Source organism: Hemicordylus capensis, chromosome 4 (genome assembly GCF_027244095.1).
Source record: "Hemicordylus capensis ecotype Gifberg chromosome 4, rHemCap1.1.pri, whole genome shotgun sequence".
Classification (NCBI taxonomy): domain Eukaryota; kingdom Metazoa; phylum Chordata; class Lepidosauria; order Squamata; family Cordylidae; genus Hemicordylus; species Hemicordylus capensis.
Genome location: NC_069660.1, coordinates 138,548,527 through 138,836,884, shown reverse-complemented (window position 1 = coordinate 138,836,884; position 288,358 = coordinate 138,548,527). Strand labels below are relative to the sequence as shown.

The window sequence follows — 288,358 nt, the reverse complement described above, 5'->3', positions numbered from 1 at the left end:
ATTTAGCCACATTTAAGGAAATGGAATCATTATGATCAGACAGTAGATGCTGCAGATAAAACATACCAGTATGGACAGGATAATTTACTTAAAAGGGATAAATAAAACTATTGCAGTTATCCTTATAAAATAGGCAACAAAGTAGAACATGCACAGTTGTTTCAATGGCACCTGTACCACAGCGGTACAGCCGAGCTTTATATGGTATTTTCTTAAATTTCCCATCTAGGACCATGGTAGAGAGTGCATTAAAGTGAGAAAGGGTCAATGCTCTCCTAAATTCTGGCATCGTTAAATGGTTTAAATAGTTCTTAGGTCTCAAGGAAACTAATTGCTTGAACAGAAATATGCCTTTTGGAAGACAGGCTAGATCTAATTGCCCTTCAGCATCCAGTGCTCACTGCTTAAGTGTTCTTTTGGCCTGATCAGGGCCCATCTTAATAAGCTCTTCTTGAAAAAAAGCCATTAGACGGTGTATGCGTTGCAATAACATATCTGAAATAGGTTTTGCAATTTGTAGGGTTGCTTCATAGGTCTCAACATCCTCTATAAGTTGAACTGATTCAGGATCAACAATTTTGAGTGGCTGTCTTGACAACCTCCTCTATTACGTGTGCCTTGCTTTGCTTGTACTCAGCAAGAGGGTATATCGCATCATTCTGAGAAGTCTCTGACATCAGCTTAGCACCTGATCCAGATCCGTGCAATTTATCAGTGGCACTGAACATTTGTGGTCTGTATAGAGCTTAAGGATTCCAGCCCAAAGAGATACTTTGACAATTTCTCACATGCCCAAACTGCTGTCAAGCACTCTTTCTCAATTTGAGCACATCAAGTTTCTGCATCTGTCAGCATCCGGGAGCAGTAGACCACTGGTTTCAGCTATCCTTCATGATCTTGCAGTAACACCCCTCCTAACCCAACACTGCTAGCATCAGCACTGATGACAGTATGACAATTGACATCATAGAATACTAGCACTAGGGCCTCTGTTGAAAATTGTTTTACTATTGTGAAGGCTTCATCTTGTCCCACCCCCCGCCAATATGAAACAGTATGAAACAATATGAAACAATTCATTTAAGGAGTATAGTATCTCTGCTAACTTTGGTAAGTATCTTCCTAGATACAGTACCATGCCAATGAAGACTCTGGAGGTTTAAACCCAGAAATGGCTTCCATTTTCTTGGGATCTGGTCTCAACCCACATTCATCTATGTGGTGCCCCAGATAGGTGAGCTCTGTCTGGCTCAGAAGGCACTTGTTTTCATTCAACTTTAATCCATGGTAGCTTTTATCATCTCCATGACTTTAGCCAATCTCTCATCATGCTTGTCCTTAGTAACATCATAAAAATAATGTCATCCATGTACACAGAAACCCCCTCCAGGTTCTGCAAAACCTCTGATGTGACCCTTTGGAACAGTTCTGGAACACTAGAAATTCCAAAAGGTAATCTTTTGAAGAAATATCTTCCAAATTGTGTGATAAACATTGTTAGTTTAGCACAGGAAGGTTCCAACCAGATCTGCCAGAATCCACAGGCTGCATCCAGCAATGAAAATATTCGGGTACCTGCTAGGGGTGGAAGGATATCGTCCACCATGGGGAGGATGTATTTTTCTCTTTTCACAGCTGTTTTTAGGTCCATGCATATACAAACTGCACCATCCTTCTTTGGTACTGGTACCATTGGCACACACCAGTCAGTAGGATCTGTGATTGGTTCAATAACTCCAGATCTAACCAGCCTCTATAATTCAGCTTCCACTTTGGGAAGTAGTGGTACTGATATTGTTCTGGCTGTATGGACTGCATAAGGAACTGCCCCCCTCCTTGAGTTTTATCTTTATTGGGGCTGTCTTTAAGGTTCCTACCTCATCATGAAATTCTGTGGAAAGTTCTTCCATCTGGCTTAAAAGGCAGCTGGTAGCTGTGTCCCCAGCTCAGAATATGGTTTGTCTGAGAACAGATACTTTGAGCACATTTATTTTGAACTTGTATTCCTTGCCTCTGGTATTGGGTAGTGACTGTAAGATACCCCATGCAATTTAGATTCTGCCCTCCAGGGCCAATGAGGCATGAAGATGTCTGCTGGAGACGAGGTGGGTTGCAAAACCTCCTGTAGACAGATTCGGAGATCACGCTTACATGAGCACCTGTCTCAGTTTTGAATCTTACTAAGGTAAGATTGTGCCATCAAGTCTATTTTGACTCCTGGCGCCCACAGAGCCCTGTGGTTTTCTTTGGTAGAATACAGGAGGGGATTACCATTGCCTCCTTCCACGCAGTCTGAGATGATGCCTTTCAGCATCTTCCTATATCGCTGCTGCCTGATATAGTAGCAGCGGGGATTCGAACCGGCAACCTTTTGCTTGTTAGTCAAGCATTTCCCCACTGTGCCACTAAAGGTGTCTTGAATCTCACTAGGACACCATTAATTTGCTGGTGCACTTTCCAAGGGTCAGTAGAGCCATCTAGGCAGGTGATTGGTCCCAAAAAGTTTTCCTCAGGATTATTTGTTTTGCAACTTCTCTCACCCCTCAAGAGTGACAGACAACAGCAATCTTTCCCCTGTTTTGAGGCAGGTTGGCATAGCTTGCCTGGGCTAGCTGTTTCTCTCTCTCTTCCTCTCACAGGAGTGTTTTAACCTCCAGGGCTGCTTAGCAATTTCCTGAAGCCGCAGTAAAAGGGCTTTCCTGAGCCTGAACCTAGCCCTTGACCAGTTCTGAATTCCTTACAATCTGCACTGCCCATTCTAGGGTTAGGTTGCTTCCCATCTGCAGCTTCTAAGATAAGACTTTATCCAAAATGCCCACAACTAGTCTATCCCTAATAGATTCATTCTTGCTGTTCCCAAACTCACAGTCATCAGCGTGTATTTTTTGCAGCCATCAGCCCCAGGCCTCTGAGTCCTCTGATGGAAGCAGACTCTCTCATGAACAAGGTTCCTCTTTGGCAAAAAATAAAAATAAAAAATAGTCATCCAATTTTCCCAGGACTATGAGATAGCTATCCCTATCCCCAGAAGCAGCCAAAGAAAAGAACTTAAAATTCTGTTCTGCTTGTGGGTCCGTTGCATACATGAGAGCACAGATCTGGATTTCTTCTTCTTCTTCTTCAGCATGCAGCTTTGTAGCAATCCTGTTAATGAAAGACCTGCTGCTTCCTGTCAGGTCATCCTGCAGGCCTACTACAATCAAAGCCTTCAGGTGGAGAGAACTTTGTCATGCTAGGCCTCACTTCAGCAGAAGGGTTTGTTTGTTTTCTTTTTGCTTCTTCTATGCCACTCCAGAGAGACTAGAAAGTGCCCCCAACTTCTAACACCATGTTCTTGATAGGAATAATAAAAATAATGATGTGAGGACTCAGTTGAAACAGGAACAGCTTATTTGTTCTTTTAACTCTCCTTGAGCTGCAGAAGGTCTCCAGGAAGAAGAAAAAAAGAACTCACACACACACACAGAGACTACTTGCTTAAAACGCCTACTCTTTATAAGGCCTTTCATACAATAGCCAAGAATGTGCCTAGGGGCACAAGCACGTAATACCACTCCCCTTTCAGCCATTGGTTTGGGCTCTCTAGACTGCCCTCCTGCATAAGGCATTGTACAATGTTTTCACACCCAGCACAAATAGGCTGCTGTTGCACTGTAGTGGGTCCGCATTTTCCCAGGCCAGGGCAAACAGGTGAGCTTGCTGGCAGGCGTGTGAATGGGATAGCTGGTAGTTTGGCCTAGCAACAGGGCCAGCCTTAGGGGTGAGTTAACCGAGCAGTCACCCAGGGAGCCTCCATGAAGGGTGAGCCGAGCTAGGCTTGTACAAGCCACAGAATGCGGCATGAACTAACCATGGGAGAAGGGGTGCCAAAGGCACTTCTCAGCCAGGGCACATTTTATCCTAGGGATAGGATAAGGAGCAGGAAGTGCTGCATGGGGGAGTGTGCCTGAGCTTGGAGCTTACTCTGCCTATGATATCATGTGTGAAGTTGCCCTCTGTTATGTAAACTCTACTGTTAACGGACACTTCTCTGCTCAATAGAAAATCAAATAACAAAGAGTCCAATATAAATAATTGCAATGAATCAAATCTGAGATGAAAGCAGTAGTTTCAAAAGATAAAATGAACAGGAGGTGAGTTTAAAAAAAAAGTTTGAAAGGGTTTTTTGTTTTGTTTTTGTCCTTATTGGCAAAATATTGAAATGCAAGCACGAGCCATGCAAATACCCTTGCCTGGTGATATTTCTTGGTGCAGAGAGAAATTGCAAAGAGAAGTGAATCACCACAGGCTTATGTGGAGATATGAATAGTCCAAGTCTTGCAAGGGTGAGGACCACACAGGCAAAAAATTGCTTTTAAAAAGGAACCAGCCTTAAATGAAACACAAGCATGAGAACAGGATATAATTTTGGCTGAGCCAAAAATGAAAAAGAAAGAAAAGAACCTATGCAGGTGTTCAGCTGTTAGCCTGCTGGACGTCTTTGGGGGAAGTAGGCATGCCAGATTAAACAAGAGACTTTGCTGCCAACCGCATGTTTGTGTAGCCTCATTTCAGCACAACCTTATATAAGACCAGAGTCCATTTGCCATCAGAAGTGCAAAGCTACTTCTAGTTTTGTTAGTACTGAAGATGTGCAACTGCTACTTGGTCCTGGCTGATGCAGTCATTATGTTTTTTCTTCCACAGTTCTGATTTTCTTGGAGTACATGCTCCGGTGAAGAATTCACATATGCATATTCATCATTTGATGATCTCAGCATCAAATCAGAATTTGTACATGTGAATGAGGCTTTACACCACAGACAGAGCTAATTCAGACACAATGTTTTTCATCATGAGCCAGTTCCACCAGCTGCCAAATACCAATACTGTAACAAATCATAGATAAATAAAGTTATGTACATAAAAGTGTAAACCGGTTCATAGCTGGAATCACAGCGTTCTAACAGTATTTTGGTTCAGAGAAACCGTGTTGTGTGGTATGTTTTTTAAAAGTACAATTTTCATTGCCCGGTACTGACAATATTAACAAAACACAAAATACAAATCACCTGAGATGCTGTCTTAGTCCTAGGCCATGTGTCATATTTGCCATGGGGACTAGCATCACTGTGGCATGTTGCTCTCCTGCCCCATTTGTCTTGTTTTACCCGTGGGAACTCATCATTGTCATTCCCATGGTGACTGTAACGTGGGCCAGGTCTCAGTCATGTGTGTTCATCATTTGATAACTGGAAAACCAAATGAGGATTTGCACAGGTAAATGAAGCATCACAGTTCAAACAGACCGAGCTTTCATTTCACGTGACCTCAAAAGAAGCAGTTGTGATGGAATGGAACCCATTCAGCTTCAAGTCTGATTAAAATGCTTCAAATGCTGCTAAAATAAAATTATGAGAAATTGTGATTTTATGTAGACATGTGAACTAACCTGCAGTTTAATGCTTTGGGGCAGCTTCTTGCTTTCCCAAAAAGCAGCGAGTGACTTGTCGATCCTTTTCACATGGACATTGTATTGTGTGAATAGTTCACTTCCTGCACTGGAGGAGAGAGTAATTTGGCATGAAAGTGAATTACTTAATTAAAAGGAATGAAGGAGAAAGTGCATGTTAACTAAATAAGATGGATACTATATAAGGACTCAGACTGTGAAACCCAGGGGATGCTAAGAGTTGGTTCTTGGAGCATGGGCAATTTATTTATTGATATATTTATTTTTGAGACCTCTCCTTCTAGCTGATCTCCCGTGCAGGATTCTTGTCCCTTTCTCCACATGCTTTCTCCATATTTAATATGCCTATTTTGATGTTCCTCCTTTCAGTCCCTCTGTCCCCCAGAAAAAGAAAGATACTAAGGCTAGGAAAACATGAAGGGGGAAAGGGGGATGGTTGAAACTCTATCATGGGGGATAAGACTGAAGATGCCCTTTATTACAAATAGCTTCTTTCCTCTAGCTTGTTCTGGCTCCTCAGCCTAAGAGATAATTCTTCCCAAGGGGCCCTGAGAAGGAGACTAATAATCAGGTCAAACCCCAAGACTTGGCAACTTTCTAATGACAAATTCATTTTGGTGGTCTACACACAACACACACACACCATACACATTTCAACAGACTTGGCAGTCTCCTCTTGAGAGAGGGCCAGTCTTGGGAACGCAGCCATGAGTTGCCAGTGACTGAGGAGCATTGACAAAGATGTGTGTGGCGTTTACACAGGCCCAGGATTAATTTCTCCCCTCTATAAGCACTGAAATACATTGGCATTGAGCCTCCAAATTGAAAACAAACTAACAAACTTGGATTACAAAAGTAAACATGCCTTGCTTATTTTGTGTATAAGTGTAAAGAAAAACCAAGTAATATTAAAACTTTGATGGAACAAACCAAGAGTGCCCCATGATCACTAGCAACAGAATTTGCTCACGGGGCCCTGGATTTTAGCAGAGGTTACATAGGTTTGGCTTTAATTACCTTCAAGATCTGGCACACACAATGCTATAGAACTGTATAGGGAAACATTCACACTTAAACCCTTGACTGTTCTTATTTTATTTATTACATTTATATCCTGCCCTTCCATGAAGCAGTTCTGGGTAGCATACATGGGGCTATCCTATTATGACCTCACAAAATCCCTTTTAGGTTGATTAGACAAGGACTGCATAACTTTGGTCCTCCAGCTATTCTTGGACTACAACCCCATCATCCCTAGCTTCAGTGAACAATAATCAGGGATGATGGGAGTTGTAGTCCAACAACAACACATATTTATATACCGCTTTTCAACAAAAGTTTCCAAAGCGGTTTACATAGAGAAATCCTATATAATAAGATGCTTGGTGTCTGCGTCCGTGTCTCTTTCGGGTGTTCTGCGCATGCGTGGTGCGCGTGCGCAGAACACGGCGAGGGAGACACGGACGCAGGCGCCGGCCGCCATGTTGGCCGGGTGGCAGAGAAGCGGCGGGCCGAGGAGAAGCGGCCACCGCTGACGCCGGGCGGGGGGAGGAGCAGCGGCAGGCCGAGGAGAAGCAGCCACCGCCGGGCAGCCACACCGAGGACAAGCAGCCTCCGCCAACACCGGACGGCCGGGCAAAGCGAGGAGGCGGCAGGGGAAGCCGGGTGAGGCGGCAGCGGCCCCGGATGGCACCGGCCCCGGCTGTAGGAGGCGGTGGGCCCGGGTGGGAGGAGGCGGCGGGAGAGGGTGGAGAAGGCTACTAGCGGCCGTTAATTTAACGGGCTGAAAGATACTAGTAATAAATAACTAAGATGGCTCCCTGTCCCCAAAGGGCTCACAATCTAAAAAGAAACATAAGATAGACACCAGCAACAGTCACTGGAGGTACTGTGCTGGGGGTGGATAGGGCCAGTTGTTATCCCCCTGCTAAATAAAGAGAATCAACATGTTTAAAAGGTGCCTCTTGTCCAAGTTAGCAGGGAACAACAGTTGGAGCACCAGAGCTATGCAGGCCTGGGTTAGACTGAGAGAAAGTGACTTGACGAAGGTTACGTAGTGAGCTTAGTGGGTGTGTGAGGATTTGAAATGATGAATTTCATTTTTTTTAAAAAAAACTCATTTTCCAAGTCGAAACCAAAGGATTTCAACAGCAAATCCGTGGCTGACATTTTGCTTCGGTTCTTTATGTGTTGTCAATGTTCACAACATTTCAATCTGTCAATTTAATACAAATCTTCAGATACAACAGGGGTGAACTGAGGACAGGGGCATAGCAATGTTGGTGTGGACCAGGATTACTCAACTTAGCCCCCCCCCTGCTGTTTTTGGACTACAACTCCCATAATCCCCAGCCACAGTTGCCCATATCCAGGGATTATGGGAATTGCAGGCCAACATCGGGAGGAGGGCTGAAGTTGAGCAGCTCTGGTGTGGACCTTGGGACAAAAAGTGAAGATGGGCCCCCACTTTCCCAGAAAGTCATGCGGGGAATAGCAAAGAGCAACATGTCATTTAACATGTCATCTCTGGGCCCTGGGGGTCCCTCTCCCTCGGGACCAAGAGACAAACGGCGGCCAGTGAGAGTGGCACTGGGAGGGGGCACCCCGATAAGAGGTACCTTTAAAAAGTTATTACCAGCAGTACCGCCAGCACCTGCAAGCTGCCACGAACAGTGGCACCTCCACCTGGCATTCCACGCGGCAGCTGCCATGGCTCTGACACTCACCTGGCCTGTGCACATGTGCGGAGGCCATTTGCATGGTCGGCATGGTGTTGACCTGTGCAGAGGCCAAGTGAGTGCTGGAGTCATGGCAGTCACCATGCGGGCGGCCGGGAGAGGTGCCACTGCTCACGGCAGCCTGTGGCTTCCAGTGGTACTGCTGGTAATAACATTTTTTCAAGGTACCTCCTGCCACCCCACCCCAGCTCCACCCTCACTGGCTGCCACTGCCAGGCACATTTCTCTCCCCCCCCACCCCCACCCCCCATTCAATTGTAGCTATACCCCTGACTGGGGGATGAGCACTTGTCATCTTTAACAAACCCTGTTGACATAAACAAAGAATAAAAGATTGTATCCAGTTACAAGATGAGGCTGTTCTCACGAGCAGCCAAGACCAGGCTAGGGCAGCTAAGCCTGAGCTTGGCTGCCTGTGAGAACCGGCGGGAACTGCATGGCTCCTGGTGGTACTGCGGTGGCAAACCCACCTATGGAGCCCACCAGTTACTCAAGGTTAAGAGCATGCGTGTGCCCTTAACTCAGGCTAACTGCTCACGTGCAAGTGTTGGCTGCTCCCAGCCGGTGCTGGCATAGGAACAGGCTTCCAGCCATCACTGGAGGCAGGGGAGAGATCCCCACTATACGCTGCACACTACCTGTCCTGGCCCCTGAACGTCCTCGCTGGCTGGGGCAGCAGCGGTAATCTGGGCACACGATCTGCGCAACCAGCAACGAAGCACCAATCATCTGCAGGGTAGGTAAGTTTCTTGAGCCTTCCTCCGTGCGTGCCCTCAAGCCCTTCTCACTGATTGTGAGAAAGGGCCCAATGAGTTTTAGCATCCTCTGCTAACTGGGCAAGGAAGCACCTTTCAAAGTGATGATTCTCTTATATTTATCAGGAGAGAGCAATTGGCCCTGTTCACCCCCAGCACATCATCTCTCCAGTGGCTGTTGCTGGTGTCTCCCTTGTATTTCTTCTTAGTCTTGTAGAATAATGAGCATCCTTCCTGGATAAATATATGATAAAATATCATAGAGTTCAGTAAGACTGTCTACTAGGCCTGTGCACAAATGGAAAAGTCAGGATCAGGTTTGACCCAATCTGCTTCAACCCTGCATATGTCCGTTTGGGGTCCTTTACCCTTTCAGATGTCAGGGTCAGAGTTGGGGTTTGGGTTGGACAAACTTGGGAAAAAATTGTTTAAAGTAACTGTGGATACTCACTCTGAACCCAGAAGAAAAGTTATCTCACACCAGAGAATCACAGGGGAAGTGATGTAACATCAGATAAGCCAATGGGAAGTGCTGTAACATCAGAGAATCACAGAAGAAACACAAAAACTGACTGCTTGTGAGTTAAAATGAGCTAAAATAAAATAAAATAAGATTTATGCATCGGAAGGCAGGCAAGCAGGCAGAGAATACAGAATATGGGTACCCCCAAAGCCCACCACCACCACCAAAAGAGCAGACTGGCACCACCCTTTGGTGCTCTGGAAAGCTCCATTATGATTATTTTTAGAAAGAGTTTGCAGAAGTCTCACCCTAACTGGGCTGGCTAAGTATGGATTTGGACTCTCTCAGAACCCCACATGGTCCATTTTTACTGATCCGTGTTTGCACAGGCCTACTGTCTACTAATTTGGGGTTGGGGTAAATCATTTTTATAGGACAGCATATTTTCACCCACATTCACCCACAAGTGTGACTCCAGAGCAAGAGAGGCAAGCATCCCTTCAGACACCTAGTTGCCCCCACACCTCAACGCTCCCTATTTTTGTTTCATAAATGTAACATGTGGGACTCAACCTGCCCACACAGAAAAACACTTTGCCCTTTCTGTGTCCCCTCCATGTTTTTCAGGTGCTGCCACTGTGGGCAACATTTAGTTCTGCCCCTTGCATGGGCCTTCTCTTCCCTTCCCCTCCAGAAACAAGGTTCCTAGGTGGATGTTGGTGGGTGAATACAGAATGGAAGAAACAGCTGAGGCTAGTTGTCCAGGCTGGGTGTTCAGACATTCTACCTCCCCTGGTGTCTAAACTTCACTTTGCAAGGAGGATGCCCACAGATTATCAGTACTAAGAAGCTTGTGCCTGCATTTGTGCTGGAGTGCTTCTGTGACACAGAGACACACATAGATAAACAGACACAGTTCTATGTCCTTAGGCCCAGGCTGTATTGCACTGGTTAGGCCCTGGTTACATTTGGGATGGTTTTATGTTGTCTGTAACCAAGTCCTTTACATGTAAGCCATTTTTACAAGACAGTGAGCCGGGTGAACCGGGACAGCGAGTGCACAGGACATACTGGGGAGACCCCCCGGAGCCGGGAGGCGGCTTTTCGCCTCCCTTCTGGGGGTCTACTCGTGAGTAGCTACGCCGCAGAGCCGTGCTGTGGCTACTCACAATCAGATAGCCCTGGTTTACGGAGCGCTCGCTCCACAAACCCAGGCTAAGGGGAGGGGTACCCGCTCTAGAACCACTGGGCTTGCAGATAAGCCTGGTGGTTCTCGCGATCAGCAAAAATCGGGCTAGGCTCTCCTAGCCCAATTTTTGCTGATCGTGAGAATAGCCCCATAGTGAAATCCTCCTTCCCTGAAACAGGAATCTGTTTGCTGTTGCTTATTTGGGGCCTCCTGTGCAATCACTTTCCATCATCTGTTCCAACTCCCCCGCCCCAACTTTGAATATCATGATCCAGTTAATGTCCAACGCAACAGCTTCTAGTGATCATGTGATTGATATGGTTTCCCAGCAGAAATAAAAATGTTAAAAGGGGAGCCGACATTCTTGAATATTTGCTTCTCTGTCGAGGTTTATTTATAATTGTCGTTGTAAAGGGGAACCTGAGGTACTTTCAGACACAGTTCTTTCAAAATAATAGATACAAACTGAACCTGCACAGAACATCTGTGCACTAGTGCACTCAGCTTTCTCACCCCCTCAGTCAGCCTTCCCCACCCCAGAGACTCACTTGGCCTTCCCCCCCCCGCAAGACTTCACTCGGCCATTCCTCCCCCCCCCACTGCTTGCCCTTTCCCTGCTGATCGGCAGCTGCTTTCCCCACCTGCTTACCGCTTGCCCGTTCCTCCTCCCGTTTGCCACTTGGCAGTTGCTTTCCCCCCCTGCTCGCCTGTTCCTCTGCCCGCTTGCCCTTTGCCCTTGCCTCCGACTCAGCAGTTGCCCCCCCTTGCTGTTCACCCATGCCTCCCCCTGCTCACCACTCAGCAGTTGTTCTCCCAGCCATTGCTGTTCCCCCCCATATGCCACTCGGCTTCCCCCCCGCTTGCCACTCAGAATTTGTGTCCCCCCCTCGCTTGCCCATTGCTTCCCCTCGCTCACCCCCTGTCCCACCTCTCCACCTGCCATAAGGCACCCCATGGCAGTGGAGAGGATGGGCAACAACAGCTCATGGCTGCAGAGGGGCAGGGCTTTGGTCACAGCTGCAGCAGGGGCGGGGCTTGCCACGCACGCCCTTAGCATATTAAATATATAGATAGAGCAATGCTCTTTGTATCAAGGTGTTAGAGAAGAACTTATTTTCCCCCGTTAGATTTCTTAGAAGATGTGAGCTTTTTTATACATAATATTGCCTTGCGGATACTAGCTGTGAGATCACAAAAGTGGTGGCCAAATTTTTTTATATTGCTATGAGATTAATGTCTCAATTTTAGGAGTTGTTTTACTGTTTTTAAAGTAATCTATCCTGGATGTTTGTATACTGTTTTATTGTGTGTAATTTTCAGTCACTATTTGTGTATATTAGTTATATTTGTTATTGTGATTTTTATCTCTTGGCTGGGCAATGGCTGTAATAAAAAATGAATGATTGATTGATTGATTGATTGATTGATTGATTGATTGATTGACTGAGCAATGCAAGCACAGAGTAAAGCAAGAATAGGAGTGTGCATTCCTTTCAGAATGAAAAAAATGAATTAGGCCAATTTAGGTCATTTATAATTCATTCCAAAAAGATTATAGTCACAGATGGAGTAATTTCTTTCATTTTGAACTTCATTTGTTTTCGTTGTGGGCAGTGAGGGGAGCTTACCTTGTAGTACAGCAGCAGCAATGGCCTTTTTCTTTTCTCTTTCCCCCACTTTAAACACATTGTAGCAGTAGGCCTCTTTTCCTACGAGCTGCCATTTTGCTTTCCCCACAATGCCCTGGATGTAAATCAGAGCATTGTGTGGGGAAAATGGTAGTTGCCAATGTGACCACCATTTTTTTTGTGGGAGTTGCCACTTCCCCGCACAATGTCTTAGAATGACATTATGATGTGTTTCTGGTGCTCATCAGGAGGGGTCTGTCTTTGGGTGCCACCAGTTCATCCGGTAGTGACCTGGGATCAGGCCCTCTCAGTTGTCACCCCAAGCTGTGGAATATGCTCCCCATGGATATGAGAGGATTATCTTTCTTGGAGGCCTTAAGCAGAGTCTCAAAGACCCATCACATTTATTTATTTATTTAGTACATTTGTATATCGCTCCATACAAAAAAATTCCCGGAGTGGTTCACAATATAAAACCATTAAAACATTAACATAATCTAGACCAATTTATATCATTTGGAAATTCTGCAGTGGGTAATTTGGTTCATAAACCTCACCCTTGCCCCAAATGCTCATTGCTTTGGTTCATAACTAGCCAGATAGGTCTTTTACACTAGCATCCTATATTAGAGTTTGACACATTAGACCATGTACACTGCCCTGGGCTCCTGAGAGGAACAGTGGGCTATAAAGGTAAAAATAAATAAATGAAAATAGAGATCAAACACAGCTTACCAGAAGGAAGTCAAGAGAATACATTTGTAAAGATGTGGGATGCAAGTCAGATGTGGGACAGTGCTTTCCGTTGAGTGGATATCTAGTTTTATTTTTATTTTTAATCTTTTAAACAGTTTTTTTTAATTTTAATTGTTATGTGTTCTTATGTGGCCCTGAGCCAATGTAGGAAAGGCAGTTATTCAATAATTGAATAATAATTATTCAATTATTTATTGAATAAATAAATAAATAAATAAATAATCCATAGCATTGGGGCAAAATCATCATCATCATCATCACCACCACCACCTCTGCTGCCACCGCCTGTTTACAGTTTGTTAACTATATCTATGTGTGTGTGTGTGTGTGTATGTATATGTATGTATATATATATATATATATATATATATATATATATATATATACACACACTATTACTTCTGCTGCACTAAAAACCCCTTAATGAGAATGAATGCAAGTGAAAATCAATGAAATAAATAGATAACTAAATGGGAGAAATGTTAAACAATGGAAATGAATGGAATAATACATGTAAGCTAGCCCTGGAGAAGTGGCAAAAGACTGCAGTGCAGGAGCTGCCCATGCACAGTCCTACTTACATTGGAAACAATAAGATCCACTATCCAAGTGCTTCCTCATACACAGCAGGCATGGTGGGTTGGAAATGTATGGAATTGCCTTGAGCGACATGCTGGTCAACATGTTGTACAACTGCTAATGCATAAAACAAAATGTCAGTTGTCTAGTACTATTAAAACCAGACTGCAAATAATGAGACCTAGAGAGGAAAAAAATCAGAAAAATCCTTGATACTGCAGAGCAGAAGGTACAAATTTAAAAATTAATACTATGGCAAAACAAGAACAAACCTCACACCTTGCAGGTTAAAGATGCTGAAAGAGTCAGTTTAAAGGCAGACCAGCTTCCCATAAGACGCTTGTTTGGGCCTCCTCCCCTGAACATTAGACTGGTTCAAAAAAAGGTGGCGGTGGAGGGGGAGGGGCTACAGATTCCTGAATGAAGGCTGAAATTTATGTTTGCAAGCATTCAAAAATGTTTCTCCACTCATGTTTTGCATCTGAAAGTGGAATGTGAAATTCTTCTTGTTGGCGTCTCTTTTTTTCTTTGGTTTTGGCAGGCATCAGGCATGAAGGCTCCTGTCAAATGCAAAATACCATTGCATCAAATGCTGTCCCAAAATTGACTGTGAAATATTAAATACGGAGACAACAAATTCTAAGTGTCAAATACAGTTGTCAAATATTTAGGGAATCTTTTAGAAAAACATCTAATCATATCATAATCATATAACACTGGCCATCAGCATTTGCACAGCAGGGGTTTGCGGAGAATTTCTAGAAGCATGTTCATTTCAGCCTTATCATGAGTACCAATGAAGCAAGGTGCTGAACCGATTGCAGCCATAATCAAGATGGCTGATGTGTCCAAACTGGTGATGACCATGTGTCAGGACTCCAACCTAGAGAAGACTCAAAGGAGGAGCACCCCAGCTGCCCCTGAAGAAAGCCCCTAGATCCAACAGACCCTTAGCAACTAAAGCTTGTTACCCCTTCTGCAGTCATCACCTCAGAGGAGTCCTGGAGCTCTGGGGACTCTGTGCCCTCCAGCAAGGCTCCTGTCCTCTCCTTAGAAGCCCCCCACCCCATTGTCCCACAGGACCTTAGGTGCCTGTCATGTCCCTAGAAACGCCCTTCATCACCCCCGATACCCCAGGAACAGAGGTGATGCTATAGAGGGATGTGCATGGAACCGGTTCGGAGGCCCTTTATGGGCCCGTGCAGGCACGTCAGCAACTTCTGGCCATATCCAGAAGAGGAGGGCAATGGGGCGGCAGGGAGGTTCGGTGCTGCCCCAAGGGGCTGCTAAAAAACCCGACACTGGCGGGAGGAAAGCACCGTGAGGGGTAAGTTCACCCTCCCCCCGCTCATAAAGGGAGACCCCCGCTGGCTTTGAATTGCCCCACCATGGTTCCGTGCACATCCCTAATGCTGCCGCTCCGATGGGCTGCTAAAAACCCAATGCCGGTGGGGGGCGGGGAAGCAGCGGAAGGGATAAGTGCACCTTCCCCCCACTCTTAAAAGGAAACCCCCACTGCCATCTAACCGCCTCGCCACAGTTCCGTGCACATCCCTAAAGTGTATCACTTTCCTGTGATAAACATTTTGATGAGCAGTCTTATGACAGGTAGCCCAGCAGGATGTCCTTTGCAGGCCATCATTCTGGTGAGTGGGGACTGAAGGATGTTGTCTTCACAGCATGAGAACTACCAAAGGCTGGATCTTTCCCAAGCTGTGGAGGCAATGTCAGAAGTCACAAGCCCAAAGTGGGGAGGCTACATGGTTTCTCTTTCCATTTGGCCCCAAGCTTCTGATGTTATTTTCATAGTGTGGAAAAGATATCCACTCCAGCAATTCACAAGATACTTTGCTCTCAGGACTGCATGATAGATGTGAGCACCCCATGAATGTGCACATCAGTGCTACACCCAATACACAATTCCTTTATCCTGTGGGTGGTGCCTTGTTCAGACTGCTCCTCTACATGCAGTCTATATTCTTATAGTAGTATTTGGACCACATATAGCGCGGTAGTTCAGATGAACCACAGTCCAATGCAGTTATGGAATGGTGTGCTGGAGGGGAGATTGGTGGGCCAGCTTTTATCATATCAAGTGGGCAAGCTGGGCAAAGTATTGCTCAAACTGGTCCCCTGTTATTTAAAAAAAACTTCTTTCTCTAGCTACTGATTGTTCTATATACAATCCACAGAAACTGTGATGGTTCACTTGCTGATTGTTTTCATTTGATGGAAGAGCAGGATCAGTGTACATGGTACAGGAACCAAAAACATGATACAGGAGCCAAAGTAAAAAAACCACCAAAAGCACATGTGGGGGCTACTCTTCCTTTCCTCTCCCAGTTCCTGTTTAGTGGTACCATCACTGGCAGAAATGCCCACCTGGATACTGAATCTATGCTCCTGCCCTCACTGATACTTTGATTTTGCCTGACCCCTATCCTTCCTAATCCATTGGCCTCTGTCACCAACGAAGTACTTTCTGATTAATCTTTTATCAAATACTAGTCATAACTTTTAAAATGTGTTGTTCTGTTTTGCATTGATGAAGGAAGTGGATCACTATGACGCTTGCCATGTGTTACTGTAAGTTCCTTATCTGGAAAATTCACTTTCAATTCCAGTTATTTACACCAAATCTTCCAGCCAGACTTGTTTGAGGTTCCATCAGAGCAGAGGTTCATTCCAGTATGGAGCATTGCAGACTAGCAATCCCACTGGGATTCTTGACACTATGTATTGTTACACCCAGTTGTAAGCTTTTACAGTCTTGAACTCTGGGGGATATTAGGGGTAACAAAGACACTAAAAACATTCCTAGCCCAATGCGTTTGTCCTTGGCTTCTATGAAAGTGTTCGTTTCTGTTTCTCTCTCACAAATTTCCCGGTGTGAAGTATTGCTCTGGTGATGTTTGTCTATAATCTTTGGAGCTCATGAGGGAATTTTTCCGTAGCAGACTCTCTCTGCCCTTCATGTGCACACAATGGAAGACTAATGTTCCAAGAAGTCAGCGCCTCTCATTATGAGCTTATCTGGGGTGAGTGAAGGCAGCTGCTGAGTTTCACTGGCTACCCTCATTAGGAGTGTGAGGGTTTGCCCACAGGAGGGAAATATGGGAGGACCTGAGGGGGGAAGCTTTGCATAATTTCATGCTCTCTTTAAGGAAGCAGAGTCTTTGCAAGGGGGAAGGTGTGAACAGAGAAGTACAGAATAAAAGGCAAAAGGGGGAAGAATATACAGAAAGGTGGGAGGGGGGAATTCAGTAAAAAGGAGCAATTTAACAGAGACATTAAAACACTCTTTATGGATCAACAATACTGCCAATTATAGTTGCAAGGTTCTCTTCATTATTGTGTATCCGACCTACCCTTATGTCAACTATCATGTCAATGATATATCATTATGATGGCCATTGGTTATAAGCAATGAATTGTACATTGGGTGATGTACGATGATGATTTATATAGTGCCCACATCTAAGCACTGTAACATTCCCTACCCCATGCTAAAAACAGGTAAATTCTACTTCTGGCTTATAGAGTGTTTTTAAAAGATGGATACAAAGAGCAGCAGAAGGCAGGCAGGGAGATATTAAACTTTAACAGACTTGAATGCGTTTATATTTTGAAATTCTATGATTAGAGTGGGGAAATCATTCTACTTTCCCTCACTCTAAATTTAATGAATTATAATATCCCCTTCTGGTATTTCTGAAACAGCTGCTGAGACTTAAAAAGGTGTTTTCCACCCCTCGCTGTTGGATTTGTGTACTTTCATTTTGGAGTCATTTTAGGACTCCCTTTTTGTTTTGGGCCCATTTCAGCCTTTCCCTGTTCCTTTTGGAACCCATTCACAGGGTCCTGATCTGTTTTAGGAGTTCTTACTTATTAAAAGGGAAATATCTTGCTTTTACAAGTTGTTTTTGCCACTCTCTGTGTCCTTATTGTTCATACTGGTGTCTCTCCAATGCTTTCTGTCTCCAATACTTTTTAACATCTATTGTCTCCAGTGCTTTTCAACATCTATATGAAACCGCTGGGAGAGATCATCAGGAGGTTTGGTCTGGGATGTTATCAATATGCTGATGACACCCAGATCTATTTCTCCATACCACCTTCATCAGGAAATGACATGACAACACCACCTCACCCCCAAATGCCTGCCTGGAGGCAATAATGGGCTGGATGAGGAATAACAAGCTGAAGTTGAATCCAAATAGGATGGGGGTACTGTGTGTAGGGGCTTGGGACCTGGGAGATGTTTTAGATCTGCCTGTTCTGGATGGAGTTACACTCCCCCTGAAAGATCAGGTATGTAGTCTGGAAGTGCTCCTGGATCCCAAACTCTCCCTGGTTTCTCAGGTTAAGTCAGTAGCCAGGAGTGCTTTTTATCAGCTTTGGCTGATAGGGCAGATACATCCATTTCTGGAGACAAATGACCTTAAAACAGTGGTACATATGCTGGTAACCTCTAAGCTTGATTACTGTAATGCACTCTACATGAGGCTTTGTACTTAGTTCGGAAACTACAATTAGTATAGAATGCGACAGCCAGATTGGTCTCTGGGTTTACCCAAAGGGACCATATAACGCTGATTTTGAAAGAACTGCACTGGCTGCCAATATGTTTCCAAACAAAATACAAAGTGCTGGTTATTACTTATAAAGCCCTCAACAGCTTGGGTCCAGGGTAGGTTTGAGAGCACCTTCTCTGTTGTGAACCCTTTCGCCTATTTTATTTGTTCGTTTGTTTTGTTTGTTTGTTAAATTTATACCCTGCCTTTCATTAAGAAAATCTCAAGGCGGCTCACAATAAAATTTAAAAACATGATTATAAAAAAGAGACATTAAAATACTGAGCTAAAAAGTATAAAAACAAATCTGATTAATAATATTAATAATAATAATAATAATAATAATAATAATAATAATGTAAAACACAAGCATAAAAACAGTACAAAATACAAGAAGCAGCAGTGGAGACAATCATATAAAAGCCTGGATAAAAAGCCACAATTTGACATGCTTTCTAAAAACTGTGGTGGAGACTGAGGAGCAGATACCCACCGGGAGAGCATTCCAGAGTCTGGGGCAGCAACAGAGAAGGCCCTGTCCCGAGTGTACAACAACCTAGCCTCCCTCATAGTTGGCACCTGGAGCAGAGCCTCCTCAGATGACCTCATCAGGCAGGCAGCAACCCTTGGGAGTAGGCAGTCCCTCTACCCCGGGCCCAAACCATTAAGGGCTTTAAAGGTCAAAACCAGCACCTTGAATTGGACCCAGAAACGAACTGGCAACCAGTGCAACTCTTTCAGAATGTGTGTGATGTGCTCCCACTGGGCAGCTCCAGACAGAACCCTAGCTGCCGTGTTTTGCACTAGTTGCAGTGTCCGGATAGTCTTCAAGGGCAACCCCACATAGAATGCGTTACAGTAATCCAGCCATGACGTGACTAAGGCATGGGTAACCGTGGCCAGATCTGCCTTCTCGAGAAAGGGTTGCAGCTGGCGCACTAGCCGCACTATTAAGATCATCTGGAGAGGTGCACTGACTCATTTGGTTGCTGTTGACTTGTTTGGTGTTGACTCAGGACTAGGCCTTCCTGTGGCTGCCCTGGGGCTTTGTAATGCACTCCCTGCTGAAATAAGAGCATCTCCTTCTCTGTTTGTTTTGAGGAGAACCACGAAGACATACCTGTTTTCTCAGAATTTTTAACTGAAATATAAATTTTAATATGCTTTTGTTCATTGAGATTTTTATCTGTCTTATGAATTTTAACTGTTTTATATTGTTTTCATATTATGTTTCGACTTGTACACCACCTGGAGATTTCTATATCAGGCGGTATAGAAATACAATTAATAAATTATATAAATGGGGGCACCATCTTGAACACCTATTCTGGCCTGAGATGCAGCAGCATCCTGGGGTACTGTGGATTTTAAAAATGCCACAACTATATAATAGTTGCCATTTTTCAAGGCAGTGCTCATAGATAAGTACAAATCTATTTGAGTTTAGGAAACATAGGAAACATAGGAAACTGCCGTATACTGAGTCAGACCATTGGTCTATCTAGCTCAGTATTGTCTTCACATACTGGCAGCGGCATCTCCAAGGTTGCAGGCAGGAATCTCTCTCAGCCCTATCTTGGAGAAGCCAGGGAGGGAACTTGAAACCTTCTGCTCTTCCCAGAGCGGCTTTATCCCCTGAGGGGAATATCTTGCAGTGCTCACACATCAAGTCTCCCATTCATATGCAACCAGGGCAGACCCTGCTTAGCTATGGGGACAAGTCATGCTTGCTACCACAAGACCAGCTCTCCTCTCCAAGGAAACTGCCATATACTGAGTCAGACCATTGGTCTATCTAGCTCAGTATTGTCTTCACAGACTGGCAGCGGCTTCTCCAAGGTTGCCGGCAGGAATCTCTCTCAAACCTATATTGGAGAAACCAGGGAGGGAACTTGAAACCTTCTGCTCTTCCCAGAGCAGCTCCATCCCCTGAGGGGAAGATCTTCCAGTGCTCACACATCAAGTCTCCCATTCATATACAACCAGGGCAGACCCTGCTTAGCTATGGGGACAAGTCATGCTTGCTACCACAAGACCAGCTCTCCTTGAGTTTGAATCAATTTGAGCTCGAAACAGGTCATTTTGAGTGAGTCAAACTCAAAATGAAACACCCTTAAAATAAGGTTCCTGTTTCAAGTTCGAATTGAAATGACCCCATTACAAACTCAAAATGATTTGAGTGTTATGAGCATCTTACTGGCAGGCTTTCTCCCCTTGCTTATTGGTTTCCTGGCACTGGCTTCTGACTGACTTGACCTCTTTGCTTCTTCGTTGGCTTGTATGATAATACAAGTGTTGTCATGGGCAACTGTGCCCCAAATGGCTGTGAGGAGGGAGGGGGGAACAAAAATGGAGGGAATTTCAAAATGTTTTCAAAGTGCCTGGGGAGGGGAGGCAGATAGAGCCCTTAGTGTGCCCTTGAAGAGGATACATCAGGAGAGGAGAAAGAAAGGATTCAAGGAAGCTTTGGTTTTGTGGTTTTCTTTTCTCAGCACTGAGTATAATATGCTATGCTATTGCTGCTATATTTAGAACTATCTGGTTTTGCTAGATCTCAGATTGACAAAGGTGGAACTTGGGTGCCTGCCTGCTTGCCTTGAGTTGTGGTTTGTTTTGTTTGTGAGATAGTGTTGTGGTGAGAAATTGACAGTGGCAGCATGCTCTCTCTCTCTCTCTCTCTCTCTCTCTCTCTCTCTCTCTCTCTCTCTCTCTCATATTTTCTTGGTGACCACTGTGAAATGAGCTCCATGCCCAGCTTGAGATGAACTTGTGCTTAACTCATTGCTTTGGTCTGTTCTGCAATCTGCATTGCAAGGTGTATTTAGTCAAACTGTAGCTGAAGTTGCTCTAGTTGTGCTTATGGCTATGCTTGCTGCTAAGGATGTTGCTGTGGCAGCTGTTGCAATGGAGTCATAATTGTGTGTAAGAGAGCAAATTGTGGCAATGATATTACTGCAGTGCAGGCACTGTGGCTGACAGTGGATTCTGGGTCAATTATTCTTTTTTGGCCATTTTTAGACATGATTGGTGCTACCTACCACACAACCCACAAAAGAAATGGGCAAGTGGGTGATTTTAAACAAATGTTAAATCTTCCTTCAAACAACAACAACAACAACACCCATAGGATCCTATGGGGGGTTGGGGGAAAGGTTAAAAAATATTCAAAATCACCTGCTTGCCCATTTCTTTTGTGGGTTTGGTGGTAGGTAGCATCCACCTAGCTCACTTTGGTGTTCCTAGGAGCTACCCATGGTGAATAACATGGGGGGTTTCGAGTCCCTCATTGTTCCCTATGGTTGAAACACTCAAATCACTCAAATTGTTGCAGGGTTGATTCATCAAAACAGCCAGCTTGGCCACTGTTTTGACAAAGCAATTAGAGGATTTTCCAGTTTGTTTCAGGCTTGAAATGAATCACAAAATCCATCCCATGCACATCCCTACCATCTTTTAGCTTCATTACCCTGGGATTATACTTCATACCAGCCAAGAACAGGTATTCAAGATGGTATCCTCTAGAAAACAGCAGTACATTGGATCTCCTGCCACTGCTATCAAAGATCCCCCCCCCCATTTTTTAAACCCTGAAAACAAATGGGTGCAAAGAGGTTAAACAAAAAAACAAATACCTGAACCCCCATTTATATTGTATGGTCCCCATCACATATCTGTGGGAACCAAAATGAATGGGCTTCATCCATTCACTAAAAAATATATATATGAATGCATACCCCTAGTGTACAGGAATCACCTATTCTAGAATAAACAAACAACTCCCAAATGTATCTCAGCAGCTGAGGGTACCACATGTTCAAGCAATTACTCAGAAATTGAAGTGAATTTAGGGTCTACTGACAAAATGAATAATTTATCCATATTTCATCCCAGGGTAAGTGAACATATGAAAAAATGCAGCAATGTTAACTGTGATTGGTGATTGGATGGGGTTGTGTGAGCTCAGAGTTCTTCTCCTGAATTAACAGGCTTCTGTGAATCATAACCCCCTCTCCCAGGAATGGCACTGATTTCAGTCTGTGATCTATCTTTTTTGGTTCCAACTAAAACTCTCACAGTCCTCCAATATATGTTAGGTTTATGAAGCAAGACTAATATCTAAAAAGTTAAGGCTACTTAATGAGTTAAAAAGTTATATGAAAGTTACATAACTCTTTACAACATGTATTCAGTCCTTAACTGAAGAAAAATCTGAATAATCTATTGAAGTTGAATTAAATTGAAATGGCCTCCATGTCTTCATTTCTTTTAATGAACAAGTAAAAAATCTCTGATTTGGCAGACGTTATGGAATGGTCAGATTATTCTGCAGGACTGAGTTTCTTGTCCCCAATGCATGTAATCAGGGCCAGTTCCAGGTTTCAGCAGGCCCTTAGGAAACTACCCTCCATGGGTCTTCTTCCTGCTTAGGTGAGCCCCTGAGAGAGTCTCTCCAAGAGCACCACACCAAGGCCATGGAGATGGTCTCCAGAATTTGCAGTGGGCACTCCTTGGGGCCTCAGCACTGCCCTAGGATTTTGATCTCTGCTGCCAGCGCTGCGTCAGGGAGATTTAAAATGGTGCATATCAGTAGACCAAGTGAAATGGTGTAATCATGGGGGGTGTCAGGGATCAGCCAGACTGGGTGCAGATTGAGGTTCCGTTTCCATAAAAGAGCCCTCACATGCCCAGCCAACCCCCGAAGCCTTGCAAGGTCCACTGCTCTCTGCTGCTGATACTTGGTAAGCCAAGGCAAATGGGAGGCTTACTAACTGATGGAGGGTAGGAGCGGCAGCAGCAGACTGTGTTCTTCCTTCCATCAGTACCATTTGCAGTTCTTGGATGCCAAACCCCCAATGCAGCATCGTGGTGCTGGGGCAAGTGGATGGATGCTAGGATGCTCCCCACCATGGCTGGTAAGGCAGGGTACAAAGGGGAGGCTGACAGGGCAGTGGGAGGAGAAGGAACATTCTTCTCTTCCTCTCAGCAGAGCCATTCTTCAGTTCCCAGATATCCCACCCCTGATGTGATGCTGGGCATCTCAGAATTGGGAAATGGCATTGATGGGAGAAGCAAAACTGTCTGCTGCTCCCCACCATCACCCTGTAAACTCAGCTGAAAGGCTTACTATGCAGTGGTGGCACCAGCAAAAAGCAGGGGGCACAGGAGGGGCAAAGTGCATCGATGGGTGAGTGAGCTGTCTCTCACATATGAGATTTCTGAAACAGATATGGGGGGTAGGTGGGGCAGATTACTTGTCTGAGGGGGTGCTTACCCACATTGCCTCCCCAGAGCTGCCCTAGTTACTGTGATGGGGGAGCTGCAGCAGACGCCAGTCCTCCCCAGCCTTGTAAAACCTCCTCCAGTCTCCCAAAGCCATCATGGGCACAAGTCCTTCCCACCCAGGGAAGCTGACCCGACAGTGGATAGACACAAGTCCTCCTTCATGCGACCCAATTCCCAGGCAGGCACCATGCGGCTGTAGTGTACACTTGTGCCATCGGAAGATGGGGCAGTGCATCCTCAGGGGCCCCCAGAGGAGTTTGCCTCTGAGCCCCGCCCCCCATAAAATCTGGTGCTGACGCTGGCTATCATCATCCTTGATCTTGTACAAAATGTTGCCTTTATGAAACAGCACATTTTCTGGTTAATGCCATGGTTTTGGGGTGCATCCTGAAACTTGCCAGATTAGATATTTTTGAATACTGATATATTTATTATTTATTTATTTGTTTGTTTTTTTACATTTATATCCCGCTCTTCCTCCAAGGAGCCCAGAGCGGTGTGCTACATACTTGAGTTTCTCCTCACAACAACCCTGTGAAGTTGGTTAGGCTGAGAGAGAAGTGACTGGCCCAGAGTCACCCAGCAAGTCTCATGGCTGAATGGGGATTTGAACTTGGGTCTGCCCGGTTCTAGTCCAGCACTCTAACCACTACACCATGCTGGCTCTCTCTAGCCTCTATATAGAGGATAATAATTGCTGTTGCAGTTTCTCTATCAGAGGGACTTCAAAGTATCCTTTCTCTGCAAGGGTTGAAGGCCTTAAACACTGAATTACGCCGAGTTTAGCAATCGACATTTTCTCTTCTGCAAAGGAGTGCACACTGGTAGCTTTTGGGCTGCAGCTCTGATCTCCTATGCGTGTGTGTATGCTTGTTTTGTAAAATCTATCATTCTCTTGATAGAACTGTGCAATGAATATATGTTGTAACCTAGAGACGCTGAATATTTGTTTCTTTTTGAGGTGTCCCTTAACATCTGGTATGAAATCAGGTTTGATTAACTAGCTGATGGATGATCTTTAAAGTAGACTAATGTCAGCATCTGTGAAAACGGGTGGCAACACACTGTGAGAAGGCAGAAACAGAATATAAGATTAGTTAATTTAAGTTCTATCGCATCTGTTATTGAATATCAATGTGTTAGCCTTGTGCAGTTGACTTAAGTTTGGAAAATATAGGCAACAGTCTCCAAAGTCAGTGATTCTAAAAGGATGATCAGTGATCACCAGGGATCTAGCTGAAACACCTGGTGCTTAAAGAGGCCCTACTTACTCTGACCAAACTATTGCCGTGTGAGTGACTCCTGTAGAAACAAAGGCACCACTGGTAAACAACATAGTTCCCTCCCATGTATATTGATTGAAACGTATCTTTTTTTAAAAGAAGTGCATGTACATATCACCTTCTAAATAATTTTTTCACAGTGGCTTGCAAGGAAAAACCCTGCAGTTACCTGTGATACGGATACAATGAATATTTACATACCGCTTTTTAACAGAAGTTCCCAAAACAGTTTACATAGATATAAACAAACGGAGGAGGAGGAGGAGGAGGAGGAGGAGGAGGAGGAGGAGGGGGAGGAGGAGAAGATTTTACATTTATATTCCACTTTTCCTCCAAGGAGCCCAGAGCAGTGTACTACATACTTAAGTTTTTCCTCACAACAACCCTGTGAAGTAGGTTAGGCTGAGAGAGAGAAGTGACTGGCCCAGAGTCACCCAGCAAGTCTCATGGCTGAATGGGGATTTGAACTCGGGTCTCACCAGTCCTAATCTAACACTCTAACCACTACACCATGCTGGCTGAAAGATGACTTTCTGTTCCCAAAGGGCTCACAATCTAAAAAAGAAGCATAAGATTGATACCAGCAACAGCCACTGGAGGGATGTTGTGCTGGGGATGGATAGGGGCATCCAGGGGCGGAGCCACCATTGTGCGAATGGGTTCAAAGAACCTGGGCCACCAATGAAAAGGACTGCCAAAGCCCATGGGGTGTGTGGTTCGGCGTCCGGAAGAGCCCCGAGCGAACTCCCCACACCTTTCATATACCCAGATCCTAGGGCTTTACAGATTCACACCTACATGATGCACCCCTTGAATTATGCTCTAGCAGACCAGAAGCCAATGAAGTTTAAAGTATGTTCACAGTGCCCAGTTCAAAATACAGCTTCTAAGGTGCTAAGCCATCTTCTAAGGCAGCACCATGTACAATGCATTGCAGTAGTCCATTCCGGAATTAACAAGAGCGTGGCTGGATGTGGCCAGGCTATCTCTGTCCAGGAGAGGTTGCAGTTCGTACAGCAGCCAGAGCTGATGAAAAGTGTTCCATGCCATGCAGGATCCTGGGCCTCTAATGACAAAGCTGGATCTAGAAGGGCTCAAAAACTGTGAAATTGCTCCGCAAATTGGCGAGCAACCCCATCCTGGACACCATCATCCTGAACAGATTGACCTCCTACACACAGATTCTCCATTATGACAGTATTGAGCTTTAGTTTCTTGGTCCTCATCCATTCCATTACTAATTCCAGATGTGAATTCAGCACATCCATAGATTCAGATGTAAAGGAGATACCAAGCTGGATGTCATCAGCATATTAGTGACACTGCAACCCAAATCCCTGGGTGATATCTTCCAGGGGTTTCATGTAGACATTTAAAACTTGAAGGACAATATCAAAACTTGAGGGACCCCATAGCTACAGAGCTGAACAGTTATCTCCCTGCACCACCTTCTGGAACTGGCCCTCAAAATAGAACTAGAACCACCAAAACATCAAACCTGCAATCCCTAACTCAGAGAGCCTGTCCAAAAGAATCTCATTGTTGAGGGTGAAGGCACTGAGAGGTCCAGGAGAATAATTGGAGTCACACTCCCTATGTCCTTTTCCCAACAAAGGGCATTCGTCAGGGTGTTTATATGCAAAAACCAGGCCTGAGGCCAGATTGAAATTATTCAGCCTTTTATCCCACAAACCAGTCAGAGCTCTGGACACATGCACAGACAACACTGTAAAACCCATGGCATTCAAGCTGTAATGAATGCAAGTGATTTTACCCTCAAAGTGTCTAGCAAACAAATCGCAGTGCAGGCCAAACTGGAGAAGGTCCCATGCCGCTCTAAAAGGCTCTGCTTTATTGCATCCTGAAGATGAACAGAAGGTGGAGAAATAAGATTTATTTGCTGCCATCACTGCCACAAAACAGGCATGATAATATTCAGTGTTTGATAGAATTTGTATTGAGATTTAGATCACATTAATTCTGCCTCCCAGCCTGCTTCATTACCCGCAGCTCACTAGTAAACCAGGGGACTGCCGAAGCTCTGCATGATGGAATGGAACACTTTGGGGTGATCATATCAACAGCTCAGATCATCTCCATATTTCATAAGGTGACCAGGGCTTTAGGAGGAGAATGTTCCATGTCAACAGCAGGGGTGAAGGACCTGTTAGGATGCTCTGCCCAAAAAGGCAATTGGATGCAATAGGATTCCAAGAAGTCTTGGAACGCTTTAAGGTTGGTTCTGCCAATGATTCTGTCGATGCCCTGGTTTGGACTTGGAATCATGAACTTTTTAGGGTCTAGAGCTGGTCTTGTGGTAGCAAACATGAATTGTCCCCTTTGCTAAGTAGGGTCTGCCCTGGCTTGCATTTGAATGGGAGGCCACATGTGAGCACCGCAAGATATTCCCCTTGGGGCTGCTCTGAAAAAAGCTCCTTCCTGCTTACATGCAGAAGGGTCCAAGTTTCCTCCCTGGCAACTCCAAGACAGGGCTAAAAGAGACTCCTGCCTGCAACCTTGGAGAAGCCACTGCCTGTCTGTGTAGACAATACTGAGCTAGATGGACCAATGGCCTGACTTGGTATAAGGCAGCTTCCTATGTTTCTAGATATGATTGCTCCCAAGTGCCCTCTCCAACCCACGTCTGAATTAGCCCCTTCATATATGGAAGAACTACGGGGGCTGAAGCGGCAAGGTAGATGGCTAGAGCACAAGTGGCGAAAGACTTGGCTCAAATCTGACAGATTGCAACACAGAAAATCTATGCTCTGGCAATGCACGCAGCAAAGAAGCAGTTGTTTTTGCCCACATTACTTCTGCAAGCTCACATCCAGTAGAGTTTATCGGGTTGTGAGAGGGCTACTACATACCCCTCCACCCTTGAATGAGAATTTGGATCTGTTGTGATGTTTTAAATGGGCTTTTTGCAGACAAAATTTCTCGTATTCGAACTGAACTACTCTACAATTTCTGCAGAGTCTACTGTGGAGGTTTCCACAGCCACCCTTGTATGGTTAAATTGGATCAATTTCAGTTTGTGACTCCCAAGGAAGTGGACAAGCTGCTTGGGATACTTTGCCACCTGTCCCCTTGATCCTTGCCAACATGGCTTATACGATCTAGCAGGGAGGTCATTGGAGAGAGTCTTGTTAAAATCATTACTGCTTCTCTGAGGGAGGTTAGGATGCCTCCTCATCTCAAGGAGGCAATTATTAGACCACTGTTGAAGAAGCCTGCATTGGGTCCCTCAGAATTAGGCAATTATAGGCCTGTCTCCAACCTCTGATGGTTGGGCAAGGTGATGGAGAGGGTGCTGGCTGGTGTCTCAGCTCCAGGCTGTTTTAGAAGAAGCAGATTATCTGGACCTATTTCAAACCGGCTTTCAGGCAGGCTATGGGACTGAGCTGGCCTTGATCAGCTGGTGGATGCTCTCCAGTTAGGAATCAATAGTGGGAGTGTGACTCTGTTGATCCTTTTGGATATCTCAGTGGCTTTTCATACCATTGACCATGGTATCCTTCTGGAGTGCCTGGAGAGGTTAGGAGTGAGAGACTGCTTTGCAGTGCTTCCACTCCTACCTCTTGAGTAGATTCCAGATGGTGTCACTTGGAGAATGTTGCTATTGTATGGGGTTGCGCAGGGACCAATGCTTTTTCACATTTACATGAAATTGCTGGGAGAGTTCATCGGGGAATTTGGTGCAGGGTGTTATCAATAGCCCGATGACACCCAAATCTATTTCTCCATGTCAGTTTCATCAGGAAATGGCCTAACTTCCCTAAATGCGTGCCTGGAGGCAGCATGAGGGAGAACAAACTGAAGCGTAATCTACGCAAGATGGAGGCACTCACTGTGGGAGGTCGGAACTTAGATCTGCCTGTTCTGGATGGGGATACACTCCCCTGGAAGAGCAGGTACATAGTCAGGGAGTACTTCTGGACCCCAAGCTCTCCCTCATTACTCAGGTTGAGGCAGTGGCCAGAAGGGCTTTTTATCAGCTTTGGCTGATACACCAGCTACGTCCATTTCTGGAGAGAAACAACCTTAAAACAGTAGTGCATATGCTGGTATAATCCAGATTGGACTACTGTAATGCACTCTACCTCTTGGGCTGCCTTTGTGCATAGTTCAGAAACTGCAGCTGGTACAGAATGCAGCAGCTAGGTTGGTCTCCGGGGTTACCCAAAGAGATCATATTACACCTATTTTAAAAATACTACACTGGCTGTCTTCCAGGTGAAATACAAAGTGCTGGTTATTACCAATAAAGCCCTGAACATCTCGGGTTCAAGTTATTTAAGAGAATGCCTTCTTCCTGAATCCTGCCACCTATTAAGATTATCTAGGGAGGTCGGTGGGTGGTGACTCGAAACCGGGCCTTTTCTAGGGTTGCCCTGGGGCTTTGGCACATGCTTCCTAATGAAATTAGAGCCTCCCCTTCTTGGATGTTTTTAAGAGGACCTGAAAATATACCTGTGTAGTCCAGCTTTTAGTTTATAGTTTAAAAAAATAAGTTTTAGAATTTTTATCTAAACTAATTGTGTTAATGTTTTAATGTTGTTGTGTTTTTAGATTGTGAACTACCAAGGGACTTGTATATGAGAACTCCCAGTCTGTCCCTAGTGCCCAGAACAATGGACAAACACTTGAACTGGCCAGGAATCCTACGGAAAGAGATGGAAAGAAATCCCTACAGACCAGGGGTTCTCATTCTTAAAATGGTTGAGAGCTGTGGTCCAACATCATCTGGGGACCTAACAGTGACAGCCTCTGGTGGGGACCACAGTGACCCCTCCTTCCCCAGCCTTCAGGTTTCTTGGTGCTGAACTGATAACCCAAATGGACCCAACTAAAAGAGATAGCTTCCTCCCAGTTCATCCACCCAGGTCTTGGTAATGCAAACCAGGCCAGCTATCTCATCTACAAATGAGTCATGATAGATGTTTCATTATGGACCAACTTTGCATATAAGCTTGTAAGACTGCAGCCCTGGTGGATTTTGGAAGAATGTAAGTGTTCGCATATATGAACAATATACTATGAACAATATATGAACAATATACTAAAATATGTCAGTATCCTAAATGGCTTTTTAAACATAGTAATACACATATCCTCAGTCAGCTGCTCTAGACATATTTCAGATGCATTTGAAACTTGCAATGTGGGAAAGACATGCCAGAAACCAAGGGGTAGTTGTCCCATATTTACCCAAAGACGACTCTGAATTTAAGATGATCCCCTTAAAAAGCAGAGGTTAAATATACGTTATACCTGCATTTACTTAAAAGGAACAGGACTCTGAATTTAAGATGACAACTTCATTTCTGGTATAAAAAAATTTCAAAAAAACCTAGTCTTGGATTCAGAAATACTGTACAGAATCTAGGGTTGTTGCCTAGATGTCAATTAGGACAAGAGTGATAGCAGCTTAACTTTTTATAAGTACATACATAATTTTGGCAACATGGCACATTTTTAAAAAACATGCTGACTCCTTAAGTAAATGTATCCTGGTGGAGACGTAAGACTCTGTTGATAGGTTTTGTAGTAAAATCTCTGGTAATCTTAGACATATGTTTGTGTCTTTAATTGCATTCCTTATAAAATATATACTTTGTACAGTTATTACTAACAAGCAGGCAATTTCTGATTTATGGGACTGGAATGTATGCCTTTAATAGCATTTCCTGCTGTGTTCAAGTAATTCATAAAGATAGGCGGGTTGGTGAGTAACTCAGATACTTAAGAGATGAAAGTGATGAAATAATGCAAGTTCCCCCAGCTTTGTTTTTTAGCAGTCATACTGTCTACAAATGTGCTATGTATGAGCAGCTTTTGAGACACCCAGGCACCATTTTGGGAGCTGACTTCTTACTAGGTTTTTTTTGTTTGTTTTTTGGTTTTGGTGGGTAAGTTTAGTGGAAATGTGTGAAAGATTGCTTCAAGGGTTGAAGTCTCCAGTTTCATGATCTGAAATAGAACAGCCGCGGCGGCAGCAGCAGCAGCAGCACCTTTTCAGTTAGTGAGAGAACTGTGGGGAGATGGCAGCCACTAGCTCAGCATGCTGAAACGATTCTTGCCTGGGATTGTTGCCTTTTAAGTAGTTGTGGAAAGAGATCTGGGAATTTTTGTACCACGTTTCTAACAAACATCCAGGTCCCTGCATGAATGTAGCCACCACAGAGGTCTGCAACAATCACTTGAGAATGTTTGTTAGTCTTACTGACATTCTTTTAGCGTTCCTCAAAATTCCTCAGTTGATTTGCCTCAGCAAAACAGTCTGAACATCATAGCAAATGTGCAGTTTCGAACCACCACCATCAAATAGGAACCTGGAACTACTCACCTCCCATTTATCAAAGGAAAGGTTTTCAGGCATTCTGGAGTGTTCTGTTTCTTTTTCTTATCAGAGATACCCTTTCCCTTGCCCATTTCTCTGTGCCGACATGCTTCCAAACATCATGATAAACCCTGCAATTCTAGATCTATCATTCTGAATAGGACAAAAGCTTGAAAATGTGGGTACTACATTTGTAATCTGACTACAGGGTTCAGGCTTCCTGTAAGTGCTGGTAAACAACAGGCTTATTTAACGAGGTTATATACATCTTCCTAGCAGAGCCTGCAGCAGGGTTTCTCATAATCTAACGGAGGGCAGAATTGGGTAGGTTGCATTTCAGGGGGATAGTGCCGTTATTTCACTGTGCTCAAATACAACAGAACACACTCTCGGTTCTAAGATTTCAGTAATTACTTGAGCCCAGAGTATCTCACCTTAGAGTGCCAACTCTGTCTACTAGGCCTTCATCTGAGAGATTCCAGTGTGGACACTGGGATCGCATTCTGAGGCCTTCAAAGCACAGCTGCCAAGTAAGGAGGTGGTGCTGTTCCGCAGGAGAGATTTGCTGAGAAAATGCTACACATATGAACACATACTTGTGCAGAACTGGAGGGTATTTTTTCCCCCTAGTGTGTTTCCCAATAAAAACGTAATAAAGAGCAAAAACACAGCTGCTTTTGCTGATCTACGTATGATATAGAAAGGGCCACAAATTTGATTTATTGTGTATCAGTGCTTGAAGTGGTATTAGCACCAATATTTGTCCCAGTAGGGCTATACTTCATGTCTGCTACGTATGCCAGTGGGAAAACCTCCATTAATCACATGTACCTTTAATTAGGCCAACAGAGTAAACATTCTGTGTGAGCATTAAGAATCTCAAAAGGCTTTTCTTCTGGAGAAAAGTAAACTAATTCTCTCCAGAGAGTGATAACCCCTTAAGGGACAGGCAAAGTATAACTTGTGAAATACTCTGAAGTCTTGAATATCTTTTATTTCTATATTTAAAACTACTTCCACCTTTTGGCCCCCAAATGGGCTTACATAAATAAAAACAGAATAAAGTATTTTACAATTTAAAAACAATATAAAACATCATGAGAGCAAAAAGTCACACAGCAAATAGCAGTTTTAAAAGCAGACTAAAGAATTGCATCCCAAAGGTCCACTAAACAGTGAACTCCTTGCCAGCCTCTGAATTTTAACTACCTGTTCTTCTTTATCTCTCTTTTAGCGATTTCAAAAGCTGGCAAGTAAACATCTGTTTGTCCTTAGCTGAAGGATTGCACCTGTGTGTTGCATTTGACATTTTTTCCCTCGCCAAGCTGGGTATTAACAAAGACAAGATTATTGGAGCAGAAAATATCCTTCTCTGGACAACTTTTGCCTCTCCTCTGTGATCTGCACAGCTTGAGACTCATAGCTGAGGTCAGGGTGTGAAGGCTCTTAAGGTCGGTATAACGATCTCTCTGTTTTCTACTGTTTTCCTTCTCATAAGGGTACGTAATGGAAGCAGAAAAGTGTAGTGAATGGAACTTTTTCACTGATACCCACAACACCACCTGTTGGCAGCTGTGAAAGTCAGTGCTCAAAGTTGTCTTTTCCTGTGGTACAGAAACAGACACAGTATATCTTTGTTTAGGAAGGATAGCTTTTATTAGAGCAACAAATAGGTTGTTCAGCATTTCTCACCCATTTCTTGAGGAAATATTATTTGTGTCTTGAAAAAATTGGAATGGTGGTGAAGTCCTACGCCCATGTGTGTCAGACTTTGTATGTTCAGGAAACCTTTTCCTTGTCTTCTTGTCTATAGAGGAACCCCCTCTGTGTGTGTCACAGAACTCTTGCAGGTTGTGTTCCAGGGTGCAGAGCCAGTTCATATGAAGGGCCAGGTCTGTTGGGCCTTGCTGTTGATCCACATCAATTGAGAGCATAGCCTAGAATAGGGTTGTACAACTTTGGCCCTCCTGCAGATGCTGGACTACAACTCTGATAATTCCTAACTACTGGCAGTTGTGGCTGGTATGATGGGAGTTGAAGTCCAAAAGCAGCTAGAGAGCCAGTCGTGCAGCCCTGGCCTATAAAATAGTCTTCCATTTTGAAGGGGGGGGTGGCAGGACACAGCCCAACCTTAATCCTAACTTTCAATATATGATTCACTTGGCTATCTGTCAATCTTTCTTATATAAGGGCTAGGAGAACAGGGACCTTGTAGTTGTATGAAAAGAGAGGAAGTGGTACAATACAACTTCCTATGGTTGTATAAGAAGAGGGGAAGTTGGTAGGTCCTGCTCCTTAGGCAAAAGTGAGAAGCTGAACCTTTGAATTTTCCTTTTCTCCACAACTATTAAACAGAAAAGGGATGACTAAATGCAAAGAGAACAGGCCTTTTTTTACTGATCCCCGCCACCTCACACACACACCTACCTTTCATGGTCACCACTGGTATGACCTACATGTGGACCCCAATGCATTGGTTGAAGACAAGTGGCCTTGAAGGCATCCAAGACTCTCGTGCAGAGCTGGCAGTAGGGGTTGGCCAACTGGGGCATGTGCCAGCTGCCCAGCCTGTCAAAAGCCCACAATCAGTCTCTGAGGTGAAAAAATGTGGCAAGAAGGACTCCAAGCCACTGGAACTCCACTACTTCTAAGATAAGCTCCCACAAGGGATTGAAGAAGCCTTATCTTAGCAGTAGTGTGGGTAACACAGAGTGATCTTTGGCAGCCGCACTGTCACCTACCATCTTTGTTTCCTTATAATGCAGTATGCTTGCCCTTACTATTGTATCACTAGGCAATGATAGGAAATGGTGCTTTGCATTATAGGGAAACAAAAAAGGAAGAGTGCCAGGGGCATGGCTGTCAATGGGTGCTCTGGGTCGCTGCTGCCACTAAGGTAAACTTCCACAAGGGCATGGGGAATGCTTATCTTAGTGGCAGCAGTAGCATGGCGGCTCAGATTCTTCTCAGCCGCTGTGCTGGCAGCTACCATATTTGTTTATCAGCAATGAAATGCCCCCTACTCCTGCCATTTTGTCACGGTGACACAATGGCAGAGTTAAGGTCATTGCATTATGGGAGAACAAAGCTGGAGGCTGTTCAGAATGGCTGCCCTGCTATACTGCTAAAGGTTGGCCAAAGTCTCCCACAAACCTCGTACTGCCACTGTTCCCTTGCAGTACTAGGCGGTATAAAAATATGTTAATTCAATCAATCAATCAATCAATCAATCAATCAATCAATCAATCAATCAATCCTCACACTGAAGGGAAAACTGATAGTGATGAGCAAACTTTCTTTCAGGAAAGCATTCCTGTTTCTCACTGAGGAACCCATGATAAGCTTCCAAGGAGCATCAGGGTTTCTTCATGTGGATCTTCTGCATTGTAAAAAGCACACAGACTGTCTAACAGTATGTATGAGCTACAGTGTGATTAGATTTGCCTTCAGTTCTCTGACATTTGAAGCATGTCAAAAATACAGCTTGCCAATCTTTAATTTCTTCTCTGCAATTGGTAATAAGGAGGTGAATGAGAATGTTTGTGCATAAAGCCAAAGTTTTAGCAATGTCGTTTCAACTATTTACAAACTAACATTTATTCATTCACATATTTATTTGATTCAAAATATTTTATTTGCTACCTTTCCTCATGGGTGAATTCTTGGTGATTTACAAAAAGATGTTAATTAAAAGGATGTTAATTAATATATAACACAGTTAAAACACAGAAGTGGCAGCATACCAAGTAATAAGTTGTTCTAGTAAGAACTAATCAGCCTACTTTCCTTTCACTGTCTCTATATCTGGACTAAATTTGGTGCAAATCAAGGTCCACAAGTTAGCTCTCTTGTGCCTCAAATGTTCATGTGTCTGCCATCTTGGATCGGGGTGGATGTCATCATTACAAACTGCACCATTAAGGTGTCCTTGTGTGTCACTCATTACTGCTGTTCCAAATTTGATTCAAATTGGTTAGACAGTCCTCAAATTAGTACACTTGCACCTCTAAAGTTTATGTATCTGCCATCTTGTATCAGAGTGGGTGACAAAATCACAAACGACACCATTGGGGCATCCCTATGTGTCCATTCAGCTGTAGCAAATTTGGTTCAATTTGGTTAGACTGTCCACAAGTTAGCTCTCTTGTGCCTCAAAAGTTTACGTGTCCACCATCTTGAATTGGGGTGGATGACATCATCACAATTTTCGCTGAAGTATCCCTTTGTGTCCCTAGAGCTGTAACAAATTTGGTTCAAATTGGTTAAGCAGTTCACAAGTTAGCTCACTTGTGCCTCAAAGGTTTATGCTTCCGCTACCTTGAATCAGGGTGGATGATATCATCACGAACTACACCACTGAGGTGTCCCTGTGTGTCACTTACTACAACTGTACATAATTTGTTTCAAATCAGTTAGACAGTCCACAAATTAGCCCACTTGCACCTCAAACATTCATGCGTTCACCATCTTGGTTTGGGGTAGATGACATAATCAAAACTATGCCATTGAGGTGTCCCTATTTGTCCCTACAGCTGCAGCAAATTTGGTTCAAATCGGTTAAGTGGTCCACAAGTTATCCCACTTGCACCTCAAAGTTCACACAACCGCCATCTTGAATTGGTGTGGATGACAACATCACAAACTATGCCATTGAGGTGCCCTTGTGTGTCACTCACTGCAACTGTACCTAATTTGGTTTAAATCGGTTAGACAGTCCACAAATTAGCCCACTTGCACCTCAGATGTTCACGCAGCTGCCATCTTGACTTGGAGTGAATGACATCATTACACTTCACACCATTTAGGCATCCCTATGTGTCCCTGCAGCTGTAGCAGATTTGGTTCAAATCGGTTAAGTGGTTCACAAGGTAGCCCACTTGCGCCTCAAGTATTTACATATCTGCTATCTTGGACTGGGGTGGATGACATCATCACAAACTATGCCGTTGAGGTGTCCCTGTGTGTCCCTACAACTATACCCGATTTGGTTCATATTGGTCCAGGCATTGCGAAGTTGATAGGAGGGGACACATGGACACACAGACAGAATGCTGGGTGATCTCATAAGCCTACTGGAAAGTAGGTTAAAAATGCACAAGGATACAAAACGATCATTAAAACAGGGCAGTCACAGTTGTTATAACACATAGATAGAGGAAGTCCTTCTGAAGTTAAAAGTCTTCAATTTCTTTTAAAGCTGAACAGGAAAGGAGCAAGTCTAAGATCAAGGGACAGGGCTACTGCTAAGGACATTCGCCCACATGTCACTGACAGAAGGCAGTGGGATGTTCAGGAGAGTTTCCCTACATGATCTCACACAGGCCAGGCAGAACTATATGGAAGTAGATGGTCTGTCAAGTAACTTGGCCCTAAGTTGTTAGCCAGCACTTTGGACCACTGGCAATTGCTGCAGCTGGCACAGTAGCAAGATGATAGGGGCTGGTTACTTGGTGCATGTTAGAAAGGCATTCTGCAGCATTTACAAATGATATAAAATATTTTGGCACCTGGGGCTGAATGCTTCTGAACGCATGCAGAATGTTCATTCCTTAGTGGAGCAAATGTTTCATCACCTGACCAGATTTGCTGGTGTCGTGCATCTCAGCTCCAGCCAGCCAGCCAAGGGTTGTGGTGCCTCCTTGGATCCTGAACTTCCTGTGAGTTAAGAACATAAGAACAGCCCTACTGGATCAAGCCCAATACCCATTTAGTCCAGCATCCTGTTTCACACAGTGGCCCACCAGGTGCCACTGGAAGCTTACAGGCAAGAGTTGAAGGCATGTCCCCTCTCCTGCTGTTACTTCCCTCAACTGGTACTCAGAGGTATCTTGCCTTTAAGGCTGAAGGTGGCCTATAGCCCTCCACCCAAACTGGGTGAGTGGGCGACAAAATGGCAAATGTGGTTCAGTGTTGGCAAGTGTAAAGGGATGCACATTGGGACAAAAAACCCCAACTTCAAGTATATGCTGATGAGATCTGAGCTGCCGGGGACTGACCAGGAGAGGGTCTTGGGGTTGTGGTGGACAGCTCATTGAAAGTGTCGACTCAATGTGTGGCAGCTGTGAAAAAGACCAATTCCATGCTAGGGATCATTAGGAAGGGGATTGAAAATAAAACAGCTAATATTATAATGCCCTTATACAAAATTATGGTGAGGCCACACCTGGAGTACTGCATATAATTCTGGTCACCAAATTTAAAAAAGGACATTGTAGAACTGGAAAAGGTGCAGAAGGGGGCAACCAAGATGATCAGAGGCCTAGAGCACCTTCCTTATGAGGCAAGGCTACAATACCTGGGGCTTTTTAGTTTAGAAAAAAGCAGGGGAGACATAATAGAGGTCTATAACATCATGCATGGTGTGGAGAAAGTGAATAGAGGAAAATTCTTCTCCCTCTCACATAACACTAGAACCAGGGGTCATCCCATGAAATTGATTGCCAGGAAATCTAGGACCAACAAATGGAAATACTTTTTCACACAACAAATAATCAACTTGTGGAATTCTCTACCACAAGATGTGGTGACAGCCAACAACCCGGATGGCTTTAAGAGGGGTTTGGATAAGTTCATGGAGGAGAGGTCTATCAGTGGCTACTAGTTGGAGGGCTATAGGCCACCTCCAGCCTCAAAGGCAGGATGCCTCTGAATACCAGTTGCAGAGGAGTAGCAGCAGGAGAGGGAGCATGTCCTCAATTCCTGCCAGTGGCTTCCAGTGGCGTCTGGTGGGCCACTGTATGAAACAGGATACTGGACTAGATGGGCCTTGGGCCTGATCCAGCAGGGCTGTTCTTATTATTCATAGCAGCAGCAGCAGCAGTAGCTAGCTAATGCCCTCTCAGTGAGGCCTGGGCCTCCTAGTATCAGAAGAGCAAGATTCTGAGAGAGAGGTGGATAAACCTTTTTCTGCCCCTGGTGACTCCATTGATTGAGAATCAGGCCTGTCAAAAAGCCCCATTCAGGGTTCTGTTTCCTGGTCACACTGGAGAATGATGGAGTGTTGAGAGTGTGGACTGTAAAGTTGGGAACTGGGTTATCTATAACACTGCTGAAGCCGTACATGACCTGGGCCAGTGAAAACATTACTTCGATTCAGGAGGGACCACGGCTCGGTAATAAAGCACATGCCTTGTATGGTCCCAAGTTCAATTCCCCACATCTCCAATAACAAAAGATAGCAGGCTGGGAAAGACCAGGCCTGAAACTTGAGGGCACCACTTCCAGTCAATGATCCGATAAGGCAGCTTCATAAGCCCTATCCACACATTATGTTCAATGCACCTTCCGCCCATGTACAATGATTCACGTTACTTTCCATGCATGTACAGTAGTGCACTTCTTATCTGTACACTGTATTTGAGTGGACTGTGCCCAGGTTCACTTTTAGAAAGAACACATGTACAGTCACACAAACACATATACATGTCTACAGATACCTGTACACACATACAATGCGATGCCTGAATAGGGCTATAACAGTGCCAACCACTGGTCCTCTTAGGAAGAAAGGACTGTGTAATGTGGCAGCACAGTGTTCACGCATTTGCAGCAGTATATAAATATTCGTAGTAGTGTTAACGTATTTGCATGTACAATGTATAGTCTTTGTAGCATATGGATGCCTGCCACACTACAAATGTAACCACCACAGGCATGTGCTGTGACAACAGGACATGTATGTGATTAATAGGAAGAATGGCTCAAGTAGGATTTTTTTTCACCTGCTTTGTTTCCTGCAGTTCTAGCAACTGCCCAATGTTTCAATCGGATCAGCTTACTGGGTGACGACCATAGATGGACCATGTTGGTTAAAATATATGCAGCTGTAATGTTCTATAGTAGTCAAGGCAATGTTCCTAGGCTAAGGCATGACTTGGGAGCACATGATACATCTACCTTGCTGGAGTTAAGCTGCTCAGTGACCACCCAGATGGGAACCACCCATCTGGGAACCCTGAAGGCTGCCTTGAGTTCCATGATGGAAGAAAAGTTGGATCTAAATGTAAGAAATAAACATGGGGCCTATTCCCTAATGTGCTGGAGTGCAGGTGTTCCCCCAACTCAGTAGTGGTCTGCTCTTACCCTTCCTCTTTCACACCAACCATGGTGGGCTGTAGGGGGGAAAAACTAGGGAGGGGCATCAAAGGGGCCAGGTTGTGGGGGTAAGCTTTGTCCCACTTATTTTCTATTAATGTTCTTGTTTTCTAAGAAGTCCTATTGCATTGGCTTTAATGGAGTTACTTTCTAAGTAAGCATGTCTAGGATTGCAGCCCAATTATCAGTTTATGGTCCAGAAATGGGATGAATGGGGGGAGAGGTAAGTTACATGTCTGGTGGAGGCCTGCCCCCCATACCACCTCTGTGTGCCAGCATGGTTAGTCCACAATGGCCACTAGCATAAGCTTCCTCTTATAGTTGGAATTGTTACTTTCATATAACTGAGTGACAGATGCAGAGATATGTATTGGAGTAGCTGGAGCAGAGACAGGAATGCCACAGTTCTCCTAAACATACTTTGCTGTGTTTTCAAACGGAGAAAGGAAAGACAGCCAGAATTCATTAAAATGGCCACACTTCCATGAAATGAACAAATAGCCAGGTCTCTATTTTTCCACTGCCCTTCTCTCCAACTGTTGTAGCATATGCCTGGAGCAAACACAAAGCAGTTGGAAGAAAATCTCAAGGTGTGTGATTTGTATTGTTAGGGAGCAGTTTGCTTAATAAGCAACTTAAATGGATAGATTTAGGGAATTGCAATATGGCAACCTTAAATAAGAGGGAGACTAAATTTGAATCTTGGGACTGGGCCAGAAAACTTTTGGATTGGCCCCAATAGGTAGGTTAATTATGTGTCCAAACTAATTTTGACGCTTGGGTTAAAAACATTACGGTTCATATGTTGCAGTGGGCCGTGCATTGTCGGTGGTAGTGTCTCCGCTTCTGCTATTTTAAGTTATTTAAATGTATCTAATTTAATTATCAAAATAGCAAATACTCTGGAGGCAAAAGCTAGTGACCTAGAATGTTGCCTTCCAGCTTCTGAGCAGAGCTGATCATGGAATGATATAAAATGACATGAAAGCCAAAGACATAATTGCTCATTGTGGGTCTCTATTTTCCTCTCGAATATAACTCTAAAAGATGAAAAAGTCAGTTGTTTATTTTTGGCATCATTTCCCTTTAGCAAAAGAACACACAGCCTATTTTCTCCCCTACTGCTGCAGATAAATCTGAATTAAATTCCTAGGGATTTATTTAATGTCCTTGTAGACCAACATTTAAAAGTGGCTCCTGCCCAAGAGCTAAATTGGAGCGTTCAGAAAGTTCGCTCCTTCTGAAATGAACTGTAAGCAGGGAAGCCAATTAGCATGCAGCCAAAAATGCAAAAAACAACAGCACCATTTTAACTAGGTAGGGCATCCAAAAACCCTAGTTAGAATAAGCTTACTCTGAAATGGGGAATTGTGTAGGTAAATGAGGCTAAGTACATGGACTAGCTGGCAGAGTTCTAATTGTTATATATAAAAGGCCATGCATTTTTTTCTTTCTTGAGAAGCATGTATTGTAGTTTCATAAAACCATATGTGTTATAAAACTACCATACGTTTTCCCACCATTTGCTAGGTTTGATAAGAGTGGGCTTTTTGATTTGTTGGCATAATATCTCCTTATAGACAGGAGATATTATAAGATCAGCTCAGGAGAAGGATAAGCGCTGATGGGAAGCCCACTGGGCATAAGCCTAGGAGTTGTGCAGCATCCACAGCTGGCATTCCCCGTTGTTCTAGCTCTTTAGGAGAGCAGCAGCTGCCAGTCTCAGCTGCAAGTGCCGCCAGCCGCTACTGGGTGCTGCTTCCGCTCTGTCTCTTGGGCCTTATTTCCCACGGCCTTGCCTTTGGGGTTTCCATTCCTTGTCCACCCATCTGTGTGGCGGCTGTGTAGGGCACAGAACTGAACACAACAGAGAAGGCACTTGCAGTTTTAGCCACTGGTCCCACACTTTCCTTGCCTCCTGGGCTGCTTGCTCAGGTATATCAAATGGAGTTGAACTTGCTTCTCTTGCAGTGATGATTCAAACATAGTACTCTGCTGTGTGGTGGTTATAGTCTATCTTCTTTATACTTTAGGGGAAGGAATCTACCAATCAGTAGAATTGTAGTATTCTACTACCAATATTTATATACCACTTTTCAACAAATGTTTCCAAAGCAGTTTACATAGAAAAATAGTAAGTAAGTAAGATGTGTCCCTGTCCCCCAAAGGCACACAGTCTAAAGAGAAACATAAGATAGGCACCAGCAAAAATCACTGGTGGGATACTGTGCTGGGACTGGAAGTACAGTGTTCTGATGCTCTTTGTACAGGCTTGCATTCATTTTGCATAACTAAACCAATGCTTTGTTTAGAAATTTATATTTAGTACAGTATGGTTAGGCAGAAGGTAGACTGCAGTCCACTGGTGGACCCCTGGCCAGTTTCTGGTGACCCACCTTATACTTGCTGGTGATTGGGATTCTTACAAAGATCAGGTAGATTTTGAGCTAAACCAGGAAGACACTTCTGATGTTTGTAAACATGTGTGCAAAAGTCCAAGAAAGCTTTTGAAAGGGAGATTCCTCGTTAATAGTCAGGATGCCCAGTTAATATTCTTTAATGAGGCATCATTCTGCACACTTTGACAAACCTTTTTCATATCAAACTTTCCATAGATATTCCTGGATATCTCCAGACCAACTACCATCAACAATAATCTTTTATTTATTTATTTATTATTTAAAATACCTCTGTACCTCCCAGAACTTGCATCTCTGGGATGTTTACAATTAAAATCATTTGAAACATTAAATCAATTAAACAATTAAAATCATTTAAACATTAAAAACATTTAAAACCCAGTATTAATTTTTAAAAACTATAAATCTACTTAAAAGCCTGGGTGAATAAATGTGTCTTCATTGCCTTTTTAAAAGTTGTCAGAGATGGGGAGGTTCTTATTTCAAAAGGGAGCGCATTCCAAATTCCAGGGGCAGCAACAGAAGGCCTGCTCCCGAGTAGCCACCAGATGAGTTGGCAGCAACCAACCACAGATGAACCTCTCCAGAGGATCTTAACAGGCGGTGGGGCTCATGGTGAAGAAGACGTTCTCTCAAGTACCCAGGGCCATTAAGAAGGCAATGGTCTGATCCTCCAGTGTCTGGTGTCCAGAAATGTTCGCTGAATACATGTCCAAATCTACCTCTGCAAGTGGTTCCATTTCACGATCATGCCTAATGGTTCATGAATTTGTCTGATTCTTTTTTAAAAAGTCATTTGAGCTAGTGGACATCACCACATTTTGTGGCAGTAAGTTCCACAAATTATTTTATGCATTAATCTGAATTTGCCCTAAACCAGTGAGACTCAGTATCAGTCCAGTTGCCATCTTTATATAACAGAGCATGTCTGTACAAGCAGAGCCAAATAAGCCCTGCCAGCTAGTTAAAAAAAATAAGAGTTTGACGAGACTCTGTATTCCGTGTACAGCTTTTCCTGCCAAACAGCTTCTTAGTGTTGGGAGTAGCTCTGTTGTAACAGAAGACAAGGCTATGTTTTTTGTTAAGTGGGGAAGAAAACAGAGCTTCCCATCAAACAAAAGGAACCTGGAACCTAAATGCACTTTTGACGGGAGGGGAGAGCAGTGGCAATTGCTCCTCCATCTGCACATACCTGGTTGTGGGATAAGATTTTGACTGAGCTGCCCAGTAGCTTTTCTGTGATGTGGCAGCTCTTGCTCCACCCTCCAAATGCTTCAGAATGTTGACCACTGCTTTCAGCACTTGTGACTGAGCTCTTGTGATTGAGGACTGGGCGGTGACTTAATAACAGAGCCCATGCCTTGTATGTGAAAGGCCCAAGGCTCAATCTCTGGCATCTCTGGGTAGGGCTGGGAAAGACCTCTGCCTGAAATCCTGGGGAGCTGTTGCGGGCCTGTGCAGACAGTACTGAGCTAGCTGGATGAATAGTCTGACTCTGTACAAAGCAGCTTCATTTGTTACAAAATTCTCTTTATAGAAGCAAGAAAACAAACCTCAAAAAAGTTTTGTGAAAGCATTTATAACAATCCAGTTCGGATGATCACCATACCCATTAAGCAATTGAGGACAAGCACATATTTATTATTTATTTATTAAAATGTTCTTATATACTGCCTCCTCCAAAGACTCTAGGTGGTGATCAACAAAACCAATAACAATTATTTTTAATCATCATCATCATCATCATCATCATCATCATCATCATCATCATCATCACAGGTGGGGCTTAAGAAGGGCCTTAAAAGCAGCCAGGGAGGGGGCTGAACGAATGTGGGTGGAGGGAGAGTGTTCCAAAGAAGACTATGTCCCACATCCTTTCCCACTGGGCCATTTTGCTTCACATAATCCCTTGTAGTGCTCCGTGATGCAATTCTGTAGTTTTGGGATGACCAGAAATGCCAGGAAGACAAGGGGGACATGCACTCTCGCATGCCCATCACATGATGGGCAGGGCCAGTGGACAATATTGTCTGAACTGGTTCAATACATGTTGAATAGATCTATACTTCCTCAGACCAAGTATCAGGCCTCGAGTGAACTTAGGCCTAGGCCCTGTCATTTTCTAAATCCTGTTCTTGGCCAGGCTTGCCTTCAGCCATGCGTCCTGAATTTTGGGACTGCAAGTTTTCTTTACAAATCATTGTGAGACAGCATATAGAAGTGCAGGACATTCAGCAAGCATCTTTGGAGTACAACAGTGGCTCATCTTAAATAAACAATTTATACAACATACTGCATTGTGGCTATTCTGTTATAATATTGCTGGCATAACTTCAGAAATCACTAAGAAGCAAGATAGATTTTTTAAAAAGAAACTAGAGATATAGAACCAGTTTTCTATATCACAGACTGTGAGGTCCAACCTAGAGCTATGGGCAGCCATACCCAAATCTAGGCCAGGGGGCTGTGTTGTTCACCTTTTAGTCCCTAATGGGGCTGGGGAACACAGAAGAGGCAAGGCAGAAGATTGAACTTCTATTGCTTTTGGCTATCCATAGGCTTTATGTTGCCTACCAATTACAGGAACCAGTTTTAAACAGGCCTGTTCCAGTCTGGGCCCGAAGAAAGGCCCAAGCAAACAAAGGTTCACAAGAGCAGCCTGGGCTAGGGTGCCAATCCTCCAGGATTGTCCTGAAACCTCCATGAGCCAGCATCAATCTCTAGGGAGTTATTCACACATGGCTTTATGCCCAAGGGAATCCAAAGAGCGAATCTGCTTTGGAGCAGATTCGGGGCAATTTAATTCAGGGGATTAGATGGACCATACACAGAGCTGTCGGCTCCTCCCTGCATTCCCTGAGATCTTTCTCCTGTGCGCGTTCCCACTACTTGCTCTGGGTTTTTTTAATCCAACCAATGACATCCCAAGAGGAGGAGGAGGAGGGATAACATTTTCTTCTTCTTTTTTGTTGTTTGACAGCCATATTTCAGCAAGATTGACAAGGCTTGGAAAAGCAGAAGAAGCCCACATTTCTTATTCCTAATCGTGCGTGCTTCGGCTCAGGGATCCCCCCCCTCCTTCTGGACTAAGGGGAGGCAGGCAAGAGAGAAAGGGAGGGGAGGGCAAAGGGAGAGGGCTCATTGCAAGAAAAGGAGCCGATTCTGTCAAACTCCTTTAGTGGAAGATTGGAAGACTGGCGAGACAAATTGCCAAGCAGCACCCTCTGCTGACACTTAGCATTTCGGAAATACACCTAGCAAACATTTTTTTAAAAAAACAACATTAAAGTGTGAGTCTGGGGGGGGGGAATCCAAATTATTGGCACTGGCCCATCTGCACATTGCAGATAAACTTCAGGGCATAACAGAAGCCTCAGGTTCCAACCCCCCCACCACCACCACCAAGCTGCTGAAAATAGAGGATTTTTAAAGAGCTGGACATACTTCGGGCTAAGCCAGAATGCACAGCCAGGATTGGGGGAAAACCAGAGTCTTGTCTGTACTGGTCCCTAATAGTTCGCAGGGACTTTGGGATAAATGCAGATAATATGTGGACTGGCACACTCCATTCCGGAGGAGAATTGAAGTAAAAGCCCTGTGCGTAAAGCCTTTAATGGCTTGATACTGTGAAAATATATATCCAGGAATAGCTTTTGTCAGCGTTGGCAACCTTAACCTTGCACTAGACCTAATCTCAGACCATGGTTCAAGCTCTAGTCACTGACACAAAGACTGGGATACTCTGGCAGTTAACCATCTACTTACGCAAGTACTGGTCTTCAGAGGATGCTAATGAATATTTCTTCCCATTATGGAAATTGAGGGGTAATTAACTGGTATCTGTGTGATTTATTTCTTTGCTTTGTTCTTGTGCAAATAAGCTGTACCATCAGGAGAATCAGTTCATGGTGCAGGTTGTTCTGGATTGTTTCATTTCAGACTGTAGCTGAGGAATCATTTCTGAATGCTTCCCTACACACACCCCTCCGCCATTCATATATTAGCATGCCAAGGAGAAGGCTAGACAGGAGCCTTTCTCTTGGGCAGAGAAAACTGCCCATTTTCTGTGATGTCTTTCTTGGTGAAGCATCAGCTGCAGTCTGAACTAGTGTGAGAACTTGTGCAGTGCATGTTAAATGGGCAGTCTGAAGGATGCCAGGCAGAGATTTGGCCTGCGTGCTCAGTTAGCTCTTGCAAAGAAGGAATTGCAGAGAAATGTGGTCATGACACCAACCGGCCAGAGCAGGCCAGGTGGCACTTCTTGACTTCAATGAAGGATTTTGAGTCAGGCTTGCTCACTGGCGTATGTAACTAGAGGACTCTTCTTGCTGCTACATGTTGGCTACCAGCTATCCTCGCCTCAGCTCAACTGAAGCCACTGACAAGCTCCGTCTGGAAAGACCAGCACCATTTTATCCTGTTGATTGTGCGGTGCGGCTAGAGTTATGAGTAGATGTTAAAAAGCAGATTCAAAAGGAACAGTGAGCCTTCTGTAATTCCTTACATCATCACAAATGCATCAATTAGCACTGATTGTACTCGATAATTAATATGATTTACACATCAGATGGTGTTGACATTTGGGGCAACCACCTGTGCCATCTCATTGTAGCCAAAATGATGATGTTGGTTCCTTTTTAATTTTATTTTCCTGTTACAAAATGGGGAAGAATTATTTCAAAACATTTTCTTTGGCCTTGGGATATCCAGGTTTTTCTTCCAAGTGATATATTACTTCAAGGTCATTTTTAAAAAAAATTGTTTTTGACAGAACTCTTGTCAGTAAAGGCACTGAATTTTTGGAGTGTTTCCAGTTTGGAAGGAAAAGGTAATACTAATATGGATATTACTTTTTCAGTTTTATTGGCTCTTATGCTTGAAAAATCCTGAATTTTGGCATGTGAGGAGCAGAAGACTGGCTCAGTCTCCACTTTCTTCTTGGCCATGAAGCCCTACTGGGAAACGTTCACGCTTTATTATAAAGAGAAGTAGGAAGAAATTAATGACTTCAAGCATGTAATTTTGACAGGGCCATTTTTGTCAATGCAAGGGTTTTGTATCTTTCTTTCTTTTTAAAGACTGCCTTTAAACTCTGTAGTGCATTTGCTTGAGGGTAAAATGCTTGGTACAAGCACATTCGGCAATTTAATCTATTGGCAAATACAATTTCTCCATAATTGCCACCATCAAATTGTTAAGGGCCTTTTGAATGCCCCCAAATAAAACATATACTATGGAGAAGGACTTCTGTAAGACCCGAGACAACTGTGTATGCCCAAGTCAAGGTTCTGTGTTTCCCCTGCTAATCTGGGCATAAAACTCTTTCCAAGACTGTGCACCCAAGCAATTTGGGAAGGCTCTTTCATCAAACAAACAAACAAACAAACAAACAAACAAACAAACAAACCAAGCACAAAGCTGATAATCCTTTTATTATCAAATAATAAAAGGATTATCAGTCTTGCACCCATTTTATTAACAAAACCCTTATTAAAACAAAGATTATTTATTGTGAAGTAGACAGGAATAGTACAGAGAGTAGCAAAGCAAAGTTTAATGAGGCAGATGTGTTTCTTCACTTGCATGTTTTGGCAGTCATTTACGGATGGGTCAATCAGCAATAGGTCACATGGGACACCATCTTAGGTAGACCATTGGTCCAACAAACTCAGTATTGTCGACACCGCGGATGGGAAAACTTGGCCAGATGTTATTGAAGTACAACTCCCATTATCCCCAGCCACATGTAGGGATAGTTCAACAACTGGAGGGCAAAGTTTGCCCAGCCGTGGTCTACACCAATTAGCAGCCCTTCAGGATTTCAGATTGGTATCTCCCAGCTTTGCTGAAAATGCCAGGGACTGAACCTGGGACCTTCTCCATGCAAAGCAGATATTCTTCCACAAGCTACAGTCCTTTCTCATTTTCACCGTGTTCAACATGGCACTGACTGCATGGCTTCTAGACCACCAGTGCCCTGAAGCCGCTTCAGCCAATGTGCTTTATGGAGGTGTCAGTTAAGGGAAAGCAGGAAGGCCACTGACACCCTATACAGACAACATTGCCTGTGTGGAGAGCTAATGCACGGAGATGACAGGACCTTGCCAGTAGCCACACATACACACATACCTCACATTCACTGCTTGTCTGTAGAGGCAAGTGGTGGACACAGAGACTTTCTCATGGTAGACGCCTTGCCTATGCTGATAAGGGCTGGATGTGGGGATGCCCGGGGAATGTGGCTAGCCCCTATGGGAGGCATGGTTAGTAAGTGCAGTCCCACTGCTCCCTCTATGCAGCTGCTCTATCCAAAGTGGACACAACAAATGTGTAGGGAGAAAGTAGGGCTGCATTTGCTAACCATGACTCCCTGTGCTAGTACACAGGCTACCCATACGCTTCATACCATCACAGTGTTTGGGTATTTGTCTGAAGAAGGCTTGAATTTCCTACAAAACCAGACTTTTCTTTTTCAAAGAAAAAAGATTGGGGATTGATCACCGCATACCATTCCTCATATGATGGTTGCTATGCCTAAATAACTCCAAATATTGTATCATGTGCTGCTCATGTGAAACGCTGGGACTGAGGCCCATCCAAGCGCTACCCTGCCTGAAGGGTTTCTACCCACGTGTGTGTGTGTGTGTGTGTGTGTGAGGGCTGCAGGCAGCCACAAGCACGCACACACAGAGCTGGGTGGCAAGAGCGCTCAGCTGCGGTGTGGGGGGTATCCCTCCATGCACTGTGCTCCTGCTCTGCAGCTCATGTGCCATGGAAGCAGCAGAGCCTTAAAACTAATTTAGATCATAGGAAACTGCCATATTCTGAGTCAGACCATTGGTCTATCTAGCTCAGTATTGTCTACACAGACTGGCAGCAGCTTCTCCAAGGTTGCAGGCAGGAATCTCTCTCAGCCCTATCTTGGAGAAGCCAGGGAGGGAACTTGAAACCTTCTGCTCTTCCCAGAGTGGCTTCATCCCCTGAGGGGAATATCTTACAGTGCTCACACATCAAGTTTCCCATTCATATGCAACCAGGGCAGACCCTGCTTAGCTATGGGGACAAGTCATGCTTGCTACCACAAGACCAGCTCTCAAACTGGAGCATACCTCCCCACCAGCCCTCCCCGTGTGAACAACCTTCATTTATTTGCAGCTGTATTTTAATATGGCTTTATTTTAAATGAACTGTAAAGCACTTTGAGAATTTGGGAAGCTTAAAACTGGGATGCGTTTGAAATATTCTACCTAAGGTTCTACCTTTGGTATTCGGCCAAAGACAAGCACAGGGCTCTGTGGCAGCCAGGAGTCGACACCGACTCGAGGGCACACTTCACCTCTAGTAATAATAGTAATACTGGTGATAAAACTACAACAGTGTGAATTTTCTTTTTAAAACTATGTCAGTATTGCTACCCTTACACCTTTATTAGTTCTCATATGCTTCAGAATTTAATGCCACTTCTGTGAACAAACACTGGCATATTGGCTGCATATCTGAACAAGCTGGAGGGATGATTCTACACCTTCCTACTATCTGCAGGAGAATATGACTACTGGCTGCTACAAACTACAGCACTGATGAGTTACATGAAAAAGACTGGACATTCTTTTAGTAAGTACTGTATTTAGGCATCTTCGAAAGTCTAGAAGCACAGCAAAGAGAGTACTATGTGGAAAGCATCCTCTTCTTACAGACTTCTTGCCAGTTTTGAGGAATTTAGGCAGTTGATCTTGATGCTGTGCAGGGATGTGTGTGTGTGTGTGGGTGTGTAATGTGACTAATGGTTTACTCTGGGAAATATTTGCTTCCCATTACTTATCAAATTGGGAAATGGGATTGAATTTCTCCAAGTCCTTAACTTTTTGCTATTATTATACCTTTAGTACAGAAGGGTCTGGGAATATTTGCAGAATGTGCAACACTTGTAAACTGAACCATAGTCAATGCTAAATGACTATTTTAAAGACTTCAGCTATGTGTTCACTAATACTGCAGGAAGTGGTATCCATTTCTGTGTCTTGAGACATATTCTGTCTCTGGTTTTTCCAAATCCCATAAAGATTGTTGTGGTTTAGGTTTCTTTTTCTTTCTTCTCTTCTGTGAATAGGCTGCTTTGAAAATAGAAACAAAATGCAAAGGCAAATTCATTTACCATCCTGCATCAAAATCTGGTATTGATTATTACTAAAATGGTCTCATTGTTGAAAAATGTTGATCATTATTTTTTCTTAAATTAACAGACCAGAATTAAGTATGGATAATTGTACACTGGATTATGAACATGGTGTGAGGAGTTATCCATGGAAAATAATTGCATGTTCTTTTACACTACTCTGTCTAGAACGCAAGGTTATCAAATGCCTATCTAGAATATTACCTCAGGGCTGACATTATGTGATCTTGTGATATTTGAATGTTGCAACTTATTTCTCTTTGGAGAGTACATTCTCTCTAAAAAGACTCTGGAAGAAAACATGACCCAGGCACAATAGATATACCAATTAGGAAGAAGACACTTGATCCACAGATCAATCTCATAAATGGACATGGCTATATAATTGAAAAATCAATGTATCAAATTATATTATGCAGACATTTATATATTTTGAGTTCTATTAGATTCAGGGTAAAAAAAATAATTTTTTTTAAATGACCAGAGTGTACAAAGAAGAAAAGGTGACATAAGCTGACGATTTGGTGTTTGGAAGGAAACTGCATGACCCTGGGTTCTAGTATCATGAAGGCAATAATATTTTTCTGTCTCTTGTGTAATATGGAACTTGGGGACTTATTGGAGTTGATAGCACGGTTCAGAACAGATAAAGGAAAGTATTTCTTTACACAGCGCATAATTAACTTATGGAAACTAAGATGTGGTGATAGCCATTAAATGAGATGGCTTTTAAAGGATTAGATATTCATTCATTAAAGAATGGCTATTAGCTAAATGGAACCTCGATTATTAGCTTATGAAACCTTGGTGTTCAGAAATGATATGCCATCTGACTGGCTACTGTTAAAAATGGAATACTGGCTGAATGGATGGATCTAATGTATGGATCTAATGGATCCATCTAATGGATGGATCTAAACCCTAACCCCAATCCCTTGCTAACTGGGCAAAGAGGCACCTTTTACTGTGGTGATTCTCTTTATTTAGCAGGGGGAGAGTAACTGGCCCTATCCACCCCCAGCACAGTACCTCCAGTGACTGTTGCTGGTGTCTATCTTGTGGTTTTTTTAGAATGTGAGCCCTTTGGGGACAGGGAGCCATCTTATTTATTTATTATTTCTCTGTGTAAACCGCCCTGATCCATTTTTGAAAGGGCGGTATAGAAATTTAATTAATTAATTAATAATAATAATAATAATAATAATAATAATAATAATAATAATAATGTGCTTAAATAGCCTAATAAGGCTGTAAGAACCATGGGGCTATGTAGGTGACAAAAGTAATACCTGCATCACTCAACTCTTTACTAGACTTCCGCTCCCACTCCAGGCAAATTTCCACTCCATGACTTCATCTCAGGTTTCTTGGTTTACTTTTATTTCCTCCTCCTTTTAACTGACATTACAGTAAATCTCTTGATTTATTTAGCACCATCTTACCTGTTGCACTGAAAGTTGAATTCAACTGCTGGCATGGTCTTCAGGTCACAATTCTTGTGTTATGCTCTCATCAAAATATTCCATATACTGTCTTTGAAATGCTTAGTTTATTTATATCATATCATATCATATCATATCATATCATATCATATCATATCATATCATATCATATCTTATACTCCATCACAAAGGTTCTGGATGTCTTAGGAAAACAGGCACATTTTTAACATTTTTAAAAGGAACAAACATAAATGGAAAAAACTTCCAAAACAGCTCTTGTCCTATGGTGTGATTCTGAGAGCAGCTTCTAGTCATGCATATTCTTACTGTGAAGAAAGAGATGTAACCTCCTAGGAGCCCCTGGTTATCTGGTTGGTAAGTGAAGGCCAGAATGTCCTTTCCCTTCCTTCCATAACAACACAAATTTATTAGAAACTCTTCATATATCATGGGACTCTTCACATAGCATGGGAAATGTAGCATGAGTCTAAAATGTATCACTTGAAACACTGACAATTTTAAATATTTACTCAACCAAATATAAAATAATAAGAAATTAATATGGCACTTTTTATCAAAAAAAAGAACTTATTTCACCTGGAAATGTCATCCTGACCCCATGGCTAACTATTGCAAGTTTTCAATGGTGTACTTGAAAGCAGAATATTTGCCTTCTCAAGAGCTATTAGTTCTACCTCCAAATTTCCTCATTCTGATAAGTGGCAAGAACATTGTAAAAGCATGTAACTTATATGGGAAATAAGTGAACTCAAAACTGCAGCAGAGGCAAGCAATTTATAATTGCAGCTCCAATCTTGTGTATTATGTTTCTAAATTAAGTTCTCACAATTATTTAGCAATAGCAATAGCACTTACATTTATATACCGCTTTATAGCCGGAGCTCTCCAAGCGGTTTACAATGATTTAGCATATTGCCCCCAACATTCTGGGTACTCATTTTACCGACCTCGGAAGGATGGAAGGCTGAGTCAACCTTGAGCCCCTGGTCAGGATCGAACTTGTAACCTTCTGGTTACAGGGCGGCAGTTTTACCACTGCGCCACCAGGGGCTCTGAATTACGTTCTGCAGTAAACTGCTGTTTTCATCTGGAAAGTAGCTCCCTTTATCCTTTTTTAAAACAAAAGAAATCACTTGGTTATTTAGTTATTTATTGGTGCCTTTTAGTCCTTTTGACAATTGTTATCAGTTATAAAGAGAATTTTGCTGTTAAGAAATTAAAGGGACACTTGTGTGTGTATCACTTGAAACAAGGATAAATACAACAAATATTCATCAGGTATCAAAATTAAACAACCAGAAGCAAATGTTTAAAGCATAACACATACAAAGTGTGTGTATAACCAGAGAACAAAATTAAGCAATTATTACAAAAGCACATATGAATTCCACCCCACCTGCAAAGTTCTTCAGGAATGAGACACACTTCTGGGGGGGAAACCCTAAGAATATTTATTTCTGTTCCGCTGTCTGTGTGTGAGGGATATTTTTATGTGATCAAGTGATTCCCAGAATATGAGGTGGGTCTGCTCAGAAGGTGCACGTTCCGCCCTAATATCTCTCCAGTGTGGGTCTTGATTGGACATGGTAGGTCTGAGCTTTGCCCAACAGTGCAGTATAGGAAGCTGTGTTTCTCTGGGCTTTTGTTGACCATTTAGCATTAACTACTGTTCACTACAGCCTTTAGATCTTGGCCATTAAGGGCCACTTAGTTTGCGGTCTTGCTTTTTGTACTAGACTTCTGATTTTTATAGTCGTTTATAATTATTATGATGCTTGTATTGTGTCACCTCTAGGCTTCTAGTACGTCACTTACTATGTTTTATGTTCTTAATTGCTCCTATGCTGGTCTGAGATCGAAATAAAGGTGACTGATTATTATCAATGTGAAGTGCAAAAAAGCCAGCTTTCCTTGTTGTTTCTGTTTCCCTAGAACACTTCCATCAGGTATCTGAAGATATGGTATGTATGCATGTCACTTCGCTTGATTCCCTTTAATCTCCCCTTTCCTAGCTGAGGGTGCTAATGAGTTTTACTATGAGACCTGTTGGTAAGGTCCTGAAGAGACTTGGACAGTAAAGTAATTTTTCTCATATTTATGGTGAAGAGAACCTCCAATCTAGATAATAAATGGTAGAGAAAAAGGAAAAGACCTTTCGCTTAACATAATCATGGCATTCAGTGCACTGGTGTACTTGGGTAATTCTGATGCTGCTTCCAAAGCCAGTATTCTTCAGTGACTGTAAAAAGTGGGGCCACAGTTGCATTCATTGTTCAGTGAGCTTGTCCACATAGTTAAACCCACCGACAGCAATGAATGTTGATTGTGACCTTATTTTTGTAAACCTCTGCAAGGGAAGACAAGCAAACAAACAAAAATCTTGTGTCTTGTTTTTATGACTGTCTTCAGCAAAAGATCTGAAAGCATGAAGCAAGGAGGAGGATGGTTAGCTGGAGGGTACAATCAACGGTCGATGGTTTTCACTCTAATCCCAAACTCACCGACAGCGTTGAATGTTCACTGAAGCAACCACAAGAAGCAAGATTCCACTGATTTCACAGTATCCATCCTTAAATATCTAAAAATGGTGGGAAAGATTAAAAAAAGACAACGGTTTTAATACCAGACAGTTCAGTTCTAAGGCACTAGTCCCATAGCACTTTAACTGGCTCATTCCATGAAATTGTTCTATCAAATAATACTCAGGTCTTTCTTCTGTGGGTTGTTGTGATCTATTTAATGTATAGACAAGCCTTAATTTGCCTTGTTTGGGGAACACGGGTAGAAGAAGAAAGAACAGAACTGGCCACAAAGTCCTGGAGCAAAGCATTTTATCAAAACATAGAATCACAGAGCTGGAGGAGACTCAAATGCCATCTAGTCCAACCCCACTTCTTCAGGCAAAACAATCCAGAGCTACATCTCCAACAGACAGCTGTCCAGTCTCTGTTTACTATCCAATACTTCCATCTATATTATTATTATTATTATTATTATTATTATTATTATTATTATTATTATTAATTCGATTTCTATTCCAAAAATGGCTCAGGGTGGTTTACATAGAAAAATAACAAACGAATAAGATGGCTCCCTGTCCCCAAAGGGCTCACAATCTAAAAAGAAACACAAGATAGACACCAGCAACAGTCACTGGAAGTACTGTGCTGGGGGTGGATAGGGTCAGTTACTCTCCCCCTGTTAAATAAAGAGAATCACCACGTTAAAAGGTGCCTCTTTGCCAAGTTAGCAGGTATTTAAAAAAAAACAACTTGGTGTGTGTGTGTGTGTGTAGATAATGGTAGTATTATTATAAATCCAGCCCTAAAAGTAACCGCTAGCAAGTTCAAAGTGCTTTACATATAGCTCAGTAATCTCTGAAACAGTCTTGTGATGTAGGTGAATAATGATATCTACATATTGCAGATTGTATGGCAGCAAATGAGGATAACTTGATTGAAGGATGACATGATTTAAGAGTCAACACTCTTGGCTGGTCAAGGACCATAATAAAGGACTGATTGATTGAGTCAACACTTTTGAGTGATTATCAGAATGGATTCCAAAGAAGAGAAGCAGCCCAACCTGGTGCCTGTTTGCTCTGGAGTAAATCCAAATTAATATAATGGGACTTACAAATAAGTGTGTATAGGATTTCTGCCAGAGTTTCTTATAAATGTCAGCAAGTTCAAGCAACTCAAAGCCTTTTAATATTACTGTACTGAGTATGATTCCTAAGTTGGCATCCTGAATGACCACTTAATTTGAATGCTTAGCATTACAGGAGCCACTGTGTGTATGCTTCCTGTACTGTTCCAGTAACATTAAGAGCTCAAGGATCACATGAGAAAACCCAGCAGCATGGCTCTTTCCCACTCCAGTATCATCTTCGGGAAACTGGGGCAATGTCATGAGCTGGAGGATGAGCCTGTGGAATCAGGGGTAGAACAGAGACTTTGCATGCAGAAGGTTCCAGAATAAACTCCTAGCAAGACCCTGAAGAGGTGCTAACAGTCAGGCCCTGTGCAGATGTTCACTCAATGCCCACTGTACATGCTTACATTGGGACAAGTGGGTCCTAAGTCCTGCCTCCAGCCCATCACTCAGCCTCTTGACCTTACTCTTCACAAGTAACACTAGACTGCCAATCTGTTTGCCCCGGTGTAAGCATGTACAGTAGGTGTTCAATGAATGTCTGAACAGGGCTTCAGTGCAGACAATACTGACTCAGATGGACCAATGTTCTGATTTGGAAGAAGGCAGCCCCTTTTGTTCTTGATTTTGGAGTTCTGATATAATAGGAGTGACAGAGAAAACACAAACTGCAATAGTTCCCATGCCCAAAGATATTATCAGAAGGTCCCCTTGGTTTTCTGAAACATTCTTCCAGCCAACTGGCTATTGAAGGTTTCTTATTACATAGCCCCATAACTCATCCATAAGGCAATAGCCTTTGTTTCCCCCTTGAGGGCTGTTCCCAGGTCAAAATTTTAGTAGATGTGTTGACTCAGTATGGAGTGTTGCAAAGTATGCTGGACTTAGACCAGGGAGAACCAGATTCAAATGTCCTCTCAGCCTTCAAGTTCATAGAGTCATACTGGGCCAGTCTCTCTCTCAGCCTAACATACCTCACAGGACTGTTGTGAGAATCAGATAGGTAATGGGGGGACCACATTCACCACACTTAACTCTTTGGAGAAAGAGTGGCATAAAAATATAATAAGCGAGAAAACAACACAACTAACTCATGTTAAAATAACTACTGTTATTGAAACTAGTCTTCAATAAAAGCTTTGATCAAACTATCCTGTGAAAACAACTTCTCACATAAATAAATTGTATCAGCTGGCTTGGCCCATAGAACTGCAGCATCGTTGCTTTGGAAATGCTGTTGAAAATGGCCTGCGTAGCAAACTATCTCCATCTGTAACATGTAGAATATGAATAATGGCCATCACATTATACATCGACTCCTATATGTAGTTATGATCAAGATGGGGGATGATTTGCACAGTGGAGCAACTTGTAGAAGCTTCCCTAAGGCAACTATAATATTGCCAAGGCAACTGCTCATCTGAAAAGATTAAACTCTAATAGGTGTCAGGAACTCTGGGGCTTGAACTAGGAAGCTCATGGTCTGAGGTACTGAGTTATCTATATCTGTCAGTATTCAAGCCTTAAAGCCATCTTCAGGCAAAGAAAGGAAGAGGAGTATACAACATCAGTTCCTCCAATTGGTAGGCAGTATAAAGCTTCTGGACTAGTGAGGCCTAGTATAGGATGTGTAGTGTCATATGCGAAGATCCTGGCCGCTACTACCTGATCAGCAGAGCAATACCTGGGGTACTTCAGGTACAACTTCCATTGTTCCATATCCTCTAATCCGATGGTTATTGCTGGGTCCTGACATTATATGCAATGCATGATAGATTATCACCTAGTTGTACCAATTTGTCTCCAAATGGGCTTGTCTTGTCTTTAGGAGGTTTTTTTTTAATTTTTCAGATCACACTACGTTGAGTTTAATTGATAACAAAGATATGGTGATCACAGAAAGGCAATGCATATCATGGTAAAACTGCTGATATCTGTTCAGCCGTAGTGCAATGTGCTCTGTTTCTCTAAATCATCCTGTTTCTTTAATCTTTCGATAAATAAAAGTGTGGCATCTCCCTATCTATCAAAATACCTGAAGGACTGCCTATCCCCAAGGTTTCTGACCACCCAACAAAGTCATCAGAGGGGCCTTTGCTCCGTGTGCCAACATTGAGAGGCTAAATTACCATGCACACAGGACAGGGCCTTCTCTGTTGCTGCCCCCAGGCTCTGGAATGCAATTCCAGTGAATGTTCACTCTTTGACATGTGTGGCTACTTTTTAAAAAACAACTAAAGACCTTTTTATTTGTTCAGGAGTTTATCCCTTAGGGGCTGCCAGGCCTCAGCTCTCCTGCTTCTGTTTGTATTTTTTATGGTTGGTTTTTTTTGTTTGGTTGGTTTTTTTGGGTGTTTTATGGTTTTTGCTGTTTAACTGATTTTAAAGTTTTAAATGTGATTTTTGTCAACTCTTATTGTATTTTAACTTTTGTAAACCACATTGCGATGCCTTATGAAAGGTGATATAAAAACTGAACAATAAACAAATAACAAAGGTGTGATTATTTCCTAATAAGTGTTTAGGGGGGAAAGACACCTGAGATTATAATTGGTGGCCAAATGTGATAACAGTAAGAATTTCCCTTGTTCCTTGATTTTTCTCATCAAAAGCAGAGTTGTAACGTTCACGGAAGGGAATTCCCTTCAAAGCACAACTCCACTGAATGTCAATATCTGTCTCAGGCTCTTTGTGTGAGGACAGCTGACAAAATTCCTATCTCGATCACAGCACAGTTGTCTCTATTAGCGGCCTACTCTTTACTACAATTTGTGTTCCTTCTTTTATATCTGATAATAGCTTTTCAATATTAACTGATGAGTTAGAAGGCAGTGTATGCCCAGAAGATGCAAACATTTCTATCAAGTATCTACATTGCCCCAGATGTTCCAACTCCGTCCTTAAGATCTTCTTTGGAGGCCCTCCTCTGGGTGCCCCTGAGGTGAGGCAGGTGGCTACTAGGGAGAGGGCCTTTTCGGTGGTTGCCTCTCCAGTGAGGTTCGCCTGGCTTCATCACTTTGTACTTTCAGATGCCAAGTAAATACCTTTTTGTTCACTCAGGTGCCTTTTAAACTTTAAATTTTTTATTTGATTGTAACTTGTTTGTTTGTTTTAATTAAAATTGTTTTTGTATTGTATTGTGTATTCCCTCCTGTGTTGAAAAGCCTAAGATATACTTTTATGCAACTTTTGGTACCCTCCTCCCCAATAGTGCTTTCCTTAATAAGCAGAACTTGGAGCTCCTAGTAGACTTTTCTCACTATGGTTGCTTGACACTATTGGTGTGATTTCAACTCAGCCCTACTTATTCTGTATTCACAGCACTGCACCAAGCCCCTAGGTTCTATAGCCTTTTGAATGCATCTCTGTGTGTTCACCATTGTCCGAATAAAGCGAAGTGACTTCATGGTTTAGGGTCAGTCATGTTTAACATCTCCCTATTATATCCCTCCTTTCTGTATTCATTTTTCAATCACTGACTTCTTCCTGTGACTTTATTTTTTCAATTCACTATCTCACTTTCATGGTATCAGTCAGGAAAAGGAGCCCCTTAGTTCTGACGACTCTGTTACATTCAGACTCCAAACAATAGAGCTGGCTGCTTTTCACTTCCATCCCCACCAATGAAATATTTGAAAGCTCAGTACTACTATTCATCCTTCTGTTATTTCTCACCTTGAGTGCAATCTGCAAATCCCAGCTCGGTCCTAAACTTTCAGTTCTGTGGTCTGCCTTTTACATTATACACTGGGTAACAATGACTCCCCTCCCTATTCCATCATCTGGTTTCCATCTTTTTTTCTTTTTTTAGAGAAACCCTGCGGATTGGCCATGTGTGCCTTTGCTGGCCTGTGCTACAAATGCCAGATTCATTTTATGTTCATTTCATATCTCCGGGCTTCTGAGAACATTCAGATTGGCTGTAACTCTTTTTTTGTGTTCTTTATTTAAGGTTAGTAGGTCATAAATAAACCAAAACACTTTCCCTTGCTCTGAGCAATATGGTCATACGCGTACATGAAATATCACTTCTAAAAAAGAAGGAACCTAACATGACTTGACAGGAGTACACGAGGAAGTAGTTCATTGTGTTGCTTTAAAGGCCATGGGGATTTCAGCTGTGGAAGTTGGCTGTCTTAGGAATAGATTAAATATCTTGTCTGATGACCTGTACTTAATTTAAGTGGCTGCCTTTGCCAGCCCTTCCAGAGGGCGTATATGTGAAATAGAGCATCTCATCTTCCGTCTTCAATCCTCTACATCGTCTTGATGGCTTGACCTAAATTGAAGATATGGGTGCTGTGTTGCACAGAACATTGGCTTTACTGCTAGGCCAAGTGGCATCTTTAAGCCTGTTAATTAGAAGGAAACAAATGTTTTGTCTTTTATATGAGGCGGGAGGTTAAGATGCACAATTATATTTAAGGCTATTAACTTAAGTGTGCTCTTGTGTTGTACTGTGTAAATATCTGTGATAATATATATGAACATTAATCAGAGCACTGAAGTCGCTATGATATGCAAATAGAGGCAGATATAGATCTGATTCTTTTTGCTAATAATGTAAAGCACTGTGGGATGGATTGAAAAATGCCTAACACAAAGAGAAAGCCATTTCTGCTTGTGCAAGGTAGCTCCCAGTTTCCTGAGAATTCCTGCTCCTACTGCAGCCCCTTGCGACTCATCCCACACCATTCTGGAGTGTCTTCTGACCCTCAAGAGCAGAGTTCTGGGTGGTGTTTGGAGCTGCATTGGGAAGGAGCAGATGGGAAAGCTCTGCTCTGCTGTGTGAGTGGAATGTCACTTGTGTTTCTTTGGACCAACCTTATGTACACTGATGCATGGCACTGCATAAATAATAATACCCAGCCCAAGTTAAGCACTATTTATCCCCACTGATTTCAGTGGGAATTATATAAACATGCATAAATCCCTCCCACTGAAATGTTTAAGAATGTCTAATTATGACTGAATTGGACTCACTGTTTTTAGAATAATATTTCAGTTAAACATAGGCAACATTTTTAGCTTGAAGAAAAATAATAATCTTAAAGGCTTTGCTCAGTCTAGAGATAGTTACACACAACCAATGCCATTAGCACTGGCCCTATCCACCCCCAGCACAGTACTTCCAGTGACTGTTGCTGGTGTGTGTCTTATGTTTCTTTTTAGAATGTGAGCCCTTTGGGGACAGGGTTCCATCTTATTTGTTATTTCTCTTTGTAAACCGCCCTGAGCCATTTTTGGAAGGGCGGTATAGAAATCGAATTACTACTACTACTACTACTAATAATAATAATAATAATTAGCAGTGGAGTCCTTTTCCAAGGAATTGGACCAGCTATTGCTAAGATCTCCAATTCCCATTGTAGTTTCCATGAACTTGCTTGTTTTGCTTGATAACTAAACTCAATGGGTTCCCTAGAAAGGGATATTATTCTTTTGTTACTGTTTTAAGTTTGGGAATAGGGCCTGACAGTGACTAAATTTCTCAATAATACTACTCAGGGAGCAGTCTAAAGGATGACTACATTTCGATAGGACTACATCTAATAAATTTAGCCAGGATGTCAGCTACTGTCTGCAGAATTTACTTGGAATGTTGCCCTTCCCTCTGTTCACCTCTATGCAGTCCCCTAGAAGAATTAATAAATTAGGTTAACTGGAAGCAGGAGCAAACAATGCTCTTGCCATAGGGATGCGACCCAAACCAGGAAGTGAATAAGTTCTCCACTTCCCTGCTGTACAGGTTATAAGCTCATCTTAAGCGATGCCCACACTCCACATGGGCTCTCGGAATCACATTTCTGTCAGATACTAAAAGAATGGGGAAATATAATACAAGATGTAGATTTCTGCACAGACTGCATGGACATATTTTTGAGTGACAGAGGGCTTCTCTAAGCAGGATAGGGCTTCAAAAATGGCCCCTTCCACAGTTCACCAGTGCAGTTAGTTGGGCTGCTCGTCTCACAGCACCGGTGCTTCCATGCTCTGTACGTCAGCCAATGTTTCTGAAACCTGTGCAAACTGACGCTTAGAAATGCAGTGCTTTCACGTTTCGGGAGTTGTGTGTCTTTTTTTGGTTGATATTTTTATGTAAACGTTCAGTTAAACAAATTCCTTGAATAGCTGAGTGAAGACATGGAACTAATGAAGCAAACTCCCTAAACAGAGGCGTAACTATAGGGGGGGCAGGGGGGCACGTGCCCCGGGCGCCATCTTTTTTGGTCACATGGGGGGCGCCGCCATGACAAAAAAATTTTTAAATTTTTTTTAAAATTTTTTGTTAATACAAATGTTTCCTGCTCAGTGCAGCAGTGCTGCAGCAGTCAAGGGAGCGCGTCGGCGCCCCCTCCCCCATGAGCAGTCCCTTCCGCGCCGCCCGCGCCCCCCCCCCATTGCTTTGCTGGCGCCTGGCGGCCAGTCAGTGGCCTGGCTTGGCGGCGGCGGCGGGCGCTTGTGAGGAAAAACCTAAGTATAATGCAGTATGTTGGGGGCGCGGGGGGGGCGCCATTTCAATGCTTGCCCCGGGCACCGTTTTCCCTAGTTACGCCTCTGTCCCTAAATGAAACTGATCACACTGCACTTTCATCAGTCAACTTGCATGGACTTTGGAAACAGTACTCCAAGTGGCTGTCTAATTCATATCATGGATGGAAATGAATTTGCAACCAGTAGGAGTATTGGTGTAACTGCACTTTGTCTTATTGAACAACAAAACCGTTAATCTGAAACAGTTAATCTGGACAGCAAGTGATATCTTCTGTGATGCTAGTGCCTTGCAAAATCACATTTACAGAGGCTATGGGAGAATGGGGCATTCCAGAGTTTGGTGGAAATGATGAACCAGTAGTAGAATTCTGGATGAGCAACAGGCCCCTGCAGTTTGCCATGCTTTAGTATCAAAAATCCTGTTCACACAATTCAAGATGGCTTTCCTGCTATCATTCTTTCCAGACATCAGCAGCACATCTAGTCTATGAGTTTGGGCCCCTAAGATTGGGGATAGTTGCCATCAGTTTATTCTTGTGTCATTTAATGTTCTGTGACATTTTATTTCCACAACTGTTTGTTCACAGTACTGCAGATCTCAATAATGCTTTTTGTGAATGAGGTACATGTCATCCTACATATTTCTGAAGAGTTGTTTCCACAAGCATGGCCATTGACCAGCACCACAACTGCTGAAGACTGATACTGTGGGAAAGGGCATTTCAACTAAACTGCATCCGGCTGAACTGTCCAGCTCAGACTGCCATGCTCCCATAACAAATCTGTCACTCCCAAATCATGGAAAAATTATGCAGTTACAAGCAACTTACCACAAGAAAACAACCATAGATGCCATCTATTTCAGCATTTGGAGAATTCAGGTCTAGTACAAAGCCTGACATACTGCAGTGTATCTGTTTTTCATTGTTAAGAAACCGATAACATTCATCTTGATGATGGAAGTAACTATTGACAGTTCCAACTTGAAAAATATGCTCAATGCTGATACTGCTCTAATGTGTTGGGAATATGCTGAACTGCTTTTCTTACCACACATATTATCCATCTTATTTATGTATTATTTATTTTTCTATGTAAACCGCTTTGAGAATTTTGTTCAAAAGCAGTATATAAATAGTAGTAGTAGTAGTAGAGAGCCAGCGTGGTGTAGTGGTTAGAGTGCTGGACAAGGACCGAGGAGACCTGAGTTCAAATCCCCATTCAGCCATGAGACTTGCTGGGTGACTCTGGGCCAGTCACTTCTCTCTCAGCCTAACCTACTTCACAGGGTTGTTGTGAGGAGAAACTTAAGTATGTAGTACACCGCTCTAGGCTCCTTGGAGGAAGAGCGGGATATAAAATGTAAAATAAAATAAAATAATAAAAAAATAGTAGTAAATACATACTACAACAGGCTACAACAGCCAAATGAACTGATATTCATGGGACGTGTGTCACAAAAAGAGAAATATTCAAGAGAGGTGCAGGCATGAGATACAAAGTGACACTCTTAATGTAGTTGCCCAGCAACTGGCATGTATGCTTAAAAGGTTTTGAAAACGAGACCAAATTGTACAACTTCCTTTCAGAGATCATCTCAAAGAAACAGCTGTGACAAGATCCTGTTCAGCACATGTGGAAACTAGGGATGTGCAGAACATTTCAACCATGCAACATTTTGATTTGAAATGGGCCATTGTTTCCAACTCAAAACAAAACACCCTCTTTAAAAAGGGCCTGTTTCAAAACAGGACCCCCATTTCGATCAAAACGTTTTGACATTTTGAGCACCATTTTGGAGGCCTGTTTCCCCCTTGTTAACAGGTTTTCTGGCACTGGTTTCTGATTAGCTTGCGATCTCCTTGCTTCTTGGTTGGCTTGTTATACAAATCACATGTTGTTACGGGCAACTGTGCCCCCATTAGTTGGGGGGAGGGAGGAAGGAACAAAAAAGGAGGAAATTTCAAAATGTATTCAAAGGGGCTGGCAGGCAGAGTGAGCCCTTATGCCTTCAAGAGAAGACGTTGGGAGAGAAGGAACAACAGGTTACTTACCTGTAACTTTGGTTCTTCTAGTGGTCATCTGTGCTTTTACACCAATGGGCTATGTGCCTGCACAAAGACCTCGTCGGAACCTAACAAGCTCAATTCTCCTGCTTTAGGCGGAAACCCTGCCCCCAGCTGCTATATGCGGCTGCACCACTCCTCATCTCCTCAGTCACTGAGTCCACCTTCAGGAGACCCAGTGGAGAAGATGGGAGGTCGTGTAAAAGTACAGATGACCACTAGAACAACCAATGTTACAGGTAAGCAACCTGTTGTTCTTCGATGTGGTCTCTGTATTTTACACCAATGGGTGCATAACAAGCTAGCACCCTAGGAGGAGGGAAGAGACATAGGCAATATTTAAATCCACAGAACCTTTATTTCAAACCCAGTGCATTAATTGAAAATGGACTGCAAGACACTCCTGCCAAATACAGCATCATTTCTAGCCCTGGCATCAATTGCATAATGGCAGCTAAAAGAATGCGGTGAAGTCCAATTGGCCGCCTGGCAGATAACATCCAAAGGGACCACTGATGTTGCCATAGACCGAACTGAGTGTGCCTTAACTGTACCAGGCAACTGCTTATGAGCCAACTGATAACAAAGCTCAACTGTCAAAACTACCCATCTGGACATGGACTGAGCAGAAACTTAGAGCCCTGCTTAAGCTTCTTGGCTGACAGGCCTTCTGGCGTGGAGCTCGGCACAGCCTTCTTCTTTTTTTGTATTGGGGGATGGGTGCTGTCCCGCCAGAAGATCATGTTGGACCTTCTTCTTCTTCTTTTGTTTTGACCCAGCAGAGGTCTGAGAAGGTTCTGGTACTGTTGGCAGAAGACACTGCTGCAAGTCCTCAATGTGCACTGCGGTTTGTGATGCCGTTGGTAGCCCTCCAACAGGAGGTGTTGATGTCGGTATCAAAACTGGAATCTCCACTCTGGCCGGAAGAGATTCCAGATGATCAGGCTGTATTGATGTGGCCATTTTTGTCGATCGTTTCAACCACAAGGCTTCCAAGGAACAGAGAGCCAAGTCCCACAGGGCTGTGCTCAAGCGAGAAGCCCGGTTTTTGCGAGCCTGCTTCAGAAACCTTTGGCAGTGAAGACAGGTTTTGACAACGTGGGATTCCCCTAAGCACAGGAGACACTCACTGTGCCTATTGGGGGATCTTAGATTTACAATGGACACATTTTTTAAAAGTTTGTTGTGTCTGGTATATATGCCGACAGCCGGTAGGCCTCCACACCCCGTCCCAGCTAGGACCGGGGTCCCAACGAAGAGAAAAACTGATAGAAAAACCAAAACACTAAGAGGAAAAACGCAACTACACGAGATAAACTAAAAAGTAAAATAAGAGAAAAGCAGGAAAATAAAACAAGGGGATCAAACAATCCTAATCGTTGCAGAGCTGCAGGCTCCATGATGTTGACTGAAGCACAGACGACAAAAGAATGAGGGGATGAGGAGTGGCGCAGTCGCATATAGCTTGGGTGGGGTTCCCGCCTAAAGCAGGAGAATTGAGCTTGTTAGATTCTGATGAAGTCTCTGCGCAGGTGCATAGCCCATTGGTATAAAATAAAGAGACCATGTCGAAGAAGGCAGGTTTGATTTTGTGGTTTTATTTTCTCAGCAAAAGTATAATATGCTGTGCTATATTGATGCTATAATTATCTGGTTTTGCTGGCTCTCAATTTGACAAAAACAGAACTTGGGTGCCTTCCTTCCTTGAGTTGTGGTTTGTTTTGTTTGTGAGATAGTGTTGTGGAAAAGAGAGAAATGGACAGTGGCAGCTCTGTGTGTGTATTTAATATTTCTTGGTGATTGATGTGATGAGCTTCATGTCTGACCTTCAGACTAACTTGTGCTTCATTCACTGCTCTGGTATGCTCTGCAATCTGCATTGCAAGGTGTACTCAGTCAAAATGTGGCTGAAGTTGCTCTAGGTGAGCTTATGGCTATGCTTGCTGTTAAGGGTGCTGTTGTGGCAATTGCTGCAATGCTAGAAACGTAAGAAGTCATAGCTGTGTGTGAGAGAAAGCAACTTGTGCCTGCAGCGCAACTTGTTACTGCAGTGCAAGCACTATGGCTAGCAGTGGATTCTGGGTGAGTGATTCTTTTTGGGCCATTTTTGGACTGTGAATGAAATGTGTGATTGTTGTTGGGAGGGACAGCTTCCCTTTTACTGTGTGCTTCTGCAGTGTTTTTCAAGGGAGGGTTGCAAAATGAATTGCAAACTAAGTGCACTCTGAGTGTAGCTTGTTTCGGCTACAGAGAACAATGAGGAAGCTCAAAACACCCCATTGTTCCCCATGGGTAGCTCCTAGGGATACCAAAGTGGGGTGTGTGGTAGGGCACGATGGGTGCTACCTACCACCCAACACACCAAAGAAATAGTCAAGTGAGCAGTTTAAAACAATTTTTTAACCTTTTCCCCAACCCCCTATGGGTTCTGAAGACCCAAATTTTACACCCTCATTAGTATAGATTTGAAATCTATTCTTCTACAAGTTTAGGATTTTTGCTATGAACAGATAACTATATGTGTAGCTGTGGCTATAAAACAAACTTCTCTGGAAAATGTCTTAAGGACAAATTACAATATTGCAAACATTGTTATACACGGACTCTATATCTGAGGTTTCATGTATTCATGGGTATCTAATAGACACCTGATTTCATTATCCACAGACAAAAGGGTTAAAACCCAAGTATCCGTGGTTCCTAGAGGGCCGTACATGACTGGTGAGGTAATTTCCAGCTGCCATTTTATCAGGAGGAGCCATTTTATGGCTCATTTCTTTCTTTCTTCTTCTTCTTCTTCTTTTTTAAAAAAGCATTTCCCCACAATTTTTCACAGAAAAGGGGGGGAATTTGGGCTTGGAGGGTGCATTCCTAGACATCAGCAGAGCACAATAGGGGGTTCCCGCCCCCATGTTTTTTCATGTGTTTGTCCGGTTTGGGCCCCCTTTCCAGCTTCCAGGAACCTAACTCCCATCATCCCATAGAGTCAATGCCTCGGTACTGGCTGTTTTCATATCCGCAGTTGTCCCCCCATGGAACGGAACACCCCCCCCCCGATATCGACATTTGCCTGTACACTTCTGTGTTTGTTCACATATCCCTGGTGAAGTTTCTGGCATGCAATATCAAAAACACTAAAAATAATAAAATACCAAAATTACACGTCTGTTGATTTACATTTTATGGCATCTGTTAAGGCTCCTGTTACATTAGAATTCTTCACCTTTGTTTCCTGCTTGCACTTTTAGCCAGTTTTGTCATCAGTGGCATAGTCACCATAGCACAAGGAGGAAAACAAAGATCCCTGGAACATAGGTGGGGAAGCCTTAATTCACCCTTGCCGCCACCACCACCACCCACCACCACTGTATAGCAGTGTGCAGGCTATGTCCGTTGCACCTGCATCAGCACACAGATGCAGGGGACGCTGCCTGTGCTAGCCATGGGCACGGGGTCATCTAGTTGGCGAGCACTTTCTTTGCTGGCCCAGCTTGGTGTTTCTTTTCTCTTCCTTGCTCACAATACCAATAGTATTGGAAAACCCATAATTGCTTTGTCCATATATTTAAAATGCCAATGAGAAATCCATGTATGTATTGTGTTCTTGACATTTATAAGGGTGTGAAAGAGAGAGAGCGCCACTACAGGATAAATGGAATAAGTATAGCAGCCAAGAAGAGAATTTTAAACAGGAAGAGAATATATTTTTAAGGCTCCCCATCTGTCTGTCTGTCTATCTATCTATCTATCTATCTATCTATCTATCTATCTATCTATCTATCTATATCTAATGTGAATTATATATAATGTGATATAATGCGAGTTACTGAGTTGATATCAGTTTGCACTGGGTCACCTTTTGGTGGCAGGTGGAAAGATACTTCACCTACCCTTCTGACACTTACTTTAATTAATATTTACCATTTTTCCGGTTTCAACATCACGCTGTCTTGACGTTTCTCTTGGACCATATCCTCATCATATTGCTGCCTGACCTGCAGTCTGTGAGGATGAAAACAGCATGTTAGATGGATCTATAGCAGTATATTGGGTACTAAAGGACCAGAGAATTAAACTCCTGCTGTCAACTGTTCATCTTATTACTTGACTATCCCTGTTGAAAGCAGCTCTTCAGTTCAAATAAGCAAGCCTGTTCTTTCTCTTCCTACTCCTGGTGTGCTAATTTGACTATTTTTGCTTTGTTTTGTTTGCTGTCTCCTCACAGTGCTGATGCATTTGGAAACCAGTCTTGACAGAGGTGCAAAGTGTATTCTAATCGCGTGTTAATGGAAAGAAGCCAGGATGATCAGGACTGCCAAATCTGGGTAAACCCATGAATGGAATCTGTGTTCTGTTGTGCTGTTCAGATGAGAGTGTTGTTCACACAATCAGTTCTAAGAAAAGACTGATGATCTTATGAAATGATACCATGTTTTAAAACTTGCATTACGTTTTTAACTCTCCAATGAGTGCAAACTTCAGGAATGATTCCGAAACAAATGTGCAAAATATTTAAAACACTGGTCACCTACTAGAGGGTGACACACTTGCTGAATGGAATTCAGATGGATGGCCAAAGCCCCAAGTCTCATCCTTCCAAAGTGGCCAACTCTCATTGTCACAGACAGCAATCTTTGTCAGATCTAGGTCTGCAACTAGGAACCAGGCTGCAGTCCTCCGAGGACCAGAACTGGCCCAGGGGCTTTCAGCTGCTGATCCCTAATTTAAAATAGCCATGTAGGCTTTATGTAGATAGAACAAGTTATAGGTGATTTTGTTATCCAAAATTATAAAACGATATCTTCCGTGTTGAAAGGACCATCGTACAACAGTGATTTTGTGTCTCCTGCACATGCATGAAGAAGCTGCACTTGATATGAAACAATGCTAATTTGGGTAACCTATAGAGGTCTCCTAAGAATGCAAAAGCAAGTGTGTAGAACAGCAGTGTGCCATGACCATATTATCTCTTTATGCTATCACTGCCATTAACAAAATCCCAAACTGATTCTGAAGGAAGGCAGCAGTTGTGTGCCAGATGTGAAAGTGTTTGGCATGAGTATACAGTGATCAAGAGGGATCAGCGAAATCAATGCACGTGCTTATAATTTCCTACAGTCCGGGAGCCTATTCTTGACCGAAAATATTATTCCGATGGCACTTGAAACATGTCTGGAGTGTACTTCCTCTCTGAAAATGTAGTGTGCTGTCAAATTTTAAACCATTCAACTGACAATGTATGTGTGCAACACAATGCTATAGAGATGAGATGCTGATGAGGCTGCTAAATTCAGAACAAGCAAATATGTCAGGCTACTGTTAACGTATCTATTTTAGGAACCCCACTGCCTGTTAAGATGATCTGGGGAGGTCTGGTTGCGGTTGCCACTGGCTCAGTTGGTGGCAACTCAAAACCGGGCCTTTTCTAGAGTTGCCCCAGGCCTCCGGAACGTGCTTCCTAATGAAATTAGTGTTTCCCCTTCTCTGAATGTTTTTAAGGAGGACCTAAAAACATACCTGTTTTAAGTCAGGCTTTTAGTTTATAGTTTTGTAACTTTGGTTTTAGAGTTTTTATTGTATTTGAAATTGTTTTGTGTTAATGGTTTAATGGTTTTATATTGTGAACTGCCCGGGGAGATTTTTGTATGGGGTGGTATATAAATGTACTAACTAACTAAAGGCTATTCGAAGGAACATAATAAGAGACCTGCTGGACCAGGCCCAAGGCCTATCTAGACCAGCATCCTGTTTCACACAGTGGCTCACCAGATGCCGCTGGAAGCCTACAGGCAGGAGTTGAGGGCACGCCCTCTCTCCTGCTGTTACTCCCCTGAAACTGGTACTCCGAGGAATTATCCATAAAGATTCCAAAATCTTCCTGATCTGCTCTTGTTGCCTAGATGCATTTTCTTTCATACCCATTGTGAAGACAATTCCTATTTGGCAGTATTTAAATACAGACGATCCTCTGATTTCTTCCAAGCCACAAGTTCTGGTGCATGCACAAGTTCTGGTGCATTCTCCTGCTTGCAACATCTTCCTCTTTCATTTAAATGTGTGTGATCTCCCTTCACCGAAACGGAACTGAGTACAGAGGCATGCAAGAAATTAATATGTGCTTCTTTAAGAAACTCTAGATTGGGATGACAGTATCTGCAGACACTGGTGTACACTCTGTATTAATAATAATTAGTTCTAAAGGTGAACCTATCTTTATAATTAATCCTTGAAAATGTGCCCATGGGGATGTGTCCCGGTACCCAGCGGATTGGCTGCGCAGCGTAGGCGTCAGATTGGTTGGGCAGCGGGTGTGGCAGGAGGCCATTGAGCTGCTGCCGGGGAAAATGGTGGCGGCGAGGAGGAGGCAGCGGCCCCAGCCGTCGTGGCCCACGTGCCCGCTGGGGTCAGGAGGCGGCAGGGCCTCCAGGAAGAGGAGGTAGCGGCCAGAAGGGATGGAGAAACCAGCAGGAGGCAGGAGAAAAGGCAGGTGCGGTGGGGAGAGAAGCGGGCCGGGTGGGTGTCAGAGACGCCTGTCAGAAGACAGAATCAGGGAGAAGGGGCAGAGGGGGAGGATAAGCTGAACTAGGGGGTGCAGACGCTATACACCCCATCAGCTAGTTTGTAATAACCATCTACTCTGCCTAATGATCCCCTTACTGTGGTGGAGGAATGGGTGTATATGACTGTTCGCTACGCACTTATGATTTAGTTGCTCCAAATGAACGCCTGTACAAATGAAAACATGAATTGTACAATTCTCCCCAATTTGGGGGTATGAGACTGGTGTGGAGTGTTGCCTCACACTATGTGCATAGTGCAGGGGTTCCTGCATACCCTCTCCACCAAAGGAAATGGATTATCAGGCTGATTAAGCATGTGAACTGGCCCTCAGGAATGTATGTTGTTGGCCTCTGTAGAGAACTCCCATCGTCTCTACAGTGTGAGTTGATGCTATGACTTCATATCCGCACACAGGATACACATTTGGGTTTAAAATACGTTGAATGCTAACTTTAAACCAGGGAGTAATGGGTTACTCAAAATAGATTTTCTCCTCACTTCTGGGCTTCAAGTTTCCCACCAGCTTTGCTAATGGAACACACTCCTATTTGTAGAAGAGAGGCACATATTTCAGTGTTTATAAATCATATACGTGCATCTGTTCTGTAAATCAGCTGAAGTCGTGCAACAACTGCTTTTCTCATTATTATCCTTGAAGCGAATATTCTCATCCTGACTTCATGTTTAGGTTCTAATGATTTAGCAAATATCTTGGCAATCTAACTTTCTAGACAGTGGGAACTGGAACCAGAATCTGGCACAGAGCAAGTAGGCTAAGACCCAGATGCAGCATAGCGGAAATAATGCCACAGGAAACAGGATGAAGGCTTGGAAATCAGCTCATGACAATGCGGGGGGGGGGGGGGAGAGGGAGAGGAAGAGAGAGAGAGAGAGTTCTGAATGTCATTTCTCATGCACTTTCCCCCCTTTGATGGGAATTAGTTATAATGGTAGCTGTCCTGATTTGGCTTCTGAAGGCATTCTTTCTCTGCCTTGCCTCCCCCCGCCCCCCGCCACCTTGTGTGTGGGAGAGTAAACACAAAGACCTAGTTTTTCAGCTGAAATTTCCAAATTTCCTGGATGGGTTTGCACAAGACTGGCTAATAGACTCCCAAGTCTACTTTTCCATGTGAACTGTCATGACCAGGCTAAACTTGACATTAATTTAATGCAGTAAGAAGCAGATCTATATGTGCATGTTTAATCAGACACATATTAATCACCAAAGGGCATGCGCAAATCAGTGTTATGCACAAGGCATTTCCCAGGGCTAAAAAGCCTGTTTTAGGAGCAGGGGCTGTACATCACTGATCATCTGTTCAGGGGGAGGATGGAGGGAGAGAACTAAATCCAGACTCTCCCTGTGTCCCTCCCCCAGAACAGATGATCAGTGATACTGAATGCAACCTAATCCAATTTCTTGATCAGGTCCCCACCTCCCATGAAATGCACACAGAGCCCTCACTTGAATGCATGTCTCTTCCTATTGGACTAGGCCTGGCAGCATCAATAGTGTTTAAAATGGGACTGTTGCTGTTTCTAGACTTCCTTCATGCAAAGGGACCATATACAGGTGAAACTCGGAAAATTAGAATATCGTGCAAAAGTCCATTAATTTCAGTAATGCAAATTATAAGGTGAAACTGATATATGAGACAGACGCATTACATGCAAAGCGAGATACGTCAAGCCTTAATTTGTTATAATTGTGATGATCATGGCATACAGCTCATGAAAACCCCAAATCCACAATCTCAGAAAATTAGAATATTACATGGAACCAATAAGACAAGGATTGAAGAATAGAACAATATCGGACCTCTGAAAAGTATAAGCATGCATATGTATTCAGTACTTGGTTTGGGCCCCTTTTGCAGCAATTACTGCCTCAATGCGGTGTGGCATGGATGCTATCAGCCTGTGGCACTGATGAGGTATTATGGAAGACCAGGATGCTTCATTAGCGGCCTTCAGCAATTCTGCATTGTTTGGTCTCATGTCTCTCATCCTTCTCTTGGCAATGCCCCATAGATTCTCTATGGGGTCAGGTCAGGCGAGTTTGCTGGCCAATCAAGCACGGTACACTGTATACTTTTCAGAGGTCCGATATTGTTCTATTCTTCAATCCTTGTCTTATTGGTTCCATGTAATATTCTAATTTTCTGGGATTGTGGATTTGGGGTTTTCATGAGCTGTACGCCATGATCATCACAATTATAACAAATTAAGGCTTGACTTATCTCGCTTTGCATGTAATGCGTCTGTCTCATATATCAGTTTCACCTTTTAATTTGCATTACTGAAATTAATGGACTTTTGCACGATATTCTAATTTTCCGAGTTTCACCTGTATAAAATGTGTATGTGCATTTAGGGGGGGAAGGATAATTGCTTTTGAGATTTTCTATAGAAATGTCAAATTTTTACTATATATACACTTATATACACATTTTACTATATATACACTTGTGAGTATTCAGATCACAACATAACAGATCCAATGATACAATAATTAAGAAAAAAAGGCATAATGAAATATATTGATTTTAACTGTATTGTAGATGGTAAAATAATATAGAAATGGCAATAGTAATAGATTGTACAAGGTGAAAATGCTAACAAAACATAAAATACACTAAACAACAGCTAATCAAAAAGAAGAACGATGTAGTCCATGATAGATGTTAAAATGACAGCTACCCAGTGATAAGCAGTTTCAAACTACTTTGTCAGCTATCCATGTGTGAGTTCATATTGTCTCCCATTAAAATCAACCAAATCTTCATAGTAACTTCAAAACCATGTTGGAAAAGACATTTGAAGGCATGCAATAAATCTTCTTCATACTTTTGAGGAGTAAGGTTCTTGAAGAATTTGGAAGTGTTACATCAAAAGAGAAGATTTAAAGTTCCTTATGAAGAGGGATTTTTTTCATGCCTTAAGTTCCTTTTGAAGAGGATTTATTGCATGCCTTCAAATGTGTTTTCAGACATGGTTCCGAAGTTACTGGGAAGATTTGGTTGATGTTCATGGGAGACAATATAAACTCACACATGGACACTTGACAAAGTAGTTCGAAACAGCCTTTTGGTTTGGTAAAATGAAAGGTTTGCTATCATTTTAACATCTACCATGGACTGCATAGTTCTCCTTTTTGATTAGTTGTCGTTTAACATAACTTCTTTTTGTTAGCATTTTTGCCTCGTATGATCTATTACTATTACCATGTGATTTTACCATCTACAATTCATATATTTCATTGTCTTTTTTCTTAATTATTGTATCATTGGATCTGTTAGGTTGTGATTTAAATTCTCCATTTCAGATCCTTTTAAACTATTTTTGTGGCACATATGCGAGTACCTTCTATTCTTGCTTTTTGCTTAAGACATTTGCAGGGTCATAACACGATTGTTCTCCGTAAGCTTAGTCTTCTTCAGGCTCACAGGAACCACGGGTTATCCACTCTCACTGTGCCATCTAGGGAGAGAAAGAAGTGAGTCCATTAGCAGATGCCATCCAAAATGTTCTGTGCTTCAGCACGGAAAGAGAAAAGTAAAGGAACACTCTAGTACTTTTTCACTAGCACAGGGTAATACTGGCCCCTATCCTTATGTTATGCCAGGGAATTACTATTGCAGGGCTCCTTCCTGTAGCATGAAAAGCTGCTGCCAATGGGGGGAACCCGATGTTGTGGTATTTCCTCACACCAGCACTGCCCCTCCCAGACATTCGTTCCATGCTGGCATGGGGAGGAACTACTGTGCAAGCTCCTCCCATTTGGCCCGAGGCTTCTCATGTTTCTCTGGTGGCATAGGATGGAGCTGCACTATCATGATTGCCACACTGCTAGCATAATGTAGGAAGGAGATCACAGATAACAAATTCACAATGGGATTCCACATTCACTACAGTAATCCATCTCTTGATAAATACACAGGTCATTTGCATGAACATATCCTTATGTAAGTGCACATATAGCAGCAGACTGTCCGTTTAAATCAGGAATAGCATCATCTGCTACCTTTTAGTGTTTCATTTACCTCTTAAAAATATGACTACAGCTAATTTAGTAGTAATTATATCCTTGCTGCATTATATCTGCAAGCAGGAAGTGCTAATGGTTCTTCTATTGCAAGAGGAGAAAAGGAAGGTCATGATTCTACAAACAAGTTGCCTTGTGTTTTGAAAGAATTTACTTCCGAAAGCTCTGAATTCATATGCTTTTCATTCCCTTCATCAGCTTGCACAATAACCATGACATAGTCAGACTCAAGTCGCCAGGATTCCTCACACTGTGTTCAAGACTGGAGTCTCGCTGCCTTCCCCCGCCCCTGCCCCGCTAAACCTAGCTGCCCTTTCAGGAGCACTCTGTGGTTCAGCAACCACATTCAACTCTCATAGTCTATTGAACGTTCTAATTTGAACTCATCTTCCCCCTTCCGCTTTCAATGGAAAGTGTGAATTGAAAGTGGTCACTGGACCTCTGCTGAAAACAGAGCTTTTTGAAGGCTTGGCGGTAGTAATGTAAGTTAGATGTTGGCCTTTATTTTAGCTTCATCTTCCTCCTACATTGTGTAAACCTCTCCTTGTTCCTTGCTCTTGCTACATTTTTCTGTTCTTTACTCCTAACACTCATCTGAAACCACTGGAAACTAGGTTTGGTCCCAATGAATGGGTGAATCCACTCCCAAATCTCATTCCTTAATGAATGACTTTAATGATACAGCACACTTGCGAGAGAGATTTCTCTCACTGGTTCTAAGTGGGAAGAAAAATCCTTTTTATTGAATTTTTTAAATTTTATTTCAGAAGGTCTTTTTAAAAAAGATGTTTTTATTAAATTTTTAAAAATTAATTTTCATGTTTTCTGCTTTGGGTTGTGTGGGTAATTAATGTCTGCTGTTTTAATTGCAATTTAGGTATTTTTTTCTGATGTGTTTAAAATATTCTATTGCACTTTGTGAGCTGCGCTGACACAATGTTAAAAATGGAGTTTGAAAACGTTTTTAAAAATTAAGGAAGTAATGCAGTGTGACTACAGCTGCTTTTCAATCAGCAGCTGCATGCTTCTCCAGTCTTTTGTTCTAAAATCCGCACCCAAAGTAGCTCCAGATATTTCCAGTCTGTTGGGCAAGAGGCTATCAGTGGGCCCTTCTAGTATGGTTTTGCCTGTAAATACATGGAAGAAAAAAATAATACCCCTGAAAACATACAAATTCCTTTCTCTTACTACTGTATAGTCACCACTGGAAAACGCCAGAGATTAGAGCAAGGATTTCCCAGGGAGAAGTGGTTAACACCTCTCATTTTATATATTTATGAAATCTGCACCTGCAGATCACACTGAAGATTCTTACTCCTAGGGTGCCTAGATCATGTGTCCACACTAGCGGGGAAGATGGTAGTAGAGATCAGGGGTGAGCCACTTAATGGTTTTTAGAATCTGACAAATGTCCATCTCACTGTTCATGCTGGCCATGCCAACTTCACAGCTTGAACTGAAATAGAAAAAGGAAATTCAAGGTTATGTGTGTGGGGGGGGGGCAGTCTTCATGGACTCCAAATCATTCTTTTAAGACTTGCAGTAAATGGGAACAATGTAATGAAGGTAATGGTAGACACCCCGCAAACAAGCCTAGACACCCCCCAAACAGGGGAACGAAACAGGCATGGAAGATCATGTAATATAGTTCCAGTGATTTTTAAAAAAAAATTAAACTATGTAAATGTTTTCTTTTCAGAATGGACTAATTGAGCATGTTTTCAAGATGGCAGACAGTTTGCTTAGATGCTTGGTGAATACAATGCTGAGTGGCATTGTACCAACTTATTGTTGGCCCTGTGCTTGATGCCAAATACAGTTCAGCACATTCAGCCATTGACTACTGGCGCCAGGGGGAAATAAAAGTATGTGTGTGCTATGGAGCAGCAGCCAACATGTTTTTAGACGAACTGTTTCGGAGCAGGAGCACTCTCATTGGCAACTTTGCTTGCTAGCAGGAGTACCCTTAGAGATCCACAACCATTATTGGCTCACCCCTGCTGCTGCTTCTTGGTGAGGTGTGTTTGTGTGTAGAATTAGGAGCCTTGCCTCTGGGTACAGAAAAGCCTAATTATGGCACTGGGGTGAGGGAAACAGATTAAACCATACACAGCTTCTGTATGTCCTCTCAGCACCGTAATCAGAAGCTGAAGGCAACACTTGGGTGGGGCCAAGTCTCTGCTTGTGACCCACCAAATGTAGGTGCAGGTCTCGAACTATTTCCATGATATGAATTTGGGGAGGCTCATAAATGTTGTTCTGTTTTTCTAAATAGCCCCTCTTGAATGTTGTAAAAAATGTGGAAGAGTATCTTGCAGGGAAGCAATTCTACTATTTTAATGGCTGGGATTTCAGAAACCTGAAAGGTATTTTAGATTGAGGATTATTTCTTCTTCTTCTTCTTCTTCTTCTTCTTCTTCTTCTTCTTCTTCTTCTTCTTCTTCTTCTTCTTCTGTTGTTTCTTGTTTACACAGTCAGACAGGTGTTATTGACTGGTTTGTTTTATCCAGACATCGAGTCCTTCCCAAGGACTTGGGATGGCTGAATTTTATTATCAATATTGTTGTTGTTGTTGTTATTATAGATATTGTCACAAAATATAGGCTGTTCCCAGTAAAGCTGCTTTTTGTAATTGGCTGATGGTGATTTCTGTGGCCCCTGTGGTGTTGAGGTGCTCTTCAAGGTGTTTTGGAATTGCACCTAGGGCACCAATTACTACTGGGATTATTTTGTTCTTCTTCTGCCACAGCCTTTCAATTTCAATTTGTAGATCTTTGTATTTTGTTATTTTATCTGTTTCTTTTTCTTCTATTCTGCTATCACCTGGTATTGCTATGTCGATTATTTTAACTTTTATTTCTTTTTTCTCGACTACAGTTATATCTGGTGTATTTTGTGGCCAAGGCAGGTAATGGAAAGCCTTAAAATCAGAATTAAAATCAACAAGACATACATCATGAAATGAGAAGATAAAAACTGAGACAGAGGGAAATAACGTATCAAATGCAGCATGTAAAATGTCACCTACAGTGGCTTCCTTCATTTTAAAAACATACCTGTTTTCCCAGGCTTCAAATAAAGGTATTAGAAGCTTGGCAAAACAGGTATGTTTTTAAAAACCTTCTTGAAGGCTGGCATAAAGGAATATCACAATCCCCTATGGTAGGAAGTTCCAGAGCTGGGGGGCCACTACCTATCAGGTTGTGTTCTACATGCATGACAACCGAGCTTCTTTACTGAGTGAACATGGAGGAGAGCTCACCCAGACAGAGGTGCATCTAGGTAATTTCGGAGTCTGGACCTAAAGGCCTTTGGAGGCCCCCCTCCCCTGCAAATTAAGCATCATCATGCTCTGCTGGGCAATCACGTCACTCAGGACAGACTAAAGAAGATTTGAGGGCCCCCAGGGGCTGCGGAGACCCTGGACTTTGGCCCCAAAGTCCAGGGGTAAGAGCGCCTCTGCACCCAGAAGATCTCAATGGGCAGGCAGAATCCTAGCAGTAGGTGGCTCTTCAGGTATCATTTCAATGCACGTTAGAAATGGGAAAAAGCCCACTTCGTGCAGATTTCCGGCTGTGATGAGCTGGTGTGCATATGCTGGATTTTGCTTTAGGCATACCACCACAAACCACCTTAAATCTTTCTGGTGGTGCCCCAGACCTACTCTAGTGTATGATGATAACTTGACATGGAAGTCAGCTGCCCCAAGCTGCCTGGGAAAGATTACATGTGCAGAAACAGGATTCATGTGTGGGAATGGTTATGTGTATACAGTTCCTCAGCCTTATCCACCAGCTGTGTGCATAACACAGCCCCAATCAGACAGAAGGTGACAGGGAGCTGGCGTTTGGTTTAGTCCCTCCTTGTCAGTGCTGAGCATCCAACTGGGGCTATGTGCATGCAGTGCTGACTGTTGCACGCACATCAAGCTGAATTGGGGCCAGCACAAGCAAGCCATTTCCCACAGCATGATTCTTGCCCAAGGACCGGATATATATAATACTTAATGAACCAGAAACTGAAAGCACTGTCTGGAAATTATTACAGTAAAAGCAGTGAGATACATCACATGGATATGTCTAATGGGTTTCTGTTGAAAGTTAGCTCTTTCCATAACCCTGCTGATTTACTGTGTCTCTTCAGGACTACACTATAAGGTGAAAACCCCGTCTAAGCACTTCCAAGCACATGGGAGAATTACTGTAGTTTTACCTAGGAAACTAATTAGCCCCAAAAGCTACTTACTGCTGCTTAGGAAGAAAGATACAGCCCCAGCACTTTCATTTATGTTTTGGAAAATGACCCAGGGCACTTGGGAATGCATCGGAAAGCACAAATAGCTTTCCTGCTGTCGTTTTAGTATACCTTTTGTTTTAAATTTTAAAACGTGATAATGGCCAGGGGTGGGCTCTCTACACAGACTGGGTACCATGGGAGAGGAAGCCACTTGAGCAGGCTCTGTTTCTCCAGATCAACAGAGGAATGATGCCATTTATGCTTTCTGAAGTCTGAAAGTTTTCAAAATAAATGATTAGGTTGGACCATTTTTTAAAAAAGTGTTATTAGTACTGCTGTAATGCTGTGACAGTAGGGGATTTTTCTCCTTCTTCTGCAGAAAGAAGAAAATTGGACTCAAATTGATGTTTACCACGTGGGTAGATGAGGATGGGGTGCTCTGCATGCAGCACAGAAGGCAGAAGAGATGCTTAATACTTCCCTGATAGTTGGTCCTTCTTCCTGCCCCTGGTAGTGGTGAGAAGTAAGTAAAGTAAAGTGTGCTGTCAAGTTGATTTTGACTCTTGGCGCCCACAGAGCCCTATGGTTTTCTTTGGTAGAATACAGAAGGGGTTTACCATAACCTCCTCCCACGCAATATGAGATTATGCCTTTCAGCATCTTCCTAGATTGCTGCTGCCTGGTATAGTTCCCAGCGGGGATTTGAACCGGCAACCTTTGCAAGCACTTCCCCGGTGCGCCATTAGGTGGCTCACAGATCCATTATATTGGCAGGGGTACCAGCAGCTGGAGGGGAAGTTTCAAGAGGGAGGTAGCTGGTAGGGGAAGGCATGCCATTCCCGCTGAGTGCATTTTGCAGTGCAGAAGGGGCCACTGGTCGAAAGGTACATGCAGCTATGGTGCCGTTTCTAGCTTGTCACTTAATCTGTAAATTTATCAGGGCGTTGGAAGTGTCTTTGGAAACTCTGAAAGAGCAAATGGTATGGGAAGCCCGGTGACAGATGGTCTCCGGGACTGGCTGGTGTTAAAGATGCCAGTCCACAAGAAGAGCCCCTCCACAACTCCGTAGAGTCCACAGCAGAATTCCTAGCAGCTGGCATTGTAGTCCAGGATTACAAGCGCCTCCCTGCAGAGAGAAGAGGCAGAAGGAGCTGCAGGTAGATCCAGGCTCTGACTGGTACAACATCCAGTGATCTCCTGACTTTTGATAGCTGAGGCATACATTTTTTTCCTGAATTAACACGGGAGACACCCTTCTCTCTTGCACTAACAAAAGTGTCCTTTTAAAGTATATGGAGAGCATGGATTACCTCAGGGAAACCCACTCACTGTGTTTCTGCATGAGTTACTGATCTGGGTATTCTTCCAAGGGCAAATTACATTATTTTGCTGTATCTCTCTGCATAAGAAGTGATGGAATGATCCAATCACATATGATGCAGAGACACAGCAGAACTACCCAGCCCTAGTAAAAGTTGACTGAAAAGAGGCAAGGCCAGAGCAGTGAATCATTCAGAGACACACTGGGCAGCATCACCTGCTGGAACCTTTATTTGCATCATGGGAGCGCACTGTTGCATCATGGGAGCACACTGAAGCAAGTTTGGGCTTCAGTGCACTCCCATAATGCAACTGGGAATGTGATAGGGCCTCCAGGTCTCTGTGTCCGAGTCGCCCATAAGCACTTAGCTCTCTTTCACCCTTTCCCACATACTCATCCAGGAGCCCATGACTTGCACTTCCACTAGATCCTACATGCTGCCAAAGGCTGTGGGAACTGTGGGAATTGTAGTGACCATGGTTCCTAATGCCTGTGTTAGGCAGTACCAATGGTCTCTAGTAACTATGGGCATCTGAGTTCTGACATCTTGGATGTCAGAAACCACTGGAACTACATTTTCCTTGGTGGTCCTCCAAGTATACCTTGGTGATCCTTCAAGTATATAAGGCCTGATGGAAGCATATAAGCCCCAGCCATAAGCCCTCACTGTCACTGGTTATATATGGGCTAGGGAAGGAAAACAGAACCCCACCCCAGCAGTGGTTGGGCCTGGACAAAAATGAACCTATGTTGAGCCATGCTTGAATTTAGAGCAGGCCTGGGCTTGAGATAGGCTTGGGGAGAAGCAAAATACTGAAACTATATTTTGAACCATCCTCCTGCAAATGAGCTTTGACAGTATCACTACTCTTTTATCTGTAACTATCATCTCTCTCACTTACTCTGTTCTTGTTACATAATGCGGCTATGCAAATTTGCATTTGCCGTTTGGAGCAATTAGCAAGAGGTACAATGTTGAAGTCTGATTGGCCATGTGCAGTCAATGATGTAATTGGACTTCTTGTGTTTTGTTAGCACCAGACTGAATCCTTTATGGTTCTATGAGATTATCAGAACAGTGTGTCCGGAAGCTATATGTATTTGGATATGCTGTTTGGCAGAGTTCTGGCTATGAAATAATCTTCCTCCTGACAGAGGGAAATACTAGTGATCTTCTACTATACTGTAACGCTTTGCGGAGGGAAATTATGGACCTTGATTGCCAACAGATGTACTCTTGTCAAACTAGGCCGGGTGTGTGTGTGGGGGGGGGGGGTGAATTGCCCAAGGTGAAAAACCTGTCTGTAGAAAGATCTCAAAGCTGTCTTTCACCTGTCCATCCAAACCTTGCTTAACACCTCTGTCTTTGGGAAATGAAGTAAACTCCTTTGAACTGGGCACACTGCCATTGTAACAGATGGTTACAAATGTAGGCAGCCAAGAGACCATGGCTGTGTTTGTAGGCAGCATGGAGAGGGGAACATCTTAATATGACAGCTAGTGAGAAAAGGGAAGCTTGGTAGGGGAGGGAGACTTTGAGTTCTATTTAACTGAGAATTTTAAACCTCCCAAAAATTCCATATACACACAAAGGATTTGAGACAAATTTGGAGATGTTGCCTTGCGACACATGCATTAATTTGGAACAGAATACAGATTCAGTACTGAAATGTTCCTTGGTGCTTTTGGATTTTCCATGTATGTGTTTTCTATAAAGTTAGCACTGTCCATCCAAAATGAAATGTTAGCCTTGCGCCATTAAACAGTTACATCAATCATCTTGCGGATGTACAAATCTGTACTGGGGCCATCTTTAGGTTTACTGTGATCATGAGAAGAGAGTGATATTTTTTATTTATTTTATTTTATTTATCTTATATATTTTTATACCGCCCAAAATTTAAGTATCTCATCTTTTTAATATAAAAAAAGTGACATTCAGCCCAATCCTATGCAGTTTTACTGAGAAGGTAGTCTCACAAGCAGGTCCAGATGTCACACAAAAACAAAGTTAAGCCATGACTTCACACAGGATCCCTGAGCATCAGGAGTGCACACTTCTCCCGCCCCCCCCTTGCATATGTCAAAACTTCTGACTGCTGTTAGAAAGAAGGCAGGATTGATTGTGTTGTTCAAGCTTGCTGATCTTGGTTTATTCTAAGCACAGTGCTTGAAAGAAAGAGCTAGATCTGAAACTCACTTCAAAGTTCAAACCCTGGGTTTATTTGAAGCACTGTGCTTAAAATAAACCACAGTTCATCGGTTTTGACATGACTGCCCCTGGTTTCTTTCTAAGTGCGATGGAAGTAGAATTCTACTCACACGCGGGGGGGGGGGTGTTTGATGGTAGGATGTTGCGCTAAGCCAAGGTTTAACAATGGCTTCATGTTATATATGAACCTGCCCACTATGTTCAGAAGGGCTAACTCTTTAAAATGGCAATCCTGTACACTGATATGGGAATAAGCCTCAATGAACTTAGTGCTGACATCCTGACAAAGGCAGTGCGGAGGTACTAGGAAGATGCATCCACGCTGTGGACAGCTTTCCCAGTTGTGCAGCATGAGCATACACAGTGGGAGGAAGTGAATTCTGACTATCTGCTCTGCCTTTGGAAATGTCCCGTGCCACCCAAAAATATGCCCCTGAGGGTCATGCAGCCCCACACTGCAGACAGAGAATCAGTGGGGAAGCTCCCTGCAGCATGGATGCATCTTCTTGGTCTTCCCACGCTTCCTTAGGTAGGATATCAGCTTCCTGTATGAGTCTGTCTTATGATCAGCATACATAAGACTGAACTGCACTATTTTTAGGATTGCAGTTTTCAACATCCATGGAGTGATGACTTCTTTAAGCAGGAATATAAGGAATTTTGCTACTCTGCTACTAAACATATTCAATTAAGAGGGGAAGCCAACTTATTTTGACTTCCCTTGAAATTAACAGTATCTCATCTGAAGATGTACCTCCAAATTTAGACAAAACAACTGGTGACATACTAGGAATATATAGAACTGAACCTCCACAAGAAACCTACAGAAGATTACAATACACAATGTGGATTTCTACATCTTTAAGATTATTATTATTTAATGATTGATGGCAAGGGTGGATGGTGCTTGTTGGATAGAAAACATATATGTGGCAATTCAAGTGCATATCTTATAGAAAACCTTTTAGTTGCCCTTAAAATTCTTCAGACAATTCTCCTAAGGAGGAAGCCATAATTTTTCTTCAAATTATGGGAGCAGATACCTCTTTTCAAAAACATTTCTTTGAAGACTTTATGAAAATAGTTTGTTAGAGCACTGCTATTCCTTGCATAAATAGATAGCCTAAATTAGAACAAGTTACATGGGCATTTTGATTATGTAAGAGAAACATAAGCATTATCCATTCATCCAAAAGAGCTGCTTATACATGATCAGAAATAGGAAAGGAATGAGCTCAAATTCCTATAATTTAATTGAGAGGAACCCAACCTATCTCTAGATGTCGTTTAAGAGAGAGAGAGAGAGAGAGAGAGAGAGAGAGAGAGAGAGAGAGAGAGAGAGAGAGAGCACACAGATAACACTGATTATGTTGCAAAGAGGTAATTCTCTAGTTTGTTTAATATAATAAAATACATGAATTATTTTGGAGAATTTCCATTTTACCCTAAAATTGTATGAGTCATACAATCAGTCATACAATCAGCCTTGGGCTTAGGTGCCCCATCGTATTCATGCAGTTGTATTTCAACACACTAAGGCAAAATGTGCTTTCAGACAAATAAACTGAAGCTGTATTTACTGTAACCTTTAGACTAAATAATATTATTCCTCAACATACATTTTAGCATTAATTTTACAGTTACTGTCTTCATAGGCTTTGACTGCTCTTCACACCATTGCTGTAATGGACCATAGGGACAATCAGCAAGGCTTTCCATAGCGGATGGGGAAACTGCTGCCCCTATGATAACAGAAACTGCTGCTTGCTGTGACCATGGAGCCTCCTCACAGTTCACCAGAAACTGTGGCCATGCTTGCCTATGGCTGAGGATTAGGTAGATCTGCTCATGTGTATCAGAAAAATCCTATGTGAAATATTTCAGTCTGTTGGGCCTCTGACCATATCTTATGGTGAGTTCAACAGCCGAAGATGAAGGATAAAGAGAAATACATTTTAGTTAGAAAAACTAGATAGAATTCCTTGGAAACTTCTCTGTGATTCTTCAGTAAGGATCAGTAATGGTAGACAAGTGTCCCTGAAAGACAGCTTGTCTATCTCTAAAACTCCTCCCAACATGAGTGTGGATAGAGGTAAAGCTTGAGGGGCAACTCCTCACTTTTTGGGGGAGGGAGGGGGGAAGACACTATTGTGGGGGATATATGAGTTATTAGGTCTGAGAAATTGAGTGCAATGAGGGGAGAACTCTTCAAATGCTGGAGTCTCTCCCCCACCCAACATCCATCCATGGGGACAATGGATTCATTATAAGAACACAAGAACAGCCCTGCTGGATCAGGCACAAGGCCCATCTAGTCCAGCAGCCTGTTTCACACAGTGGCCCTCCAGATGGCTCTGGGGAGCCCACAGGCAAGAGGTGAGGGCATGCTGATGTTTCTCTGCAACTGGGATTGAGAGGCATCTTACCTCTAAGTGCCCTCTCATTTCATATGGGCTGACATATTCTAAAACATCCCTCACAGTTCTTGGCATTGTGCATGGCAGGGATATGCAAACGGGTTCAAATTCGAACCTGTTCGATATCAAACATGGCCGGTTCAATGGTTCAGTATCAAACCACCCCCAAAACCAAATTGGCCCCTGTTCGGCCCGATCTCAGACTGAACAACCCACGGTTCGGGGGTTTGTTGTTGTTGTTATTATTATTATTATTTAACTTTTTAAAAAAGTAATAAAACTCACCACGGCTGCTCCAGGACTTGTCGGTGGCTGCGGGGAGGTATCCAGAGGTTCCCCCTCCACCGTTGGCCTCCATTTAGTCACATATTGCCCTGTTCAGGCCGTTTTCAGCCTATTCCAACCCACTCCTCCATGGCGGTGGCCATTTTGGAGGTGACCGCACATGCCCAATGGGCTTCTGTGTGGCCGGGTCATGGAGCCCCGGAATGAGTTGAAAACTGCCCAAACCAAGCAAGTTGTGACTAAATGGAGGCTGGTGGGGGGAGTGGGAACCTCCAGAGACCACTCCCCCCCAGTGGCCGCAGACAAGCCCCTGGAGTGGTGGCAGTGAGTTAAATTTTTTTTAATAAAACCCCGAACCCAAACTGAATATGGGGATGTTCAGGGCTGCACAAATCCGAACATGCCCAGTCCAGTTCAGGTCCGGTTTGGACTCTAACCAGGCAAACTGGTTTTTGCACACCCCTAGTGCAGGGGCTTCCTGACAGACTGTTATAGAAAGGGCTCTCTGAAGATTAAAATATTAAAAAACCCTTGTGCAGGAAATAGAGCACAGCCTTCCCGGCATCAGAGATTGCACTTATACACATGCAATATTCACTACATGCACATCTGATCTTCAAGAAGGCTGAACATTTTCCCCTACTGTTTCCTATGTAGGCATTATTTCTGAAGCCGCCCTATATACGTAGAGTGATGCTTCCTAACAAGAATAAAAGTGCCAAACAACAGTTCAGAATGTCAAACTGCATGTAGGAGCACATGCTTTTTAATATGAATATTATCTTAATTCTCCTACCCTCAGTTACCAGGTTCTTCGGACAATGTGATCCATGACAGGTCTGAGCTTGGCAAACTGGTGTAATTCTTGGGGAATTCAATGAGGTTATGATGACTTTACCCCAGCGGCAGGGTCTGACCCCAAAGTTGTCTTTCAGAAACATTCTTTGCCTTGTCATGGTGAACAGAAAGCAGGCAGCTGCTCAATGAGCAGAAAATGTTGCCTCGTGTAAATAATCACCATAGTTTCTGGGACTCTGGAGAATAGCTGTCATAGAAGTCTAGTTAGGAACGCTTTCATTTTGTTTGTTCATGGGGCATCTTCAGTTCTTCTTCAGTTTGAAGTGGCATCTCCCAGGTGACGGGTCTGAGAGCCAAGCTGAATGACTGGCCCTCAGGAATATGTGCTGTCTTCAGTCATCCAGAGAAAGCGGAGTAAGAATGCCTGCCAGCACAAGTAAAGGTCCTGTCAATGGCATGTAGTCAGGGGCCCTTGGTGCACAATTTTCAGTTCAAGGCTATGTTCTAACCCCAGAACACTTGCATTGGTTTTTGAGATGCAAATGAAAAGAATAAAAGTAGAGATGGACAACATACCATGGAAGACTTCTATGAGGTGTGTATCACTCTGCTGGCCCCAGTTAGTTAATTTCTTACAGAAAACCTGGCAAGCAGGGTAAAATGCACTGTCTGAAGCTGGAAAATACTGTACTCTCACTATTTGATAGCAATGACCAAATAGCATGTCCCCCTGTACGTGCATTGCATATTTAAAAAATGAGCACTAAAGGAACACAACACAGTTTGGGGAGGATGCAAGAATATATGTGGATAGTAATTTACAACATTTATATGTCGGAGAGCTGGTCTTGTGGTAGCAAGCATGACTTGCCCCCTTTGCTAAGCAGGGTCAGCCCTGGTTTGAATGGGAGACTACATGTGTAAGCACCATGAGATATTCCCCTTAGGGGATGGTACCGCTCTGAAAAGAGCATCTGCATGCTTGCATGCAGAAGGTCCCAAGTCCCCTCCCTGGCATCTCCAAGATAGGGCTGAGAGAGACTCCTGCCTGAAAACTTGGGAGAAGCTCTGCCAGTCTGTGTAGACAATACTGAGCTAGGTGGACCTCTGGTCTGACTCAGTATATAGCAGCTTCCTATGTTCCTTTGTAGATAGCCATATATTGAGAGCAATTTATTATGGTAGCATGTAACCACTTGTTAAGCCAGTCTTCTGTAACTGTGGAGAGGAAAACATCACCATCTCTCCCCAGATGTTGAGAAATCTGGAGAAGCAGAAATGGTAAAATTCTCATTACAAATTGACTGAAAATATAAAAGGTAGGCATACATCATCCCCAAAGTAATGGAAAACTAATATTAACTGACACCTGAGTGGGGGGAGGGGGCGGGATCCTGTCTTCCAGATGCTTGTGCACCCACCGGCCATGCACGCCCCACATTTGGTGCACATACAGTTCTTCTATGCTAGCTAGAGCTCTGGTCATCCAGGGCTCCAGCTGGCATGTAGGAGTTGTATGTGCATACGGCCCTTTTCTCATTCACATCAGATGTACAGCTGCCAGGAAATGTGACCTGCAGGGGTATTGGCATCAGGAGATATTGCCAGTGTTTACCCCATTATTAGGGTATGGCCAGGAGATATGGTTCCATTTCTTCCTCACACATACCCTGAATGCACGTGGGGTAAACGAGTGAACAGTAACAAGTAGTTACATGCACTGTGGTAAATTATGACTTGATAAATGGGATATGATTTCACATTACTTATGAAAATAAAGGGAAAGTCTACCTTCCCGAAGGTAAAAACTTGATTGATTGATTGATTGATTGACTGATTGTATTTTTATACTGCCTGATATGTATATCTCTAGGCGGTGTACAAAATTTAAAATATTTAAAAGTCACAAATTAAAATACATGACAATAAAAACAATAGAATAAAATTATTAAAACAAGTATTTAAAATTATTAACATTAATTCTAATTAAAAGCCTGAGACAACAGGAGGGTCATGAGGTTCTTCCTGAAAACAAACAGAGAAGGAGATGCTCTTATTTCAGCAGGAAGCTTATTCCAAAGCCCCGGGGCAGCCACAGCGAAAGCCTGGTCCTGGGTTGCCACCAAATGAGCCGGTGGCAACCATAACCGGACCTCTCCAGAAAACTGTAACAGGCAGGAGGAATTATGACAAAGGAGGTGCTCTCTCAAATAGCCTGGACCCAAGCCATTAAGGGCTTTATAGGTAATAACCAGCAATTTATATTACACCCGGAAACATATTGGCAGCCAGTGCAGTTCTTTTAGAGTCAGTTTTAGGTGGGCCCTTCATGTTGTCCCAGGGACCATTCTGGCTGCTGCCTGTATCAATTGTAGTTTCCGGACTACGTACAAAGGCAGCCCCACATAGAACGCATTACAGTAGTCAAGCCTGGAGGTCATTCACCTTTAGAAATGGATGTAGCCGACTTATCAACCTAAGCTGATAAAAAAGCACTCCTGGCCACTACCTCAACCTGAGAAACCAGGGAGAGCTTTGGGTCCAGGAGCACTCGCAAGCTATGTATCTGATCTTTCAGGAGTGTATCCCCATCCAGAACAGGCAGCTCTAAACCATCTCTCGGGTCCTGGCCCCCCAGAGTTATTTGGATTCAACTTCACAGTCCAAAGCAGTTTGTCCACTTCCTCAGGAGTCACAAACTCAAATGTCCACAAAGCTTTTCTAAGAGTAGTTGTCTTAAATCTTCCAACAGATTCTCACGGGTACAGAAAATGACATCCTCAGTTACATGAAATGCTTAATCCCAAGCATACTGGTCCCATTAGTTGCACTTCACAGCATAAATATTGTAATTAAAATAGTATTTCAACATTGTGTATATTTAGGACCTTAACTGCACTCTCTGGGGTAATTCATCTGTTTTCTTTGGGGCCTTGTTCTACAAAACTCTACTAGTACCAGTTATTACATGGCATGTGTGAGGTACCCAAAATATTTTTCTAAACTTCTCACGGTTTACATAAGCACTAGTGACGTCTGCTAGCAGTATAGCTCTACAGAATACAAGGCTTCAAAATGACATATTTTTGTTTTGTCATGGTTGTGAACAGGGCAACTGTCGCTTCTAATTTGTAAACTCCTTTTGTCAGGGGGTTGCCTTGGGTTTTTTTCTTTGCTTTCTCATTTGGAAAATTCTGTAAGCACAATGCACAATTGATGATACTCTAGAAACATTTGAATAATATATACAGGCTTTAAAAGATAAGCTATGGGATTTTTTAATATTATTATTATTATTATTATCATCATCATCATCATCATCATCATCACTCAACAGAAAGTAGTAGTATATTTATCTCTGTAGTGTCAATTTACTGCTCTCCACTTTGGTCCAAATATCTCTTTTTATTAGCCTACTTTCCAGTAGGCTAACTTGTGGACTACCTAAGCAATTTGAACCAAATTTAGTCCAGTTGCAGGGATAGTGAAAGTAAAGCAGGCAGATTAGTTATTATTAGAACAACTTGTTACACTTATTCTGTGCCCCCTCGCCAAGAATACAAGCATTCTCCTGCAACCCTGTGAAATATACAAAGATGACTTATACTGAGCCAGTTGATTCATCTATTCTGACTGACAGCAGTTTTTCAGACTAAAGTCTTTCTGTGGACCTGCTAATTGAGATCAGTTTAACTAGAGATGCTGGGGACTGAAGAACCTGGGACTTTATCCACTCAAAGCATGTGCTCTATCACTAAGTTATGGTCCTTCCTCAGATTAGACTGAGAAATCTCAGTCTGAAAGATCTCAAAGTCGCCTAGAGAGGTTAATGGTCGAGGTGGAATTTGAGCCTGGGTCTCCCTGGTTGAACACTTTCTCTGCTACACCTCATTTGCTCTCTTAAGACACCTAATGAATTTCAGTTGGCTTAAAGAAACATGTTGTTTTTATAAATACAGGTTAGAATAGCAGCAGAATTCCCCCCCCCCCACATCTATAACTTAAAACAAACTGACATATATAGTGCTCTTATTACACCATAACATTCAGCCTGATTAATTAGAAATGGTTGATCATGGCTTAATGCTTGCTTCCACCCATGCATTTAACTTGTACAAAATTTCTACCTATACAGTGGATAATTCTTCACCATTTGGTTAAAGATTTTTATATCTAAATTGACATAAAATAAATACCAAGAACATGTCTTTTCTTTTTTGTTATGCGTACTTTTATGTCCTGGTTGTGTCAGAGCAATTCATATACAGTACATAAGTAGATTTCTCTGCGGGGGTCTATCCCAAAGGGAATCCTGCACCTGGTAACCTATCTGTGTCCTCAACTTAATTGCTGGAGCACAAATCCGACCATGTTGCTTTGGCGCTTTAAAGGGATTCGAAAGGCATAGCTATACTACAGACTCAAATAGATTTGTGTGTGTGTGTTAGGGATGTGTACGAAACTATTTGGTGCAGCATGCCGAATTGTTTCAGTGGGGCAGGGAGTGGTATGCATAAGTAAATCAGGTCCTTACCCGTTCTTCCGCTGCCTTGCGGCTTTTCCAGGCACAGCACTGTGCTGCTCAGAAGTCCACGTACAGCTGCGGGGCTTCACCCAGCAGCCTGCATGTGGTGTCGGGGAGCACATGGCCACTGTGCATGGTGACCATGTGCATTCCACCACAGCGTGCAGGCTGCTGGGTGAAGCCCTGCAGCCATGCGTGAACTTCTGAGTGGTGCAGTGCCATGCCTGGAAAAGTGGCGGGGTGGTAGAGGAGCCCATAAGGACCTGCTTTACTCATGCTTAAAGGTGCTGAGCCCCTGGTGGCGCAGTGGTAAAAAAAAACCTGCTGCCCTGTAACCAGAAGGTTACAAGTTCGATCCTGACCAGGGGCTCAAGGTTGACTCAGCCTTCCATCCTTCCGAGGTCGGTAAAATGAGTACCCAGAATGTTGGGGGCAATATGCTAAATATGCTAAATCATTGTAAACCGCTTAGAGAGCTCCGGCTATAGAGCGGTATATAAATGTAACTGCTATTGCTATTGCTGTTCCCCGTCCTGCCAAAACATTCGTGCCTGTGCATGTGCACAAAAGTCCTCTACCAGAAAGTTCTCATCACTTTATCAAAGTATACTTCCCAAGATGCCTTGGAGACAACATGAGGGTTTAAGTGATATAAAAATCTAGTAAAGCACGTTTGAGAGGCCTCACTTCACATTTTTAAAATGCCCTCTTGGTTCCCTTGGAAAAAAAGGTATAGATAGGGACTAACATGACATTTGAGCCTAATATGTAGGAATGTATTGTGAACTCATACTTTTATTCTGATGTATTTTTATTCTGTTAGTCTTCAGGGGAGATATTGCATTTCATTGTGTTTTACATCATTCCTAGCTTCCTTTAAAATGTGTGTCTTGAAATCTATTTTCTATCCTCTCTACACACTGAAAACAAGTGCAGGAGTTGATCTAGAGTTCCTACATGGAACTCAGAATGCCAGTCTGAATGTGCAAACCAATTTTCATAACACTGTCTCAGTCTCCAAGAAAGATATCACATAGTGTTAACTTCTGAATTTCTCTCTGCCTTTTGAAAATAGGTGTGAGGGCCAAGGTGGTATTTGAAGTTGAGAGCCAGAATTGTGCCCTGAAAATTTCATTCCAGTATCTCTATGTTCCATGTTACAAACAAACTCACACATGGCATGCTGAATGAGAATTAAACCAAAGGCTTCATTGAGCTTGGCCCAGAAATTCACAACAAATAAGGCTTATAGCAATACCAAAAGCCAGGCAGAGGAAAGCAGAAAGGGCCAGGATTTGGGCTGGGTGACACGTGCCCTCCTCCTTCAGCCTAATATGAGTATTAATAAATCCCCTCATAGTCGTGATATAGAATGAGAGACCAGGGACGTTTATGCATAGCAGGTTTTACTGTGAGTTTATGGGGAGACTTTACTGCGAACTCAAAGATAACCCAAAAAACCAACACAAATAGTGGATTTTTTAACCTTGGATATAAGTTGGGTTACACTCTAACGCACAGTGAAAAACCAGAATTGTGTGCAGGGTGCTCTCAAATAACTTGCAGGGACTTCAGGGTAAATCTAGCTGATATTATTATTATTATTATTATACATTTATATCCCGCTCTTCCTCCAAGGAGCCCAGAGCAGTGTACTACATACTTAAGTTACTCCTCACAACAACCCTGTGAAGTAGGTTCGTCTGAGAGAGAAGTGACTGGCCAAGAGTCACCCAGCAAGCCTCATGGCTGAATGGGGATTTGAACTCTGGTCTCCCCAGTCCTAGTCCAGCACTCTAACCACTGCACCAAGCTGGCTCCCCCTCCATTCTGGAGGAAATGCGAGTTAAAGGGCTTCAAAAGCCACATGTGAAAAGCTTCCAGGAGGAGTCCAAATGCAAACACTTTCTTTTCCCTTGCTCCAATCCCACCTGAGATTTGACATAGAAGCTGATGCTTCTACTCTAATTGGTTTCTGGAATAGCAGTGAACACACAACCATCCATGGTAACATAGTCTTTCAAACAAGAGCTGTGCAGTCAGATGCTCTGCATATTTACTTGAAAGGAAGTCCAACTCCATGGAATTATTCTCAAGTAAGAAAGTGCAGAGTTGCAGCCTCAGTCTCAAGTGCTGCTGTCAACTGCATGTGTTTCGTCTTCATACTCCAAACAATAGAGTGTGCAGTGCGTGCTTCATGCATCTTTGTACAATCTGTGCACTACCAAAAAAAAAAAATCAAAAATCAAAATTCTACTCTAAGTTAAATGCCCAGAAATAAAAGCTGGTATCAAATGTGCATTTCTCTTAATTGTGCATAATTCTGCAATTGTTACTACTTTGCATAATTTCTTTTAATTCTGATAGTCAAGAGGAGGGTCTCTATGATCTTTAGAGTCCTGAAGACCACCCTCTTAACTCTGGAAACCTGAAATAGGAGGTATCCTTTGGCTTCTGAGGTGTCATCAGGCATAACTAGGGCCGAGCGGGGCGGCGGGGGGGGGGGTGTCACTGTAGTGAGTTCAGCAAAATTTGGGGGCAGAATAGGTGTTCAGGGGACGGACTGGTCTAATTTTACGTGATCGGAGAGAACTTTATTAAGCTTCATGTCAAGTCAGCTTGCCTCTTGTTAGTGGCAATGGTGGGTTTCCCCCCTTTTCTTTATAAAAACCCTTTTACTCCACTTCTTGCAGCGCTGCAGCATCTCTGTAAGGATGGCTCAGGCCAGCTGCTATTTCCCCCCTGTATGCACTGGGGAATATGATACTATGTCTGATGTAGCATCATTCCTAGTGCTTTCTGGCAGTGGGATTGGCAGACAGCCGTAGGGAAGCACTTCAGATAAGTACAGCGTAAGCACTTCAGCACTGCTGGTGTAACATAGTTTTAACAAACAAAAAAATACACTCACCACTCCAGAGGTAAGTCCCTGGCATGAAACGGAAAGAAATTCACCTGTACCTCCTGAAAAGCACCTGCAAATGAGGTAGCAAAAATGGGATGGGCCTGCTTATATCAGTGCTAGGCATAACTCATGCGCTTGCAAATATATCTCTGTAACCATACGCTAGGAACATACTTTTTTTTTTTTTTTAAGGGAAGTGGGAAAGGAAAGCCGACATTCTTAGGAAGCTGAATTCTATGGCCAGCATCACATACTGGAGTTTTCCATACATCTGGAGAAATGTATATAGTTCTGAGACAGAGGGAAACGACTCTGAGTTAACATTTATTGCAGTATTCCTGATTCTTTATTGGGGGCAAGTGGGGGGAAAACTTGAACAATGTTCCATTTGATGTAACCTTTTTAAAATGACTCATTTCAAAACAAATGTCAGGATTTGGGGAAAATATAGGTCAATCTTGTTCATGGGAGCTATGGGATATCCAGATTTAATCCCAATAGACCCCTAAAGGAAAAACACACACACCTGGGACCCAAAGGGTGGGGGGGGGGACGTCTGGCTTCACTGAGAAGCTCAAGATTAGTTTACAGCTCAAGCCTGCCTAGAAATGTAAGTATTTAAAATCTGTAGGGGATGGGGGAAAGAACAGAACAAAGAAGGCATTTAAAGCCATCTTCTGTATCATCATCATAGTTAGTCATGGAGAAACAGTTGAGCCATGCTCAGATTATTTTCATTTGTAAATGTCTCTTCATGGGCATATGGAAATAATAGCCAGTTGCTTTAATAGTGAGCTGTATGTATAAATAAAAGGGGTTACAAATACAGTTTGTGGGTTTAAATGTATATAAATCCAATGCTGCCTCTGCTCCTGCTTTTGACACTGATCTCCGTGAACATCCTGCTCTTGATTTTCAATAATGGGATCAAGCAATCTCTCCCCAAAGCCATGATTCCAAAAACAGAGATAGATGGGAATACAAATGTTCTGCATGAACTGAGTATGGGCACAAAGCATCTGAAAATACCAATACAAATATGAAATGCAATATTCATCAAGGAGGTGGGATGGCATGGTTTGTGTTACAGAAAGGAGAAATTAAATTTACTTCCTAATTACTGTTGCTGGGCAATGGTGGTGCTCCATTGCCAGGGATGTATTAGAGAAACACATAGGCAGTTGTAATCTGACCTGCCTGTCTGTGGCATCTCAAGAGTTGTTATGCAGATGTGGGATCAGATGAGGGACTTCATTATGGTCATGTTCAAATATGTTCTTCAAGAACTCTGCTGCAGTCTTTGCTCCCAGAGGAATCGACCTAACGATCTAAGAACTGCCTTGCTAGATCAGATCAAAGCGCCATCTTAATACAGCATTCTGTTTCCAACAAAGGGTGACCAGAAACCTCTGGGTATACCTCCCACCACCAACGGTATGGTTTCACTGGAGATTTCATTTGTCTGTCATTCTAATAACTGTTGATGGGCCCCTCTTTCATGGATTCATCAAATGAATTTTTAAAAAACTTCTAACCTAGTGGCCAGCAGGACATCCTCTGGTAGTGAATTCCAATAATTAATTAAGTACAGTGATGAAATACTTACTTCATTAGTCCCGAAATACTGCAGTTGGCTTCACTGGGTGACATTTAGTTCTTTCATTATGAACGAGAGAGAAATATCCCTCTCACCCACTGGTCAAAATATTTTAGACATCTATGGTGTGTCCCCCTTCGATTTGTCTTCTTAAGTAAAAAGCCTCAACAGCATTACCCTTTGAAAGGTTTTCCAATTCCTTTATCATTTGGTTGCCTTTCCCCAGTTCTATCATCATCTTCTGGAGTTGTGTCAACCAGAAGTGTACACAGCATTCAAAATGTGGTGGAAGCATAGATTTATTTTCCAGCCCTTTCCTAGTAATTCCTAATGCTGAGGCTAACATTTTCATTGCCACAGCACACTGAGTTGCTGCAACTGGAGTATGGCATTTGCCTATTACATCAAGGAGCCAGGATCCAAAGAGAAACCTCAGACATCTTAAGGGCTTGCCGCATGGCCAGAGGAAATTTAGACTCTTTTTCAGAACCAAAGACCCTCATGTCATGTAAGAACTTTTGAAATTTCCCTCTTTCCCCCACTCCCCCGTCAAAGGCACCTGGCACAGGTCATAATCACACTCGACCACCCAGTGCAGCGTGGGCCAGCAGCAACCACACCACCCAGGACAGACTAAATAGCATTTGGGGGCCCCCAAGGGTTGTGGAGGCCCTGGACTTTGGCGCCAAAGTCCAGGGGTAAGAGTGCCACTGGGTCCATATATGTTGGTAACAGCAGATCTGGAGAGCAAGGGACACATTTCATTGAAGTTTTTGCAAGCTATGATTTTCTGAAGGAAAATCTTCCGAAGGAAGCAAAGGTTTACAGGTGTTAAAATGGGTGGCTGGAATCTGTTCCAGCTGCTGAAGCAACTAAGCCAGTGCTCCGCTGTTTCATTGTACTGTGCCAGTGATGTTGCTCAGCCAAATTGATTGGCTACAAGGCATATCACATTCACCACATAATTCCCGATAAGCTCTAGGCTGGTGTCATGAATGGGCCAGGTAGAGTATAAGCCTGAGAGTCCATACCTGGCCACTTGAGGGACCTCACTCACCCACTGGCTGATCTCTTTGCAAGGGCAGCAGTGGTGTAAGTCAGCCAACAGACTGGTTAACTTCCACACTGGGTGTTTCCCCATCAGCTGTATCATCACAGGGCCTGGGTCTGTCCCATTGGTTGATACAGAGGGCAGGAGAAGAAGGGGTTGATGAATCTCCAGAAAGAGGATGAGAAGAGCTGCTGTTGCCTGCTGCCAAGTCCTCCCACCCTCAGGCCACCAGTAGCTGCCCGGGCTCAGGGTAAGCCCCTGTGCCTCAGGGCCTGGCACTGGCACTGGCCCTGGATTGGTTAAAAATTGTCCCACAATTTTTGGCTCTGAAGAAGTGTGAAAAATATGAATTGCAATAACGATAGTAGGTTTATCGATGGACGTCTTGCCATCTCAAAAGGCACTTTTTGCCCTGGTGCACATTCAGTGCAGCCCTAGTTGACAGGTTCATGCATATTCCGTCTTGGCAGAAGGATAGCATTTTCAAAATTCCTCTTTTCATGAAGATATAATTCAATTGGTTTTATCCCTGATTTTCATGAGAATAGTCTTAGATGATCCTGAAGAGAATTGATCTATGTGTTCGCTAAGAGTTGACTCCGACTTGACGGCACTTAAGCAATTAATCAGTCTTAGATATATGATGGTCACTTTTGGAAAATTCAACTTTTGCCATAACTCTCTGGTATTGAGTCCAGTGGAGCTGCAGAACACAGCATTAATTTCTGAATGGCCTTTAGAAGGAAGCTTTTTCAAAATGCATGGGATAATATGCAAAATACAGAGGAGAAAAGTCATGAGCAAGAACAGTAGCTGCCTGTGTGGAAATACTCTCCCCCACACCCTTAACTAGCGGGCCTTACTATGGGGACATTGTACTATGAACTTGTATTCGTCTTCTGCTAGTTTAATTGGCCCACCTAAATCCTGACAACTGGAGTCTGAGGACAGTGCTACTAACTGGTCAAAGAGACTGCTAATAAATGGGTAAAGAGGCACCTTTTAAACATAGAGATTCTCTTTATTTAGCCGGAGGAGAGTAACTGACCCCGGCATCGTACCTCCTCCAGTGACTGTTGCTGGTGTTTCTTATGTTTCTTTTTAGATTGTGAGCCCTTTGGGGACAGGGAGCCATCTTCTTATTTATTATTTCTCTATGTAAACCGCTTTGGAAACTTTAGTTGAAAAAGAAAAAGAAAGGAAAGTTTGTGCCACCAAGTCAGTGTTGGATCCTGGTGACCACAGAGCCATGTGGCTTTCTTGGTAGAATTCAGGAGCGGTTTACCATTGCCTTCTTCTGCGCAGTATGAAAAGCAGTATATACATAGTTGTTGCTGTTGCTGACAGTCTGTATTAGAGATCCCTGCCCCATGCTCTAGAATTGTACTTCCTAGGATCTTCTGGGAAGAGAAACTGACCTTTTCCAGATGTGAGTTCATTATGGCCTTTTAAAAGCTTCTGCAGTAGTTACATAGTCCCACCGTCAAGAATTACACAGTCACGCAGTCGAGATGCTGTGCCATCTTCTGTAGATTCTCAGGCTTCCTCATAGCATGTTTCCACACTCTGGCCAAACACTGAGGACAGCCCTTGTGCTATTTTCACAGCGCCACCTTCTAGCCAAGTACTTGTGAATATGCCACTTTGTGCGTGGGGTGTGTTTGTGTTCCTCTGAATTGCCCCCAATATGCACTCCAAAAACCTTTTAAACAAGTAATTCTGGACTGACCCAGAAATAGTAGAACCTATGGGGTTCTATCAATGTCATGATACATTGATACATGGCCTAAGCTTGTTCTCTCTCTCTCTCTCTCTCTCTCTCTCTCTCTCTCTCTCTCTCTATATATATATATATATATGATGGGCCCTTGGACTGAACCTCAAGTTTGCACATCCTTCCCTGCTGTACAAATGAACCTGAGCATATGTGGATAGGGTTCTGCTCATGAAATCCACCAACCCCTCTTTTGTAATATATAGACTGTATAAGTGGAGCCAATACAGTGCAATTATAAGGTGCTGTTGGACAGTGAAGCCCTTCATATGGATTAGGGTAAAGGTCAGCTGAGCCCTATGCTGAAGAGTTTAATTATCAATTTTGTGTGTGTCAGTGATTACTGGCCCTGCTTCTTCCTACACTGGTAACATTTCTTCATAGTCCTGTAATGTCCTGCTTATAAGGTTGCATTTGTTTCTGCCAGTATTTTAGGATGTTGAGATACTCCTCTCTGTCTCTCTTTCTGGCCCTAAAGATTTCTCCTTTTAGAATTCTAATTGATTTATGCTTTTCTGATTGAACTTAGCTTTGGATTAGATATTTTCCCTTAACCTTTTGGACAGTAGATATAAAAAGCATCTCATTTCACAATTACCTGCAGAATATAAGATCTAACTCCTTACAGAAGAAACCTCATCTAACCAAAAATAATATAGATGATATATTTTACTTAGGGTTACATTTTTTCAAGCAGAGAAGAAGAAATATTATGCATGTTAAGCTCATTAATGAGTTCCAACATTGCGGGAAGGAGATTATCATAATAGATGCATTATTTCTTTGTACTGTATAAAGCCAAACAAAAGAATGAAGCCATTGTAAAATGGCAGTAACTCATACTCCATCATACACAAGCTCATTGTACATACAAACAAAGTTGATTGCCATTGCAGGTAAATTCTTGATATTTCTATTCATCCTCCCCTCTTGGCTACATGTAAGGACATTTTATATCAGAGTCGACTTAAACGTCCTTAATACTATCAAAAGGCAAAAAATTAAAATATAGGTCCTTGTGAATGCATCAGTGTCACCTTTTAAAAACTTGGGAGCTAGCACAGAATCTTTTGAATAATGGCATACATTGTTTTTCTCAGTTTTGCACAAAATGCACAAAATAATAAATGTGTATATTATATTTTGAACATGTACATAATGGCTCAAATCCAAAAGTTAGTTGTGATTAACGTTCTATTGAAACAAAGAAACAGTAATGAAACTAACTTAAATTTCATATTTTCAGTGGAAATTAGTAGCAAGTTACTAAGTCTGCTTTGGGCTAATATGTCAAGCGACAACCTTTAATCATGAGATTAATCAACCATTTAAGTGATTAACCCCTGCTAATTGGGGAAAGGGGCACTTTTCAAAATGGTGATTCTCTATATACCAGGGCTGCACAGCTTTAGCCAGTTGTTGTTGGACTACAACTCCCATCATCTTAATACAATGGCCAGTTGTCAATGATGATGGGAGTTGTAGTTCAACAACTGCAGAAGGGCTACAGCTGTAGTCCTGACATATATTTAGCAGGGGAGAAAGCAACTGGCCCTGTTGCTTTCCCCAGCACAGCACAGCATTGCTTCAGTTGTTTCAGTGCTGCTGGTTTCTAGCTTGTGCTTCCATTTAGATTGTGAGTTCTTTGGGGACAGGGAACTTTTTATTCTTTGTGTAGACTGCTTTGAGAAGGTTTGTATTGAAAAGTGAAATCTAAATTGTAGTAAAAATCTGTAAGAGCCTATTTTAATTAGTAGCTATGAGTTAAGTGCACATTTGTTTAATGTTTGAAGCTATTTTGTTTCTGGTCTGGTCTGATAGGGAATAAAAATATTAAAGATGTCCTGCCTTTTATCAAACTTAAAATGCAATATACAAAAGTTTTCTCACATATGTCCTTAGTTCCTGAAAGGTCTCTGGTGGTGATATTCAGACTTATTTAAATTCAATCAATTGATTACAACAGGTGATTAATAAACCCTGATAACATGTAATCTATGCATGAGAATCAAACATTAAGGTAGTCACATCTTTTCCTTACTATAAAGAGCCTGTTGTCCTAAGCAACTGCTGTACTGTATGGGATATTTCTGCATCCTGTTGTTCTTCATTACGATAATTGTTCTTTAGAAGTTAGCTTGTTCAAACTTGTAACATCTGGACTACATCCAAGCCATCTGATCATGTGAGCACTGTAACATCAGAGGAAGTACTCTTGTGACATTCCAGTGATTGCTTCCATGAGCAGGCTATGTGGAAACTGGACAGCCTTTCCCAAGGAAATAGCTGTTGTGATCTTCTATGAGTAGCTCCTCTGGTGTCATGTGGTTTAAGCAGGGAGACCACTGGCATGACTGGTTATTTGAAAATATGTGCTAGTTCCAATTGCATATAAACTGGCTCTCAGCATTTTTCATAAGTACTTTTTCACCCAATACATGATTGGCAGAATTCATTCCCACTAGATCTGATGGCTGTTGGATTAGACGGGGATTCTTCAAAGGCCTATCAATGGCTATTAGCCATGACAGCTAAATGCCATGTTGAAAGGCAGTATATTTCTGAACATTAGGGGGTGGGGAGACAACAGCAAAAGAGCGCTACTTCTCCCAGCCCTACTTGTGGGTTTTTCGGAGACACCTGGTTGGCTACTGTGGGAAACAGGATGCTGGGATCGATAGACCTCTGATCTGATCCAGCAGGGCTCTTATACTCAAATGTTCATATCTTTGGCATGCAGTATATATGGAGATGAGTGGAATCCAAAACCTACAAGGCCAGAGATGCATTCATATGTTCACTGGCAATCACCTGGAGTGTGTAAGGTCGCTGGCAAGACTGCAGTTGTATGGACAGCTATCTACACATAGGGCCTTTGCGTGTGGGATGTGGAGAAACTGTCTAAGAAAGTCCTCTGCTGTTTTCTCTTTTGAATTTCACTTTGGAGATATGTTGGTTCCAACCTTAACATGGTTGCTGCAATTTATGTGCAGACGTGTTTGAAAAGGGGGGGTTGTATCCTATGATTGGGCCTTGGACACCCCTATGTCTGAAGCAACTAAATGCTAGTGCACACAGAACCACCATCATACGGAAGCTGCTTTGAAAAATTTTAAGGAGCTTTGTGGTGGTACGGAGAGTAATTCCCTCAGTTTGGCACAGCAATTCACTGCATACAAACAGCTTGCTGCATGGAGACAGCCACCACAGGGAGCAATTCAAAATGTCCTCCAGGTGGAGACTGCTTTCATGAGCTCTGGCCCTAAGCCTTACAATTCAGCATAGAATAAAAGATCTCAACAGGGAAGCTGGGCTGGTATGTCAATCAAGAGAAAGACTTTGGCTGTGCTTTAGGGAACAAGTATATCTCGTAGTCAAAATCTACATATCTGGACAGCCCCAAATGAGACATTTTGGGGACAGATTTTCCCCAAGAAAATAAGTCTTCTGATTTCAGGCTAATCCAATCCACTGACGCATCATAAACCTGAGAAACATGGAAAATTTGAGTTTGGGATATTACATTATTGCATATATATTTATACTGCGTATATACTTTTTGGGGGGTGGTAAACAAATATGTTTGTTAAATGAATGGATGAATGGATGAATGAATAAAATAAAATAAAAATAAAATAATTTTTTTAAAAAATTAAAAAATAAAATAAAAATAAAATAAAATAAAACCAGCCATGCAATGTGACGTTTCCCTGCACTGGCCTCAGTTACCAATAACAAGTCCAAAGTTTGGTCACTCTCCCTCAATAATATTTGTCTGTATCACCTTCCTTAGCTGCTGCCCCAGCCATTTTGAACCTCTGGAGGTAATGAAGATTTACAGAATTATTCAAAATGTTGTCTCAAACAGATTTTTAAAGAAGTTGATGCAACATCTTGCAAAATCTTGTGCAAGGCACATCAGACTATTAGGGATGTGCATGAATCGTGATCTGAAGAGTGATTCGAAACACATCCCCTGCCACTTTAAAACGGAGAGCACCTGCTCTTCCTCTGCTCACCGCCACTTCCTTAATCAGCGGCGCTCCTCCCAGCGCTGGCATTGCTCTCTCCCAGCTGTCCCCGCTCAACACCAGTATGCACATATGCATCCCAGTATCACATGGAGGCAGCTGGGGGAAAGCACAGCCAGCACACAAAGATAGCTGGGAGGAGTGCCACCGTGGCAGAGGAGCAGGAATTTACCTGCTCTCCTCCATTTAAAAGGGGCAGGAGATGTGTTGTGAATCACGCTTCAAATCATGATTCGTGCACATCCTGACAACCTATAACACTTTCTAAAATTTCCAATGATTAAAAGAGCCAATACTTTTATCTCTAAAGTTAGACAAATGGCTTGTAACAAAACCCAAGTTGTGATTTAGCACAGGAACCACAGCTGCTACATACACAGTAGATTTTCCAGATGTCTGTCTGTTGTGGAATAGTGGTGTAATGTCAGGAAGGAAGAAATACAATTATGCTATCAGAGGATGTTGTCAAACATTCAGCATTTCACAGCACTGATGTGGATGTAGTCTGAACTGCATATCTCTAGATAGTGCATTATATACTAGGTCAAAGTTTGCATTCATTAATACTGTGATTCTTACTTGTAAAACAAAGGTGCATTCTCTCAAATCATTTCTGTACAGGTGGGGGGAACCCTAAGTAAATAATGGTGACATTCTATTTTGAGGTCTGTGTTTGAGGGTGAAACTAGGGTTGCCACCAAAAAGTCAACTCCACGTCAAGTTGTTGCTGTTGTAATTATTATTTATTTGATTTCTATACCGCCCTTCCAAAAATGGCTCTGGGTGGTTTACACAGAGAAATAAATAATAAATAAATAAGATGGAACCCTGTCCCCAATGGGCTCACAATCTAAAAAGAAACATAAGATAGACACCAGCAACCATCACTGGAGGTACTGTGCTGGGGGTAAACAGGGCCAGTTACTCTCCCCCTGCTACACAAAGAGAATCACCACGTTAAAAGGTGCCTCTTTGCCAAGTTAGCTGGGCAGAATTACCCACATTGTTCCTCTGCTCTTGCAGAGGAACAGTCAAGGATGTGGAATGGGTGCAGAGAAATGTTCAAAGTGCTGACATGGTGATGTAGGTTAAGTCTACCTACACACTGCAAAGCAACAGAAGAAAACCCGACTTGGAACTATTGTTTTTAGCAGCAGCCCCATACTGAGCATTGCATCGAATCCTCCCATTCCTGAGATTTCTCTCCAGGCAATAGTTTCAGAAACAGACATGACTCCAAGGCACACCCATGCCTCTACAGTATAATGTGAAGGGAAAACTTTCACTCCATGAAGCTTTCAGCTGGTTTCACGTTTTAGAGTCACAGTCCAATCTCTGAAAATATGTGCAGCTAATCTTCCATAGAACAGCTGCTTCCATAGGATAAGGCAGCAACATATGGTATGTAGCACAAAATAGGTTCCTCTCCACCCCCAAGAAAATGCTTAAGGTCAAGCTTTTTTTTTTTACGCTGATGAAAACCAACAAACTGAGGTCAAGAAACTGCCTTTCTGAGCGTCATTTAATTGCCACAGAGTACTGGAGCATAGAGGGAAGCTTATACAACAGGCCGAGATTTCAGCACTGCTGAAACTCAACAGAGTGAATGGAGATTGTAATGGCAGATCTAGTGCTGAATGTCCTTTCTGTTGTCAGACTTTATATTATTTTAGTAGAGAAATAGGTCATGGTTGGGTGATTTGATTAACTCCTACTCAAATTCCTCACATATTTAACAAGGTCTTCTTCTTAAATGCCTAGTGCATCCAAATCATTCTTGTCATCATGGCAGTAATGCAGTGGGGTTTTTGTTGTTGTTGTTGCTGCTGCTGCTGTTGTTTTAAGGCAGTGTTCTAAAGCAACAGTGGGAGCATTGCTAAATGTGCTTTTGAGAACCCGATCCGCTTTTGGATCTCCTCTTTTCATTCTTATTCACTTTGTCTTGGCCATCAATGACAGCAGTATTGCAGTAAGCTTACATTCTGGAGGAAACAACAGATTCTTTTTGACCTTGGCAAAAAACCCCTTGACCTTGGCAGGTGATTTTATTTATTGTTGAATTGTATTATATATTGATGTGTATTATATCTGCAGTGCGATTGTTGATTCAGTGCAACAGCATGGATGCAGATACCTGTAGTCAGCCATGTATATGCAGCAGCTGCCCATGAAGTGTTACCTTCAGCAATGACAATCACAAAGTGATGTTATGGCAATTTCAGTGGTGTCATTGCAAAATTCAAAAAAGGAGAGGAGGGGGAGTTTTATGACTGAAACTGTCACAACCACATGGAAAGCCACTTTGCATGAGACAAACTCACCAATCAGTATGCTCATACAGGCAGAGTAGTACATGAATATGTATATTCAAACTGAAATTTCATAAAAAGTTTTATCGATTTTTTTAAAAGAGTGCAGTATTTTCTGCTTTGAAAGGGGTTTTGCGTATGGATAATTGGCACCCAACCTCTGCACACACGATTTTAAAAAAGGTTAGGTTTCAGGTATCCGCAGGTCATGGGTGAGCTGAAATGACCTCCTAGGTCATTTCTGCCAGCCATTTTGTGAGCAGGAGCCATGTTGTAGCTCGTTTTGATTAATAAAATAGAGGTTTTATAGGATCCTAGAGAGCAGAGTTGGAAAAATTGCTGCTAGAATATTGGGCTAGATGGGCCCCTAGTTTGATGCTGCATAAGGCAGATTCAAACCACTTTTACCCTTTTAATCTGTCCTCCCCAAAGATTTACTGCCAAATGCAGATTAGATATGAGACTACTGACCATTTTTACTAAGTAGGCTGAATGATATGGCTGTGTGGTTTTGCACTGAAGGTGATAAAGGGTTAAGGCTAGAAAACTTCCTGGAGCCTGGCTTCCAGATTTATCTCAAATAGATGAAGACACTGTACATCCCACATGCCTCCGACTTCCTGCAGGATTTGTCTCACTCTGGCCCCTGGGGCAGCGTTCGAGTGGTGCCCTGCTGACTTTGAGATGTCCCTAAAGAGCAGCTGGACTTCCCCACCCCCGCCCCACGAATTCTCCTGAGTTCATCTATGCACACCAGACATCAGTCTACCCCTTGCCAAATTCATTCACCCCATTTAATTCTATTTGCTAACATGGTATATCTTGTGTAGTTTACAACAAATGTCTGAGTGTTGGCCAGTGTGACTGTTGATGTTTACATATATGGATGTGTATAAACACACACACATTTATATAACGTGAAGAGACGTATATGGAGGCATTTACATTAGAACGTAGATATCCATCAAAGCCATTATGTAGAATGGGGTGGACTGCCCAATGCAGCAGATTTTAGTACATCTTTAAAAGGCAGCAAATTGTCAATTATGGAGCTATTATATTTTTACCACCCTTAGGGATGCCATTGGGATTTTCTGCCTCTGGCTACAAGATGTCTTGGGCTTTCTCTGTCATTGATTGTATTTCAGCATTCCTGTTTCTGTTGTGTTTTTATGCTGGCGGGAGCCACCACCACCCCCCTTTTATGGTTTTTATTGTTTAACTGGTTTTAACATTTTATATGTTATGTTTATGGAATTTTATTGTATTATAACTTTTGTAAATCATCTTGGAATGCTTCATGAAAGGCGGTATAAGAATTGAACAATAATTCAATATATGAACCTTCTGAGGAATAATTCAATTTATGTTACAGTGAAGCTGCAAATTGCAATGATGACCATATCAGGAGAATATAATATATTCATGAAAGACCAAACAGAGGCATTCATGAAGAATATATTATACTTAAATAACTTCTTTGGTTCTATCCTCTAAAATTTCATCCAGAGATGTCTAGTGCAGATTGCAAATTAAATACTGCACTATTTGACAGTTCTCCCTGCTTGTGCATTGCATGCCCTTCCCTAGTTTTTTGGCTTGTTTTAATAGATCTGTAAATGTCAACCGGAGAGCTGAATTGTGGAGACAAATATGAAGGAAGTTGTAGGTGGGAGTGTATGGAAAGACTGGAGTGTACATATCAGTAATAGCACAGATTGATTGCAAGTTACAATGCCCATTTTAATATGCTCTACATGCTCTCAAGTGTTTGGCTAACATATATCCAATAAGTGATGGGATAATAAGACTGTACATATTGCAATAACATGTTGCTGGTAAAACCAAGAGAAATCTGGAATTATGGACTTGAAAAATCACACTCTGTTGTTGAGATTACATAACCACTGCATTACCTTAGTGTGCCTTGGTATACATTTGTGTTACAGGCTGGAAGGCAGCCTTGAAAGTTCAGAAAACTGAAGGCAAATAGAATGCAGAGACAGAGGGATAAGGCAGCTAGACCAGTGAACTTTTTATTCATGCTTCCTTTACTTATCAAGAATATAAAAATATCAATGCACATGTGTTGATCAGAGATGTGGGGTAGAAATTTTTCCCATACTTAATTTTTCTGTGGAAAACATTCCATTTCTAAAATTAACTGGTCAACATTCAGACCAAAAACTAGGGGCTAGGCGTTCCTCTCATGAGGAATCCCTAGCCAGCCACTCCACCACCCTTGAACAGGAGGTCCCTCTGGAACCCTTGCTCCTCCACACACCAATAGGAAGATGCAGTCCTCATAGAGGATGGTGACGGGAGGGTCTTGGGCCTACTAGTCCCAAAAGTGAATCTCCTTTGTCTCCACCAGGCCCCCAGGAGTGGCACCATTGCTGAGCTCTGTCCAAGTTACAGCAGAGGAGCACTTGGTTAGCAGCCCATTGCCTATGGCCAAGAAGGTCTCCTCATGAGGAGAAAGGGCCTCCTTGAAAGAAGGAGCTCCAGCTGCATCAGACAAGGCTGAGGAGGACTAGGAAGTGGGTGGAAACACCTGGCTCCTTTTAAAATGCTGCAGTTCCAGCTTTTTCAAGTTGCTGGTACAACAGCTTCCACAGTGGTGCTTCCCAGCTCCTGCATAACTCCTAGATACCCTAAACCTTTCAGATCTGAACTCAACTTACCTAGTTACTCTAACCCACCTGCTGCACCAGCCTAGCCCAATTCTGCCTCAAACTAGGGATGTGAACAGAACCGGCAGGGGCCCGTTCGATTGGGGGTGGGGTGCAGCTTTAAGGGCGGGAGAGGATACACTTAACTCCCCGCTGCGTTTCCCCCACCAGCGCTCAGTTCCTTAAACATCCCCCGGTAGTGTACCTCTCTGCTGCCCCCTTCGCTACGTTTACCGGAAGTACTCGGAAGTAGTGGATGTGACATGTGCGAACATGCACGTTGGGCATGCACACGTGATGTGTGCACACATGCAGGGGCATCTGCTACTTCCAGGTAGTTCTGGTAAACGTAGCGAAGGGGGTGGCAGGGGGAAAAATGGCCACCATGCATGTGCAACTGACCTCTGTGAGGCCCTGGGCCATGCCAGGCCTCGCAGAGGCCATTTACGCCTGAACGGGCAAAAAACAAGCATTTCCACGGGCCGCAGCAGTGATTTAAGAGGCTGGGGGGGAGGGGGAATCTTCGCAGACACACACACACCCACGGGCTACAGGAAGCCCCCTGAAGGGATTAGAGGTATTTTAAATTTATTTTAAACATATTTTTTTTAAATCATGGACTTGTCTGGAGGTTCAGTTCTGATCCGGATGGAACCAGGGGCAGGGTGTGTGTGTTTCGATTCAATCCTGAACCCCCGAACCGGCCCGCACATCCCTAATAAGAACTAGGTGTTACACCAAAGACTGGTTAAAAGTCACCACAAGATTAACATAGCATGTAAAGCAACCCTCGGTCATTTTTCTAGCCTAAATTTAATACTTCCTTCAAAATCCATACTTCAGAATGCAAGCACACACATCATTGTCTATGTACATTTTATCAGCAATACATTTTAATGTATACTAAGAATGCTTTTAGTACCATGCAAATGCAGTGAAACATACCTGGATGCGATTGTCACCAATCCTTTAGCATTTATTAAATGTGGTAAAAAGAAAGCTCTCTCTCATAGTAAATTTTCATAGTAAAAAGATTTTCAGATATAAATAAAAGGAAGGCTTATACTTTAAACATGGCAGGGAATTTATGTAACAAAATCAATAGGTTACAATCAACAACTCTAAGAATCCAAGTATGTTGAATTACTACACAACTGTAATAATTACAGTTATTACAGACGAAGTTAAGCATTTTAAGTACTATTGATTTGAGAGGAAGTAATTTAAGCACATGCTTCCCATTGAAATCAATGGGATCAAAGAGGCTTAAATTTGTATAGACTGAGTTGTTTGTTAGATACATAAAAGAGTTTGTATATATGAAATAAACAGATTTCCCAGAGGATTTAACCAACAATACAGAAACTCATTATTTGTATTTTATGAGTTTATTAAAATTAACATCAAATCTCAAAATTCTGGAATCCATTCCAAGCTTTAATCATAAAACTATAAAGTCTTCCTTCATCCATGTTAACTTTGCTATTGTGATTAAAAAAACCCCACTGCATTAAGCATTTCTGCTCTTTCATTAAAAACATTCAGGTTGACTCAGTGCACATGATCTTTATGAGCATCAGCAGAAATTATCGATGAAATCCCTTGTTCTTCTAGTGGAACACTGTCTTCATTATGTGTATGTCTGTGTAGAAGCAGCAGCAATAACTTGAACTAAGACATAAGAATGTAATCTCCAAAGAACACTGCATATCTAAAGTATTTACTAGCTGCTCCACAATGCCCACTTCAGAGAGCACTAAATGATAATTTAGGTTCCATGCTACTTGAAAATTGTGAAAGAAAGATGTCTAATACCCTGAAATTCAATTGCTTTGATCATGGATGCTACATGATTCCCCCACCCTTTGTTTTCTACTCTCTGGTTTTTTGCTTTCATTTCATATTCAGTAAGCCATATTACCTTTAAAAAAACAAAACCATATAAAATATTGTTGGATTACTCTTTCTAGCTGAAAGGACAAAGGAGAGAATTAAAATTAATTTTTATATCATTGTGCTAAATCATTTTATCCTGTTTTTATATTGTATTTTAACTTATGTACACCACCTATGGATGCACATGTCAGGTGATATAGAAATATGATAAATAAATAAATAAAGTAAATAAAGTAAATAAATAAATAAATAAATAAAATAAAATATGGACTATAGAAGAGTCATTGTACAAGTGAACAGAGTGGCAATAGCTGAGAGGGGGAAATTATAGGCAGATTGTGATTTGAGGAAAGATGCAAATATATTTAAAAATACATGGATTTCTCAGTCACTAGCTGCCTTCTCAAAAAAGTAAAAAGAAAGATATCTGTCCTTAGCCATTATAGTAGGAGGGCCTTCTTCTTTGGAACATTCTTCCCCCAAGATCTGTTCAGCCCCCTCCCTAGTTGCTTTTAAGACCCTTCTTCAGACCTACCTGTTTCGCCAGGCTTTTGCCCTTTAATTTATTTAGCTTTAATTGTTATTGTTATTTTTGTTGTTCACCGCCTAGAGTCTTTGGAGGAGGCAGTATACAATAAATTTTTAATAAATAAAATAAATAAATGGTAAATTATTTACGAAGTTGCTTACTACCTACATGACTATTACTACATCCAAATCCACTGAGTTCTTGTTTCCTGTTTTATTTTGGCCCCTTTTTGTGAACTATTTGGAGACTGATGAGTGTGCAGATTTTTAAAAGGGAATATTTCTGGGCTAGCCCTTAAGTTTGCAAGGGGGAAAAGAGGCTTACTTAAACAAAAAGTGATGTGGCATGGGCAAATATTTATTTTTTGAATAAAAGAGTATCCCGCCCTTCACAGCAGCTCACAAAATTAAAAGACTAAAAACAGCCATATAAATAAAATCTAAATACAGAAATAAAAAGAATGTGGAGGAAGAAAAGCAGATAAAAACAAATGTAATAGTAAAATGTAAAAGGCCTCAGAAGATAAATGTCTTTGCCTGGCACCATAATGGCATCAAATGAGGTGCTGATTTCTATTATTTATTTATTTTATTTAAATCTGATGTAATCTAAGAGGCAGGGGTGTTACTAGGCACTAAAAAGCTCCATGACCCACAGGTCCTGCTTCAGGCTCCAACTTCTAACCTACCATTAATATCTATTTTGTGGCACAAAAGCCACAAGTGGTTGGGGTTTTGTTCTGGTATTTGTTTCTCGCGCCTCCTTCATAACCTCCCCCTCTCAGGTTCTTTTTCTCTTTTGCAACCTCCCTCCTGCTGCTGCTTCCACCACCGCTTGCTCCACCTCCTCATTTAGCCCGACCGGGGCCAGACCAGCAAGAGAGCCTTGCCAGGGTCAGACCAGCAAGAGAACCTACCAGACACCAGGGCTACCACCCCAAGGGAGAGCACCACAGGGTTGCTGGGGCTGGCTGCCACTCCAAAAAGAGCTGACAACCCTCAGCAACTCTGTCTCCATCTCCTTGGCTCCCAAGGGAACATACAAGCTGCCAGACTGCTACCCCGAGAAAGAGCCCCCACAGCACTGACAGACTGCCAGGGCCAGGCAATCTTGCCCCCTCAAGGGAACCCACAGCCAGTGTTCTCTCTAATTTTTTCCATCTGAATGAGTTTTGTTTTGAGCGGCAGTATAAAGGCAGTGTGCGCGCACATGCATTCAGAGTGGGGCCTTCCCGATTCAACCTGAGCGGGATCTAAAATTAACTGAGCGGACATAAAAAAACATGTACACGTGCATGCCTTAGAGGGAACGCTGCTCATTACTCCAGCGGCCCTGCCTCTGCTGTCCAAGTCTAGGCCCGGCATAACTAAAGAAGAGAGGAACAGAGCACATCTTCCCCCCATTTCTTCTTCCAAAATGGCACTCTGTCTTTCTTTTCTTGGGAGGGACGTGGAAGAAGGAGGATAGGGCACAGATAGAGGAGGCAGTAACGAAGAGCACCTACTGAGCTGCAATTAAAAACTCTAGCCCAGCATGCACCCACAGTCACAGCTTCCTCCATACTCAAAACAAATTTGGTGGGGGGCTGGGGCACCTAGCAACACATTGGAAGCACTTCCCCAAAAGGCCAAGGACTAACACAATACCCCTGCTGAGAGGTGTTTTACAAGGAAATCTTTTTGGATGCAGACCCAAACCAAACCTCTAACCTGCAATATTAATAGTGAACTAGATTGAAGGGCTGCTGTAAAGCAACTTCCCTCACCCACAGGCATCCTAAACTGCAGTACGATGTGAGGATAATAGCTGTATTACCGTTGGCAGTGCAATTTGCTTAATGTTCCGATATATATATATATATATATATATAGTTTTATTTTCATGTAAACTAAGACCTGAGTTAGAGCAGGAACTCCTCTCTTTGCTGCTACTACTTTTCAGGGATGGGAAGAAGGACATACGAGGCCAATGCACACATTATGCTCAACACTCATACAACAAGTGTACAGTGTACGCAGTTACAGATCTGTGTACAGGCATACACAGGTTATGTTGAACACAGGTACAGAAGTACACTCCCTATCCTTACCATGCATTTGAAGGACCTGTATGCAGGTTCACTTTTAAAATAATACAGGTACAGGCATTCACACAAACACAAGTACCAGTGTACAAACATCGGTACCCCTTGTATAGCATAATGTCTGAATCAGCTTACAGTTGCTCAGTCACACTGGGGTCTGCCTTCATATGTCTCCCTCCTGCCCCAAAAGGAAGCAGCAAAGAAAGGAGTTTTTACTTACATTCGAGTAGACAGGCATTTACGCTAACTTGCATCTTCTTTTTTGCAAATGGGTTTAAAAAACCCATTTTCAAGCTTTTAAACACTTAAACGTTGCTCCAGACCTCTCAACACCAATAGAGTTCATTATCCTCACATTGCAGTCTTCTTTGTAGCTGCGAGAGTGTCTTATGCTAGCCCTGCAATACATAGTTCACTGTTAATACTGCATGTTAGAGGTGAGGCTGAGAGTGTATTCAGTTTGCAGCCAAACTCTATTAACAAAGTAACAAAGGTCAGACTCACTAAACTGCTCCCTCAGATACCATCTCAGCACTGCTATGCATGCATTCACATGAGTATCTACAGGGAGTCAACAAATGCACAACTGTATATACTTGTACAACTACAGTGGGGCTCTCTCCACACAACCAGAAACCCTGGAAAATCAGGATACTCAATAATGTAAGTCCTAAGGCAGGGGTGGGCAAACCTGGCCCTCCAGATGTTGTTGAACTACAACTTCCATCTTCCCTAGCCACAATAAATTGTGCCTGGTGATGCTGGGAGTTGTAGTCCAAAAACAGCAGGAGGGGCAAGTTTGCCACCCCTGTCCTAAGGGTTTACAGTTAGACATAGTTCAGCTCCATGCTGACACATTCTTTCTAATTAACTCTTGTACAAATGTACAAACACCTTGAATGCACAATGTATGAATAGGGCTCATGTGTGTACAAACAGTACGTGTGTAGGCTCATAGCCATCACTGGAACCCCTACTAAAATCATAGTCTCTGAGACTCCAACCACATATGAGCCTATATGCATACAGTTTGTTTACACTTATACACTTATTGCAGAGATGCAAACACATTTGGTGAGGAGAGGAGTTTGCCACCACTGCAATCCTATTCCCCCCTGCCTATGTGCACTCACACACATTTGAACATGTGGTTGTGTCTGGTCAAAAAGGCATTGAAAGTGTTTGAAGCCCTCAAAAAACCTCTGAAAGCTATGAGAAGAGTCAAAAGATGGATGAGTGTACACAGCATGGGCAGTGATGTCTCTGCTGTACTAAATTCATCTATTAAAAATAAAATAAAATAAGCCAAACATGCCTTTCCTTCCCCTATAAGCCTATGGACATTAGTTCTTTTCCAAATAAGATTTCCCTGTAAATTTTTAAGTCTGTTTGAGGCAGAGGCCATGCAATATGTTGCCAGATTACACTGGGAACAAGGAGACAACCTCCTGGTTTTCACAGACCTACTTAAAACAATTGTCTGGTTTTGCTCTGACCGTATTTTTTTTTGGTAAAACATGGAATGAAGCACACAAATCACTGTTCTCTCATTTTCTCTGTAAACTAGGGGTAATATTGAGCCTATCTTTTAGAGAAACTTCGTGAAAAGTTTTGAAAAGACTTCTGAGATCCTTGGATAAAAACATAATTGAAGAGGCAAGCAGTATCATGAAAGACAGCACTAATGGGGGGGGGGATCGAGAGCAATGCTGTAATCCTGGCTCCTAGGCAACCCACGACCAGCAAATCTGGGATGACGGATTTGTTTTGACTGCAGAACCACACAGACAAATGGAACAGACAGATGGTATGAAGCGCATTCATGATACATGCCTTCGTATCAGAGTCTAGTCCATAGTAGGTTTTTTAAAAATATAATAAATGGGCCAGCGCTTAAATCCCTGCAGTGTGAAGGGGCCTTAAAGCTATCCTAATCAGGGTGGAGGGCTCCCTTTTTAGTGTGCGGGAATTCATACCATGCTGTGGGATCCAAGCAAAAAATCCCAACATTTTATCAGTGGTTCTCATCTGTAAAGACGAATCCACCACTGGAAAATATATTTCAAGACAACTAAAGAAGGCTAACATGAGCGCCTTTTTATCCTCTGGCATTACATGCAGGTATGACAAGAAAGGTGGGCATGAACGGCACATAAAATTAAGGGATATTTAGCACACACACAAGTACTGTGATGATTTGTCTGTCCTCACTGAAGAAGAAAGAACCACCCAGCCACCACATACACGCACATTCTTCCAAACCTCCTTTATCTGTAAGCCTGGTTAACTAAACAGAGAGAAAGCAACTGCATGTCAGCAAAAGTGGTAAGCATTGTTCATCATAAAAGCAGCTATTTATCGCCCAACAGAGAAACAGCTGGCATATGATAGGGACAAACAAACAACCAGCAAACACACACACACCCACCACCACCACCTCAAATGAAAATGTTTTTCTCTTTACGTTCCCTCCTTCACCAACATTACTCGTAATTTGCTACCAAATTTGGTCCCCTGGGGCTCCCCACAACATGGCATGCTAGGAAGACTTCACTTGTGAAATTACCATGCTGAATATTCATTTCACTGGGACACCGACAGCAAGGTTTATGAGTGTGAGGCTTGAACCAGGAGAATCCTCAGTTCAGATCTTATTTTGGCCATGAACTTACTAAGGTGGTCTTAGGGAAAGCTGCTATTTCCTTGGCCTCAACCCCATCTGTAATATGGGGGTGCTAATACTGACCTCCCTTACAGGGTTGTTGTAAGAATTCCTGAAAGCTGATCTTGATCACAGTGTTCAGCGTCAAATCCCTGATCCAGCCATCTCATTATGTGAGTTGGGTCCATTGCCCAGTGAGTTTCTTTCAGTCCCCTACTGGCAGTCACCAATGATTCAGACTGGGCTCTGGGAAACTTATAACACAAGACCCCAATTCATGTAGTGCATTCGAGCAAACAATGGCTGATATCTGCACAAAACTGCTTGACAAAATCCTACTGAAAATAATTGGCCAAATTAGTTATATTAACCAGTCCTATTAATTTCAATGGAACTTCTGTTCAGCAATTTAGTCAGGATGTCAATCTATATTGCCTGAGAGCTGCAGGTGGCGGTGGGTGGCATTCACCATATTATTATTATTTATTAATTATTCAATTTCTATACTGCCCTTCCAAAAATTGCTCAGGGCGGTTTACACAGATAAATAATAAATAAATAAGATGGATCCCTGTCCCCAAAGGGCTCACAATCTAAAAAGAAACGTAAGATAGACACCAGCAACAGTCACTGGAGGTACTGTGCTGGGGGTGGATAGGGCCAGTTACTCTCTCCCTGCTAAATAAAGAAAATCTCCACATTAAAAGGTGCCTCTTGGCCAAGTTAGCAGGGATTCTGAAGCACTTTGAACACCTGGAATGTTTAAACATAAATTGTTATTATTATTGTATACACCAGGGATTCTCAACATTGGGTCCCCAGATGTTATTGGACTGCAACTTCCATAATCCCCAGCCCCAGTGGCCTTTGGTCAGGGATTCTGGGAGTTGAAGTTCAATAACATCTGGGGACCCAATGTTGAGAATCCCTGGTATACATGGTGCTCTCACTAAGCATACACTCACAATGTAAGGGGTTTATTCCCAGTAACACACTTGCCACTGAAAAGTAGCTCAGTGAACTTTTGGAGGGTTAGCAGAGGCCTAAGCAATTACTGTTGACACAGTAAAATCAAGGGGGCAATAGCTTAGGGCTGCAACCTATGGGCATGCATGGAGAGGATAGTAGCCATACGAATAACTGATTTGAGAATAAAACCAATAGAGCACGAAAGGAATACAAATATTTATATACCACTTTTCAACATTCAAATATTCTGAAGTTACTGAAGTTTTTTAAATGGATGCAAATTATTTGTTCCTCTCAGTAGTTTTCTGTTCCTAGGCTAAATGTCTAAGGAAGCCCCAATCTTTAATTTGCCTGCCTCTAACAGCTGCTTCTGATGCCACCACAAAAAGAGAAATTATAGCTTTCAGACCTTCAGTTCAGTCTTTTCACCTATAATTCTCGAGTTCCAGTCTGTCTGTCTGACCACTTGGTGAGGCTTTTTAAAATTAGAGGATTTTTTTTTTCTTTTCCTGGAGGGGGCTAGGATGGAGAGGAAGTATCTTAAATATGCTTTGTGTATACAGAAACAGTAGACAGTCTTGGAAACTTTAGATCACACACAAAACATCCTGCTGGGAAAATAAAATAGCACACAGTATGTACCATAACAACGTTCCAATTTGTTTATTTTTGAAATGCATTTTATTTGTTATAAATTTTACATGTGTTCAAGAATTCCCTGTTTTCTTTAACCCTTATTAAGTGGGTTATAACTATGCATAGGTGGTTTTATCTGGACATTAAGCTGTATGAAAATTGAGAACTATAGGTTTTGTTATGTATTATATTGCTATAATTATTTAATAGTTTTTCTTTATATTATTTTGTTATTAGTGTTTACAATTTCTTTATATATGAGAAGACAAAGACAACCTGATACACTCTATAATAATTGCTGGGGTTAAGTGCTCAATAGAAGGACCGCATACAATTTTTAAATAGAATGTTTGTGAATATTTGAATAGATAAAATCCACAAAAGCGAAGACTCAGAAAAGAGTAAGATGGCTAATTAGGGCATACCATTTAGTAATTTGCTTATATGTTCTTGTATGTTAGTCTGTGACAGAGGGAACAAATTAGGTGAGATACGTGTGTGTTTTAATGTTAATACATGAAACCAGTGGTCCCTCTAATGTTCTTCATCTCTGTGCAGAATGAGTTTTGTTCTTGGCAGCAGTATCAAGGCAGTGTGTGCGCATGTGCATTCAGAATGGGGCCTTCTTGATTCAACCTGAGCGGGATCGAAAATGAATTGAAGCAGACATCCAAAAACTTTGTGAGCGCATGCACGTGAGCATGCCTTAGAGGGAACAGTGCATGAAACATATAAATGTAATACACATCTTTGTATGTGCAAAAGCAAAAACCATAACAATGTCCTTAGTTGAGGGAATCTGGAAGCTTAATAAGAGGTGTAATTCATCTGGGGTTTGTGGCACACGGCTTCTTGGTGTAGTCCTAGTTCAGTTGCTTTTATTTTGGTAATAGAGGTTAGACGAAGCCTGCACAGCCAGGGAGGGCCCACCAACAGATCTATTTATTGCTGACCCATTTGGGGAAGAGGTTGATATTTGTTCTGCGGCATTGACTTTTTGTGTTTCTTATTCTGATACTTCCAGATTCCCTCAACTAAGGACATTGTTATGGTTTTTGCTTTTGCACATACAAAGATGTGTATTACATTTATATGTTTCATGCACTGTTCCCTCTAAGGCATGCTCACGTGCATGCGCTCACAAAGTTTTTGGATGTCTGCTTCAATTCATTTTCAATGAAGATGTTTTAACTTCATTTTTAGTGGCCAAAATGCAGACTAACTCAGTGTTTGTTCTGCTAAAGCTGCACTGGAGGGGCAGTTTTTTGTTCATCTTCCCTTCCCTCTGAAGCCCAGTGCGACTCTTGAAAACATAGCCCCAAGGGGGCTGCATGACCCTCCTCAGGGACATATTTATGGGTCACCAGCTGGATTCAGACTCATATGCTGTGTGAGTGTACAGTACTCGTGCTGTGCACTCATAAGAACAGCCCTGCTGATCAGGCCCAAGGCCCATCTAGTCCAGCATCCTGTTTTCTGTTTCCACCAGATGCCACGGGAAGCCTACAGGCAGGAGTTGAGGGCATGCTTTCTCTCCTGCTGTTACTCCCCTGCAACTGGTATTCAGAGGCATCCTGCCTCTGAGGCTGGAGGTGGCCTATAGCCCTCCGATTAGTAGCTGTTGATAGACCTCTCCTCCATGAAGTTATCCAAACCGCTCTTAAAGCCATCCAAACTAGTAGCCAACACCACATCTTGTGGCATAGAATTCCACAAGTTGATTATATGTTGTGTGAAAAAGTATTTCCGTATGTTGGACCTAAATTTCTAGACAACCAATTTCATGGGATGACCCCTGGTTCTAGCGTTATGTGTGTGAGAGAGAAATTTCTCCCTATCCACTTTCTCTACTCCACGCATGATTTTATAGACCTCTATTATGTCTCCCCACAGTCATCTCTTTTCTAAACCAAAAAGCCCCAAGTGCTGTAGCCTTGCCTGATATATGTATTTGTGTGAATGACTGTACCTGTGTTCATTTTCAAAGTGAACCTGGATACTGGCCATTCAAATGCATGGAACAGACAGGAAGTGTACATCTGTACCTGCATTCAGCATTACATGTGAATGACTGTACCTGTGTACAGATCTGAACCTGTGTACACTGTACGAGTCTTACAAGTGTTGAACATAAAGCGTGAATGGGCCTAAAGTAGGCTTCAGAGAGAAAGGGAGATTGAGCGGAAATGCCCCTTCTCTGTAATGCTCGCAGTGATGCAGTATCACTGCATCAACAGCTTGTTAGTCAGCATGCTAACCAATTATTTTAATTATAATATCCTTTGAAGACATATTTGAACCTAAATAGTGGCACAGACATGGGGAAAAAAATAAAAAGATTATAATCGCATGCGACAGATGAATTCTCTCTTGCTCGATTCAGAGACGGGCTCAGCAAAACAAGCTATTTTACAAAAAAGTCACTGCTCCTTTTGACCTTTAAGATCCTAGATGGCCTGAGTCCCAGGTATCTGAAAGTAAAGGTGTGCACGGAACCGGCACCTGCCAGTTTGAGGGGGGAGGGTATCTTTCAGGATGGGGGAGGGTGCTCTTACCTTTCCCACTGTGTTTCCCCTGCCGGCGCTATCTTTCAAAATGGTCCGGTGGGGCAACAGCTCACCTCTTTGCCGCCGCCCCAGGACCTCCTCTGACCGGAAGTGGCTGCAAGTGCCCACTGTGCACATTAGGCACTTCCGGCCAGAGAAGGCAACGGGGCGGCAAGGAGGAAACTGGCAGGGCTGGCAGGGGAAACGCAGAGGGAGGGGTAAGAACACCCCCCCCGTCCTTAAAGATATCCCACCCCCGCCACCTTCAAACCCATAGAACTGCTAGACATTTGAACCAGTTCGGAGGCCTGTAAAAGGTCCGTGCACATCCCTACCTGAAAGAGCATCTCCTCTCACATGTTCCCCCACGTGTCAAGATTTCACTTTTTGTTTGTGGCGTCACTCTCTCCTGAAATTCCCTGCCCAGGAAAGTGAGTCTGGCCAACTCCCTTGAGAGGTTCAGGAGATTTGCCAAGACCTTCCTGTTTCAGAGGGCATAAGGTTTGCTGGATTAGTGATTATTTTTGTGTTTAGATTTGCTATTAAACTACATTACAGATTTTATGTATTTAATTGTTGAATTAAATTACTTTATGATGTTTTAATGTTGTAAGCCTCTGAAGAAGCCCTTAGGGGCTAAGCATTTGTACGGCATAAGTATTAAGAAAGCAGTAAGCAAATAAATAAGTCTGGAAGGAAGGCTTTTTTGCCCTGGCACTGGGGCAAGGGGAAGCCCTTGTAGCAGTTTCTTCTCAGCCTTCCAATTTTTTCTGTAGCTATAATGAAAGTGGGAATATCAACATTGTGCTTGCTTGCTAAGCAATAAATGATCTCCAGGTGCTTAGAGATAGTGGTAGAGTATAGCAGTGGAAATGAGGAATGAAACCAGGACACAAAATTGGACCCTCTTCCTACATAAACATGGGGAATGACTAACACGGCCTCATGCTCATTTCTTTCATGAACACTGGGGTTGAGCTAAGTGGAACAAAGGTAGAAATTGCCATATTGATTATGCACCTTGTTCCGTCTCTAAGATTGGTTGACATCCCCAAATACGATCCTCAAATTCAAAATGCTTGTTTTGTACAATATTCTTGATGTCTATGGATTTGTTCTGAGAGAGGGAGTGGGGGGGAGGAAGAGAGAACTATTATTAATTTTAGGCTAAGGCCTTTCAGGCTGATTAGGCAGATGTCACTGGCAGGCCTTCAGATTAAGGAGTGGAGGGCTTGCAGGTGAAATAGGCTCTTACAGTGGCTCGAGGAGCTATAATCCTTGAGTGATTCTAGTTTTTTGGGAGGTCATGGGAGGTCTAGTTTTTTGGGAGGACTACTTTACCTTGCTTCAGCCTTGCCACCGTGATTAGGCCCCACATTTTGTTTTCTGATATAATTTCCACTTCCTTGTAAAGCACTTTCATTAGTAATGGGCCAATTCACCTCAATTTGATTAGCAAATGAATTATTATTAATCACCAATGAATGACTTTCCCACATCCTTCTTTCAGTTTGATACTTGAGCTTGACCATGCAGGGAGATCATGGAGCCCATGAACGCATCACAGAAGCAGTAGTATGACTAGGAATGTTATGTAAGTATGTGCAGGGATCTTTGCCATGACTTTTAGCTTCAAAAGCAGCTTACGATAAATTCAAAATCAAACATAGTACATGACATTACAATTTTAAAACAAAATGATCCTTTTTAAAGCTAAGGAGAACAGCAAGAACAAAAGCTCAGTAAAAATGTCTTAACCAGGCACTGGATTTGTCCTACTGCATTTAATGGAGCTTAAACCCAGGAAGTGTAACTACCTACTCTCATGTAGTTGAAAGCAATGGGGGTGGGGAGAGAGGAAGGGGGAAAATGCTCTGCACATTATAGAAGCCCGGCTTCTTCACAAGATTATAACTTTTTATAGGTACTCCTGCAGCTTCCAACAACTGCAAATGGATTGCCACAATACTGAGAACTAGAAAAAAAATTTTAAAACCAACCAAAATTGGCATTCTTTGAGGTGAGTCTCACGATTGGTGAGACCTGCCTTCAGAGGGTTTGCAGGGAGAGTGAGCTTAGCCCGCTCTCCCCACAGACAATCCCCAGATAGCCCAGGGCGGCTGGATCGGCCGCCCACACGACTGCCAGCTCCGACATGGAGCCAGGTGTGTGTGTGCTGCGGGGATCGGGGGCCATGTGGCCCCTGGAAGTTCCAGGATGCCCCATACGAGCATGCGGGGCATCCTGGAGAGACCCCCAGGGTTGGAAGGCTTGTTTCAGCCTCCCGCCAGGGGTCTCCTTGTGTGTTGCAGCGGCATGGAGTCGCACCACAGCAATATACGATCAAAAAGACAGGGTTAGTGGAGCGCTCGCTCTGCTAACCTTGGCTAAGGGGAGGGGGAATTAGGAGAGTTTGCTGCCGAGAGCCGCGAGGCTCCCATGGCAGGGGACGAGAATCAACTCTTTAAATTAAAAAAATCTGAGTTTTGTGCCAAATAGCAAATTCAGCAGGAAATAAAATAGGCATGCGGCATCCAAAAATGAATATTCCTCGAGACATAACAACACAACAACAACAACAACCCCCAAACACTGAAATTACTGAAGACAGCACAAATCTGTCTGCATCCCTGTCGTTTTGGTACAGTTCACATAATCAAGCTTACTTGATTCATTTTCTAATAATCTTATGGCAGAATGGAATAATTTCTGTACTGTACCTTGGAGACCTGATAACATCTGCTCTTCTTGAGCAGACACAGAAGATACTGGACCAGCTGCCTTGAGCTAACTTCGTTGCTTTTCTATCTCTCCCGATCCATCTGGTAAAGAAAGAAAGAGAGATTTAATGTAATTAGTACATATATCTTTATTCAAAACACCAGGAGTGTGGAGGGAGCAGTAATACAACTTGGTAAGCATATGCATGTAGTCTGAGATCATGCAAGAGAGATGTTGTTCTGCAAGTCACAGAAGCTCCTTCTACCCTGTACAAGATTAAAGCTATTTACAGACACTCCTGCAGTTTGTAACAGTTGCAAATTGCAAACACTGCAGCTCTAAACAGTTCCAACATTCCATTCTGCATTCTCAACATTCTGTCACATTCAACTTGGCAGAATCCAGGGTGGGGCTATGCTGACAGGAGTAAGCTTGATTCTCAAGGGCGAGGGTCCCCAGGGAGAGGGCAGGTTTAGTCCTCTGGTATGCCCAATGGCATCCCCAAGTAAATGCTTTTACCATCTCCCACATCAGTGAATTAGTGCTATCATCCCTTATGAAAAAACTCAAAGCATTTAGGGACACTAAATAGCTGCAGGTGAAATCTGTCTTCTATCTCTTAATCTGTCTTCCACCAGCTGGCCTGGCCCCCAATGGCATCCCACAGGGGGAAAGGCAGGATTGCACTGTGCTCCATTTGGGCTTCTTAGAATTTTTAAGTCACATCCCTTGACGTAACCAGCTCTCATGATGACCAGTATTTTGTTAGTTTTATACAATAGCATAAATATCAGATTAAGAATTCCTCTTATGAAATCCCTTCAGAAAAATATTAATCATGGAAAAGTTAGATATAAAAGGACAGCAATCAATGAACACCTCCCTAAAGTTCTATAATATCTCACGATGTACACAATACATCCTCCACCACAAATAGAAGAGCCCCTGGTGGCGCGAAGAGCCCCTGGTGGCGCAGTGGTAAAACTGCCGCCCTGTAACCAGAAGGTTACAAGTTCGATCCTGACCACGGGCTCAAGGTTGACTCAGCCTTCCATCCTTCCGAGGTCGGTAAAATGAGTACCCAGAATGTTGGGGGCAATATGCTAAATCATTGTAAACCGCTTAGAGAGCTTCCAGCTATAGAGCGGTATATAAATGTAAGTGCTATTGCTATTGCTATTGCTAAATACAGTTCCATGCTTTTAAACTAGTAGTGGCCAATGCGGGAGCCACTGGGATGGCGGCAAGAAGCACCTTCAAGCATAAATTAGAAGGTGCTTAACTCCACTCCAGCAGCTCCTGCAAGCTGCAACGTGCCACCCAGCACTCCCTGCAGTGGGGGATGGTCTCCGCCACTCACCTGGCTTCTATGGAGCTGATCCCCTGCTGGCGGCCAGGTGAGAAGCACAGCGAATCTCCTGCCGCAGGGAGTGATGGGCAGCACACTGCTGCTTGGAACAGCTTGCAGGTGCTGCCGGAGTGGAGGTAAGCACCTTTTAATTTATGCTTAAAGCTACCCCTCACTGCGCTCCCGGTGGCACCCACACCGACTGCTACTGCCTTAAACAAGAAAACAAATCAATCTATTCAATGAGTGAATCTCAGCTATCAAAGCAAGGAAACAATATAAATTATCATGGAAATTATTATTTCAAACTTCAATAAATAGACACAAAGTCAGGCCGCACTGGGGCAGAAGGAGGCCTTTCTGCACCTACACAAAGAGGCGAGGAAACGGTCAAGCAGGCAGTGGAGAGGGCAGCACAGCCTCCCTCTCCGGGCCCGCCTGCTGGCCCCAGTGCAACCCCACATCCTCAGCTGCCAGGCGAGTGGGTGGGGGTGGGGGTGAGGAACAGGTGAGTGGTGAGCAGGTGGGTGCAGCAACGGATGAGCTTTGAGTGTGTGGAGGGAGTTATGGGCGAGCGAGGGCAGAGCGCACTAGCGCACAGATGCTTTGTGCGGGATCAGTTAGTATACAGTGATAGTAAAGAACCTGCTACGTCACTGTCCTCTTTCACCATCTCAGTATGTCTGACATTTCCCCTTAAATTACTACAAAAGTGGTTAGAAAAAAGTATTTCCAAGTGAGATTTAGTATGCCACAAGAAAGGATAGAATTGTTTTGTAATTGTGCATACATATACTTGTAATCTTGTTTTGTTTCTCTGAAGTGAGGTTCTTTTCTTAAACACTGCTGTTTGTTGGATGGGTATTTACATGACAAAAAGAATGCCTCTGTAGAAATAACTGGCTTGTAACAAAAACCAGTGGCCTGCTGTAACATGAAGACCTAGAAAGGTAGGGAGAACCTATGACAGATTCTGTCAATCTTTCTCTGTGGATACAACACCATGAATTGTGATTTTAAAAGTCCCAGTGTTCTCCCCAAAAGCAGGCGGAAGTGATGGTGGTGGCTGCAATCCTGTGTACAGTAGCACTGCTTATTATTTTATTTCCTAGATGTGGAAGAGTGTCTGGAATACCATTTAGAGAGATATAATATAGCAGCCTGAATCTGAATAGATTTTTCTTGTGTGAAAACTGGTTTTTCATTGGAGGGAATTATAGTTCATGATTGCTTAAAGAGAGCCTGCTGGGTTCAGACAAGAGGGGGGGGGAATCCTCTTGGTGTTTGTTTTGGACACCATCAGGAAAAAATTATGAAAATGCTTTGAAATGTTTGAGATTTTTGAGGGAAAACAACCCCAGAATCTTCTCAAGAATTCAAATTCAGTGCTACGAAATTGCCCAATATCTATTTTGATTAAAATAAACAATATATTGGAAGAAAGCATGTTTTGAAATGGGGGTCAACACAACTTCCCCTCCACAGAATTAAAAAAAAGAACCCAAAGCAGGGCTATGCAAAAATGCTGCATAAAATAGGATGAGAATAAGAAATTGAACAGTCATAATCTAGGACACAGTATAGGAATACCAGCCCCTTGAGTTACTAAGGACAGCTGGTTTAATAGGCCCTGTGTGAACTCCAAGGACTTATTTCTACAAGCAAAAAGAGATTTTGGAAGGAGGGGAGGGATACCAAAATCACTTTCCCTCTCCCTTCACTGGGCTACAGAAGAAGCCATCAGATTACTGCAACTAACAAAACCGCAGATAATGAGGCATTAAAATCAATGGGATTGTGGACTTCAGAAAAGTCCCCAAAATTCCATGAAAAACCATGGTGTGTTTTAAAAAAACAACCCTAAACTAGCCACAAAATGGCTCATGTGCTCAAAATGGCAGCCAGAAATGACCTTGGAGTCATTTCCAGCCACCCCGACCCCAGGAGATACTGCCCTGAGCCATTTTTGGATGGGCGGTCAACAATCAAACAAACAAACAAACCCCTGATAACTTAGCAAAGAGGCACCTTTTAACGTGGTGATTCTCTTTATTGAGCAGGGGGAGAGTAACTGGCCCTATCCACCCCCAGCACAGTACCTCCAGTGACTGTTGCTGGTGTCTATCTTATGTTTCTTTTTAGATCGTGAGCCCTTTGGGGACAGGGATCCATCTTATTTATTTATTATTTCTTTGTGTAAACCACTCTGAGGCATTTTTGGAAGGGTGGCATAGAAATCAAACAAACCCTTTCCCATCCCCACCCCTGTGGATGCTGAGGTCAGGTGTCAATTACCCAACCACGGATATGCAAATCTGTGGATAGCAAGGTATTCCTGTATATACACTTGTCAAGGATCTGTGATTGGCTACAGTTCTATGCTTTGAATATATTTGGTGACTTGATTTGTCTCTATACACAGTGATGTTTACTATTTTTCAAGTAGGGGGCACTTTGGCAAAAAACATTCAGTGAGTAGCCATTTTCCACTGTGATGACCTCCACACAATACTGCCCTTTTCTCATTGCTGGCAGGACTCTTTAGAGACACAGAGCCCTAACATAAGAGAACCATGTGGAAAGTGTTGGGAAGAGATACACTTTCTAGTGCTCCGTGCATGCCTTCTAAAATAGTACAGGTTTGAAATCATCTGACAAACAGAGCCCAATTGAAACTAAAGTTAGTCACATAAAGGCCAACTGAAAACAGTTAGTAGTGACTAACTTGTTGTACTAGTTTCAATAGGACCTAGTCATAGCTAACTTTAGCTGGATTGGAGCAAAAAAAATAGGCTACATTAAAAGAGATGATGAAGCATTTCTAAAACCTGCTAGTAGCACTGAAAAATCTCATCCTTTACATGTTTTTTTTTAAATACATTGCATTAAAACATTATCAACTAAATATTCTGTTATCAGGTGCAGTAATCTTTAATTAACTGCACAAACTTCAACAGAATTCTCAAGGGACAAATTTTCAGCTGCTTGTAATTGTAACAAGTCTCCTCTCTGAACCAAGACTGAGACTCTGTGCTAAATTCACCTCTGCCATCCGTTTGCCATTTTGTAAATTAATTGTTTATTGATTCTGTAACAATTATATCTTTATAATTATAAATTATAAGAAACATAATTATAATTATAAAAAACAATCAATGAGGTCATTTACACAATCAAAAACTGTGTTCTACCCAGATTTGTGAGCTGTGTGTGTTCTCAATTTTTGGCTGTGTGGAAGCATGAAAGAAAACCTAGGTAGTAGTGATTGTGTGGAAACAAGGTAGGAGGAAAAAGTACTCAGGTTTTTCTACCTTGTTTCCACAGAATCATTTCTACCCAGGTTTTCCCCCTGCCTTGCTTCCCCACAACCAAAAATTGGGAGCACACACAGCTCCGAAACCACAGTAGAACAGTTTTTTATTGTGTGAATGACCTCAATATCATAGAATACCATTGTTATGAAGCTTGTCATAGTGAAATGACTTAAAGAGATCAAGCTAGTATAAGATGAATCTGGTAATTTATAGAACAAAACCATGCTCCTTATCAAGATATAAACCCTTCTATATATTTCATACAAACACACACACACACACACACACACACACAAACACACGGTATGTTAATGATGTCCAGAAAAAAATGATACATGCTTGTGTTTACTATGGTGGTAATGTTCATTTAATTGCAACAAAATCTGAATTGGTAATATAAAAAAACCCTTTTATTATAAATTCTGAAGATTAACAGGCATACATTATTCGGGAATATGAAATAAGGCACTGCAGCTCTAAAAGCATTTAATTTCATCCCATGAAAAGTTACACAAACATCTATCTCACTGATTTCAATGGAATTTACTATGCTATAAGCATGTTTTGGATTACAGCCTTAATCTATAGTGCTACACACATGTGGCTTTCATGGAACTTTCCTTTGGGATATTACAGCTTCTTCTTAGATTTCTAACAAAGCTAACTTTTTTTTTTGTAAGGCAGTTTCTAGATAGTATGGTTAGTCTTCAGAAATGAAGGACTGAGGGTTCTAATGAGGCAGAGATGTACATAGATTTTTGATGAGGGGGAGAAAGGCACCCATTAATAACAAAACTCTCATGAGGATGATGTAACACAGCTCTCATGAGGGTAACATAAAACTATCATGAGGACGACATACAGAACAAATACAAATATCGGAACACAGGAAGCTTCCTTTTACCAAGTCTAACCATGGTCCACTTAGCTCATTATGGTCTATGCTGACTGGCAACAGCTTTGCAGAGTTTTGGGCAGGAGTCTTTCCCAGCCCCACCTGGAGATGCCAAGGATTGAACCTGAGACCTGAGACAGATGTTCTACCACTAAGCTACAGCCTAATCTCCTAAGGAGAATATCTTGCAGCAGACAGCACTCACTTGTATCCAGCACTCACTTGCATCCATCCAAATGCAAATCAAGGTGAACCAAACTTGGCAAAGGGGGACAATTCACTCTCGCCACTGCAAGACCAGCTTAATCCCCTTATGCATATATGAATACCTCTCCTCATCCCGCTCTAAGGAATTCTTCGATTGCTGAAATCCTTCAAAATTCTTACAGACAGTCTGAGTAGGACCTTGCAAACTTTGCGTCAGGCAAAATTTGGTGGCAGTCAACTCCTCCCACAAATTGTTGCCAATCTAATCAACATACAGGCTGGAACTAGATGCAGTGATGCATAACAACAAAAGTAGCAGACGCAGACCTAGATCTCCTCTTCCTCTGCCCTGATAATATGTAATACAAAAAGGGGGGAAGCCCAACCCGGTTTTCTCCCATCGTGAGAAAACCACCAAAGAAGCCCTCCTCTTAAAATGGGGTTAGCAGGGCGAGTGCTCCGCTAATCCTGTTTCCCCTGATCGTGAGTCGCCATGGTGCAGCTCCGCACCATGGCGACTCGTGTGGAGACCCCCACTGGGAGGCTAAAACAAGCCTGGCAGTGTCGGGAGGCTCCCCAGGATTCCCCCCCACACACACACACGTGGGGCATCCTGGGACTTCCAGGGGCCGAACGGCCCCCAATCCCTGCAGCCCCTACAGGCTCCGTGATGGAGCCAGTAGGCATGTGGGTGGCCGATTCCTACCTGCAGAACCCTCCCAGGCTCTACACAAAGATCGTGTGTAAAGCCTCATTATGTGTGATGTGAGATCAGCACACTGAGCGTCCCCAGTCCCTCAATCTCATAGGCTGCTGCAATGGAGCCTCATGCCTCCATTACACTTCATGGAAACCCTAATTCTAATGCTATCCCTAACCTTGTTCATACTATAGGTCCTACATGCAATGAGGAGGATATGTCAGGACAAGAGTGGTTCCCATGCCCTTCTGCATATATGATGTACACCCTGAAGCTCTATAAGAATCAGTATAGCCGTGTTTGAACTGTCCCATACTATAGGGGCTGATTCTCACATTCCCCCACTCATGTCTATATGTTGTAATAATTGTGCTGTTAAGAGGTATTCCTGCGGAAGTCTTAAAAAAAAAAAAAAGCACCAGTGAAGGGAGAGCAATTCAGCAATGGCATATTATCAGCCTGTTCTGGATGGAGTTGCACTCCCCTTGAAGGAACAGGTTTGAGGCTTGAAAGTTCTCCTGGGCCTGGCATTGCATCTGAATAATCAAGTACCTCCATGGCTCAGAATGTGTAGTTTGACCCTCAGATCAACTTCAGTAATGTAGTGCAGTAAATTTTATTTCTTCTGCCCTGATGCCTGCCCCCATTCTGAACTTTATCATGACTTGCCATATGCAGCTTTTAAGAATGAAAGACAGGCTTCCCACAAGTTATTTTATTATAAAACAGGATTGCATTATCTTTTCTAGACAGTGGACAAAGTACTAGTGCTATAAGAAGGTCGTGTGCCTGTACTATAAAGGTTGCTACAGAAAATTTTCCTATTCTATGTCTTACCAACGTGCATAAGGAGAAAAATGCTTCTATGCCTGATGTCTGAATGGTCAGATGGGAATCATTCTGACATACAGATCTTACAGACCAGTTCAGTGCGGTTAGAAAAAGGGATATATTGAACCCTTGAGTAAACTTGGCTAGTTATACTGAAAACATATTTTGTTCACCTTTCAATGCCTCTGAATTGCCTGAGCAAGAATCGCATCTGCTCTGCAATTAGGTAAAAACACTGGCAACTAGGGAATCTGCAAACTCTCTTCCCTCTCCTGCACCCAAGAAATGTTGCTAATTTTAGCAAAGCTCTGGGACAGTTCAGATGATACCTTGCCTGCTGACCACCCGTATATCATAAGGACATGTATGTGCAATGAGCACATATCATTTCCCACCTTCCCCGGCACTCAGGTGATAGCGGGTGGCAGCTCAGACAAACTGCCCACACATTATTAGGAAAAAGAGCACTGGTACCAGAGTAGGGAAGGATGTGCATACTCACAGTTCAGCCAGCCAGCAAAGTATCAACTGAACCAGCTCTTTGTTGCTGCTTTGAATGTTTTGTGTGAACAGGAACCTCCAAATTTGCCTTGAAATTATTAATGAATGAAAACTGGTTACAACCTACAAAGCCCTTAATGGCTTGGGCCCTGGGTATTTAAAAGAATATCTTCTTTGTCATGAACCCCACTGCCAATGAGATCTTCAGGAAAGGTCCATCTGGAGTTGCCACCAGCTTGTCTGGTGGCTACTCGGGAATGGGCCTTCTCTGCTGCTGCCCCAAAGCTTTGGAATGTGCTCCCTGCTGACATAAGATTCTCCCCATCTCGGACAACTTTTAAAATTTTAACGATGCATTTGTTCACCCAGGCTTTTAATTAAATACTGTTTTAATAGTTTTAACATTGTTTTAAAAATTTTAATTGTAACGTTTTAACTTTTTCTGTTCTCAGTTCACAGATAACAGTTGCTAAGTACAGCAGAGCCTTAACACTGGCCTGCTGTAATGCCTTGTGTACGGCAGTGATAGAGGGAAGATATCACAGAAACCCATTTGAAGAACGTGTTTGTCCTTGTGGTTCTGGGGAGACTGAAACTACAGCGCACATTCTCTTGTATTGTCAATTTTATCATGATATCCAACACAAGCTTATTTCTTCTGAAACTAATCTTTATCCAGGCTCTACTCATACATTTTATTTAACTATTATTTTAGCAGATCAGAATGAAGCAGGTCATATAATGTTGCTAAACATTGTTTTATTGCTAGTGAAATTTAGTTAGAGGTTATAAAATAGTTAATTATTATCAACTTTTCTGGATCTGAATACATATAACGCAGCTGGTCAGATATTTTAGTTTATTCTCTTATTATTATTATCATTTCAGATTTATCTAATAGTTAATATAGTAACTTTTATAGCAATTGTACAGATTGTACTTTGAATAGTTCTTATTTGTTCTCTGGTCAATGACCAAAATAAAGATTATCTATCTATCCTGCTGTCAATTATTTTGTTTTATTGTAAATGGCCCAGAGACGTACGTTTTGGGTGGAATAAAAATGTGTTAAATTAAAAAAATAGATAAATAAATAAAGCGCATCTTTGGCCTTCAAAGGGGCCCCCACGGTGGCTTATAAAGATCAGAGACAACATAATTTCATAAAAATAAACACTTTAAAGCAGTTAATGCAATCTAAACAACAGTAAAATTATATAAAGGACTAAGAGAACAGTGTATGGGGGTTTTCTTCTTTCCCACCTAACTTGGCAGACAGCCCAGGACATTTTAGAGAAAGAAAATCCAAATAAATAAATAAATGGCAGGTCACGTACACTCAGTGGCAGCCAGTGAGTGTACTCACTGTACCGCAGCGCTGAGGGGGCTCCACATATGCAGAGGCTATTTGCATGGTCAACAACACCATGGTCACCAACCTCTTGTGGTCACCAATCTCTCGCAGCCACGCTAGCGCCACCCTCACCGGCCACCACTACGCCCACTGCCCAATGGTAGAAATTTTTCTGCTAATTTCCTTAGGTGGAAAAAGTGTAATTTTGCATGTTATGTTTTTTCAACATATATCACCTGTATTGCTGCAACCACCTTAAAAAACCTTTGCAACTGCACTTCCACAACCCAATTTTAGGTGCTTGCAGTGGCACATGTTTCACTGTGAAAAATGTTAGCCATATACATATATTATTATTATTCCTATTACAAATATTTATATTCTGCTTTTCAACAAAGATTATTCCTTGTTCCAAAAGGGCTCATAAACTGAAAAGAAACAGAAGGTAGACACTAGCAACAGTCACTAGCAAAACTCTGTTGAATAGGGATAGTTGTTCTGCTTTAAAAGGTTTCTCTTTGTTCAGTTAGCAGGAGATAGACATATAGAGATCTGCCAGAAGCGAAATTAAAAAATTGACCTAAGAAATACAGTAGCAGGAAAACTCATAGTATAGATCACTAAAATAAACATGCCTGACAAATAGAATACTCTAAGAACCAGTTCGTGCCCTTTAAAAATCAATTCCCCAAATCTATCCAATGTGGATCCATTTTTTCATGCTACCTTTCCCCTATTGTTGCTTATGCAGCAATCTTTACTGCTCACACATCCATATAAAGGGAAGGCACAGAATTCTGTTTCCAGTACTGGTAGCAAAGTGACTTCCCCTTTGGAATTCTTTTTAAAAACTTCCATGGAGCATGATAATCATAAAATGCACATATATATTTGTCCTATCCGTTCCAACAAAGTAAACTGATGAACTCAGGACTACTGAGGCTGTGAGATTAGAATAGATCTTATCTTTGGCTCAGCTGAAAATAGCTGGAGTCAATCAGATCCTATTCAAATAAATGGAAGTGACACTGTGGAGAACACCATGTTTATGTACCTTCCTCTGAAACATACAGAGAGAATTGCTATACTTGACCAATTATACCGGGTTGCAAAGATAATGTGCTATGGCAGATGAAAATCTGGTGTTCCAGGTTCTCCATCCCGTCCCCCCACTCAAAGAATACCAGGATCCTTTGTTAAAATAAAATGAGGTTCCTCCTCCTCCTCTGCTAAGAACATTGCATTTATTTGATCAAATTGTTTTTTCTGTGCCTTTCCCAGATGGCAGGCTTAACCATGGGATTAAGTGGAGTAAGGTAGAGCAAGTTATGAGGCCATATATTAGCCGCATATAAGCACAATAAAAATAATTTGAAGAAACCTGGGGGGTGTTCACATAGGGCTGCTTTAATAGGGTTCCTCTGGGTTCCCTCCAATTTTTTTTCTGTGCCCCATGTATACCACTTCCTCCTGGATCTTTCTCTGATCCCTTCCAGATTTATCTCTGTTTCTTCTTTTTGCTTCACTTTGCGGAAGACCGACCTTGAAATCTATGCAGGGTTCATTCGCTTCTCAATTGTTTTTTTTTAAAAAAAAAAACATTTGTTTGGTGACCTTGCGGAACATAGATCTATGCACCTGCACAAGTGTGGGTGCACAGAATGATGTTCTACAAAATCACCAAGCAAATGTTTTAAAAAAAAACGAGAAGGGTGAGGCTTTAAGAAAAGATGCTCTATCACTCTTTCAACCGCTTCTTGACTGGCCAAATCAGTGCAGGGTTTATTCAATTTTCTCAATTTTTAATTTTTTTGTGGGGGGGGGGACATCTGCTTGGTGATCTTGTGGAACATCTATCTATGCACATAGATTGATGTTCCACAAGATCACATTGCAAATGTTTTGGGGTTTTTTAAAGTAGTTGAGAAAAGTGAGGATTTAAGAAAAGGCACTCTATCAGCATGGCCCCTCCATACATCTCAGAAGAAACGTCAGTGTATACTGGATCTATTGAAGTATTCAAATAAGCTGCCATAAAAAGTGGAACTTTTTAGCACAGAGATAATGAGGGTTAAGCTCTGACGTGCAAGGGAAAACTCGAATCATGTATGGAGTGCTCCCTGATATCTTGCACAGACTTTGACATAGATCCGCACAGTGTTTGAAGTACACCTGCCCATCCCATGCTGAAGCAAAGTAAAATCAGAGTCTGTTACAAAAAAGGGCTAAAAAGTACCATCTTATGTTTTTAAATATAGATTTGGTCATGTTATCTCATCCTTGCTTATACTACTTTATTCCAACTTCCTCCTCAACACAGTGATTTCCTTGAGGGAAATCTCATGATCTTCTTCTCTTATAGCTAATCCCATGCATCTACAACCATTGGTTTACTGGCTCAAAGGCAGACTAGACTTAGTTCACTACTAACACCAGCCAAGGGGAGCTTAATAAACCAAACAGCTTATTGCCAAACAGCGGCAAAACAGTGCTGTGTTCAAAAAGGCAGATGTGCCAGGAATGTTAAACTTTGCTACAGCTTTTGTAAGGACACTCTCTGAATAGTAAACATCCCCACAAAGAACTGACATCTCTTGCCAAATTCTGAGTTTTGTAGAACTCTCAAACTTCTCTTTGTTATACCTTCATGCATCTTGTAGTGACATTTGTTTTACAAACTCAATTAAATGGCTGTATAGCAACTCTTGATTTTTTTTAAAAATCTATCAAAGTGATCACTGGTTGAATAATATAGGCAGGGTTGTACACACTGTAAGCAGCTACGGCCTGGGATGCACACTGAGCATCTTTTCACAATCCATGCGAAGGGCTAGAGGGTGGTCTGCGGAGAAGGCAGGTTTAACTTACCTTCCCCACAGACGATCAAGACGGCGTTGCCAGGCACGCTACCCATGTGCCGAGGCAGTGAGGAGGGCCGGTTTCCTGGATGTGTTGTCCCAGCTCCCGGAAATACAATGATGCACCACGTGAGTGCACGGTGTATCATGGGCTCCCTGCAGTGTGGCAGACACACGATCAAGAAAATTGAGTTAAAGGAGCACTTGCTCCCTTAACCTCATTTTCAAGGGTGGCCACATAGGCGGGGTTGCCGCTGGGATCGGGCACGACCCCAGAGGTTAACATGCGCATGAAAAGCTGGGCTGCCTCAGCCCGGCTTTACACATGCATGTGAATAGCCTCATTATGTTCCTCCCGGGGAATGGCATCCTTCCTGGCATGTTTTCCAAGCTCTTAGCTTTAGTGTCAAGTATCCCTTATTGTCATCATGTACTGACCTTTCTGCTACAACCAGTGGTCATAATTATATGAGTAAGAGAAGCTCAATATGGCCTAGTTCCCACTAGCAGCAGACAATGTAACAATAATAATGGGTCTGGACTTCACCACTTCATAGGGTAGATGGGGGTTGATATGATAGAATACTCCCCTCATGGAAATGAAGCATGTTAGGGAGAAGATTAATCCAGAACTCTTCTCTCCAACATCTAGTTTCTGTGTACTGGAACATTTATGTAACCTCAGCCTGAGATTTCAAGAGGTACAGATTGGACACAGTTTTGCCACTTCATCTGCTCTTTGTGAGAACTGGGCCTCTGTGATGGTATTGAGTGATACTTGAAGTAGCAGTAGGAAGTCCATCATGAGATAACAATCTCTGCAACAAATGTAACACTGCACTTCACAAGTGTGACAGAAGAACAGTACAAAATCTATCCTAAATATAAAGCAAAGAGGATGAGAGAGACAGGGAAGCTATTCCCACGATCACTGGAAAGTGGGCTAAGGGAGCTTAGCCCACTTTCCAGTGGTCGTGGGAACTACCAGGCTTGCAGGCGAGCCTGATGATCCCAATGCAGCTAGCCTGCCAAAACCACCATCCCCTTAAATGAGGGTAACAGAGCGAGTGCTCCGTTAACCTCATTTTGTTGCTCATGTGTCACCGCGTGCGTGGCGAGACATGAGTAGACCCCCGGCTGGGAGGCTGCAAGCAGCCTCCCCAGCTTGGGGGTCTCTCAAGGCTGCCCCGCGGACTCGCCTGGAACTTCTGGAGGCCACACGGCCCCGATCTCCACAGCCCCTGCCAGACCTGTGATGGAGCCCGCAGCCATGTAGAGGCCGATCCAGCCACCCAGCTACGAGTGGCTGCTCATCTGCGGGAAGAGTGGGCTAAGCCCACTCTCCCCTCAGAACCCCCTCAGGCACTTCATATTTATCGTGTGAAGCGCCTCAGGGTTTCCAGTCTGACATTTCAGTGACTTGGTCAACTCCTTTTCCATCATCTATTGTCTTAAACAAGTAATGAATATTGCACCCCAAAAAGGCAGCTTGATGCAGTTGAGGCTGACATGTGTTGAAATGACTCACCAACACAAGCAAGGTAGCTGGAAACCAAAATGGCAGCTGCTCCAGAAAGGTCAAAGTTAAAGCTGAGGAAATGAAGAGCAAAGACAAATCTTAGTTCCAAGTAGTCAATACTCAGCCAAGAATGTGGCAGCAATGCTGCTGCATGACTAGCAGCAGTCTCAGCCATCATAAGCCTGAGAACCACCCATTACCCACTAAAGCTACAATGGGTTCTTAAAGGACCATGGTCTGGGTAGTGAACTGCTTTTGACATCTCTGGGTGAATACAGGTGATGAAGTACAAGTTAGGTTGTACATAATATTCTGCCAGGTGTGAGGAGAATCTTACCATTTCTTCTTTTCCTTGGATTAGTGATTAGATGCAGATGTGTGTTATAATTTTTCTTACCACTTGGGAAGATAATTGTTACAGATGACTGATTAGGCAAGTGGTTTCATGCACACTGTGATGAACTGCAGTGTAAACTCTGTTCGCCCTTTGCGAGGTCAGGTTTGCACTAGATCTCTTGAGCCTCTGGCAGTGGCTAGCTCTGGGGTCTCTCTGGCTGGGCAAAGCAGGACTCACAAAACACTGAATGGGATTTGTAAAGCACTTTGCTTCTCTGGAGAGACCAGATTTCACATCTTCATGTCTAAGCCACTGGGCACTGGAAGAAATATTTGGATGAAAGGTAGGCAAACTCTAGGGTTCTTATGTTGAGTATTTTTGGAATCTGTAATCATTCTAAAATTTTGCCTTCTGCCTAACTCAGCGTCTGAAACTTGATTATGGGAGTTTTGTGGTCTCAGGCAGGCAATGGCAGATGGTAGTGGCCACTTCATCCCCTTTCCTCTGTTCCTTCTGTCTCATCTCCATGATCTTCCACTCCCTTGCCATCCGACCTACCTGTATAGAAAACATTCAACATTCTGAGAATCTGAATGTTGTTTGGGGCATAAAAATTTAAAACTTTACAAATATATGCAAATTTCCTTTATCTGCATAGTTTATTTTCAGCACACATTTTGAGTATCCTTGTTGCAACACTGGATAAAAAATAAAATTGGCAAAGACTGCAAACAGCCTGGAGTAGAGGATTAGCTTGTATTCTATGGAACTAAAGAATTTCCATTCAGCCTTCTTCGTATAAGCTATCATGCCACTAAACTGTCTCTTTGCAGCTATTTTGTTGAGTTTGATGTATAAAATTCCCATCTTCCAAAGAATATTCATCCCTGCATATTGTCTCTGAAGCTATGGACATCTTGCCAGCTTTCTATTCTTCTTGCTGGTGTTTTACACATGAAGTCTATTTTCCTCGAGTAAATGGGATCTTTGTGTCTTTGTCTCCTTTGCTAGCTTTCAGGCATGTTTTGGCAGGAGCGTTGACTGTCGAGGCACTGGAAGGCAGGGAGGGGGAGGGACCGCGCAGTCATTTGTCAGCTTTTCTCGCATCTGTAATTTTTTGTCCACTCAGCACTATTAGAGGGGCTTAGAAAAGGGGAACTCTCATAGCTGGAGAGAGTCAAAAGCTCTTAAAACAACTGCCAGACAGTAACAGTCAAAATGGGGAGGGAGTGGGCTGGCTTTAGAAGAAAATCCACTAAGTGACTAAGTGAACTGTAGGATAATTCCTTAAATTCAGACAAGATTCAGATTTCAGTGAACAAGGTGTTGTTTTCACACACACACACACTTTTTTGTGAGTTAGCAGAAGTCTTCCAATCCATGCTTTAAAACAATTTTACAAAAATCATTTGGACTCTTACATTCCAGTATCTTCTCAATAGAGAGACCCCTGGTAGTATACAGTGCAATGTTTCTTCTAATTGTAAATATATCCCTTCTACAGTCTGTTAATCTTCAGTAAAACATGTGTGATGTCAGAACATCTCATAACATCAAAAAGATATCTGGAAAATGTGTTTTGCACAAGGTACTTTCCTTTCTGCTAAACAAGCCAGTCTATTTTCCAATATTTTATGGACCAGTAATGCTGATCTTTTACAATTTCTGTAGGCTGCTGAGATCTGAGCTCCAACTGTGAGCCATTAATTAATCAGTCTGACAAACCAAGGAAGTATCCAACAATGTAAGGAATTATTACTTCAGTGATTAATAAGAGGGGTAGGAGTTGCAATGATATTTTTTGGCATGAAATAATGAATCTTTACATTGTTGGTGCTAAAACGCATTGTTATCTCAATCTCCGAATTAGCAGAAACATGAAAGGGCTCATCAATACTTTCCCTGAAAAGTCTAGACAGGAGTTAAAACAGTCTCTTCACTAGTCTGAAAGGATCCTGTTTCCCATAATTAATAACATGAAGCAAGTAAACAAGGCTTTACTGACAAATGAAATGACAACAGTAACATGAGTTGAGAAATGTTAGATCCCAGTCGAGCAATGTAGCTTAGGTCTACTGGTGTTAAGTGTACAGGAGCAGATTATTCTGTAGACATATTAAAAGACTGCCCAAGCCTAATGCAGTCACGTTATAGCAGAAGACTTAAGGAGGTTCTTCTCACAAGCAGCCTAGCCCAGGAGACACAGGCACCTAGAGCACCCGTCTAACTTGGGATCCTGTTAGATCATGGCACAGTGCATTGTGGGATAGCTGGGATCCTGTTAGATCATGGCGCTCATGGTGCAGAGCAATGTGGGATAGCTGGAAGCCGGGACAAGTCATCCTGGCCTCTAGAGCTCCATGCACTGCGCAGTGTGGATCATCTGGGAGCATGCTCCGTGCTCCCAGCAGCATTTTTGTTCTCATCTGGGAGGGAAGCTGTTTTTGAGCTGGGTAACTTTTCCTGCTTCCTTGTTTCCACACAAACACTTCTACCCAGGTTTTCCTCTTACCTTGCTTCCACGCAACCAAAAATCGAAGCACACATAGCTCCCAAACCTGGGTAGAATACAGTTTTTGAATGAATGATTGACCTCACTGAACTGCAAAGACGAGTTTCATGTTTATTTAAATGTCAGCAGAGAAGGCATTCATGACATTTGCTGGAACAAGCAACAAAAAGTATATGGGGGGAGATAAGGAACAAGAAGGGAAACATCTCTCCACCCCCCACATTCCCTATTGAAAAAGTTAAACACAGAAGTTTCTGTTTTTTAAAAAAATGAAAATAAAGTGTTGGTAAAATCAAATGACAAGTTGATTGTCATATGCAGGGCCAGTTGTGCAACTCTCTTTTGCATACTAAGTTACACAATGAGCTGTGACCTTTCAAGTCATGGTGATGTGGTTCTTTGCTTGCCTCGGCATACAGCACTGGTGGTCATCCAACAAATATGGTCAGCCTGACAAATATGACAAACATGGTCAGCCTGTTTGGGGCTGTCTAGTCATCTCACCATTCAGGTCCTGTGATATACACAGATTCTCTGCTAAATCTGATCCTGGACAATACCATGGCAGACTACAAGAAAAAGCTGGATGTTTGAAAGTCACCTCAGGTTAAACTACTGCCAGCATCCAAAACTAGTATACCAAGGAAAATGCTCATTTTCTCTGGAGGGTGATTTTTTTAATTACAGGGAGCCACTTTCAATATGAGATTTCCCTCCCTCGCGATCCAAAATGGTACCATCCAGGAACAGTTTTACCACATTATCTATTATTATTTATTTATTACATTTGTGCATACAGAATCACGTGCAGATTTGTTTCACAACAGCTGCATATATCACTGCCAGGTCAAGAAGGCATGGTGTCTGCATTGTGAATTGCAAAATGAAAGGCGGTGAGGTTGAACTACATTCTTCTGTTCTCGAGGAGACAAGTCTAAATGTTTAGGAACAATGGCTGGCACCCTAACAATGCACTTGTAGAAGGATGTCGCGTTAGCATCAAGATGTTGTGACAGCCACTTGCACTAAATCTGGAGCTTGATTTCCAGACTAGTGTTGCACTACTGCACCTCTAATTTGTTTTACATTTATTTCCCCCCACCCCTCAACTGCACAATTGGGCAGGTATGCAATTGTACACATCTCTTTTTTTAGTGCAACTATGTGTTGTTGTTGTTTATTTACGATCTTAGATCAAACATGCAACTCTGTGATTTTGGTACTAATGCAGTTTTCTCATTATGCAAGCGCTTTGTTAGTCAGGGTGTCAGCCAATGATAATTTCATTGCTGCAGAAATCCTGCCATTCATGGAAACTGCAGTCAATGACATCATCATCATCATCATCATCATCATTTATTTATTTATTTATTCATTCATTCAATTTCTATACTGCCTTTCCAAAAATGGCTCAGGGTGGTTTACAAAGAGAAATAATAAATAAATAAGATGGATCCCTGTCCACAAAGGGCTCACAAGCTAAAAGATAGACACCAGCAACAGTCACTGGAGGTGTTGTGCTGGGGGTGGATAGGGTCAGTTACTCTCCCCCTGCTAAATAAAGAGAATCACCATGTTAAAAGGTGCCTCTTTGCCAAGTTAGCAGGGGTTAAGGCAAGCCACAGAAATAAGCAGTTAATATTAGACATGAAGGCAAGCCACAGAAATATACTGTTAATATTAGTTGGATGTATAGGGCTGGCTTACTGAATTATGGCCCTATCTACTCCCATGTCTCCTTTACAAATTATATTGTATGCTACACACTGTATGCTATCTTGGCAGTGACCTTGAAAACAGAACAGAAGAGATGAGATTTTTGCTGATTCTTAAGTGTACAGAGCTGTAATTTCTGAGCTCTTTACAAGATTGGCATTTTAATAAATAGTTAATAACTATATAAATAACTAGAGGTTATTGTATGTCTCTTTCTCCATCTTCCTTTACAAGAGGTAGGCAGAGCCAACACTGAGAAGAGGGGTAAAAATAAACCTACATTCCTAACCATTTCCCCAACCTCTTTTGTACATGTGAGATTAACAGCTATGCTGTTCACAGTCATGGACATGAATACCGAGTAACAACATGTCTGTAAAGCATCTTGGAAGAAACCCCATTGATCTGAAGAAAGTGAGGTCATTCACGCAATCAAAAACTGTGTTCTACTTGGGTTTGGGAGCTGTGTGTGCTTCTAATTTTCGGTTGTGTAGAAGCAAGGTAGGAGGAAAACCTGGGTAGAAGTGATTGCGTGCAAGCAAGGTAGGAGGATAACCTACATAGTTTTTCCTCCTACTTCCTTTCACACAACCACTTCTTCCCATGTTTACTCCCTGCCTTGCTTCTGAAGATTGGGAGCAAACACAGCTCCCAAGCCAGGGTAGAACACAGTTTTTGATTGTGTGAATGACTTTGATGAAGCAATTCTCATCATCGCCAAGGGTGGGCTGGGAGGGAGCGGGAGGAAGGCTGCTTCTAACCTACCTTCCCCGCAGATGCCCAAACCATCTGTCGTCGGCGTACCTCCCACGTGCCCACACAGGCAGCCCTGCTCCGTGCAGCTCCGTGAGGCATGGAGCAGGGTGGAGGGATCGGGAACTTGTTGTTCCAGCCTCTGGATATCCCACAATGCAACATGTGACACGTGTGTTGCACTGGGGATTCCCCCATTAGACAGGTCCTCTATGCACCCATCTCTGTCTCCTCAGGCTGAACTCGGCCCAAGGAGGCACATGATACCCGATAGCCAGGGTAAGGGTGCAAGCACACCTTTAGCTTTAGCTAACAGCCAGGTTCCTTAAGAGGGTTAGGCAGGCAGAAAGTGGAGGGATACGTGAGGATCCCTCAGCTTCTCACGACCAGCCTAACCAAAGGCTGCGTTAGGCTGGTCATGAGAATAGCCTCTATATCTAAGAAGCTGGCAAAGCTGCTAGGCTGCATGTACCTGACAATCTTTCACTGACCATGGGTATGTGCCAACATATTACTCATTTGGCTCACCGCATGAGCACCTGAGTTCAGAATTGTGGATTTATTAATTTTATTTATTTAAAATATTTCTATACCACCCAAAACTTGCGTCTCTGGGCAGTTTACAATTAAAATCATTTAAAACATTAAATCAATTAACAATTAAAATCATTTAAAACATTTAAAACCCAATATTAAAAATATTAAAATTATAAATCTAATTAAAAGCCTGGGTGAATAAATGTGTCTCCAGTGCCTTTTTAAAAGTTGCCAGAGATGTGGTGAGGAGTGTTTCTTATTTCAACAGGGAGCACATTCCAAAGTCCAGGGGCTGCCATGGAGAAGGCCTGTCCCTGAGTAGCCGCCAAACGGCAACCACAGACAAACCACTCCAGATGAACTTAACAGGCAGTGGGGCTCATGGAGAAGAAGATGTTCTCTTAAATACCCAGGGCCTAAGCTCTTTAGGGCTTTATAGGTAATAACCAGCACCTTGTATTTTGCCCAGAAACGTATCGGCAGCCAGCGTAGTTCTTTCAACACAGGAGAAATATGGTCTCTCCTAGATGACCCAGAGATCAACTTGACTGCCGCATTCTGGACCAACTGCAGTTTCCGGACTACATACAAAGGCAGCCCGACATTGAGTGCATTATATTAATCCAGCCTAGAGGTTACCAGCATATATACAACCGTTTTGAGGTCGTTCATCTCAAGAAACAGATGCAGCTGGCGTATCAGCTAAAGCTGATAAAAAGCACCTCTGGCCACCACCTCAGCCTGGGACACCAGGGAGAGGTTTGGATCCAGAAGCACCCCCAGACTGCATACCTGTTTCTTCTGGGGGAGCATGACCCCATCCAGAACTGGCAGATCAAAATCGTCTCCCGAGTTCTGACCACACACAATAAGTACCTCTGTCTTATCTGGATTCAGCCTCAGTTTATCCCACATCCAGCCCATTACTGCCTCCAGGCAGGCTTTTAAGGAGGTTATGCCTTCTCCCAATGATGTTGACATGGATCAATAGATTTGGGTGTCATCGGCATACTGATAATACCCTGCACCAAATCTCCTGATGTTCTCTACCTGTGGTTTCATGTAGATGTTAATCAACATCGGAGACAATATAATGCCCTAAGGGACACCATACCAAAATTCAGATTTTAAAGAACAGTCTCCAATATACACCATCTGAAATCTGCCCATGAGGTAGGAGTGGAACCACTGCAAAGCAGTGCCTCCCACCGCCAATCCCCTCAGACATTCCAAAAGGATACTATGGTCAATAGTATCAAAAGCTGCTGAGAGATCCAAAAGGACCAATGGAGTCACACTCCCTCTGTTAATGCCCAATTGGAGATCATCTATCAGGTCGACCAAGGCAGTCTCCACCCCATAGCATGCCCGAAAGCCAGTTTGAAATGGGTCTAGATAATCTATTTCCTCCAAGACCGCCAGGAGCTGGGAGACCACCACCTTCTCAATCACCTTGCCCAGACATGGAAGGTTGGAGATAGACCTGTAATTGCTTAACTCTGAGGGATCCCAAGGCAGGCTTCTTCAGAAGTAGTCTAATGATTGCCTCCTTAAGACAAGGAGGCATCCTGCCCTCCCTCAGAGAAGCATTTATAATCTCTACAAGGCCCTCTACAACAGCCTTCCTGCCCGATAGTATAAGCCATGTCGGACAAGGATCAAGAGGGCAGGTGGTAGGCCACACCATTCCAAACAACTTGTCCACATCTTCAGGGGTCACAAACTGAAATTGATTCAGGGTCATCACATAAGAGGAGTTGCTGGACACCTCAGCATCAGACTCTGTAACAATTGTGGAGTTTGAATCTAAGTCAGCCCAAATATGAGAGATTTTGTCCACAAAAAAATTAATTTAGAATGTCACAGTTCCAAATACTGATTCAGGGGGGAAGGGGTGCAAATTAGCCCCTTTCACAACCCTGAACAACTCTGCCGGACGTGAACTTGCGGATGCGATACAGGAGGAAAAGAATAGGGTTGTGCATGGTCCGGAGCAGTCCGGACCAGCACCGAAGGGGGGCCTGCATTTTAGGGCGGGGAGGGCTTGTTTACCCCTCCCGCCTCTTTGCCCCCGCCAGTGGCCGTAATCTATGGTAAAATTGGGGCGCTGGAAACCAGCCACCCCAGCCGCCGCCGCTTCCGCCACCCCCACCGTGAGCAGATTAGAGAAGGAAAGGCTACTGCCGCCCTCCCGCCCCGCCACCCCCCCACGAGTGCTCACCAAGTTTAAAGAAATTAGAGAGGAGCTCGCGAACAGAGCTCCTCTCTTATCGAAGCCTCCGGCCCAACTGGGGCTTTGGGCGCGCGCACACGCGCGCTAGAGCTCTTTATCCGCTAGAGCTTTTGCCGGAGGCCCAGTCTACCCGCCGGGAAGAAGCCGGGTAGACCGGGCCTCCGGAGGCGGGTAGACCGGGCCTCCGGCAAAAGCTCTAGCGGATAAAGAGCCCTAGCGCGCGTGCGCGCGCGCCCAAAGCCCCAGTTGGGCCGGAGGCTTCGATAAGAGAGGAGCTCTGTTCGCGAGCTCCTCTCTAATTTCTTTAAACTTGGTGAGCACTCGTGGGGGGGTGGCGGGTGGGCGGGAGGGCGGCAGTAGCCTTTCCTTCTCTAATCTGCTCACGGGGGGGGGCGGAAGCGGTGGCGGCTGGGGCGGCTGGTTTCCAGCGCCCCAATTTTACCATAGATTACGGCCTCTGACGGGGGCAAAGAGGCGGGAGGGGTAAGCAAGCCCTCCCGCCCTTAAAGTGAGACCCCCCCACCCAGACCCGGACCGGCCCAGTCCGAACCGGTCCGACAGTTCGGAGGCCATTAGAATGGCCTCCAGACCGGTTCGGACACACCCCTAGAAAAGAATCGCTTCTTTGCTGCACGTATCGCCTGAGCATAGATCTTCAAATGCACTCTATGTAATAATCTGTTGAATTCAAGTTGAGTCTTTCTCCACTTGCACTCTAGTTGTCTACCTCACCGCTCCAGTCCTCAAAGAACTGTGTTCCCAGTAGCATGGTCTTTGCCAGTGTATCTACTGAAGTTAGATTACTCATAATTCAAATCAGAGACAGACAAATGTTAATGTAATTGGTTTTCCTTCAGAAGACGACCATCACATAACTAGTCACTTCTGAACAATAATTTTAAGTACTTCACTTCAGTCAGGGGCGTAACTACCATTAGGCATGGGGAGGCAGTCGTCTTGGGGCCCCACTGCCTCGAGGGGCCCCCCAGAGGCACATCACATGACTCCCCACCCGCCCATGTTGCACCCCCTATGAATTATGTTGAGTCTCTTGGAGATCGGCAGGAGCAGAGAGTAAAAAAACTAGATTCAATGTGAACTAGATATTCACCGTATTCATAAAAGGGATGCGAGTGTGAGTGCACGATATATTGTGAAGTGTGTTTGTGTGTGTATATCAGCGAGGGGCCCATTTTAAAATCTTGTCTCTGGGCCCCCTCCAACCTTGCTATGCCCCTGACTTCAGTTAATTGAAGTGAGCTCCAATTGCAGAGTCATGTTTAAAGCTGCATGGTCCAATCACATGCAGTTGCTCTCAGAGACATGTGACACTGATGTGCTAATGCTGCACCTGACTTTACCAGGATATAAGAGAAGAAGAGTTCAGATATCATTTCCAAAGTGTGGATCACCAGCACACGGAAAGGTTTCAGTGTTTCTCCTGAATATGAACTGCCAACAAAAGCTTTCTGATGGGAGCCACAGGCAGGTTAAGTACATCATGCAAGTCAATGAGACTGTTTTTAAAATGTAACTTTAAACATTTAAGAACATTGTTGAGTGGAAAGCAGAAACATTGTGAAATGCTTACTTGTATTTGTTCTGAATTCCAGAAGGGCAAGCATGTTAGTTTCTCTCTCTCTCATACAAAAACAAAGGATCCTGTGCCACATTAATGCCCTGCACATTTTTTCACATGTGGTGGACCTGTGGGAAGGCTAAAGCCTATTGGGATATGATATATAATGAATTAAAGAAAATATTTAAAATGACATTTCCTAAGAAGCCTGAATCCTTCCTGCTGGGAATAACACAAGGTGCAGTATCTACAACCAATTTAACATTTTTTATGTATGCCTCCACGGCGGCTAGAATTATATATGCACAGAAATGGAAGTCTAGTGAACTGCCTTCAAAAGAAGACTGGCTGTTTAAAATGTTGGAATATGCGGAGATGGCAAAACTTACAGCACTATTAAGAGATCAAAACTTGGAATGTTTTAAAGAAGATTGGAAACCATTTTTGTTGTATCTAAAGAATTACTTTCCTACTATGGACTTGACAGCAGGGTTTGAAATTTAGTATAAATCACAGGTTGGTTAGATTAATTATGTTTGTAAGGGTTTGAACTTATGTTTTGAATTATTATCATAGCAAGGGTAAATTTTAAAGTTGTTGATTCACGAAGAAATGTGAGCAGGAAGTCCACCTTTTATGTGTGTATTTTTAATGAATGATAATATTGCTATTGTTAAAATCAATAAAAATTGAATTTGCAAAAAAAAAAAAAAGCCCTACAAAAGGTATTGTACTATGTGCTGTCATAGGCAATATCTTGTTTAAAGCATCTGAAGAAGTAAGATATTGCCTACCAGAGCTCATGGCAGTTTGAAGGGCATTAATTCCAAATGACTCTTTGTTGAATTATTTCCCCAAATGAAGAGCAGAGCTTGATTCCACTGCTTGCATTTAGTAGATCCCAGCGTAAGCATGCACTGAGGAATACCCTTCTCCCATGTCTACCTCTCCATATCTTGAGATTAGCTAAGAAGAACCTGGTTTTTAGTCTACTCGACTACAATTTACTAGAACAGGAACCACAAAGCAGGACCTTTAATTTACTGTTGTTGCACTCATTCTTTGAAACTCTCTGTGGAGGGAGTTTCTATTAGCTTTTCTCTTTGCATACTATTCACTGCCAGTTAAATATTCATATTTTCTTTGGTATTCACTGGCTTTTGTTAGCTTGGTGGCTTTTAAATTGCTGTATGACTGGTTGGTTTTGGGGTTTAAATTTTCCTCTAACATGTTTTCGCCAAAGACTGGGTTTTCTGGATAATGTGAATTTGAAAATTTCCCCATGCAAATTTCCCCTTCATTTGCATAGAATTTGCATACTATTTCTCCAAAACAATACTATACTGTACAAGAGGCCTTAAACAGAATGTGATCTGACCAGGCATGTTACTTGAACTAATTCTACAGTTAAAAGCAGCAACACTGCATTATATAATTTATCCTTCACTGTATCGCTGAAGTGTTTCAAGTAGCCAAGTAGAAATTTTAGAAATAAAAAAATTTCCAGGGAAAAATTAAATTTTGCAAAAAATTTCAGAAAGTTTTCCATCCCACATTTGGTTTTCACTGATTGTTTCTGATTTTTACATATGGCACCATGAGCACTTGTTTAATCTGGAAAATGCAACTCAGAAGTAGACAGGAAGATAGATTGATAAGAGATGTGGAGAGTCAGTAGACTACTGATAAAACCTGAGGGGAGTGATCTAAAACAACCACTACCAAAGGATACCTTTGATTAATTTGTCAGATATCACCTAAATAAAAGGCCACAGTGTAAAAAGTAAAGCAATTTTAAAGTCAGTTAATGTATCAAAAAAACCCAAGAGAAAGCCACCAAAGGCTGCCTGGAAGTACAGTACTTTCACAAACTAATGAAGAACACAGACATGACATGAGGATGATGAGAAGGAATCCAAAGGTGTGCTGTTTGATGGTGCCAGAGTCAAGATGAAGTGGAAGTTCATATAAAATGTTCACTAAGCAGTCAAATTTTCAAAGTGGAAACTTGTGTCAGTGTTTTCTCCAAAGAGGACTATGCTCTGCTTGGATGTCCTCCTTGCTAAACGTTATTGTCTTCCATTGTTTGAATGAATTACTGCTCATAGGAGTAAATTAGACCGAAGTGTGATAGCTACCGTACTTAGAATCTGAATCAAAGTCTACTAGAGTGAACAAAACATTCACTACATAATTGGCATTAGTATAATTATGTAATGTTGTGTTAAAATTATGAGAAACAAACTGTAATGGGAAAATGAAATGATATAATCAGAGAGAAAAATAATTACGACAGATACAATTGTTCTGGCGTCTCACTGTGAGGGACACAACTGAATTCGTTGAGAGACAAAGCACAGAGTTAACCAAAAAAGGTTGCGAGCTTGGCTCTGCATGTCACTAAAAGCAGATTAAGGACCACTAGAATTGAAATGATCAGGTATGGGGTTTTTTTTTTTAGTAAACATTTTGTTATTAATCTGCTTTTACTTACAGAAGCTTTATTTCTTATTTTTGAAATCAAACCATGCGCATACTTGTAGTCTCATATTGCTTTTGCTTTGGGTAAATGGTTTATTACTATGCTTTCAGAAATGCAAAGGGGCAATATTTTCACTCCTCTTTCCACTATGGCCAACAGCCAATAAAAATAAACTTACAATTATTCTGTAGCTGCAGAAGGTTTAAATAGCTGCTCAACCTTAAACAGAAACTGGATTCAGATTAGTTTCTTCTTCTTCTTTTGCTCTTCACAGTATAGTAGCTCCCTTCACACAGTTCAGGACTCAAACATTGGGTGGGTGGGGAAGCATTAATGGAGACATGCCAACTGGCCATATCTGATGCTCTCAATAGCCATGCTCACCACATTCTCACCACATTCTAGAATCTTGACCAGCTAGGGTTCTAGAAGGTTCAGCCCTTGCCTCTGCAAACAGTGAACACAAAAGAAGTGGGGGCATGACCAGGGGGCACACATTCCACATGGACTAGTCACTACATATAAAAAGGAATAGCAAGGTTCAAAATTGTATTTATCGGGTTTTTAGAATGGTCTTATGCATCTTGCCTGCCTAAACTCCTCTTCTAGCTCCTCCAAACATGGGAAGTACGAAGAGGAGGAAGAAAAACTCTAGGCCCAAGAGGGCAACAGGTTTTGCCAACAGATCAATAGGGAACAGAAAATAGGGAACCACCTTGGGACTGTTTTAATGAAAGGCGGTATATAAATTTAACAGTACAAAATAAATTAAAAAACAGACAACCATCCCTCCTTCAAGGGGCCCTTCACCAAAACTGACCTGGGCTCTGTGCAAAGAAAAGCAAAGAAAGGCTGTGTGGAATTCAGCAAATATTATGTAAATGAAACAAATGTGCTTTTGTTAGTTAGGGAGGGGAAACTGTTATGCAGAATAAAACCTCACTCAATAACTATAGGGAGTTCTGCTCAGCTGCGCACTGGCTTCATTCCACTGCCCATGCATTGTTAAATTTCTTTCCACAGCCATAAACATCATCTTGGTTACAAAGCCAATTTATAGCCACAACATGGGTACCCCTTAAATAAATTCACTTGGTAGCTGCTATCTCATGGAAAGCCATTACGGTGGCTCAAAGGGCAGAGACAGACAATCTTAACCATGCCACCTGAAGTTGTGTTTTTTATAACATGAAGATGGTGTGGGAAAAAGCACTACTTTTAGAGTTACTTTTCATATTATGGAATGTAAAATAATGTCCCTACCCCAAATAGGTGTTGGGTACAATGTGGAAAACTGGGTATCTAAACTACCAAAAACTTAAGAAGAATGCGGCAGGGTGCGGGGGAAGGTGTAAATTAAATGTGCCGAAAAGATAACTCCCCACGACAAGGAATTATACGAGGTGGGGGAGAGACAGTCTAAAGAAGCATATGTTCCCCTAGCTTGCATATAATTTTCTGTATCTGCTAATCTTTGTCCTTAAAGTCTTGTAGGAAGTGTATTGGCCCAAAAGGACTCTATGCACAGAGGTCAGTGAAAGAAGGCCAAATCTTCAGATAATGTCCTTTTACATGATCTGTTCTCAAAGAGCAAGGTTACATAGGGGGAAATACCTGATCTTGCCACTCTATATTAAAGACTCTTATCCCTCTCAGGCCTACAATTTCCAGAGTGCCCTGGAAGAGGGAAAGAGTATAAAACCAATTCAAAGGAGAATTCTATCATCATCATCATCATCATCATCAATAATAATACACATATTATAAAACCCTGATAGTGTTTAGAGCCCCATGTGTGGTCTGCAGGAGAAGAAGCTTGCAGATATTATTAGGACCACAGAAACAGTGAGCAGGGATGTTTAACCTTTTCCCTTTCTTCTGTTTTTGCCACTTCCCCACTCTAAATTGCTTCCTTCCAAAGCTCATTTTTCCTAGGAAAAGCAGCCATTGGTTTTTGCTTCATGTGGAAGCATGTACACAGGTCCTCAGCCTGAAGTGAGGCTATGCCTTATGGGGTGAATTGTAGTGGGAAATTACCAGGTGAGGAAAGGTTTACATACCCCAATAGCTTCTGTGCTTCAAACTGCCCCCACATATAGACTTTTCCTTAGCAGAAATGGGCATCAGACTCTCATTATGTATGGTTAAACACAGGGCCAATTCCAGCTCCTGGGAACCCCAGCCAAGGGCTTTGGTGGGTCCCTCAAACTGTAGGTGGAACTTAACCTTTGCAGCTCAGCAGCAGAGTAGCAACAGCCTGAATAGCAACAATAAGATGGGCATACTGCATCATCATTGGTTGGTTGGCTTTTTAAGGTAGCAACTGCCACAAAGTTCTCTGAGCCACTACCATCTTCATTAGGATAAACTAGGTTGGGACTTCATAGTCACCTATGAAGAAAGCCCATTTACAGATAGGCAAGGTGTCTAGAAGAAACAGCTAAACAACTCACGTGGCTGAGCAACTCTTTATGGCTGCCTCTTCCCACCCTCCCCATCTGCAAATGGGAGCTTTCTTCCAGTGGCCCCTGGGTCACTGCCAGAGCCTCTAGGGGAAAGTTCCCATTTGTAGCCTATCACCTGCGCAAGTGTTCTTGCGGATCAGACAAAGTTGAAAATTTGCCTCATATTTTACATCGTTGTAAATTTTATAGCACTCCATGTATTTATTTATTTATTTATTTAACACATTTTTATACCGCCCAAAACTTATGTCTCTGGGCGGTTTACAACAAAATAAAAACAGAAAGTAAAACATTAGTTAAAACAAAAAACAAAAAGTTTAAAACACCACAACAATTAAAAATTTTCAAAACAATATTTTAAAACAACATTAAAACCATTAAAACAATATTAATTAAAAGCCTGGGTGAACAGATGCGTCTTTAAAGACTTTTAAAAAGCTGTCAGAGATGGGGAGGATTTTATTTCACTAGGGAGTGCATTCCAAAGCCTCAGGGCAGCAGCGGAGAAGGCCCGTCCCTGAGTGGCCACCAGACGAGCCGGTGGCAACTGCAGACGGACCTCTCCAGATGATCTCAGTGGGCAGTGGGGTTCATGACGAAGAAGACGTTCTCTTAAATACCCAGGGCCCAAGCTGTTTAGGGCTTTGTAGGTTATAACAAAAACCTTGTATTTTGCCCAGAAACATATCGGCAGCCAGTGTAGCTCCTTCAATACAGGAGTTATATGGTCTCTCCGAGATGACCCAGAGACCAACCTGACTGCCGCATTCTGGACCAACTGTAGTTTCTGGACCACATACAAGGGCAGCCCCACATAGAGCGCATTGCAGTAATCCAGTCTGGAGGTTACCAGCAGATGTACCACTGTTTTGAGGTCTCAAGAAACAGACACAGCTGGGGTATCAGCCGAAGCTGATAGAAGGCACTTCTGGCCACCGCCTCAACCTGGGAGACCAGGGAGAGGCTTGGATCCAGAAGCACCCCTAGACTGCGGACCTGTTCCTTCTGAGGAAGTATGACCCCATCCAGATCAGGCAAATTGATTTTACTCCTTTTAGAGAACTTATAGGAAAGACCAATGGATTTTTATGTAACCAACCTTCTTGCAGATAAGATGGTATTTGTAAATTCTTGTGTTGCTAAATGGTGTGCCATTGCATACAAGATTTGTCAAGCAAGGGCAAAGGCTCCCCCTATCAGTTAGGTAAGGATATGCCCCCGATTTGAGTAAACTTAAATGTAACTGTGATATCTGGCAGACTGTACCAACTGCATTGAACGTTAACATCTTAATGCTGAAATCTGGTCAAATACCGTAATAAAGATATTGATGGAGAAGACAAGAGAGAGCAGTGACTGTGCAACTGTGTCAGCTGAAAGAGTTGTACCACGGCAGCTGCTCAGAAGTGGATATTATCCAAGGGCTCCAGGCTCAGCTGTGGGCTGTCTGATGGCCCTGGGCCCCTGGCCAGTTTCTGACTTGACTGACACCTGGTCTAGTTACATGGAATACAAGGGCCAGATCAAAGGCCCTTACAGTGGCAAAGTGGTAGAAAGACTTATCTGATCTAAGGCACAATCCACCAGGAAGTTCTCCTAGAAACAAATCCCCTGAATGCTGAAACTGGGGGAAATGAAGGCACTGGTTGTACTCTTTTTTGATATGTCTGTGATTTCTATACACTTTGTATATTAGTGGGGAAATGTGCATTTAAATGTGTCTCTAGCAACATATTAACACACCCGTTGTTTGGGTAGACCACATTTGAATATATTTAAATACATATTTTTCCAAGTATGTTTTAAAATGCTTACTTTTTTCAGTGACAGGAAAAAATACCACAGGTTTTTAACCAAATGGAGCAAAACAGAAATCAAAGGACGATGCATGATGTCCATATGGAAAGGAAACAAAGAGGCTAATTAATTCTAATTATTTATCCCTAGAGCAACTGAATTTGCTATTTTTTTTTAAACTCCTCAAAATTTTTCTCTACCTATTTTGATTTCCAGTATATTTTAAACTCCACCAGACATGCTCTGAATACCTGCTCAATATGGACTATATATATTTGATATCTGCACAAGTTTATTTATTTATCAGATTTGTACACCACCCAAACTTTCATCTCTGGGCGGTTAACAATAGCATAAATCAAGTTAAAAACATATACAAAAACTTAAAACAATTTAACAATTTAAAAATCAACCACAGATTAAAACCTAAAAATTTTAAAGAGCTCAAAAAGCTTGGGTGAAGAGGTTCTAATTCTAATTCAATGATCTTCATTATTTTTGGGGGGCCACTTTGAAAAAACCATTTTTAGTGCGAGAGCCTTTTAATACTGTGCTGACATCCGCACTGTACGGCACTTTTCCCAGCACCGAGCATTCTGTGCACACCTTCCAAGGTGGTACAAGGGCTCTGTTTCCCTTAAAAGAGCACCCCCACCCCGACCAGGCACTTGGCAGAACTGCAGCACTGCATGGTGAGAATGATCATCTCCACATGGTGCCAGGGCGACTGTGCAGTGTATTCAGCTTTGGCTGAAGTTTCACACAGGCTCAGTAAACAGTTGGTCAGAGAGCCACACTTAGGGTTGAGGGGGACCACCACTGGCCCCCAGGCCTTACAATGAAGACCACTGCTCTAATCGGAGAGTGAAATTGATGTTGCAGTATAAGACCCAATGTTTCCATACTCTGTTGTGCTAAAACAGCAACTTACTATGTGTTGTGAATATGAAAAATTACTAAATTAGCTTGCTGTGAACATGTGACATGTATTACGTAATTATTCCAATTCTTAAGCTCTGCATTATTATTTATAATGACAGTATTATGATGAGAAGGAGATGGGGAAATGTATATATTGTTTAATACTATAAAGAGGTAATTTAAGCTTGCGCATGGTATTATATTTAGGTTTCAGATAATGCTCCATTTAATGCAAGATTTTAGCAACACAGTTCGGAAATAAATTACCCAGTCTTTTGGAGACATGCAGCAAATCTGAGAAAATATCACGCCAGAATGATTAGGCAGGAAAGTATTCTTTGTTATTCTTTTTAATCAGCATAAATAGAGAAGTTCAAGTTTTCTAGTGCATTAAATAAGTTGATTTCAAAAAATATTGCTCTCTAAAACCTATTGAGAAATTTATAGTGCTGCCTCTTAATGGTGAAGATTGAATGATATTATCATGACATTAAAGATTACAGTGTACTCTTTCTACATTTTGTATTACTGTTCCTGGAAACAGATGTACTATTCAAGCATTTCATTCAGTCTTATCCAGATGTGCTTTGAGAAATGAGGGGACCGCGGAAATTTGCTTTTATGATCTTACTTACTTCTAAAGAAATGTTAAAACATCTCAATGCTATCCAATCTGAGTAATGAATACGTGCACAACATATTCCACTATAACTTATCTTCGTTTGGATTATCTCAATATAATTGCAGCTCCTGGTTCCAACATGCACATAAATCATAAACACATCATCCAAAATTGCAATAAGTGCATCCTTTTGAGTTCACTGTCCCTCTCTGGTCATTATGATCTAATTGCATGGGCACATAAAACATAAATCAAACTGCAGGCTAAGTGATTGTTCTACAGGGCATACACTGAAAAGGCAGAAACAAAGGTAACACTATGGATATTGCTTGCGGCAGGCAACAGAACAGAAGAATCAACCCAACATTCTCCGTTGTCAGATGTCATGGCAGTTGTGTTGTTGTCCACACAACACCACAGAGGTGTTTATGTTGAGTAACTTGTGGCAATAAATGAAAGAAAATTAAGTGCATTTCTGGAAAGTGAATTCCTTTTTAATACTCTTGGTTCTTTTAAATGTAAAATGCACTGCCAACAATAATATGATGTGCTAAGCAGACACAACAATACTGACAATGGCAAAAAGAATGGCATTGCAAATCTGGGGAAGGGAATTGGTTCCCAGCTTGCAACAATGGATAGCCTGCACTCTCTGAACTACACAGAAGAAAAGGTTAAATAGCAGCCATTTCAATAGCAGCCAATCTGTAGTTATTAAATTACTGTATTAAGAGATAATGAAGGATGTGGAAACAGGAAAAATGAGGATTAATATGTAGAAAGTATCTAAAATATTGTAAGGTCTAGAACTAGGTAAGGACAAGTCAGAATGGTACACTGAATTTTCTGTTGTCTATGGGGAAGTATTTTTACATCAGATCATAGTTTATTGTTTCTTAAAAAGCAAAATGATGAACATAAAAATAGCTGTAGTGCTTATAAAAAGGGGTTTATCTGATACTTAAGTTTATATGTGACTTGATACTTAAGTCTGTAATGTGAGGAGACTGTGGAATGCGCTCCCTACTGAGATACGATCCTCCCCATCTCTGACAATTTTTAGAAAGCATTTGAAAACCCACCTCTTCACCCAAGCTTTTTCTGTTCTTTAAAATTTTAAGGTTTTAATTCGTGGTGATTTTTAAATTGTTAAATCTTTTTAAGTTTTTGTATATATTTTAACTTGTTTTATACTATTGTTAACTGCCCAGAGACAAAAGTTTGGGGCGGTGTACAAATATAATAAATAAGAATAAAATAATAATTATATATGTAGACTTGCGACTTGCAGTAGAGAGAGAGAGTGTGTGTGTGTGTGTGTGTGTGTGCACGCACACACATGTGTATGTATGCACCAGAACTTTGAGAGCAACCAGCATGAAACAGCGGCTTGGGGCGGTGGCACCAGTTGCAAAATGTCAGATGGAGGTGGTGAAGCCAGTCACAAAATGGCGGCTTGTCCAAAAATCTATATCATATAGTAAGGGATTTTTAATATGGGAACACATAGGGGAACAGAAAACCCCTGGGTTTCAGGAGAATTTTGCTGCAGAACAGGAGCAAAATAATTTGCTTAGTAGAAGGAAGGAAGGAAGGAAGAGAGAGAGGGAGGGAGGGAGGGAGAGAGAAATGAATGAGATAGAACAAAACTAACCCTGAGCACCTAAAAAGAGAGATTAAAAATGGTATGGTCATGCCCCCACTCAGCCAGCCAATTAATTTATTACATTTGCAATAATGGCTGGAAGAGGAAGGAGGAAGAAGCAAGTACAAATGACTGGAGAGATACTTCAGATTAGCCTGGGAACTATTTGTTGCTCCTGGGTTTATCTGCTCTCCAGGCTACTTAATACCTGCCCCTAATCTGTTTTTTTTTTTTTTTTAAGTTACAAAAAACAATCCTAACCTTGCTGGCACTGAAGTAACTTCCATCAAAATGAATGGGGTTTAGTTGGGAATGGGCATGCATAGAATTACAGCTGTGCAGGACAATCTTAGAATGCAAAGGACTGAAATTTTACTCTCTAAAAAGAACAACAAATATTTATATACTGCTTTTCAACAAAAGTTTCCAAAGAGGTGTACAAAGAGAAATAATAAATAAACAAAATGGATCCCTGTCCCCAAAGGGCTCTCAAGGGCTCTAAACAAAACATAAGATAGACACCAGCAACAGTCACTGGAGGTACTGTGCTGGGGGTGGATAGGGCCAATTGCTCTCCCCTTGCTAAATAAAGTGAATCACATTAAAAAGGTGTCTCTTTGCCCAGTTAGCAGGGGTAAGAAAAAGAGCTTCTTAATATGCAGTCTAATCCCATATATGATGGAGTCTATCATGATTGTGTTTGTCTTCAATGTACTTGTACCATGAATAAGAAATATGCTGAAACTGGTGAATCATCTCACTGAGTACACAGGGCAGAATAATCTGAAGTTTAGTCTGCCCCAAGTCTCAAATAGGTAATTTCTAAAGACCAATTAACTTTAAGAACAGAAGAACAGCCCTTCTGGATCAGGCCCAAGGCCCATCTAGCCCAGCATCCTGTTTCACACAGTGGCCCACCAGATGCCACTGGAAGCCTACAGGCAACTCTCTCCTGCTGTTACTCCCCTGCAACTGGTATTGCTGGTACGCAGTACTCCAAGTGTGACCTCACCATAGTTTTGTATAAGCGCATTATAATGTTAGCCGTTTTATTTCCAATCCCCTTCCTAATGATCCCTAGCATGGAATTTGCCTTTTTCACAGCTGCCACACATTGAATAGACACTTTCAACGAGCTGTCAACCATGACCCCAAGATCCCTTCTCCTGGTCAGTCACCAACAGCTCAGATCCCATCAGCATATACTTGAAGTTGGGGTTTTTCATCCCAATGTGCATCACTTTACACTTGCTAACATTGAACCGCATTTGCCATTTTGTTGCCCACTCACCCAGTTTGGAGAGATCCTTTTGGAGCTCCACAATCTGTTTTGGATTTCACTACCCTAAATAGTTTGCTGTCATCTGCAAATTTGGCCACCTCACTGCTTACCCCAACTTCTAGATCATTTATGAATACATAAAAAAGCACCAGTCCCAGTACAGATCCCTGGGGGACCCCACTTCGAGAGAGCAGTACATTTTTCTGGGGGGGGTTTAATTAGAGAAAGTAAAATAAATTGCTATTTTTGTATAATGAAATATTATGTATATTATTTTGTTCATATTATTTGGTCTTATTTATTACAACATGCCCCTCTCCCATTTCTATTTGTTTCTATAAACACGAATATTTAGGGATCACAAACAAAGCTACTATTTTTAAAACTGGTCTATGCTTGTGGGTGGAAAGGGAATGCTTTTGGTCTGAACTGACATACAGTAGACAGACATAAATCAAACTCTTATTGTCGTGGTGTAAATAATAGGTGGTTAGTTATGTTCTGTTTTTTTGTATTTAGCAGACCCAGCAGTAAGACTAACTTTTGATCTTACAACAAAGCTCCAGTTCAGCTGCTTTTGAATCTGAGCACAGAACGACTGAAAAATATGTTTGGACAGCTGGTACAGTTAGAGGGGTGGGTTTTTTTGGTGTTTTTTTGGAAGGAACAGAATTCAGTTAAGAAGGTCTTGGTTGAAAAAAATCTGCTTGCATAATAGCGAGGGGGAATGTTCCATTGTCTTCATAATGTAGGATAACATTCTTCTGGCTTTACAGAGCATGAAATAAAATGTAAAGATTCTTATAGAACAGACTGCCTTTTATTGCTTTTTAACCCTTAAAATATATGATGGGTACTTTAAAGTAAAGCTTATAGTAAATCAGGGTCTACTCTTGCACATTATTGTTAATTGTGACAATAAATGTGGTACTGGGTATAAAACTCAGCATCCTGTAAATCTCAGTTTTTCTTCTTTTTAAGGCAAATTTCTTGTCCATGTGGTCATAAAGACAGACTTGAAAAATGCATAGAGATGGCTGGTAAAGCTAAGTAAGACTTTCAGTGTTCAGTTGGGTTGTCCTGCATATCTCCTCATACATGACTAAAAACAGCTTTTCAGAGCGGGTGTAAGCATTTCTATACTTTTTATATCTGATCTAAGCAGGGCTAGTTCTGCTATTAGGCATGGCAAGAAAGCCCATCTCAAACCGCAGGTGTTAAAACGATCTTTGAACAACTGCAAATGATCAACTACTGGCTTATGAAAGTAAGGCCGCAGGTTCTCCTTGCGGGTCGGGCGGGTTTTCAGCTATGTCAGAATTGCTATCAGTGGCTGACATCCGAACAAAGGAAGCACATGCAGCATTAGGAGGCTCTGTGGGTATGCAATGGGAACCGGCGCTCAACTCCTCAGTCCTCCTCTGTGCATGCTGTTGTGCCAGTGAGCAGAACTTCCCAGCTCTGCCCACAGCCGGGAAGCACATTACTGGGGGTCTGCGACGTGTTACCTCTCTTACAGAGAGCTTCCAGAGCATGGGCAAAGTTTTGCCCTCTGGCACATTAGAGGAGTGGACAACTAGGGGAGGTGAACACAGGTCACCCTCGTGGCCCTGCAGAGCCTCTTAATGGATGTGCTTTGTTAGGATGTCAGGCAGTGTGAACCACGTATTCGTGTGATATCTAAATCTTTAAATGAGATATAGAGGTCATGCACATGACCAAAACCGATAGCATGTCCTCAACATGCCCACAACCTTAAACCTGGGGTTAAGGGCGCGCTCGCTAAAGCCTGGGGGAAATAAATTCCCGGGCATCTCCACAGAGCCTCCTAATGCATGTGCTTTGTTAATCAGGATGTCAGCTGATAGCAACACCCTCACACCATTTTCAAAGGAAGAAGAAAAAATGCAAAATATATTGTAATACAATATAGGACCTGAAAACAAAGATACTGGAATGTTAGTTAGTGTGCATGTGGAGGGGGGAAATCTGCATTTGTTGTTCAAACTCAACTTTGAACCCAGCACTAGGAATGTGCAAGTCAGCTTGCTTCGAGCCAGGCTCGACATCAAGCTGGCTCCATTTGGACAGTCCGCATTTGAACTGACATCCAGTTCGAAGAACAGGCTCAGGCTGGCTCGGGAGGTATGCTTCTAATGGCGAATCTGGTGAAAATTCCCCTTTACAAGTAAAGGGCATTGACATCCCTACAGTAAATTGGGGGGGGGGGAGAGAGAAAAGGTAGTCGACATTACCTTTAAAATTAAGGCGCATGGGGCAACGGTGGTTGCAGCAGCAGAGATATTAGTGGAGGTACCCGGGGCTCCTCCACCACCCCCTGCCAGCCTCCCAAATGATGGGTCAGGCCAGCTGCGACCCCCAATTCAGGCCTCTGTGCACGGGCTGAGGCCATTACAAGTGACCTCCATGTGCACACAGGTCACTTTAATGGTCTTTGTGTGTGCTCAGAGGCCCGAACTGGGCCACAGCCAGCCCAAGTTGACATTTGGCTGGCCAGCAGGGGGCCCCTGCTGAAAGAGCCCCTGCTGCCTCCTCTGATGTCTGCGCCTCCGTGATCACCTCCATTATCCCTGCCACCTTAATTTTAAAGGAAAAGACTACCTTTTCTCTCTACCTCCCCCATTTACTATATATTTACTATAGATTCCCTTTCACTTGGGAATCCTCACCGGATTCCCCTTTACAAGTATACCCCCCGAGCCGGCCTGTGAGCTCAATGGCCGAACCAGACCCAGTTCAGCCGTGCCCAGTCTAATTTGAGCCGAACCAGCAAAACTGCTTCTGTGCACATCCCTACTCTGCACCAATATTCACAACAGTCAGAAGCAAGCAAGGTCCGTCAAACAGTGTACAGTATGGTTTAGTATATTATTATAGCTTTGCTACCATGAAAGCATAATTTGGGTTTTCTCTGTTAGGCACCAGAATGTCTTGGGTTGTCACAGAACCTAAATCTTCTTTGCTGCTTGCCGAACTATTTTTCCTTTTTTCCTTACTAGTACTCTTCTATTTATTATTCATTCATTTATTTGGCATATTTGTATACCACCCACTACCAAAGTCTCTGGACAGTTTACAACATTAAAACAAACCAAGAAATTTTAAAACAATTTAAAAAATATAAAAGTTCAAATTAAAATATCTAATAACCACTATGTACTACCACTATGGCAAATTCTATGTATTTGCCATGATTTTCCCCCTATGTCAGTAGCATTTTTGGAGCTAAAAATGCTTAGTACATGCTGATTTCACTCATAGACTCATATATTTAAATTCCCTTTCCACCTTTGCTTTCCTCAAAATCCACTTTAGTTTGATTGTATTCTTCTTAAAATGTTGCAGCTATAATTGTGTGTAACACAATGATGAGCTGAGCTGACTAGTTGTGTCTTGCATATGATGCGCCAATCAAGATCAGTATTATTGTAACCCTAGTGCTTCAATGTACATATAATTCATGGGGAGGAGAATGAGTGCAACAGAAGGCAGTATGAAGAATATACTCATGATAGGGATTGTGAGTGGATGAATAAATGCTTAATGAAAAGCCTAAATAAAATTCTACAAGCACTAGTACCAATCTATTGACTGGGTGACCAGTGGGTCTTATACTTGCAGTGAATTGCCACAGAAACGTTGCCTAAAGTTAAATTCAAACCAAGTTTGGGGATTTGTCCTCATGTGAAATATCTGAGACATCTCAAAGGAAACTAGAAGGATTTCTATAAGACTAGCAAATTTCTCTGGAAGGTTTCACAAATTCCTAGACTATTACTGGAGTTTGTCTTTTTAATTTTCTTTCTCAGTTAAGACATCTGAGCAAAGAATTTTGATAAATCTAGTGCAATTCCCATGGGTATTTCTGATAACCTCAACAAGCCCCTAAAATGTGAAGATAACATTGTTTTTGGCGCTCATATTCATCCAATGGACTTGGTTAGCCCCAACAGCTGCTCCTCTTCACCTGCCTTCTAAAGAAAGGTTCAACACCTCCTTTCTTCTCCAGCAGATGGTAGTATTTAGGCCCAGACAGACGACTTCTTGTTCTGCACTATCTAACTGCAATTCACTATTCAACATGACACTGCTGCTCACTAGTAATATCACTAGAACCAGAAATGAGCAACCATAGTTGTTCCCAGTGGGACTGGTGGACTATGGGACTCCATGGCTTGTAGAGAGAAGTCATCTGAAGTTCCTAAGAATCCATAATTATGTTCCTAAGAATGCAAGGAATAATGGTGTTTCTGTTCTTCTTCATCGAAAGGCATTACAGGAGCTGGTGTGAAAGTATTCTTATTCACAGTCACGGGTTAGAGCAAGGTTTTCCAAACTTTTGATTGATGAGGCATACCTTTTTCTGAATTAAAACTAGAGACACACTGAATTAGAACTGTTTCTTTTTCTAAATTAAAATTAGACAACAGAAGCTTTAGAATGCCAAGAGTAAGAATTAGATAGGGATGTGCTCAAAACACAATTTGGTTTCCTAACTGCAGCACAATCCCTTTTAAATCAAGGACTTACACAGCCCCTTTAACAGAGAGAAGAGCAGGTCCATACCTCCTCTGCTCATCACCACTTCCATAATTGTGGTACACAGTCCCCCCTCCCGCTATGATTGTGCGCCAGCGGGGTGTCTCCCACTTGCCCCTGCATGCCAGCATGGGGCAGCTGGGAGACGCCCCAACAGCACACAATCATAGCGGGGGGAGTGTTGCGTTTACAGAAGCGGTGGTGATAGGAGGAGGAGCAGGTATGGACCTGCTCTCCTCCGTGTTAAAGGGGCTGTATAAGCCTTCAGTTTTAAAGGGATTGTGCTGTGATTTGGATGCTGGATCACGTTTTTTGAGCACATCCCTCGAATTAGATACTCTCAGAGAATCCCTCCGTGTTTCTGCATGAGTCACTGTACTTGTTTATGTCTCCTAATTGAAAAGGGACAATCGGAGAGCTGGTCTTGGGGTAGCATGAACTGTCCCCTTTGCTAATCAGGGTCTGTCCTGGTTTGCATTTGAATGGGAGATTACATGTGTGAGCACTCTAAGATCTTCCCCTTAGGGAATGGGGCCACTCTGGGAAGAGCATCTGGTTCCAAGTACCCTCTCTGGCACCTCCAAGATAGGGCTAAGAGAGACTTCTGCCTGCAACCTTGAAGAAGCCACCATCAGTCTGTGTAACGATACTGAGCTAGATGGATCAGTGGTCTGAGTCAGTAAATGGCAGCTTCCTATGCTCCTATGTATGTATGTATTGGTTTATTTCAGCCCAAGGCCAGCATATATGCTCCTATGTTCCTAAACACAGGACCATTGTTCATTCAGAGGTGCAACAAGCAGCCTCTTCAAAGGGCAGGTCATTCTGCTGTGTGACTGCATTGGCTGTGATGGAACCTTTAACAGAGCAATCCCATGCATGTTTACTCAGAACTAAATCCCACTGTGTTTTATAGGGCTTACTCACAAGAGTTCATCCTGGAGAGAATCTATGTGGTTGCTAAGAGCCGACTTGACAGCACTGAATCACTCACTCACAAGAGTGTGTCGTGCCCATAGAATCGTGGTCCAAATTACTCAGTGCAGAGCCATAGCAGCAATGCCTACCACCAGAAGAGGCTGATTAGAAAAAGTTAAAGCCACCGCAGTGAATTATCATCCACAGATGCAGCCTCTTTCATGGGTGAACACTTTTAACTTAAAGAGATATTTAATTATTTAATTAATGTATTGGTCATGGTTCACAAGCAGGTCCTAACAAATTGTGCATTCCTGGGCTAGAAACACTACATCTTCAGTACAACTCTCTCAGATGACCGGTTACTAATAATGATTAAATGTGCTTGAAATTTGTAGTTAGAGTAAACAGAAGTTATTATATCAGAGTTGCTAGCTAATCAAAAAGTAATCAATTGGGTGGATTTTTGGCTCTTTAATTTCTCACTTGAATGAATAGTCATTTTTCCCCTTTTACAATAGCCTATGGGTTTTTAAAGGCAAGAATGTTTTTAACTCTGGGAGTCACCTGGATTTTGGGGAATTCACTATGAATTGTAGTGTAGAAGTCAAAATAGCACAAGTATCAAATATCAGTCTTTTGAACTGAATCACTAGGTTCTCTATCACTAATATCTCTCTTTGCATTCTGCCCAAACTTCACACAGTTTCCTCTGGTTTTAATTCCACTTTCTTCTGCTAAAAAAATACCCCTGGATTTTGTTTCTATCTTTGAAAAATACAAATTTTTTCTATTTTATTTTTAAAAGCATTTTCACTTATCCAAACAGCTTGTGCACTAACAGGTTGCAAAGTATGTACTGTGTTTTAACAGGGTTTTAATTGTTTTTATAGTTTAATTGTTTTTAAGATGTTTTTTAAATTGGTGTTTATATTTGTATTTCTGTTTTAATTGTTTATAATGATTTTTGTCTTTTAATTGTAAACCGCCCGGAGCCTGCTCAGAAGGGCGGTATAAAAATCAAATAAATAAATAAATAAAGGATGCATAGAATCTGCAGCCACCTCTATATCTAATAAAATCCAATCTGCTGGGGAGTGAGACTGGAAATCAGAGTTATGCATTTTGTTGCAAATTTCAGCATGATCTGAATCTGTACCATCCCTACCACTAAGGCTTTCCTGCTATTAATTTTTTTAAAAAATCACTTGGATGTCAAGATCAGCCCAGACAACACATGCACTGAAGCACTATTTAACGGAAGAAATAATGGCCATGCAATCAACCCCCCTCTGAATGTTTACTTGATGTCACCCATCACTGAGTAGTTAATACATGACCCTTCACTTCAGCATTTTTCCGCTGCTAAAACTTGAATCATCTCCTTCCTGTTCTTGCCTGCCTCTCCCATGTCCAGTGTTAATTTGGGGGGTGCCCTTGAACCTCACAGATTACCCACCAGGCAAATCAATAGTGCTTTGTAAATTCACACTGCATAGTCAAGTGCTTCAGTTACAGTCAAAACCAAGAAAGGTTGCCAGAAATCATTTCTGAAAGATGAAAACAGAACTCAGAAAACACGACACTAGTATACACTGGTTTGACAACAATATTATCTGACCTCTTCAACATATTCTGACCAATCTGTTAAAAGTGAGTGAATGAAGGATAGCAATTCCAGACTAACCAGCTACTGTGGAACTGACCCTAGTCTCACCCATCTCTTGGTCATGCTTAGCATAACCAAGACATGCTGGGATTTTTGTCTATACAATTTTTCCTATTATTCTGCACTCCAAATATGAAGCAGAATGAAAATAATCAAAACCAAAGCCAATATCTCTAGGTTGAGTCACAACAGCAAATCCAATTAACCTTGATGACACAAACAAAATGCAGCAACCTCTGATATATAATTCAGCGCCTTTTATAACAAGTGGGATATTACACATCTGCCTTCAGAGCCACCAGTTGTTACACATGACGATGGCTGGATCAGCGCCAAGGTGGTAAAGAATGTTTTGTCCAGTTTTCAGTCATTGTGTCTATTTACTATGGCTTTCAAAATTTTGCAAAAATTGACACTCTGGAGCTATTCACACGACCATTCAGGAGGGTGGGAGAGTGGAGGGAAGGCTGCAAAACCTTACCTTCTCCCCAGACAATCCTTCAAACGTTGCTGGTAGCGCTGACCGTACTCCCAGATGAGCAGCACTGTGACAGGCAGTGTGGAGTTTCAGAAGCCAGGGCAACGTATCCCATCCCCCAGGTATCCCACAATGCATCACATGCCAATCTATCATGCACCAATTGGGGAATTCCTCCATCAGACGGGCGCTCTAGGCACCCTTCTCTGTCTCCTCAGGCTACATGCAGCCAGAGGAGACACATGATCCCGGCAGCTGGGTTAAGGGAGCCCTCGCTCCTTTAACCTCAACTAAGAGCAGGGCTTAAAAGTAAGGTTTGGTTGGGTGGGAGCACTGGGATCAGCATAGATCCACATGAGCAGCACAGATCCACATGAGCAGCCTAGCCTGGGCTAGGCTGCTTGTGAGAACAGCCTCTCTGTATTTTGAATTTAGTTTGTCTCTGCTGACAATTGTAGGTGTTGTCAGGAAAAGGTATCCAGAATAGGAAAGTGTCTAACCTAGCCACTTTTATATTTTATTTCTTTTAAAAGAAAGCAGATAATTTCAAGAATCACAAAAATACCAGAAAGAAGAAACTGAAGTCATTCACACAATCAAAAACTGTGTTCTAACCAAGTTTGGGAGCTGTGTGTGTTTCCTATTTTTGATTGTGTGGAAGCAAGGTAAGAGGAAAACTTGGGTAGAAGTGATTGTGTGGAAACAAAGCAGGAGGGAAAACTACCTAGGTTATCCTCCTACCTTGCTTCCACACAATCCCAAGGTTTTCCTCTTACCGGCTTCCACACAACCGAAAACTGGGATCACATTCTCCTTGTCAAGGAGAATATTATTAGTTGTCCATAACTGTCTCAATTCCTCTCCTATTCTGAGCAGGCAGGTGTCTCTATTACCATCCACCACTGATAGTTCAAACAGGAGATATTAAAACAAGAATCAGGTTACAGGTCCTCTATTACAAGACTATAGTTAACCAAGGTGGAATATACATTCTACATTAACTAGAGGAGACTACAAAGCTACATACATGCCATTCTGATTAGATCATTTTTGTCAATAAGCAGAATCAAGTGGCAAAGTGTTGACTGTCCTAATTCAGGCTGCTGGTGGGAAGTTGCATGTTTGAATGCTCCCCCATGAATAACTCCCTAAATACAGAAAACTAGTATTTCAAGGAGACAGATTCTTTAGGGTTGGTTTGTTTTCTGGGTGGAGGAACATTAAAACATTGACTCACTGCCCCCACAACCCACCCCATCCCTCTCCCCACACACCTGCAACCTGAAGTGATACACTGCTTAGATTCTTCTGACTTGCCATGCCCCCCAAAATTCCGGGTTTCACCCAGATTTTAAGCATCTCACCCAGATTGCTAAACCCTTTCTTTCCTTTTTTAAAAGCTAATCTAACCCTTGTAGAAGCAGAGTTATGGAGCAAAACATGCAGTCACTATACTGCTCAAAAATTAGTTTCAAGCCAATTTACATAATGTGCAAATTTTCCCCCCACCAGCCCCTAGTTAGGCCCTGGAACTGAGGAAACACTGTGGTCTTAGGTATGATGCGGATACTGTACTGCAATCTGCCACAAAAACAGCAAGGTCAGGCAATTGGGGGACTCTAATACCATGTTATTCTGGTCTTTGTGAATGTAATCGGAATGTATGTGAATTGAAACATGAAGGAAAGGAGTTTCGGCTTGCACTAAAAGGCACACCTTGAGGTCATGTTTGTGGGGCTGGGGCAGTACTATATTCTCTGTACTTTGCTGAATCTATGTGCGGGGGGAAAAGTTGATCTAATTATAACCGTAAGCAAAGAAGGATATGCTATACTGAACAAAACAGGAGAGGGAAAAGTGGGGGGGCAATGGAATTAAGACATCACTATACAGTTTCCTCATGACTAAATACTATATATTATATTATTATATTATATTATAAATACTATAAATACTGATTATCTATACCCATTTCAAACTGGCTTTAGAGCGGGCTATGGTGTTGAGACAGCCTTGGTCAGCCTGATGGATGACCTATACCGGGGAATCGACAGAGGGAGTGTGACTCTGTTGGTTCTCTTTGATCTCTCAGCAGCGTTCGATACCATCGACCATGGTATCCTTCTGGGTCGCCTGGCGGAGTTGGGGATAGGAGGCACTGCTCTGCAGTGGTTCCGCTCCTATCTCTTGGGCAGATCCCAGATGGTGGAGCTTGGTGACAGTTGCTCTTCTAAACGAGAGCTATTATATGGAGTCCCTCAGGGCTCCATTCTGTCACCAATGCTTTTCAAAATTTACATGAAACTGCTGGGTGAGGTCATCAGGAGATTTGGTGCTGGGTGTTATCAGTATGCTGATGACACCCAAATCTACTTCTCTCTTTCATCTGCTTCATCAGGAAATGGTTTTCATTCCCTAAATACCTGCCTATAGGCAGTAATGGGCTGGATGAGGGATAACAAATTGAAGCTGAATCCAAGCAAGACAGAGGTGCTCATTGTAGGGGCTCAGAATCTGAGGGATGAGTTCGATCTCTCTGTGCTGGATGGGGTTACACTCCACCGGAAGGAGCAGGTACGCAGCTTGGGGGTACTCCTAGATCCAGACCTCACTCTGATATCTCCAGGTGGAGGCTGTGGCCAGGAGTGCTTTTTATCAGCTTAGGCTGCTTTGACAGCGGCGTCCATTCCTAGAGGAGGATGACCTCAGAACAGTGGTGCACCAGCTGGTAACCTCCAGGCTTGACTACTGTAATGCGCTCTATGTGGGGCTGCCTTTGTACGTAGTTCAGAAACTTCAGTTAGTTCAAAATGCAGCAGCAAGGCTGGTCTCCAGGGCAACCCAGAGAGACCATATTATGCCTGTTTTGAAACAGCTGCACTGGCTGCCGATATGTTTCCGAGCAAAATACAAAGTGTTGGTTATTACCTTTAAAGCCCTGAAAGGCTTAGGTCCAGGTTACCTTAGAGAGCGCCTTCTTCAGTCTGATCCCCACCGCATGCTAAAATCATCTGAGGAGGTCCAGCTACAGTTGCCACCAGCTTGTCTGGTGGCGACCCAGAGCCGGGCCTTCTCTGTAGCCGCTCCTGGACTGCAGAATGCACTCCCTGCAGACATTCATAATTTGAATTCTTTATTGGAATTTAGGAGAGCCCTAAAGACCTACCTGTTTGGCTTGGCCTTCCAGTGCTCTTAAATTGTTTTAAAGGGTCTTTGATGTTTGTGAACCGCCCTGAGCTATTTTGTAAGAGTGGTCTAAAAATCGAACAAATAGATAAATAATAATAAATATAGCCAAATTTGCATGTAATGCAGAACCATGGCTCCAATGGACCCACAGTCCTGCGCTCCCCTCCCCACACCTGCATTTGGACATTCAAGAGAGCACCCTCCCTACAGTCAGCGAGACTGCAGAGAAGCAGGGGAGCTGGCTATGCGGGCTTCCTTCTTGATTGAAGGACAACCTGCACAGCCAATCAGGGAGGGAGGAGCTTCCTCCCTCAACTAAAGTTCGGCCGAATGCAGCCTCCAGTACTGCGTTCGGATTAAAATGACGCTCCCACAACCCTTGGTTCGGAGCAGTGAACCTCACTACAAACTGAGGGTTCAAATTCAAGTCTTGTCAGTGAGACCTTAGGTTGCACTACGGATGGGACCAGAGTTGGCTGGGTTTAACTTAACGGTAAGGAAACCGAGGGTCTTTCCAACTGGTCCCCCATTATGTGAGAATGAGGCCTACAGCTTCAATCAGTCTTATAGCTACTCAGAACTTTCCAATAAGGGCTGGTAGAGCACAAGTGTGAGAAGTAGACTTTCCTGATGCTGCCAACAGTGGTGCAACCCTCTTCCAAGTCTCAGGCCATAGTGCAATGCTAGGTTGTGACCAATTCACTTCCCAGCTGACATATTTGGTCCAAATATATTTTAAACCATTTTTATAGCCCAATTATCTCTATCTCAAGGCTCAGGGGACTGGTTCAAATGCTAATCAAGCTGATGCCTTGCAATTAAAACTACATTGGCAAAGAAAGCCCCATCAGTAAGTACTCTGAAAGCAAAAGTACATCCTTTCCTTGGGCATTGCTTGTATCCGAGATTCCATAATACATGTTGTATCTAGAATGCACTCCCGGCAGATATGTGCAGTTTAGGCTCGCTGATGGCCTTTAAGAGAGCCCTAAAAACGTACTTGTTTTGCCTGGTCTTCAAGGTTTTCAAATTGGTTTGGGTTGGTTTTTTAAGTATTTTAATTGGTTTTAAATGGTTTTGAATTGTTTTTAAATTGTTTTTATATTGTTTTGAGCAGTGTGTTTTGAATGGTGTGTGTTTTTATGTCTTTTTTAACTTGTACACTGCCCAGAGCCTTTGGATGGGGTGATTTATAAATGAAATAAATATATATATAAATAAAATTAATAGAATTAATATAATATCTGTGATCTGCCCTCCCATCCCACCCATGCAAGAATGCAAAAGAGAAATGACAACTGCCCTGTTTCCCCGAAAGTAAGACCTACCCCGAAAGTAAGACCTAGCAGTAATTTCTAATGTACCGCTAATTGCCCTAGTGCATTTTTGGGGGCTAAAATTAATATAAGACACTGTCTTATTTTCGGGGAAACACGGTGCTACTGTTTCACTTTTATGCAGTCTAAGCCAACAAAAAGACACTGGGAAATGCACACATGCTGAGATGTGCACAAATGCGAACTGCCTAGTGTGCCTAGTGAACAAAAAAAATGCTTTTCTTGTTTTATGCAGAACACCATTGTGTTTGCACAGAAGTGGAAAAAGACAGCAAGAACCTTTAAAAAAATTATTGTCCTTTTTTTTTTTTTTTTGCTCTAGTCCCACAGTATGTGAGTCAGAAAGCCATTTTCTGTCACCACAAAATGGCAGGCTGACACACACAATGTTATTTACACTGCAAACTCTGCTCAGTCACTGAATGTCCGTCATGAACTCTGATGTTTTCTTTTATATGGCCCTGGTTTAAAGTCAAATGAAAAATGTCCATGTTATACTTTCAGCTACACCTATGTAACCATTTCCCCCAAGGTATCTAAAGAGCCACAGAAGGCTTTAACGCGTGTATGTCGATTCCAGCTAGCTAAGGATCTCTCCTTAAGATGAGTGTTGCGTATCTGGAGATATAGATTTGCAAGTCTCCCTTGAAGGTACAGTACATCCTATACTCCATGAAAAGGAATCAGCAAATTGGAGAGTAGGGCTATCAATGGCTACAAGCCTTGGTAGCTGAATATTACCATCAGGATTGGGGGCAGGTGAGTGAGGTTACAATGCCCCAGAACACCAGCTGCTAGAGAACACCAATGGGAGGGGGCAGTTGCCCTCTTTCCCCCATTTGTGGGCTTCCCAGATGGCCTTGGTTGGCCACTGTGTGAAGCAGGATGCTGGACTAGATGGGCCTTTGGCTTGATCCAGCAGGGCTTTTCTTGTGTATATCACTCTGCAATCAAAGACACATAACATAGAATCCCTATCCTAATCATGCAGTTTCAGGGACAAGGTTTGTTTTCATTCCAAATGTGTCACCAAGCTTTACTTTCCCCCTGCGATCACATGGCAGTAATTCAGCTATATGGAAAATGTAAAAGGGAGCACTTAAGGAACCTCTGAGATAGGGGCTAAATTTCCTCTCTTCCCCATGTGACCCCAGTATCTTGTGCAAAGGCAGATTGTTGTCCTTGAATACATCCCAAATGCATCCCTTGGTCAAACTCTAATGATGGCAGATAAAATTAATGTAAAAAGAAGACTCTCCGCACTTACTTCAACTGTAAAGAAAGCTCAAGCCCTCTTCAAACACCGAGGTTATTCACACAAGCAAAAACTTAGGCTGTTCTCATGAGTAGCCAAGCCCAGGCTTAGGCAGCCAAGCTTGGGCTTGGCTGCCCGTGAGAACTGCCGAGATCTAGCGAATCCTGGCTGTGCCTCTGCACCAAACTCTGTGCCAAGGCCCAGCCCTTAGCCGAAATTAGGGGCACAAACACATCCTTAACCCAGCTGCTGGGAACATGTGTCAGCACAAGCTGCTTGCAGCTCACGCTAATGGAGACGGGTGCCTAGAGCGCCTGTCCCCTGGGGGGAATCCCCCAGTGCACTGTGCTTGATACACTGTAGGAAATCTGGAGGCCGGGACGAGAAGTCCTGGCCTCAGAGCGATCCATGTTGCTCCGTGATGCACAGAGCAGCAGGGATCATGTGGGAGGGCACTCTGCGCTCTCACCAGGCAAACAATGGTAATGGGGGGGGGAGTAATGTTTGGGAAGCCTTCTCCCCGTCCACCCAATAGGACATGTGAATGACAAGCTGTGTTCTACCCAGGTTTTGGGAGCTGTGTGTACTACCAATTTTTGGTTGTGTGAATGCAAGGTAGGAGGAAAACCTGGGTAGAAGTGATTGTGGGGAAGCAAGGTAAGACAAAAACTGGGGTAGCTTTTCCTCCTACTTTGCTTCCACACAATCACTTCTACCCAGATTTTTGCTCTTAATTTGCTTCTACACAACCAAAAATTGGGAGCACACACAGCTCCCAAACCTGGGTAGAACAGAGTTTTTTACTGTGTGAATGACCTCGTTATATTCAATATGGACATACAATCTATGTACAGTGTACACATATACAGATCTGTACACATATGCAGTGCAGAGAAAATGTCTGTGAACCCCAAGAGAAACAATGAGAATCGCACTGCAAGGTCTTATCATGATACCCGTGCGTAATTGAAACCAGTCTTTCCTAATGCAATAAAAGGGAATTAAACAATGCTGCATTTCTTGAGGCACAATAATGTACAAAGTGGGAACAACAAGACTAATTCAGGATCAGTGTGTGAGATAAGTGAACATCTAGTGTCTTTAGCACTATTAATGGGCTCATCATGCCACGATCAAAAGAAATTCCAGAGGATCTATAAAAAAGAGTGGTTGATTATGCTCATTGGTCTGGACAGGGTTACAAGGCAATTTCTAAGCATTTGGGGCTCCATCCTTCCACTGTCAGACAGATAGTATACAAATGGAAAAAGGCTGAAGAATACAGTGCCTCTATCCAGGAGCATCCTGCCAAAAGCAACCTGGAAAATCATCCATGAAGTCACAAATAATCCCAAATGAACATCTAAAGAACTGAAGACTTCTCTCGCTGCGGCTGATGAAAGCGTTCATGAGTCAACCAACAGGAAAATACTGAATGGAAATGGTGTTCATGGAAGGATAGCTAGGAAGAAACCACTGCTTTCTAAAAACAACATTATTGCCCAACTCAGGTTAACAACGGTGCATCTGGGTGACCCAGAAGGCTTCTGGAATAATGTTTTCTGGACAGATGAATCAAAAATTGAACTTTTCGGACACAATCACAAATGTTTTATTTGGTGAAAACTAAACACTGCCAAAGTAAGAACCTCATCACAACTGTCAACTGTTATGATGGTGGGGACCTGGATGGCTTACCATCATTGATGAAACCATGAATCCAGCTGCATATCAGAAAATATTAGAGGACAATGTCAGGCCATCTGTCCGAGAGTTGAAGTTGAGCTGAAACTGTGTCATGCTGCTAGACAACAACCCTAAACATTCAAGTAAGTCTACAAATTGGCTGAGAAAGAAGAAATTTCATGGTTTGGAGTGACCAAGTCAAAGTCCCAACAACCCTCTTGAAATGTTGTGGCAAGACAAGACCTGAAGTGAGCTGTTCATGTAAGGAAGCTTTCAAATGTCACAAAGCTGAAACAGTTTTGTATGGAAGAATGGACCAAGATTCCCCCAAGGCGGTGTGAAAGACTGATCACCAGTTACAGGAATCATTTAGTTGCACTTATTACAGCTGAAGGAGGTGAAACCAGTTTCTGAATGAGGGCTTCACATACTTTTTCACAAAAGGATGTTTGCTGTTGAATCTTTCTGTCAGATGAATATTCAAAATATATCCTTTTTACCTACTTGTTCAACGGATTGCCTTTCTTATCGAGGTTTCGCTTAGGATCCAATAATGTTCTGAATAAGAACTGTGCTAATATAGAGACCATCCTAGGGGGTTCACAAACTTTTTCTCAACACTATATTCATATACTATGTTCAATACACATACTCAGGTTCACTTTTTAAATAAATGTATATAGTTTTTCACCCCAAAACATGTTCCTGCGTACATAGACTTGTAAATACGTACAACATTATGTCAGAAAAGGACCTCAGTTTCACCACTGACCTCTTGCTTGCTGCTGGCATAGCTGATACCTTCTCCTCCTCTTTCATGGACTGGGGAAAATAAATAACATGCACCACATCTGAGTTGCCTGAGATGGAAGCTGCACAGCCTTGTGGTGGATGCTTTGTTACAGAGATGTGCAGAACTGGTTCGATCGCAAACCAGCCTGCCCCAAACTGGGCTGGTTCGAGTGGTTCAATCATGAACCACATTGAACAGTTTGAGGTGGTTGGTCAAACCAGCCAGCCTAGCCATTCAGTTTGAACTGGCTCACGGACCCGTGGTTTGGTCCAAATTCAGACCGAACCACGGCAAGTGGTCTGTACACACCCCTTTGTTAGCTGTTCTTGGACATAAGAGAATGAGGAGGTGGTGGCGGCAGGGTAGAGAGAACGCAAGAGGGCCAGAAAGGAAGGGGGAGAATGGGCAAGCTGTTATGCTTATCTGATAGCTCTGTTATGAAGGCAGGCTTGGACCACTGTAAATGTGCAATGAGTCCTAAAATATCAGCTCTAGATTCTGACAGAAAGCATGAACTAAGTTTTTTATTTTTTTTAAAAGATAGCAAGATTACTTGGTCAGCTTTGTTTATAGGCTGCTAAACCCCTGCTAACGATGCAGAGAGACACCTTTTTAACATGGTGATTCTCTTTATTTAGCAGTGGGAAGAGTAACTGGCCCTATCCACCCCCAGCATAGAAGCTCCAGTGACTGTTTCTGGTGTCTGTCTGATGTTTCTTTTTAGATTATGAGCCCTTTGGGGACAGGGAGCCATCTTATTTGTTTGTTTGTTATTTCTCTATGTAAACCGCTTTGGAAACATTCATTGAAAAGTGGTATATAAATATTTTTTTTGTTATTGTTGCTGTTGTTGCCACTTGGCCACTTGCTCTTTGTAGTCTTCTTCTGAATACCAGTTGCAGGGAAGCGAGGGTAGGAGAGGGGGCATGTCTTTATCTCCTGCTTGTGTGCTTTCCAGAGGCATCTGGTTGGCCACTGTGGGAAACAGTATGGTGGACTAGATGGCCTTTGGCTTGATCCAGGAAGGCTCTTTTTGAGTTCTAGTGTAACTTGCCTGCACTTTTCACTAGCCTGACTTTGGCTGGGGGGATATTTTGTGTGTGCCCATCAAACCGTAGCCTACTACAATTCCTCCATCCACCCACCCCACAGCATGTTTCCTACATCTGTATATGACAAACGGCTGGGATTGACTACAGCTCCATTGGCACATTTTAAAGTGGTGATTACTTTATTTTAAGCAGATGGAGAACAACTGGCCCTATTTAACTACTACTACGATGATAAATATTTATATACTGCTTTTTAACAGAAGTTCCCAAAGCAGTTCACATAGAGAAATAAACTAATAAGATCGATCCCTGCCCCAAAGAGCTCACAATCTAAAAACCCACAATCCATTTAACCCCAGTACAGCATCTCTCTAGTGACAGTTGCTGGTGTCTACCTTGTGCTTTTCAAACTATGAACCCTTTGGGGAGAGGGGACCATTTTCTTATTATTCTTTTCTATACAAAGTGCATTGAGAACCTTTTTTGTTGAAAAGTAGTTCTTAAATAGTAATATTTATTGTCATCGTCATCATTGTAGTGCACAACAGGCAACTTTGATAACCAGAAGTCTAAGGTAAATTACTTTATTAAGACCAACTAAAATAATTCAAAGTAGTCAGCAAGTATTCATTCTTCAAAACCCTTCTTCAGTCTGAATGTCAAGCAAACCAACAAAGAGAAGGAGGCAGAATTTGGGCATGATGGGAAAGCCCCGGGTTCTGTATAATTCTCCAACAAGCAGAATCTAATGAGAATGTCTGAGTTCAACATAGTACTTCTGTGTAACTTCTAAACAAACGGAAGGATCGCTGAAACCAGTGGAACTTCCCTCACAGTGCGTTTTTAAGTAAAGGTTACACTCATGTGCCTTGATGATGAAGGTTTTACAAAGAGACTGCAAAGAACAAAAATGGGAGCCTATCATCCTTCTCTGTCAATAACACCAAAAAGAGCACAAGACATGCTCATAGATCAGTGAGTGCTTTAAGATCTAACTGAGCAAAATAGCATTTTGTGCTGATAATGGCCCAGCACCAGATTGCAAACTTTTTCTAATATTTTCTCATATAAATTAACTTCCTTTTGCTTTCATAATCAGGGCAATGTACAAATAAATAAAAATTCAATTGGAAATGACCTATTAGAAAAAAGATACAACACCGGTAAAATGCTACTTCTTATAGAACCAACTTTGATTTTCTGTTTTGAGTATAAACTTTTGAGAAAGCGTTCTGTTCTACCTAACCGAGAACTCTGTGAACTGTTGTGGGGGGGGGGGGAATATTACACTGACTTATTCTATCTTAAATCTTCTATCCTTTGGGACCAGAAACCACAAAATGTTAAGGGGCATATATTTTCTTACTTCACTATTTACGATGAATCCATGCCAACTTTATCCTTAAGCATTTCCAAGGCCTCCATTCTTTCTCTTTGTTTACAAAGGTTAATTATGCAGCATTTAGGTAGACAAAATAAGTCTAAAGTCTCATAGGGGTGTGACATGTATGCCTTGCCTATGAATTCTGTTCTACGTATTAGTATCGCATTCTGACTTTTCTCTGGTCAGCTTGGGGCTTCAAAAACTGCATGACGTATCTCACCTTTGCTTCAGAGATTAGGTAACTGAGGCCAGAAGATTTAAAGGCTTAGGTCAAGGTCAGGAATGCAAAATGAGAAAACGAACACACTTCTTGGGTCTTTCCACATAGACCCGAATGATACAGCATGTGTTCAGGACCAATACAGCATTCTCCCTGAGTCACATGTGACATTCTATACATGGAGGCAGCCCGTGCTAGACTGAAACTGATGTACTCAACCTCATGTAGAAACGATACACAAGATAAGAGAGAGAGGAGGCTGTGTAATTCAGCTGATTATTTTATTTTATTCTAATCTGCTAGAACTGGACCATGGCCTCCAAGATTGGCAGGTTGATTACAGTGCTCATCCCACCATCTCAGGATTTTCATCCTACTGCTCTTTTGCGTTTCTATCAATCCTTTCCCTACAGCATATAAATAGAAATTAAAGAACTGAGATTCTTCTTAATCTGCTCATATTACCACTATCAAATATGAAGTATGTAAGATGTGTACAATGACTGACTATTCCAGTTGTAAAAGAAGAATGCTTCTTTTAAGCAGAAGAGCAAGAATGCACAGAGAAGAGTAACACAATGCAGGAGCAAGTAAAAACAAAAGCAAGTGGTTGCCATTCCAAGCACACTTAAGAGGGCGAAACAAGAGCTCCATCCTCACAAGCAGCAGGAAACAAACTGATGCTCTGATTCAACACTTCCCATGCAGTGCTGGGCAAGCAGAAGGAGGAGAATCGTGATTTTTGCTTCTCCTCTCTCCTTTTGCATCCAGGAATACATCCATGGAGGCTGCGCAACCCTCACAGACATGTTTCTGAAGACAAAAAGGGCATTTGCGAGGAGTGGAGAGGAAAAAGATCTCTACCCCTTTCTCCTTTGCCTGCCCAGCACTGCACAGCAAGCCTCACATACAGAGGTTGCTCTCCTGAGCAGCCAAGCCCAGGCTTAGGTGTGAGAACCTGCGGGATCCACACAGATTCCAGCAGCGCTGTGGTGCCAAACCCAGCACCGAAGCCTGGCTCTTAGCCGAGGTTAAGGGCAAATTTGCACCTTTCGCCTTGGCTAAGAACTGGGCTTCAGTGCTGGGTTTGGCGCCCCAGTACTGCCGGAATCTGCTTGTCAGCTTGAGCTGCTTGCAGCTCACGCGTACACAGAGACAGGCGCCTAGAGCCCCCGTCCCCTGGGGGAATCCCCCAGCGCACTGCGCTTGGGGAGTGGTACACTGTGGGATACCCGGAGGCCAGGATCCGTCATCCCGGCTCTCCAGGGATGGCTCATGTGGGAGCGTGGACGGTGCTCCTAGCAACAATCTCTCTACTGTCTGGGTAGAAGCTAAGTGGACTGAAGCCTTCCCCTAGCCCGCCCTGCCGCCTGCCTAGCTGTGTGAATGGGCTCACCATTCGTTTCCTGGGTGCTTGCAAGGACAGAATCCGTATTTTAAAAGGTGCCAACTGAAGTGACATGTAGGCCTGGAAGTGCACCACAGGAGCCCTTCTGATGTCACAAATGATGGTGCAGCATACCCTTCAGATTATGCGCTGCAGGCCTTTGGAACAGCAAAATACCCTGGTTCAGTCCTGACAAAACGAGAATATTACTGAATAACATAAAATCATGAGCTGGTTGGGGAAGTCAATCAAATGGCTCATGTTTAAATTAGGGCACCTAATGACATTCACATAGCAAGCCAAAAATGATCAGGAACAATGGGGTTTATTTTTTTTAAAAAATTCAGAGTTCACAGCTGATCTTTGATACTTCTTGCCACAAGTTATGTCATTGACCTATGAGTGAAACTAAATTTTCAGAAGGGCTAAGTAGAGAACAACCTAACATCACTTTCTACAGAGCTAGAAGTCCTGTACTATACTCTTCAGTCTCTCAACATTTTTGTATCAGGCCACTAAAAGAAACACTAGATCTCTGAACTAGATCAGAAGTTTTCAAACGTTCAATCTTCAAGGAAACCTTTCCACATTGACAAATCTCTTAAGGATTCCTTTCATTCATATCATCTACAGAATCTCAAAAGGTTGAAATTCTGGGTCATCTGAAAGCTCAGACTCATAGGAACATAGGAAACTGCCATTTACTGAGTCAGACCATTGGTCTATCTAGCTCAGTATTGTCTTCACAGACTGGCAGCGGCTTCTCCAAGGTTGCAGGCAGGGATCAGGCAGACTCAGTTATCTGGGGAATTGGCCAAGCCTACTGAGCCTCTCTCTTGCCTCACATGAACTGAATGCACTATCTAGAACTCATACAACACTCTCCTGAAGCTGCAGATTATATGGGAAGATTGGTAAGGGTACCCACATTGATTCTGATGACTCAAATGCTAATAATGATCTCTTAACTGAAAGATCCCTGATAAGCTTCCAGGGAATTTCTGGGTCGCCATTAGTTTGAAAACCATCTGGCTTGATGAATCTTTGAACAAATTTTCCTACTTCTCCATGGCCAACTGTGGCTTTCCATCACATGTACATGCAGAAATATTCATATATGCACAGCTTTAATTACTGTTGATGAATGTACGGCCAGAGAATGAGAGACATTTTCTGATTCAATGATTTGATGATGGGTGTGTTGATGACAAACAATACCAACTAAGGAATGGAGACGAAAGAAAATTTGTACACACTGATCAGAATGTGTCCAAATACACTGACTTCCTTTAAGTCTGCTGGAATTGAGCAACTCCTGAACTGTATTTTAAGACACATTTTTAAAATCTGTCCCTAAACAGGAAAAATCCTGATTCATGATTGGCTGGTAAATTAAAGGGGGAAAATAAAATATGGGGCATAATCTAGCAAAATTTAAGCACTATAAATACCATTGATTCAATGAGAGAGTTATGCATATACTTACATCTCTCCCATTGAAATAAATGGGACTTAAAAGTGCTTTGGCTGGATTTTGTTCATATATATTAGAAAAGAGAATAACATTTTAATAATTCAAAATATTGTTTAGATGGCAGTTTTTCATTTAAGAACCATTTTAAAATATTTTCATCTTATCTAGTCACTAGTCATGCCTAGAAAGTGTCTGTCAATTATTACAAGGCACAGTAAGAAAGGGCTGGATACGTAGACTGTGATACTTTTACAATTATAAATTACCTATCTTAGCCACTTCTTCCTTTGCACACTCAACCTTCAGTTAACAATGGCAAGGAATCAAGCATGCTATAATTTACCCTCTTGCTTCTCCATAATGCCTGCGGTTTTTCTCATATCCATTTCTCTCACAGAAACAAGGAATGAGAGAACCTGAGTGAGTGTTGGCACTCCTACTTTTGACACAGTCTGCTACAGCCTAGAAAGACAAATCCACCCAGGTACTTTCCCCTCAGTGCTCTTAAAAACAGTTAGCATAGCAGTTCCATCCCAACTCATATAAATCAAATATTCCTAATTATTTCAGCTCCGGCTAGCAAGGATGCAAGACAAAGGCGAGATTGATGTAGTGTGTCTCACAATGGCTCTACTGATTTCTCCACTGGCCCTTCCTCTGCACATGGTCAATTAGAATTGAAAATCCTGTGCTGATTTCATTCGCTGGAATTTTTAAGCAGGTCAGGAAGAAAGATGTTATTGAAAGGAAAACTCTCATCTAAATAAGAAAAGAGCACGTGGCCATCTGGTTCAGTTCTACCGTACAGAAAGTTGTTGGAACTCAGACGTAGTCTTGATCGATCTCTCTCTCGATCTCTCTCTCTCTCTCTCACACACACACACACACACACACACACATTTTTGCTAAAGAATCAAAGAGGAATATGTTTAGATTCACATGCCCTTAACATTTTTTGTTTATCCCCAAAAATGTAGTGCATAGTTCACTTCCTTTTATCTGTGCAGACGTTGGTTTGTCCATATTGCTCACTAAGCTTGATTTGTATTTTGGGTAAGCCAACCACAGACTTAGTAAAGGTAGTGATAATACAAGGCATCCTTTCTACATTCTAAGAACGACTCTCCAATATTCCTACTTGTGTCCATAGCTTCACATATTAAGCATTTCCCACATAGAACGAACTTCTGCATAAGAAATAGCATGAAATCTGGGTGTACATCATAACATATATATACGTTTACCTCCGGGAGCCATCCTGGAAAACCACGCTCCACACTGCACTCGGCTTTTATTTTTGTCATGGGAACGCATGTGCCTCATTAAAAGTGGAATGAACATTTCTGTATTTCTTCTGGACAGAAATTTCACACTGTTCTCTTCCTAACCATTGTCCTAGCTCCCCTTCTACATTTCTGCAGCCTTTACAAAATGCTTCAGGTAAATGTGTGCCTTGGCAATCTATGGCCCCATTTGCTAATTTCTTCTAGCAGAAGCTAAACCTGGCTACTTCATGATAGCAAAATCAATTTTGTAATTTTGTGTTTCCTTTATCCTTTTGGGTGATGGCTATAATTGCACAAATTCAGCTTTTATAGAAGGTGACTGGTGGAGTACACCAGTTCCGGAAGTACATATGTACAAGAAACCCATGAAAGACAGTGATGGCCAAAACTGAACTGAAATTAAATTTGACGGGGGTGCTGGTCTGGATGTATCTTTAGTGTATGAATCCTTTTGTAAATTTATGTGTATTGCTTATGTATGTAACTGTATGTGTACGATGTCCCTGACATATTTTTTCGTTCAAAAGCCAGCCAAGGAGGGTACAGTTTGAAGAGGAAGACCACGGGAGATGGGGAGGGCTTCTTAATGCTTTCCTCTCTGAGTTTTTCCACTAAAAATCCCCCAGCCTTTTTCTCCCATGGGAGGATAAAGCAGCTGTGGGGGTAACTTTAGCAGAAACCCTGCCAGACAGAAAGAGTTGCAAAGCTCTTTCTCCTCTCTCCATGCCTCTCTCCTCTCTCCATCCCTCATTTTGAAGGTTCCTTGGCTACATTTCTAAAATAAAAGAAAAATGGAGACAAACTACATGCAACTGAGCAAGACATAAAGTTTGGTAGTATGTTTATCAAGCACATTCTTGTAGTCATATTTCCACCAGTTTTAGGTGCAGGGAGACAGACCATATCCTAAAGGTCTGACATTTTATGCTTTAAAAGAAAAACCTACACATTTTATTTTTAAGAAATCCAAAAGCCACAGTATGTTAATCCTTTTATTAGGACCAATTAAAATGTCATAAATTCACACATAAGCTTTCAGGTTCTCCAGAACTCATCATCAGGCTGCAGTCTGAGCAAAGCAAATGTAGTTAGAGGCAGGGAAGAAGTCCCAAACTCTGCAGTTTATAACCATCTTAAAAGATGTAGTGTGGGAGGAGAGGAGTTAAACAGACTTAATTTGATTAGTTTCACTGAGTACTAGATGCTGATTTCAAGATGCACCCAAGGGCTACTGGGGCAAAGAAACCATAATGGCTATTCTCTATTCTTTTATATTTAGAAAATATATAGACTAGCAGTTACTTCATTTCATCTCCAACAGTAATCCCTACACCTGGGATATGGGTCCCTGCACCTTAAAAGGTTTATTGTTAAATAAGTCAGTACGACAACCTTACCAAATTCTCCCCCAAAACAATCAGAAAACTATCCAATGTTTCTCTTTGACAGAAACCCTGCCATTCTTTTTAAAAATTTCACTTTGAAGTAATTCTGATCCCAACCCAAGTGTTTCTACACAAACAGATCTAAAGATGATCAGACAAAACCCACTTTTGGAGGGGAGAGATCAGAGGAAACACTCCTCATTACAATCACTGCTAGTCAAGAAACAGGCCCATAACCAAAAGAGCAACTGTAGCACCAAAGTCCTAGAACAAGAAGTACCTCTTTAATTATGCACTTCCTGTTTGCTGGCCACTGTCACTCAGCAGAGCTCTGAGAGGAAGTGTTATTTAAATCTTAATCATTTCCCATACCGATCACTTCTCTGGCCAACTACAAAATGTCAAGCTATAGAAGAAGATGCTGTAGCTAGATTTGGAAATGGCAGTTGTAGTCAGTGCTGCTTATCCTCCTGAAGTGCTGGGTTGGGGCAAAGCATGCCTGATCACAGTTTCTAGAGGGTGGTAGCAGTGCTGGATATAGAGAGATAGATGAGGCAAGTGTACAGCAACAGCCATGGTGCCCTACATGGCCAACCTTGCCCCATTTGTATAGGCCCTTAGAGCAACATGTTCCCCTCCTTGGGCTCTCCTTCTCTCCTCTCCTCTTCACACAGTAACCTGGATTATGTGCTGTGATTACCACAGTTTAGGGTTTAGGATGTCGGGGTAGAAGTTTGAATAGCAAAAGCGGAACAGCAGCCTCAATAATTGGTGCCTAATTTGAAACACGTAGAAATGACTAACAAGATTAGTCTGTGGAAAGATATGGGTAAAGGATGACTTTACACAGCCAGCACTGTTTGCCTCATGTACATTTGTGGATGTGACAGCCAACAGTTTAACACAAGGAAGCAGACTTGCATGTTTGTATGGACATGGTGGACACGTGGTAGCCACTCCCAGTGGTAGATCCCAGGGCATATCTACTGCACGTTCCAAAATCTTTACAAATGCACATCTCCAGACGTCATGGCACTACTGATGTAAACACTGGAGTCCAAACAGGAAATTAGTTTGTGGTGTCACATCTGAACGGCAGGGGGAACTTGACTGAGGGTAGTCATGCACACATGGACAACACAAGATGGAGAGGGCGCAAATATTCTAACCTGAAAACTGATCCTTTTGCAGACAATTGGAATATATTTTCAAACTTATTTCTGAAGAAATGAGGACTAGAAAATTGCCATTCATAGAGCTGGAATTTCAAGGAACCTCATTTCTAAATTAGGTGCCACAATTTCAGGAATTGAAATTTGCCACAGACCATTTCAGAAAGTGGATTTTTCTACAGACACAATGCTCATAATGTCATTTACCGTATGAGTCATTCTGAGTCACTGTTAAATGTTTACTACTTTTAAAATTTAGAATAAGAATGAAAAAACTTTCAGGATGAATAATGCAAATGTGCAAAAAGCTATTGGTCGGATGCAACTTCTGTTTTTCAGAAGAAGATAACGGAGAAGGAACCAAATGCAGTAATGAATACCACATAAGTTGAATGATTTACAAAGAAGTGTTGCATGTGATCCTTAAAAGGCAGCAGATCTCTATTTCAAACAGGCTATAAAGGAAGTTCTATCATGAAAAGGATTAGTTTTCTGCATTACTAAATTAAGAGTCTGAGCCTACACATACCTTTTGAAAAGTAAGGATGGAGCTGCATGTTATGTGTGGTTCTGTAATTCTTCATACAGACTTTTTCTTCCTTCATAAACTGTAGCCACTATGGCTGCAGTTTCAAGGAGGAAATCAGTGTGTAGGGAAGGGGGCTTCTTAATTCCTTCTTCTGCTCTGTTTTCCCATTGAAAACCACTCCCTTTAATACCTGCTGGGTGGGAAAGATACAGGTACCCATGTATTTTCTATTGTGTGGGTAAAAGCTGCAGAGGGTGGATTTTCAGCAAGAAAGAACGCAAGGGGAAAGAGTTAAGGCCCTTTCTCCCCACACCATTCTTCAGCTTCAAACTGCAGATTCTGTAACTGTTGTGTGTTTTTTTTAATCAATCTGTAAAAAGAAGCACAGAACTACATATAATGTGCAGTTCCATTCAAAGCCCCACTAGATTCAGGGGCTTGCTCCCAAGAACGTATGCTGAGAATCATAAACACCTGAATGACATAGTAGAAAATAATCAGTATTTTATTTTATTTCAAATACATACTCTGTGTGTTTCAGAGAGTCCATCCAAGTCTAGCTGCACACAACTAGTTACGCAAAACAACCAGTAGCTACAGCTGAGAATGCACAGCCTCCACATCAAAAGGTGCACCAACTATTTCAATTGGTTTTGATGTGCACTATGGTGCAGATATGGATGTACAGCTAGATGTACACTGGTTGCGCTGTGTACACGGAAGCTTGTTTTTGCATGTCAATCATCCTTCTGGATCAGATTATTAAGTCCTACTGGCTGATGAATGTTCTGTTCTATTATTACTATTCTACTATGCAATGCTACTACTACTACTACTTACCATGCAGTAGTAGAAATTCTCTGTTGCGAGGTGGAGGGGATTGTTCTGAATTACTTATTTTCAGGACTGTTTGGGTTACATGGTTATTCCACCATACAGAAAGCCTATTGGGGGGCAGTTTTGATATTTTTACAGTAAATCACAAACCACAAGATTACCTACCACAGTTCAATGACCATTTCATTGACCATTCACCGTGTTCACACACACGGTGATGAAAGTCTAGCAGAGTACTCACAGTCTTCCAAATACCCTTTAAAGGTGTAATGTTAAGCCACAATTGTCATTATGAAATCACTTTAAATAAGTGTGGAATATAAATTGTATATTAGTAACTGCCTGTGCATTGAATTGGTGTATGAGGGGAATAAATACATTGTTTTGAATGCTAAAACCTCTCTGGCTGTTTGAATAAAAAGCAATTAAAGCATTTTGAGTGATTACTGAATCAATGATACTGATCATGAAAGCAGAACTAGGCGCTAGCATCTATTTTTCATTGATAACACTGGAATTAGTGTCCTCATGTTAATAGCCTTGGGGGCATATATACTGAACATTTACACTGCTGTAATTCCCCTAGCTTCAATGAGACCTTATCCACTAAGTGAAGAGTTTCTAAGAGTGTTCCACTGAGACAGAGGATATTTTCGTACACGTGTAAGTGTACACTGAAATACAGATGGACAACATTATAGCTCGCCTCTTTTAAAAAGACATTTTGAGGAAATGTTTTGCTACACCATATCAGTTAACATGTTAGAGGATGTTACTTTGCCACATGTGCACAGACAATGCTTCCAGAGAATTATTTGGAGAATGTCATTGCATTTTTTTGCCTTCATGCAAAGATCTTCATTCAGCAGGGCAAGGAAATTTTTAAAGAAAGAAATACACTATTTGAATTCACCATTACAAATAGAAAACAACTTAAACAGGACATTAGTACACTTGATTTAGTAAACCTAGAAAACCCGATATAACTATTTAAACAACTAAAATTACTTACAGTCCAATCCCATGTACATTTACTTAGAAGTCCAAATCTATTCCCAAGTAAGTGTGCATAGAGTTGCAGCCTTCGGTGATTTTCTGCCCTCTTTCATGACATCAGTTTCTCTCTCCATAAGGATTTTTGTTATAAATGCATTATAACAGTTGTATTTGGTAGTCCATTCTTACACAGAATAATAAGCCACTATATAGTGGCTGGTGTGTAAAATATGAAAATGGCTTTGAATTAGAGATATCTTATTTTTCTACACGTCTCTCTGAGAAATACCACTAATCTTATGAAGCATCTTTTACCTTCTGTTGAAATTTAGTGACTTAAGACATATGCAAAACTCTCCTGCGATATTTTACTAGTATTGTCAGAATCCTGTTGACTCTTCTCAAAATCCCTACAGATGTTTCACCTGCAGATGGTAAGACCTTCCAGATTTGCTTTGGAATTGCTTTTCACCAAAATTGATGGGAACTCTACTTTAAATAATCTTTTCCTTTTCGTCATTTCTGCCTGAATCCCATCCACAGACCACATCAAATTAATATGTGCAACTCAGTGGCTAGAAGGGGGAGCATTTTGTCCAGAAGTCAAACTTTATGAAAGTGTTGGCATGGAGCCAAGCAACGTTTCCCTGAACTGTACACTAACTGCCTACCAATGGGAATATCAACAGGGTTCAAAGGACCTCAGGCTTCTTACATCTCTTTGTTGAAAAATAAGTCCCTGAATTCTCTTAGCATTTTTATCAATCACATTCTGCATATAGTGCTCTACGAAAAGCAAGCAGCATATTTTTGTACAAACTCACACATGCACAGTGCCTTTCTATATTGTAAACAATATACTGCAAATGTTGTTGCAGATCCTTCACCGCACATGCAATGTGCGGTTCAAAAATGCTGAAGTAAATTGGAAGCCTATAAAAATGTAATGCAAAACAGAGGGCACCTATGCAGAAAATATAGGTGAAGGACATGGGGAGAGGCATACAGTGTGGAATCACTTTTGGGAGGACTAAACGTGCTATAACTGATCCCTGCCCAGCTAGAGAAAGGGGATATTGTTTGGCTCAGTCTTGCCACAGTATGGGTAAGACTTCCACCCTTCATCTGCATGCAGTTGAAGAATAAGCTTGGCGTGCATTGCATGCAGGCTCCTAGATCGGAGCGGGAAGGCAGGGGGGGGGGGAGAACCTGGCTGGAATCCAGACAGGCTGGAGTAAAGCGCTCTGTTGATCATTATGTCTGGCCTTCAGGTGTCTCAGCTCACAGTGGGCGGTGGTTGGGGGAGGTGTAGATAACAGTACAGCAAAGAGGACAAAGAGGAGGAAAAATATAGGATATGGCTTTTTCATTAGCAAAAAAGCAGGTTATGTGATAATATCCGTCGAATCCTCTTTTTAAAAAATGCATTCCATGGGTTCAGTTCCCAACCACCAAAGCAAGCGAAGCTCTGCCCACAAAGATTTATTTCAAGCTGTAATTAGGAACGTCTGGAGTCCCTCGACTCTTTTCTTTTTATTAAAATTCATATTGTTTTAAGGCAATCGTTTCAAAGGCCAAGCTAGAAACAGTTTTTCCAGCTTAGACTTTCATCTCGCTTGGTCTAAATCAGGTTTCTATTGTCCTCGCCCTCCCTCCTCCCCCCTCCCAATCCCAAACCGCTCCCCCGTGAAGCTAGTTTCAGAATGCAACTTTCTCATAAAGGATTGCATTTTTCTACTCTAATGCCTGCCGAGGATTCTTTATGAGAGCATAAGCTGTAAATCAAAGTGCGTTACTCTGTTTCGAGTCCCTTGAATTCATTTTCTCTAGGCAAGAAGGGAAAAGAAGGGGAAGGGAGGGGGGTGAACCAACCCACCCTGCGCTTTGTCTGTTGCTTCTGTCTGAGAACTCATAAATCTTACGCAGCAAAGCAAGTTAGATCTCTCGTGATCGGGTATGCAAAGAGTCGGGCAGGCTCCTCATGAATGTCTTATTATTCCTTCCCGTCTCTCCTCTGAGCTTATGCTATGAAGAGTTCCACACCCCTTTCTTTAAGCCGTCGGGAATTTGAGCAAATTCGAAATCAAAGGCAGGAGTCCGAGAGGTTGAAAATAACCCCTTTCTCCTTAGATCGAATTATTCCAGGCTCAGATATTGGCACTCGATTCACTTGTTCAATAAAGCTGAAGGTATTGGTTTTCTTTCCTTAAATTGCCACTCGACTTCTCGCAAGAACAGTGAAAGGAATGGGCAAGGGAACCTTGTTTCAGTACATTGTTAGGAATCTCGGCGCTAGTTGCCCAAAGTGTCTTTGCGGGCTCTTTTTCATAGCTAATTATAACTGTCAGATAAAGTGTGGCGTGTCCTTACCATCTGACTTGGCAAAGTTTGCTTTTATTCCCCCCCCCACACACACACACACGCTTTGGCTACAGATCAGTCCTGATTACACACAGAATGCGAATCAAATAAGAACATACATGCAAGGATTCCTTCTCTCTCTCTCTTTTTCTTCCCTTCCCGCCGCCCACCCCCGCTCATTTTTCTTTATGAACAAAGCAGCACACTGTCTATAAGAAGCAGCGTGGCTTTGCAGACGTTGCCCCGGGGAAGAACTCTGTCTTACATTTTTAGTTGGGTGTCTGCTTGAAGCACCCGAGAATATATCCGTGGAAAGATCTGAACAACACTGCATGCAAGAATGGCCAACCTGCAAAAGGCGGGGGGGGGGGGGACACGGGGTGGGAAGGAAGGTGAGCTTGCAACATTTGACACATGCCCAAGACAAAACGGCGGGTCCAAAAAAGAAAGATAAGTGCCACTCACCGTTTCCTGCTGCTGTTGCTGAGCAAATCACCCCGTCGTCATCTCCAGCGGAGCTGAGTCTGGTGGCGTGAGAATACCAAAGATGCAGAATCCCAGGGTTTTGGTGCAGGCAGTAACGTGCGCGGGGGGAGAGAGAGCACACACAAAAAGTCTTCGCAAAGTCACTCTGTTCTGAAGTCGGTCACTTGTGCACAGACATTCCATTGCCACACTGTGCAAGCTGTAGTAGCTGCAGTTCTGAATTGAAGCACTAAAATACTGCCCATGTGAAAGACAGGGGGAAACAGCGTCACGTGGGGCACAGCGGGCTCCCGCATTGGCTGCGAAAACATAACTTGGGCATCCTTGCCTTTTCATTATTAGATAAGAGTGAACGCGGAGTGAGAGTGTCTGGGTCCTCCTAGCAAGACCTTGTGTGGAAGAATGACTGTCGGGTTGTACAGTGACAGGATTAGGAAAGCGAGAGGCTGGGAGCGTGAAGTCATCCCTTGACTGAGACGGGTGGGTGGAGATTGGAACCTCAGCTGAGCTGATCCCCACCCCACCCCACCCTACCCTCACAGAAAGACAACACACAGAGACGTGTGTGTGCGCGCTGTGTGAAGGAAAAGATACATCTATAACTGTATACAGATCGGCACATTTATACATCCCATGTGCTTTCCAGGCTCTATAGGGGATGTTTCCAATCTACTTTACAGAAAAAAAGAGGGGAGGGGGAGGGAGAGTCTCAGTTCAGGGATCACTTAAGGATTTGGGGGTTTTGATCAACACCATACAGCAAGAAGGAGGGTTTTGTCTGTACAGTTAGGAATGCAAATTCTCAGGGGAAATCTATTTGCACATTTCATAGCTTGTTGAACGAAGGGTGCATTTTATAAGTGCACATAAAACATTTTTAATGCATTTTATCTATATCTCAGCAAAATTAGAACGCACTTTATAGTGTTTATTTTATACTTTCGGCATTGCTATCCAAGTGTAACTCTTGTTTACAAAATTTAGTAAAGGCAGTCAGTTTATTGATAAGAATTTGATGTTTGCCTCTACTCCTTTCCTCATATATAATTTGCCATTTTCAACATTACCCGTAACTTAAGTTATCTTTTACCTTGGGGTTTTACCTTGTTTTTAAAGTTTGCATTTAGAATTCTGCCTCTCTTATGTGCTTTGTATTGGTTAAGGAGAAAAGAAGCACACCTAGCTGAATTGCAGATCCATGTATTATTAAGACTGAAATATTTTCCAACGCCAGTGTCTGACATTTCCAACACACAGAACCGTCATTCGTGTATTGTGATATTGTGTGTGATATTCCACATCATTAACTTGGAACAGTTTTGTCTCATATTTATACAAGGCCTTCTTTCCGAAGATGTCTCCCTGTCTCATAAGGGAGCCACACTCAGGGGTGTAGCTTTAATTGAGTGAATGGGTTCAAAGAACCTGGGCCCCCAAGCTCCTGAGGGGCCCCCAGCTCCACCCCTCCCTATTTTCTTCATTATCTCCCTCACTCTGAAGGGCTGCCAGAGAGAGGGATGAACATGTGTCCCCTCACCCCTAGCTATGCCCCTGGCCAGACTTTATTATCAATGCTCCATAATTTTAGCGAAAAAGCCTTCTTTCACTGTAATGAGATATCCAGGAAAGAAAGACTTATTGCATTAACTATGGTTTTATATTAGCTGCCTGAAAACATTAGACTCATGTACAGGGTCACATGGGAAATGGTTTTTAATGCAGTCTGGCCAGCTATGTAAAATGTATTTCTTACATTTCTCCCCCATTCTACCTCCAAGGAGCTCAGGGTGTACAGAGTCCCAGCTTATCCTCACAACAAGTCTGTGAGGTAATTAGGCTGAGAAATCATGCTTGACCTAAGGTCGAACATTGAGCCTCAGGGCTGAATGGGGATTTGAACCCATGTCTCCCTGACACCCTAACCACTATGCCACACTGGCTCTCTAATGTACTGTACACAATTCAACCTTGTCCTTGAGCTACCTAATGCAAAAACCAAAAAATTCAATCCACAAGGGACTCTCTTGTTGTCAATGTTGTGCATAACAAAGATCAACTATTTTGTAAAACATAATAATGGCATGATTGCAATAACAAAGCATCTGTTAATATGCTAAATGGGAGCAGGCTGCATCATTCAGATCAAGCTCAAGATGTCCCTGCCTCAGTCTCTCACGCTGGCATTGATGATAACTCAGAATAGTACATGGCCAGAAATGACCACCTCCAACTAGTAAAACACCACCCTTTTTAGAAAACACCAATATTTCATTTAATTTGTGGAGTTGAAGGGAGGGGGACGGGAATTGCTAGCTGAGATGTCTCTATAGTTGGGCCACCTTATTAATGAGATAAGAGGTAGGGGCGAAAGATTAGGAAGCCTTAATGAGATAAGAGGTAGGGGTGAAAGATTAGGAAGTCTAAACAAACAGCACTCAGGGCTTTAATGGTAGCATAAAACTGCACCCCCTTGAGCATCCCTCCAATGTCTCAAATTCAGCATGGCCAGCTTCATTTATTGTTTCCACAAAACTCTGCAAAAAACAAAATTAAAAAAAAACAAGCCATAGTGTCCTGCTGATTTGTCTTATGGAAGAAAAATGTCCTGAATTTTAGGTTGTTCCAGAAGGAAAGCTGGCACAGCATAGTGGCTAAGAGTGAGCTGACAGGGAAGTCCCTGGTTCAAATCTTGCCTACACATTTGTTAGGGGGCCTTAGGCAAGCTGCTGTTCTCTCAGCGTCAGCCCCCACAACAGCCCCCACAGAGAAGAATACTGACCTACTTTATAAGGTTGCTAGAAGGATTACTGAGATAATATACTGAAGTAGTTTGAACACTTTAAAACACTTTATAAAAGCTACATATATTTATTAAGAAACAGGTATGATAGAATTATTTAGAAATATGCACTGAGCTGCAATGTAGAGACAGTACACCAATTTTTATTGTCTACATGAGCACATATTGTGTATTCCAGGGCACATACTGCACTGTTTCATTGAAAATTGCATGTGTGTGTGTATTGGGGGTGGGGTATATCTGAAGTTGGTAGACTCCTTCTTCTTCTTCTTTTAGTTCTCTGTCTGAGGCATTAAATCTCTACTCCTTTTTCTTAGCATTCAAGTATCACTTGCCTTGGCAATGAGGAGGGACTACACATTAAGCTCATCATGGGGCTATCACCAAAATGGCATCCCTGTGTTAAGTTCTCCTCATGATTTGCTGTAATGTTCAGGTATACTTATACTTATCATATTTATAATCACAAAGTGTTTTGCCCTGCTCCATCCAGCTGCAACTAATGATAGGAGTGGAAAAATGCACAACATGATTATATCATGACATGGGATAAATGATACTACAAAGCTATTCTTACGATTGATCTAAACCAGGCTAACGGAGCCCAGCCTGGTTTAGATCAATCATGGGAACCACCGGGCTCATGGGCGAACCCAGTGGTTCTCTGGCAGCTAGCCTGCCTAACGACCCCTCTCTTTAAATGAAGTTAACGGAGAGAGTGCTCCATTCATCTTGGTTTTTCAGATCGTGTTGTCAGCTGAGGCGGCTTGCAGTTGCAGCTGGCACACTCGGGTGGGGGGGAGAGGGGAGGGGGGCCCCAGGAGGGCACCGCACACTTGCGCAGTGCCTTCCTGGGGCTTGGGGAGGCCAGGGCACCGTGCAGCAGTGCTCCTCTTCCCCTGACCCCCGGAGCTCCCAATGGAGCTGCGACTGTGCGCAGGAGCGCCCAACCGGAGTGCCCAACCGGTTCGTTGCTTTGGGGACGGGAGCAGGGAGCGGGAGCTTTAAGCAAGAGGAGAGCAGGTTCTTACCTGCTCTCCACCACCCCATCCAGCTTCCTTTTGAGGGGGCGCTCATCCCAAGTATCCCTGCGTGGTGCCAGCCTCCGACGCACGGGTGCCATTCATGTGGTCAGCATGGTGTCCAGACCTTGTCCCAACTGGTTTGGCACTGAACCAGTGTTCGAACCACGGTTTGCGCACACCCCTAGGAGGCAATTTGAAATGTGAATCGTGTTTTCAGTAGAAGTCCCATACCGAGAGCAACTTGCAGTTTGGAGGAGAGCAAAGAGCAAGCTGTCACTAGCTGGTGGCCCCCTCTTTCAGGGGCCCAGTACATTTGTCCCCCCACACACACACACACTCTTGTTCAATTAAAGCTACCCCTGGCTCAGGTGCGGCCTGTGAACATGCCTCGGCGGGGGGGGGGGGGCGCATCTTTAAGTGTAAACAGAGCCAGTGCTCCATGCCACCCAGCAGCCCCCACAGCAGGGAATCGCCTCCACCCCTCACCTGGCCACTGGTGGGGGCTCGCCTCTGTGGGAGCCAGGTGAGTGGCGGCAGCGATTCCCCGCTGCGGGAGATGCTGGGCGGCATGGAGCACCGGCTCTGTTTACACTTAAAGAAGCCGCCCGCCGCCACCCCAGAGGTGCGTTCACGGACCGCACCTGCCCTGGCTGAATGAAAAGGTTTTGGTCACAGGTAGCAAGTGTATGGATGAGAAGGGTGGTGGCAGCATAAAGGCTGAGGATCAGGGGGCTGGGATCAATGGATTTTTGTGAGAGTGGATCTCTTAACAACTGAGGGCCATAACAGATAACAAAAGCATGTAGATGCTTATAATAGCGCAAGACACTTCTTCCTGTTTACTTAAACCATATATTTCCTACTACTCATATTGGAAGCTTAATCTTCAGCCTAAAGGCTACTTACAAACTAGTTGTTCTGGTAAGAACTAATTTGTCTACTTTAGTTTCACCATAATCTTAATAATCTGAAGTATGAAGTTCCACAAGGCTACATACTATCTCCAATGCTCTTTAACATCTACATGAAACCGCTGGGAGAGATCATCAGGAGGTTTGGTACTGGGTGTTATCAATATACTGATGACACCCAGATTTACTTCTCCATGTTGTCCTCATCAGGAAATGGCATATCTTCAGTAAATGCCTTCTTGAAGGCGGTAATGGGCTGGATGAGGGATAACAAATTGAGGTTGAATCCAAATAAGATGGAAGTACTGACTGGGGGGTCGGGGTCAGGACCCGAGAGATAGTTTAGATCTGCCTGCTCTGGATGGGGTTACACTCCCCCTGAAAGATCAGTTACATAGCTTGGGAGTGCTTTTGGACCCAAATCTCTCCCTGATTTCTCAGGTTGAGGCAGTGGCCAGGAGCGCTTTTTATCCGTTTCAGCTGATACCTCAGCTACGTCCACTTCTAGAGGTGGATGACCTTAAAACAGTGGTACATATGCTGGTAACCTCCAGATTTGACTATTATAATGTGCTCTATGTAGGGCTGCCTTTGTACATAGTCCAGAAACTACAATTGGTACAGAATACGGCAGCCAGATTGGTCTCTGAGATAACACAAAGGGACCATATAACACCAGTTTTGAAAGAACTACACTGGTTGCCAATATATTTTCTGGTGAAATACAAAGTGCTGGTTCTTACCTATAAAGCCCTTAATGGCTTGGGTCCAGGGTAGTTTTGAGAGCACCTCCTTTGTCATGAACCCTCCCACCTTTTACGATCTTCTGGAGAGGTACAGTTACAGTTGCCACCAGCTCATCTGGTGGCGACTCAGGACCAGGCTTTTTGTGTGTGTGGCTGCCCCAGGGCTTTGGACTATGCTCCCTGCTGGAATAAGAGCATCCCCTTCTCTGTTTGTTTTCAGAAAGACCCTCAATACTTTCCTGTTCTTGCAAGCTTTTAATTAGAATTTTAATAATTTTAATAATTTGTTTTATATTGGTTTTATTATGTTTTAACTTGTGATCTTTAATATTAAAATTTGTACACCACCTAGAGATTTACATATCAGGTGGTATTAAAATATGATAAATAAATAATGAATGAATGAATAAATTATACTGGGATAGTTGTGCCAGTATAGTTAAGATGAGTCTTTTCAACATTCCACCATTATAAACCCTGAACATTCTATGGCTTATAGAGTCAAAAGTACCCATCCAATCCCTCTGAAATTGTGCACACATCAACTGGGGTCAAGAGTCACCACTCCTCCAACTTTGGTGCAAATCTGTTGCAAAATGGCAGAGATACAGCAGTTTAGGTTTTGAACTCCTAAAAAGAGATTTAAAACTTTTGGTAACCTTTTTTTGCCATATATAATGTGTATTTTTAATTGTTAATGTCTTTAATGTCCCCAAAAGGTTATATCCATATAGGGCTGGTGCCTTTTGCTTATGTTTTATGTGAAAAACATAAATCTAGTGATTTTTTAGTAATTAGGAACATAGAGTCAGACCATTGGTCCATCTAGCTCAGTATTGTCTACCCAGACTGGCAGCAGCTCCAAGGTTGCAGGCAGGAGACTCTCTCTGCCATATCTTGGAGACAGGGCCATCCTTAGGGCAGGGCGACCAGGGCAATTGCCCCAAACCCCGTGCTAGGTCAGGCCTTGTGCTGGGCACACTGCAGCCTGCCATGCTCTCTCTTCTAGTCCCAGGAATTTATTTTAATTTCCCCCTCGTCAGCCCAGACAACCTTTTTTTTAGTGCTGCACATCATTGCCTGCTATTGAAAAGCTCCCTGCACACCACACACTGCTATAGCTCCCTTCTTCTCCACCACCGCCTCTCAGATACTTGGCAGGTGGGTGGGGCTTTCAGAGCTCTCTCTCTGTCAGTCTCCCTGAACTGTTGCTCCCCAGTGCCGAGGGTTGGCAGGCTGCCTGCAGGCAGCAGAGAAAGAAGGAAGGAGGCAGAGTGGCCAGCACTGGCTGCCCACCACAGCACTATGCACACCCTCTGCCCTGCCCCGCTCTGCCCTGCCTGTGCCTGTCTCCGACAGTTGGACTCTTCCTCAGACCTAGTAACAGAGGTGATTTCCTTTTTGTGAATATTCCCCCCTTTGAATATTTATGGAATGGCTTGCCATAAGGCTTTGATATCAGGCACAGACATGAGGCAATTTATTAATTTTTAATTAAAAATTAAAATTAATAACATTTAAAAAGAATTATGTAGCTTGTTTCATGGCAGAAAATTACAAAAATGTCTGGAATTGAAGCTGCGCTGCACAGTAAACCATCATTCTACCCCCCCCCACCCCCATGGAGGAATCTGTCCTTTGCCTTGATAAAAATAGGTAAAGCACCCCCCATTTTGGCCCAGATCATCTGGAATGACTTGGCATAGGGCTTTGATATTGAGCACAGATTTAGGGGGAGGGGGCTCTAATATTTAATTTGAAGCAGATCGGTCAATCTTTTGGTTTATAATAAATTTTGGAATTTTAAAAAAACCATCCAAAAAGTCCTATAAATGGCTTGTTTCATGGCGGAAAATTACAAAAATCTCTGGAATAAACAAACTAGATAGATAGATAGATAGATAGATAGATAGATAGATAGATAGATAGACACACACACATGCATTATGCTCATGTTGGTTTGCAGTTGAGAAAGTCTGAGTGAGAACTGTGAAGCAAATGGTATGTGTTGTGCTTTTATTCCCCAGCCCGCTTACAAATGCACTATATAGAGAGCCAGCGTGGTGTAGTGGTTAGAGTGCTGAACTAGGACTGGGGAGACCCGAGTTCAAATCCCCATTCAGCCATGAAACTAGCTGGGTGACTCTGGGCCAGTCACTTCTCTCTCAGCCTAACCTACTTCACAGGGTTGTTGTGAAAGAGAAACTCAAGTATGTAGTACACCACTCTGGGCTCCTTGGAGGAAGAGTGGGATATAAATGTAAAAATAATAAAATAATAAAAAATAATATGTACAAGCTGGTTGGAAATGTCCAAAAACCTCATTCACTCACTCCCTCTGTTTGCACAGTATGTCATCAGTCGGTATGATTCCATAATCATATTCACTCCCAGCCCCACACCCCGCTAGAGATGGCCCTGCTTGTAGATGCCAGGGAAGGAATGTGGAACCTTCAGCATGCCAGCATGCAGATGCTCTTCCCAGAGCGGCCCCATTACGGTGCTCACAGGTAGTCTCCCATTCAAGTGCAAATCAGGGTGGACCCTGCTTAGCAAAGGGAACAATTCATGCTTGCTACCACAAGACCAGCTCTCCTCCCATTCAGGGATTTCAAATTATTGTTCCAAATCCCCATAATAGCAACAGAGGCGCTCTTACCCCTGGTCTTCCAGGCCAAATGTCCTGGGCTTCCACACCCGCTGGGGGCTTTCAAACCTCCTTAGTCTGTCCTGGATAGCCTTGGCCCTCCACTGTGCTGGGCGACCAAGCATGGCCTCTGCTTTTGAGACAGAGAGGGATTGGGGAGAGAAATATGTGGGATGGGAATAGGTTTTGTGTTGAAATGTTCTGCTAATTCATGTTTGCATAAATAGACCTGTTTTATATTCTTACATTTTTTGTATTCAGTTGCTGTTTGTACCATGAAGACCCCATGTGTTAAAAATACTGTGTGTGTCACAGTGTGTATGTGTGTGTGGGTGTGTGTGTGTGTCCCAAAGTCCTTTAGGTCCAGGTTCCAAAATTACCTAGGTGTACCAAAGACAACCACAGGGCTCTGTGGTCACCAGGAGTCCACACCAACTTGATGGCACACTTTGTCTTCTGAATAACAGGGAAAACAACTAAGGGGAAGTTAATTAAGAAGTTAAGAAGGGGATGTTAATTAATTACTGAGTCTGCCCACTGAGAATTCTGAAGCCAAAGTTGGGAGGCGGAAAGGCCTGACAATTTCTAGCAAGTGACTTCCTGCTTCTGAACACAGGCGCCTGTTAAGGAGAGTCTATGAGCATTTTTGACTTTTATAGTTAAACATTCCTCCCCTCTTTTTCCTTTCATGGGCATTTGTTTCCCCCCTCTGCTCCCTTTCTTTCACCTCTACCAAATTGATTCCACTGGATTCCATTGATTCCACTGGAGTTTACTTCTGAATAAATGCACATAGGCCTCAGGACCAGCAGATATGTAGGCAAGAATATGGACTCTTTCTCCCCCCACCCACCGCTTCTTCCCAGCCCCTAAGCAAAATATAGAAAGGGGAAACCCTTCTGAGGTAAGAACCCAATTTTATTTCTCTGGTGCTTACTTATGAGTAAAAATGTTTAGTATTGGGACCAAGGACCCTATGCTAGGATGTTCCAAAGAAGGAGCCTCAAGGAAATCCTAAAAACTCTTTCCCACCCAGGACCAAGAAATCATCATTCCGATGTAGACTGCTCTTGAATATGGAGGTTCTACACCAGAGCCAAATTGGAAACTTCACTTGTGTGGGGGGAGGGGGCTAAACCACTCTCCAGGCTCATGCCAATGCCTGATGGGATTGCCACACCAGCACCCCCTGTATTCTGTCACCGTCTGCCTCATGTCTGCCCCAGCACCGCCAAAAATTTATCCTAGGTTACCCCCAGAAACTCACCAAAAGCCTTCAATGCAAGACTGCAAGCTCATCTTAACTCTCAAAGCCAGTCAGAAGAACAGCTAGGCCTAGTGGTGAGAGCTCCAGTTCACAACTTACAGCTGGGGGCACATTCATGTAGCTTGGGGAAAGAAGCAGGCCAAGAACAGAGAGAGGTCCATCAGCCATGGGGCCTTTGCGCAAGGGCCAGGAAAATCCACCTGAACTCTTTTTTTAACAGGTTTCTTGTTTGTTTTGGTCTTTGGTTTTGTTTTCTCTGTTGTGTTGTTGTCAGTCTGTGTTGTTCTGTACGGGGAAATGCTGTGGCATCACGTGTTTTACTGAATGTTACCGATAATGCAGTGAGAAGGGGGAGGAGCCATAGTGCCTCACCAGTCCCACAACCCGCCTCTGTGCAGGTTGGGCTTTCATTGTGTGTGAATATGCTTTTGTGACATGACACTCCTTCTGTAAACCTTTAGGGAAAGGACTTGCTCTGCAAATTGGACACCATTATTCACAGTTATCTGTGGACATACCACATGATTTGGCTACTAAATCAGTTATGGCCTTAGCAACAGAAGGGGCTTTTCAGCAGTGCCTTGGGTGGCCAACCGAGGTACTGAATGACAGCCCTCCTTCTTTGTGGGCCTCCCCTGAACAAAGGGGAGTGCTGCTAATGGCTGGATCAGATTCATTACCTGTAAGAAGGGCAAGCCCTATTCTGCTCGTTTTTATGATATCAAATTGATGGTGTTATTTCTGTCACCCAGTTGCAGCTGGGTTTTTGGTTGTTGTTTTGTTTTGTTTTGCCAAATGTGGTTTTCCACTACACTCTTGACTTATGTTTCTGATATTGCATTTCTGCTTCTGATATTGTATTTCCATTTGGTATGACATCCAGAAGCATTAGAGTCTGAGGGAATAGTGTGAGCAACATACACTCCACCCCCTTGGGGTTCCTAGCTGAGGTTGTGTTTGTAGGTCACCCCCAACTCCAAAGAAACAACTAAGGTCCTTTTTAGGAGCTGTAATGCCACACATCTTTGTCTAAGCCTCTATATGCTTTACTTTCTGAGTCTCCTGAGATAAAGGATGTCCTTTGTCAGCTTAAGACTTTGTTTCCTTCCAGCCAAGCTCTGGGGCCCTTGACTATGAGAGCCACACCCAACCAGCAGACCGGACTTACCCCACACAAAATCTCAAAAGATTGCCCTTCACACATGGCTGGTCCTCTAAAGTCTTTATGGCCCATAGTAAAAGAAATAAAATGTTGTCTTGCTCTAACCAAATTTTTAAGATTTTATTACCTGCAGGTTAGATTTTATTATCTGCAAGCCTTACCCACACTGCCACAGGAGAAGTGTTATTCCTTGGAGGAAGGAGACTTCGTATACAAGAGAGTGCATCCTGGGGACGAGGTGAGAATACCCTCCATCAGGAGCAATGAAGGGTGCCCTTCCCAGAAGCAGATGCAATGCCACCTGGTGGTCGGGTTTCAGTCCTGCAACTCCGGAGAACTGTAGAGGATGAGTGGAAAATCGATCCAGACACTGTGGGAGCAACGCAGGACTAAGCTCCTGGAAAGAGCTAGTCCCAAAAACAGATGACTAGCCCCCACCTTAGTTTTGTCTGAAACCAGTTTGGAAATTTGGGGGGGGCAAACCACAGACTATTATGTATTTCCCTACTGGATGCCATTCTACTGCCCAGCAAGATAGCCGTGGCCCAATGCTCAACTCATCAGACTGATGACTCATGTGTTACCAAGGGAAACTCTTTTGTGGATGCTACAGCTAAGTGGGCAGCTGAAGAGCCACGCAGCATCTCAGTCTTTGCTCCAGTTTTCACCATGGGCCCTGAGCAACCATATCTGACATTTCTACATCCGAGCGAACCCCTACCTGGGAGGGACTGTAACCTATATGGGATAAGGATTTCTGGATTGTCCCAGGTGGTTGCCGCAACCCTTCCCAGAGTGCTCTGTCAGCAGTTACATTCAAATAGGGCCATTGTGGAACTCAAGCCTTTGTGATGCTGTGCAAGCTCAGTGATTTGCCCCTGGTGTTTATGTTGAGGCCTCCTGAGTGACAAAACTATGTCTGACATGTCAGGCTTTTAATGTCTCCTAAAAGCCACAAGCTCACAAAGGGGAGGGCGACCATGGGCATCCCTTCCCTTTGAATGTTTGCAACTTGACTTTATTGCTTTGCCCCTGCCCAGAGCTACCACTTTGTCCTTGGGATCCAAGACCAGCTGACCCATTGGATTGAAGCCTTTCCTGCAGCACTGGCCACAGCAGCAACAGTTGTGTTGCGGGCCCTGATGAAGGACATCGGCCCCTGCTTTGCACTTCTGGTCGCCCTACCCCAGAACCTGTACTTTGCCTTCGGAGTTGGGGTTCGGGGGGAGTGGAGAGGTCATACAGGGAGATAAAAAACAGTATTGGGAAAACTATTCCAAGAGACCCAGTTGAAGTGGCCTCAGGTCTTACCTGCTGTGTTATTCACCATGAGAATTAGACCCAGAAAGGATTGTGGCCTTTCTCCTTATTAAATGTCATTTGGCCACCCACTGTGTACTTGATCCCAGGACACTGGGACACTGTCCTGGGACACTTGATCCCAGGACACAGGGGACTTGATCCCAGGTCACTGTCCCTACAGAGAGGGAATGAAGACTTACATGCCTATCTTCTTTTTCTCAGTAAGCTGGTCCACCAGCTCCAGAAGGTTGGAGCACTGCAACAAACAGTGCCTTTCGACTGCCACCTGCATCCCTGTGAACCAGGATCGTGGATGGGGATCCAGAACTGTCGTAAGGGTTCACCACTCCAACCACAGTGGGAGGGACCCTTCCAGATGCTCCGGGTCACCCATACGGCCATGGAAGTAGCAGAAAAGACTGCGTAGACCCTTCACCCTCACCTGAAACCTGCTGTTGTGGACCACAGCCCCATTGTGCCGCCCATCAAGTTATTCAGAGGACAGAACTATTGCATGCCTATCTGAAGAACAGAATGAGGTTTCTGGGCCTCTGGTTGAGTCTTGCCTTCCTTGTGAGGGAGACAAATCTAGATAGACCCTATGCTAGGGTATTAGTAAAGTGTCAGTGCCCAAAAGTTCCAAGAGCCCTTACTCATGGCCAGCTTGGAAGGGCTGTCCGGTTCCTCCACCGCCCTAGCCAGGGAGCCTGTACAAAGGAAGAACTCATAGTTAAATTGGACAGCCCAAAGGCCTATGTTTGTTATCTCCCCTACTTTGGAGATGGGGAAGCTTGTAATGGCAAATATGAGGGAAAATAGGGTAGAGGGAACCCCCATACTCGAGTCATTTACCGAGACTCAAGAAAATCTTAGGAAAAGAGCCACTGATTTCACTGAGAATAATCATGAGGGGGTAAATCTCGAAAAGTTCCAATATTCTTTAAAGCACAATTTATTTCTTGAACTGGCCCCCACTGCCTTAAACAGCTCCACCTTTTGTGTTCAGGAGCTGAAAGACATTACCAAACAGTTATCTGCTAATGAGAATAGTTGGTGGGACAGCTTTTGGTCCTGATTGCCAAAACCTCACTTGGCTCAGGAACTTTGTAGTCAATATTATAATGATTTTGTCCCTCACACTAGGGGGATGCTGTTGTTTTCAATGTTGCTGTACTCTGATGACTGTGTTTCCCAAACCGAGATGCACACAGATTGATCCCTTAGCTCCCAGCATTGTCACACTTTCCCCCAGGATACACTGAAAGTAATATGCAAGCTGGACATCAAGTACCGGGAAAGCGAGCCCTTAAAACATATTGTTTAAAGGGGCTCAAAGGGGGGAGTGTTGGAATATATTTGCAACTTGCTCTCAAGCAGCCCAAAAGCATGATTGGTTTTCACAATACAGGCTATACACTCCTTATCAACTGTGTTTGCGGCGGCTGGTAGAATCCCACCCCACGCTTTGAGAATATCTCACACTGCTTGAAAGATTGTCCCTGCGGGGAGGGAAAGCCAGGCCCAGGGCACAAGCCAGATCTCATGGGAAGCTGGAGTGAATAATGTGGCACATGGGAATAAATCAGGAACCTTTACAGTTAAAAATAATGCTTTGGCTTGTAAGCAATGCTCAGGTGTGGAATGTGTTTATGGCTCAGTATATGAGATGATGAATTGCCAAGAGGAGGGGCCGGCCGCACCCAGAAGCTGTTTGCTAGCAAATGAATAAAGCTTTGTTTTGAAACTTTGATGCTGGTGCCTGGTTAAAATTACCTAACCAAGAGATGGACATCAGGGAGAATCTCTCCCTTCTAACACTATCCTGGAGGAAATTAAATCAAGCAGAACTGTGAGGTTTGTGGGATATTTCTGGGAATCTGTAGAGTCTAAAGCAGTTGTTTATTTCTAATTATCATTATTGTATGAGTGTTGTTTTTGTAAGGAAAAGAAAAAATGAAGTACAGATTTAAAGTGAACACCAATTACTCGCTTCTTATTGTTTCCTTATTCACTGCTGAATAATCATGTGGTGGGATCACATTGTCACTATTACTGAGTCCACTAATTTCATTTAATTGTGTTTTTTTCCCCTGGGGGTGGGTCAGAGTGTGACTTTATCTTAGTTGAAGGTATTAGAAAGGTTTTTGGTGATCAACATTAGGAAATTCTACCTTGTGGTAGACTATATTATTTGGTAAGTAATTTATAGAATTTAACTCAAAACAAGACTTCGACAACTGTACAATTTAGATCTTGATCAAGCAGAGTGGAGTGTTGCCAAGTATGCAGACTTAAAATATCCCTTGATAACTATGTGTTGTCGAAAAAAGAAAAAGAGATCTGTGTTACTTAAGTGGGAGTGGTATTCTGTGAGTCTGAAGATCAATTATCTCCCTAGCCCAGTTACTGAGCTCTATAGTTATTGAGGTCTATATTTCGCCCAGAGACGAAAGTTTGGGGCAGTATACAAATTTGATTTAATAATAATAATAATAATAATAATAATAATAATAATACTGCTATTAGTCAGGAGAAGCAGTAACTTCTATCAAACAAAGCTGAAGATACTACAGTACCCTCTGAAGAATGAGAGTCAAAATCAGCAGTTTTTCAATAGAAAGGAAAAATTATGCTCCAATTACACAGAGAGTTTCTATGGTAGAGAAAAATCCTACCAAAGAACCTTTCCTTTTGTCACAATTCTGTTAATTTAATTAAGATGGGGGAGTTGTTTCAGCATTCTAACAGTATAAGCCCTGAATATTCTTTTGGTGATAAAATCTAAATTGTCTGCCCTATCTGCCTCAAGGTTTTCAGGCATCAACTAGGGGACACTGTTAATTAAACTGCCCATAGCTGATTTGGAAACACCCAAAATCTGTGTTCATGCTTGCATTGGGAACCTAGCTCAGAAAGGACAGTTTCACGTCAGATTTAATTTGTGCAAAGTTGTAGACCCTGGAAAGGACTGGACTGAGGCAGGATTTAAGTTTCAAAATCAAAAGAGAGTATTTATCATAGGCAGGGGTACAGCTGAAATAAATTTGTGGTTAAAGCAATACTGTGAATGTGAGACTAGACGTGTGAGCCCTGTAAGATATTCCCCTTATGATATCTGCTCTGGGAAGAGCAGAAAGTTTCAAGTTCCTTCCCTGGCTTCTCCAAGATAGGGTTGAGAGACATTCCTGCCTCCAACCTTGGAGAAGCCGCTGCCCATCTGTGAAGACAATACTGAGCTAGATAGACCAATGGTCTGACTCAGTATATGGCAGCTTCCTATGTTCCCATGTACTATCAAAAATATGTTTAACTTCAATGAGGTGTTCTAAATTAAAGTCCTAATTGTATAAATTCCCAAGCAGGCAAGAGAAATAGGCTTTTTAGAGAGGGAGGCAGTTGGATTTAAGAAAGGAGAATAGAAATAGAGTTGGACTCAGCGAGTGCAAATTTGGTTCCAATTGGTTAGGCCATTCACAAGTTAGCCCACTTGTGCCTCAAATGTTCATGCATCCACCATCTTGAATTGGTGTGGATGACATTATCACAAACTACATCATTGAGGTGTCTCTATGTGTCCTTACAACTGTTCCAAATTTGGTTCAAATCGGTTAGATGGTCCACAGATTAGCCCATTTGTGCCTCTAATATTCACACATCCGCCATCTTGAATCAGGGTGGATGATATCATTACAAACTATGCCATTGTGTCCCTACAACTGTAGCAAATATGGCTCAAATAAGTTAGGTAGTCTACAAGTTAGCCTACCTGCGCCTCAAATGTTCATGGTCCACCATCTTTAATAGGTGTGGATGACCTAATCACAAACTACACCATTGAAGTGTTTCTGTGTGCCCCTACAACTGTACCCAATTTGGTTCATATTGCTCCAGGCATTGCAAAATTGACGGCGTGCACACACACACACACACACACACACACACACACACACACACACACAGAGCGAGAGCTGGGTGATGTCATAAGCTTACTTTTCTTAAAGAAAGTGGCCTAAAATATGCAGTGAAATCACCATAGTATAGGCAGTGGTGGCACTGAAAATAATAATGTCATTATTATGACAGCTACCTACATGATAGTTATTTCTATATGTCACTGAGGTGACTGTGGAACCAACCCATGGGGAAGCCACTTTTCAGTAGCTACTCACTGACTCAAAAACATATGAAATGGTCTTATAACTAGCATTATTAGTAATATTCACTCTTTACATGCCTCTTTTGATTTCCTCCTTATCAATACTAGCTAAGTCTGGTTGTACTGGCTTGAGCAATTCCTCCCACTCCTTGATGTTTACCTCTTAAACTATTTATAGACTTTATCATTTGCACTCTTGTCATCACTTCAGAGGAACATAGTTTTCCAGGTATAATTGCACAAGAGCTATATTGTAGGGCTTTTATGTTCTTAGCCTGTGACCTGATGTTTCTGCAGCTAATTACTTAGATCATTCTGCCTATGCATGGGTTACAAAGGTAGCAAATATTAAAAATCAACCTCCTATAAACCCATTACAACTAACCCACTTGAAAGTTTTAAATTATAAAGGGGATGTCAAGACTAATTACTACAGGAATAGATATGCTACTTTTCCACACTCAGAATCCCAAGGATTCTCAAGGAGTATGCTGGAAATATGACTTTATTCACAGTGGATATATAGTGTGATTTCTGATTGAATATCAGTAATATCAATAGTATGTTTCTGACACCATGGTAGGTATGTCCTGGATAAAATAACATTGGGCAGGTATCACAGGCTTAGACACAAGAGCAGCATGTAATATGTGTCTTATTTTCTTTGGATGTCTCCAGGGACTTTTCTTTTAGACCTCAATACCTGGAGGCTTTACACACATGACTTTTAATTCAAATCTATTCCAGATTGGAGTGTGCCAGTCCACATATTAATTGTATTTACCCCGTCGTATCATGGACCAGTACAGACATGATTCTATTTCCCCCCAAAGCGAGGCTGGGCATTCTGGCTTAGCCCGAAGTATATCTGGCTTTAAAAAATCCTGTATTTCCAGCGGCTTTTGAAGAAAACCTGATGTTTTCCTTTGATGTGCAGAGGGGCCATTGTCGACAATTTGGCTTACTCGCATTTTCATGTTGTTGTTTTTAAATGTCTGCTGGGTGGATTTCCGTAAATCCACCCAGGTGTCAACAAGGAGAGTTTGACAGCTCAGTCTGGTGTGTTGCAATTTCAAGTGCTGGGGGCAGTGGGAGGGGTTGTGGTAGATTGATGCAATTCTATGGAGTCCAGAAGGAGAGGGGGGAGGGAGGAATTCCTGAGTTAAACGCAAACACAAGCAAAATGTGTGTCTTCAAAGTTTGGTCACCATAGCAACACTGAAGGCATTCACACAAACATGTGTATGAGTGTACAGACACCTGTACACTTGTACAGCATAATGTCTGAATTGGACATATCTATGTTATTAATAGCCATCAAGACTAGTAGCCATTGATAGACCTTTCCTCCATGAATGTCCAAGCCCCTTTTAAAGCCTCCCAAGCTATCGGCCATCCCATGGGAGAGAATTCCATAGGTTAATTATGTGTGGTGTGAAAAAGGACTTCCTTTTGTTGTTCCTAAATTTCCTGGCAATCAGTTTCATGGGATGACCTCTGGTTCTAAAGTTATGAGAGAGAGAGAGAGAGAGAGAGAGAGAGAGAGAGAGAGAGAGAGAGAGAGAGAGAGAGAGAGATCTTTCTCTACTGTCTCAATACCGTGCACAATCTTATACACCTCTATCATGTCTCCCTATAGTCGCCTCTTTTCCACACTAAAAAGTCCCATATGTAGTCTTGCCTCATAAGGAAGGTGCTGTAGGCCCCAATCATCTTGGTTGCCTACTTCAGTGCCAGTTTTACAATGTCCCTGTTGAGATACGGTGATCAGAACTACACACTGTACTCCAAATGTAGCTGCACCATAGCTTTGTATAAGGGCATTATGATAAAAGCAGTTTTATTTCAATCCCCTCTTATAATGTTAGTAGTTTATTTTCAATCCCCTTCCTAATGATCCCTAGCATGGAATTTGCCTTTTCCACAGCTGCTGCACACTGAGTCAACACTTTCAATTAGCTATCAATTGCAACCCCAAGATCTCTCTCCTGATCAGTCACTCGTAGATAAGACTGCGAGTGACTGACTTGCAAAAAAAGACTGCGAGTGACTGACTGCGAGTGACTGACTTGCAAGCTGGGGTGTTTTGACCCAATGTGCATCACTTTACACTTACAATGAACCAGGGTTGCCATTTTGTTGCTCACTACCCAGTTTGAAGAGATCCTTCTGGAGCTCCTCACAATCTATTTGGATTTCACTACCCTAAATAGTGTAGTGTCATCTGCAAATTTGGCCACCTTGCCAGTTACCCTGACTTCTAGATCATTTATGAATAAATTAAAAAGCACTGATCCCAGTACAGATCCCTGGGGGACCCCACATCCCTCCATTGTAAAATCTATCCATTTATTCCTACCCTCTGTTTCCTGTCTTCAGAACATAAGAACAGCCCTGCTGGATCAGGCACAAGGCCCATCTAGTCCAGCATCCTGTTTCACACAGTGGCCCACAAGATGCCACTGGGGAGCTCACAGGCAAGAGGTATATGCATGCCCTCTCTCCTGCTATTGCTCCCCTGCAACTGGTATTGAGAGGCATCATGCCTCTGAGGCTGGAGATTGCCCACAGCCATCAGACTAGTAGCCATTGATAGACCTGTCCTCCATGAATCTGTCTAAACCCCTTCTAAAGCCATCCAAGCTGGTAGCTATCACCACATCCCATGGCAAGGAATTCCATAGATTTATTATGCGTTGTGTGAAAAAGTACTTCTGCTTGTCGGTCCTAAATTTCCCAACCTTCATTTTCATGGGGTGACCCCTGGTTCAAATGTTGTGAGAGAGGGAAGAAAATTTCTCTCTGTCTACCCTCTCCACTCCATGCATAATTTTATACACTTTGATCATGTCTCCCCTTAATCGCCTCTCTTCCCAGGTAAAGAGCCCCAGATGCTGTAGCCTAGTCTCATAAGGAAGGTGCTCCAGGCCCCTGATCATTTTGGTTGCCCTCTTCTGCACCTTTTCCAGTTCTACAATATACTTTTTACGGTGCCCAAAGCTGTACGCAGTACTCCAGATGTGTCCAGTACTCCAGATGTAACACAATACTCCAGATTTGTATAAGGGCATTATAACATTAGCATTTTTTTTCCAACCCCCCTCCAAATGATTCCTAGCATGGAATTAGCTTTTTTTCAGAGCTGCCGCGCACTGAGATGACACTTTCAATGAGCTGTCCACCACGACCCAAAGATCTCTCTCATGGTCAGTCACCAACAGCTCAGATCCCATCAGCGTATATGTGAAGTTGGTGGTTTTTGCCCCAATGTGCATCACTTTACACTTGCTTACATTGAACCACATTTACCATTTTGTTGCCCAGTCTCCCAGTTTGGAGAGATCTTTTTGGAGTTGCTCACAATCTATTGTGGATTTCACTACCTTAAATAGTTTTGTGTCATCTGCAAATTTGGCCACTTTGGTGGTCACCCCAATTTCTAGATCATTTATGAACAAGTTAAAGAGCACTGGTCCCAGTACTGATTCCTGGGGGACCCCACTTCCTATCTCCCTCCATTGTAAAATTTATTCCTACTCTCTGTTTCCTTTCCTTCAACCAGTTACCGATCCACACATGAACCTGTCCACTTATTCCATGACTGCTAAGTTTACTCAAGAGTCTTTGCTGGGGAACTTTATCAAAAGCTTTCTCGAAGTCCAAGTATACTATGGCAACCAGATCACCTTTATCCACATGCCTGTTGACACTCTCAAAGAATTCCAAAAGGTTAGTGAGGCAAGACTTTCCCTTGCAGAAGCCATGCAGGTTCTCCTTCAACAAGGCCTTTTCTTCTATATCTTTAACAATGTTGTCCTTAAGTATTCTTTCCATCAATTTACCCAGCACCAAATTTAAGCTGACCGGCCTGTAATTTCCCGGATCCCCTCTGGTTCTCTTCTTGAAAATTGGAGTCACATTGGCTACTTTCCAGTCCTCTGGTACAGAGCCTGGTTGTAGGGACAAGTTATATATTTTTGCTAGGAGACTGGCAATTTCACATTTGAGTTCCTTCAGAACTCTTGGGTGGATGCCATCTGGCCCTGGCAATTTGTTAATTTTTAGCTTTTCAAGACAGTTTAGAACATCTTCCCTTCTCACCTCAAATTCACCCAGTTCCTCAGCCACTAAACCTGAAAAACTCAGTTCCGGAGAGAGTATATGGTCAGTATCCTCTGCTGTGAAGACAGATGCAAATAACTCATTCAGCTTCTATGCAATCTCCTTATCCTCTTTAATAATCCCTTTCACACCCTCATCATCTAAGGGTCCAACTGCCTCCCTGGCAGGTTTTCTACTTCTGGTATATTTAAAGAAGTTTTTGTTATTCCCCTTGACACTTCTAGCTATATGCTCCTCAAACCCTCTCTTTGCATCTCTTATTGTGTCCTTGAATTTCTTTTGCCAGAGTTTATGTTCCTTCCTGTTCTCTTCATTTGGGCAGGACTTCCATTTTCTGAAGGAAGTCTTCTTCCCTTTTATATCTTCCCTGACTCTACTTGTTAGCCACACTGGCATGCTCCTGAACTTGGTGGTACCTTTCTTCATTCTTGGTATACATTCCAACTGTGCTTCTTGTACTGTGGTTTTAAATAAGTTCCATGCTTTCTGGAGTGATTTGATCCTCCTGACTTTCATCTTCTTTCTTACCAGTCCCCTCATTTTTGAGAAGTCTCCTCTTCTGAAGTCCAACACATCTATGTTGGACTTCCTTGACAATTCTCCACTCGTATATATGCTGAATTGGATCACACTATGGTCACTGCTACCCAATGGTTCTGCAACTCTGATATCTCGCACCAAGTCCTGGGTACCACGTAGGATTAAATCCAAAGTTGCCATCTCTCTCGTTGGTTCTGCCACTAACTGTTCTAAGGCACAGTCATTTAGTACATCTAGAAATTTGGACTCTCTGTCATTACCTGAATGCGAATTTACCCAGTCCATGTGTGGGTAGTTGGTCACCCATTAATACTGCCCTGTCTCTCTTTGAAGCCTCTCTTATTTGTTTCTCCAACTCCAGGTCACTCTCAGTGCTTTGATCCGGAGGGCAACAGCACGTCCCTAGTAACACATTTCCTTTCAGTCCTCGTAATGTTACCCATAATGATTCTGTGGAGGACTCTGTTCCACCTAGGTTTTCTAGTTTATTGGAATCTATCCCTTCTTTGATATACAGTGCAACTCCTCCCCCAACCCTCTCCTCCCTGTCCCTTCTATAGAGTTTACATCCAGGAATGATCGTTTCCCACTGGTTCTCACCATTCCACCAGGTTTCTTTCTGTTACACCCACTATATCTATGTTCTCATTAGTAAACAAGTACTCCAGCTCACCCATCTTGGCTTGGAGGCTTCTGGCATTGGTATACAGACACCTATACACCGGATCCCTCACCTAGTGTTGGCGTGTGCTATCCCCCTTACCATCATTTGACCTATTTGGCAAGCTGTCCTGTGTTTCCTTCTGCTCAACTCCTGGCTCTACTCTGTCCCCTTCTGGTTTATCTGAAACATGTTCACCCTCACACCTTAGAGGATTTTGCCGGCCGAAGCAGATGCCACCCTGTTCCCGCCAGCAATCTCCTAGTTGTCATTTTAGAAGCTGCTCTGCAACAGGGTTGCAGAACCTAAGGGGTATACTTGTGGGTCAAATGGGCCGTAAGCCAGAATTTGGCTTTTTAAAAGCCAAATCTGGCCACCTAGCTCTGCAACCTTCTTGATTTTTAGCACCAGCAGTCTGGTTCCATTTTGGTTCAAGTGGAGCCCGTCCCTTTTGTACAGGCTCTGCTTTCACCCATCCCTTTATGTACAGGCTTCACTTTTGCTTTAAATTGGTCCTTTAAACAGTTACTAATCCATACATGAGCTTTTCCTCTAATCCCATGACTTCTAAGTTTACTCAAGAGCCTTTGATGAAGAACTTTCTCAAAACGTTTTGGTAGTCCAAGTATATTATGTCAACTGGATGTCACCTTTATCCACATGCCTGTTGACACCCTCAATTCATACCCTGGATCAATCTGCATGGTGAGCCCATGTATGCCAGGCAACTTGCCATGAGCATGAGAAGCCACCCTATATCATCAAATGTCACAGTTCCAAGATTTGGCTCTTGCTCAGGTCTTGGTCATATGCTTACTGGGTGATGACCTAATTCTTTTGGTGGATGTACACAGCCCTTCTACTATGCAACCAGTCCAGGACCAGGTTGTGGTGGTCCCTGGGACAGAGTCCTGCACTGGGTCCCCAAACAGTGTCCTACTTGGCATGTCTCCTCTAAATGCCCCAAGCTTGCTGGCGAATAGGGAGGGGTATATATTGACAATAAGCAGTGGTTCTTCTCACCCTCGTCAGTGAATGAGGGAGAAGAATATGTGATGGTGGCTCCTCCCTCCCACCGTTGGCGGGTGTGAGGAAGGAGGTGGAAGAACTACCACTGTTTAATCCCTACTGTTCACTGATGGGGAGAGTAGGAAGGAAAAAAGCTGCCACCATTGCCAAGCCACTCTTCTTCCATCCTCTACATCAGCCAATGGGCTTCCTCCCAGAGGCTTTTACACTATTGAAAGAGCCTTTGGAAGAAAGCTTATTGGCTGATGGAGAGGACAAGGACACCACTACTGCCTTCTCCTGGCATTCCCTATCTGCAAATGGGGTCTCTCAGAGACCCCATAATGGTACATGGGCCTAGGAGCCAATCCTATTACAGATGGAGGATGGATCCCAGCAGTGGTAGTATGAGTCTCCTAGCCAACTCAAACTACCATTGCCACTGCAAGAAGTTGGCACTGGTAGTTCAGTGATCAGCCAATGGGCCTTGATGGGAGCAGGCCCTCAGGTTAGTGCTTGACTTGGTCAATCCCTGACACTGTCCCTTCACACAATCAGTGTGATGTGGGCATTCCCACATTAGGCCTCATTAATGTGAACTTTCTCCCCTGGTTCAGGCAGCAGAATCACGGGCGCCCACACATTACATTTGATGGAAAGGGGGAATTCACCATCTCCACCACTGTGTGAACTGGATTATTGCCTGCTAAGTTTTTCAGCCAAGCCTAAAAGAGCTCCAATTTGTACATCAGTCTCACAGGAAAAACCACAATTAACGCAGCTATTGAATATCTGCCAAGTATAGAATCAGTGATGATGACCACAGCAGTGGACTGTGTTGAGCAAAGGGAGAACTTATTCTTAGTTCAGTTAAGACGAGTGGTTAAACTAAGCTTTTCCATTGGTATCCTTGAGCCTGCAGTTCCAAAGTCCAAGCCTCAAATCTTCGGGCTGTACACTCTCCCCCTAGCTGGCACCAGTTTCAGATTGGGAGAACTCTTCTCCCCATGTGCTTTCTGCGTAACTCCAACAGTATAATTCACAGCTCCATATGGACAATGAATGAAGGTGGCCTTCCCACTGCTCCCAGCAGGCCTTCCCAGCAGCTTAGAGCAGCCCTAGCCAATCACCATATGCCTCCCTGGACCTTTGGTGTCAGAGGGAAAGGAGGGAGGTGGTAAGAAATGGACACGAAGAGCACATCACTCAGAAAGGTCCTTCTCCTTTTCAAACTGATCTAAAACCTGATAGGGGAGAATGATAGAAGTTGCTTCGGTTAATGATTTTGGTGAAATGAAGATTGCGGGAGTGGGCAGGGAATCAATACATTTTATTAACATTAAAAGGTGGGTAGAGATGACAATAGGAATGGATGAACCAATACTGCTGTTGATGAAATTATTTGGGGCTTTTTTAAATTGAGGTTTGGAGAGCAGAGTAGAATTGAATAATTGTGCCTGACATCAAGTAGCTGAAAAGCAAGGGATAATCACAGCACAAATCCAGGTGCCCAGGAACCTAAAAACTTGGCAACTGTTCAGGAAGCAGATGTCACCTTGTATCTGACTCCTGGAAAATCTCACTAGCTCCAAGTGTCTGGACCCCTGTAGAACCATATATAACAGAAAGACAGCTGTAGAGCATTTATCCTAGACCCATGCCCTGGCAAAGCTCACATAAGGATAAAAACAAAGCACTTTTAGAAAATGACAGCATTTAAGAAAAAAAATAATACTGTTAATTCTATAGATTCTGTTTATACAGTATAATACTGTTTATTCTAAATGCTTTTAATTTTAATTTAGCAATTAAATTAAATCTCCCCTGCTAACTGTGCAAAAACACCTTTTAAAAGTGGTGATTCTCTTTATTCTCTTGATTCTCTTTATTTGGCATAGGGAGAACAACTTAGAGAGAGCCAGCATGGTGTAGTGGTTAGAGTGCTGGACTAGGACCGGGGAGACCCGGGTTCAAATCCCCATTAAGCCATGAAACTAGCTGGGTGACTCTGGGCCAGTCACTTCTCTCTCAGCCTAACCTACTTCACAGGGTTGTTGTGAAAGAGAAACTCAAGTATGTAGTACAATGCTCTGGGCTCCTTGGAGGAAGAGTGGGATATAAATGTAAACAAACAAAAACCTTTATTTATTATTTAGCATAGGGAGAGCAACCTATCCACCCTCAGCACAGCATCCCTCCAGTGGCTGTTGCTGGTGTCTCTTATGTTTCTTTTTTAGATTGTGAGACCTTTGGGGAGAGAGAGCCATTTCATTCATTCATTCATTCACTGATGCATTCATTCAACCACTTAAAGCAGTATATACATACAGTATTTGTTGTATTTGTCATAGTAGTATTTTAACTTCCTTACCTGCGTAGAACCCTCCAGATTTGCCTCAGATCCTGCTCTAGTGAAATACAATGGCAATTTAGAAATGTTCAGCACTCCTGAGATATTATGTTAAGCCCATCTATCTAGCATAAATTATTATCTGTTTCATCAAAGCATGAACCACCTGAAATTTGTCAGGTGCTGGAGGGCTCAGACTAGGAATCCCTGTGAATCAGGCACTGGTTCTCAACTCCATGAACTGCTGAAGCTGCCGATCAAAAGAGGGAACTACGGAAACATTGGCACACCAGCCCATAATGCTTCTGGCCTGGAAAATCATATGACATCCGAGGGCCAATCCCATGCCACAGTCTGGGATAAGGCTTTTAGATCTGTAACACTTCTTCGGTTTGGCAACTTGTGATGCAAAGAAGCCACAGTGTTCTCTCTCTGCACTGTCAGCCTACTGGTCTGTCACGTGTCCATCTGCCTGCCTGCCTGCACAAGATTCTGTGCAAACCTGGGCCTGAACACCTGACAGAGTTAGGCTACATTTGGTAACAACTCTACTTTATTTTATTTTATTTTTGCTACAAGCGATGCAATTTCCTATAACTCTATGTACAGTGGGCAGTCAACTATGGATACAATACAATAAATCTGGGTTAGCAGTAAGAAAACCCGATTTCCCCTCCCTGTTGTCATATCTTGATCTAATTGGTTCCACATCTGGGCTCCAGAACATAGTGGGCAGAGTTACGTACCCACTGGGGGTTGGTTGGTTCCCACCATGTGTGATCTCATTCTAAATCTATTATAAATGTTAGTACATATGGGGTTAGAAATAATTTAGTTATCTAAAATCCTTTGGTTTAAGATGAGAGTAAAGATGGCTTTCAATGTACACTCACACTCTAAAAAGCGTGGAAATTGCAAGTTAAGATGCCCATTATGAAGACTTTGACCAGTCTTGTATGTTATGCTGGCTTTACAAATAAGGCTCCATGCATCCACACTTTGTCTTGGTTGGGGAGGGATGCATCCAGGTATACAGTAGATTCAACAGGTGCAGCTTCACCTATCACTTGCTAGAGATGTCCCTAATGAATTTCTGCCTGATGCATCTCAACAAGAAACAGTGCTTCCCTAAAATGTCAGGTATATACTAAATGCCCAGTCAGAAATTATTTGTCTTAGCTCTGAATAGATTAACAGCTGCCCCTGTTTGTCAATGTTTTCTTCGGTCCTTTCATGTTTCATGCAAAGATGTTGCATCAGTTTGCTTTGTTCTTGAACATAACTAAACTGTATGTCATTCGCGTATCAAGTATCATTGAGTTGCACAGATTGTTGTATATGTGTGTGTGTGTACACACACACACACACACACACACACACTATATATTAGTATTACAAGGTATATGTATTTATAATGTTAGAGAGTGATCTATAGGCAGGTAGAGAAAATGCATTAGCTTCTCCACTTTCTGAAATAACTGTATTCAACCAACTACCTTTTCATTGCTTTATGAAGAACTTGATCTGTGCAACTCTGCAGGGGCATAGCTATAATGGAATAGTTGTGGGTTCATCTCAGCTTCAATAACGATGAGCCCCTTCCAAGAGGTATATATATATATAGATAGATAGATAGATAGATATTAAGTATATATGTTTAAAATATACATATTTGAGCCAGGCGGATGCACATGCTCAAGTGTGTGTGTGTGTTAAAGTATCTGCATGTGTGGGAAATGTGTGATATTTGCATAGAAGGAGAGCAAGGGTATACGAATCAAGCAAGGGTGGCTCCAGGGATGGGGCATAAGGTGGCCAAGCACCTCTTCAGACTAGTAGTTTGTCCCACACATGGACGTCTGAAGTGGGGCAAGGAGAGGCAGTTACCCCCTGCTATATTGAGCCAGTCCCATTGCATTCAATGGGGTTTACTCTCCAATACATTGTATAGGATTGCAGCCTTTGCGCCACCCCCAAGTCCTGCAGATGCCCATGCCCCCCCACCTGGCCCCCATTTCTGTTCAGAAATCTAACATGTGGGACACAACTCACCCACCCAGAAATGCGCTTTGCCCCTTCTGTGCCCCCCTCAGAATTTTTTTTCCTAGTGCCACCACTGATGCCAAAATCTTTTGTTGTTTTTCACCATGTTCCTTATAATTCTCCTGAGCAAAGACATGGTGGGAGTGGGGAGAAGAAGGGGGACAGGAACCCATCCTTACTTTTGTCCCAGGGCCCACTCCAACCTTGTTACGCCCTGTAATGTGCTTGTGTTTTCAGCACTTGTGCCCTTGGTGAGAGAATACGATACAATGCTTTGGCAGAGTTCAAAGCTGACATGAGAATATTCTACTGTATTTATTTTTGTTCAGTTTTTATATTGCCTTTCATAAAGCATTCCAAGGCAGTTTACAAAAGTTAACATACAATCAAATTCCATGCAAATCATTTAAAACTTTAAAATCAGTTAAACAGTAAAAACCATAAAACACCAAAAATAAAAACACAATTAAAAAAGAAAACAGAAGCAGGAGAGCTGAGAGCAAAAGGTTATGGGAAGGAAACCCTGAACAGCAGCAGGGCCTTTATTGCAGTAAGAATAGTCTCCTAGAGGAGATCTGCTAGAGCACAGGTTTTAGAAGAGGTTGTTAATCTTAGGAAAGCATTTGGCACATGACAGTGAGAACTGTTATTTGCTAAGTTTGCATGCTGCCATTGCTGTGTTTGTGTAGTTTTTGTTGGAGATGCAGCTCCTGGTGGCATCGACTCTTAGCACCAGCAACCCTATTGACCACTAGGGGCACTAGGGGTAGAGATAGGCTGAATTCAGATGAAATAGAAAAGAGGTAAGACAAAAGAGGAAGAGGTATGCTCTCCCCAACATCCAAACACAGACAGGAAAGCGGGGGGAGGGAGGCGCGTAACCCCGAGTCCATTCAACTTGCGGTTCCTTATTAGATCTGAACTGGGCCAAAGTGAGCAAGAGAATCCCCTCTCTGACTATGCTTTCTCTACTCCACTTCCCCTTTTATTAGACTAATAGTTTAAGGTTTTCTCACCTGGAGCGAGAGATTTCCATCTTCTCCCTTCCCCTCTTTTATGTAGCTAGCAGCAAGGCATACAGGCCTTATCTATCTCCCTGATGGATTTCCTAAATAAACTACTTTATTTAAAACTTTAAATCCATATCTCCAGACAGTACTAATTAGCAGTGCGTTCCTTACCTGTGCACTTCCACTGCAGCTAGGTAGTTAAAGAAACCTCCCCTCCAAACAACAGTTTTGAGGATTGTCCTTTATCATGCCATGTCTATAGTATTTAGTGGAATGTATGAACTGTTGTTAGTAGCCTCTACAGGAGAGGCAATATACAAATATGTGTTATCTAGTTTGAAAAATTAAATACTGTGGAATTCAGTCCTACTGTTGATTAATGTTAGACCCCCAGCTCCTTCCAAGGTCAGGGACTAAGGAAAGGCAGAGAAAGGTCTGTAGCAAAAAGCAGCAGCAAATAACCACAAAAGAAGAGGAAGTCCCACCAGAGGCGCACTAACCCCCGGACCTTGGGGACCTGGTCCAGTCCTCCAGGGTCCGGGGGAGCCTCTAAATGGCCTGGGCTGGGGGCTTCCAGCAGCTGAGCCACCCTGCCCCACCAAAGCGCCCTTTTTTTGTTTGAAAACCTTACTGCAGCTGAGGTGTGGCTGGGGGGGTGGGAGGGTTGAGCAGAGCAGTCCTCCTCCTTTTCCTCCCCTCCCCTGGTGGCAGTGGGGTGTGAGCAGGAACAACGCTGAGCCCATCCATTCGTGCCAGCGTCTTGAAGCAACTGTGAGGTGCGCCTGCGCAGTTTAGAAATCATCACAAGTCCATGACGTCATAGATAGGCTCAGCATCATTCCTGCTCACACCCCACTGCCACCGGCGGGGGGGGGGGGTGGAGAAGAGAGAAAGACTGCTCTGCTCCCCCACCCCCGCAGCCACCCTTTGACCGTCGTAAGTGTTTTAAAACAAAAAACGGAGCTTTGGCAGGGCAGGCCCTCCAAAAGAAGTTTTGAGGGGACTTGCTCAGGGGGCCCCGCGTGGCTGGGTGGTCCAGGCACCCAAGTTATCTTTGGTGCACCCCTGGGTCCCACAAAAGTTCAATGGTAAGCAGTAAACAGCAACCTCAATCAAAAACCATGATCAAAAGCAAATGTATGGAAACAAACCTGTATTAGAACAATGGCAACCGTAAATGCAAACAATAACCAATACATACATATAAAACATACATATGATGGGTTTTCAAGATAATGTTTTGACAAACTTGTGAAAATGATGATAAAAATACAAATCCTCAAATGAAAAACACATACACATAGGATTGCTCAAGTGAAAAGTGACCTAAATGGGTCTACAGTAGGGATGTGCATGAATTGTGATTTGTGCACCAATTCATAGCAGAGTTTCAGCTCCAGCTTTAAAAAGGAGGAGAGCAGGTCCATACCTTTTCCTCCACCATTCCACACAGCTTCCTGAGGTGGTGGCACCACCACCCCTGCACTGCCATTGCATGGTGGCAGCACAGACATGGCCTCTGTACATGCATATGTGCAGCTGTATTTCCCAGATTAATAATAAAATTATATAATAATAATAATAATAACAACAACAACAGCAACAGCAACAGCAACAACTACAAACAAAGGCATGACAAGGTAGCAGGGATGATACACTGGAACATCTGCAAAAAATGCAAGCTACCTGTAGCCAAAAATTGGTGGGACCTTAAAATTGAAAAAGTTGAAGAAAATGAAGATGTAAAAAATATTATGGGACTTCTGACTACAAACAGACAAACATCTGCCACACTATACACCAGATATAACTGTAGTCGAGAAGAAAGAAAAGCAAGTGAAAATAATTGACATAGAAATACCAGGGGATAGCAGAATAGAAGAAAAAGAAATAGAAAAAAAATCACAAAATACAAAGATCTACAAATTGAAATTGAAAGGCTGTGGCAGAAAAAAACCAAAATAATCCCAGTGGTAATTGGCACCCTGGGTACAACTCCAAAAGACCTTGAAGAGGACCTCAACAACATAGCGGCCACAGAAATCACCACCAGCCGATTACAAAAAGCAGCTTTACTGGGAACAGCCTATATTCTGCGACAATATCTATAATAATAACAGCAACAATATTGATAATAAAATTCAACCATCCCAGGTCCTTGGGAAGGACTCAATGTCTGTATAAAACAAACCAGTCAATAACATCTGTATGACTGTGTAAACAACAACAACAACAACAACAACAATAGAATGAAGATCAGCTAAATCACTTTTTGTGGTAAATTATCAGTGGGAATTCTTCTGGCTTGAATTCAGGGGCATTCTCACTCTATTAAAGGACGTGCCAAGAGCACATTGGGACATCTGCCAGTGATGTCAGAGTGGGTGCGCTCTCAGCACAACCCCAACATTACTGTGTGCGTTCATCAGAACAGGCCCTGTGTAAGACTTCATACTTGATACATATCTATGTCCTATACAGATGAAACAAAGCATATGACACATGCATATGCTTTTGTATGAACATACATGTAATCATTTTCAAAATTAACCTGGACACAGGCCTCCTCAAATGCAGAGATTATATAGGAAGTGTACTATTGTACATGTGTTGAAAATAATGTCTTTAGGCAGATACAATAAAGATATGTAGGTGTGTACATGGTACACGGATTGTGCATGCATTGAACATAACATGTGAATTGGGCTGTATTGTACATGGCTTGTTTTCCCTCCTTACTACAGAGTGACTCTCAATATCAAATCAATAGTTGATGACTTCACACTTACCTGGAATAAAGGTAGGCTTGACACATTTTTTTTTTTCATTTCTTTTTTTAAACACTAGTCCTCCTGATTTCTGGCTGAAAAACATTCACACAAGTAATAGATGGATGTCCATTCTAAAATAACCTGATATTCTGGAGTTAACCCCTTTCTGTAATGTTCTGATTTTGTGCTATGCAATAACTCCAGCTAATCAAACTTTCTTCTATAAATTAATTGAACACACAATATGCACATTAATTGAAAAGAAAATGCTCCAGGAGCTTCAGGGCTGGTCGCCACATTATTATTGTTGTTGTTGTTATCTACATTTTATATCCTGCTCTTCCTTCAAGGAGCCCAGAGCGGTGTACTACATACTTAAGTTTCTCCTCACAACAACCTTGTGAAGTAGGTTAGGCTGAGAGAGAAGTGACTGGCCCAGAGTCACTCAGTGATTTTCATGGCTGAGTGGGGATTTGAACTCGGGTCTCCCCGGTCCTAGTCCAGCACTCTAACCACTACACCACTCTGGCTCTCACATGCATTTTTATTATTTGGATTTCTCTGGGGATTTGAAGGAAGGAAGACAGGTGGGACAAAAGAGGAAGAGGTAAGCCTTTATACGGGAGTCAGCAAGTACCAGAAGGAATAGAGATTTGGGAATCTAAGGGTGACACTTGGCCAGACTTTAGAGGTTCAACTGGATTTCAGCCCTTTTGATTTGTTGCCAAAACCAAAGATTTCAAAACTAAGGGGGGAAATATATATATTTGTTAAAGTTATATTTGTTGTTATTGCACCTACTGTTGAAATGCACTGAGGTGGGGATGGGTTGCACATGTAGTGTGGTGTGCATATGTGTGTGCAATGAATTTTGCATGGTATAAATGAGGATGTGGGCCACATTGTGGCTGCACTGCTATGTTATGAGGTAACTCTTAATAAAAGGCATGCAGAGTTGTCTAATATCGTTTTGCAAGGTGCAATTGGTGTGAACTAGTAGGGAGCAGTCATGTTGCACATGATCAGGGATCTTAAGTCTGGTTTTAAATCAGTTTTACTCCTCTGAGGGGAAGAAATCTTGCACGTGATCAGAGGAACTAAACTCAAAATACAAGAGTTCTTGAAAACAAAAGGTGGCAATTCTCATAAAATCTGGGGCCATCTTTCTTTATTTTGTATTTGTTATTTTTTTTTTGCCACTGATTAAAAGCCATAAGTGTCCTAAAGAGGTTTGAATTGCATCAGGTGTGGAAAAAGCCCCTTCATCTTTCAAAATGGTAAAAAGCATTCCAACATGCTATCTTTTTAAATACTTTTACTTGTTAAACTGTATTATACTTGCATGGTAGTCCACTAGAATTAAAATAAGGAGTTGTTTCAACATTCCACCATTATAAGCCCTTAACTTCTATTATTGATACAATCAAAAGTATCCATCCAATCCCTATGAAAATTTGCACACATCAGCCAGGTGATAAGGAGACATGACCACCCCATAACTGGTGCAACTCTGTTAAAAAATGGCAAAGATGCAGCAGGTTAAATGTCTAATTCTGAAAAAGAGGGGTCAAAGTGTTGGCAACCTTTTCCTGAAACAGATAATGAGCCCTTTCTCATGATCACATGAGAGGTTTTCAGGCAGCAGGGCAGCAGAGAAGGCAGCAGAAGCTCACCTTCTCCTCAGATGATCTGGCTGTCAGGTCTGGAAGTGTCAGGGCAAATGATCCCACATGCTCGTCCACTGCTTCCCTCGGCAGCACGGAGGTGCAGGGATCGGGACACATCATCCCAGCCCCCAGAATTTCCACAACACACTGCACAAGTGTACAAAGCATTTTGGGGCTATCCCCAGTAATGGGTGGGCACCCATGAGCATTGCAGTGTTTGCTCAAAGTATCTGGCACTGCACACAATCAGGAAAATGAGACTAAGGGAGCACTCGTTCTCCTAACCTCATTTAGGAGATGGGTTCCCTAGGCAGGTTTGTCACCAAAGCGCTGCCGAGATTGGGCGTGATCCCAGTGATTCTCATGCGCAGCCAAGCCCGAGCTTGGCTGCCTTAGCCCATCTTGGCTGTGTGCAAGAACAGCCTCAATGTATATATATATTTTTTTATGTAACCTTTACCATTCCCCCAAAATTCAGCTCCATTCTGCACTGGTGCCTTTTGCTGGTTTTTAAAAAATCCAGTAGCTTTTTGAATAGTTTTGAATAGCTTTTTTGAAATCTCCTGAAACTCATTCTGCCCACTGAGAATTCTGAAGCCAAAGCTGGGAGGGGCAAATCCTGGCCATTTCTAGTGAGTGACTTTCTGGTTCTGAACATACAGTAGGTGCCTGATAAGGAGAGTCTATGAGCACTCTGGCTCTTTTATAGTTAAATAAACTATATTTAACTATAGGTGCGAAGCTGCACCTGTTGAATTTTTGTGTGGATGCATTCCTCCCCAGCCCAATTTCCAGCTGAAAGACCAAGGCAAAATGTGTCAGCATGGAGCCTTATTTGTAAACCCAGCATAATACAGGAGACTGTACAAAGTTTTTATGGGTTATGTGGTGTGTAAGTTAAGGTGGGTACCTTAACTTGGAATTTCCATGCTTTTCAGAGCACAAGTGAAAATGTAAAGTCATCTTAATTCTCGTGTTAAACTGAAGGTTTTTGGATGACTGAATATAGCACATTGTTTTGACACACAACCTTCAGTGAATACACAGTACTTTCATATATTTATATCAGGGCTTGACAACTCACAGGCACCAGGGAACCATGGCACCTTGAAGTTTAATCGTGGCACCTAGACTAGGATATTTAGAAGCAGAGTTATTTAACAAAATCTGTAAGTGTCTCAGCATAGGAACATAGGAAACTGCCATATACTGAGTCAGACCATTGGTCTATCTAGCTCAGTATTGTCTTCACAGACTGGCAGTGGCTTCTCCAAGGTTGCAGGCAGGAATCTTTCTCAGACCTTTCTTGGAGAAGCCAGGGAGGGAACTTGAAACCTTCTGCTCTTCCCAGAGCAGCTTCATCCCCTGAGAGGAATATCTTGCAGTGCTCACACATCAAGTCTCCCATTCAGATGCAACCAGGGTGGACCCTGCTTAGCTATGGGGACAAGTCATAGTTGCTACCACAAGACCAGCTCTCCTCTCTTTTTCTCTTTTTCTGTTCTAACTATATCGCTTGTAAAGAGGATCATGATAAGCCCATTTACCCTCCCCCTCACAATGTTTCTCACTAAGTCTAATAACTTTATCATGTGTCCCTTTTCTGGCTCCTAAATTTTGGGGCTGTTTCCTAGATCGAAAGAAAAATGTTTAAGGATTGGTTTAAATAAATATATCCTATTGAACTAATATTGCCATTCTATGGAATGCTGAAATGAACATGTGAAATTTTGTTTGTCTTATGTACAGGATAGAACCACCTCTTACTCTCTCTTAGAAATTCTAAGAATTTCTAAGAGAAATTTTCTCTTAGAGTTTCTAAGAGAATTAGAAACTCTCTCTTCTCTTAGAAATGAGACATTTCTATTAAAGAAAAACAACAACCCTAGTTTGTTAGGCTAGTTTCCTGCATCAGATATACTAAATTCTACCTCAGAATGTTCACTAGACCGTTCACAGTTCCATATGATCTGTATTTTTCTTTCTGTTACCAAACCTTCTTTAAAAAATTGCTTTTAATGCAGAGTTTCTATGCAAAATCCATTGAACTTTATGGAACGACAAGGACACCTCAGAGATATATATTTTATGAGCCAATTTGGATCAGGGCCAAAGCACATGGGTTAGACTGTCTCCTACTTGCCATGGCCTTGATCTAAATTGCCACACAGAGAGCCAGTGACTTTTTGAAAAAGAAAAAGATGGTGGGATATGTTCTCATGAAGGTTCTGCTGCTGAAAGTTGGGTGAAGGAGGTGCATGTGCTTCCACAGCACATGTTATGAGAACCTGGGGGAATGGGGAGGAGCTTGCACCATCCCAAGCTCCTTCACCCGACATCAAATCCCAGATTACCAATGTTAGTCTTTATTAGTACAGCCAATGACCAGAATTATGGAATGGCAAGAATAAAACCATTTAAAATTATCAACTTCATTCCAAATAACACCACAAATATAACAAAATTTAGCAACATTGAATAAATTCTCCTCTTTACAATCCTTTAAAATTAAAATTCAATAGTCCATTTCAGTTAATCCTGGAAACAGGATAAGTTGAGGAGAAATTTATTTCTTCCTAATGTCACTATAAAATTGGCATTACAAAAGGACATGAGCCGTCGTCTCAACTTCTCCTGGTCCACAATGGACAAACACAACAATGATAAGGAATATTTTGGAATCTCCGCTGCAGCACTGCTGTATTCATAGTGTTACAATGGGCCAAAGTTATAGCCCTACGAAATTTAGGTACAGTAAGAAGAGATATATATCTAGCTGGAGAATAGCTTACAGTTTCAACATTTAGGAAAACACCCCTAGGAATTAGACTCCTGTCAATCTGAGATTCCACATCCAGAATCCTTTCCTTAATTCTGCCCCTAGCGCCTCATAAGGCAAATGATCACCAATGTCAGGAGGAGCTCAGACTGGCACTGAGCTCCTCTCAAGATCTGTGTCATTTATTTTATTTTATTTTATTTTATTTTATTTTATTTTATTAACACATTTTTATACCATCCAAAATGCAAATTCTCTTTTCCTGAAAGTTCAATCACAGAATGCTCACATATTGTATAGTTTAGTCTTGAATTCTTGGTTCCACCTTGACATGCTCTCTGCAGTATTCCTTCAAATGCCAACTTTCCTGGATGCGTTAACTGGTTTATTTTTGTGCCGCTGTTTTGTTTTCCATTTTTCTCCTGACATCATGTAAAAATTACTTGCTACTGAATTATTTGAAATCATTTTATTTTCCATTTTTCTCCTGACAATGTGTCAGAACTTTTTGTTGCCCAGGTTCTCATTCTCTGTTGGTGTTCACCAGATATAGTTCTCTCCATCCACCCATTTCAATCCCTAACATCATTACCAAGATGTAATGGAGTTATTCACATGTGCAGGCAAAACTGGACTAGGAATGCCCAGCCTGGTTTTGTCAGCATGTGTGAACCACCAGGAGTTGTGCGGTTCCCAGCAGCAGCACGGCTGCAAACCCTGTTTGGTCACCCAGCTGTTAGCCAAGGTTTAGGGTGCAAGGGCTGAAGCCCAGGCTAATGGATTGTGTGTCAGTGCCATGCAGCTCTGTGTGGCACCTACACACGAGTAGCCTCCCAACTAGTGTTGGGAGACTCCCCATAATGCACCACACACTTGCACAGTGTATTATGGAAAAATACAGTGGTCCCAGAAACCCCCTGCTGCCGGCAGGATCTGACAATCATCTGGGCGAGCGTTCCGCCAAGGGAGAGCGATCCGCCCAGAGATTGCAAGGGAGAGTGGAACAACTATGGGTGAGGTAAGCATTTCAAGGCTTCCTCTCCTTGCCCATTTCGAGCCCTTTCTCTGATCATGAGAAAGGGCTCAGAGATGTAATACACATCCCTCATGAATATGCACTGGAAAGGATCCAAGGATAGAAGCAGTTGTCCATGGCGGTGGCATGCCTTCAGCCTGAGGTTGGAACATCCTACAGTAATGGGCTGAGGGGGAAGTGTGGCAAACAGCTGAGTATTTCTTGTCTTAGAAAAGGAGAGAACTAGACAGCAGAATCCATGGAGAGAATAGTGGAGCTATTCTTGCAACCGCAAGTAAGGTAGGAGACATTTCCAACCTTAGCGCAGGAGTTGGGCACACTCCTGATATTTGATCTTGTGTGAGATAAAAGTAAGGTTGAAGGTGGGGAGTTTGCTCATCTCTCGAGCTCCAGCCAGGTCAGACAAGCACGTCCTACCCAGATTCTGTACCCAGCTTTTTGCTGAGGTAGGAGGAGAAATCCTTCTATCCAGCTAGGGCTTGACATCAAAGAAGCTCCCTGTTTCTTTGATAAAACTTTACTTTTATCTCACACACAATCAAATATTGGGTCCATGCCCATCCAGCTTCTGCGCTAATTTGGAGACGTCTCCTACCTTACTTTCACTCATGAGCAAATCCCCAGTGCCTTCTGCGTGCTTAGACTCTGGTGTGCAATTTTTAAAACTTTGACTGCCCCTACTTCACACAGCCAGCATCTGTTACAAAGATTTTATAAATAAAGTGTTGGTAGGAAATTGGAATCACCTGGAAACTGACTAAAGCTGTTTTCCCAAGCAAAGTAAGAATCTACTAGTGTGGCAGCCTGCTTAGAGGAAGTTCAGCCATAGGACATAATACCCAGGACTGGCTATTTCAGAGCTTTCCTGCACTGCTTATATCTTATGTAAGCCTTAACCAGTGATGCTGCAGAACCCTTCAGAATCAAACTATTACAGACTTAGGTGCCCTATATTTGTTGCTACATTGATAATAAAACAATAAATAAAAACATCCAGACATGTTGCTCATTCTAGTGCACCTCCAAAACTGAAATCTGGAAAATCTCAGAATATTGATTTTAAACTGAATATTTTGTTCAAACTTGAGACAATCCTGTTTTCAAAGTTATTTTTGTTTAATTCTTATTTGACCAGATGTGAACATGACCCTTCTAGCTCTACTTTAAGCTTTTGCTGACCATGCATTTCCATGGCATAATACCAGGTCCCATTTCTGTATTTTTTTGCTTCTCACAAATTCCATCTACAGCTACTCAACCCCGTTCTTTTAATTCCAAGCAGGTGCCTTGAATACCTCAAAGCTCAGATAAGCCCAGCATATCTAGTCTTTCTGATAGCGGAGGTCTTGAATCAGTCACTTTCTCCTTGTAAGTTCATAAACTACACTAGTTCTTCCAGTTTTGAGCCAACCCCGGAATGAAATGCATCATCTTTGACCTTCAGAATGCACCTATATTAAACATCAGGACACATTTGCTGTTGTGGATTGGAAGATAGCAGTATGGTGTATGTTACTATGCCAACTAGGATCATGGGAGAGATTTTTGCAAAGCTTCAGGGAATCAAGAGGCTGGAGATATTTATTTAAATCCATAGTGTTTGCTTTATTTTCAAATGTGGATTTCTTCCCTCTGCATCCATTTCTTGTTCTTAAGATGAACAAGTAATCTTGACGCTGCTTTATAGAGTGTGAATTTGTTAATGTGTTGCAATGGAAACAACAAAGAGTCCTGCGGCCTTTTACAAGCTAACTTGGCTACTCCATTCAGGCAACCAATGCTTAACATATTTATTCAGAAGAACAACTATGGCCGCATTCACGCATCACATGAAAATGGAGGTTGCCAAACCAGTGGTTAATTTTTCTAACCATGAATTACACTACAGACATTCATCTGGGCAGTCTGGCAACCTCTGTTTTCAGGTCATGTGACCCCCCTTCCTCTTCCTGGTCCACCGAGGCCCGCATCCCAGCAAACTCCGTAGCGCTCGTATCACCAGTTTGTGGGCAAGGTGTCCGAACGTCTCCAGGGCAGCAGCCATTGGCCACGATCTTCAAGGGGGTGTGCCTAGCGCAATTGTGCCTCTCTGGGATGCACTGCCCACCCTCAGCAGGGAAAGAGCATTTAACTCCCTTTAAATGCCATGCAAGCCTTGCACTGCTGCCATCTTAAGAGCTCCTCAACAAAACAGTCTTGTACAAGCACAATTCTGGCTGCGGGGGATGCTGTGGGGCACTATTTTTTCTGTTACTCAGGAAATAAAAGGGAACATGATGACTTCCTAGGAGGGGATATGTATATGAGGGAGGGCAAAGGATCCTGGGGTCTGGCCCGCTGTGACCAAGCATGCTCTTGTGATGGCTGACCCCAGCAAAGCAGTCCATGGAGATCAAACCACACTTGTGCCCCCATGGTGGCTATTAGCACTATCATGAGAGGGCCAGTCTAACGGGGAGGACCTTAGGCTCACTAGCCTTTGGCCTTCCATCGGAATGTGAGCTCAGGAGTTGAGCCATCCAAAAAGGAGGGGGGCAGTTCTCTACTTTTGTGTAGCAACCCCCTCCTCTCCAAGGAGGCCTTTGATGCACCCAAAGGAGATTTTTATGCTCCATGTGTCCATATGTTGCCAGGTGGGCAGACTAGAGTCAGACACAGGGACTAGGGACAGATCTTAACTCTCATTCAAATTTCCTGGGTTCAGACCAGCATTGCAGCATATGCAGATCTGCCACTGTGGTGAATCATAAGGGGGGGGCAGTTGTCTGCAACCCCAGGAGAGTGGGGTCGCCATTCTGGGCAAAAATTAAAGATGGACATATTCAAATGGGTGGACGGATTTGGCAGAGGGCTCACTTTAACTGCTTCTTCGCAGCAGCCTCCAAGATAGGGAGAGGGGTTTCCGGGGTACCTGTCCCCACAGTTTGCTTGTGTGGAGCAACCAGGCTGGGCAGCATCTGCCATCCAGCCCACATACGTGTCTCCATGGCCTAACACTCTAATGAGAGAGGGTCCATGGGAGAAGGGCATTCGTCACACATTATTAGTGATTCCATCCAATCCCCCTGTCCCCACAGATGGTTCTTCTCATGAGTTGTGAAGGGGTATCCCCATGGCTTTTCTCTCTCATGAGAGAGCAGTCTTCTCAGGGACAGCATCCATCATCATCACACATGTAGAATTGCTCCTTTCACTGGAGACAATTCTGATCCTGCTGCCCAGCCCTTCTCATCAGTAAGCCTAGGGACCGCATGTGTTCACCCAAGGGTGAACATCATCACGCAAAAATTAGACTGGAGCCATTCAAGAATTCCTGGTTATGGCTGAGATTCCGGGCAAGAGAGATTCCGGGCAAGCTTTTCAAATTCCTTCCCTGGCATCTCCAAGATAGGGCTGGGAGAGATTCCTGCCTGCAACCTTGGAGAAGCCGCTGCCAGTCTGTGAAGACAACACTGAGCTAGATAGACCAATGGTCTGACTCAGTAGCTTCCTATGTTCCTCTGTTTATTGCATGGGAGACAAGGGCCAGGGCAAGTGCTCAGAGAGGCGGCCAGCGAGAATCGCTGCAGGCATAGAGCAGGCATGATCCTAGGTGGATCTGGGCTGCCCTGTCTATGATTATGGTTCCAGAAACAGCACCAAACCATGGTGAAGGCATCATCCATGTTTGGACATAACACTGCCACCTTCAAGCATCAGGTTAGAGTGGCAAAACTCACTACAATATGAAGGTTCAAATTGGAGTTTGGAGAGGCAAATTGCAGGTTGCTTCGCATTCAGACATACACAAATTCCAACCTCTTCCCCATTTAACTGTGGTTTCTCATTACATGTGAATGCAGCCTATGTTACGTGGGTCTTAACAATGAAGTATGCAGTTTAATGTTTGCTGGGCTTGCTTTCAATGACCAGATTTAAGTAGCGGTTGAGTGATTTGAATCAATTTCTATATATTCTCATTTCATGACACTGATTTTGTGTTTTTTAAAATTGTTGTCCTTCCTCAAGCCCCAAGGATGGGGTGAGTAATCCAGTATCTGTTGCTAGTGTCTGCCTTTGTTTCTTCTTAGACTATGAGCTCTTTGGGAAAAGGGAACTATTTTCTTATTATTCACTTTCTATGTAAACTGCTGTGAGAACCTTTTGTTGAAAAGTGGTATATAAATAGTAGTAGTAGCTATAAAATCCATGAAGAGTTACCATTAAGAAGTTCACATTTAACACATAGAAAGCTGTTTTGTATTGTGTTCCCCAAAATTGCAGCTACTATATTTAAAAGAGAGGCACATGACATGGACCCCCACTAATCTGCGTCAAAATATCTGTAATTATTAGGGCATATCTACACTTTTAAGGGGCCATTTCGGATAAGCACTGCCTGACACATACAATAAGATCTGATGTCAGGTCTAATGCCAAATGCGGAAATCCTGATACACTGTTGGGTCATCCCTTAATCACGTGAGGGGAGCATTCGCCTGAGGTGATTCAGATGAATGTCCTCTTAATGCGGTTAAGGGGCACTCTGAGAGTGTGTTAGGAGAGCCTCCTGTGACATCAGGATGGGTGTGTTCTTGGCATGTCCCTGATCTTATCACATGTGCATGGCTGCGCATGTCCTAAACTGCTCCATTTATTAAATAAATAACTATTATAGACTCCACTGAGAATCTTCGTAACTGTTGTTTGGTGAGAATACTAAGAATGCTCTGTTAGAGATTGTTAGGCCTATCTTGAACAGGAATAATTCTCATGGTTCTCTAAAGAGAGGAGGGGCACGGAGAGAGGGGGAGAGAGAGAGATTTATTAAGCCAGTTTAAGTCTGTAGTGTTGATATCCCCTTAGAATTGCCACTAATTTCATCTAAAGTGCAACTTGAGGCTAATTTAGTGATTCCTACTTGGCGGGAAAACATCAAAGGATTCTTGAGGGCAGCTAAAAGAGTTTTGATAAGACTAGTGAACATTCTTGGGAAGAGTATTTCATACATCTCCAGTTATTATATAGATGCCCAGTTTCAAATCTTCAAAAGCTGAAGCATCTCTCTGTTCCCCTGAGGCAGCAAGAGTGGGCGGAGAGGGGGGAACTGCATATTACTTTGATAATGGAAGCCGTTATAGTTTTCTTTTAACATTGGCAGACGTTGCTTATTTTAAAAGGTTAGTTTAAACTTCACAGCTCTGCAGATCAGTCTTCCTTCCTTCATTATATCATATTTCCGTAGAACATAATTGGTGTCCTTATATTTTACATGTTTCAAGTTCCGAGTGCCTCTTTTATTTCCAAAAATTTAATCTTTCAAAACCAAGTTTTGCTAATGAGTTTAGGTAGCTGGCCCCTTTCAGCTCTTATTCCACTTTTTGGGTGGTCTCAAATCAAGAGGGTGTTCATTAAAACTTCCATCTGAATGCCATCTGTCCTTTAACACCCCACCCCATTTCTTTTACCACAAAAAAAAATTATTTTACACTTTATGTAGGGGATATTAATACCTTAAAGATATTTCTGCCCACATCACTTACTTCCCTTGTGAGAGACCAAACAGACAGCCACATGAATGCATTCCCTTGAAAGCTTACAAAAATGCAAATTCAACAGGTTTAATAATTTAAGATAACTGCTTCATGAGCACATCTTTTCAGAAGCTCCCAAAATTGCTTGTAAAATATAGATCACTTTATATAAGACTGTAGAATCTTTCCTGCTTAATCCCTCACCTAGGGTAATGATTTTTTTTACACATGAGTAGGACTTGCTAGTCCCAAGTAATTCCATCGGTAATACTGGATGCCCCCCAAGTTGTGCAGTACATGTTGCTGGGCAACTCGCAGGGCTACTTATCTTTGTTGCAGTCCTCCAGATTGCTTCCCAAGTTAAACATCTCCTGTCAATGGGTAGGAAGTTTCTGCATTCCAGTGTTGCTTCCCCCGTTCTGGGTGATCAAGCAGAGGGTGTGGAGTGACAGTATCTCTGCTGTTTTACATGTGGCCCCTGTGTGCTCACGCATGGGACAGTGGTGAACTAGTTGTGGTATTGTATCCCACCAGGGAAAGTGAAAAAAGACCAGAGGCATGTTGTACATGGTTGATCCACTCATGCTACGCTTACAGAAGCTGATATATTGTAGCTGCTGTTGTCATCCTTTTGACTTTGTTCTGCTGGCTAAAATCCCTGCTTCTGTGAGGTCAGATGCCTCTGAAGGATTTACTTGTTTCAAACACATGATGGTCATTCACATTATCAAAAATTATGTTCTTTTGGGAGCTGTGTGTGTGCCCAATTTTCAGTTGTGTGGAAACAAGGTAGGAAGAAAACCTGGGTAGAAGTGGTTATGTGGAAGCAAGGTAGGAGGAAAAGCTACCCAGATTTTCCTCCTGCCTTGCTTCCACACAATAACTTCTACCCAGGTTTTCTTCCTACCTTGTTTCCACACAACCAACAATTGGGAACACACAGCGCTCCCAAACCTGGGTGGAACACAGTTTTTGATTATGTGAATGACCTTTAGGTCTGACATTGTGGGAGGGGTTGGTTTCATCTGCCCTAACTCAGGAGCACAGAACTCTGCAGTGCTTCAGACTAGTTTTTTAATGCTATTATCTTTCAAGGTCAATTGAGCATGGAAGTGGAAACAAAATTGAAGTTTCTGAAGAGAAACAGAGTTTTTTCTCCTATCCTGGGAGAACCAGGATAGGAGATTTAAAGATTTCCCTCCTTAACATGGGAAAGGGAATGGATAGGGATTCCATTCATTACTGGGTTGGTTTTTCTCCCTATCTATCTATCTATCTATCTATCTATCTATCTATCTATCTATCTATCTTTCTATCAGATTTGTTCACCACCCCAAACTTTCATCTCTGGGTGGTTAACAATAGCATAAAACCAGTTAAAAACATATACAAAAAACTTAAAAATAATTTAACAATTTAAAAATAAACCAGAGATTAAAAACCCAAATTATTTTTAGGAAGCTGAGAAAGCTTAGGTGAAAAGATGGGTTTTAAGGTGTGTGTTTTTTTAAATTGCCAGAGATGGGGAGGATCATATCTCAGCAGGGAGCACATTCCACAATTGACTTAACATGGGAATGGGATAGAAACCACCTCACCATAGGGAGTCCATTCATTTTGGGGTGGTTATCTACCCTGAGTCATATTTTTATTAGTAATATAAATATAGCTGGTGACGGGTCATACTTGTGGATATGCTGTGTACCGGAGAGCGAGTAAGAGCAGGTAAGACAAGAGCATAGCTGGGGATGCAGTGGTTTGTGCTTGTTTATGCACCTTTATGCAGCTGAGGGTGGAAATCTACCCCAAAATCTGGATGGGAGTTAAATAACTATCCTTGATAAGTTACAGAAACTGAAGGAGTGCAACAGGGCACAAGCAGTACTCTTGACATAAAGTGCAGCTCACCATCAGTTTTCCATCTAATGGGGATACCCAGGTGTTATTGACTACAACTTCCAGAATCCCCAGCTGCAATGGCTTTTGGTTGGGGATTATGGGAGCTGTAGTCAACAACATCTGGGAATCTCTGTTAGAGGGAACACTGCTTACATTGTCACCTAATATACCCTTCAGAGACTAGTACAGCACACGCACACCACAAATAGAGAATGGGCTTGATGAAAGCATAGCATTCCAAAGTTGTATGTATGAAAAGATTTCTCTGGCTTACTCTAGCACAGGCCTGCTCAAGTTAGGTCCCCCAACTGTTTTTGGACTACAACTCCCATAATTCTCAGCCACAGCAGCCAATAGCCAGGGATGATGGGAATTGTAGGCCAACATCTGCAGGAGGGCCGAAGTTGAGCAGGCCTGCTCTAGCATGACCAAGGAATAACTCAGGATTTGGCCTTGTAGATGAATCAAGTTGCAGTCAATTGCAGCTGCGGAAGTTGCACCTCCCTCTTTCCTTTTGCACTAGAAGAAAGTTTTGAAGTCTAAGCTCTGACAGTCCATGGTAGCTAGCTAGGTTAATTTTCCATTTCAGGCCCCTGACAAAGTGTCTCCATTGAAAAGTATTGTTATTTTGCCTTGTTTGCCCCACTGCTCGAAAAGACGAGCAGTTCCAGAGGCGGTTGCAGGCAGCACACCTTGGAGGAGAGATCACTGCAGTCTTGTGATGTCTATCTTTGTAAATATATAGTGGATGAAGTTGGAAGAGAGTAGGGAATTTCTGAAAGTTAGCAACAGATTACAAGAGATCCCAGAATCTGCATCCTGGAAGGGCTCAGTCCCCTGTCTGGCTTAATAGTCTTCAAGGTTCCTCTCAAATCTTTGTCTTTCTGTAGGCCCCTGCTAGAAACTACCTGCTATATTCCTTTTCATTGACCAAAATACACCTCTGGCTGGAAGGGGAAGGGGAAGAATGAAAATCACATTACACTTTCCCATAAGCCTCTGCTATGCAGTAGGAGAAACAAGATTCCCCATAGCGTCTCTCTTTGAAGGTGATAGCAGCTATTAACAGAGCCATCAAATAGTGATTAACTCACAAAACAATTGCCAGCCAGAACTATTAGCAGTACTTTACTTAACAAAAGGAATGGTCTGGCCAATATTAATGGCTGCAAACACACAACAGTATTATCCTTGAAGTAGTTTCAGGAGATAGAATGTTCCTCAATGATAGAATGTTCCTATCTCTGATGGAGACAGAATGTTCCTATCTGTGGTGGCTGTTGCCTGTCTAGTTTCTGGGACAGAGGGCTGGTTCATATGCAATTTCTATAATTAAATCCATTGCAATCTGCAGTATCTGTTGCAGCCTGAAAAATGCTGTTCTTGGTTACAAAGTTGACTCTGCTTCTCAGGTCTACTATATAGACTATATAGACAGAGTGAACTCTTATAGTAGCCAAGAACAGCCTTTTTGTTCACTCTAGCTATATGTCAGTCCCAATTTAATATCAGTTTAACATTTTCACCTAGAAATGCTGGATATGCATGCACGCGTCCTACATATTCTGAGTTTGGTATACACTCCATTTTAACTCTATGGCAAAGAGCTATGCTTCAGATAGAAACAATTCATGTAGAAATATGTGCGTGCTCCTTTGAGAGAAGTGAATAGATAAACTGTCCAAGTTACAAGGAAATAGAGCATGGATAATGCTAGTTCGAGATATTCTGTTGCTTTAGCGATGCATTAAATCAATATTCTGCAAAGCTTTTTCTTGTTACTTTGTTTTCTTGGCTGCTGTCAGAATTCACCATTTAGGTCATCATTTTTTAGAAAACAAATTTCATTTTTCATGGCCCTATTTATCTAGATGAATTTTATTTTTTACATTACTACAATGAAGCCACACCAAATACAAGCATATTTTAAAAATACATTTCTAATACTTCCTTTGGATTCGGTAATTTGGCAACAAATTGTGGGAAACAAATAGATCTTTGAGTCAATTAACACTTTACAGGTATTATAATCTGTTATTATTTCTGAACATGCTGTGAATGTTCTGAGCAACAGAATATAATTTTGAAATTTGAGGACACCACCCCTTTGAAACAAACTGTGTCAGGAAAATGAAATGTTCCACAAGATACGCTGAATCCTGGATTACACATTACATCACCATAAGGACTGGCACTTCTAAATCCTTCTCTCAAGCCATGGTTGCCAATGTTATGGAATGTGTTGGATATCTCACCTTCTAGGCACAAAGTTCTCATTAGGTGCCATAACAATATAATTTTTCTTGGTTGTTTATTTATTCATTATATTTCTATGCCATCCACTCAAAATATCTCTAGACAGTTTACAAAACTGTAAAAAATAAACAGTTTAAAACTCAAATTAAAAGAAGAAGGAATGGTACAGCAATTTATTTCCTAAAAACAGCCCCAATGCATTCTGAGGGAAAAACTCATCTTTAGGATAAAATATGCAAGAATAAATACATAAATGTCTTTGTTCTTGTATATTTTCTCCTGAAGAAGAGGGTTTCCCTCTAAACACGTTGGGAGCTTTTGGGGGAATAAATCACTAAACCATTTCTTCTACTATCGATATATCAAGTGTGGTACCATCCCTTCTGTCTGTACCCCTAACATAAAATTTAAATAGTTAAAACAATTAAAACAATCCAGCATCAAATATCTTATTTAAAATATATGACTTCAAGGCCCTTTAAAAAATGGGCAGAGAGATCAGCCCCACCTCCCAGTTCAGAGGCGGCAACTGAGAAGGCTGTATTCTTACTCAACATGTCGTGACTCGGGGCCATATATGAGGAGCTGTGTTAAAATATTTCATTCAATGCAGATGAGCTTCTTAATGCGAATGCTTGCTTTCTGCGGCACATTTCTGCAAAGATTAATAAGTATAGAAAAAATGTGAATTTACTTCCGCATCAGTTACTCACAGGAAGCTATTTCTGTGAATGGATCACTCTTGATGGATCAGGGCCATTATGTCTTGTCTATAATAAATTTTATTGCCTCAGTAGGACAACTTCTTAAATTTGAAGATTAAAGTTTATCTATATGTATAGGTGCTGTTTATGTTTAGGTTATTTAAGAACATTGGAAATGTCTTTTAACTGGCTCTTAAGGAGGGTGCACATTCAGTGGTTCTAATGATCCCACAGGGAAGCTTTCATCCAACTGTCACTAAATGACTAAGATGTCAAATAAATGCCATAGAACTTCAGCATGCTGAGGTACTTCAGTTCACCAAAAGACATAGATGTCATCTTGGGCATAAATCACCTCAGCTGCACTGAGAATTTTGCAAGGTTCGAGATAACAAAGAACCCAGCTGAAAACATGCAATTTATGCAATTAATTTTTCCTTTAATCAAGACTTAAAAGGCTAAGATCACACACTTCCTATTGTAAACTGTGGCTTATGGTCTCTCATCTTTGCAGGGTTTTTGAGATACCATCCATATATATACCATATACCATATAATTAATCACAGGGCCTACAAATGCTTGTTGCCAAGTCTGCACTTAAACTTCTAAGGCTTTCTTTTAAAAGAGTTTGGAGAGGCATTTAATTACAAATGACAGCCATAGGGGGTTGTATTGAAAAGAGATCCTTTTCATTTTCAACTGGACCTTGACATTTATTTCCAAAATGATAAATCTTCTGCCCTCATATGTAATGCATACAGCAGAACAAGTTAAGGAACTTGACATGACATGGAAACCGCTTTCATAAAGGAAAGAATATGTGGGTTGTTAATAGGTTGATTGGCATATAATACCAAACCACCATTTGGCACTACCTGCATGAGTTTGCAAGCTCCCTCCCCCTCCCTTCTTCTCCTGGTTTGAGGATCAAAGTACAATTTGATCCTGAACATAAGAACAACACTGATGGATCAGGCTCCAGGCCTATCTAGTCCAGCATCCTGTTTCACACAGTGGCACACCGGGAAGCCAAACAGTCTCTGGAAAGCCAAAGAGCCTCTGTGCTTGAACTGGGCCATTTCAAGACTGGGGGGAGGCTTGTGGGGGGAGGAGGAACTGTTGGAGACCCCCCACTCCATGGCAGTGGCAGCACCTCCTGGAGGCAGTGAGTCCTTTAAAAAAATTGAACGGCCAAGCCCCCAAACCGGACTCAAGCCGGCCAGTGGGGGGGGGGGGGGCGGGGGGAGGACCAGGGCTGGGCTGGCTTGAGGCAAGCCCTTGAACCACACCAGTTCGATGTCAAACTGGCTCGAGGTCAAGCTGGTTCACACATACCTACTAAGCACTCCACCTCACCTATCTTGGCTCAGAGGTGTCTGGCATTGGCATATAAGCAATTAAGCACCTATATGCTGACTCTCTTACCTGGTGTGTGCTATCTTTCTTATGGCTATTTGATCTCTGACTAGCTTGGACATCCTTCTGTCTGCTCTTACTCTGGTTCTACTCTGTCCCCTTCTGGTTTATCTGAAGCCTTTACACCCTCACACCTTAAGCAATGACATTTGCTGAACCGGATACTGCCTAGCTCCTGTCGCCTACCCCTCAGGCGTCATTTCAAAAGCTGCTCGGCAACCTTTTTGATTATAAGGGCCAGCAGTCTGATTCCATCTTGGTTCAAGTGGAGTCTGTCCCTTCTGTACAGGCTTTGCCTGCACCAAAATGTTTCCCAGTGCCTAACAAATCTAGACCCCTCCTCCTGGCACCACCATCTCATCCACACATTGAGACCTCTCAGCCCTGCCTATCTTGCTGGCCCTGTGTGTGGAACAGATAACATTTCTGAGAATGCTACCTTGGGGGTCCTGGACTTCAGTCTGCTACCTAGCAGCCTAAATTTGGTTTCTAGGACCTCCCAACTGTTGGGAATTCTCTCTGGTAAGAGATACCCTTCTATTACAGCAGAGTGCACTAAGGCACAACACAGTGGAGTCTGCCTAGGCATGCATGTATGCTGAGAGTAAAAGAAACTTGGAGCCAGTTCATAGTTTCAAATCAATATAAGGAGTCTTTATTGGAGAACTCCATTCTAGACAGGAAAGTGGAGAGATAGGATCTCTAATCTAGCTAGCTAGCTGGATGCAGAGGGATGGTTTCTGCATCTCTGCACACATGGTGCAGGGAGAGAGGAGCATGGGTGTTGCAAGGGAGAAGAAAGGGAAGAGGAAGATGTAGGAAGGAAGGAAGTCCCTGAGAGTAGCAATCTACATATCAATAGGATAGTGTCAGAGCAGTAGAGAAGGGATGACCAATGTCTTGACCCCTCTAGCCCTCTGACTCACTAATCTGCCCCCATCTGTAATTGAGACATGAGACAACACAGAGTCCTTCACTTGCAACACCAACTGCATTTCCCAACATCGTTGGTGCCAATGTGCACCATGACAGCTAACCCCTACCCAACATGATGTCTGCAAACTTCAAACCAGGCAGACAAGTCACCATGTGGTCTACACACATGAGTCACAGAAAGTGCTCCTTCTAACACGGATTCCCAGATGTTGTTGACTACAACTCCCAGAATCCCCAGCTGCAATGGCTTTTGCTTGAGGATTCTGGGAGTTGTAGTCAACAACATCTGGGAATCCCTGTTAGAGGGAATACTGGTCACAGACCCATCTCTCTATACCCCTAATGATTGAATAACCCACTGCTAGGAGGCCCCCACATCTCCAGAGGAGTATCCTCTGTGCAAGAGGATATTGGCTTATCATTCATGGATCCCTTCCAAGGGAGCATTCCCCTCTTCCTCAGAATGATGTACTCCTTCCCTGAGACCTTCATACTCCCTGACAGCAGAGGAGCCATCAGCCTGGGAGTGGGATGCCTCTATTACATCCTGAAGGTTTCATCCATGTACCTCTCTGACTGTCTGAGCTCCTCCAGATGAGCCACCTTGGCTTCAAGGGAACGAACCTGTTCCCTGAGAGCCAGGAGCTCCTTGCGCCAAGCACACACCCATGACCTTTGCTCATTGAGCAGATAGTCATACATGCAACACAGTGCAATATACTTGGAAGCACCCCCTCCCCTGCTGGCTTTTTATCTTCATGATATTTGGAGATTGTTTATTTGAAAGTCTGGTCTTAGCTAAAGTTGTAAGCCATTCAATAGTTCAAACTTTCTTTCCTGACAATATGGAAGAGCTAGTTGTACTTACCTGCTATTCCTGCTGAGCAACTTGTAATCAAGGGGGCTCCTTTCAAGCTCTTCTGTACACTGATCCACTAAACTCCACACAAAACTCCTGTATACCTATTTGCTCATTCCTGTTCGCTAAGTTCTCTGGCCTCAAGAAGGCTTCAAACTTAAGCAAACAGGCTCAAAAGGAATGTGGTCCCTTCCACCAGGTGTCATTCACCTCAGCCCTAGCTGACTCCTTTCATTGTCTCTCTCTAGGCAAGAGAGAAACTAAAACTGAAAGCCACACAGCAAAACAACAACAACACCAAAAACCAAGCCCTGGCAAAAACCAAACAGAGACACAAACGTATACACTGATACTTCTCCCCTAAAGAGATGTCAGTTCTTCATTACCTCCCTCTCCTCCTGTTTGTTTGTTTGTAGAAAAATAGTTTTTTAAAGAAAAGTTTTCTATCTTCTCAGGTCTCCTTCTCCTCTTCCCAGAATAGGCTTCAAACTTCAAATCCTGGTGTCAATGGTAAACACAAATTGGAGTTTGCTGGCTTGGCTGAAACAACAAACTATGGTTTGCCACAAATCAGGAGAAGAGGAAATTTTGAGGGGAGGAGGAATTGTGCAAGCCCAAAGGTTCTCAGAGGCTCTTTTATGTAACACTAAACTACACTAATACAAATACAACAGATATTTATATAGAGCTTTACAACACAAGTTCACAAAGGGGTTTACATCAAAATGAATGGATTAATGAAAAAAAATGGCTCTCTGTCCCCAAAGGGCTCACAATCTAAAAAAGAATCATAAGATACACACCAGCAACAGGGATGCTGGTGGATAGGGATTGTTACTCTAGCCTATTTTTAGACTATGCTGGACTATGGAAGCTCATATTGAAAAAGGAAAAATGGACCAGAAAACTGAACTAAATGGAAAATCTATTTTCTGTGTACTATGACAGACTCTTGCAGACAGCCAAACACCTGGAATGGGGTCTCTGAGCAAGGAAACCAATTAGCCAGAGAGTGCTTCAAGAAAAGACAGCTAATGAATTGTGGGGTCACAGGTCATGGAACACGTGTAGGGAGTAGACTGAAAGACCCACTTCATCTGCATCTTGTAAAGATGGTATAGAGCATCTGGAACCTTTACTGGAGTGAAGAAAGAAAGGTGGACCAGGTGGCTGGATCAACACAGTGAATTGGACAATTAAGCAACAGCAAGTCCTGTCAGAAATTGGGAGGACTGCATGATTGGTGAGATCCAGGTGGCCATGATCAAAACAGAATATTAAATTTTAATATTTGTGGAAAGGGGGAACCCAAGGAGCCAATGAGAATCTTGGATGTAACAATGGAAACCAATCAAAACACAGAGGAGAGAAGTTTGACTCTTGGGGTATAAAATGTAGGAACAGTAGGGAAAGCAGAAGATTTTCTCTCTCTCCACAGATGGCAGATTTCTCTCTCTCTTTTCACAGATATATTTTACTTTCCCTTCCTGCCTCTTGAATCTTTTTCTGCTCTCCAGATAAGATGCTTTCTCTCTCAAAACCTATTTTCCCTTCTCTTCCTTTTTCTCCTTCATAACAATAGCCTCAAGTATTTTATTCTTTTCTAAGTATATAAACTTTACCTATACAACTTATTACATTCCTATAAACTTATCTATCCACTAAATAGCTAATTATGTACTTAGTTTTTTATTTAAGGTTTTAAAAACCTTTTTGGATAAACCTGAAAATACCTCAAGCTGCCCGAATGGTAAATATAAATTTTATAGCTAATTATTTAGCTGCCCTCTCATCCCTGTGGGTCCACCTGAGGATGGAACTGTGCACAATGGTGCGGTGCAGGCTTGGTCCTCAGTGTCCCCCTGGGAGAGTCCCTGTGGCTCGGGGTCCCTCTGCCCATTCTCAGGAGGAGAGCTGGTCTTGTGGTAGCAAGCATGCCTTGTCCCCTTAGCTAAGCAGGGTCTGCACTGGTTGCATACAAATGGGAGAATGTTTCGTATTTTTAATATAACTTTTATTTTAGGGGCTTAGGTTAAGGGGTTTAGATCTAGTTGGTAGATTTTATTATTCACAATATCACTTTCAATAGTAGCTTCAAGAGCCACACATTTTATCCTTCTTAGAATGTTATAGTTTACCAATGCCTATATTTTGATGTATCTTTGCCATGGATTTGCATTTTATGTATCTTTTGCTGCTCATTGCTAGGGGTGTGCATGGAACCAGCTGGTCGGGTTTGGTTTGGTGTGAACTGCACCCGAATCTGACCAGACCAGTTCAGACCAGCACCCCCCAACCCCCCCAACCCCGTGTCCGGTCCAGGAGGGGTTTGAAAATATTTTTTACCTGTTGCCCCTTTGGGGGGCTTCATAAAGGCTGGGGGGGGGTTTCCACAAAGGTTCCCTCCCCCACCAGCCTCTTAAATCAACACCACAGTCTGTTTTAATAATCCTTTGTGGCCTATTCGGGCCTCCGTATACTGGCACGGTGGCCATTTTGGAGGCCGCTGCACATGCTCAAATTGTCCCTGTGAGGCCCTAGGCCATGCCAGACCTCACAGAGGCCATTTGAGCATGTGCGCTGGACTCCAAAATGGCCACTGTGCCACAAAGGATTATTAAAACAGGCCGGTGGGGGAGGGGCACCTTTATGAACCCCCCATGGCCTTTATGAAGCCCTCCGAAGGGGCAACAGGTAAATTTTTTAAAAAAAACAAAAAATTCATGAACTGGGCTGGACCGGGGTTGGGGTTTGCTTCTAACCCAAACCCCCAAATCGAACCCCCAAGCCCACTGAACCAGTTTGCACATCCCCACTCATTGCCATTCTACATGCCTCCAGTCTTTGAATAAAACCTTTAAACTTTAAAAATGTGTGGTCATTAAGTTTGGGCGTGATCATACACAAAGCCTACTGAGGCAAATAAATGGAGTGGATTTTTAGGGATGGATAGCTCCAGTTGCTCTCCATCTGCTAAATACAGAGAATCACCAATTTTAAATGGCACCTCTTTGCTGAGTTAAAAGGGGACTGTGGTGTTATTGTTGAACCAACCAGCTAGCCCATTGTGATCACAGATGTGCCTGTCTTTCTCCAGGGGCGCACCAAGGTAACTTGGGCACCCGTACTGCCCAGCTGTGAGCTCCCCCTGCCATGTGCGAGGTTTCCCCAAAGTTCCTTGTGGGAGCCCACCCTGCCAAAGCTCTGGGTTTTTTTGTTTAGAAACTCTTACCACGGCTGAAGGGTGGCTGTGGGAGCAGTGGAGCAGTCCTTCTCCCTTCTCCACCCTCCCCCAGTGGCAACGAGGTGTGAGCAGGAAGGAGCCCATCCATTCAGGCCAACGTCTTCAAGATTGAAGAGTGACATCACGGGCTTGCGACGATCTCTAGACTGTGCAGGCATGCCTTGCAGTTGCTTCAAGTTGCTGGTCCAAATGGATGGGCTCAGCATCCTTCTTGCTCACACCCCACCTCTGCCCGGGGAGGGGGAGAAGGGAGAAGGACTGCTCTGCTCCCTCTGCAGCCTCCCCTTGGCTGCAATAAGAGTTTTTAAACAAACAAAAAACCCAACAAGCTTTGGTGGGGTGGGGTGGGGTGGCTCAGCTGCTGGAGGCCACCGGCCATTTGGAGGCTTCCCCACATCTTGGAGAACCAGACTGGGTCCCCAGTGTCCGGGGGTTAGTGCACCTCTGTCTCTCTGGTCATGTTCAGTTGCTCAGCCTGAATTGGATAAATGGTATATGGGAGAATGCTAGCTAGCCACATGCCCCCACTAGAACACGCTGTGCTCTTCCTACATTTTGAGCTTGTCAGCAAAGGCAAGTGCTGAGCCTAGGGAGAATTTCTCCCTGTTTTTCTCCATGTTCTAGGTTTCTGGTTGGCCAGTATTCTAAAATGCAAGACTGGCAGACTGGGCACACCTATTCTTTTAAAGTGATCAACAAGGGAAAACTGGTTTCATACTAGTCTGAGAAGGCCAGTATGGTGCAAAATCATGTAGTGGTTAGTGTGTCAGAGGGGAGCTGGGAAGATTTGGGTTCAAATCCCCATTCAGCCATGAAGCCTTGACTAGTCACCCTCTCTCAACCTAACCCACCTCACAGGACTGTTGTGATAATAAAAGAGGGCACCTAAGGCCCCTCAAGCTCCTTAGAAGAAGTGTGGGATGTAAATGTAAATAAACAATGTTGGAACTCCAGAAAAAGCTGTGGAAATTTGACAAATCATGGGTCCAACTTCATGTTTGAGTTTTTCAGCATCAAAGCCTTCACCTATTTTCTCTCCACTTCCCTCCAAATGTGTTTTTATAATGTGAGTAGAAAAATTAAGATTGGAACCTGTTCCAGTGCTATGATGAGATACCAGACTATGGGGAAATAGAGGCTTTGATCAAGAGCTTAGTTGCGGGCAAGGAGAAGACCTATGTGGAGTCTGATCAATAAGCAACAGTTTACTTCAGTTTGGAGGGTTTAAACATTCTGCCTCATGAAAATCGACCACCCCATAAAACACTTGCTGACTTGTCACAAACATGTATGAAAAGTGGAAGCAGACCTTTAGTGCAGCATTTGCTACATTAATTGTAATGGACACAGAGATCCATGCTTGAACCCCGTTCCTGGCTTGCCTGTTTACAGTAGTGTGTTTTTATTTTCTGCAAAGCAGCATAGTTCAATGAAATGTAAGAAGAATTTAAACAAGCATCCATTCATTAATCCGTCTTTAAGAGAGAACATTTGAAGATTGTATCTATTTCCTGAAGAAAGCGCCTATTATGTTTTCCTTCATCTTTGAGTACAAGAGAGAAGAAAGCTATAATAAAAGAGACAAAGCTGGAAACACAGACTAACGCCCAGAATTAGATTAATAAAAGTTTAGCTACAGTATGTGTTTTTTGTTTTTTTAAAAAAACCTTTTCCATGCAGGATTTTGTAGACAGGAATCAAAACTCTCTTCAGCACAGACATTGTTGAAAGACAAGAAGTGTCTCGGCCTTTCAAAATAAGATTTTCATAGTGCCAAGGCAATGAAAAATATTCGTGCTTTGGCTTTTGTGGGAATTAAAACCCTCTGAAAATGCTGTCATCAGGAAATTATTTGAGGTTTCCACAGCATCTTTATATTATCCCTACGTCAGAGTTGGTTTTAAATTATTTGCTAATTGTTGCATGTTGCACAGATTACTATCTATTCTGATCCAACACAGCACAAGCAATGAAGAACAGAGTTTCCTAATTGTCATCACATAGCCAAATAACCAGTGCTGGTAGCCAGTTTTCTCACACAAGAAAATTATTGATGACTACAGCATGCAGGCCAGAAACCTATGCATACCAATATATTATAGCAATGCACTGAATTAGAGTATAATCGGATATTCCCAATTTCAATATTCACTTCAATATTAAAACCATTGAACAACAGCTACAACAACACCCTACCTCATCAAACATTTTTCATATGAAAAATGAATGTGAGCCCTTTGGGGACAGGGAGCCATCTTATTTGTTTGTTATTTCTCTTTGTAAACCGCCCTGAGCCATTTTTGGAAGGGTGGTATAGAAATCGAATTATTATTATTATTATTATTATTGTTGTTGTTGTTGTTGTTGTTGTTGTTGTTGTTGTTTTGTGACCTCTTTTTCCACTGGCTGCTGCTGCTTCTGGTGCCATTTTCTTTTAATGTCTTGTCCTCTATTCCAGTTGGTCATGATCCCTCAGCAGTCATGATGATATCATGTCCATACATAGAGATGCTTCACATGATTGGTGTGAAGTGCTGGAGGGGGTTATGTGGGGAGACCGGGCTTAGCCCGCTCTCTCTGCAGATGAGCAGTCGCTCATAGCTGGGTGGCTGGATCGGCCGCCCACACAACTGCCAGCTCCGTCACGGAGCTGACAGGGGCACCGGGGATTGGGGGGCCGCGTCGCCCCCGGAATTTCCAGGATGCCCCACACGAGCGTGCAGGGCATCCTGGAGAGACCTCTGAACCTGCTTTTGAAAACCCTGCTGTTTTATTGGTGGATTTAAAAAAAAAAATCCAGGTGGGCAAGGAGGCTAAAAAGAAAGCTTTGAAAGTTGAATTTCATGGAAAGTGATGTAACCTCAGAGAATCTACAGCTTTATTTTAAAAACTGTAAGTAAAATAACTAATTTCTTTAATAAATAAATGCATGGGTGGGTGGGCGGCAGACAGATGCCAGAAGATGGGTTCCTGCTCCACCAGCCACGATTAGGAAAATAAAATGAGGACTCCTGCCACAATTTGGAGCTTCAAAATGCTCTGGGATTCCCTGAATGATATAAGATAATTCCAGACTGAAATTTGATTGTTTGATTAAGTGAGGTCAAGTCGGTGTCAGCTCTTAGTGACCACATAGATAGATTCTTTCCAAGATGATCTGTCTTCAGCTTAGCCTTTTAGGTCTCTCAGTGGTGCATTCATTGCTGTCATAATCAAGTCCATCCACTTTGCTGCTAGTTGTCCTCTTCTTCTCTTTCCTTCAACTTTTCCCAGCATTATGGACTTCTCAAGGGAGCTGGGTTTTTGCATAATGTGTCCGAAGTATGATAGTTTGAGCCTGGTCCTTTGTGCCTCGAGTGAAAATTCTGGATTGATTTGTTCTATGATCCATTTGTTTGTTTTCCTGCCTGTCCATGGTATCCTCAAAAGTCTTCTCCAGCACCAAAGTTCAAAAGTGTCAATGCTTTTTCTATCTTGCTTCTTCAAAGTCCAGCTTTTGCATCCATACAGAGTGTCATGGGGAAAACTATTGTCCGAATGATTCTAATCTTTGTAGATATAGACATGTCACAACATCTAAATATCCTTTCCAAGGCCTTCATTGCAACCCTATCAAGTGCTAGTCTGAGGCATATTTCTTGTCAGCACAACTTTTAATACTGACAGTGCTGCAGTGGGGTGGCAGGGAGTAGTGGAGGAGCAACAAGAGAGAGGCAGGTAAGACCCACTTTCCTCCTTTCAAAGCTACAACTCTCCACCTCCACCCTGGTAGGGATGTGCACAAAACCGGTTTGCCCGGTTCGGTTCGAATTTGAACCAGGTTCAAACCAGGAGGGGGTGGTTCAGTTTTGGTTTTGCTTGAACCTCCCCCTGGTTCGGTTTGAATTCAAACAAGGTCAAACCGATTTGAACCAGTTAGAACCGGTTCAGACACCCAAAAATTGGTAGGATGGTAGCTGGCACCCAGGGATACCTGCCACCCAAACCCCAAAGCAATCGGACATGCGTACGATTTTTTATGAATTTTTGAAAATTATTTCTATTTTTTTCTCATAGGATATAATGGGACTCCAACCAGCCCATTTTTCCTTATTGTGGAGCACCCATGGGTGCCAACAACCATGCAAGCCCCAAAGCAATCAGACATCCCTATGATTTTTATGAATATTTGAAATATTTTTAATTATTTTTCTCATAGGGTATAATAGGACCTGAACCAGCCCATATCCCCTATTGTGGAGCACCTAGGGGCACAAAGGTGGGGTAGGTGGTAGACAACCAGGGGTGCCTACTATCCACAAAGTTCCAAGGCAATCGGACACTCCTCTGATTACTGGTGAATATTAAAATTATTTTGGAATTCCTCATAGAGAATAATGAGGATTGCAGCAAATGTATAGCTTCACGTCGGAGAGAAATGGGTGTCCTAGAGTGGAGTGTGGTGGGTGGTAGTTCCCAAGGTGGGCAAGGAAGCTATCAGAATTATTTGAAAGGAATTGGGCAAAAGGCTTTGTGCACATCCCTAGTGCTTTCATGTTAAAGCTCCTAGTTAAAAGAGCAACTTTTAAAACTGCTAGTTAGTTACCACCTTTAGTAATTACATACTTCCATTCCAGAAGTAGAAGCTTGAAGGAAAGGCGGGGAAAGCAGAGCTTTGCACCTTTTCAGCTCTGAGTGCATAGAAGTGATTATCAACATGAAACTTCCATAGAGAGACAGAGAAAGGGAGGGAAAGAAAGTGAGTGGAAGTGAATAGTGGCCTTCCACATCTGCCCCTCTACCTAATTCTGTGTTTTCCTCTTGTTAGTTTTGTCCCTCACTGCATTTTTAATACATTACTAATTGTGTTCAGAAATATTTTAGTCCTGTACAGCCCGCTTAACATAAATGCATGCAATGGCAATTGAGGCTGTAAAGCCATATGGCAATGCAGGCTGGGAACTGTGCCCTAAACTTTCACACTTAGTGCACATATATGATCTTTTGGCTCTTTAATCCTTGTGACCATCTGTTACAATGGCAAGAAGCCAAATTCAGGGCTCATCACCAGACTCTTGCCCGCTAGCCTGGATGCCAAACATGACTGAGTTTCGATGGGTAATATCTTAAGTAGCACTGGGGAAAAAATAATTTCTGCCACAAGCCTTTTCTCTGTCCTAATATTAAGAGATTTTTATCCTATGGTAATCTTTACTTATTTGGCTTGTAGAGCTTCCATGCTCAGGGAATTCTATGTCAAAAATATAAGGTGCAATTAATATGTGGCATCCATGATGCTTCCTGTCCTTGGATGTCCTTTTATTTTTATTGGGGGGAAAATACTCTGTTTAAAGTGCCAGCATTGGCAACCTGCATGGGTTGCTCTGTTCTAGGTAGACAAGGATCTGTCTTCATACACACACTAGAGAAGAAACTGCCCCATCTTTTAAAACAGGGAAATGACCAGCCCTCTAGCTACTAGAGATGATAAGTTTTTTTAAAAAAAATATTTTGTCCTGCCTTTCCATAAAATGATTTATAAGCCAACACGTAAAACTCCCCACAACAATGTATTTAAAATCCACATAACACCACAATTACAGTTTCAGAACGACTTATCAAATATTTTAAGTTATATGCCCTTTTGTGAGCAACAAAACAAAAGGGCATTTTATCCATTTTAAGAAGGGGAGTGGGAAAAGGGAGTGAGAAAAGGAAATAAAGCGGCCTTTACCACTGAAGGCAGCAGCACTCTTAGTGACATAGCCTTGTTTTTCCCTGAAGTCCCCGCTCCACCAGAATCATGCTACGTCATGACATAGTGTTGTTCCATGGGGGATTCTGGGGGGAAAAATCAGACTGGGGAGGGATGCATCCAGACAGAAGTTCAACAGGTACAGCTTCCTCAGTCACCTGCTAGAATTTGTCTGCATGGTACTCCCTACTACAATGTCCAGGCAGAAATTTAACAGGCTCACAATCTATCCACAGTCACTTGCTACAAATGCACCTGAAATATTTCTGCCTGTGCATTGTGACATTATCCACAACATCTCACAAAGGAGCTGCTAAGAGAACATGCCATCAACACCATGCAGTAAATTTACATTCTTGCAGCATCCCATTGTGGTCCTGCATTGAATTCTAGACATACGTTCTGCCTTGGAAAGATGTCCAGCCTGACCAATTGCTTACACCTCAGTCAAAAGTACTATTAGCTGGTTCAAGAACTTGCTGAGAGCTGGATCTAGTATGTAATTTCCCCCAAGCATTTAAGAGGCGCTTCTTTCACACTGAAAAATCATATATTAAAAGCATGTCTGCAAATGAAAGAGATTCCATAGCCATAGCCATTTGTTCTATCTATTTTACCAACGGATTTGTGAAACTCAGTGACACGAGATATTACTATGATTACTATGAATATTTATATACTGCTTTTCTACAGAAGTTCTCAAAGTGGTTTACATTGGAACATAAATAATACATAAGAAGGTTCCCTGTCCCGAAGGGCTCACAATCTAAAAACACACACAAGGTAGACACCAACTGCTACTGGATGGATGCTGTGCTCAGGGTGGAGTCAGTAATTATGTTCATTCTGATTACATTCAAGACCAAAGCAAACTGAGGTGGCATCTGATGGAAAGTGGAGAGACAGAAGGGGGCACTGAGCAACAAAGACAAGAGCAGCCAGCTACCCCAGTTATAATTAAGCCAAATAAGGCAGAAGTGTGGAGCATGGTTCACAAACATGTTCATGTCCACCCTTACGAAGGCTAATTTGTAAAGCCAGCATAATGTAGAGTGTACAGTCGTCCTCCAGTATACTGTACAGAGTCTTTACTGCCTATATGGCATGGAATTTAAGGTGACCACTTTAATTTTCCGTTCCTCTGGAGTTTTCTGCACATCCCTAACTGCTGCTTAAAAGGCCTTTTCTTGTGTAACAATCCACTACACCTCATATGGTGGTGGAATATGGAGCAGGGCCTCTGAAAAAAATTAATGGAGTGAAAGTCAAGTTAATTTAGGAGACCAAGCTTGAGATATATGATACTGCAAGAAAGATTAATGATAAAGACAAAGGAATTAATGTGGGATGCATTATGAATTACTTAGATTTTTTAAATTGACAAATACAATGAATACGATGAATATGACACACATTTATATACCGCTTTTTGACACAAATTCCTAAAGTGGTTTGGAATGCCTTGTTTGATTTTTGTGGTGGTGGTGCTGGTGGTGGTGGTGGTGGTGGTGGACGACCTGAGCTAAGGGATAAAGGGCCAGTGTTAGGATTTAAGCCCATAATAGGTCTTGAATTGGAGACCTGAGTAATGTGAAATAGGAAATTGTTCTCTGCATCATCACCCAGCACCACTCTCTATGGCAGATTAATGTAATAGCAAATGTAGCAGTTGCTATGGGCCCCGTGTTTTCGAGGGCCCTGCATGCCCAGCTCCCACCTGGGAATTAAAGTTAAAACTTTACCTGTTTTATTTGGTCCATGTTAGATAAAATATCCCTTTTCTGCTAAATGTGCCTTTTAAGAGAAGACCCAGCACAGCATTTGTTCAGTGGCTGTTGCTGGTGCCTATCACATTTTTCTTTTTAGAGTGTGAGCCCTTTGGAGACAGAGAATCATCTGTCCACTCTTTATTTTTCTATGTAAACCACTTTGAGAATTTTGATTGGAAAATGGCATATAAATGTTCACTGTTGTTGTAGTAAGTGTGAGTTTGTGGCTTGGTCTCCCATACTCCAAAATATAGCAAATTTATGTTTTAATATTTATGTGCATTTTTAAAAACATGTAGGGCCCTTTATAACATATGCTACAGGCCCTGCACTAGCTTAATCCGGCCCTGATACTCTGCACTATTACCCTGGCCAAAATGCATAATTGCAGGACAGCTAGCCATCTATTTATCAAGGAGATCTTACAAGGAACATACTTGATGTCCCCTTTCCTCTATTCTCACAAACCGTGTTGTGTATAGGCTGAGAGCCAGTGATTAGCCCCAGTAAGCTTCATGGTTGAGGCTGAGTCAGAATGTATGAACACAGGTGGAAGTCTTTGCCTATTTAGAGTGAGGGCAGCAAGCAATTTCCTTGCTTTGACTTCTCTCCATGATGTAATCACATAGGAAAATCTGATTGGCTATATGGCAGTGTTATTACATCATAGCTCTGACAACCTGCTCCCCAGTTTTCTGAGAATACATAATCAAGGCGAAGAAGCTCTTTTCCACCTGATATTTTTAATAGAAGATATTGAATGAGCTGCTAATTTATTTTCATTCTACATATTAGCAAGACTTTTCAGAGAACATTTTGCCAAAGGAGCATTTTTTTTCACTATGAAAAATGTCCACGTGTAAATTCAGAAAAGCTCCATCTTCACATATAGTCTGCTAACACTTGTACAATTTTTGCAGATGTGAACTTGCGTAGTGGAATAAATACATAGCCATTCCTTGAGTCAGAAATCCCCTGTATGCTGCTGACAAGTTATCTTTCGCTTGTCTCTCTTGCTCTCTAGCAGACTCTATGCCTTTTTGTTTTCAGCACACCAGGAGATTAGAATACACTCCTTAATCTTTTCATCTATCTGAGCCTTTCCAAGAGATGGTGGGGAGAGGAAGAGACACCCCAGAGATATGCTTTCTCCTCCCCATCAATATCTTCTGAAGGGAAGAGAGCAGTCCCCATTGGTTGCTTTTTGCCTCCGTCTCCCTTTGAATCCCATGGGATTAACCCCCACCCGCACCCTCTTTCCCGCTCTATATAAGCATCCACAAACACTAACCTAGTTTGATCTGACAAGCCACATCACACAATCCAGACTCAAGTGGCTTGGACAGGGGTTAGATCCAATCCAGTCAGAAGGCGGTTGAGCAGTCCTGACTGGCTGCCAAAGGACACCCTTTCTTGCCAGCATTGAGTCCGCTCCACATAGCAGAAGAGTCAGGGGGTTGGGAGTGTGAACCACTCTAAGCCTTTTTTGTCCAGACCTTTGGAGGTGTCAGTAAACATGAAAGGCATCCTTTCTAGCACAAGGTAGAAAGAAAAAAAATAAGTACTTATTATGGGCCTGAAGGCTGCCCCCTGTGGTTAATTGTGAACAATTACTGTATTTTACAGACTATAAGATGCTACGGACTATAAGACGCACCTTAATTTTAATCCAGTTTTTCAGAGTTTTAACATATTAAACTATTAAAACATATAAGACGCACCTGAATTTTGGTGGATATTTTTCGAGGAGAAAAGTGAGTCTTATAGTCCATAAAATACGGTACTTGTTAACCATAATGTTGAAGAAGCCTCACCTTGGATACTTCCATGATGAGTATCTGTTTGTTTTTTTAAATCTCTCCTCCCCTTAACAATGATAGCAGGGGGGACAAACTTCAAATGAAGAATTTTGTTCTAAAAACCACATTTCACTGTGCTCTTTTCATGCTCAAAGGACACACGTGCATTTTGCCTCTTTCTTAAACCTCTTGAAAACAAGTGTAGGGGTTCAGCTGCTGTTTGAACTTGAAACATGAAATTGTGTCCTGAACATGCATACCAAATTTTATTCTGACACCTTAATGATCAAAGAAGAAATTACTAACCAGGTGAGTTTTTCAAAGGCTTGAGTTTTCTAAGATGATTAATTCTTATGTGGGTGATTTCATCACTGTTCTGAATTTCCCTTCATAAGAAACATAGCCATAATGCTCTTAACTTGTGTTGGTAAGAGTACAGTAGTCAGAATTATAGAGAATTTTGCAGACATGATGTTTATAATGAGTCACTGTCATTGATCTAGGTGTGTCTCCTGATTGTAAGTGATTCATGCAGAGATGTTATGGATTTTACTTTACTTAATTTCCCTATTGTGGTACACTAAAAGTTGTCTTGTGACACACAAAAGTGTCTTCTCACACTGTTGGGGAATTACTGTTTAATCCATCTTCAATGTTTGGAAAAAGACAACATTTTAAGATCCATGAAAATTTTCTTACAAGTTCATTTCACCATGAAGATTTGGGTTCATACAAGCAACTCCCATATCATTTGTGAAATGCTTTCTTAACAGCCATTCTCCAATTATGATTTTGAACTTTTAAAGAAAAGGGTTGTTAAGGTCTCTCTCACAACTGTTCTTGGTAGTTCCCTTGGGAAATTAATCTGGTTTCTGTCTGCTGGCAAAGTTAAGAGGTAGTAACTACAAGCTGGAATGCTGAACTGTGAAGAAGAATTCAAAGGAAGGCCAGAGCAAGGACTCTACTGGTTTAAGAACAAATTTAGGAACAAGTCCCATTAACTTCAGTGGGATTTACTTTCAGGTAAGTAGGTGGTTGTTGTTATTATTATCTCTTGTCTACACAGTCAGACAGGTGTTATTGACTGGTTTGTTTTATCCAGACATCGAGTCCTTCTCAAGAACCTGGGATGGCTGAATTTTATTGTCAGTTGTTATAGATATCGTCGCAGAATTTAGGCTGTTCCCAGTAAAGCTGCTTTTTGTAATTGGCTGATGGTGATTTCTGTGGCCCCTATGGTGTTGAGGTGCTCTGTTGTTGTTGTTGTTGTTGTTATTAATTTGATTTCTCTACCGCCCTTCCAAAAATGCCTCAGGGCAGTTTACACAGAGAAATAATAAACAAATAAATAAAATGGATCCCTGTCCCCAAAGGGCTCACAATCTTAAAAGAAACATCAGATAGACACCAGCAGCAGTCACTGGAGGTACTATGCTGGGGGTGGATAGGGCCAGTTACTCTCCCCCTGCTAAATAAAGAGAATCACCACGGTAAAAGGTGCCGCTTTGCCCAGTTATCAGGGATGTAGGTTAGGGTTAGGTTAGGCCTACACCCTAAAACACTTATTCTTCACATCCTAGGTCAAATACTTGGGACTATTTATTATTATTTATTGCATGTATATATTTCCCTTTCTTCCAAGAAGCTCAGAACAGCTTACATATATTGTGGACCACTGGGTAACCACAGGAAATGAGGCCTCTAATAAGTGTTTACTCTATGTTCTGTTTAGACAGAGCACAGTCTGGAATCTAATTGGCTCTTGGCCGTATTTAAAAGAGAGAGAGAGAACCAGGCTAGCATAAGGATTTATGCAGTCAGCTGGACAATTCTTTTCAGGTCCTCCTGGACTGGCTAAGTAGAGACTGAGAGAAATAGTGGGAGGCCAGATAAGTTCATGGGTGTGGCAGCGCCTTAACATGCCAAGCGTCTAGGGATGTGCACGAACCTGTTCAGAGGCCCTTTTACGGGCCTCTGAACAGGTTCAAGAACTGAGCAGTTTGAAGGAGTTGGGGGGTTTCACTTTAAGGGTGGGGGAAGGTGAACTTACCCCTCCCTCCGATTTCCCCCTGCCAGCGCCTGGTATCTCTGAAGTCCTACTGGATGGCAGCGTACTTCCCTGCTGCCCTGTTTGCTCTCCGGCTGGAAGTGGCCAGAAGTAGCTGGTGCGTGTGCGCCTGGCAGGAGGATAGAGGGGTAAGTGCAACCTCCCACCACCATCGAGCCACCTGGTGTGGTTCCGTGCACATCCCTACAAGAGTCTTCAGATACGTTTCAATCAAAGTCTTTACAATGTGTTTTTACATATAAATAGTCTGTCTTGGTTCTAAATAATAAACAGAATTTTGATTCCTTTCCTAAATGAATATTTCATAAAATGATCTCCCTGTGCATTATGTACTCCTGAAAATTTGGTCAAATGCTGAATATTCAGCAATAATGATCACAGAAGCAAAACAATAATTTTGCCTCTAGTCATATTCCCCCCGCCCCCCAACCTTTCAGCATGTAAATAAGTTTGCTGGTTGTTGTACTAACTGTTTCTCATTTCATATTATTCACTTAGGAACAAATCATATATTGCAATATGTGGCTCATCATGTAACATTGCATGCCTTTTGGAAGCATGAGTTATTGCCAAACAGATATTATCTCCCCTGATGCAGAGGAGGGGAAAAAGTGAACCTAGTTCTACCCATGTACCTAATATGAGAGACGTTCAGTACAAGAAAATTCATCGTAGTCTCTGACTTTTATGCCCCAAATGCCTGTGAAAAACTGAGAACAAATTGTGGCTTTGTGGTAGTAAATAGGGTCAATTCTTGATTTAAAACTTGCTGGTCATTTGGGCAGGCCCAGAGAGTAGTTTCAGGATGGCTATTTGGAATCTGGCAGATTATAGGTGGAACCTGACCACATCTGGTAGTTTAAACTCCAGGTTTGGTTCACGGTAAAAGTCTTTGTCCTCATTCACTAACTCTTCCAGTCACAATACACATTATCTGTCGGGAAGCTATTATGTGGGTTGAATCAGTAAAATAACTGTCACCTGACAATCCTTGTATTAACCTTCAGAAAACTCACATATATTAACACCCCAGTTTGGGTTGACTTCGAGTTCTTGCTATTACACATGTGCATAATTCTGATATCTGCATTAACTGTCTTTATAGTCTTTACGAGTACAATGAATGCAGTGCATTACATACATGCACACACACACACCACAAATCTTGGAATGGCTACAAATGGCTTCAGTAAAATTATCCTGAAGGACTACTCCTTGGCATTATCTTTCAATGCATGCAAAATACTGGGTCAGCAGAAACCACAGACAAAACGAGGTGGTTCCCATGATCAGTGGGAGCCGCCTGGGGACGGTGAGTGGGGAGAGCGAGCTTAGCTCGCTCTCCCGCAGACGAGCAGATAGTCTGCTCTGGGCGTCTGCCCACAGGACTGTCAGAGCCAGTGGGGGCTGGGGAGTTTGGGGGCCGCACAGCCCCCAGAAGCTCCAGTATGCCCCGCGTGAGCGCGCAGGGCATGCTGGAAAGACCCCCGAGCCGGGAGGCTGCTTTTCAGCCTCCCGGTCGGGGGTCTCCTCGTGAGTAGCTGCAGTGTGGCGCCGCGACGTGGCAACTCATGAGCAGAAAAACCAGGTTTGTGGAGCGCTCACTCCGCAAACCTGGTTTAACTGCTGGGCTACTTAAGTGGGTCACTCGCTTAAGAACCACCAGGCTCGCAGCCGAGCCTAGTGGTTCTCACGATGGGAGGAAATCGGGCTATCCTCTGCTAGCCCGATTTCCTCCCATCATGTGAATAGCCTCAATGTGTCTCATGTCTTGCAGGAAAATGAAGTAACCATCTTATTTCTTTTTTCTATGTAAACCTCTTTGAAAACCATTTTTGTTGAAATGTGGTATATAAATATTCATAGTAATGGAGGCAGCCATGAATTGAGATGGAGGAGCTAGGAACTGTGGCAGTATCAGAAAGGTCCCTCCACTTTTCACATTGCATATTACATTGGCCCGAACGAAATTGCTGATATAGTTCACTTTCCTTCTCCTTGGTGTCCTTCTGCTATTACTTCAAAACAAGCTTCAGCATTTGATGGTCCTATAATCTTGCTGATTATAGCAGTTTGTGTTGGGTTGACAAGCAGCTGGTTGGTGAGTCTACTCTACTGGCAGTATTGCATAGTGAAAATTGGCAGTGGTTGCTGGTGGCTCTGGCCCTGTAAGATCTCAAAAGAGGCATGCTGATCCAAAGGAGTCAGGCTAAGTTCGGTTTCCATGGAAGCCCTCTTCTCGAAGCACAATCATAGCCAAGGATAAATTGGTTGGCAGCACCAGACACTTCACCTTGGTCTGTTCCTGAATTTATCGTGGGGAAAATGTAGATTACTTGCTTAGTAACCGTAGAAACTGAAAATATTTGAAAAGGCCTCTTCAGTAGTGTAAATGAAGATGAGTGTTGAGGAGAGAACAATCCTTCTGCATTTGTCAAATATCTTTCCTCTGCCTTTCTTTTTAACTAATTTCAGAGTGCTCTTTGTGCAGCCAGAAAAGCAGTGGTGTCTTTAGACAGGCACAAAATAAATCCCATTTACCAAGTGGGTAATCGCTCAAGGTCATCTGTTCGTTGTCTTTGTCTCGATTGTTTGAATTAGTAGCTAATAATGGGGACGAACTGTGAATGAATTATTATCCATGGAGCATATTTTGGGGAGTGTCAGGAAATATTATGGGGTAATTAAGGTTATCCAATAGCAGAGCGGAGTTACCAGCAGATGTCAAGTAATTACAGTGTTTAAAAAGTGTGGGGGTTAAACTAAGATTATAGCTTTTATATTGTCTGCCTTTAGAAGTCATATTTGCAATGTATTCAGATGTGGTTCTGCTGCCCCTTTCCCTTTTGTTCTGATTCTGTCACTTGAATTTTGACTTAAACAAAGGCTTTTACTGGCTGGGGAAAAAAAAATAAACATCCGCAGATGGTCTACAGTGTCTGTATATCAAATTGAATGTGGCGTATGAGAACTTCAAAGGTGATTGCATCTGATAAGTATCACTGGCTATTTATTTGTTTGCATTTATCATTAGAATATCTAGGTCGGATTTCTGCTGCATGGCACCCACAGTGACTTCCAAATGATCACATTAAAAACCCAGTGTAAAAGGTCTACTAAACATTGCTATTGCAAGCATAATAAAATTGCACATTGAATATTGCAGTGTAGAAGAAAACCCTGGTTTGCCCATCCTCAATGGCATATGATCTGATAGTGCAGTGAGTAAGGGTCACATCAGATGTGACACTTTAATGCATCATTTGGGTTGCAATTTTTTCTTTAACTTTTAAAAAAAACAGTTGCAGGGGAAGGAAGTAATCAGGATTGGAACTACAACATGTGAGGAGAAGGCATTTAACTCTTTCCCAGGTTTCCACAAATTTTGGCTTGCCATACCAGTCAAGCGCAAATTTATGGTAGCCAAAACCCTGCCCCTCCCCTGCAATCCCATGTTCATTTTCTTCCACACAAGCCCCAACTGGATATAGTGCTACTTATATTGAGTAAGCTTGCATTGAATTGCTACATACACTTAGCTGGGATCAGGTCCTACCAAACTCAATGGAACTTATTTCCAATTAGACACACCTAGGATTGTGCTGCTCTCTTTCCATAGATCCAAGCTGGAAAGGGAAACTGAAGATTTATTCACATTATTTTCAACACCTGTACAAGTGTACAGTGTACACAGGTACAGATCTGTATACAGGTACAGCTGAATATGGATACATGGATACAGCAGTATACTTTCTAGCTGTGCCATGCATCTGAGGGACCTGTACCCAGGTTCCTTTTTAAAATGAACACAGGTACAGTAATTCACACAGACACATGTATGATTGTAAAGACATCTGTACATTCATACCGCATAATGTCTGAATAGAGCTAGAGAGGAAAGGGATCATGCTTGGAGCAAAGCCAAGAAGCTCCTCTCTCCAGTCCAGCTTGGAGTGGAGAGACTGGAGTTCCTTTGTTGCTTTTATTTTCTTGAGTTCTTTGTAGAATTGTAATTGAATGTTGTTGGTTTTTTTGGGTTTTTTTTAATGTGGTTAAAAAAATTGTGATCTTCTTGTAAGCTGCTTTCATTTAATTCCAAGAAAAGTAGAATATATGTTATCATGAATAAAAGTTATTATATATTATATATAAAGCTCATAGTGTTTTATTGTGGTGGTCCATGCATACAATAAATAAACATCAGTCTGTACATCAAGGTCTGCAGCAGAGAGCCAAGGGGGGGAAATGTTTTTGAGAAAGACCTCTGCAGCTCTGGAGAGCCGCTTCTAGTCAATATAGGATCATAGGCACATAGGAAGCTGCTATATACTGAGTCAGACCATTGGACCATCTAGCTCAGTATTGTCTACACATGACCAATATACTGTAGACATGATAGAACTCACTCTGTGGCCACTTCATAGAACTAGCATTTCTCTCTCTGTGTCCTATCTCCAGCTCTCTTGTTCTCGTGTGTGTGTGCACATGCCCCCCGCCCCCAAACCACTACTAGAGAATTATACACAGAGATGATGAACCCACTCTAAGTAGTTTGGCTTTCTCCTGCCAAGTGCATGTGTGAGGTTAAATGTATGGTAAAATTATTTCTGGTATCCACACAAACTTTGATTTTCTGACTTTGATTCTGTGTGGGCCTTATAAAGCTTTCAAATAGTTCTAAGGGTGTTTTTAAAAGAAAAATTCTGTCAGCTTAATTATGTTTAATGAGAGATGCGTGAAATTCTCCATATAGCACTGTTCTGAAACAACTGGTCTGAGTTCAGAGTTCTCTTGTCCTTGTGACCCTAATCCTACTGGGCTGCTTTCTCCCCTTTTCACAGGCTACAATCGGGAAGAATTTGGGTAACCATTCGTTTAGATTCTGAGCCAGCAAATTTGATTTTAGCAGATAGACCAAGAGGAAACAATGTAATGGACAATCATTTCTGGCATCTGGAATGTCTGGAATTAACACAGTTGACTGGTAGTGGGTGTAGCTGTTCCAAACAGCACTTGCTAGAGAGTGATATTGGGGGTTAATAAGTAGGCTCCTGACAAAGAACAGGCCTTGGAGAGAAGATGATTAGTGACAAGCTGGTACAAGAATAAAGTCCAACAATCACAAAATACATGCATGAAAATGAGATGCCTGAAATGGGAGGAGGTGGGGAGGAGATGGGAAGGAACCACAGTTTAAATCTACAGGAAAATGACCAAACACTGAGAATTGCACCCCACTGGCACAAATACAGCATAGAGTAAGGAGGAGCCAGCCACCTAATGGTGCCATGGGGAAATGCTTGACCAACAAGCAGAAGGTTGCTGGTTTGAATCCCTGATGGTATGTTTCCCAGACTATGGGAAACACCTATATTGGGCAGCAGCAATACTGGAAGATGCTGAAAGGCATAATCTAATACTACGTGGGAGATGGCAATGATAAACCCCTCCTGTATTCTACCAAAGAATACCACAGGGCTCTGTGGGCGCCAGGAGTCAAAATTGACTTGACGGCACACTTTACCTTTAAGGAGGAGCCAGAAGCATCGTGCTCCCCACCTCTTGACTAACTTTGCAAGACACAGGAATTTTTTTGGTCTTTATTTGAATTTGTGGTTTTGTTTTGCTGTCTTTATGGGCCACCTTGTACTGTGGAAAAGCACATGGAATGGATTAAGTGAGAATCTGAACCTTGATCTTTCTACATGTATGCAGCACATACAGAAAGAAACATGGGTTACAACTACAGGGTCCTACTGTGACTCTGAAGTTTCCAATGTTCTTCTCACAAGCCCACCTATCTTGATTATTAATTATCCTTAGAGAACAAGTTTTGTATTTCTCACCAGGATAATATAGAGATACAGACTTCTAGTCTGTATTTTCTAAACTCATGAAGGAAGGGGTTTCTTGGGGTGGTGGTGGTGGTGGGTGATATGAAACATATGAAACTGCCTTCAGCTGGAACGTATTCCCAGTTAATCTTGTTTAGCATCCAAACTAGAGCTCCAACAGTGCAATACTCCTTCTGCTCATTTTCTTTGAATTCCCCTGACCCTCTGCGGTAACCTGTGCTGCATTTAACATTGTTGCTGAGGATCAATCTACAATTGAGCAGACATCTGGAATGAACATGGGCCACCACTAGGGGGAGCTGCACTTGAATTTCCAATTTAAGTAATAAAATTTCCCCATTGGAATCAATGGGAAACTCAAAAATATTAATAACTCCTGAATGGCAGGACAGAAAGCTCTAAATTTCACATGGTGTTCCAATAGGATTGTAGTATTAAATGTCCAGACGATCAAGGAGACCAGTCCATTCACTGATTTTAAATGGATTTAAAAAAATCAGTGGGTGGACTGATCTCCTTGAATGTGCATATATTTAATGCTACCACGATGTGCTACTTCTATATGAATTTTGAGAACTTTCTGCAAAGCCATGCTGGAGTTAGAACATGGGATGCAAAACATGGGGGCACTAGCAATAGCAATAGCACTTACATTTATATACTGCTTTATAGCCGGAGCTCTCTAAGCGGTTTACAATGATTTAGGATATTGCCCCCAACATTCTGGGTACTCATTTTACCGACCTCGGAATGATGGAAGGCTGAGTCAACCTTGAGCCCCTGGTCAGGATCAAACTTGTAACCTTCTGGTTACAGGGCGGCAGTTTTACCACTGCGCCACCACGGCACTACTCATTTTATATGAAGGCAAGGAGCAGTTTCCTGCAAATGAGGATTGAATTATGGATAGAGTAAGAGATTCAGTTCTAGAACATGTTTTAATCTTCTGCAATGAAACAAAGCAGTTATGGCACTTGTAAGTTAAATTAAAAACAACAAATAAACCAATATCCTTGAAAGTCCACACACTTAAGGTTCATTTACACGTTCTGTTCGACACTTGTACACTGAGTACAATCATTTACATGTTATGTTGAATCCAGGTACAGAAGTACATGTCCTAGCTGTACCATGCATTTGAATGGCCTGTATAAAGGTTCAATTTTAAAATGAACTCATGCACAGATATTCAAACAAACATATGTACGAGTGTACAGACATCTGTACACTCATACAGCATAATGTCTGAATGACTTGACAAATTGACTTGGCAAATGATTGGTCTGAAAAGGCCAGTGAGCTAGAAATGGAACCAAACAGCCACTTCCATTAGCAATAAATGATTTGCTTCTTAAGGGTCTATTTCCATATTTTTAATGTTTCATGTCCTGAAGCAAAGCAACAATTCTGATGTTCCTTATGTCACACCAACCTTTTTGTTATGGGTTTGTTGTTTTCCTAAGCTTGTGGGAAACCATGAATTGTTTGATGCTTTGCAAGCCAAGCCATTTTCTGCCGAAGTCTGTTCCCATGCAAGAAAAAGGTGCATTTTTACTTACCTCGGAGAAGTATCTCTTTTTCTCTTGAGGGAACAGGAAGAATGCAATTTCCTTTAAACTGGAAAAAATAACTCTGTTTGCAAAACGGTAATCAAAATGGTTATAGCAAAGTTTAACCATGATAGATGACTTCTGTGATTGGTTTGAAAAGGCCAGTGTGCCAGAAGAGAAACCAAGTAGCCATTTCTTTAGCAAGGCTGGATCAGTTTCAGTTTGTGACTCATGAGGATGTGGACAAGCTGCTTGGAGCGATGCAGCCTACAACCTGTTCTCTTGACCCTTGCCCGACGTGGCTAATACTATCTGGCAGGGAGGTTGTTGTAGAAGACCTGGTAGAGATCATAAATGCTTCTCCTTGCTTCTCTTAAGGAGGCAATTATTAGACCACTTCTGAAGAAGCCTGCCCTGGATTCCTCTGAGTTGAGCAACTATAGGCTTGTCTCCAACCTTCTGTGGCTGGGCAAGGTAATTGATAGGGTGGTCGCCTACCAACTCCAGGCAGTCTTGGATGAAACTGATTATCTAGACCCTTTTCAGACCGGCTTTTGGGTGGGCTATGGGGTGGAGACTGCCTTGGTCGGCCTGATGGATGAGCTCCAATTAGGAATTGATAGAGGAAGTGTGACTCTGTTGGTCCTTTTGGACCTCTCGGCGGCTTTAGATACTATCAACCATAGTATCCTTCTGGAGTGTCTGAGGGAGTTGGGGGTTGGAGGCACTGCTTTGCGGTGATTCCACTCTTACCTCTCAGGCAGATTCCAGATGGTGTCTCTCGGGGACTGTTGTTCTTCAAAAACTGAACTTCGGTATGGTTTCCCTCAGGGCTCTATATTGTCTCCGATGTTGTTTAACATCTACATGAAATCGCTGGGAGAGATCATCAGGAGATTTGGTGCAGGGTGCTATCAGTATGCTGATGACACCCAAATCTATTTCTCCAAGTCAACATCATCAGCAGAAGGCATAACCTCCCTAAATGCCTGAGTGGAGGCAGTGATGGGCTGGATGAGAGGTAACAAGCTGAGACTGAATCCAGATAAGATGGAGGTACTTATTGTGTGGGGTCAGAACTCAGGGGATAATTTTGATCTGCCTGTTCTGGATGGGGTCAACTTCCCCAGAAGGAACAGGTACGCAATCTGGGGGTGCTTCTGGACACAAAACTCTCCCTGGTGTCCCAGGTTGAGGCAGTGGCCAGAGGTGCCTTTTATCAGCTTGGGCTGATATGCCAGCTCTGTCCATTTCTTGAGATAAATGACCTCAGAACAGTAGTACATCTGCTGGTCATCTCCAGACTTGACTACTGCAATGCACTCTATGTGCAGCTGCCTTTGTACGTAGTCCAGAAACTGCAGTTAATTCAGAATGCGGCGGCCAGATTGGACTCTGGGTCATCTCGGAAAGACCATATCACTCCTATCTTAAAACATCTGCATTGGCTGCCAGTAAGTTTCCGGGCAGAGTACAAGGTTTTGGTTATAACCTATAAAGCCCTAAACAGCTTGGGCCCTGGGTATTTAAGAGAATGTCTTCGCTATGAACCGTACCGCCCATTGAGATCATCTAGAAAAGTTTGTCTGCAGTTGCCACCGGCTCGTCTGCTGGCTATTCGGGGACGGGCCTTCTCCATTGCTGCCCCAAGGCTTTGGACAGACAGTGCAACAAGCTGCATTCCTTATTTTGCATCATTCCTTACCTTGCATCATGATTTTTGTTATGAGTTTCTTTACTTGAAACTTTGCAGAATATATTTGGGGTGTGTGAATTGGTTCAAAATTGGTTCAAAATCAAAATTTGATTCTAACTGACCTAGTTAAACTGGTTTGAGCTTGAACCAGACCAGCCTCCCAAAAGAGAGGGCAGGTCTGAGTTCCAACCAAACCTTCAGCACTGGGGAGAGATGTAGCTGGTGAGCACCTATTTACACAACGGGGCTATTCTTACAATCACAAAAATCAGGCTAGGAAAATCCTAGCCCGATTTTTGTGATCGTTAGAACCACTGGGCTCGCAGCTGAGCCCGGTGGTTCAGGAGCAGCTAGCCCGCTCCTGTAGCCCATCTCTTAGCCGGGGTTTGCGGAGTGAGCGCTCCGCAAAACCGGGCTAGCTGCTCGTGAGTAGCAGTGGTGCAGCTCCGTGCCATGGCTACTCACGAGTAGACCCCCGGCTGGGAGGCTTAAAAGCAGCCTACCCGCGCGGGGGTCTCCCCAGTATGCCCTGCACACTTGTGCAGGGCATCCTGGGGCTTCTGGGAGCCGCACGGCCCCCAAGCTCCCCAGCCCCCGCCGGCTCCGTCTCGGGGCCAACCATCGTGTGGGCGGCCCATCCGGCCGCCCAGGGCTCCCTGCGCGCTCGTCTGCGGGGAGAGTGGGCTTAGCCTGCTCTCCCCGCAGTTTTGACAAAACCGGGTCTCACGGATCATGAGACCCGGCTCAACATGCTTTATACCAGTCCTTTTCTGGAGGACTGGAGTGCTGATAATTCTCAGAGTTATTAAACCTTTTGTTTCCCATTGATTCCTAAGGGGAAATTTTCTGATGGGGTCAATGTTCAATTCTTGCACACATACCCCTTCAGAACTTGTTACACCACTTCCTCGATCCTTCAAAATGGCTTTTCTAAGGAAGGGGCAGGGCAAATGCTGTCCACTTGTGCAACAGTGGGAACACTGCTTTGGATGCTAACCTTTGACATTGACTCAGCATGACAGAACATTAGAAATATGCCATTCCCTTCCTTTCCTTGCACCAGCTCATTGTAATTAGTTGACTCCTAGTGTTAATTTTAATTTTTGTGCTTCTGGGAGAGAAGGAAGTAGTCTTCCATTATGGGAATCTTGTCGTGTTTTTCCTACTTTAGAGAGGTCACCATCTAGTATGAACCGATTACATGACATCTGCATTGCTTCCATACTAGGGCCATTTAATGTTGCTGAGGCATTGCTTTTCCACAATCAGCAGAAATGTGATAGTGATTCCATGTGGAAGTAATGTAAGGTTATGTTATGCAGCAATGCCTGTCCCCATGGCCAAGATCTTCTTATGATGATTTCTTATAAATCAGCCCCTTTTGGCAAAGTTCCCCTTCAATTTTCATGAGAAGTATATATCCTTGCTGAATGATCCTCAGTTTACTAGACAAATGGAACAGTATATGGAGGAATTATTTGTTTTGTTTTAACAGGGGCTCTATTACATCATTATCCCTTGTCTGGGATACTTCAAAGCATTTCTGCGGGGCTGGATTATTGCTTATGCTTCACATTTTAAAAGGCAACAAAGGGCTCAGATGGTATCTCTTGAAAAGCAAGTTAAGGATTTATTAACCTTAAATGCATTATCCCTTTCTCCTGAGTCATATAGAACTTAACATATGGCTAAATATGAACTTAATAAGTTATACTCCTTAGAAACTGAATTGTTGTTGAATTGCACTTGGCAGATATTGAGAAAGGGGTGGGAGAATTCTAGTAAACTTTTGGCTTCTAGGCTGAAGCAGATAAAACAGTGTAACATTATAACTTCTATTTGTGACACTCAAGGCAATGTCTACACAGACCCTGCATTTATAAATCAACAGTTTTTTGAGTTTTATTCCAAACTGTACAGTAATAGTATATCTAATGCTGATGCAGACATAAATAGCTCCCTACAAAAGGTGCATCGTCCACACTTAACACAAGGTAAGATCAGTCTTTTAGATGCACCTCTTTCTCTACAGGAAATAATGACCACAATTAAATCTATGAAATCTGGTAGGGCCCCAGGGCCTGACGGATTTTCTGTGGAGTTTCACAAGATATATATGTTTCCTGGCTCCAATTTTATTGGATGTCTATAATGATGCTTTTTAAAATAAGTACTTCCCTCCTTCTTTTAATGAAGCTTATATAACTGTTCTCCTTAAGCCCAGTAAAGATTTGGGATTATGCACTAGCTATAGATCTATCTTCTTGTTAAATGTGGATGCTAAGATATTGAGACGCTTCACACGACACGTGCGAAGCGCCTTAGCAGGATCTGCGGGGAGAGCGGGCTTAGCCCGCTCTCCCCACAAATGATCATGCCCTCTGCTCTGGGCAGCCGAATTGGCTGTCTACATGACTACCAGCTCCATCACGGAGCTGGTGGGGGCTGTGGGGATCAGCGGCCGCGCAGCCCCCAGAAGTCCCAGGATGCCCCATGTGAGTGTGTGGTGAATCCTAGAGAGACCCCCAAGCGAGGGAGGCTGGCTGCAGCCTCCCGGTTGGGGGTCTACTTCTGTGTTGCCACATGCCACACGAGCAAAAGTGACACACGAGCAAAAAAATGAGGTTAACGGAGTGTAGGGTTGGCATGTAGGGTGCAGACTGTGCTTCCTATCAGTATTCATTCAGTTCAGACTGGGTTTCTATCTGGCTGTCACAGATCAGATAACATTAGATTGTTGACTGCTGTATTAGCTCTATCCTCAGAGAAGCAAGACTAAGCTGCTAAAATTTCTTTAGATGTGGAGAAGAAATTTGACATGGTCCATCTGGGATTCCTGAAACACGTTTTGATCAAATTTGGATTTCCTCCACTTTTTTTTAATTACTTGGGTTACTATGCTGTGCAGGGCACCTTGTTCACAAATAATCACCAATGGTCTATTATCCCCATCAATTAGGCTAGAACAGGGCACATGTCAGGGATGTCCTCTATTGCCTTTTCCCCCCAACATGGTGTTAGAACTCCTGGCTTGTGCTATTAGAGACTTGGATAACATAAAGGGTATTCACTAGGTGGGATTGAGCATGCAGATGACATTTTATGTTTTATTGATAAACCAGATGTCTCAATTCCTAACCTTACTTCCTTGGTTCTGAGGTTTGGTAATTTATCCAGTTATTCCATAAACTGAGGCAAATTTGATTTGATGCCCTTAGGTTCTACAGATTTTCCTGATGAGTGTAGGGTTTGAAGTTTTAGTTGGCATCCAGAGTCTTTTGTCTATTTAGTTAGAGTAATCTCTAGGAAACTCTTTCAGTTAGTAAATTTAAACTTTTTAAAATTTTGGGGTCAAATGAAAAATAACTTACATCAGTGGGCCAGAATTCTATTGAGTATATGGGGTAAAATAAATGTGGTTAAGATGAAACTAACATTGAGTCTCATATTTTAAGAGGCCTTCCAATTCTTATACCTTCATCATATTTTAAGCAAGTTTAAAAATTAGTCAATGACTTCTTATGGCAAGGACACCCACCCAGATTTTCACTCTGTAAGCTTCAACTACCTGTTGAAGAAGGCGGATTTAATTTTCTGCATTTTCAGGCTTATCATTGGCCATTTCTTTTATCTTCAGTCTTAGGCTTGAACTATGATTCCCATTTCTTGGTCAGACCTTGGACACAGCTTGAGAGTTATTATTTGACCCCATTGAAAGCTTGGCAGCTGCTTCATCATTTGTTCATGGATTTGGGTCATTACCATTGGTTAAAGCCACAAAGCATATATGGAGAACCCTGGGTTCTAGACTTGGTCTTGATCTTTTCCAGCATGAAAAGCTCACATTGTGGGTGAATCCCTGTTTGAAGATTGCTCATAATTTTTTTTATTGGGCTAATTGGGCCTCCCACAACGTTATTACATTGGATCAATTGATATATTCTGAAGCTGCTTTCAAAGCTTTTGAGAGCTGAGTTTGATAGTACTATATCAAGAATTATGGATTTCTCACACTTGGGGTGTTGCCAAAAGGATTATAACTGGAAGGACAAATTCACTCCTGAATTGAATTTTGGATTACTGATATGTGTTTCCTGTCAGCAAACTGGTCTTTTTTCATCAGCAAGGTAAAGAAGAGTAATTTTCAGTGATCTGGTTGAACTTTAATGAACTCCTTATGCTTTGAAACATAAGATATGTATCCTTGCAGAAAGTGTTCTTTCCCCCATTTTTTTCTCCTACGTTGTCCGTATCTTATTATGTTTAAGCTATGTTTAAGGGATTTTTCTTTTTCTTCCCCCTTCCTCCTTGCAGTTCATGCTTCTGCCACTCTGAGTTCCTTGGAGGAAAGGCAGGATCTATTTGAAATAAAAGGCCTATTCACACAATGTTCAAGGCACATATGATCTGTGTACAGTGTACACATGTAGAATTATTCAGATGTTATGTTCAGTGCATGTACAGTATTTCATTTCCTATCTGTACTCTACATTTGAGGGGGCCTCCACCAAGTTCACTTTAAAAGTCAATCTATATAAAGCCTCTACTCATGAGCAATGAGAAAAGGCTACAGGATTTGCAGAGAGGAAACCCTAAAGTGCTTACCTCCCTGCAGATGACCATGCCATCTTCCCTGATCCCGGTGGTTCACACCTGTGTGCAAAGCCGGGCTGGGCTCCCTTAGCCTGGTTTTGCACACACGTATGAATAGCCTGATACAGTCATTCACACAAAAACATGTGTATGTGTGAGAGATATATCTATATCTATATATCAGAGAGAGAGAGAGAGAGAGAGAGAGAGAGAGAGAGAGGGAGAGATGTCTGATGCCTGTGTACACACACCCACACCACAGTGCCTGAATAGGGCTTTTGAAAAACAACTAAAACCCTTTTATTTGTTCAGGCTTTTATCCCTTAAGGGTTGCCAACCTCTCTGCTTTCTGACTGCTCTGTCTTTGCCTTTTTTATGGCTGCTGCTTTTTGGTGTTTCTATGTTTTTTATGTTCTTAATTAAATATTTTTAATATTTTAATGTGATCTTATGGAATTTTATTGTATTAACTTCTGTAAACTGCCTTGGTATGAGTTTTATAGGGTGGTATATAAATTGAACACAATTGAATTAAATTAAATTAAATTAATAAATAAATTTAACTCCACATCTACTTGGCTGGTAAAATATCAGCTTTCCCCTCACCCTTTGGTACCACATTGAACAATGTTACTGATTGTATACTGAGCTACCCTTTGAAGCAGATTTGTTACATGATAGATCTGTAATATCTTAATGTTTAAAAAAAGCAAAAAAAAAAAAAAAGTAGATTAGACAATTAAGGTTTCCAAAATTCTTTGGTGGGTCATGGTAGCCCTTCTGCCCTTCCACTAATACATGACCAATTTTTTAATGATATGATTTGGTATCTATGAACCAAATAGCTTCACAGTGGAACTAGCAGTCTGCTTTCACTAATGTACATACTAGCACTGACTTAGGAATACTAGCTCAGAAAATGCAGCAAGTTTAGACAAGCTCCCAGAGAACTGAGGATCTGGATGGAGAGTTGCATTAAAAGGTTACAGTCATCAGAGGTTTAAAAATAGCCAGGGTGGCCACAGTTGGAGAAAAATATAGAGCAATGCGTCTATAAGGAGAAAGACAAACTATCAATTGACTAGTTCCTTTGTGCCATACACACCTCTTAAAATCTGAGAAAAATATACAGTAGGCTAAAAAAGAAAACCCACACTAATCTGGCCTCTACTTTTTATTATATGAAACGAAAGGGTGTCCTTATATTCATGAAGCTCAGACTTGTGCCTTTAAAGTAGTGGTTTTAACCAAACACTCGACTGACACCTCATAAAAAAAATCACAAGCAACAACACTATTTTTCAAATGATGTGTTCAGAATGCTTTGTGAAGATCAGCTACTTCTCAGTTAAGACATTTATTACAAAGAAACAGTACTATAACGATTATATTCACATTTGAGTTCCATTCACAAAATCTGCATGGAGAATTTTATAAGTCTTTTTCTTTAAATAATAAAAAGAAAAAAAGAGGATTCTAATTTCTCTTGACTCTATCTTCTCTCCTGAGTCCAGGAGAATGCTCAATCAATCAATCAATCCAATCTTAGTTTGGTCTCTGACCAGCAAAGAACACACAATCATAATTACATGCTCTAAAAGGATTTAAATGAGATATTTCCAGCTATGTGCTAACCAGGGACAGTAGTGTGCTGTAAGAAATGTTAATTTAAAACTCCTGTGGTCTTAAGGCTCTCACACACAGGAGAGGCTGCCCATTGAAAATCTGTATGAGTCACTGATCTGGATTTGCTTCCTTCCAATAATGAAGCATTAATTTTTTGCCATGAAACAAGCCACTTATAGTACTTTGACATTTTTTGTTTAAATCCACAAAATAATTAAAAATCAACTTCAGATTCACTTCTCAATCAATACACAGTCATGCTAACCGGTCCTACATTTGGGCCCAATTTCAGAACTCTGGGCCAAGCCATTCCAGAAATATAAAGGGGGGTGAAAAGTGGGGTGGGGTGATGTTTACCCTTTTTAAATGAAGGCAATGGGCAGACTCTTCCACATGGGGGTGGGATGATGGTCTGGAGGTGGGGGCTTTAGTTCCAGAACTTTTTAAATTTTCTGCCATGAAATAAGTCACTAATAGGATTCTTTTTTAATTTTTAAATTTAAAATTATTAACAACCAATAAATTGACTGATCTGCTTCAAAATCAACAGACAGAGTCCTAAACAACTGAAAAATGACCCTCTTTTCTAGGGATGTGCAAACTGGCTAAACAGTTCGCTGTCGAGCTGGTTCAGTTCGAAGGCTCGATGTTGAGCCGAACCCTCATGGTTTGGCTCAACGTCGAGCCAAACCTGCCCCCCCCCAGCATTCTGGGGGGTTTGCAAGCCTTTAACTGCTTTAATTTAAAAAAAAACACAAAAACCCTTTTTACCTTAAACTCCTTCCGGGGTGGTTGCTGAAGGTCCATGGAGGTTCCCCCTCCCCCTCCAGGCCTTAATAATCACCACCATGGCTGGACTTTTTGGCCCGTTTGGACCTCGTAGCACGGCATGGTGGCCATTTTGGCCGCCACCGCACATGCTGCTCTGCCTCTAAGGAGCTTACAGCAGTGTATATAGTTATTTTTTATCCTTACAACAACTCTGTGAGATATATTCAGTTAAGAGATAAGCCATTCCTAACTTCCAACCACAAGGGTCACAACAGAAGAAGAAGGGGGAGAGGTCAGGATGATAGGGAATGGTTGCTTTATTGACAGAATGCATTGGTTGGTGCCAGAAAAGTATCCACTGAAAATGTCCTTTTTAGATGGTTTAAAAAACTAAAAGTCTAATTGGATTCAAAATTATATTTAATTAAAGCCACTCTTTAATTCAGCCACCTCTAATGCTGACAAAATTTAACTGTGGAAGGAAATATTTATTAATATTATTTTCAAGTATTTCAGTGAGTGACTATCATTGTAAATACTCAAAATCATATGTCATAGTTTGCTGCATGCTGTTCTTTTCAGTGTTTCTTCCAGTCATTTTTTTCCTTAAAGAAAAATCTTGGTTTTCCACCTCTTGGTTTATTAGGTGGCACTATTTTCCCCAACAGATGGAAGGAAAATAATGTAGATGCAAAATCTGCAAATTTCTCTGTGAAAGCCATATGTAAATAGTAATTGACAGTTCTGTGATATAACAAGAGTGTGTTGTTGTAAGTAGGCTGACTGATACAGTGCACTGGTGGTATTACCACGAGTAGATTATCCAAACATCAGAAACTCAATTATGAAAAAGCAAAAGCTAGTTGGTTGTAATTGACAAACAATGCTTAACTGTTAATAGCAATAGCACTTAGCAATAGCACTTACATTTATATACCGCTCTATAGCTGGAAGCTCTCTAAGCGGTTTACAATGATTTAGCATATTGCCCCCCAACATTCTGGGTACTCATTTTACCGACCTCGGAAGGATGGAAGGCTGAGTCAACCTTGAGCCCCTTGGTCAGGATCGAACTTGTAACCTTCTGGTTACAGGGCGGCAGTTTTACCACTGCGCCATGCAAGATAAATATTTTCTTATAAATAAGGAGGCTCTTATTATTGTATGAAAACTACTTATTGTTTGGAAAATGTGAACTCTTGAGTTGTTTAGCATCATCAGAGCACTACGGAGTTCTGGCAAAATGTATACCACTGTGGTTAGTGCTTTTTGGTTTTCAGCTCCATTGCTGAAACTGGCATCTGCAAGCCCTGCCTCCATGGAAAGTCCTCCAAGGGCTGGGATGCATTCCCAGCAAGCTTTGCACTGCTAGCAGACTGGAAAGGCTTCATGATGTCAGCAGCTGCCCTTCCACTGGCCATGAAGGAACAGGGAGCAGATGCTGCCATTCCAAAGCTGCTCCAGTTTTGGGATCATAGAGTGTGCTTTGCAGGCTAGCACATCCATTGACAACAGCTGCTGTCTGCACAGCTCTCTATGGTTTCCATGTGGGGGAGGGCATGCTGAGTGATGGTGGTTGGGTAGAAGAGGTGTGAGGGTTTTCATGATTTGGGCTCTTCTCTCCTCCAGCCTCCTTTTAAGGCTGAGGAGCCCATGTGTGAGCAATCTGGGCTGGAGGGAACTCCATGAGTTCTGATGTGATGATTCTGCAAATCTGAGTATTTCATCTCCTAAAGGTAAAGTGTGCCGTCAAGTCAATACTCCTGGTACCCACAAAGCCCTGTGGTTTTCTTTGGTAGAATACAGAAGGGGTTCACCATTTCCTCCTCCCGTGCAGAATACAGAAGGGGTTCACCATTTCCTCCACCTGTGCAGTATGAGATGATGCCTTTCAGCATCTTCCTATGTCGCTGCTGCCCGATATAAGTGTTTCCCATCGTCTGGGAAACATACCCACGGGGATTCAAACTGGCAACCTTCTGTTTGTTAGTCAAGCATTTTCCCTCAGTGCCATTTAAGGTGACATAGTCCAACTCCTACCCTCATTTTAATAGTTGTGTGAACCAAACCAGTAAGTAACCCATAATTGGGTTGCACCTTTACCTAAGGTGAGTTCCAGCAATAGCATCAACGTTCCTTTTTAGAGATAAGGAAGGAGAGAGAATGAGAAAGATGTTGAGAGGAAGAGAGTAAATAGCCTATTTGCCTCTATGGAAAATAACCTCAAGAGGCAAGCAGGTCCAAGAGAAAAAGCAGTGGCTGACATCCTGACTGTTACTCCTGCATAGACCTGTTGAAATTAAGTAGTCCTTTAGACTAGCCCCTGAGTAGTACTATTCAGTAAGTTAGTCTGGATCAGGGGCAGAGCTATGATTGGGCGGGTGGTTTCTATGAAACCGGAACACCAAGCTCCTGGGAACCACCTGATTCAGCTCCCACCTCTGGATAGAGTTCTGGAAGGACCATGCAACCCTTCTGGAGCTCATTCCCAGCCGACATTTGCTGGCCGGGTGCTCATTCTGTTCATTCTCCTTGAGGGAGAAAATGAAACAAAAGACCACCCAGCCAACAAACACTGGCTGAGAATGTGCCCTGGAGGGCTCATGCGGCCCTTCTGGGGCTCTAGCCACACCTCTCTTGCATGTGACATCATGCACAAGGGATGGGGCCCGAGCTCCAGAGGTGCATTGCAAGCTAGTGTTTGCTGGCTGGGAGCATTTATGTCCCATTCTCTCCCACTGAGAAGAGGAAGGGAAATAGGAACATAGGGAGCTGCCATATACTGAGTCAGACCATAGGTCCATCTAGCTCAGTATTGGCTACACAGACTGGCAGCAGCTTCTCCAAGGTTGCAAGCAGGAATCTCTTTCTGCCCTATCTTGGAGATGCCAGGGAGGGAACTTGAACCTTCTGCTCTTCCCAGAGCAGCTCTATCTGCTGAGGGGAATATCTTCCAGTGCTCACACTTCTAGTCTTCCTTTCATATGTAACCAAGGTGGACCCTGCTTAGCTAAGGGGACAAGCCATGCTTGCTACCACAAGACCAGCTCTCTTCCAATAAATGCATCCAGCCAGCAAACACCCAGCTGCCTAGAGCTCTGGATCAATAATTGAATCATCCAATCACACCCAAAATATAGACATTGCAGAATTACTCACCTTGCTTGTGTACACTGATTGGAAGCGTGCAAGGCTAGAGCTGTGATGTATAATTTCCTGTGTATGTGGGCTCTTTGGGTTCATAGAAACTTTCATTATTTAATTTCTCATGAGACACTAATAGCTATCTGATGGTGCACTGGTGTGCCTCTACATTTGTACAGTTTTGGGATTATTTGACGAGTCCAGTTCATAAAACAGAAATATATCCCTTTACCCTCCCCATTTTGACATCCTGGTTTTGCTTGTAAGTTCTGCTTGTTACTCATTTTGCCTTGTAATAGGACACCAGCCCAAAGTGATAACATCAAAGAATCTTTATTGAGCATGATCAAGGAACCCTCCAATGTCAATACAAGAGGGTGGGTTCTCTGCAGCTGGTTGGCAGCAAGCCAGTTAACAGACAGCTAAGTAGAGCCTTTAATGTCGAAATGGCTTTTAAAGGGGATAAGAAAAAGATTGATGGAATACCCATCGTTCCAGAGTGTAGAGAGAACAGACCACTTTGAGATGAAAAGGGTGTATTCTCTCTCTCTCTCTCTCTCTCTGGCTTGCTGTTTGACTTATTCCCTCCTCCCCATCTCCTGTTCAGTCTTTTACTTATTTATATTGATTGTGTGCATCAACTGAGTGACTGTTGCCTATTACAGTTAATCAAAAAGTACTAGTGGGCATGTGGTGAGAGAACGGACTGAGCTACAGATAAAAATCCAAATTGTACATGCAATAATGTAGCAAAACCTGTTGATGGATTCCCCCATGGGATCTGCAGTCAGAGAGATCTGATGCAATAGCAACAGGTGGTGATCATTTCCAACCCTCCTGAGTGGTGTCTGGTTTCAAAAGTATCTCTGCCCTGTTTTAAAGTTATGAGTCGGATTCTCAAATCTAAGCATAAATCTGACTCCTTCAGCATTCGTAATAGCTGCATGCCAGCCACATGGAGAACTTTATTGCAGATTCTGCAACTGCTATAACTAGAGTTGATGAGCAACTCCCTGCCCCCCACAAAATTTATCTGAAAATGCATAATATTTTAATTAATATTTTCAGATGTTGCAACTGAACAGTCCCCTCCAAATGTTGCCTTTGGTTTTGCTTTAGGTGAAATTTGGCAACCCCTCGACACTGTCCTAGGCAGAGCTGGACTTGCCAGATGTGTTCCTGAATAAATTCACTACTGTGTTGAAATATGTAGCCTGAGTGGGCAGCCCCACCTCAATGGAACTGCTGTGTGTGCAGCTGATTTTCTTCTTCGTGGCAGGCTTGCAGCTGTCTCCTGCCACTCTATTCAATATCAGATCTACAGTTTGTGCTATGTGTGTTTACTCAGATGTAAGGCCTGAGTAAACTTTCCACTTGGGAAGGGGACATAAATTGGTAATGAAGCACTTGCATCCCATGCAAAAAATAAAAAATAAAAATAAAAATCCCAGGGTCTGGATGCTGCCAGTGGATACTTCCCTCCAAGAGCTTATAGCAGCTTCTGGCGAGGGAGGATTTTCATTGGGAACAAGGCACAAGGGAAGAGAGGTAAATGCCCTCTTCCATGTGTTATGGTCTTGATTAGACTCCATCCCCGCAGCTTTTCTGTTCACTTCTAACAAAGTTGGAAGCAGCAGTGATGTGCTTAGCAGCACATGTGTTTTGACAGGGCTGGGGAAACAGCTGCATTTGGAGAACATGATACTAAGTTGTCTGACATATAAGGCAACTTCATATGTCTTACACAAATGTGCATAGGATTACAGACTTGGAAATCATTCACACAATCAAAAGTTGTGTTCTACCCGGGTTTGGGAGCTGAGTGTGCTCTGAATCTTTGGTTGTGGGGCAGCAAGACAGGAGGAAAAGCTACCCAGGTTTTCTTCCAGGGGTGGATCCGGGGTGGTGGTGGTGCAAGGATCAAGACCTCTGAATTTGGATCAAGACCATTGGCAGTAGCAGAGTTTAAAAAGGGTTAACTTCCCTTCCTGCTGCTAGTCCTGCCCTCTCTCAGCAGGAGCTGTAGCTGCCTCATTTGTTTGCCTGCAGTCTTGTGCTCCTCCCCCGCTCAGCATTTGAATGTAATTTGAGAGTGAGGAAGCCAGGAGGAGGATTTGAATGGGAGGTGGAAACTAGCTGTTGGACTTGTCTCTCTCAAGGAAAGGCAAACATACCAACCACCCAACCCTTATCTGTTTTGTTTGTATGTGATTTGTTCCCCTTGCTTAAGCCACTGTGTTCCTTTCCCCTGACCTGTATGAATTGTGTGTGCACACATGTAAGAGAAGTCCCACCCCCACTTGAAAATCTCAATTTGCGTGCATGTGTTTCTTCTGTCTGTGTGTGTGTGAGAGAGTTTTTTAAACTTAAAAATTTTCCTCAAGTATAAGCCAAAGCTGCTTTAGTACAAACTTGTAAGAAAAACCCTCCTCACCCCAACAATAATTTCTTGTGAGGAAATTAGTCAGTACAAAAGTATTAAAAGCTTTAAACAGAATAAGAAGGAAGAAAAAGTGTTCGAACAAAAATGGATGTTTTTGTTTGTTCGTGCCTTTTGGTTTACCATGTGCTGGCTGTTGGGTTTTTTGAAGATATTGATCTGCTTATAACTCTAATCTGGTCTGTGTTAGGGGTGTGCACAGAATCAGCTGGTCTGGTTTGAGTCCAAACCGTATGGAAACGGACCGGGCCAGTTTGGTCCAGCACCCCCTTGAAACTGGTCCAGTCCAGTCTGGTCCGGGGGGGGGGGGTCACAAACAGTTTAAAAACAAATATATACTGTTTTAAAACTTTAAAAAAAAAAAAAACCCTCTCCTAGGCAGTGGCAGGAGGGTGTCTGTAGAGGGCCCCCTCCCCCACCAGCCTCCCTTCTGTCCAAAACCCGCCATTCGGGCCTTTCCTCCTGACATGGTGGCTATTTTGGAGGCTGCCATGCCTGCGCAATGGGCTTCTACGTAGCCTGGCATTAATTGCTAAAATGAACATTAAGCATTTCCCCTCCCCCACCAAAAGTTCTATACACTTGCTTCAAAATAAGGCTTTGCAAATCAGATCACAAGAAACTCATTTTGAAAGTTCCCTTGCCCTTGAAATGCTTGTTTGTCTTAATAATTCTAATAGTTCTAAGAAATTGGGGTAACTCCATATATGACATTCAGCTGTCCTATTTGAAATCAAATTGAGGGCTTTTCCTTCTGTAGTGTATAGTCACACACTATACACTGTAGTTTATAGACATACACTATAGTTGCAGATGTTTTTTGCTTAAATTAGTTCATAGCAGATATCAAATTGGGCTACTTGCTGCTGTGATAGGTGTAAAAATGCTGTTTGAATTTGCTTCAGAGTGTACATGACCCCTGCTAACTTGGCGACACCTGCTAACTTGGCAAAGAGGCACCTTTTAATGTGGTGATTCTCTTTATTTAGCAGGGGGAGAGTAACTGGCCCTATCCACCCCCAGCACAGTACCTCCAGTGACTGTTGCTGGTGTCTATCTTAAGTTTCTTTTTAGATTGTGAGCCCTTTGGGGACAGGGTTCCATCTTATTTGTTTGTTATTTCTTTGTGTAAACCACCCTGAGCCATTTTTGGAAGGGCGGTATAGGAATCGAATTAATAATAATAATAAAAATACATGTTTAGGATTGGAATGCATGTGGCTAAAAGTCAAAAGAAGTCAACATAAATATGTATATGTTATAGACACATATACATATATTTTATTATGACACACATCGTTCCTCCAAAGAGGGTAGTGCACATGTTCTTCCTCCCCACTTTTATCCTCACAACAATCCTGTGAGACAGGTTTGGAGGAGAAAGAGAGTGTCTCACCTAGAGTTCTACAGTGGGTTTCATGACTGAATGGGGAACACAAGTCCCCCAATCCTAGCTTAACACTCTAATCACTATACCACACTAGTATTCAATTGTGTGGGCATTGATTGCAGGATCAATCAGATGCAGGAGAAAAAAGAGATTAATTTTTAGCAGTGAAGCAAACTAGTGGGAAGGAGTGTTGGATACCTTTAGGAAAGCATGAAAGGGCTTACTTATCAAAATGTGGGGAGGCTGTGGACCCAAGCCTTGGATCTTTTAAGTACCTAGCAACACCTCTGTGAAGGAGACAAGAAGAGGGGAGAGTGGCAGGATTGTCCAGGCAAAATCTGGTATTGGCAGGTTTGTTGTTCAGAATAATTTCTGTTGGAGATGAACTTCCAGTGCATCGACCTTTTGCACCCACTGTCCTAATGACCACTAGGGGCATTGGGAGTAGAGTCAGTGAGTAATGGTCTCCCTATCTGTCCCTACTCTATGACCCCTGAACTGACTCTGCAGCACTTCCTGTGCTGAGCCACAATCCTTCCTTTTCCTCCTAGAGAACAGATGGAAACATCTCTCTCTCTCTCTCCTTACCTATCCACTATGTAGTCCTTTAGATTAGATATAGGTCTTTCCTGTCTAAGTGTATTTAACCAATACATATTTAGCGTTTAGTCATACAAGGATCTCCATATGTTTTCTCTAAATAGCTGCAATATCCAAACCATCCTCTGCTACCTACTCTGTAACTGGAGTGTGTGCTCATTCCTTAGTGCTCTGCTGTTTTACCTATTGTGGGTAAAAATCAACAACCTCTAACAATTTCTTCTAAAAATACAAATCAATCCATCCATCTTTTCCTGAGTGTATTTTGGTGAAAAAAGTAGTGCGTTCAGCTAATTTAAGGGCAGGGCAAGGGGCAGGGAAGAAAGTGGGGATGGGGGTGTGGAGGAAGACAGAAGGTGGTGCAAGGTGGGCATGAGGTGACAGAAGGCAGTGCAAGACTATGTGCAGACATCCAGAGGTACACTGGAATCTAATCTGGCCCACCATCAGATCTGAGTTTGACACCCCTGGCATAGTGCATTTGCAAGAGAACGAAAACCCAAGCCCCAATATTTTTATATATGGGGGGGGACCTTTTATGGGGGGGGATCCTGTCACTCCCTCTGTAATTTCCTGCTGGATCCGTCCCTGTTTCCCCCCATCTTGCTTCCACACAATCACTTCTACCCAGGTTTTCTTCCTACCTTGCTTCTACACAACCAGAAACTGGCAGCACATACAGCTCCCAAACCTTGGCAGAACTCAGTTTTTGATTGTGTGAATGACCTCTTAATGTCCCTTTTCTATGTTAAGGCTATGTCTTTATGGAAAAGCAGTCTGGCCAAGCTTGAGTATCCTTCCTAAGGGCCATGGCAAAGGTGTGGCTGCCACTTCTTTCCTGGCAGGCCTCTTATGCTTCTTCTCAGCCACATAATCGGCAAATATCAGACAAGTGAAGCCGGGGTTGCTCCCAGATGGAGATTTTACTTTCCTTCACCATGGGAAGTGCAGGTGTGTGTTCACATATCATCTAGATTTACAACAAAGAGAACTTGTGTTTTGGGCGGTATAAAACTATGTTAAATGAATAAATAAATCAAAGTCCCTGTGAGTTTTTGGGGAGCACTCCATACACAATTTGAGTTTTTCATTGTGTATTGGACCTTAACCCAATTTCTGTCCGGGATTAAAAAAAAACCCACTTTCTGTGTCCGTTTTTTGGGGAAATCCAAAATATCCAATATGCCCTGTAACTCACAGTCACCCCTCTTAAACCTGTGGTAAAGCCTGCTGTCTGGGAAACTCCCTGCTGCAGTGATAGAGAACTTTATTCAATTTCTGATGCTATACAGCTGTTAAAAGCACAACAGCCTTGCCCAGGAAAACAGGTAGCAACTTTAGCCAAAAGAGAGGTTTTAAGTATGTTGAATTTGGTTTAAGGTATTAAATTCATGTTTGTGTGTTTAATCTTTTTTTAGTTTAAAATAACTTCTATGCCTCAGTTTATAAATACAACTGAATTCAAGTTTTGTATATTTTTTTACATAATGGAAACCCTGAAGATATTGAGTCAGCAGTCTCCAAAGCTTTAACTCTCAGGAAGGCTGTAGTACTGATCACTGATTGCTGAGTGCAAAAGAAATTGGGATAATTTTACACATAACTGGTGATCCTTAGGTGATGGTCCTTAGGTTTCATTAGGTGATGGCATGTTGGCAAACTAGCTCTGCAGATTGGCCATAAACTCAAAACATTACCTGCATGTTTTAATAGTACTTCTCACAATTCTTCTCTGAATAATTTCAGAGTTCCATTTTCAGTTACTCTAAAATCCTAACAATGTATACAACATCTTACTGATTGCCAAGTTTAAACAGCCAGAAAGCAAAATGTGCATCAACAAAATGCTGTCTAAAAGGTAGCAATTTGACAGTGGTGGTTTTTGTGTGTGTTAAAAATATTGCTCCAAGGCTCTCAGGTGCCATCCGTGTATTATTACAAGATTTTGGACAGTTAGACAAAGCAAGGCAATGGCTTGGAGATATATATACACATGGATTTACTGAAAGCACATACCTCACTTGCACTCAGACATCAACACCGTAGTCCAAAATGTTTTGCACTGGTGTTATCTGACAGTGATGCTGAATGACAATTCTGCCATGATGATGATCAGCACAATCCTAAGCATATTTACTCAGAAGTCAGTCCCCAAAGATGAGGTATGGGCACCCTTTTCAGGCATTATGGTTGTGCTATTCTGAAGTCCATACTTTCTACAAGCACACTGCCTGATGAAATGTGCCTTTAGTACTTATTTGGTCTCTGCTTCAGATCATGCCTTTCCTGTTGCGTTCTTTAGCATGTGCATTCTGATTGAAACTATGCAGAATGCAGCTTGGTGAGTGTCAGATTTCAGCTTCTTTATTGCATTATCTCAGTCAATTGTAATCCCACCTGATGCCTGGGAGCATCACAGCTGGGGTTATAGCTGAAGTATCTGTCAGAGAGGAGTGGGATGAAGGAAGATGGTGATGAAGAAGGTTGGAAGCAGAGACAGGAAGTTTGATAAACCTAGCAAGTTGTTGCCAAAGATTTGACCTACCTGGAGGTATCTCTAGCCTAGCTATCAAGAATCATAGCCTAGCCTAGCTTTGATAGCCTAGCTATCAAGAATCAGTGGACGGAGCCATTTTGGATCTGCTTTCCCCCTTCACTTTGTAGCATTGATTGACTTACCATAAGGCCACTAGCATACAGACTAGGAGGTTTCCTTTCCAAGTCCAAGCAGATCTTGATGCTTGGAACTGTTGGTGGGTGTATATTTTTCACACCTTTATAATGTTGACTCTTCCTTAATTTTCAACATAAAGCTGATCTTTCTGAAGCGAATGTATCACAATGCCTTTCTTCGACACTGAATTTTGCTCCTAACCAACAATATGAAACTTGTGAGTTTTCTCTTTAAAATGAGACATCCATACTGTGACCATCTGCATTAGGTATTCTGCCCAGCAATAAAGAAGCATGTTTGCTGGATTACAAGTGAAAGTGAGAGTTTAATGCTTCTGGAGAATATAAGAATATATACAAAACATGATACATCTCTTTGATCATAACAATCACCTTTAGAACTTCAGAGTCAAGAGTGGGTAAGGCAGGCTTACAAATAAGTCCATAAGCTACTGTTCCACAAAGCTTGTTTTAGCCTATGTACTCACTCATGCCATGTTCTTTCTTGGTGACACACTGAGGACATGACAAAAATTTTAAAAGAACCCATTTGCCTAGTTTACAAAAACCTTTCATGCCTAGAGGTCATTCACACAATCAGAAAATGTATTATACACAGCTTTGAGAGCTGTGTGTCTTCCCAATTTTCAGTTGTGTGGAAGCAAGGTAGGAGGAAAACCTGAGTGGCTTTCCTCCTACTGTGCTTCCACACAATCACCTCTATCCAGGTTTTCCAATAAGCGCAGCTCCCAAACCCAGGTAGAATACTATTTTTGATTGTGTGAATGACCTCCTGGTTGGCTGAAGGGGATTTTTGTTTGCCACAGGTGAGTCAACCTGAGAGTAATGTGGATTTTTGTTTTTCTGTCCCTGATTTAGTTTGCTAGTCCAGATGATGCACGTGGCTGTAATTTCTAATACTCCCTTTCTAAGCATATTCACTTTTCACCCAGTTTGGAGTACTGAAAATTCAGCAGCAGGTTCTGAACAAGGAATGCATTTGATTCTGAAACCACTATGGCATCACTGGGTGCGGCTTTGATTACATGTGGAACAATCTGGTTCCACCCTACAGCAGCAGATCCTTATGTGGAAACTGTGAGGTGCCGAATGCTTTTGCTTTCTGTTGCTAGATTAGAGCATCTGGCGCAGCGGGGAAATGTTTGACTAACAAGCAGGAGGTTGCTGGTTCAAATCCCTGCTGGTACTATATCGGGCAGCAGCGATATAGGAAGATGCTGAAAGGCATCATCTCATACTGCACAGGAGGAGGCAATGATAAAGCCATCCTCTATTCTACCAAATGAAAACCACAGGGCTCTGTGGGCACCAGGAGTCGAAATCAACTTGATGGCACACTTTACCTTTAGCGTGCTTATAGGAAGGGATGTTGCAAGTGCACACGGTATGTAGTTTATAAAAAATCTTTTCATTTTCAGCAGCCTGCATACCCTCTTAGTAACAGGATTTAATTCAGTTAAATACCTTCTTAACCTGTTTTCTAGTCATGCTTCAGCATTTTTGACATCATAAATATACAGTATGATCCCACCAATTTAAGGATACAATCCTAAACATACTTACCTGGAAGCAAGTCCCATTTTGGATTCCGCCATCCATTCCAGATGATGTAGCTGCATGTGGCTAGGCATGGCCAGTTGCATTGGAATGGGGCTGACAATTGAATCAAACTGTGAGGCTGGTCTCACGATCTGTGAGACCCACTTTTGTTAAAACTGCAAGCAGCTAAGCCCGCTCTCCCCACAGACGAGAGGGCAGGGAGCCCTGGGTGGCCGGATTGGCCTCCCACATGATCGCTGGCTCCGTGATGGAGCCGGCGGGGGCTGGGGAGCTCGGGGGCTGCACACACCCCGGAAGCCCCAGTATGCCCTGCGCAAGCACGCAGGGCATACTGGGGAGACCCCCAAGCCGGGAGGCTGCTTTTAAGCCTCCCGGCCGGGGGTCTATTCATGAGTAGCTGCGGTGCACAGCCATGCCGCAGCTACTCACAAGCAGATAGCCCAGGTTTGTGGAGCGCTCGCTCTGCAAACCCAGGCTAAGGGGCAGGCTACAGAAGCGGGTTTGCCGCTCCAGAACCACCGGGCTCGGCTGCGAGCCCAGTGGTTCTGACGATAATAAAAATCGGGCTTTTCCTCGAGCTTGCAACCTCTGTGGCCTGAGCCTGTGATGTGGGCATGGCTTCATACAGTTCCATGGCCGTGGCTGCTATTGAACCACCTGTACGGGCAGAGGAAGCGGTGGCTGCCAGGACAGCCCCCTGTGCAGGGAGTCTGCTACTCCCGGAGATGTTGATAGGTGCTGCCATCTGGTTTGCCCATTGCCCCTTCTCCAGGATAGGGTGTCAACTCCCAACCATGTTCCTAGGCGTAACATCCCTCCTATCCAGGAGCACTGATGCCAGCTGCTCTTAGTCTGATATGATCCTTGTCTCCACTCCCAACATCTTGTTGTGGGTGGTCACCTTGAATTTCTTCTTCAGGAACTGCAGTCTTGCCTTGTACTATGCACCCATGCATTGGAAGCCCCTCCGTACCATCTGCTTGGAGATCCAGCTCAACGTTGTTTTGTTCCTGAACTGCTGCTGCAGTTGTGACTGGACATGGCCAGAGGTCCACGAACTCCCCAATCTGTGCTTCCACCTACAACTTTGCACAGACTTTCCTGCCCCCATCCCCAGCCTGGCTGCTTTCGGTGATGGTGCCAGTCATGAATGCCAAAGTGGTGGTTGAATGTTGAGACTGCATGGCTGGTTTCAAAAGCTGAGGGCTAGAGGAGCAGGGCATGGGCCACCAACCTACTTTTTCACATTAGGGGAAAGGAAGAGGGCTCGGGGCATCTGCCGCATGCATTGAACTTTATGACAAAAGGGTTGGAACGGAAATTATGGTCTTTTGAAAGCCATTGCCCACCAAACAAAGTCCCCTGTCCACCACCATCTTCCCTTCTCAACTCTCCCTTAGTAGACTCTCTTTTTGGTAACATTTGAAGGAGTAGTCCTTGATTGGTGGGACCTGGCAGTCGTCATGATTCTTTAAACCTGTTTCCTCAATCAAATGCATCAATTTGAGAGGAGAGCTGGTCTTGTGGTAGCAAGCATGACTTGTCCTCCTAGCTAAGCAGGGTCTGACCTGGTTGCATATGAATGGGAGACTTGATGTGTAAGCATCAAGCATATTTCCCTTGGGATGGAGCTGCTCTGGGAAGAGCAGAAGGTTCCAAGTTCCCTCCCTGGTTTCATGTAATATTCTAATTTTCTGAGATTGTGGATTTGGGGTTCTCATGAGCTGTACGCCATGATCATCACAATTATAACAAATTAAGGCTTGACTTATCTCACTTTGCATGTAATGCGTCTATCTCATATATCAGTTTCACCTTTTAATTTGCATTACTGAAATTAATGAACTTTTGCACGATATTCTAATTTTTTGAGTTTCACCTGTAGGGCTGAGAGGGATTCCTGCCTGCAACCTTGGAGAAGCCGCTGCCAGTCTGTGAAGACAATACTGAGCTAGATAGACCAATGGTCTGACTCATTATATGGCAGCTTCCTATGTTCCTATGTTCCTTTGTCTCCCACTGAAAGTAATGAAGTATAGATAGATGACTTCTGAAGTTGGATTCACATTCTAATATGATCTGATTTCTGAATGACCATTTGAATGTTATCTTGGATGTGCATCTACATTCCTGCAAACTAGCTGTGCATAACTATGTGCAAATACAGCTGGATTGAGGTAAATGGGATTTACTTCTGGGTGATCAAGGCTCTGGTTGCACTGCGGAGCTCACTGACTCCAGTTAGAAAGCAGAGCAGATGCATACGTTTCTCCCTTGAAATCATTGGGTCTGAACAATATTTGTTTGGATAATGCCTATGAAATTTAGAGTGGAAGAGATCTAAAAGATGTTCTTTCAGTACACTGATCTTAAAATACATTTCAGAAATAGTCCTCAATTTTATTATAATTAAGAAAATTAGTTCCAAGTATTTTGCATACACCTATTACTAGAAAACCACAGTTCCTCTAAACGTAAGTATTCTTTTAAGTCCCTTTGATTTGAATGAAATAATGAAGTATATGCTTTACTTTTCCCCTGTTGAAAAGACAGACTTAGAGAGCTTAACTTTGGTTTGATTGTGGCCTGAGTTCTGATATTACCTTTTTCTAATTTGTGGTATTATAAGAGAACAAAAAATTGTTAGCTTCATTATAGTATCTGCATGAGAAAAACATGTTGGTCTCATCCTGCTGTCTGCACGTGTTCCAGATCTGTTTTGCAGATCTAAATTGTTGTGTCCCTTGAGATATTATCTGTTGGCTCAACAGCCTAGAAACGAAATATTTGTAAACCTTCTTCCAAATGAAATGTTGTTGAGAAGGGTGGAAGTGGTAAGAAACCGTTAAATCAGTGGTTAGGAAGGTAGGTCTCTGTGGGTACTGATGGGAAAGAGTCGTTAGGGCAAAGCTACATCACCACACAGGAAGAAACAAAAAATTCTTCAAAGCATTTTCTCCAGCTGTGGTGGAAATGAAATTTGCATAGTAGAACCTGAGAACCACAGATCTTACGCATTGATCCTCACTGTGAGTATCCTTCCAGCATCGTTTAATCGCCGCTTTCAGAAAGCAAATGCTCACATGAGCGGCGTTGTGAAAACAGAGCCTTGGAAAGCAATGGAACAATATGTAGATACATGTTACATGGAAATGGCTGTTACTAATTATAGTGTATATGACCCGTGTTCAGCAAAATCCTGAGCCTTTCTACTTTCTTACTGGGTTCAGTGGGTCTTGCTCCTTAGTAAATGTGCTTATGATGGCAGGTTTAATTTGCAAAGTCTTTACAGACTTTTTGTGGGCCCTTAACGACATCCCTGAGAAGCAGAACTGCAATTATTCTTATTATGCACGTGGTGAATTGAGATTACATTGCATACAGCACCATCTCTCTCTCTACAGGCTGCCTTGCAAGGTAATGCACACTGAGGGATAAGTTCCTGCCCCAAGAAGCTTACAGCAGTGATAGAAACAACAAAGGGAAAGAGGGAAGAGCCAAGGGTAACATACTTAGAGAGGAAGACTAAAGAGGGTCTGAGTGAGTTACTTGTCTGCAGAAGTAGGGCTTGAACCCGGACCGCCACAATCCAGTCCATGTCCACATCCACTGAGTGACATTGTCCCTTATATTTTATTCACTTTATCACTTTATTGTTACGGTCACAGACCAGTACAATATAAACAGTACATTAAGTAAAAGATTAAAGGAGCTTAAAATACATGTATATCTAAAATTGAAAAAGTTAAGACAACAGTAATTCCTTATTAACCAATCGCCGACGAGTACTAATAGCAGCAGCACAGTATCTAGCAACAATATTTGTAACTGTAAGCTCAGAGTCTGACAGTAGCAAAGAACAATAAAAATGGCTATGACGACCTGGAAATTTACCTAATAATGGTGTAATAAATGCTTCACGGATATCCTTATGGAATAAACAAAATAATAAAACATGTTTGATGGTTTCAATCTGCTCCTTATATTTTATTATTAAGCGCCACATTCAAATTCCACTTTTTAAAAGAAATAAAAAAAGAAAGGGGGTTCTTAATGTATACAGAATTGGGGTGGAGCTATAATAGGGTGCATGGTCCCAAGAACCTGTGCTACCCTGTGTCCAGGACTACCTCACTCATCTCTGGGGCTGGCTTGCTTGCCTGTTCTCCTCCCTGTAGTGTGGTGTGTCATGCTGCCCAGTCCAGCCAGTTGGCACGCCCCAGCTCCGGCACACTCCTACATCCCACCTCCACTTCTTCCCCATCCCCAGCAGTGAGCTGCATGACTGGTAGACCACGTTGTCGTTAGGGGAGGCTGCCACCACCACCACCACCAATGGCAGAGGTAGGGAACACGCTGCTGTGGAAGAACATGGGTTGCCTATACCCTCCATATGCCCCTGGGATATTGTTGACATCTATTTCATTTTCATATTTAATAAGGTTCTGCGGTTGTATTCAATAATTATATTGCCACTATTCAATTGTAGGCAGCATTTTAGGCCTTGGGTAGCATTTTATTCTGGTGACGTTTTTGCTGTATAGCTTGAGAAGCCTCTAGCTGACTGTATTAGCTATCTATTCTGTCTGCTGCTCCAGTTGACCACTGAGATCCCTTCCAGCTTTCTCTCAATACTGCTGTGCACCTATCCTCTCACTTATCTTCATGCAGCGCCCAGATTCCTCTTGCAGCCAAGAAACACAAGGATATGCTTGCTGCTACTTTTCTGGTTCCTCTCTCCTGCTGCTGCTAGAACAAGGTAGGTGCTGCCAAATGGGGAGTGAGCAGGCAAAGGATTGTGGGTGGAAGTATTGAGAGAGGACTGCATGAGGATTCCAGGCTGGGTTTTGAAACTGCAGATAGACCCACTAGCTGCTACAGTCATCTTGTGACTCACAGCGCATGGCGGCTCAGTTTGGGATTCCTGTGTAAATGGAACTTAGATTTCTCATATTCTTAAGCATTCTGGTTGAAAACTAATTAATTAATTAATGAAATTGGTAGATTGCCTCATCTCTGGATGGTTAACAAGAACCTAAAACAAATTAACATAAAAATGAAAACTTTAAAACAATTTAAAACAACAGTCAAACGAAGAAGTTTTGGTGAAAAAAAAGAGTCCTTAGGGACTTTTAAAGCATTGTCAGAATGGGGAGGCTCTTATTTCAGCAGAGAGAGCATCCTAGAGTTTGGGGCAGCAAAAGAGAAGGCCCATCTCTGCGTAGCCACCAGACGAACTGATTGCAACTGCAGATAAACCTCTCCAGATGACTTCAATAGGTGAAGAAGATGTTCTCTTAAATGCCCAGGGCCTAAGCTGTTTAGGGCTTTATAGGTTACTAGCTGATCCAGCGCAGAGCATCTGCACCCCCTAGTCCCCCTTCCCTCTGCTGCTTTTTTGCTTGCCACCCCTCTTCTTCTCCCCCCGCCTGCAGCTGCCGCCCTCTTCTTCCCTGCTGGTCACAGCTGTTGCGGCTGCGCGCTTGCTGGTTGCAGCCGCTGTGGCCGCCCACCTGCCGGGCCCACCTGCCATTCGCGGCCGCTTCAGCTGCCCGCCATTTGCCACTCCGCCAGCCCATTGCAGCCACTCTGGTTGCCCACCTGCCGGGCCCATCTGTCATTCACGGTCGCCCATCTGCTGGGCCCACTCGCTGGTTGCAGCCAATCAGAACACCTGCCAGGGCCCCTTGCCTGTCCACCAGCCGCCCATCTTCTCCCCACATCCCCCAGCGGCCAGCCATTCACCGGGCCCCACTTCTCCCCACCCCTGCGGTCCCCCGTCATTAATCAGCAGCTCTCGCGAGAGCTGCCACGCATGGGATTAGCGGCGAGTGCACCTAAGAGAATTAAATATATAGATAACCAGCATCTTGTTTTTGCCCAGAAATCTTTTAGTAGCCAGTATAGTTCTTTTAGTATAGGAGTGATATGTTCTCTCCGAGATGACCCAGAGATCAACCTGGCTACCACATTCTGTACCAACTGCAGTTTCCAGACTATGTACAAAGGCAGCCCCACATAGAGGGCATTGCAGTAGTCACGTCTGGAGGTTACCAGCATATGTGCCACTGTTCTGAGGTCATTTATCTATCTTATTGTGCTTTTTCACAATGGCCTCAGATGCCATGTCTGGTGTGAAGAGCCCCATCCTACTTTCATCCACATGAAGGAGGAAGGGAGGGAACAGGCATGGCAGAGAAGAAAAACAAGATTGGGGGGATGAAGAAAACAGGTTTAAAGGCTGGCAACATTCTAGAAAGCAATTCCCTTCTGCCACTGATGGCCCTTCCACTGCAGCAAGCCCCCTGCTCCCACCAATAATTTAAGCAATGCAGCCCAAGGGATGGAATGAGGGCCTCACAAATGAAAGGATTGTTAGGAGAGGGTGTGGGTGAGTGTGAAGAACACTAATCTCTGCTACAGGAAGACAAAAGTAAGGCTTGCAATATACTTTACTAGTAGGTGAGGCCTGTCATTGATCAGGCAAAGTAGTTTGTGTAGATTACACTTCTAGGAAAGTTCAAGAAATTAAATATATGTAATAGATTTTTTTTTAATTATTGTGTTTGCAAGAGGGAAGTCAATACAGTTTGAAATACGAAGGATTTCAACTTCAAACATCATTCATTTTATGGAATAATGGCCATATATGGTAAATATGAGTCTGAGAACCTTCTGCTTTTCTTGGGCATGATGTCATTTTGGAATTACTGCTTAAAAGCAGATTTTAGTGTTAAAAATCTGTTGAACAATAACAGTTAAAATAGGATGAATTCTAAAATATTCACTTTTTTAAAAAAATTAAATAAATTAAAACCTTTCCGTGAGCACATCCCAGTGTAAAAAGTAGTGTAGGAGGCTTTTCAGACAGCAGGTTTTACTGCGGGTTTACCGCGAGATGTTACTGTGAGTTTGATGCATAACAAATACTTTTGACCCTGGACAAAAACCGGGCTAGTTTCCAATACAGAGGGGGAAACCCAAATCGTGTGTGAACTGCTCTCTGAAATATCACACAGACTTCAGGGTAAATCTGAATGCACATCCACTCTCCCAAAGTAAAGTCGCGGTAAAGTCACCATCTGAAAGAGCTCCAGGTGGTCTTTACATATTACAATAACATCATGGGAGATGTTTTCCAGGGATCCATCCCATAGTGTTAATATGTGGTTTAAAAGCTTGCTTAATGTCCATTTTCAGGATAAAACATTGGGGCCAAACGTGTTGGGCTTTGTCATGAATTGTAAACATTTCCTTCTAGTGAGGTACTTGGAAAAGACCCTCACGATCAGCCTCACACCTACTGTGGGCCTTTAAGTGGTATACTAGTGCCATGGGATGAGCCCATGGTAAAGCACTTTCCCTGGTGGAGTTGAGATTAAAAGACACCTCAGAGCAGGAATGCACAGCTTTGGCCTCCAGCTGTTATTTGACTACAATTCCCATCATCTCTGTTAGAGTGTTGGACTAAGACTGGGAAGATCTGAGTTCGAATCCCCATTCAACCATGAAACTCACTGGGTGCCTCTGGGCTAGTCATGTATCTCGCAGCCTAACCTACCTCACAGGATTGTTGCGAGGATAAAAATAACCATCTACACCACTCTGGGCTCTTTGGAGGAAGAGTGCGATATTAAAAATAAAAAATAAATAAAATATTGGCCACTGTGGGTGAGGATGGTAGGAATTGTAGACCAACACCTGGAGGGCCAAAGTTGCGCAGCACTGCCTTCGGGACTTCATTTTCATGAACTGATATCTCATGCTTTTACCCAATCTTTCCAATTGCCCATCCTCAAAAAATTGTCTATTCCTGCAATATACAGCATGCAGTCACTGGTTGCATGGTTTATTTAAAGCTAAACATAGCTTCTGTTTTAAATAGTCCTATGAGGATGTGTGCCGATTGAATGTGAAGGCCTTTCTCTCTACAATTTCCCAAGACTGGAAAAGCAAGGAATCTTTTGAAACTTTTCCAACAATAATGTCTAGCTTGAGCCAAATGTGATACAGAATGCAGTTACCAGATGGAATTCTACATTTTCTCTCCGTATTAGCGAACCTGATTGAACAAAGGCACTCATTGCATCCTGTGTCATGGGTGGGGGGGGGGGAATGAAATTGATGGATGGTTCTGATATCTGAGGCAGACAGTAATGGAAAGCCTCGTGAATGTGCTGTGAGCATTTGAACAGGCCACTAGTGACCTAAGTGCTGAAACAGCATGGCTGTGCCAAGAAAGAGCACCGGTTCCTACTTTGCAATGATTGATGGATAACTTTGTTCCAAAAAAAGGGGGGGGGGCATCCCAAATAAATCTCACTACTTTCCAAAAATACTTGTTGGGAGCGGGGTGAACCCATTTAAGCGATTTGGATTAAAGTACATTTTTGTTCCCCAGGCATTACACTTCCAGATTCTTGTCCTTTCACATAATAGAGGCTCACATCAGAATTGGCCTTTCAGAAGACCTGAAAGCTCTTCCCAGCAGCGGTGTGCTGCCCAGCATCCACTACGACGGATAATCAGCTCCACCACTCAGCTGACGGAGGCCATTTGCTTGGCCAGCAAATGGCCTCCAAGCATGTGTGGAGGCCAGCTGAGTGGCGGAGTTGATCCTTCACCACAGTGGGTGCTGGGAGGCGCACCACTGCTGGAAAGAGCTTTCAGGTGTGGTGGTATGAGAGGTAAGCACTTACTAAGTTACACTTAAAGGTGCCTTCTGCCGCCGCCCCAGTGGTGCCTTCCACACCAGCCACCATTGGTTGATGCAAGTTCAGTGGCTTCTTTTTTCTTAGGGTTTTTCTCCACAGCCAAGTTGCAATAGAGAAGCACGCTCGACTGTGAGAAAAACACTCACAGATGAAACAGTAAGTGCAGGCAGGGAGAGGCTTCTGCTTTCCTCACCAGTGTGCCCCTTTTTTCTGTTAAAATCAGGTCACTGTATTAGCAGACAGCCTCTTCTCCCACCCCTTGGTTGGGAAACTCTGGCTTTCTACAGAAAGCCATGGAAACAGAACATTAACAGGCACTGGGGGCCAAGAGGAACTTGGCCTCTGCTTGGATCAGGCATCACTGTTGTGCAAAGATTGAACTGGTGCAAAAGCTGCTTACCAAAAGCTGACACTCCACTGCAGAATCCTGTGCATTCGAATCAGTTATACAGATTTGGCATAATGAGGCCCTTTTGTTCTTCATTTCCTTTGAATAGCTGCAACTGCACCTATACTTCCTCAAATATCACCATTTATACTGTACATCTGCTTTATTAATAAACTTGTTTTGTTTCAAAAGCCTTGTCTCTGACATCTACTGAACTATTAGAAATGGTACCACCCTCTGCCCTGCTGCAGTTGTAGTGTATAAGAGAAGAAGAGAGTGGCCGCATTTGGACGTAACATGATAAAGGGGCCTCTGGTTGAAATTCGTGTACGTCCAAATGAATGGCCCCGCGGTTTCCCTCCCCAGACCCGTTTGTTCAGTTTTGTAGTAAGTTTCACTGCCTTCAACTCTGGTTTTGCTGTGGCAGCATGACATCCAAATGTGGCACCACTGTCCTCCTCATTGGCAACCACAGTTGTGGGAGAAAGCTCTTCCCTCCCTCCACCTGTGATTGGCTGCTGGGACTATCCTTCAGTCAAGAAGGAAGCCCAGGCAGCCAGTTCCCCCTGCTGTCTGCAGTCTCAGTTACTGCAGAGAGGAAGCTCTTCCTTGCACCAAAATTTGGATGGGAGAGTGGAGGGAGCAGAACTGTGGGCCCATTGGACCCACAGTTGTTCATTACATGTGAAAGTGGCCAACAAGTCAGCAGCTCCCTCTTCTGGCAGACCACCACAGTGTGAAAGGAAGGTTTCTGGATTGGCAACCAGAGTTGCTGGTTTGAGCCCTCTGGTGCTTTTCACATTATCCTCCTATGTAGGCACTCATGGAAACTGGTGAACTGGTTAGACTAACTGAGGTTTGCTTAGTGCATAGAGTTAACAGTTGGCTCTTTCACACAGAAAAGATTTGGAGTTGTGACCACTGAGCTGTGAGTTGCTAAAATAATGTATATAAGTAGTCGAGATTTTTGAAAACAGTTTAGTTTAGAGATGTGATGATACAGTCCCACCACATACCAGCTGTTTCTAATTGCTGAATAATATGTTCAGAGTTCAAACATCAAGGACCTGGGAAAAGTTCCAGGAGGCACAGATGAGTTGAAAGTTGATAGCTTATAAAGAAATATAACATTCAGTTTTATCAATCAGCGTGCCCATATCACTGTCTTGGGATTCTTGGTCATGTTTCAAGTTTCCTTGTTTCGAAGTCGCTGACAAAACCGAAGAAAGACAGGACTATGCCTGGGTGTGTACGGCTGCATATGTACACTTAAGATGATACAAAATGTCTCAGCTTGGAATTCTAAGGAAAAATCCTACATCTTATACAATTCACTTTAGAACATGAAGTGGGGCTTGCCTCAAACAAATCTTTGTCTGGGGTTCCTCCTTACCCCTGCTTGAAGGGAAACATAAGGTTACCCTGGTTGAAGGAAAATGTAAGGAAAAAATAATTGGAATCAAATTTATCTAGCATACAAATATTGCAGAACAGAGTTTCAAATTCACCTGTAGGCATGTGCAGAAATAGTTATACTAATAGTTATATAAGCACAAATATTGTGTGTAGCATTCTCCTGCCTGTTCTTTTACAAACCTAGTAACTTTAGCCATATAGATCATAGCCCTGGAACCTCTTCTCACAATGTTTGAAGTAAGCTGTGAGCTAATCAGACAGACCTACCGTACCCAATAATGCTACCCTTTTACCTTTAGGAAGACTAGAAAGTTTTACCTATTTTATTTATTTTATTGTTTGATTATGTTGATGGATCCTTTTACTATTTAGTAAGCTACCTCAAGCAGTATTGCATTGGAGGGGTGGGATATAAATATTTTATAAATAAATAAAATAAAGCGTTCAGGGGTTTTGTGAGGCAATTAAGCCTCTGGCAATGATTGGTTGAGTTGCTCTGACTTACAGAGGGGCAGGGAAGGTAGAAGATCTTGGAAGAGGAAGGGTAAAAGAAGCAGTGGCCTATGAAAAGAAAGTTAAATGGTAGGGGTCCAGAGCAGGGATTCTCAATGTTGGGTCCCCAGATGTTATTGGACTTCAACTCCCATAATCCCCAACCAAAGGCCA

At 42.6% G+C, this 288,358-nt stretch overlaps 4 long non-coding RNA genes across 7 annotated transcripts; 1 reads left to right on the top strand and 3 right to left on the bottom strand.

Moving 5' to 3' along the window:
* Positions 1–51,224: 51,224 nt before the first annotated feature.
* On the bottom strand, positions 51,225–185,236 carry LOC128325392 (uncharacterized). Of its 3 annotated transcripts, none has more exons than XR_008307421.1 (6): positions 185,034–185,236; positions 120,192–120,293; positions 73,336–73,452; positions 67,333–67,413; positions 53,698–53,774; positions 51,225–53,613 (listed from the first exon to the last, which is right to left on the bottom strand). It is a non-coding gene; the product is annotated as an uncharacterized LOC128325392 (long non-coding RNA). The 3 variants fall into 3 exon arrangements; XR_008307420.1 differs by lacking the exon at positions 185,034–185,236 and adding an exon at positions 146,047–146,244; XR_008307422.1 differs by lacking the exons at positions 51,225–53,613; positions 53,698–53,774; positions 185,034–185,236 and adding exons at positions 58,611–59,202; positions 146,047–146,244.
* On the top strand, positions 75,803–128,847 carry LOC128325394 (uncharacterized). Of its 2 annotated transcripts, none has more exons than XR_008307424.1 (3): positions 75,803–75,882; positions 78,633–78,776; positions 128,441–128,847. It is a non-coding gene; the product is annotated as an uncharacterized LOC128325394 (long non-coding RNA). The 2 variants fall into 2 exon arrangements; XR_008307425.1 differs by lacking the exon at positions 128,441–128,847 and adding an exon at positions 118,982–119,114.
* A 45,950-nt stretch (positions 185,237–231,186) lies between the features above and the next one.
* Positions 231,187–237,066, bottom strand: LOC128325393 (uncharacterized). The gene is made up of 3 exons (XR_008307423.1): positions 236,988–237,066; positions 235,028–235,139; positions 231,187–231,380 (listed from the first exon to the last, which is right to left on the bottom strand). It is a non-coding gene; the product is annotated as an uncharacterized LOC128325393 (long non-coding RNA).
* A 7,186-nt stretch (positions 237,067–244,252) lies between these two features.
* On the bottom strand, positions 244,253–249,336 carry LOC128325395 (uncharacterized). Its single transcript, XR_008307426.1, has 3 exons — positions 249,238–249,336; positions 246,680–246,920; positions 244,253–244,859 (listed from the first exon to the last, which is right to left on the bottom strand). It is a non-coding gene; the product is annotated as an uncharacterized LOC128325395 (long non-coding RNA).
* Positions 249,337–288,358: the final 39,022 nt, after the last annotated feature.